Source organism: Mauremys mutica, chromosome 10 (assembly GCF_020497125.1).
Source record: "Mauremys mutica isolate MM-2020 ecotype Southern chromosome 10, ASM2049712v1, whole genome shotgun sequence".
NCBI lineage: Eukaryota > Metazoa > Chordata > Testudines > Geoemydidae > Mauremys > Mauremys mutica.
The window spans coordinates 64,779,054-65,009,749 of record NC_059081.1 but is presented as its reverse complement, the minus strand read 5'-3'; the positions used below and the strand labels follow the sequence as shown (position 1 = coordinate 65,009,749).

The window sequence follows — 230,696 nt, the reverse complement described above, 5'->3', positions numbered from 1 at the left end:
CTGTAAACACCTTTTTAAAGGTAAGTTCTTCTTCCAGTCGCAATAACAACATGAAGCCTGTAAATTTAGTTGTATCAGTTTCCTGCTCCCTTTCAAATCTGCCACTTGTAATTCTCTCATTACCGTTGACCTGCCACTGCTGCTAACATTTGTTGTAATGTAACCATATCGGTTTGTTTTAGGAAGATGGGCCTATGCAGTATTGCGAGGTGTTCTTCCTTTTATTTTCACGCTTCATAGCGTGGTAGAGACTGGTGCAGTCTAAGAGAGCAGCCTTTGCCTAGTGTTGCTTTTTTTAGATGATTTTGTTAAATGTTTTTTTTCAGTGAGCTTTACGCAGATCGGTAGGAAAAGTTATTTGTTCAAATACATTTTTAAAAATAGAGGATAAATGCACAGAAACAAAGTTGCAGGGCTGGAGGCACTAGCTTAGACTGTCCAAATTAGTTTGTCGACAAAATCCCCCACCCCCCCCATACCACTTCCTAGTTGAAATTCTAACACTGCGCCGCTTCTTTCAAAGATAAGGGCCAGAGTCAGACACCCTTATTCACAGGAAGTACCTTACTTCGTAGCATTAATGGCACTGGGATTACTCAAGTCGTAAGGTATTTTTATTCATATAGCAGAACAAATCAGGGATTGGTGCTGGGTAGTGTGCATAGATCTGGGTCCCAATTCAGGAAAACATCCTGATCCAAGCACTCGCGGAAGTTCCATTGAAGTTGGTGGGATTATGCACATGCTTCCAGTTAAACTGGTTCCAGTCCCACTTATTTTACAACTTTTAGTATATGACAAGAAGCAATAACAGATGGCTAGAGTGGGAGAATAGTCAGATGATCGTGATTAGTGAAATAAAAATGGTTGCAGCTGCCTAATCATGTCACTGGTGGTAGTCACAAGAGTGGTACAGCATGAGTAAGCCTACCCAAAAACAATGAAGCATCAGCTCCTCCGTGGAATTTAGGTGCTTAAGTCCTGTACTTGCTCTGACAAGAAAGCAATTTCATTCTGGTTGTTTCAGATGTGCATTGTTTGCAAATACTTCCTTTCCAGTGGTGTGAGAGCCACATTACCCTTTCAACCTTTGTGGGTCGGAAACACTGTATTTTCCATAGCACTCCGAAGACTCAACCATTTTGGGAAAACCACAGTAACAAACTGTGAATGGTATTTTATAAGTAAGTGTAGATATGTAAGCCGTTCTTTTGAAGTAAGGTACTATGAAATATGTAGCATAAACTGGTACTGCTGTTAAATGGGTCGATTATTAAACTGAGCAGCTGTGTAAAGGGTAACTAACTCTGAATGCACTAAAACAACCCGCCCTTTGAAGATGATACAACTTAGATGGCCTGTGTGTATGCTGGAAGCTGTCTTTTTATCGGTTGATTTTTTGAAGAGTTGGCTTGGAATATGTAGAGATGGGCCCCAAAATGATATCTGAGTGGCCCCAGAAATTAGAGCTGATGAAAATATTTTCTAATGTTAAAGAAAAAAAAATGTAGAAATTAAAAAAACAAAGCAATGTTCACAAATTCTTTTTTTTAACCATTTTTCAGCCAAAGTGTAGAGCAGCTTGAAATATTACAAATTTTGAATATAGAACTGGGGGGGAAAAATCAGAAAAATTGCTATTTTCCCCATTTCAACCCACTTTAATCCAAATATGGCTCTGAAATCCACTGCTTAGGCTCGCCTCTATACATTCCTCCCTCTGAAAGGGCTCAAGGCTATATGATAGGTAGACTTTCAAGAGTTTGGCTTCAGTGGGCATAGGATCAATGGGTCAGATCCCAAGAAAGGTCACACCAGAGGAATTAGATGAGTCTACAAGAATAATGTTCTATTCGCAGTGCAAGAAACTTGTTGAGTTCATTGTCCTTTCCCATCCCACTCCATCTTCTCATCAAAGCATCTCTTGTAGAGTCAATATGAGGTGCTTAACTGGAGGTACCTGAAAAAGGCAGAAATTTAGAGTGTTATATTTTTTAGCCAATTCTCTGTGTCCTTAAAGTGTAAAAATACAAACAAAAAGATCTCTGCCTTGTGAAGTACCTTCAAGGGAAAGAGAAGCAACACCATGTTGGAAGATGCCATCCTCATTCACATGACACGGTGCACTCAGAGTTAGCTACCTTTTTGAAACAAACAAACAAAAAAAACTACTGTATGTTAATTTGAAAATGTGAATAGTATTTTTATAGCTTGTTAAAGACATGGCTAGTTGCATTTGTAAATAAGGATAATGTTGTTTTTCTTTTCTTTTTGTGGACATCATTATTCAGAACATTATTGTCTTTAGGGTTGATTTGTATATAAGTAATTTGCTGGTGATTTATTTCCCTTTTTAGCTTTTGTTGGAGATCTCATTTTGACATTCTGTGTGACTCTGTGTTTAGCACTATTGTGGTACGTTCAGACTTTCTGCACTTGCTTACACAGTAACGTATGCCAATTGTGTGTGGCGTAATGTTACTTTAACCTTTTGTCTCATATTTCAGCTATGAAGGATTATGCACTGTTAAAATACATACTGACTTGGGTTAATATTAGCTCTATATTTTAGGATTATTTCCCTTTGCCTTGATTTTTCATGGGTTTTTTTTTTCCTTTGGAGGCTGGGGAGAAACCAGTGGCTCTTTTCTTTGTCTGATTAGGATCTTCTTTTCAGTGTACACACTCCCAAATCCCTCCTCCTGGTGATAGCGCTTTTACCTGTTTGTTAAGACAAATGTAGATTGGGACCTGCTTAGCTCATCCCCCACTGATCATCCCAGCTGAACAATTTGAAAACTGTTCTGCATTTTTGTTACATGAATCTGTCAGAAATATATTTTTAATTTAATATAAATGAAATTCAATAAAATATGAAAGAAATGTTCCTTTGTGCGCCTCAGATTTTTCATCGATGGCTGCACGATTGCAGCAACTGAGTATGCCTGTCTTGGCATAACATAGGAAGAAGGGTAAATATCCTGAAACGGTCCATTTATTTCCCCCCTTGGAAGATGGAAACAGAAATGCAAGATTGTGGCTTTCCCTGTGCAGTGGCGCCAGAAGCCTTTACACAACTGTCATTCCATTCCCCCAGTGCATTGGCTACTGGAGGAAGACATTTGCAACTAATCTAGATCACTAGAAGATTACTTTCTCTTAAAGAAACAAACTGCATCAGCTAGCCAGGAAAGGGTCCCGTCCCCCAATAAACAGAGGGATGAATTTGTTACTAGTCCAGCCCCCTGATATAGAGAAGGGTCTTGAATTGGGATCTCCCACATATCCTAGATAAATACCCTAACCCCACTATGATGTACTGTCATTCTCCCTGGCCTAATTACTTCATAGACAATGAATAGTCCTTGAGCCAGGGAAAGCAAACAGTGATGATATGGGCGATCGGTCAGAGCACTCTCCTATGCGCTGGGAGACCCAGCTTCAAGTCCCTGCCCCACTGAAAGTTATTTGTTAAAACGGGGGGAGATTGAGAAAGGCCTGTCCCAGAGTCCATCACCACATCACTAGTGCTGTCATCTGGGCTGGGGAGACCCAAGTTCAAATCTCTCCTCCACAGAGCAGGGAACTGAACATCCAGTGGGGCTACCGCAAACGCTACGGCATGGCTGGTAAGCCACATCTGAAATGATTTACAGGACCCTTCCCCACCCCCAGCACAAACATATGAGCTACATTTGCTTATTGCAATGGACCCAATCAGGCCTAAGAGAAAAATGACAGAGAATGATGAGCAGCAACACAATTGGTAATGAAGAGAAAAAAAATCAGCCTTGAATGGCTAGCTAAGATCATCCCCTTCAAAATGTCAGTAATTTCCAGGAAATCTTCCCAGCTAGCTTAAAATCGTTGTCATAATTATCTCAGCTCCTCATAGCATGCTACTGCGCTCATAGGGGTTTCACCACTACACTGTTGCCAACTCGTGCAGTCAATGATTGTGAGACTCTCTCACAGCTCTCAGTTTAAAAAGTGAGTTTCTAGCCATCCTAGTTGCAGAAAAAAAGCCTGAAAATACGACCCAAGTGCTCAAAGGTATATTGGGAAAAAAGTGTTGTTGTTTTTTTAAAAATCTCAGTTTTTCTGTGCGGGCCTGATTTAATAAGACTTTAAAATGTGGGGTTGCCAATACTGTCCATTGCTATAGCAGTCATCTCGTCGTACGGCACATTGTTAGGGAGGCAGCGTAGTCAGACCTCACAATTATGTAACAGTATTAAGCAGCCAGGTCTTGACCGTGCCCAGTGCATTACCTGAAACACCTGCTTCTATACCAGCTGCAGTATACGCTGGCACAATAACACACTGGGACACTTCCCGACACCTGTCGTCTGCGCCAATTATACAGTCTGTCTGGAGGCCAGGATATTCAATGAAGAGTTTTTAAATTGACTTTAACTGGCTTCTCTGGCTGAGCTGGGAGGTGCTCGCAGGATTTTATTCCACTGTGTGTTTTTAAATTTACATTTCAAGCCCCTTTCCCAGCTGTTTTTACAGCTCTGTTAGCTAACGGGGTAGGGACTCTCTTGAGTCAGAGCCAAAGGTGCTATATCTAGATTCGGTAACTGCTGTCTACTGATAGCTAATCAATACCCATGGTATGAGAGTTGCTACTGCGCTGGACACAGGCAGACCCTGAATGGGGGAGAGGTTTGCTTTGTGCCTTGGCTGGATAGTTTTCAGGATAGTGAGAACCATCAGCCTTATATGACCTAGTACTTCAGTAGAGAGTGAAAATTATTGCCAGCTGATGCCCATTTTGGTTGAGCTTTTCAAAGGAGCCAAATCAATAAAAGTTAAGTCACACCGGTTATGTAGAAAAACCAAGGCTGAGATTTTCTCTATCAAATGAGTTGATCTCAGCCTTGTACCTGGTGGACAGGTGCTCATGTCACAAATATCATCATAATTAACTAGAAGCTGCCAAAATCAAGGACTAAACTGATATAGAACCTGAACTACCTACTCCTCTGGAAAGGCGAGTTCTCTAGAAGAAGACAGAGGTCTATTCCCAGGGAGACTGGGGAAGCCTATGCTACACCAGTTTTGGGAAGAAAGGGTGACCTTCCAGCACTTTGGTGGGCACTGCCCACCAACCCTAGGATTTGAGTAGCACCACATTCATCTAAAATATTTAAGAAGTTTAAATCCTACACAAATGAGGGAAGAGGCTTGAAGTGTGATAAATACAATAAAGCATAATCCTACCCTCACACTGGTGTGAAACCAGTATAACTCCATTAACCTCAATGGATTTACTCCACATTTACACTCACCTAGATCAGAGCAGTGTTGGGTTAACAGTCTGTGCTGGACAGAGACAGTTTACCACTGGGGCTTGCGCTATACATTTCAGTATATGTTTCCTCTAGGCTGGATTCACATTCCAGGCTTCAAGGCCCACTCTCCTTTCCATGCACGTTAACTGCTGTTAATGCTAACAGGAGTTAATGTAAACATGGAAGGGAAAAAAAGACCCATCCATGTATGAAGGCTGACAAGTTGTCTGAACAGGCCCTCCCTGAAGGTTAATATTATCATTTTGTTAGCTTAAATGGTCACCATACCACATAGCCTTCTGAGACACCTATGATGGAGCATTCGTCCCTCATTCACGATCAGCTTTTCAGTTCAAATTACAGAGATGAAAAAGAAGAGTTGAACTGAAGTTACAAACGCCAGGATATTATCTGCAAGCAATGTCCCATATGCAACTGTCCCTTCAAAGTCCTTTTCACCCCAGAGACACCCCACTGAAAGGTAATCGGGGATCCGCACACACTGCATGCAAGAGGCATAGGGAAAAGTCTCTCCCAGCCAAAGGTTTCCAGCATAAAATTGTAAGCAGAGCAGGTGCACTTTATTAATTTCCTTTCTCCCTCCAAAAAAAAACATCTTTCCAAACTGCACAATTAACAATGGGGAACAAAGCCACTAGGTAACCAGCTGAAGATGCAAAACAGAAAGATTGTGAACCAGATAGCAAGTTGAAAGCTATAAACGGAATGATTCACCACATGATAGCAATTTGAGGGCTATAAACCAAATGGTTCACAGGAGACATACGAATACTGAAATACCTCCACTTGCAAATTACCTGCACGTATTTAAAAAGGAAACACCCATAGCTCCAATATGTTGTACCTGTTTCCTCGTCCCACTTTCTCTAAAAAAATGCGCCCACATTTCTCGTGGGAGAGGTTACATGCAGTGGCATGACGTGATACAAAAGACCTCTGAACAGAGATCAGAGACTTGGCGGCAGGGATATCTAGGAGTTAGTAAAGGGGAAGCTAAGCGAGCTGGCTTCTTAACCAAACTAAACAGCACAATTCCCCACAGTTATTGAGTCTCCTTAGGTGAATCATATGTCAACTTCCCTCTGCTTCAGTTTTTCTAGCTATCAAACCAAGGTGATCATAAGTATCGTAAATTACTTTGAGCTCCTCCAATGCAATGAGGAGCTATAAATGCAAAGCACTGTTGTTTTCTCTGTTTGCTAGTTAAACACAACACTACACCAAATGTCATGGACGCTGAAAGGTAGCCCATATGAGTGAAATGTTACTGAGAAGTAGAAACACTTCAGATTAAAAATCAATCCTCCATTTATAGCACCAAGAAATCAGCGGTATTGGGAAAATTTGCTCCAATGTACATCAGTGTGAAGCAGCAGTAAGTCCATTGATGTCTGTGTTGAACATACTTATCAGACAACTGGGGGAGGTTTTGTGTATGGTGCTGCAGTGTGTGGTCCCAATGCGCAATACATTATTGGCGGCTCCTCAGACACTGTGATGAGGAGTACAATAAAGTGTGAACATTTCGACACCGGGCTGCGTTTTTGGTACAGCTAATAGCCTGGGGTTTGTTTCTTCGCTGACTATTGTTAAATTGTAACCTAGACAATGAACTGTACCTGAATAATAAATAAATAACAATGATACCCAGCTCCCATCGAGCCCTTTTCAGCAATAGATCTCGGCACGTCAAGTATCTTTATCCCGATTTAAGTACATTTGATTATCACACCAAAGGTACTAATGACAGATCAGAATGCAGGCGGAGGTTTCTGCCCAGTGCCTGGTGAAGCCAATGGGAGTTTTTCGCTTGACTTTAATGGGTGTTGGCCTGGGCCCAGATTGAGGTCTCTTATAGGTGTGTGTTTGTTTTCCACCCTCAAGTTTATTCCTAATATTGCCTCAGACATTACGTCTGCTCGGTGCTTATTGGCGGGCTGAGTGTCTTTCATTCAAACAAGCCGTTTCCTTGAAGCGTTCAGGTTACCTTTTTCCCCGAGTGCTGGCTGGTTGGTCGTGCCAGGCTGTTACCGTGTTGTGAAGTATTCCATGGCCACGCTCCAGCTTACTCTGCTTCTGACAGTTCATTCTGGCTGTAATTTCCCATGGCCATCTGGCTGTGCTGTTTACCACAATTAACCATAGCATGAAAGGAAGTGTTAGGAGAACGGGAACCAGCAGTTTTTGTCTATCTTGGACTAAGAGTAGGGTCAATTTTTTTCTTTCCTCAGGGCCTAGCCCAACACTCTTGTGTGAAGCCTGAGTAAATGGGCTCTGCCTGTAGGCGCTCTGCATTTGTCCAGGTTGATGGACTCGCATGTCCCAGGATACAGGACATCAGCACACTCAGTACTATAACACTTAGACCAAGGGCGGGCAAACTTTTTGGCCCAAGGGCCACATCGGGGTTCCGAAACTGTATGGAGGGCTGGGTAGGGAAGGCTGTGCCACCCCAAACAGTCTGGCCCCCGCCACCTATCCGCCCCCTGACTGTCACCCTCAGAACCCCCAACCCTTCAAACCCCCTCCCCTGCTCCTTGTCCCCTGACTGCCCCCTCACGGGACTCCCGGCCCCTAACCACCCCCCTGGGATCCCACCCCCTTACCCAAGCCCCCTGCTCCCTGTCCCCTGACTGCCCTGACCTCTATCCACACCTCCACCCCCTGACAGCCCTCCCCCCCCAGGACTCCCACTACCTGCCCCCTGGGACCTCTGCCACTTATCCAACCCTGCACCCTACCATGCCGCTCAGAGCACCAGGCCTGGCAGTTGCGCTGCCCGGCAGGAGCTCGCAGCCCGCCACCCAGAGCACTGGCGGCACAGCGAGCTGAGGGTGCAGGAGAGGGGGGACAGCAGGGGAGGGGCCTGGGGCTAGCCTCCCCGGCCGGGAGCTCAAGGGCCAGGCAGGACAGCCCCGCGGGCCGGATGTGGCCCATGGGATGTAGTTTGCCCACCTCTGACTTAGACTGCGTTAGAGACAGATCCAAGGCTCATTCAAGGCAATGGGAAGACGCCCATTGACTACAATGGGCTTTGGGGCAGGCTCATAGCCTCAGAGCAAGGACAGCGTCCAGCATATGGCGGCACCACACAAAACGAACAATAATCAGAGCAGCACAAGCCCTGGCCCTCCCCCAGACCAGTCAATCCCCACAGGCACAGAATGACAGGCTGAGCCCCTGGCCCAAACCATTTACTGCGACGCTGCGCTCGGTTGCTGCTGCGGTGCTTTACTCCTGGGCCGGCATAGGGAGGGAGGAGGCTCTGCTGCATGGCTTCTGCACAGCCTCAGCCGCTGTGGGGGGAATGATGGTGTTTCTGTTGCACGAGGGGCTTCTCTGCTCAGAGAGAGAGAGGAAGGATTTGCCCAGCGGAAGGTTGATACAGGCACCTACCCTTGTTTGCCCAGAAGGGTCAATAGGAATGCAAAATACCCGAGTTTTCTTTTTAACCACATGACAACTTCCTGCCTAAGTAGCCATGTACTCTCTGGCACAGCAACCCCCCGGCAAGTCTGTCAAGGATGCTTCCATGGGGTGAGAGTGGCCAATAAGCCTGATCGACCGATTCATTCACGTCACGGGGAATCTCGCCATTAACGCGTGAGACCCCAGCCGCAGTAGAGCACAATCTGCAAATGGCCAAACCAGTTGTGCGCTGCTACGTTTATACACGTCACAGAGCCCGGAACAAAGCGCACGTGGGCTGGGACACACCATTCGCACCTGAGGGGCTCCGGCCTTGGAATGAAATTCCAGAGGAGAAAAGACAACTTTAGAATTTGCCCATCTTCAGCAAAGACACTACGTGGCCTTTCTGAGTCACAGCCTCAACTGCTTCCCCCCCTCCCCCCCCACTTCAATAATAAATAAATAAATAACATAAAAACAAAGTGATCCATCCCTAAAATTGCAGGAGGCTTCATATAGTCCAAGGTTACTGTCAGACATTCCATGATAAGGTCTCAGTGCTAAACAAGCGCCACAGAAGAAGCCAATTGCAGTACACAACAAGTGGTACTGGGCCTGCAACACCCATGAATTATGCCACATATTCTGGAGCACCCTATGCTGACATCTGTTTTATAGACCAGTCCTGTAATAGCCAAATACTACATAGACTGACTACAATGGCCATTGAATCAGGGCCTACAACAGGCAAGGAAGTTTTGTGCAGATCCTGATCAGGCACAAGCTTCTAAATACCAGTGCTCAGAGCCATGTGTCTTCTGTACAAATAGCCCTATCACTGGGTGTGAGCCGCAGCACCAAGCAGAACTCCTAATCTACCTCGGCCAGCAGCTGTGCCTTCTGTAATCCAGTGCTGGGGCGTGAAAAGATGGCAGAACGTAATGGATGGGGACTTAAACTACAAAACCCCACCTCCTTAACATTCATCCTAGAAGTAAGTCTAGCTATTGAGGTTATAAATGACCATTTATTAGCTCTGATCCAGTGAAATTTTAGCAGGCAGCGAGCTGGATGTAACATAGTATTTTGTAGGACTATTTGCAAGCATTATACTTGCACAAAAGGAATGTAATTGCATGGAGGTCCTTAAGTAAACCAGTTGACCTCCCTGCTGTTTTCCCAGCGATCCAGTGAAAGACAGAGAGTGCGTGTGCATAATAACCAGGCATTCTGAAGGCATCGCCGCTTTAATTCTCACACATGTCCAAATTCTCATTCTGTATGGAATAGAAATTTGTGCTCCCGTGGTAGTCATCTTTAGGGGCTAATTCAGAGATTGTATATGGTGAAGAATTGTATAATAAAAATATTGACACACTAGTTCGAGGGGGGGGTGTATGTGTGTGTGGAGGGGACAGGATAGCCAGCAGCATTGATTGGCTGATTGTGCAGGAATCTTTGCAGGTTTTAGCAATGAAGCTGCAGCGCTTCCAGTGCCAGGTCACTGCAGTTGACCATAGAGTGTTAGGAGAACGGGGATCAGAATAAATACCTGTGTTATAGTAGCACCTAGAGGTCCCCACTGAGATCAGTCCCATTGTGCCAGGTGCTGACCAGACACAGCGAAAGACAGTCCTAGCCTGAAAACCTTGCCGGCTTCTAAGTAAAGACTAAGGGATTGAGGGGCAGTAGAGGCCAAGAGCTAGATCCACAAAGAGACTTGGGCGCCTAACTACCTTTTTAGGCACCTAAGTTCAACATTTAGGTGCCACTGACATTCTCAAAACTACAGCTCGGCTGCCGTCTACAGCTCACCTGCAGGTGCCTAAATCTCCTAGGCAAAAGCCTCAGCCCTGACACTGCCTCACAGCGCACAGGCAGCTCTAAGCCCTAGCTCACGCCTAAACAGCAGCAGGATTCTCAAACTAGGCCTTCCGCCGCTATCGCCCCAGGGTAGTGCCTAAGAGTTAGGTATTGCAGTGCCTAATCCCACTTGTATATCTAGCCTGAAGAGACTTGCCCAAGGTCACACAGGAAGGCAGTGGCAAAGATGGGGCTAGAGCCCAGGACTCCTGAACCCCAGTCCAGTGTTCTAGCCATCGGCTCACACTGTCTTTTTATAGCTAGGCGTGGGGGTGGAGGAGTAGCATGGAGTGAAGACTCAGTAAGAGAGATAAAGGAAGGAAGACAGACTCGGGGTGGGGGGCAAAAAAAGAGGAGGGTAAAAGGAAAGTAAATAACTACCCCCCCAGCCCTTGTGAAAGCCATGTCCTTCGTGCCACAAACTAGTATTGATCAGTGCCCCATGATGCTTGAGGCACGTCTTCAAAACACACCACAGGCAAACAAAACTATTGTTTAAGAGAGCGTAGAAATCTCACACCTCACTCATCACCTGCAGATCATCTTTCTGGTCACCTGGATGTGCCATTGCCAGCTGTGTATCCATCTGTCTCTGCATGCAGGGACATTACTTAGTGCCTGCCTTCCTCTGCAGGAACTTGGGGCGCCTAACATTAAAATGGTGTCCTCTGTTGCTGAAATTAGTTGGTGGCGCTCAGCCACCCAATGCTGTGCAGTTTTAACTAAAAGTGAAAGGTTAAATTAATTTAGTTAAACCAGTGCCTCATTGGTGGAGTGTGTGGACACTCCTGTATCTGTTTAAACCTGGTTTATTTCAGTTTAACTTAAATTGATTAGGTTTATGCTAGAGCTCAAGATGACACTCCTAAACCAAATAAGAGTGTTCACACAGCCCTTTGCACCAGTTTAACTAAAGTGGTGCAATCAAGGCCTCAGTCTGGGTTCTGTGAAGGTGTAACTATTACAGAAACCATTATAACAAGTGGTGCCACCTGGCAGCCCTGTTAGCTTAATGTTTATTCCATACTTGGTTCCTAAGAACAATGTTATCTCCCTCTGCAAGGAGGTGGGCCCTCCAGGTCAGACTTGAAGGCATGTTGGCAGGGTGATGCTGGGAAGTGTTCCCTCCCTGTGCTTGCTGTATATCCTTGCAAAGACAGGGCCAGAGTTTCAGCTGGTCTAATGGCACAGTTCCACTGATTTCAAAGGCTCCCAGCAGATTTACACCGGCTGAGAATCTGTCTCCGTGTTCTCATTTGCAGTAGTGTCCTCTGACTTTTATTTCTTAGGCATGGAACTCATACAGCCCGACGTATTCTCATCTCTCAGAGAAACCAGCTAACATTGTCATCCCTAAGCATGTGCTGGAACTTACTTTCTATTATTTTCTCCACCTCTCTCTCTCTCTCTCTCTCTCCCATGTAATGAGGCCACCAGTGCCGAAATCCAGAAAACATTACAATTATATTTCATTTTAACATTAAAAAAGCCTGGGCATTAAATCTTCCGCATTCCAGTGAAAAGAAACCTAACAATTATTCAAATGTTATTTAATAAAATTACAGCAATTAAATGCAAATTTCTCCCTGTTCTCTCCCTCCCCCCCACTTCCTTTGAGTTCTTTCAGAAGTGACATCACCCCACTTGTGCTGCACGCTCCATCCAACTATGCCCAAGTGAGGCAGCTGATAATGTCTTTTCATGTGGAGCTGGAGCCGCAGTCGAGGCCCAGTTGTCACTTTAAAGGCTCTCTCATTGCAGTGTCGAGGCACTTGCCAAGAGACCAGTGGTTTTGCGGGCTTCTCAGGACCTCATGCCTCTCGCTTCGCTAGTCTTTCCAGAATAACACAACCATTACAGCAGACAATAGTTACAAGGAGGCGGGGATAGCTGAGAGGTTTGAGCGTTGGCTTGCTAAACCCAGGGTTATAAGTTCAATCCTTGAGGGGGCCACTTAGGGATCTGGGGCAAAAATCAGTACTTGGTCCTGCTAGTGAAGGCAGGGGGCTGGACTCAATGACCTTTCAAGGTCCCTTCCAGTTCTAAGAAATAGGTATTTCTAATGCACATTTCCTATTTATTCTCTCCAGTTGCTACCCGTCATATGAAATGGGAACAAGCTATTCTGAGTCAACAGCGCATATGTGACATGCCAACATAAGCAATTGAGTCCAGAAAGTAGGCGGGAGCCTTGTGTCTAGATCCTTTCCTGATACCATTGATCCTTAGAGTTTATCTAGCACCAAAGAGTTTGAAGTGGGTAAGTTACGATCCTCATTTCACTGTTGGCTATGGTGCTACAATGGAGAGGTTGAGTGACCATACACCAAGTGCAGCATGGATGCAGAAAGCAATACAGCTCAGTAGCTAAAATGACATCGCCCTGCTAGACCAGTTGGGTGACCCTCAAAGGTTTGCTTCAGATCCAAGCTTGCAGATGCTTCTCTGCACTGACCCATAAGGGTCAGCTAAACTAGACTCTCAGGTGATGCTTCCCATTAGGCCAGGAGTACTTCAAAAGTAACCTCTCTCATGGCATCTCAGCACTTCAAATGGTCCAAACCCGAAAGTGCAGGGGAAGGGGAGAAATTACTCAACTTAAACCAGGAAGTTTAGTAAAATGTTATAGTCAAGTTTTTTTATCTGATCTGAGCCTGATCACCCCCCTCCATCTGGAGACCTGCCATTGGCATCAAGATGGATGGGCTTGGGCTCATGGTTTAGGCCTGGTTTCTGGAAGGCATCCTTATTCAGGGCCACACATGCTCCACTTCCATCTCAGGTATAAATCCCATTGAAGTGAATGAGACTTAACCACACACAGTTAAGCATGTGCTTAAGTGTTTTCCTAAACTGGGGCCTTGGTTTCCCCTAGGGTAGCATCTCTGCTCTACAGATGAAATTTTCCACAGGGAGCCTTTCGCTTCAAAATCCTTGGTTAATGCGATGAGTTTTGGCAAGTGCCCTAAATCTAAATGCACTAACCTCCCCCGAATCAGCCTCGCTCACTAACTGTATTAGCAGGACTCATGAGAGCATTTTAAATTTAGTGAGAAACAGTAAAGGTCATTTGGCTCTTGGAGGCGCATTTTCAAACACTCCGATCTCCCTGGATTGCAACTATTTGTTTCGTGAATGACCTCAACATTTTATACTCAGTAGCCTGGAAAGGTCATTTCACAGATATATTCAGTTCTTTTAACTGTAAGCGTACATGGTTTCCAATGTTTGTTTGGAATCTATTCCTTAACTCCCACATCTAGTGTCAGGGCAGCGATACTGGTGCAAAGGAAGCTTGCAAAAATATCCATGCATTCAAAATACGTGCTGTATATAATTTCCCCATCTGCTGGGAAGTTCCTTATTAATGATAATAGTCTGATTAAATAATAATTAATAATTTGCATTTATATAGCAAACAATCTCTCAATGCTTTACACAGATGGGCAAATGTTGTTAGCTGCATTTTATAGATGGAGAAACTTAGACACAAGACGGTTGGGGGACAGATTTCCAAGTGTTCAGCAACCAGGGTTAGAGCCAGATTTTCAAGGCACTCAGCACCTCAGCAGCTCTCACTGTGAAGAATGGAAGCAGCTGGATGCTGAGCACTTTGGAAAATGCATCTGCATGGCAGAGTCAGGATTAGTACCTAGATCGATCTTCTGACTCCCAGTTTTTTAAAACCATTTAATCACCTTTTCTATGTGTCTCCTTTACTCCAGCAATAAACAGGAGCATTTCAGCTCTGGAGAGTACAACTGCGTAAGCTAGGATCACAATAACCGAGCCAGTCACCTGAACCTCTAGGGGATCCTGTTTTATAAAAGGAGGTAAAGAGCTTATCAACAAGCCGGGCAACATTGGAGCAAACAACAGGCATCATTTGAGACCAATGTATCATGCTCAGCAGGGTCCACTGGCAGGCATGGATCAGTGTTTATGTCGTGCTCCCCGTCAGTACTCAGCACGATGAATCCTGGTCACGTGCCACCTGAGGTCACATTGCACACACACTAAGAAGAAGCAGGGTCCACAAAACTTTGGAAGGTACCAAATGACAACTTTATGAAATACGAGCATGGGCCATAGACCGTAAAGAATGAATGTGGTTCTGATTCAAAGGCCATTGGAAAAGGTCATTTGGAAAACTCCCATTGAGTTCAGTATCAGGCGCTAAGTGAACAAAAATTGAATGGTAACAGCCAGGAGGATGATACTGCCAAACAGAAAGGAATAATGGGTCAGATTCTCAACATCTGTACATTGGGACAACACCCTTTACTTTAACTCTGTTTACACCAGCTCAGGATCAAACCTGATGTGTCTATATTTAACACATTTTCCACTGCTTGATTTACAAGCTGTCTTTGAAGCATTTGAGAATATTCACTAAGAAAGGATTTTAAAACTGTGCATTATATAAACATAATTAATACTTCACACTGGAGAGCAGTGTAGATCTGTTCTGACAAGAGGGCTGGGATTGGCATAAAAAAACTTCTTGATATGATTACTGTAAGTCCTTGGCAACGCATCAAAACACTCAGTTCAGGGCACCTGTGGAAGACATGCAAGGGACCAGATTATTACTAAATGCCTTGTTTTTTCCATTTGAATGTTATTTAGCTAGCAAAAGAGATTAATCAACCAACATTTTGCTAGTGAAATGACATTAATTTGTGGACCTGCAATGCTCATTTAGAAAGGTTGTACGAAGACTGTCGAATTCAGGTGTTCACTCCCCAGAGAAAAGTGCAACTTACTATTGACAAGCTAGTTTTCTACACTAATAGGTAAGTTGTTAGCTAAAGTTCTACTCCTTACAGTAAATGGATGGCCAAACATGAATGAAATTACTCAGGAGAGAAGGCCTTATTTTTGCAGAAAGAATAAGCTTTCGGTAAGGGAAAGATACTTCCGGGAGGATATGAGAACCAGTGTTCCAGAGATGTATCAGCATCAGACTTCATGCAAGCTATGCAGATATGGTATGTGCGAAACCCTGAGCCAGACAGCCTGCTTAATGGCTAGATATGGAATAGAATACTGAAGAACCAATTCATAACTGTAAAGGTTATCAGCTCAGACAAACAAAAGCTTTTGTAACACAAGCAGACCCCTGGATATTGCCACCATCCCCATCGCAGCGAGTAGGTATTGATTTTGCTCTGCCATTATATCTCACTAAACAAGAAGTTATCTGCACTGTAAACCCTCACGTAGGGCCCAATCTAAGGTCCATTGAAGTCAATGGTTGTTTTTTCCTTTGACATCAGTGAGTGTTAGATCAGCCCCAGAATTCAGTCAAACACTCTTAAGGTTTTGTGATTAGTTTGAGAGACATGTTATACCAAGGAATTAATATCTCAATAAATGGTCCCAATATACATCTCAGTATTCAAGAACTTTTCCCAGGTTAAAAATATATAGGGCCAGATCCTGTGCTTGTGAAAGCCAGCATTGCTCCACTGCAGTCAATGCAGCCATATCAATGCACACTAGCTGAATATCTCCACTCCCCTCCTACTGTATTTTATCAGCCTTTTTCACCATCCAAATTCTAATTAGGCAACTAAATACTTTGTAAGAAAGTCTCAAAGTTGCTCTGAGAAGCAACAAAATAGAGAAGGTACCTAGCACCGTTCGTGCTATTTTGTTGAACAATGCTACATAGTTCTGTCTAATTTATCTGTCAGCATTTCTAAAGAGCCTTTCACCTTTATAAGTAGGTTTTGTATGGAAAAACAAGAACATTTGTTCAGAAAAGAGAGTCAATTTTATATTCTTCTACTCAGCTTAGCTTCTACCTTTGAGGGTGCAGTTGATTTTCTTCTGCCATAGTGATCGGTAAAAGGTTTGGTGGAGCGTGACCTGGGGCTGGCTAGCATTGGATGTTTCCTGATGTCCTTTTGAGATCATTTCCGAGGTTTGGGAGTGCTGTGAGAAGACTTTGTCTCCGTAATCCTCAAGTGGACCCCTGGAGGGTTCCATCCTCTGCAGTGGGCTGGAAAATCCCAGCCATCTCAGCAGATCCCAGAAGAAATTGCCCTTCACATATTGGCCTGGCTCATTAAGGTCTTTGTAGATCTGCACTAGAATCCTAAAATGGATTAAACTACTGCCTGGGGAGCCAGTGCAGGTTGAAAGCACCGGTATAATATGTTCTGTTGGTCTAGTCCTGCTTAGGACTAAGACACTGTGAAAATTTACCAGCTGTTACTTCCTGTGAATGTCTTTAAACTATACACCGGCCAAACACCTAACGGAAAGATATTTATATGCCAGACTGGAAGCTCGGTCACATGATTAGGGTAACTATATCTGGGAAGAAACCAAGGCCTATAGTAGGAGCTGAAGACCGAGAACAAGTTTGTGATGATAGATGTGTGGGGGTGGGAAAAGACATTTTAATTCAAAGTGAGGTTAAAAAAAAACCTGGGAACAGTGATGTTATCAGGTCCAGGGAGGAGACCTTTCCTGGAAAAGGCTATTGGCTGGTTGCACACTCGAGTAGAAGACTACCGGGGTGCAAGAAGGTCTCTTACTGCATTTGATACTTGTATTGTCAAGTTCTGTGCAAAAGTGGGCAGCTACTGGAGCACTGCTACTCCCGCCATGTGCAGGTGGATGGAGCCTTCATTCCATCCTCCCTATGTGTCAGCCAGCACAGCTGAGCCAACGTGGGGCTCTGCCAGGGAGAGGGCTGGTGCAGCATACTCCGCCCACTGAGCAAGAGGTAGGCGGGGTCTGAACTATACCTCTTAGCGTCATGAGTTGGTTCCAGACCAGCTCCTGGGGTAACTCACCTATATGCATCCCCCTGCTCAGGCTGGACTGCATGGTCACAATCTAGCCCTGACCGATTTACCAGAGTCCGAAGGGTGAAACCAGAACGTAAGGGAGGATGGGGAATATCAAGAACCTGTCATCACTCCCATTGTCCCAGCTTCCAGCTTTCCAGCCGCTAGGTGTAACAGAAGAAAATATTCCCATTTCCTGGATCAAAGCACAGACAAAGTAAATCTAAGACCCACTGGTCTTAGAAACACCAAGCACTACGCTACTATCCAGTTCTTTTAACCACGTGAGTACTCACAGATTTCAGTGTTTTTGAAGCACGCCAGCCTATTTGTGAGATTATTAAACAGATTATGCATCAAATGGGTGAGGTAAATGACGGGGCAGAACCATTCCTTTACTACATTTAAGGATTTAAAGCAGAGGTTCTCAAACTGTGGGGGCAGGCCTCCTTGGGGGCTGCGGGAATGTATTCTGTGGGGGGAGGCATGAGAAGCTTTAGGGGGGAAAAAACGTACTGTGCGCATATTGCCCAATAACTAGCAAAGCCGATTCCTCCAGATGTATCAGGTTCTCAGATGGCGCTATGCATCTAGATGGTGCTGTGCATTTTGATGGATTTTTGTTACGCCTGCACAGCATTATACAGAGTCGTTGCCATCTGTACATTAACCCCTCGGCTATGACACAATGTGCACATTTAATTGTAACCATCGACCACAACTGCAGTTTTGCTTTTGCTCGTATTACAATGGATCATTGGCTCTGCTTGAATCGATGCCTTCCTGGTTTTAATATTTAGTGAGAGTTGCATGTTGATTTTTTTTATTGGTACTTGTGTGCCGGGCTGGGAGGCGTAAACTACTACAGCCACAAAGGGGGTGGTGAGATCAAATAAGTTTCAGACCCACAGATTTAAAGGTTCAGTTAGTCTGCCCTGACCCTGTACTATTTTAGGTCATGTTCAGTCTGTAGTGCCTTTGTTACAAGTGTTCAAGACAATGTATTACAGGCCTTTGGAAGTATTTTCGATGATACTCCAGAATGTGGGACGCTTGAGCTGGAGTGGGGAAGGGATGAAGTATGCTATCTGGCTACTTTCAAACTGATCTCTTAGCTCAGTCCATTAGTGGTAGGAAAGTTACTCTGTGCTGGTGGAAATGAAGTGACCAGACAGAATAAAGCTGCAACCATTGAACTGTCACCCCTGTGTTCTTTGGTAAAAGAACAACTGATTCCACACTAGCTCAAGAGGGGGTGCTAGGTGGCTATTGGGTTTTTTTTGGCAAGTTCCATGCCTGCTGAGTGCTGTTGATGTGTATAATGGCACAGGAACAAGGATGAACTCCTGGTGGACCAAATGTCCATAATAATTAGCCCTTGACTGTTGTACATCAAAGTCTGTGACACACACAGAGTTGATACATGCTCGCAAGGACACTGGAAGGGAACAGTTCTCGTGTTGCTCCATGTGCAGGAGCTGTGATTCACTCTGGCTCTTGTGCAGGACTGGGGCCAGGGACAATTCCTCTCATTCTGTTCACCCCAGCAAAGCAGCTGCAGAGACTTTAAAGCAGACCGGGCTGCACCGATCCAGCTGATGATAGAGCACAGCCAACTGGACCTCAGCACTGTTCTGGCCCAGCCTCAGCCCTTTGGTGAGTTGCTCCTGAGGTCAAATCACTCAGCAATGCAGAGGGGTAAAATTTACAAGCACAGGAGAGTTCCTGGTGCTAGTCTGTGAGTTCACACGTGCTTGCACACTCAAAGTGTAACCGCCTCACTACTACTCACAAGCATTTTAAGATCCTATAACCATAAAATCAAAGTGTTGAACACACTCTCACACTTACCATGCAACAGCATAAATAACATTTCACTGATACTACAGAGTCTGGTAGCAAGTATCTAAGCAGGTCTATCCGCTCAGCCCGGGGGAAGCTGCAACTGTGCTGAACTGTGTGTTTAATTTCTCACAGTGTGGTGGATAAATAAGGCTGTTGTGTCAGTGCTAAGGACAACCGGAAACCTTCTTGGCTGCAGAGTTGGAGAGTCTGCCTCGCAGGCGATGCTGTGGCTCACTTTGAACTGTCAGCATTGGTTACATGGATCTTACAAGGCAACAGAGTTTGACACTGGCCAATCCGAAGGCAACAGGCCTGACAGGCAAAACAAGGGGTCACCAGCGCACTGCGTGCACCAAGTGGAGAGGAAGTATATACAGACACCTTTAGGGAACACGTTTGAATTCTACATGCCATGCACGGCTAGTGGTAAGGCAACAAGAACCCATAGATAGTCCTGTCCTTGAGCCTTAGTCCTGATCTAGAACACAGAGGCCTGCTGACCTCAGATCGTGCCGCATCACACTCTCAATTTCCATTTGTCCTGGGATTTCCAATGCAACAGGGTGAATCTATTGATTAACACCGAGCTCCTATCAAAAGCCTCTCCTTTTCTCCTCCCCACACCTTTCCTGCAGGTCTGAAGGGCTTTTAAGGCTTCTTGTTACAATACTCCACTGCTTGGTAAATCTCAGTCAGATGTAGCCGTCCATATCAGTCAGGTATTTTTTATAGTGCCCTACTGTTCTTATAGGTTACTCCTCCCAGTTCTCCAGGGATCATCCTTGGCATTCATAATAATAGCCTGGCAACTGGCCTGTCACACATGGCCTAGAAGAGAGAGGAGACTACCTGCAGTAACTGAGTTCCATTCATTTTCAGCATCCAAGCACCGCAAAAGCTTTGACACAGAGAGGCTGTGACAGACTGGCCTCAGGCAAACAGAGCGCAAATATGGAGGGTATCAACATGGACTTCCTGAGAGCCATAAGCACACCCCAGGTAGCTGGCAAGGACCAAAGCTGGAAGCTGCTAGCTTTTTCAGACCGAGCCACATGAAGCAGGAACAACTGCTAAATGGAGCAGCTAAGCAGACGCCAGCCTCTCCGGGTTTTTGGCGTTTATTTTCATGGACATTGCTCTGATACCACAGTGATGGGAGACCATATGAAGGCCCAAATGGAGAGACAGACAGTCTTTCTCTGCAAGGTATGACAATGGAATTGGAATCAATCAGCTGCAGATGTTAGAGACTGACTCAATTATCAGAAATAAAGGATCATTCAACAGCTAAGGCCGAGACGTGAGGTTTAGTAGTAGATGATAATATTGATCATCTCCTCCTGATACCTCCAGGAGAAGGATCATGAGAGAGAGAGAGAGAAAGAGAGAGAAAGCACAATCCCACAAGCAGTGTAAACTAAGTATTTTAACCATGCAGAAACTCCATACAATAGGGCTATATAAGCCCAGGATAGTTGTGCTCCACCTCCACCTCTGACTCCACCTGCAGGAAGCAGAAGCACCATTTTCTGTCTCCCGGTTGTGTGGGCAGGAAGGGGTGGAGGACTGAGATGCTACCTTGGAAGTGACTGAGGGATGGAATGGAAGCAACAGGGTGGAGGCTCTGCCTGCACTCCTGATGGGTCCCAGTGACCATGGGACACTGGTACTGTGTCAACCAGTAGGGTGCAGTTCTCCTGTGAGGCATACCCCAGTGGTTGAAATGTACTTCACTTCAAAGGCAAGTGAGCAGCAGAGAGGAAAGACGGACCATATCTAGGGCCCAGCATGTCATGCATTAAGCACTCAGCCGTGGAGATAGTGTGCCATAAAGCCAATGAGAGCTCCTAAGTTTCCTCTTATCACCTGTATGAGCAGCTGTTCCCTATTTGTACAATAGAGTATGGTCCTGCCCGCACTATTACAGGAAACAGCAGAGCTGGTCTGAAGGGGAAAAAAAGCGCTGGGGGGGGGTCTTTTCCATTAAACATTGCCAACAAAATGGAGATTTTTCTTAGAAATTTTTCACTGAGTTTTCCAACAAAAAATTCAGAACGAAACATTTTCAGTGAGCTAGAAAACTACAGCTTTTCAATTAGAATGGAATGCAATTTCAATTAGTATTGGGTGGGGTTTTTTCTTCCAATGGTTTGGTAGAAAAATAAATCAGAAAATTCACTAACATACCTGTATTGTCCAAAAAGCCATTTTTCTTCCAAAATTTTTGGATTGGCCCTAACAAACAGGGAACAGGAAAGGTTTTAAGGGCAACCACTGCACAATAACTACAGTGAGATTTATTCAAAAACTAAGCCAACAGCATGCCAGACTTGAACATAGAGATACAGCGCCACAGTGCTTCCTAGTGTTACCCACTGAGCTATGCAAAGATAAATCTCAATGAGTCTAGCTCTGCATCCAGTAGGATTTAATCTGAGCTGTACTAATTATGCTGATAATGCTAATGGTTTTTTTTTAAATGTTCTTTGTATTGAGTTTTCAGTGCATTTCTAGAATAAGGATGAGTTGAGTATAGAGAAAAAGTCTATTAAACATGAAGAAACAGCAATATATGCTGGGTTTATATGCTAGAAATGTACGTACATATTTATACATATGCAGGGAAGGACAGATTAGAAGGTTAAAAAAACACCTTATGCTTCTCAAGGGAGTAGGAGGCAAGAGAAGAAACTCAAGCAGCGGGATAGGCAAGTTATTCACCTTGAAGGATAAACTTCAAAGTGAAACCAGAAGAGGAAAAGGAATAGCTATCCCCAGGATGATTTCCTACCACCAGAACCACACAACTAGCAGGTGCACATTTTTCTGATCCAGTCGGAGCGTATAAACATTCAGGGCCAAACTATCTGCTGAAACAACTCCTCTGAAGTCAATGGAGCTACACCGGCAGAGTTTTGGCCCTGAAGTTTATATTCTGGATCTGAAGACAGAGGAGTTGGGGATTCCACTTGGAAAATCCTGTTTGTTTTGCATATACCACCCCACCCAACCTTCCTATCACTATAATTCTTCAGGACGAGGATTGTCTTTTTGTGGGGTGTTTTGTGCAGCACCCAGACGTCTAAGCACTACCACAATGGAGATAACATTCCTGAGCCGAATGTTACATATCACATCTCCGCATTTACAAGACGTCTTTAGAGAAGAACTCACCCCGTGCCTGGGGAAGTTCACTCAAAACGCGCTGCTCTGGTTTTCAACGCACGCTTCTCTCTCATCCCATTTTTTAACCAGGTGGGCTCTCTGGCACAAGGGTTCCCAGTCAGGTTCAATGTACAGATGTTTCCCCTTCCCCCAGCCCTGACTATTCACCATCACGCACAGATGACCATCACTCAGTAACCTTATTCTGCTGACCTTGCCGTTTAGGAGTGCTGTTTGTTACAATGGGGAAAAAATGCTTACATTTCTGTGGGATACTATGGCTCGGAAGGCTAGCAATGGTTTATGAAGACTTTTGCCTTTAGGTCAGTAATTCAACTCCTGCCCAGATTACTGAAGGTGGGAGGGCCAGATCCTCAGGGGGGTGCAAATTGGTATAGCTCCAACGAATTAAACTCAGTGGAGCTCTGCTGATTTACCTCAGCTGAGGATCTGGCCCTGAAAGCCGTTGCAGTCTGATAGCCTTTCTGAAGTGAATTGTGTCTCATTCCATTTCCTAAAGGACAGTGATCTATGTCCCAAAAAACATCCTGCAACTGGCATGGCTTGTTCCCCTTTGCTGGCAGAGCTTGATGGCTGAATGTTCCTTTTCTCTCCACCGATACAGGTGCCAGGGGATCTGAGGGGTGTCTTTTAATCGTTTACCACAAATGTACAAGGAAAAGGGGAAGGACTCTGTCCATAAACAGTATTTACTATCTTCACTCGCATTGAAATCAAAGGAAGTTAGGAGCCTAAATACTCTGGAGGATCTGGGCCTCTGTCCCCTGTAAGAAATCATTAGCAGACTGTGCACACTGTGACAAGATCCAGCTTCCATTAAACTCAAGGAAAAGACTCGCTGTTTTCCAACGGGAGCTGGACTGGGAGATGGGGAGAACAGTCTCCAAGGCGAGAGGATTAAATTGAGATGCTGATTCATGCGAGTGAGGAGAGCTTGCTAAGGGAAGAGAACAGAGAAGAAACTCTGGTATCTGCTGTGAGTCCGAAGTGCTGTCCCTCTTTCTGCTCAGAAATATGGCAGAGAATCTGTAACTGCCTGGTGGCTTCTTTATTCATCTTTAGGGTTTGTTTCTCTTTGTAAGTACATGTCCAGCTTTACTTTACTCTACACCAACTCTGTCCCAAGCTCAAAAGAGGTCTATCCATCTGAAAAACCAGCAAAGGAAACATATGCTATTGTTTGGGGCTCACTGTTGAAAGGAGCACAAGGGGACTGTAATCTTTAAACATGAGGGTTGTGCAGGGCAGAATGAGGGACCCTCCCTCCCTCCCAATTATCAATTCCAAGGCAACCACAGAGAGTGTTTTAATTATGTGTAAATATTGTCTTCAGAGTTTATGCTGGATGCTGTTTGCAAGGCCCATTACACTTGTCAGAAGGGCGTGAAACAACAGAGTGATAAGAATGTTTCTGTATAGTCTAATTAATTTAGGAATTAAGGCCACACCCATCACAATGGGATCCTAGGCACAGATTTTTAAAGGTATGTAGGGTGTTGTGCAGCATAGTGGCACTATGCCACTATGGAATCTCTCAGTAATTTGTGAACATCATTCACAGCTTGTATGAAAATATGACATGCCAAGTAATATGTAACAGCTAACTGAGTCAGCCACATGAGGTTACTATGGGCATCAGAGAAGGGTGTCTTCTTTCACCCATGATCTTTTCACTGGTGATGGATTGGGTAATGAGAAAGACCACATGGCAACTAAGGGGCATACAGTGAACTTTCACACAGAAGTTAGAGGACCTTAACTTTGCAGATGACATCAATTTGCTATCCCATACCCATAGAGACATGTAAGCAAGCCAAAACAACCTACACACAATTAGTAGGGTTGAAAATGAACACCGTGAAAACTAAAACTATGAGAATCAGCGCACAAGAAACACCAGTAACACTTTCTGGGACTGACATGGAAGAGGTCTGATATTTCACATATCTTGGCAGCATTGTAAGAACAATAAATACAACAGATGGAACAGGCAAAGCTGGAATAACAAAAGCCAGACATGCCTTTGTAACTCTAAAGCAGATCTGGAGAAGCAGAAATCTTGCCATCCAAACTAAACTTCAGATATTTAATACCATTGTAAAGACAGTCTTACTATGTGGTGCTGAAATATGGAGACATTAAAACCTTACTATCAAAACTCCAAGTTTTCATATATCAGGGGGTAGCCGTGTTAGTCTGTATCCACAAAAACAACAAGGAGTCTGGTGGCACCTTAAAGACTAACAGATTTATTTGGGCATAAGCTTCCGTGGGTAAAAAACCTCACTTCTTCAGATGCATCAGAGTGCCACCGCTCTCCTTCAAGTTTTCATAAACAGCTCTCTAAGACAAATCCTCAATATCAGATGGCCAGAAAAAAAATCACAAAGAACTCTGAATGAGGATGAAATAGAAACCAATAGGACAGGAAATTACAGAACGAAAATGGAGGTGGCTAGGCATACATAGAGGAAAAAGCCAACCATAACAAGACAGGTATTGGACTGGAACTCTCAGGGCAAGGGGTAACGAGGTAGACCAAGGATAACATGGAGACGCACAACAGAGGCAGAACTGAAAGCTATCCAAATGATATGGGAAGAAGCTAGGATTGCAGCAGGTGACTGGCAAAAATGGGAGGCATTGGTGAGGGCCCTGTGCTCGCATGTAACACCAGATCCCAGGTCTCCTAATTTCCAGCTGAGTAATTCTACTTCCAGCGGAGTAGGCTATAGGGTATTGTGGGATGAATCTCTCTCAATCTCACACCACTTCTACTTCATAAAATAAATATTCCTTGGGCCAGAGAGAGAGTCTGAATAGGCGCCTAAGTCCTACTGACTTTCAATAAGACTTAGGCTTCTAAGGCCCAGATTCTAAAGGTAGTTAGGCTTAGAGCCTAGGGCCCTGCCACCTAGTGAAATCCTCAACCCTGAGTGAGTCGGCCAGGCTGCCCACACAATGCACAGGGCGAGTTAGGCACCCAAGAAAGGGATCCTCAGAACCCAATAAGCTGAGCAGGGAGCCAACTAAGCAAGTCAGGGGTGAAATAGAGGGAAAGGTACGGGGCTTAGCGCCCGGATACACAAAGGGACTCTGGCACCAACACACTGTGGCTGAGCTAGAGCATATAAGCATGAGACAAATTTCTGAAGCTGGGCCTTCAAAATCACTAATCACTTGAGAAAGCAAGCCCAGGGGGACCATCAAATACAGAGGCATATGGGTAGGGCCCTACCAAATCCATGGTCCATTTCATGGTCTTAAAAATGGTAAATTTCATGATTTCAGCTATTTAAATCTGAAATGTCACGGTGTTGTAATTGTCGGGGTCCTGACTACAAAAAGGAGTTGTGGGGTGGTCACAAGGTTATTGTAGGGGGGGGTTGTGGTACTTCTACCCTTACTTCTGTGCTGCTGCTGGCGGCGGCGCTGCCTTCAGAGCTGGGCAGCTAGAGAGCGGTGGCTGCTGGCTGAGAGCCCAGCTCTGCGGCAGAGCTGCTTCCAGCAGCAGCATAGAAATAAGGCTGGCACAGTATGGTATTGCCACCCTTACTTCTGTGCTGCTGCCTGCAGAGCTGGGCCCTCAGTCAGCAGCCCCCATGCTCCGGCTGCCTAGCTCTGAAGGCAGCAGTGCAGAAGTAAGGGTGGCATGGCACGGTATTACTACTCTTACGTTTGTACTGCTACTGGCTGGGTGCTGACTTCAGAGCCGGGGACCTGGTCAACAGCTGCCGCTCTCCGGCCGCCCAGCTCTGAAGTCAGCACAGAAGTGAGGGTGGCAATTCTGTGACTCCCCCCTAAAATAACCTTGTGACCCCCCTGCAACTCCCTTTTGGGTCAGGACCCCCAATTTGAGAAACCCTGGTTTCCCCCATGAAATCTGTGTCGTATAGGGTAAAAGCAGACAAAAGACCAGTTTTCACGGTCCGTGACACGTTTCTCATGGCCATGAATTTGGTAGGGCCGTACATATGGGAAAAGAAAAGAAAACAATTTTGTAAAGAAAGTTGCCTACTTCTGACTGGCACCCTGATTACAAACACCTCTGAACCGGATTGCTGTCCCCACGAGTCCTCCTCAATAGTTTCATATCAGATAAATGACAGGTGCATTACTCGAGCAATCAGTTAAAAACAGACACATTTATTTTCACAACAGTAACCCTGTGGGCTAGTTCCCTGAGTGTCTGTGTGCTTTGCAGCCCTGGTTCAGCGCTCTGACCCCAGCAACCTGCCTACGATAGCCCCACCCTGGTCTCCACCAGCCTTGGTTACTACTAGCTGAGGGATCCCAACACATCCCCAGTATCAAATTTCCCCCAAACTATCTGCACTAAAGCCCTCTCATGGAACATTCTGATGAGTAATAAGGATCTGTTGCTCCTTTAAAGAGACAAAACCACTGCAGTTTGTTGCTTTAACCGGAGTTAACAATCCCTTCAATTCAAACACAGCATTGGGCTGGTTTACATTAAACGTAAAACAAGTTTATTAACAAAAAGAGATGGGATTTTAAGTGCGCTCAAGTGTAGCAGATAAAGACAAAATGGTCACAAGTGAATACAAGTAAAATATGCTTTCCAGCGGCTTAGAGTTAACATGCTACAGCCTTGGTTCAAGGTAGATTTCTTCCCAATCTTTTCCTTTCCAGCCATGGGACTTTCTCTGTCAGGATCTTCCACAGAAGTACCAGGCTTCCCTTGTCTTCCTAGGTGAAAGATTTATGCCTAAGCAGGTTTGTAACCTGTATTCAGTTCCCAGAAACTTTAACCCCCTTGGTAAAAGGACCCATCCTTCTCAGCTTGTAAAAGCTCTGGGCCCTTGTGTCTATCTAGATGGATGCCAGGATAGTGTCTCTTCTCTCCTTACATCTTCCCAAAGTCACTGTTTTGTCCCCAGACTCAGGATGACCTCATGCTGGTCTTCCCTTCCTCTGGACTTTTCATCTCCCTGCTGAGCTGGATGTAAATGGGGTTTCCATTGTTTTTGGTCACACCTTGCTTAACTTCATTGGAGACAGGTAGACAACTCCCCACTCTCCTGTCTGGGAGAAATCAGAAAACCTCTTTATCGACTCTCCCTGACCTGCCTAATTTAAACCCTTTTTAGTCACAGACTTTATAAAGCATAATTTTAGTGAGTATTCATAATTTTCCATATAGCATTAATACCTACATTTCACAGTGATATGAGTCACCTGTGTGTCATTAGCTTTCATCAAAGTCCTTACAGTAATATTGTACACAATCAGTTGATTCAACTGCTTATCATTTGAGGCTAAGACCCCCTGTGTTTATAATTAAGGGACTCTCTTCGCCACTCATTAGATTGTTGGCTTTGTTTACCTTTTATGTACCTTCATTGTCCCTGCCTGATAACCAGGATGGTCAGACAAACAAATACACATTCCTCTGTCCACGGCAGACTGTGTTTATGCACTGCTCACCACACGGATTTTAAGGACATAATCCTAGCACATATTCATAACTTTGTACACTGCCAGTCCATACATCGTGAAAGACTATTAATGATCAGTGAGTACTATGACTGGGGTCCCAGTGGGGAGCCAGCTGCGGTCACTCAATTAGGGTGAACTGCAAAGAATGGGGCAGACAATCCTCAAAAAGCTGGTGGATATTCCAATACTTAGATTCACCAAGCCAGCATAAAACAGCTTCTTTATTACCGCACTGGTTGCTCAGAAGTCCAAACAACACAGTTCCCTTAAAGTGATCCAGCCTCAGGCCTCCATCCTGGTACCCACATCAAAAATGATGATTTCTGAAAATCTTATTTCATTGTATAAAAGAAAAGGTTCTACCAATCCCAAAGGATTGGACACATGACCTCCGAGGTTATTGAATATTCCAGATCTTACCCAAATACACGCTACAGCTAATTCTTATTAACTAAACTTTATTAAAAGACAAAAGAGAGAGAGTATGGTTAAAAGATCAATATAGATACAGACATGAGTTCAATTCATTTAGGTGCAGATTCATAGCACAGATGGTGAGCTTTGTGGTTGCAAAGAGTTCTTTCAGAAATAGTTCATAGTCCAATGTCCAAATATCATATTCAGGGCATACCAACATAACTGCGATCTCAGTCTTGCGACTCAAACTTCCCTTGATTAAGCCTAAGCAGATCTGAGATGATAGAATCAGGACCCAAGGATCTTTTATAGACTTTCATGTCTTTTGACAAGTTGGCGTTCCTCAGGAAACAAAAGGTAATCAGGATGACTTTGACGGAGGTCCATCACCTGTGCTTAGTTATACGAATTAACATAAGGCCATTTGTTTGTTCCTCTACCATTCACAGTACATTTCAAAGAGAGATGAATACCGAGATATCCCGTGTTTACAATTCATTTAAATGCCAGGATGTTCTTTTGATCTCTGAACTATCAGAATATAGCATAGACAGGGACTGTTGATTACATTGTGGACTCTACTCATACATATGTAAATAAACAAAACCACAAACATTATCTCCCCACATGTCTTTCAGGGGTTATTTATTTTTCAGGATGTTTAACCCTTTCTGGCCATGTGTCACAGAGTTATTTAGTTTTCCATGGCTACCTTCCATAACTCCTTTTAGATGCAGATTATTACAACAGTGAGTATGTCAGGTCTGACAAGAGCCAATGACACAGAGGAGTGAGCTGTCAATGGGCCTCTGTGTCCCATAGTCCAAACAGACAAGACAGAAAAAGGAATTATTCTTAGTCCCATTTTACAGGTGGGAGCTGAAAGATTAAGTGATTTGCCCAAGGTTTATAGCAGAGTAGAGAGGTCAAACCCAAAGCTCTGAATTCCAAGTCAGTGCCTTATCCATTAGAATATCCTTCCTCCCATTTAAACACCATAGGGACCTTGGTCATTTTCTCCCCTAGAAAGTCCAGTAACTAATATCCTGCCCTCACCTGAGCTTCCCTGTGGGCAGAGTTTAAATAGAATATGAAACTGAATTCAGGATCTGTGCATAGCCCAGGACTGCCACTAATTTGCTGGGTGGATACAGAGAAGTTACATGCACTACCTCCATTTTCCCCTCTATGTTGAAACAGGGATAATACCTACCTCAGTGGTATTATCCCAGAGTGGTGCTTTGCAGATTAATTAACAAATGCTCATGAAGCACTTTGCAAATGCAAAGCTTGGTACAAATGCCAAATAGTAGTCTGAGTAAACAGCTTCCCAGAGACCAGGGGCAAGTAGGCAGGATGAGGCAGACCATCATACCTGTAACCTGGAGGGCCCTGCTAAGACTCATTTATGTTTAAGTAAAACCCTTTCTGTTGATTTACACTGAAACTGCACCTCTCGCCTCCCTTAAGTGCAATCTGATGAAACACAAATTGAGTTTGAAAAGGTTTATCGCAGCACCTGCACCACGAGGGCTATGCAGGGCCCTAGAGGTTGTGAATCACCCAGGGAAACAGGAGTACAATTCACAGGGTGCTTTTTGCATGGCATTTAAAATATTCCTCCACAGTGCCCCACTTTCTCCCCCCGCCCAAGATGTATTGCATATGATGGGCAGGAGAGTACATTTCCCTGTGGCCTTATATATGAGGGAAGGGAGGATTTTTTCCCATGCTCTACCTTAGGGGGAAGGAGACATTGGCAATATTTCAGAAAGCCTTCACTCAAACAGAAGGTGCTATATGGCAATGAGAGGGATGGACCCATGTGCACTTTGCCTGGGGTTGACAAGAAAAACATTGTACCAGCCTTCAGTACTGGGTTCACTGTGTAGGAACAGCTTGTTCCCAGCACCATCTGATGGCCCCGCAGCCCTGCCAACATGTCACTTTATTAAACCAATGTCCTTTGCGTGGAGTCAACAAGCCCAGGGAGAATGTTATGGTCTTACAGGGCTCGATCGAAATCCCACTGATATCTACAGGAGCCTTCCACTGATTTTTGGATCGGGCCCATCAAGGACAGCTTTGCCCAGATGGGAATGGTAAGTGCTTACCCCTATTTTACAGGTAGGGAAACAGACACAGATAGGGTTATGTGCCTCGACCAAGGTCACACAGTAAGAGCACAGCAGATTCAGGAAGAGAACCTAAGTCACCTGACTCCGGGTCCTGTGCTCTAAGCACTAGACCATGTCGCTTACTGAGACATATGACCCAACTGAAGAGGACTGCAGAACCAGCTTAGTATCTGATGAATCACAAGGCAGTGGCCTTGATGATTTGAATAAGGTCTTTGGGGTTTTCAGTCTCTAATTGGTATAAGCCAATTGCATGGAAACACCTTCTGAAGTTCTGATGTATTTTCCTTCAGTAAGTGGAGAATCATAACTAGGCAATTAAACTGCAATTATAAAGAGTCAGGTAGACAATACAGATGCGTACAAGAGCAGAGCAATTAACTTGGTTCCTGTGTATTAAGGGGCAAATGAAATTCACAGTCCACTCTTCCCTCAAAGTCCTCCTGCTCTCAGGCACTTCAATTCTTTCTGTACGTGACTTCATTATTTTGGAGTGAATGTGAATTACTTTTATGTTTGTCGCTATTAAGTTTCACTTGACTCCTGGCAGCCTATTTATACAGCACATCTGACACCTTTCGAATTCTAATTGATACATAACTGGCCCACGGCCTGGCCTCATTCCTTACACCGGCAAACTCCCACTGAAACCTATGGCCAGATTCTCAGCTAGGGTAAGTCACTGATTTTGCCAAGCTACACCAGCTGCAGATTTGTCCCTGGGCTGAGCAGAACCTTGAGTAAGGACGCCAGGATGTGGCTGTCACGGCTACAGGACTAGCTGCACCTCGGTCCCTTTCCTGGTGTGTCTGGGTGCACACCTTCAGGCATCACGTCTTGGACCTTTGCCTTTCCTGGGGTGCGATTTCACAATTCTCCCACTCTTAGGGTACCTCTACATGGAGGTGTAATAAGATTCAGTCCCTGGGTTATGGTGTCCTGTGTATCGACTGTGTTTGTGCTGACTGAGCTCAGCACGTGCAGCTCTTCCCCTCAGGTGTCTGTGATCAGGCAGCCCTGTGAAAACCTGCGTATTGCTTAGTTTGCTTTAGAGAGAAAGGATGTCAAAATAAAGTCTATTTGCAAGGCTTCAGCCAGTTGACACCAAGGAGTCACACTATGTTACGTAGAGTCTCACCCTCTCTTGATGGTGACCCAGCTTCTTCTCCACTTCCCCCCGATAATTATTGCCCTCTCTTGATGAAGTGCTGCTTTTAAAAACCTGCCCGAGTTTCTTTGTTCTTTGGTGTTCACAGGCCTTTTCCTGGTCTGGTCAAAACCAGTTTTGTGGGTTCGCTGCGGAGAAGGCAAAAACATCAAAGCAAACAACTCTGGGCATTGTCCCTTAACAACTCACAAGCAGCTTATCTTGAGTCAATCTTCTCTCATCTGCCTATTTTCCCAGACAGACTCCTTTTGAGTTACCCATATAGTCATATAGAATACACCACCACAATAACCAAGCCGACATACAGTCCTCATCAGTTATCACAGGACAGCTCCAAATCAGTCACAACTGCCACAAGTGGAAAAATATAGGGAACGTGTCTGCTTCTCTACTATGAAAGTGGTTCCTTGTTCTACAGAGATTACAAGTGAGGGTGACTGGCCAGTGGGACAAACTACCAAGGGAAGTGATGGATTCTCCCTCTCTAGATGTCTTCACATCAAGACTGGATGCTCTCTGGAGGATGCTTGAGTCTATCACAAGTTACTGGGATCCATACAGTGGTAACTGGGTGAAATTCTGTGGCCCGTGATAGACAGGGGGTCAGACTAGATAATCTAAAGGTCCCTTCTGGTCTCAGAATCTATGAAAAATGCTTCTGAACTATCCTGACCCTTCATTAATTCATTCTTTATCATACTTATTCTTTCCCCTTACTGTTTCAGGAGTTTGTAGTATGCCCAAAAAGTCACTTTGTCTTAGGCGGATTGCTAATCACATGCTAAAATCCTTTGGTTATTGCTCATTCTGATTTTTCTAACATGATTGACTATAGCAGGCTTGTCACAAGCTCTGCAATATTTGTAGCTGCAATATTTGCCAGCTACATCCCTGATTTTCAGCACCATTAAAGGATTGGGGCTGCTCTCTTGAGTCGTACTGAGGAATTAATTTCCTTTTTATATACCACTTATATCATTTTTTTATTCTTCTCCCTCCTTTCCATCAGTGCTTTCAAGAGCAGGTTCTTCAGCGTCCCCGGGCTCAGATGCAGTTGCCCTTAGATACGACATGGGCTCCCAATGCCCACTTCACTGGGAGCAATGACTAGACTCAGCACACACGCAGAACGCGTCTTTGGTGTCTGAGGGAAATACAATTCCAACTGGAAAAAATAATCCGAGATCACTTCCCTCTATCGCTGAGCCTCTAAAACGACAGGACCAGACCCTCAGATGGTGAAACAGGGTCTCCCATTTACTTTGGCAGAACGACACCAAAACACAGCAGCGGAGCTCTAGCCCACAGACTCAATATGGCCGCCAGCCTTCTGCGATCCCCCTCCTGAATCCCTACTCCTCTAAATTGCCGCTAGAGCCAGACAACCCAATGCCTGCGGCTGTTCCCAAACTCCATTCTCCCAAACGTGGCCCATGGAAAAGGGCTACTTTGTGTTTATGTAAAGTCGTACCCCTGAGGCGTTAGCATATGGCTGCAAGGGGGCTAACATGCTTCTGGCACATGTAACCCTTCTGTGGGGGGTACTGTGGTGCTCCCAGAACTCAGGGCCCGGAGGTGGGGGGGATATGCTGTCCCTTTAAGCCTAAGTCAAAGGCTCCCAGGGCTTCCCTATGGGCCACAGCGCTGCTTGGAATCTCCACAGTGCTGCTTGCTGTACCCACACTCCCCTCTGATGTCCCTCACCACAGCTCTCCTAATACACCATGGCTTGTGAAGGGGTCTATGGGAGGTGGCTTTACGGCTGTCTTTAAAGCGTCCGCACTAGGGAAAATCCTCTCTGGGCTGGATCCGGAGCTCCTAGGATTGCTTTGTACCACTCTGTTCCTGTCAACAGAGCAGAGAGGAGAACATGCAGCAGATTCAATACAGCACAGCAGAGGATCTAGATGGCCAAGAAAGCACTGAGGACCAAGAAAACCCAGTGGGCCAGCAGCTCAGCTGGTGTGATTTACCTCAGTCCCACTGAAGTTAGCAAAGTTTGACTAATATTCACTAGCTGAGGAGCTGGGCCTGTTCTGTTTTTTGTTTTTTTTAAGTTACCCATTTCTTTTGTGATGGTTACAACACAAGTGATTGCAGTTGGAGAAGAGGCAATTCGGTGGACAGCAGGGGCCTGCTGCCGGGGCAGAGCCAGTGCTAGCTCATTAGGGGCCCGACGCAGGACTATTTCTCCTCCTCCCCCCTCCCAACAGGAAACCAGGCAAGTTCTTACAATAAAAAGTGAATAGGAGGCCCCCTTGAGCCGCTCACGGCCATAAGCAATTGCTTAGTCTGCTTATGCCTAGTGCCCACTCCGCTGCCAGGGCAGAAGGGTGGCAATATGGTGTGTGGGCTGAAGAGTGTATCTGTTTTCTTTAAAAATATATATTTTCTTAACAGCAGGAAAATGCATTTTAAACACACAGGCACTTTTAGAAATAACTGAACTTCGACCTGTGTCTGCTCTCCCATCCATGGGGTGTGTGTGTGTGTGTATGTGAGGGGGGGAAACTAGTAAATAATCACAGCTGTTGATACAGGCCCTGATTCAGCAAAGCACTGAAGCACATAAGTTCTTTGGGGGCAGGGACTGCCTCTTATTCTGTGTTTCTCCAGAACGTGATAAATAATAACAATAATAATAAATGCCTAACTTTGAGCTCACTGAAGCTACTGCTTCATGGGCTTAAAGTTATGCACATGATTAAATGCTTTGCTGAATTGGGGCCACAAACCTGGGATATGGAATCCGGAAACCAGAAATTGACCATTCCATTTGCCATAAATCACTGTCTCCGGCAAGGCCGTATTAGTTTCCGTGATACATCATCCCCCGACTCAAACAACTTCACGTTCATTAGGGCTGCTCTTTTTTAAAAGCCTTTATTATTACTATGCAAAGAAAATCTGTCTGAACTGGATCCTGTGCAGCACCAGCAAGTAAACATGAACGTTGCAACAAGGGAACAAAACATGGTTTCCTTTCAGCTATTCCCAGAGCAATCTGCTTTTGTCCTTGTTATATAAGGCAAATGTTGCAATGGCCCATGCGAGGGCACTGCAAGGAGTAGATCAGAGGAATTAGAACAAAGGAAACCTTTTACTCCTGCAGAATGGAAATGTTCCCGATTTCTCAGACCCCCATACCAATGCGTGCTCTTGGCAAAGCAGGGACTGGGAAGCAGGCAAGAAGGAGCTGTAGTATTGTTTGCCTGCCTGAAAGGCATACTGGTCTCCTTCACGACTTGCTACTTTGCACCCACGTCTCTCTGTGTTTTTTTGTTTTGCTTCCCTTCATCTTCCTGGCCTGGCTGGAGTTTGGAACTCTGGAGCTCCCCCGTCCTTCCTTTGTAGCTAGCCCCTGTTTGAAAGCATTGCACGCCGCAGCATGACAAGGGGAAGGTGACCTGAAAGGCAAACACGTACGCGGCTTCAGAACAAAAGGTTCTCTCTGGCACTAGACAACCGTACCAAACTATTCAAACACAATTTAGGATTAGCAGTGAACCGGCACATGTGCCAGTCGACACAGGCACTGAGCCAGTCACACTGGAGGCATCTGCTACGATAAACACAAGGCAGACACCTGCAGATACAGGGGTCTCATTGGAAAATTGGAGGTGTAGTATTTTTCCAAGTTGGTGTTTTGGTGCACTGCACTGATTGTATTGTGTCAGATTGGCACAGTAACCCTCCATCGAGGGGATGTCTCTTTTTGCCAGATACCGGAAGGGGAACATGTGCTGTTTTCCAAACAGCAGCTGAACTGTATTGTCAGGCAATATGGGAGAAGTAACTCATTGGCACGGCGAAGGCACCAGTTAAATTCCTTAGCAAATTAATTTTCAACACTGTTACTAGAAGAAACCAGCATGGCAGCCTTTTCATAGCAGAGCTATCCTTGCTTCTTGTCTTCTTCAGTTCCTTCTGGCTTTTGATCAGCTACGTTAAAGGCGAACTGCAGAGCAGCAAACGTGAGATGTTTGTGCCCTTTACTCCTCCTTTGTTATGAGTGAAGGGCGCTTCCAAATATATTGTTTTGTTTTATATGTTTTTTCCTGCTTGCTCTTTGTACCCCACAAATATCAAGTCCTGACTTCCCTCTTTTTTCTTAAGCAACCTTTGTAAGGCTTTGGACCATGACATGACAGCCTGAGTTTGACAAGACAGGCAAAAGCTATGGCTGGCCCTACTGTTGACCATAACCAATTTATCGTGTCTTTTTAAAGATGTGGTGATGGGGCTCAACAACTGTTTAACACATTTTAAAACTACCTGTTTTCCTAGTAAAGAAAGGCCTTAATGGTGTGTGAGAGACAATATGTGGTAACAGTCTGTCAAATTAAATTAAAAGTCATAGGCCTCTCATACAAATACATTAACTTTTTTGTACAGCTCCTAGCACAACGGGGTATCTAGTCACTCCTGAATTACAGATAATAGCAATAATAAGCGGTTAAATGTTTTATTTTCGAGATTGTGCGAATTGTGGATGAGCATCCCCCGGTCTGGTAAACAAGCATACGGTACACAATAGGCTGATCCAGTTCAACAAAGAGCATGGGGCCAGATTTGCATCTGGTGGAAACTGGTGCAGTTCCACAGGCTTCAGTGCAGCCACGCTGATTTGCAGCAGCTGAAGAAATGGACCTTTAGCTCTGTCTGGCTCTGCCTGTTGTCAGGAGACAGCAAACGAGCGCTGAATCAGTCTGTCTGAGATGACCATTTGTCGTATGGCTGTCACGTCACTGTGCCGAGCACAAAGTGGAGGCACCAAGAGGGCATGACGTGCTGCCATGTCACAACTCAATACCACTGCTTTGTACCACACACATCTGAGATTCACTATCACAGTGTGGCGATGTTATGACTGCCCTGAAGATCTCTTAGGGCTCTGTGGCATGCTGCAGGCCAAACTTGGAGAACATGCTGCAAACTGGATTGTCCTGGGAAAACTGGAATGGGCAGACACTCTAACACTACGGGGTTGCCTACACAGGAAAGCTATACTGGTATAAACAAAATGTGTACAGTTACATTGGTATAACTCCCAGGTGGACACCCTTATTGTGATACAAGAGGAGCTTTTGTTTATTTTTTTTTTTAAATTTAGCTTACATTGCTTTGGAAGGAGTTTAAGTTAAAACAGGGGGAAAAAAACTTATTCCAAAATAAGCATCCGTACGAAGAGTTATACCCTATAACTGGTAAAAACTTTCCCATGTAGACAAACCCTAACCCAGTGTCTCGTAGCACATCTTGAATAGTGAACATTTAGCAAGAACTCACTGTGCCATTTCCCCCTCTCTGTGTGTTACATATATAAAACTACGTCATATATTGCAGCAAAGAGAAGTTAATTGCCCTTAGCGTCTCATCAGTTCAACTCTCCTCTCTCCGATCTCCCAGGATATTCCTTTGAGAGTCGAGAGCAAGTCTGGCCATACCTATTGTATGACAAGTCACGATGAGTGAGATAAAGATGAGTTGGCAATGCAACCTAATGCATGAGATGCAGAACTTTCCCCTTAGTCGATATTTTCACGTGCAATTGCTCTTCGTGCAGATTTTCACCAGTATTCAAGAGGAGTGTGACAGAGATCTCTGAGCTGCCCAAGGATTTAGGCAAGGTATTAAGTTAATAGACCAGAAGTGACAGTGCAAATAAGCAGATATTATTGTACTGGATTAGTGCATGCAATCATGTCTCCCTCTTGTGGCTTGCCACAGGGACTAGAACAGCTTGCTACTTCTTACAACTCAAAGAATTACCTGCTTAGTTTATAGTGGCAGGAGCTTTTGCTTTTGAGGCTGAAGGTCCTGAATTTGATCCAGGTTGATAACTGTGGTGTCTCCATTAGAGCTGGACGGAGAATGGTAATTCTGCTCCATGGAAGATTTCGAGATTTCGAAATCTGGATTCCAAATGAAAACCAAAACATTTTGAAACAGCTGCCTGGAGCCTTGGTAGCTCCCCAGGTGGAGAGCTGGGCAGCTCGGGAAGCCAGAGCCCCAAGGCCGTGGGCTGCAGAGGAGCTAGGAATCTGGGAGCCATGGATCTGGGGCAGTCCATCTGGCAGGCTGCAGAGGAGCTAAGGATCCTGGAAGCACTGGGAGCCTAGGCTACAGAGGAACCCTAAGGCTGGGACACAGGGCTTCCAGGCTCCTGGCTCCCCATAGCCCTCCAGGCAGGCTGGCAAGCATTTGGGCATGGGCTGGCAGGAAACCAGGCAGCTTTTCAATGGAGCCCTGTGTGGTTTTCCGTGGAGTTGCATCAAAATCAGCACAGACCCATGAAACATTGAAATTTTAAAAAAACAGCAAATTCCAAGGAAAAGCGTTTCTCTAATTCTCTCCCCCCCATAGCTCTCATCTGTATGTATATAGCCGCAGTTCATGGCATGTTATTAATACGCGAATGACTGTGCCCGTATCAAGCACTGCAACAGCATTAGGCCCAAGGGCCACCAGCATCACCCACATAGATCCTGGTGCTCCCTCTGAACTCAGGCAGCTGCAGTTTCGGTACAAAGCAAGGCGGATATCCAGGGTCCACCAGCCCCCTCCACTGATACAGCTTCACAGCAGAGCAGTCTCCTGCCATTATCAGACTGGCCCTGCTGTGGGTCTCTGGACTGTCAATAGGTGCTGCTAGAGGTTGGTGACCCTTCAGTCCCAGGTATAATCCTTCTGCTACCTAGCCCCAGTCCATTAAGAACACAGGATTACTCTTAACGGTGAAGTGCTGGACTGTAAACTGGTAGCTTGAGCCCTCTCAGATCCCTCAGAAGAGAAAGTTCCTGTCTAAGCTTTTGGTTCTTGGGGAGTTGTGTCATAGAATCATAGAATATCAGGGTTGGGAGGGACCTCAGGAGGTCATCTAGTCCAACTCCCTGCTCAAAGCAGGACCAATCCCCAATTTGTCTAGGTCCCTCTAGTTTGACAGTCGTGTTGCCTGGTCAGTTGTTGAATTTCTCTTGATCCCTTGACTGAACGAGGAACTAACACTGCTTTTGAGTGAATATAGGAGAGATGAATACGGCAGCTGTGTGCGCAGCTGTCCTGCCATTGTGTGTACTGTACCGGGCGGGAAGAGAAATATGGTATGGACTTTCTTTCTCTCCAGTTTTATCTGCTCTTTGCAGTGTTGCCAGATTACGCAAAATGCACGAACAACGGCTAGTGACATGTTTGCATTGCATTTCATTTGTTTACGGAGGAGAATAAAACATGTTCCTTTTGACTGGAAGTATTTATATCTGCAGGGGAAAAGCACCACAGCGATACAGGCACACAGATACAACGACTCCTTCTTACTAGCCCAGGGCGTACTTAGCATGGCCTCACCCAGCATGAGAAGCCTCAAGGGCAGCATGAGAGCTGCAGGCTACCACCTATGGGCCTGCACCTGCGCCATGCAAGTCAACAGGGGTTTTGCCATTGCTTTCAATGGGCTTGGGCTTGGGCCTCGGAAAGGAAACAATTTGATACCTGGAATGGTCAGCTCCTTCACTGGTGTTTATTAGCATAGCTCCAACTGAAGTCAATGACTCTCTACTGAATCATACAAGTGGAGGATCTGGCCCACTGCACATAGGACACATACTGCTCATCTCCCGGTTCAGCCAGCTTTAATGCACCAGTCCAGATCGACTGTGCATCCTTGTATTCCATCTGTGTCACTGGCTTTCTATTTAGATGGTTACCCTGACTCCCTTGACAGCAAAGGAGGGGATAAACCCCACCCGTCAGGAAGAAACTACTCATTCCTCCCCACATGCAACTAGATTATCCAGGGCTTACTGCTGAGTTACTGCACTATGTCCTTGCATCTGGATTTCCTCTTATCCTTTTCCTCACAGCCCACTCAGTCTCCAGCTGCCGTAAGCCCAACAGTGCTTCTGTACCGATGCTCGCAGAAGAACAGCCTGGCACTCAAGGCAGTGTGACTAGGAAACATAATTCTCCCTCCATAACTTTATCGTTCTTGCCATCGTGAAAGACTATTTTCTTTGGTTCTATAAGCCATAACCAGGGGCAATAAAACAGAAATCCATGAGCATGAAGTGTGGTTCTTTAGATAGATTTTTGCTGTTTTGCGTCATGCAAACTTTCAGAGAAGTTTCCAGCTCTTCAAGTTATGCATTCATAATGTAAATCAATACACCTAGTCATCGCTATTTGTTTTTCAGAGGCTAAAATAAAGCAGGCACAACAGATGTATTAATTTTACCTCTTTCCACCTGAATGAGCCAAATTTTGAGTCTTTACGTGGGCTGGGTGACCTTGGTCTCAAAAGTTCTGTTGAAAATATAACCGTGTTCGGGTAATCAGTTTGCACAAAACCCTCATCTGACCCAGCTGCAACAACCGCAACTGAGCTGTATCCTCATAGCAGCTTCCCTACCCCTTCTCCGCATGCATCATCCACTATGTTTGTGTGTCTGCTCCTACCACACTACCTAACTGTGGGTATGTGATCAGAGATGTGACTGCAGCACATGTAGACACGCCGATCTAGCAGTAGCAGTGAAACTGCGGCAGCACAGGCTGTAGAAGAACCACCCGGGATCATGGGTACATACTCAAGCAGCTAGCCCAGGATGCCACAACATCACTGCTGTTGGCACTTGTGCTAGCTGGATCAAAGCTAGCTGGGGTGTGTCCTCACGTGCTGCAATCACACCTTTTGATGGCAGCACAGACATGCCTGTGAATTTGACAGTGCATTCTGGGTGGCTGTCCCATAGGGTACAGAGAAGCCCAAAGAACATGCACACAGAGACGCCACAGCAATATGAAAGTCAATGGACAGTGGGATGTCCTGCCACACAGAGAACTGAACAGATCAAACTGCTTACACAAGACACCATGAGGGAGTCCCACTGTCAGCGTTGAGCGCCATGTAAATCTGGCTCTGAGCTCTTCGGAACAATATATAATTTTGGTTCTAAATAAGGCATGTTATAATGAAACCTATGGTTAAGGACATAAAGGAAGATAAGATTTTTGTGCTGAAGGTCAGAAAAGGGACCAGGGCGGTGCAAAATATTCACAAGTTTTACAAACCTCAGTACTGTGAGGTTTTTCACATTTTGCTTTGGTGCTAGACCAATTTTCACAAAGGCCTGGGGAACTGTGTTGTTTCTCACTTGAAAACAGGACAGAGTGAAAGGAAACTCTGCTTTTGAAATCTGAGGGAAAAAACCTTTTATTTTGAAATTTGATCAATTTTCTAGTTATCTGAACAAAAAATACCCAGTTTTGAAATCTGAAATTCCCAAGGAATATCAATTTTCATACCAACCATACATCACTTGGAAATGTCACTTATTTTGATTCAAAGTCTTTTTAGCTCTCGCTGCAAAGAGAAATCTTTGATGGGTTGTTTCAGATAGGTCAGAAGTACACAGCTCCTGAGAAGCAAGCCACTAAGGAACAAGCAAAGAGGAAGAGCGGCCCGGTGACTGGTCTTTATTTTGGGATTTGGAGGATCCGGTACAGGCCTCCCGTGTGACCTTGGGCAAGTCACATGGTCTCTCTGGGCCTCAGTTCCCCATCTGTACAATGGGGATAATGTTACTTCATAGGAGACTTGTGAGGACAAAAACCATTAAAGATTGCAAGATGCCCAGATACTAGGGAGATGGGGCCGTCTAAGTACTTTAGACAGAAGTGTGTCTTGTAAATCATGGCTAGGGAGATAAGCTACCAGGAATAGCGGTTTCTAATTTTGTACTTTTCTAAGGACCAAATCCTGACCCACTGTTCACAGTGAGTAGTAGTTTATTTCACAAGCAGTCCCACTGAAATCAAAGAGGGTTGAGATAGTTGTTTAAGGTGCTGCACGTGACCAAGGAGGCCTGGGATCAATTCCTGGCTCAGTCAAAGACATCCTGTGTGACCTTGTGCAAATAACACACTTGGTCTTGTTGCCTTGGTTGCCCACCTACAACAGAGGAGAACACTTCCTTTCTCTACATGGGTGTTGTGAGACTAAACACGTGCATGGCTGTGAACTGCTCAAATGCTACAGTCTAGGGAGCTGGACACCTAGACAGGTATTCAGAAAGGGAAACTGGCTTTGAATGATAAGTAGCTATAAATAAAGGAGGGAAATCCTGACCTTACTGAAGTCAATGGGGGTTTTTGCCACTGACTTCAATGAAGCCAAGATTTCACCCACACAATGCAAATCTCCTGTACACCTCTCCACAGAAGCCGTGTTTTAGAACCAAGGAAACTGGAGGTTATAATGAGGGATATTTTACAACTAGGTAGGATTACAACGCAAGTCCGTGTGCTGGAAGCCTGAGCACAGCAAAGTGAGGCAGCGGCAGCAAGCAGCGTGCCTTCCATTCAAGGCGTAATGTATTTTTAATTATATCTTTTGAGTGCCCTTGATGGAGATTTTCCACTCCATCACCACCTCCTTTGTCAGTTTTAATGGATTACATTGATTAGGTGATTTGTAAATTTTGTTACCAGTCGGAACAGGATGGTGAAATATAATCTTCTAATTGATTACATTTTGAAATGTAATCAGAGTCCATGCATTGTTCTGGATCTCAAATATTCAAGGGGGCATAGCCCCGTCTTACATCAGACGGCCAGAACAGATTTAACAGAAGGCTCAGGAATAGTGTCGTGGCTAAAATAACAAACTCCAATTTCAGCAGGGCCCTTTATAAGAAGCACAACTTTGATGTGAGTTGTCTCGCATCAATGCAGTTGAGCAGCTTTGCTCTACAGTGGAGAAACAATGGATTGTCGTTCTTCCCGTGGCTATAAGCATTCCATACCTGTGATAAGAACATGCCCTGTATTAATTGGAATGGATGAATATTTTAAGAAGCACACTGTCAGATAGGTTTGACCCCAAATGTGATTACACCACCTTTGAAATAGTTATCTAGTCAGCCAAGTCCTTTGGATGGAGGACAGGTCCATCAGTTGCTATCAACCAAGATGGTCAGGGATGCTTTGAGAGTTCCTAGCCTCTGATTACCAGAAGCTGAGGTGGACGACAGAGGATGGGTCACTCAATGATTGCCTGTTTTGTTCATTCCCTCTGGGGCACCTGGCATTGGCCACTGTTGGAAGACAGGACACTGGGCTAGATGGACCATTAGTCTGACATAGAATGCAACCACAAAAACGGCCATGCTAAGGGCCACGGGCTACCATCAGTAGGAACCATGGAACGTCGCTGCTTGTCACAAGATACTAGAAAAGCAGGCTAAAAAGTTGCAGGCATTGTGTTGTGTAACGATGGTTCAGTTCTCATCTCTCTTGCAAACTTCCTGTGTGCCCAAAGGCAAGTCACTTTGCCTTCCGTGCCTCCATTTTCTAACTGTGTAATAGAGACTGGATCCCCATTCTGCTATGAGCAGTACATTGTAAGCAACAGTCCTGCCTGAAGAGCTTACAATTGAAATAGGCAAGATGGGCAACGAGTAGGAAGAGAAAGAAGCCCAGGGAGGGCGAGTGACTTGACCAAGGTCACCCAGCGGATCAGTAGCATAGCCAGCTCTCCTGAGCATCACTCAGTGCTACCCACTAGACCAAGCTGCTCTCAGAATACTTGCCTACCTTGCAAGTGTGTTGCAAGTGTGTTGCAAGGATAAACTCAGTAACACTGGCAAGGCACTCAGGTACTACGGTGAGAAGGGACATACAAGTTCCTGGACAGATAGACAAATAGCCAGCTCCAAAAGGCAGAAGTGCAACCTATCTGCACCACACCTGGACAAAAATGGAAAAGTGGGAGGAGTCATTCAAAAGGAGGGAGGAGTCATCCCCAGTGGCACTGATGCTTGATGATATCCGTAAACCAGAAAAAAAACTAACGTCAGAAAACCATCCCAGGTTACAGCTCCTGTATGCTCCAAGTTCTGCCTAAAGAACAGATCAGAGGATGGGGGGAAACATTTTATTTTCATGCTGCTAACAGGATATTCCAGCATAGCGGGAAGGAAAAAATGTAAAATTCTATTTTTAGAAAAGGACTTAACATCACTTCCTATTGTGCTTAGCGTCCCTATTGTCAAAGACCTTATCTGAATCTGAATAGCACCGAGATTTCTGAGTTTTTGTTTTTTAAAAAGCTAATTAAAACGTAGGGTTTTCACGTCATTTTAAGAAAAGCTGAGAATTTATATGAGCACCTTCTGTACTGATGGAAAATGCCACAGTTGTGCAAACACCAGTGAAAGGCACTGGCACTCATACGTCACATCCAAGGAAGAGCAGGACTTTGGGCCAACTGAAACAAAGACACTCATCATCCACACCTACAAAATACACTGCAGATTTTACATGGTACCCAAAATGAAATAGCTGTGTGCCTTCAGAGACAGGATACTATGTTTTAACAACCTAAGAACTGCCTTAAACCCCTATGATGAAATTGTATATGCCTTCAGGGGAAGCTACTTCCTAATCACAGGCCATTAACAGGTGGCTTACAGCCTAAAGCATGAGGGTTTATAGTCCTTTATACATTTTCATGCTACGTACTGTGACAGCAGATATACTCATTCAAAAAAAAGTATGAATGAGTACTACCATACATACCATACCACACCACTACAGGCTACCTTTACCTGTGGCGCACCTGTATCTTGTGGTAGTGAGTTCCACATGCTAATGGAGCATTAAGAAAGTACTTTGCTTTTTTATCAATGCAACTTTCATTTGGGGAGCATGCCGTCAGCTCTACAGAAATATCTTGTGGGGTTGGAAGTGTTCATTAAAGCTGCCAGTGCTTGACCTTAATGCTAAGTCTTAGACTATGTCTATGCTGCTGAAAGTGGTGTAGCGTATGTATAGCTTCCCACTGCAGTGCAAAGCGCACCACCTCCACACTGTGGCGTGTGGCTACATGTGTAGGTGAAAGGCTCTGGCAGAGGAGAGGTAGCGCAGAGCTGCCAAAGTCTTTCCTGATGCCTCCCCCATGCCGGAGCCTTACTCACTGACAGTCTTTTCCAGGGAAAGACTCCTGCAGCGGGCAGGCAGCAGGACACTATTCTGCTAAAAATTCAAGTGGTAGATGGGGCGGCGTGGCTTCGGTACATAGCATGACTAAGATCCTAGTGAGATAGCCCCCATGTACTCACACACACTGACATGACTATAGCCAGATATTCTAAAGAACTCCATACCCAATGTGCGTCCAATGCTCTGTGCTCTGTGGAAGATCTGACCATTACAATGCAATGAAAATTCAAACCCAGACAAAAGCATTCGTGGTACCTAAGATCAGCTCAGGTGCCCAAGCAAACTGTTGAAATGGGGAAGGGGCTGACAGCAAGGCATTTTCAGTGAGTGCACCGTGACTTTATAATTGTTATTTATATTACAGTCATGCTCAGAGTCTCCAACCAAGACCAAGGCCCTGTTGTGCTAGGTGCTGTACAGACATGAATTAAGTGATGGCTCTCTGCCCTGAGAAGCTTCCAGTCTAATACCCAAGTCAGACAAAGGATTGGAGGGGAAACAGAGGCACGGAGGGGTGAAGTGACTTGCCCAAGGTGACCCAGCAAGTCAGTGGCAGAGCTGGGAACAGAACCCATGTCTCAATGTTCCGTGCCCTAGCCCACACTGCCTCTCATTGCTTTGGAACCTCTCCCACTCATGCAGGTACAAGAGAGCTCTAGTTGGTGGCCCTTTGGGGCACCCTCGAGGACTCTCTTTTATCAGACTGTGAAGGAGGCTGGAGGCTAGAGAGGGGAGCATGTTACCAGTCCTGTTGAGCTGCGTGGGCAGGGAGGAGGTCATTACCGACTGTGATCTAGTTTGAAATCACCAGGATGTATGTTTTGTAGGGGACGGTTTGTACATTTGCCAAGAGGCTGGGACAGGATCATTTCATCGAATAAAATAAAATAGGAAGAGGTGAAAGGAAGAGGCACTGAATCCATACACAATTTGGGGTTCATCACGCCCTAATTCTGAGGGGTATTTAGATTTTTTTTCCCTCACCTTCTTCCGGATGTCGATAGCCTTTCAAACACATCAGTGCGGGAGGCTGTCCTTGGGGCTGTCATCCGCATGGGCGTTGGGGCAGCTGCGGGAAATAAAACAGTAAAACCTTTTTCTTATCTGCCTCTTTTAAAGACAAGGCTGGGAGTGTGGAGGGAGAAAGACATGGGCCTTTGAGGATGGTGCTGTTCAAATTCAGCTGGGGGCTTTGCTTCAGTAGCTGGAAAGTGCATGTTTTAATGACCTGTGGTGTACATGACATTACACCAAATGAGCATTCATGCAGTGGCTCAGTGCAATGCACCTTCTCTGCTCAAAGAGGCCTCCCCAAGGAGCTGGAAAAAAATCACTCGCCAGTCAGAAGGAAAGACAACTGGTCTTATTGAGTGAGGGTGAAGGTCTCTCTGCGGCAAGGTATAGGGAGGCAGACAGCATGACTGGCTCGCAGAGTTAAAGAAAAGCTCTGTTTTCAGTACTGTCAATCCATTCCCTTCCTTTGCTCATCACAGCTGCACACCACTCGGTTCACTAATGTGAAAGCAAGTTCATCTACACGTTCAAGAGACTAATTTATAGAGAAAGAGGAGAATCGAACGAGACATTTTTAAGTGCTGCCTGCAAAAGATGAAAGTGCAGAGGGGACAATGCAGAAAGGGAGTGGTGTTTGTATAAGGCAGAATTGCTCAGGACAACCAGCCCAATGTTGCAATATCTATTTAGTCTTCATTTTCTCTCAGCCTATAGTCCTCCCTCTCATTCTGCCATGGCCCCACGTGTACTGCAAATCCTGCCATGTTGGAGACCGGGATACCCCACAATTGTTCCCCATTCTAGTCCTTTTTTGCAAAGTAGATGGAACGTTGCCTGTGTCCCCAAATCAAACTTGAATTCGCTCACAGCCCAGCCAACTTGGGCACCTCCCATCACTCCCCCTAATACCATACACACCTTTGCAATATGGACTTGACATTTGCCCTCTATCTGGATGTAGACTAGAAGGTGCACCGTAACGTGAGCACAGAGGTGCTGGCGATTCTATTGTAATTCCTATATTCTCCACAATGGGGACCACATCCATTTATTTCGAGAGAGAACTAGTGGTGATTTCCCCAGGAGGCCAAGCAACAGCAGAGGGGCAGAGTTAAGATTGGTAGGGGGGAATAAACTATTTCCAGATTTTCTGCAGGCAGGTTCTGGTTTTTTATTTCAACAACTTTCTGATTTCCTGGCTTCCGACTGGGTGATTTTTAAACTGTATTCACTTTCTCACATATGGGAGGGACTTGCTGGGACATATTTGATTGTTTGGAAATACAGGGAGGATCCAGGAGATGTAGAAGAACACAATAGGTATTTCTAGTCTAATTGGTCTATTGACAGTGCTTTCTGATGGAGAGAAGTTAAAAGCCATGGAGAATGAATTCCCACAGAAACAGATGGCGATACCTTTACCCCACTTCACTGCACAAGTGGCACTAGCCATGGGGCCTGGCATTAGTCAGCATAAGACTATCGCAATCTGGCCCATGTTTTTCATTAGATTGAGCATTATAATGGTAGTACATTTACCCCACTGTGTTTACCTGATTCATTTCAACCCACTGACCTCTGGGGATCACTCCATATTAGTATAAGAGAAAGAATTTCAGTCTCCATGTTCATCTGTTCTTAGACTTCTTTTGATTAAAAAAAAATCACTGATGATGAAATAGGAACATATGGGTCTACTGGGAGATAAAGGGCAGCTGATTAAACTGGTGTTTCCCCCCTGACTCCTCCTTCCACCGGACATAAACCAGTGTACCAGACGCAAATACCGGTGACATTTATGTTATAAGGCAGGAAATGATTCTATTGTCCCCATGCACCTTTTTACCCAGGGAAAAAAAAAAGAAATGACTTTTCAACTTAATTAACGATGCAGAACCTGAGGAAAGGGAGAGATATGCAAAAATCCAGACAAAAAGATTGCAAGAAAATGAATTTGCTGATAATACAGTACTTGCAAAACAAGCTTCTGATATTCCCCTCTTGACACAGCGTCTGTTGTCTACCAGGGCAATCATATCCAACCGTAATTGTCTAACAATTGTTCCGCACTGAGAAAATAGTTCTGATTACAGACATTAACACGTTTAGGCATTAAGCTTCCTCACTGTAATTACCCTTGAGCTTAGTCTCACAAAAAAAATTAATATGCTGATCGCTTGGACTAATAGAAGCAGAAAAAGGGTGATGAATTGCTTCCAAATCAGATAAAATCAAGCATGACATCATTTAATTAATTTTGAGGTTGGGGGAGGAAAAAGGAGAGGGGTGATGCTGAAAAGAAATGTCTCTCTCTCCCACGGGGACTTCTTCACGGATAGAAACGCATCCACAGGGGAGGCAAAGGAGGTGTGGGGGAAGGAGGGAGTGTGCTGTAGGTGGATGGGCGTGTTACTTTTGTATGTGAGCATGCAGTGCCAGGCAGATGTGCTGTTACATACAGGTAATATGAATGTGATATCGGATATGCACTTCCCCGCCAGTATAACTAAATAGCTATGGTACTGTGAATGAGATTGCATGGCTTAGCTGTCGAGTGAATCATCATCTGATTGCTTGGTGGCCACATTCCATCCATCTCTTCTGAGACACTTACACAAGAAGAGAGACCACTATTCGGGGCACAATGGCTGCATCCTCCAGGTTTCCCCATAAAGATGGATTTTACACTGCGCGGATTCTCCATAGCAGACGCTACAGAAGAAGGTTTTGTAGCTGGGAGGATGGGGAAAGGAGCCAAGCACATGGTTGGTGAGTTATGTCCTGTGCACCTCATCTCTTTCCTAGATTGTGACCACATTGATAGGAAAAAATGTGCATGCTATCCCGATACAAGGCTGCAGCTCAGTCAGAGCACGGGCCGCATTATCACTGTAGCCCAGATTGGGAGCTATTATTCCCACTGATTTCATAGGCCTGCCTAACGAGGGCCTGTACTTGTTCTCTACGACAAGCAATAAAAAAACTAACAAAATAGGAGTAAAATGAAAGGATGTGGCTACGGCATGGACTGTTGGATTAAGTGGTGTCACTCTCTCATTCTCAACCTAAACCTACCACATAGGTCACTGCCCGTCTCACAAATAAACCGGCATGGTACAAGGAGCACGCTGTACCTGCTATGGATACAGAGGCCACTCGCTTCTTGTAGCCAGGCAGGTAATCATCCATCTTCCATTTCAGATTCCGCATTACTCGTGCGTCCTATGCAAAGAGGAACCAAGAGCAAAGTTACTTAGAAAGCAAAGTTACTTTAAAAAGGAGACGTGGGGTTGGTTTAACTTTCAAAGCAGTCTGAGGCCTGGTCTACACTAAGAAGGGGGTTCGAATTAGGGTACGCAAATTCAGCTACGTGAATAGCGTAGCTGAATTCGAAGTACCCTAATTCGAACAACTCACCCGTCCACACGCGGCGGGGTCGAACTCCGCGGCTCCCCCGTCGACTCCGCCAACTCCTTCTGCCGAGGTGGAGTACCGGAGTCGACCGCGGCGCTTCCGGAGTTCGAACTATCGCGTCTAGATCAGACGCGATAGTTCGAACTCCAAAAAGTCAAACTCTCCGTGTCGAACCGGCAGGTAAGTGTAGACGTACCCTGAGTCACCTAGTTTGGCTGCCATTGATTTCAGTGGGAGCAGGACCAATCAGAGCGGGGGTGCAGAGTAATGCAATCTTATCACTTTGAGTGTTAAACGCACAAGTGTTTCGAAGCCATGTTTTATGCACATACAATACGTGTTGTTTCACAATTTATAAAAATCTTTGCTGACAGGATAATGTGCTTAGCTTCTAACTGGGCAGTTATCATCCACACCATATTTCTTCTCCATTGTGTATTTACTGCACCTAAGAGTTCCAGAAACAAAAGGATCTGGGCTTCCCTTATTTAATTGTTTTGGGGTTCAGCTGTGTACTTGAGGGGGAGGGCTGCATAAAAGACGGTTACTCACCGTAGTAACTGTTGTTCTTCGAGATGTGTTGCTCCTATCCATTCCAGTTAGGTGTGCGCGCCGCGCGTGCACGGCTCTTCGGAAGACTTTTACCCTAGCAACACTCGGTGGGTCGGCTGGGCGCCCCCTGGAGTGGCGCCGCTATAGCGCAGGATATATACCCCTGTCGACCCATCCACTCCTCAGTTCCTTCTTGCCGGCTACTCCGACAGTGGGGAAGGAGGGCGGGTCTGGAATGGATAGGAGCAACACATCTCGAAGAACAACAGTTACTACGGTGAGTAACCGTCTTTTCTTCTTCGAGTGATTGCTCCTATGCATTCCAGTTAGGTGATTCCCAAGCCTTATGTAGGCGGTGGGGTCGGAGTTAGATGCTGCAGAATGCAAACTTCTGTGCCAAAGGCTGCATCATCTCTGGACACTTGGGCCAATGAGGCAAAGGTGTGGACTAGCTGCACGACACATCCCCTGAAAGGGTATGTGGGCCAAGAAGGCAGCAGGGAAGCCTGAGCCCTGGTGGAATGTGCAGTAAGGTGGCTCCATGGAACATGGGCTAAACACAGGAGGCGCAGATGCACCAGTCATCGAAGATGAAATCCTCCAGGAGGAGACAGGTATGTCCCTCGTCCGGTATGCCAGTACGATGAAGATTCGGGGGCGTTACGCAAGGGCTTTGTCCGCTCGATATAGATTGCGGCCGCCCTACGGACGTCTAGGGAGGGCAATTGTTGCTCTCCTTGCGATGAGTGTGGCTTCGGAAAGAAGACCGGAAGGAAGCTATCCTGGATGATATGAGAGGCTGACACCACCTTTAGGGAAGAAGGCCGGACACGGTCACAATTGCACTTGTCCTTGAGAGACACAGTATACCGTGGGTCCATCGCGAGCGCCTGAAGCTCGAAGACTCGTCTGGCCGATGGAAAGGCTACAAAGAAGACTGTCTTCCAGGACAGGTATGCCAGCGAGCACGTCGTCAGTGTCCCGAATGGGCAATCATAAAACTGGCGAGAACCAGGTTGAAGACCCAGGTTGTGGCGGGGGCCAACTGGGGGGGGGGTATAACGCTCCAAGTCCTTGAGGAATCTAGAAACCACAAGGCGTAAGAATACGGAGCGGCCACTCCCCGCTGGGTGGAAGGGAGAGATGGCTGCCAAGAGTGCCCTTAATGAGGGCCGCGCCATGTGCTGCTGTTTGAGACCAGAGGTAGTTCAAGACGGACAGGATCAGGACCTCGGCGGGAGAAACATTGTGCGTTTCGTAGCAGCAGGAGAAACGCTTCCACTCTGCCAGATACGTTAACCGAGTGGAGGATCTCCTATCACCCAGGAGAAACCTGCAGAGCCGAGGCAGAACAATGTAATTCGGATCGGTTTAGCCACACAGCAGCCCTGCTGTGAGGTGCAGGGATTACCAGTCTGGGTGGTGAAGCTTGCTGCGATCCCGCGAAATGGGGTCTGGGCCAAGAGGTAGGGAAATAGGGTTGGCTACCGACAGGGGTAGCGACCTGGTGTACCAGTGCTGCCTGGGATACGCTGGAGCGATCATGATCAGGTGCGCTCTGCCCCTGCGGAGTTTTAGCAGGGCCCTGCAAGCCAGCGGGAACGGTGGAAATTGGACAGCCGATGGCTCATCCACGGCATCAGAAACCTCTCCAAGACTGAGCCCGGGGAGAGGTCTTGGAATGAGGAGGACTTCTCTCTGTTTTCGCTCTCGCGGGAGCGAAGATGGCTATGCGGGGAAAGACCCACTTCCGAAAAACGGAATGGATACCGACCGGAGGGAACGACCACTTGTGAGACCGGAAGGATCTGCTGAGGCGATCCGCCAGCTGAAAAGCCTGGCATACAAGGCAGACTGCTCCCAGCTCTTGGACACTGATGCGCAAGGCCAGCTCTTGGGCCGACCAAAGGCCGTGAGTGCGAAGCTGACCCTGGTGAGCACGCAGCCGAGAGATGGGGTGTCCGTCATGAGGGACCCCGAGGGGTGAATGGAACAGCATCCCTGGATACACCAGGGAGGGCACTGACTCTCAGTCGAGGGAGCCTAGGATGCTCAGGGGGAACGAGACGACCAGGGTGGTATCTCTGCCCGGGTGGTACACCAAGGTGAGCCACGATTGGAGTGGACAGAGGCGAAGCCTGGCATGTGTGGAAACAAACGCGCAGACAGCCATGTGACTCAGGAAACCTAGGCCTGGGCGAGCCAAAGTTGTCGGGAAGGTCCGTAGACCTTGTACAATTGTTACCACCGCATGAAACCAAGGCTGAGGTAAGCAGGCTCTGGTGAGATTGGAGTCCAGGGTGGCTCCAATGAATTCTATTCCCTGTGTGGGAACCAGAGTGGAATTTACCATTGATGATCAGGCCTAGACACCGGAATAGGTCCGTGTCGATGCCCACAGGACTGGTACTTGGGCTCGGAGGTCCCTCGAACGAGCCAATGTGGAAGAGAAATGGGGACATGAAAATACGCGCCCGTCATATCGAGGGCGGCATACAGTCTCCGGGATCCAAGGGTGGGATGACGGTCCCCCTGGGAACCATGCGGAACCTATCCGCAGCGTGAACTTGTTGAGGACCCGTAGGTCTAGGATATGTCTGAGACCTCCCTTCGCCTAGGGGATTAGGTTTCGTCCCTAGGCACCTCTTGTATAGCTCCGAGGAGGAGGAGCGTCCGCACCTGTTGCAAGAGGAATCGCTCATGAGAGGGGTCCCTAAGAGGGACGAGGATGGTTAGAAGGACCTTAACCTTGAGGGCCTGATTGATGCCCACGACTGCATAAGTGACGCCTGCTGGCAAAGTCTTGTCTTTGTCTAGGCGCAGGGTAAGAGCGGTGAGGCTGGGGACGGAAAGGTCGGCGCTAAGCACCGGCGTGTGCATGCTAATAGAGAGCGGAAAGTGACCCTGCTGCCCTTCAGGCTTTGCAGCCTAGGGCCAGCTTTCTCAGAGAACAGGCCTTTGCCAGTGCAGGGCAAGTCCTGTATAGTGGACAGCAGCTGCGAGGGAAGGCTCGATAACCGGAGCCAGGAAATGCGCCTCGTGGCCACACCCGAGGCCAGGGTCGTGGCAGCGAAGTCAGCTGCATCCAACTAGGCCTGGAGGGAAGCTCCATCCAGCTTCTTCCTTCGATCCAGGAGGGCATCGAACTCTTGACGTGAGTTCTGAAGAACCGACTCTGTAAAGTTGCCCACCGCCACCCATAGTAGCGGCTAAGCAGGGCTTGCTAGTTTGCTACACAAAGTGGCAGGGCCCCCGCCGAGTACCTTGTACGGCCCCGTAAGACCAGTCGCCTAGCCCCCTAGGATTTAGGAGCTGGTGCCTGCTGGCCATGGCGGTCCATCCCATTGAGGGACTGGACGACAAGGGAGCGGGGGGGGGGGTTAGATGTACCTAGGTACTCGTACCCCCTGGATGATGCTATGCACTTGCATTCCGATCAGAGGAGGGCCCAAGGAGTATGTTCCTGCCCCCGCCTCAGCTGGGGAGGAGGAAGAAGAAAGGCCAGGGACAAGCGGGTCCTGTGTGGGCTCGCACTCCTGGACGACCTCCTGATCCGGTGGGATCTGGGAGCCCGGTGGCTGAACCGGGGCTTGCTCCGTACTGGTCGCAGGGGGACGGCTAATTGTCGCCTCTGGCACCCAGAGCTCCGACGGAACGGAGCGAGATGGGAGCACCGATATGCCTCTGGCGTGGCAGTACGCCCATGGTGACTAGAAGGACCTCTGATAGGTCTCCTGGAAGACTCTGGAGGGCACATCGGAAAAGAGAGTACTGTGCATATGAAGTGTCCGCACGTGGCAACACTGATGCGTGACTGGGTGGCCCTGAAGGAGCTGAAGAGCCTTTGGTAGAGTCTCCTTCTCTAACTGACGTCGCTCAACTCGGCACCGGGGATCGGCACCCGGAGACATACCGGTACCGAGAACGAGACCTGCCACTGGAGCTGTGCTGGGCGGTCGACCGAGAGCGCGAGGCTCGACGTTCAGGAGTGGGTACGGGAGTCTCAGTGCCTGGGGCGGTGCCGGGAGCGGGAGCGGTGCCGAATGTACCGGGCCAGCAAACGTGACGCTGGCCGATGCCGCGAGTACTAAAGGTACCGCAATGGAGAACGGTGCCGAGACCACGAGCGGCGTCGGGACCTCGATCGGTGACGGGACCGAGAACGTCTGCGGGACCGCGATCGGGGACGGTGCCGCTCTGCAGTGCCGACGCAGGGTGGCGTGAGCAAGATAGGCTCGCCAAAGACCATATAACCCGCACCGGCGATGTCGGGGGTTAAGCAGCGCAGGCCCTGCCCTGGCCATCAACTCCCTTGCTGTGGAAATGTTCCCAGCGTGGAGGGAATAGTGAGCTCGACCACAGCTCGTGCCGGGGAGCATTCAGGTGTTGGACTCGACGGCTCTTGCGAGGCCGTAGTCTACGGTGCTGATACTGTCGGTGCCGTAGCAGTCACCGGTGCCGGGCAGCCCAACGTAGTAGAGCGCTCGGGCTGCGGTGCGGGCCACTCGGACGCCGCTGAAAAGCGAGCTCGACCATGGTTCGTACCGGGGAGCTTTCCAGCACCGGACTCAACAGCTCTTGCCTGGCCGGAGGTAACGGTGTGGATACTGTCGGTGCCGCGGCAGACATCGGTGCCGGGCGATCCGACTGAGCATAGCGCTCGGCTGCGGAGCAGGCGGCTCGGACGCAGCGTCTTAGCGAGCTCGACCACGGTCCGTACCGGAGAGCTCTCCAGCACCGGACTCGACGGCTCTTGCCTGGCCGGAAGTAACGGCGCGGATATAGTCGGTGCCGCGGCAGACATCGGTGCCGGCGAACCGACTGAGCATAGTGCTCGGCTGCGGAGCAGGCGGCTCGGACGCAGCGTCTTAGCGAGCTCGACCACGGTCCGTACCGGGGAGCTTTCCAGCACCGGACTCGACGGCTCTTGCCTGGCCGGAGTTAATGGTGCGGATATTGTCGGTTCCTGCGGCCGACCTCGGTGCCGGGTGATCCGACTGTGCATAGCGCTCGGCTGCGGAGCAGATGGCTCCGACGCAGCGTCAAAGCGAGCTCGACCACGGTCCGTGCCGGGGAGCTTTCCAGCACCGGACTCGACGGCTCTTGCCTGGCCGGAGTTAATGGTGTGGATATTGTCGGTGCCCCGGCAGACATCGGTGCCGGGCGATCCGACTGAGCATAGCGCTCGGCTGCGGAGCAGGCGGCTCGGACGCAGCGTCATAGCAAGCTCGACCACGGTCCGTACCGGGGAGTTTCCGGCACCGGACTCGACGGCTCTTGCCTGGCCGGAGGTAATGGTGCGGATATTGTTGGTGCCGCGGCAGACATCGGTGCCGGGCGATCCGACTGAGCATAGCGCTCGGCTGCGGAGCAGGCGGCTCGGACGCAGCAAGTATATTGTGCCTCTTCATCCTCCAGGAGAGGGAACCACGCCGAGTGGACGTCGGAGTCAGCGAGGGCCAGTGCCGGGAGGCCTTGGCGGCACCGGGGAACCGGTGCCGAGGGAGCGCTCCTTGAAGACTAACCAGCGCTTGGCGCCAAGAGCGGAGGAGCAAGAGCTGCCTCCCTCAGGAGCTGTTTGAGACGAAAGTCCCGCTCCCCTTTGTTCTAGGATCAAAGGCCCCGCAAATGCGGCACTTATCTGTCAGTTGAGAATCCTCGAGGCACTAAGGAGAGGATCTCTTGCCGGCAATGGCTTGTGGCCGGCCGAGCATTGTAAAACCCTGTGGACCGGGCATCGGACCCGGCACCGGGTGAGGGGAAGGGGATAAACCCCGAACCCCTGAAAATAAATCCTATACTACAAACAAATAAAGTTAACTACAACTATAAACTATACACTAAACGAGAGAAACTACGAGTAGCTAGGGAGGTGGAGGTCAGCTAAGCTGCGCTCCACTGTTCTAACGGCCGTCACGGGCGGAAAGAAGGAACTGAGGAGCGGATGGGTCGGCTGGGGTATATATCCTGCGCTATAGCGGCGCCACTCCAGGGGGCGCCCAGCCGACCCACCGAGTGTTGCTAGGGTAAAAGTCTTCCGAAGAGCCGTGCACGCGCGGCGCGCACACCTAACTGGAATGCATAGGAGCAATCACTCGAAGAAGAACTTAGTATCATCTAAGATACTAGAATAGCTAAAGAAAAATGCATCATTTACTTCTCATTGCACTGTCTCTTAGGGTACGTCTACACTTACCTGCCGGTTCGACGCGGAGAGTTCGACTTTTTGGAGTTTGAACTATCGCGTCTGATCTAGACGCGATAGTTCGAACTCCGGAAGCGCCGCGGTCAACTCCGGTACTCCACCTCGGCAGAAGGAGTTGGCGGAGTCGACGGGGGAGCCGCGGAGTTCGACCCCGCCGCGTGTGGACGGGTGAGTTGTTCGAATTAGGGTACTTCGAATTCAGCTACGCTATTCACGTAGCTGAATTTGCGTACCCTAATTCGAACCCCCTTCTTAGTGTAGACCAGGCCTTAGGCACCTTACCATCTTACTCAACATGATTTTCCCCCTATTTCTGCATATTTTTCTCTCTGCTTGCTCAGAGCTACCTTTAATTGTGTCTTTGTGTGTCTATATTTACATGTTTAGGAAGTGACCTCTTCTATCATAGTGCTATGGGAACAAAAAACAACAACAAAAGGAAAATGAAATAAGAGAGCCTAAAAACATAGGCGCTGGGCCAGGACCAGATGACTCAGAGGAAGGTTCAAGAAACCATGCAACAGGCAGCTACGGGAGAAGCTGTTGCCAAAGAAAGCTTCCTAGTCCTAACCCCCACAATCATCATCATACCCATTCTTCAGTTGGGAGACCTGTGACAGCAAGATAAAGTGACTTGGTCAAGGCCACATAATGAGTAAGAGCAGAGCCAAGTTTAGCACTCAGGACTGGCAGATCCCAATTCTGCGCTCAGCCCTCTAGGCCACACTGCCTACTTTAACAGTAATTTTTTGAAGACAATGCCTTATAGAAGAAGTAATAGCATTTGGTCTATGAACCTTGATTGTGCACCATTCCTACGTCAAGCAAATGTGGTTTGGCCGATGTTATTTCTGCATCTAACTATAACCCAACTATTAACCTCATAACCACTCGGCAAAGTTATCCTCTTCCCCAGGTTGGTGCAATAGGCCTCAGGATCACACCTCTTAGTAGTTTGAGTGTTCTAGACACGGCTTTACCAGAGGTGAAAGTAGCAACACATGGGGGGAGGAATCTTGGATTTGTTTCCATTTGCCCATTGGAGGGCAATGACCGTGGAATACAAGAGTAAAGTGGGTGGGCATTACCAAAGGTTCAGTTCTGACAGTAGCCAAGATACTGTATACATCCTTTAGCAAAACTAGCTTCACCTAGCCAAGAGCCATCAGAATGATGCTGCAGTACAAGGAGGAGACAGTACGGGGCTGAGATAGGTGGCTGCTATTTCCTTGTAGCTAGGCAGCAAAGAAGTGAAAACGAACAATCAAGCTTGGCCCTAGAGGTAGAGAGAAAGAGGATAAAGCTGCTAAATGTGGCTCTGGATTCAAGTTCAGATCCATACCACCCCACAATACAGAGGCACACAGAGGTTTATCTTCAGGAGAAGAAGATGCAATGCTTTGGTAACATCAGAAGATGTTATTTTTATCTGCAGTGGCCATGGATCGAGAACCAAAGTAGACACTGTAGGCCAGATCCTCAGTTGGCGTAAACATTGGACACTTCACTGAAGCTGAGGCTCCATCCCTGCCTCTTTAAAGATCTTATGTTTGGATTTCTGTCTGCAGGATGTTAATATTCATATATTTGTATGCAGCCAGCCTTTGGAGCACGCAAACGTCCTCTAACTGTAATTTCAGCCTGGTCAAGGTAACAGACCTTTTTCATTAAGTGCTTCCAAATTTCCAATCTATCCATGAATGTGAAAAATCTGTGCTAATTAAGGCCTGCCGTATACGCCAAAGTGCAGAGAGAAGTTAAGGAGGTTCCAAAGAATTTGTTAAAGATACAGTGTCGACATTAATGTGACTGGGATTATTTTCCCCCACACTCAGTAACATTTCATCCTGGTCTTTATTAATCAGACAAGTGGTTATTTTAAAAAATACCTATGCCTCCTTTGGTCTTAAGTGATAAGGGGTTTAGTTGTTGGGAAACTAGCCAGTTCTCGGGAGGTCAGTGGTGCATGGGGGCACAATGCCACAAAGGAGGAAAGGGTTTCTGGTCACAGAAGTGCACATTATATATACACACACAAATGAAGTGCCAAAAAAAACTACTACTACATTTTTCTAAACACAGGCATATTAGTTTTAATTCCAGATCACTTACAAGTAGATGGTAAGAATATTTATTTCAGAGGAGGGGGAAGATGACCATATTTTTAAATTCAAATTAAAGGATACCATTATGGCAACATTTTAAGGGATGCAAAATACTCCTAGAAAAGACTTAAGTACCCTGTTTGTAAAATGTGTTCTATTGTTGCAGGATTTTTTTTTTCAGTGACTTGGTATCTGAATGAGTTTATCATGAAACACTGAGCGAGTGTTATCACTCATTTTGAGTGAAACAACAGCTTCGACAGTGGTAACGTTCATTCAGCTTCTTCTCTTCACTTCAAGCCCTGTTCATCACACTGAGCACTCATTCCACTGAGCCGTTTGCTTCTGCTAAACACAGAACAAGTTCTAGTCGCGGTAGCGATACGGTTTTAGCAAACAGTTTTTAGAGTCATATAAACATTGTGATTGATGAAATGGAAAAATGGAGTATGTCTGTTAGTCTATAAGGTGCCACAGGACTCTTTGTCGCTTTTTACAGATCCAGACTAACACAGCTACCCCTCTGATGCTGGATTATTTCAGGCATTCCTGGAACACTACAGAAAAAACAAGCCAAACAAAAAGAAAATGCCATTGACTTAAATGGACAAGGTTCCACCAAGTTCAGCAGCTGAGGAGTAAAGCTCTCTGTGGCTCACTCTGATTTGTGTCCTAGATACGTGTCTATTCTGATTACCAGACATCTGGTAGCCCTGATGTACTGTGTAATAATATTCCAACTATGTATGTGAAACACTTATAAATACTAATTAAAATCTAATCGTTTATTAAGACCACATATATCTATCATCTGAGAAGCGATTTGAGCTCATTTTCCTTCACATCCTTTATTAATAAAACACAGTGAAAGGCACTGACATTTTTTTTTAAAAAAAGGTTCCTTTGCATTGTGTAGATGGACCCCATCAGTGTGAAGTGGAATATAATATAGTTTATTATCACTAACACAGGAATGAACCATAACTCTAAAGAGACAAAGCCTCGAGTGAGCTATGAAGGTCATTTTTGTGCATCCAGATGTAATATGCCACTGACTGCGTTAGCATCCCATTTTGGAGACAACGTGGACTGCCTTCACTTTAATAAATAGCAAAAATGAAGGTTTTCAGATGGAACATTACACTGTTAGTCCTACTAGACCTGGACAAAATGAAGGCAAAAATCAGTTCAGTTTATAGACACTTGTATTTAATGCTTCTCTTTTTCAGCCATCTTTAAAGGACACAAGACTCAAACATTCCACACCAACATTATTTTTTATATGCTTCAAAAACAACACACCCTGACCATCACTTTTGCCATTGGAACCTACTTTTCGCTTTTAGATACTTTGATGCATCCACCAAATGGAAGAGGGGCTAGATATTGACTTCGGATGCCACTAACCGCATTATTTAGTCTCAGTCTGAACATTACCCAGGTGACCATTAGAGCTCTCTTGTAATCGGTGGCTTTTGATTCGGGAAATCTAACCTCCCTTGAAACCAACATGCTGTGGATTTTGATCCCTGCTAAGGGCTCTTGGGCCTGATTTTTGAGGCCTTTTTAAAAGGCCTCAACCCAGCCTTTGATATTTGTGGGTTGTGTGTGCCTGTGTGTGTATATATATATATGTGTGTGTGTGTAATTAACTGTGTTTATACACACAAACACAAACAGGTTTTTAGAGGTACCAGGCTGTATAACTGTAGTAAGAAAAATTAAGGTGTTGGTGATAATTCAGGGCCTTGGGGTAAATTCCTGCTGTTAGTTAAAACTCTGCATCCACAAATGACTTTGGGAGCCTTCACTTCATCACTGGGGGTTTTGAAGAGCAGGTTGGACAAACACCTGTCAAGGATTTAAGTTTACTTGGTCCTGCCTCAGCACAGGGGATTGTTGCTATATGGGTCTGTTTGTTAGCCTGGGATAAAATGTTGGGTTTGACTTTTTGATACTTTTATACTAAAATGTGTAAACAAGGGAGAAAGACACTGTGACGTTGCTTCTGCCTAGTCAGCTGGATTTGCTTGGGAACAGATAAGAGCAGTTGAAGCTTTACTTCAGAGCACGCTTTAAGATTGCCTTGAGATAGGGGTTGAGGCAAAGTCAAACAACCAGTTGGGAGGGGCAAAAGGACTTGTGCGGGAAGGTATAAAACATTAAAGACCAAAGAAACACCCGTCCCTGATCAGAGCACAACCTCGCTCCTTACCCCTCCCATGGGGTACAAAGGGATGGAATGAAGACCCCAGATCCAAAAATGGAAGATGACCCTAAGTTGCAAGGGATGGGACTGTATTCCAGGCATATTTGGGCCTGCTAAGAAGGAGGAGGTGGGGATAGGGAAAACGGGGAATGAGGACACAGGCAAGGCTCTGCGACGACAGAGCTGGGAAGAGGGAAATGGGGTAAATGCTCCATGGCGTCCGAGCTGGGAAGGGGGACACGGGGTAAATTCTCTGCCGTGTCACAGCTGGGAATGGAACACTGGGGAACAGACTCTGCCGGCGCGTAGAGCTATGGATATACTTGTTTGGAACTAACCCCAATAAACATCCCATTGTTTGCGCTTCAGACTTCTGGTCTTCCGCTTTCTGGCTGCATGACAAGAACTGGAGGAGGGGGTGAAGGGAAAGTCCGCTAACGATGACTACTCAAGGTCCCATCCAGCCCCACATTTCTAAGACTCTACCCAATCCCAGTTCCTTACACCTCCTATTGTCCTTTTTGGTACCCACCACCTCCTGACTTACGTTTCTGTCCCTGCCCTTCCCTACTCACACACTTGTACAGCAGTAGCAAGAATAGATGATGATTCCACATTGGCTACGATGCAAAGGAGTGATCAAGCGGATTGGGTGCTAGGTAGCAGAATAGGTTAGCATAGCAGTACTTCCCCCTGAGGAGCAGATTTCAAGTCTTCCCGAGATCACAAATTACGTCCCTAATTAGGGTCTCCAGGTGCTACTGCCATACAGATAATGAATGACACTTAACAGAAAGAAACTAAGCACGCCGCACACAAACATCACACAAAGACAGTCACTGCCCCCAAAAAACTAAATTTCCCAAGCTCCCATTTGTCCACAGCCCAAAGGCACATTTCTGCATCCCTGGCAGCCTCTGTTCAGCATCCATGATGGAATAAGGATGCTTTTTTTCATATCCCAAGTTGGATGCAGGTTTAGAATTGTCTGGGATAAGCTTTAACCCTCCTATTATGCTTAACCCTACCAAGTGCTCTTGGTTCTTCCCTTTCAAAAGGTTCCCTGACAACCACTTTTAACTGCCCACACTGCTCAGCTACATACAACTCATAAATTTACTAGAAATTCCAGCATCAAAATCTTCAGTCTATATTTAATCACATTGCCTCTCAAGGTAAGATTATGCCACTTGGGATTCGGGGCTCCCAACATGCTGAGGTTCATCCGCAGCCTTCATGTTCCTCAGAGCCCCTGTTACAATGGTTATTTTTGGAGCAAAAGACCTATGATACATCTCGTTTTGGGTATGGCTCTTCTCCCATCTGCCATAGTTCTATTTGTACACTAAGTTGTGCATCACTCACACTAGCTCAGTTCTGCAAGCAGCAACTGGGATACACTACTACTATTTTCTTATTGGAGCATGAGCTTTCATGAGTGAATACTCACTTCATCGGATGCATGTGACATTTGCATCCGACGAAGTGGGTATTCACCCATGAAAACTCATGCTCCAATATGTCTGTTAGTCTATAAGGTGCCACTGGACTCTTTGCTGCTTTTACAGATCCAGACTAACACGGCTACCCCTCTGATACTATTTTCTTGTGAGCTGTTATTTGAGTAATAAGAGGATGAAGCAGACCAAAAAATACCCACTACTACTTTTTCCCCACATCCAAACAAGCCACCCGGTGTGGCTTTAGAAAGGCTTTCAGTGTTCTAAACAGATTTTGCTTTAAAATAATAATGAAATACAGCTGGTTTTAACTCTCTTGGTCTCATTAAGCAGGGGTAAAACTGTGAAAACACAAATGTGAGAGTGTTAGACTTGGAAGATGAAATCATACGGGAAATGACAAATGCTAAAAATGAAAATAACTTCCAAGAAGGAAAGCTGAACAACTGTGAGTTCATGCGTAGCAGGATTTGCCTGCATCCCTGAGGCTGCTTTGGGAGTCTGTAGAAAACCAAAATATAGCACGGTGCATAACTACCCGCAACATCAGATCTCACTGTCAATATGCCGACTCTTGAAGGCTACTTCAATAGGCCTTGAAGACTTTGGGCCAGGCCCTCAGCTAGCGTAAGTCAATGTAGTTCCACTGATTTTCACCAGCAGAGGATCTGTCCCTTTGTATTTGCTTTGAATACAGGGGTTGTCTTAGCACTGTACTAGCATGAGCACCATTAATTATAGGGCCTTTAATAATTCTGCCAAAATGCCGGGCAATTTCCCTCCCTTGCCCCAAGTGCCAAACATCACTTTTTTCCCACAGATCACTGGGTATCCTGCAGGGCTGTGAAGATTGGTATTTAGTGATGCAAAGAAAATGTTTGAGTTTATTAATCCCAATCCAGCATTTTGATTCCTCTCTCCAACACACATGTACCATGAACTCTGACTGCACAGTTCCTCTCAGAGGGTACAAAATAACCCTTTATTCACCACTCTCCTGGAGACAGAGAAGGAAAATTCCCTGCCTTTTCTTCACCAGTATGATCCCCTCAAGAAAGGTTCATCAACAATAGAAAAACTACAGCAATTGGGAACAGGTTTTCAAAATACAGTGCTATGAACTCTCTAGTCTAGCCTTGGTAGTAACTAAATTTTCTAGTGCAGGTAAGAGTCTAGAACTGAGGCTGATCCAAATCAATATTTTTTAAACCTTCCCACATGATGTGACCCAGCCAGGTAAAGCGTCAGGGCTAAAATGTGGTTTGAAGCCACAGCTCTTGGCAGGGGGGTGAGCAAAGGCACAACATCCAATGGGAGCTTCTGAGAGAGATACCCTGGAAGCAGGCAACTGGGGAGAGCAGCCACTGATACACCCTTTGACAGGTTATGCTGTGTGCTCCGGATGTACCAGGCCAGATCTGCCAGGGAAGAGCCTATTTGGTGACAACAATGCTAATTTTCCCAGGGCTTAGTGACAAAATTTAGCCCCGTTGATGTCGGTGGCAATACTCCCATTGACTTCATTGGACTCAGGACTAGGCCCAGGAAACTCAAAGGGTGAGATTCACATAGGGACTTAAGCGTGATGATGCTCAGTGGCCACCACACCTAATGTTAAGGCACCATGGGGGAGGGGGGAATCACTGGGATTCACCAAGCCCGAGTTCAGCACCTTGGCTCCTTTACAATGGGCTTAACAATATCCAGAACACAAGGCAGCATCTCACCTAATCCAGCCAAAGGGCAATGCTGCACCAACGGGTGTGTGCTAAGCTCTGCCCCTCACAGGGAGTTTGGGGCCTAAAGCCAGGCTGCAGGGAATAGCCTGTCTCTGCTTGGGATTCTCAGCTGCAAACCCTCTCTTGGTGCTAGGCGCCCAGGCTGTTTAGCAAGGAGGACCACCTCCCTCATAACAACCCAGTGGGAGACCCCAGTCCAAGACCCACCTCTGCCCGATGGGGAGAAGGGATTTGAACAGGGATCTGCCATCTCAGGGAGGTGCCCTAACCACTGGGCTATTCTAATGTAGGGCGTCTTCATCTCGTCTGTTGAAGCTATTCCACTGTGGATATTTAATGAGAATCTTCCGCTGTTTTGTGTAAGCTCACACATGGGGCCTGATCCTGTAGGTGAGCTCTGAGCACGCTTCCCTGATCGATAGAGGAACATTGATCTTTCCCCACTTTGTGAATCGCTCTGGGGCTTCGGGATCTGGGTGCCCAGAGTAAGGCTGCCGTGAACATGCTCCGTGACAGAAACATAGGTACCTGGGGAAACTTTTCCTGCCAAGTCTGTGAGCCGAGCAAATTTAGATGCCTAAAGGGTTCGGAAGAATCTGAGCAGGGGGTTCATGAATCCCAGTGGAGCCTGATTCTGAGATTTTGGCACCTAACGTGGCAGTTAGACACCTCAGTCTTTTTGTGACTCAAGCCCAAGTAGTAGAACCATACTAGGCCTACGTGCAGCATGGCTGGGTAAGAGTCCTTAGCCATTCCTTCCTTCTCTCCCCCACATGTAGTGCCAGACTGAATCTAGTCCATAAACTGAATACTTTTGAGCGGGGGGGGGGAAAGCAGGAAATGCCACTGTTACTGGGAAGCTACTTTGCTTTTCCAAATAAAAAATGTGACATTGCACGGGGAAGAAAAAAAAATGCAAGCCACTATTTGGTGTATCCAAAGCAGCTCTCCATTCAGACTATCCACTGCTTTCCTAGAAGCTGTCCAATTTTATGCCAATTAAGGCTTTGGAACCAAGTTTTGGATCAATTTTACAATGCAGAGGGAATATTTTTCTGTGCTTGCTTTTGGCTAATTATAGCCCTTAAGCTGTTGCCACTGCTAGAAACTTGATTCAGGAAGCCATTTACAATGTGTAACAACCACCTTATTGAACTACTGACTTATGGCCAGTGTTACATATTATTATGCACCAGTAAATGGTTTTCTTTGTATTACCTCTCTAGTTACATATACACATAGACACAGAGTTCCCTCTCTTTTCTATGGCACTCCCATAGCAACCAACACAAAGAGCACTTACCAAAGTGAGCATCTGGTACTGGAGATCTTTCTTCTCTCTCTCTACAGCCTGTATCTCTTCCGTAGACAGAATCGGAGCAGATATCCTCTGGGTGTAGCAGCGGCACTTCAACTACCAATCAGAAAGGGGAAAAAGGAGTGGTTTATTATTTCTACTTTACCTGAGGCCAGCCCTATAGTATGAGACTGTCCATGAGTGACTGGCTCGGACCTTTTAATTTTTCTAAATAATTGCCAAGCAGGCTCATAAATTACCCAACCTGAGCTTCCAGTGAAGTTTTGCTAATGGTCCTCAAAAAGGGAGCAGAATCGGGACTATTTTCCTACTCATTTAGGCATTCCCTTTTTCACACCTTTGCAGCAGATTTCACAAATTCATAGAATCATAGAATCATAGAATCTCAGGGTTGGAAGGGACCTCAGATATCCAACCTAAACCTCCCCCTCTGCAACTTGAGACCATTACTCCTTGTTCTGTCATCTTCTACCCCTCATTCTTCTCTTCTGCAGACTAAACAATCCCAGTTCCCTCAGCCTCTCCTCAGAAGTCATGTGCTCCAGCCCCCTAATCATTTTTGTTGCCCTCCGCTGGACTCTCTCCAATTTATCCACATCCTTCTTGTAGTGTGGGGCCCAAAACTGGACACAGTACTCCAAATGAGGCCTCACCAGTGCTGAGTAGAGGGGGATGATCACATCCCTTGATCTGCTGGAAATGCCCCTACTTATACAACCCAAAATGCCATTAGCCTTCTTGGCAACAAGGGCACACTGTTGACTCATATTCAGCTTTTCGTCCACCGTAACCCCTAGGTCCTTTTCTGCAGAACTGTTTTTTAGCACTCGGATGCAGCGCATTGTCTGTGAAGACAGAGGCAAAAAAAGCATTGAGTACACTAGCTTTCTCCACATCCTCTGTCACTAGGTTCCCTCCCTCATTCAGCAAGGGGCCCACACTTTCCTTGACTTTCTTCCTGTTGCTAACATACCTAAAGAAACCCTTCTTGTTACTCCTAACATCTCCGGCTAGCTGCAACTCCAAGTGTGATTTGGCCTTCCTGATTTCACACCTGCATGCCTGAACAATACTTTTATACTCCTCCCTGGTTATTTGTCCAATCTTCCACTTCTTGTAAGCTGTTCTTTTGTGTTTAAGACGAGCAAGGATTTCACTGTTAAGCCAAGCTGGTCGCCTGCCATATTTACTTCTCTTCCTACACATCAGGATGGTTTGTTCCTGCAACCTCAATAAGGTTTCTTTGAAATATAGCCAGCTTTCCTCGACTCCTTTCCCCGTCATGTTATTCTGAGTCAAAGTCTGCTTTTCTGAAGTCCAGGGTCTCTGTTCTACTGCTTTCCCTTTTCCTTGTGTCAGGATCCTGAACTCGACCATCTCATGGTCACTGCCCCCCAGGTTCCCATCCACTATTGCTTCCTCTACTATTTCTTCCCTGTTTGTGAGCAGCAGGTCAAGACTCAGCTGCTGCAAGTAGCATTGCTATAGTGTTCCGGATAGTCGCATTTCTATAGGTAATGTGGTACTATTTGGTACACAGGATAATGCAAAGGAAGGCAAAAAAAGGGTTTACATTTGCATTATTCTGTTTATAGATTGTACTCCCTGGAGAATTCTGCATCACTGCACACACGCAGAATTCATATCCCCCACAGATTTTTTTTCCTCTGCAGAAAATATAACTGAAGCACCTCTCCAGCAGAATGTGCCTTTCACCCACAAGGGTCTGCTTTGGTGCCAGAATATAGGACAGCCACTCCTGGATAGGGAGTGGAAGAGGCTGCATTGCTCACAGCACCCTGCCTGTGGGGCCAGGTGACGAGGCATGGGATATGGGGTGGGGGGGAGCAGAGAGCAGGGCACATGGGGCTGCTGGGGAGTGTCACCTTATGTGTTATTTTGACAAATAAGATTGCTCTAACTTATATCCCCTTGCAGCCAATGGCTGCATTAGCCAAGGATCTGGCAGAGCACCATCCATATGGTCCTGCACCAGGTGTTCTCTATAAAATGAGGTGTAGAATTGGCTATGGGCAATCTGAGGATTTCCCGGTGGCAGAGGTAATCCTCAGCTGCTGCTTTAAGTTAGTTTTTTACCTGCTGTGTGCATACAGCAGGTGACACAGGGACCAAGGATTTTTTATGACCCTCATCTCTAAATCCCAACCCAGAACAACCCTCTCCAGCTCTCCTTATGGAGGGCCTATAGGCAGAGCTGCATTCTGCTGAACCACACCAAGCTGTGGGAGTTTGCCTTCATGTAAGGCAGTCTTATGTGTGGAGCTGGAATGAAGCATTAGAAAGGAGAGAGTCCTAGTAATGAAGTATCCTTCTATTCTACATACGCCGTTTCACAGTTGGGATCTGAAAAGCCAGGCCAGGACTGGACGTGAAAACACAGATCATGCTGTCATGCCAAAAACTTTCTTGCAGGTGTCTAAACAAAGCAGCTTCCCTGAATTCAACACCTTACAACTTTTAAACAAATAGTGTATTTGGAACAGGGGGAAGACAACTCTGCAGAATATTTAGAGGACATTGTTGAGGGACTTCCCAATTTGCTTAGGATTCATTTTACTCTTTTTTTTTTAAATCCTCTGTAAAATTCCAAATTTATCACAGTGTGTCCAAATAGAGGATTTCCTTCACTGTGAATGTTAAACTTCCAAATACAAAGAGCACAACATGCTGCTAGGCAAGATGAAGGAAGAAAACAAAGCATCTGAAGTCAAGTCTCCATGAGAGCACAACTCCTGTGCACATGGCTAGCTGGCTGTAGGAATTTTTTGTTTTGCAGTATTATTGCCCTCACTCTTCACACCCCCTTGTGACGCTGTCAGGAAAGACACTCTGTAAAGCTACTGAGATGCACAGGGGTTATAGAGTTCCCTTGCATGACTTCTCAACAGCTCACTCCTCCCAGCACATCAGAACCACAATAAAACCTTTAGCACCTTCCAGTGCCCACCGAAGAGGTTAAGATTTGGTCCCTTCTCACTTTTCCTCCCTCCCAACCTTGACATGTTTGGGATGTTAAATTCTTCTGCTGCTTTTTTCTCGCCCAAGGTGTTAAAAATAGTCTGCTTCAACGATGCAGACTAGACTTTCTTGAATAAATAATCTCTCTTTTTGGCATCAGATATCTGTGAATGGGGATCTAAAGTTGTAAATCCAACTTTATTTATTTATGCACAACATTTAACTGAACATCAACACTCTGAACTGCCTGAGTCCCTCAGTCTAATGGATATGTATGGACAGTAAAGCATTCATAGGAACAAGATACTGACAGGTTGTATAAAATCATCAGATTTACTCTGCTGATAAATTATTCACTGTAATTATGAGTCAAACACGTTATTTAAATGTATTTCTGGAGGTCAAATTAGCACAAATAATTTTCCACTGCATTATGATGTTTGCTAATACATTATGAAAGCCTTATTGTAATAGTGGTCTCAGTTAAGTCAATTTGTCATATTAGCAAACACCATAAAACTTGTACCACCCAAAGCCAATAAGACATTCTGCTGTGCAACATTTCAAATGATTTATACGTTGCGACTACATTTTCAAGTATATTTGCAAAGCGGATATCTGCTAATACAGTGGAAATTTACTGAGCCAAGAAACACACCTACAGACTCGCTATGTAACCATTGCTGGGCAATTTGCAGAATCCCATTGTTATTACAACAAATTGGAGAGATTTAAACTGTTCTTCTCCACCCCAAACCATGTGTGTTGCACCACGCAGCTGGTTTATTACAGAATAGTAAATATTATTTATGCAGCAATATAGGCACGCCTGGTGCTTTATAAACAAAGTGATTGATCCTCAGCAAGTTGCTTACAAACTATCATTCAGCTGCTGCAAACAATTATCCATAGATACTAAGCTCAGAAAAGAACATTAGATCAGTGTTTCCCAACCTGTGAGTCCCAGCCCACCAGTGGGTTGCAGGAAGGGTCTACATAGGTGGGCTGCCTGTCATTGCCCTCATGTAACTCTGTTCCCTACATGTGCCCCAGAAGCGCTCACCCCCCAATGAGCCCCCCCCCCAGGGCAGACAAAAGAGGCAGTTGGCTCTGGAGACCTCCACTAAGTGGCACTGCAACCTGATACATGGGAACTCAGCACCATTCAGGTTTGGCCCAGCTGAAGGGGAGGATCAGCTGGGCCATAACTGAGTGGCACTGTGACCATGCGCACGAGGTCTCAATGCCCAGAGCAAGGAGCCGGGCCTGGCCATGACAGACAGGTGCCGTTGCTATGGGGGCAGGGCAGGATAGGCTTGCTTTCCAACCACAGTCACTCCATGGGAGCCTCCCAGCCAGCCGGGACTGCAGGATGGGGCAGGGCTGAGGGAGAGAGAGCGAAAGCAATGGGGCTGGGGGTAGCCAAGCAGGAGGCTTGAGAGAAGGGAAGTTTTCCGCTCTTTGATGCGGGGGTGGCCGTCCTTGCTCAGAGGGGTCTCTCTGTTGTTGTCAGTTAGCTTCCCCGCCAAGACATAAAAGGATCTTTGAGATGCTAATTCTCTCCCAGGACAGAGACTGCCTAGGGAGTGGTTTGGTGTTTTCTTTCATGTTGTTGAAGCCTATGTCTTACTTCCCTTGGGAGTGATGACCAACAACAGGGGTGTAACAACAACCCTAGTAGAGTTCTCTATCCATAAGAAGCGGTGGGGCTGGGAGAGCAAGGGGGTTGGGAGGGTGGGAAGCCAAGGACAGGGGGGCTGAAGAAGGATACTGGCAGTGCACAAAGGACAAAGCTTTGGGGATTTTTTTTCTTCCAGGCTTATTTTTTTTTAAAACAAATTACAACAGTAAATAACGGACACAATAGTGGGTCCCCCCCCAGAAAGACATGATGCCATAGGTCTTAGCAAAAGGCTTGGGAACAACTGCATTAGGTAATCTAGTCTGACCTCCTGCAGGTCACAGACTAGAGGATGCCATTTACTACTGTCTTGAGCGCAACAATGAGTAGTTTTAACCTTATCAGTGTAACAGTTCCAGTGGATGTCTATAGGTGTGACAAGAGACAAAGAGACGGGGAAGGGGGAAATGGCAGCAGAGATAGCTGGAATTTTTTTTTTTTTTTGTCCTGTGAAAAAGAAAGTTCATCCCAAACCGGGGGAAAAAACAACAACAAAACACCACCACCAAAATAAAAAATTCTGAAAAATGCCATTGTCAATCAAAACATTTCATTTCAACTCGTTTTATACATTTTACAAATATGAATTATAAAATGAAATGTCATTTTGAAAAAACGAAAGAATTTAAACTTTTCATTCCAAAACCATCCAAACGGGACACCTTGGCAGTACTGTTTTTCTTCCACATCCGTTTTTTTCCCTTAGCATTTTTATCAAAATCGATTTTTTGGTCACAAGTTTTGGTTTAGTCTCAATGTCATTTTCCAAAAGACGTTTTTTATTTTTGACAGAAATGTTCTGACCAGCTCTGATTGGCAGCAACCTGCAGGACGGCAGCAAGATGCTGAGGGTACCCAGCATTACCCCCGTCACTTCCATCTCCCTTCCACCAGGGCCATCCTTGGTGTAACTGCTACCCCCAGTACACCCCAGAATCCTGTGCTCTGCCTACAGCGTTGCTTTGGAGGAGATGCAACGGGAGCCTACAAATCCAATGTCTGAGCACACCCGAGACTCAAAAATAAGAAACAGATGCTCTTTTGGAGGGGGAAGGGAGCAGAAAGTCCATAGCTGAAAGAGTTTGGCCCTGGCCTATCAGCAAAGGACCACAGTGGCCCCACTCCTATTCTAGGGCCCCCTTATGTGTGTCGCCCTAGAATAGCTTTAGCTGATGCCTCCTAGGTGGTCACCTAGTTAGCCTGCGTTTAAAGGCACAGATTAGCCCGCTTCTACCGGCCACACCCCTATGTTGGCGGTGGGGGTAGAAGTCCCTCTGCCACTGCAAGATTCTCCCTGAACAGTGCAATCACTCCAAGGCCAGTTACACGGGCTCTGTGCCCCGATGCCTTTGGCGGCGTGGTGCAAAGCAGCCACACAGCACTCTAGATTGAGCTTGGTATAGGTGGCTGTTATTTTTACAAGTGCTTCTACAGCCTCTTTTCTACAGTCCATGGAAGTGGCTTATTATTGGCTACTGAAAACGCAAGATATACCCGAGAGAGAGAGAGAGAGAGGGGAGAGGAGAGAATGAAGACCATTGTAAAGCTGGTGATGGGTTTAGGGCAGCTGGTCTCCCTGCTGCCTGGTGGGTGGGGGACAGGGAATGGTATTTTTATTCTAATTCACGCCTCATTTTTTCCTGGAGCTGGCTTATTTAATGACCAATAGAACATCTGTATTTACTGGGCTAGGTTCAGCCTGCCACTGGAAGGGTTGTAAACTGCACCCTAGGGGCATTTGCCTGTGAGGGAGGGCAGGTGGTGCTTGCATCATCTCCTGGCCCGGAGGGTTCTTCTAAGGGATGACATGTTTAGTTTATGGCTGGTGCTCTATACGGTTTTAGATCATGGCTTCTGGCATGCTAGTAATGAGCCCACATGAGAGAGATATTGAATGGGGGTTGTGGCCGTGTCCTTCCTTTTACTGTTCCAACTACTTCCCGAGCAGCATGGGCTGGCTCTAGACCCCCCCTGCCTAGTAGGGTTGTGAATACCCTACCACCACCTTCCGTATTTATGGGTAGACTTGCTGGTGCTGACCTAACGTGGGGCTATACAGAGACCATCTTGTGCAACCACAGGGGAAATGAATTCTCTTGCATTAGGGCATAAAATGATCACTACAGGGATCAGAAGGAATTATCCACTAGTAGGGCACAATTAGGCAAGCGTGGGGAGATTTTCCCCCTTCTTCTTGAATCTCAGTCTCCACTACTGCTAGAATTAGAATAGAGGCTTCAGCATCCGGCCATAGCATGGAAAATCCTGTATTCCTGCGTTTCAGCTCCCGGCAGCAGCTTTTGGTCCCTCTCACCCCTGATCTGTGCTTAAAAATTAGATAAGCCTAGCTACACTGCTCAGAGGGGTGAATAATTTCACATCCTGAGTGCTGCAGTCAAATCGGACTTCACCTCTCAGTAGCGATGCAGCTAGGTCGACAGACAGAATTCTTCTATTGACCTAGCTACCGCTTCTCAGGGAACTACATTGATGGACAAAACTCTCCCATTGATGTGGGAAACATCGACACTGCGGCACTACATCTGTAGCTGTGCCACTGTAGCACGGGCATGCCCTACGGCCCCCTCTACGTTAGGATTTAAAGGTGTTAGATCGTGTTACCTCCTCAGAGTCTAGTCAAGGCAAAGCAATACTTTAGTATGTATTAAATATGCCTCAGGATCCTCCGAGGCCTAACTCATTTTAGCACAGGCTAACATGCAATTGCTTTATTTTGACTGGAATTTTAGGAGGTGTTAAACTGATTGAACTAGGTAATGGGATCTCCTTCCCCCTTCCCCCTTTAAATTCTAGCCTGGAGAAGGCCTAACTGGCTCTTACTGCTTTTTCATACAATTCAATAGTTGGGTTATGGGTAGGGACAAGAAGATCCAGTGAAGTTACCCAAGGTCACAGAGGCAGGCAATGGCACAGTCTTGGCTAGAACCAGGACATTCCCGATTCACTTTCATTGCTTTGATCGCCCGAAACAGCTTCTTTATTTTAATTTGGCTGCTTAATTGTGGTGAAATTGTGAAAGGAACCAGACTGACAGCACAGGAAAATAAAGGCTTTTATGCATCCTCTCCTCCTCCATCACTTCATCCCTACCTAGGTGGACCTCTTCTAGGGGCAAGTAGTGCAATTTCCATGAGAAAGGCAGACAAAAGTAAATCTACTGCACCCTTTGTAATGGGGGGATAACCTGCCCCAGCCCCTCAACTCTAGTGCCGACACCAGCCACAGATGGACCAAGAGATCCCATGCGGCTCCAGAACACCGCTCTCCACTGAGTCACGGTGCTGTTCTATCATCTCCGGGCTAGTCTGAGCCCTTCGTTTCCAACAGCGCTTAAATATCATTAAAAGAAAAAAAATCCTTTTGTTAAGACTGCGGAAATTTTCAGTAAAATGAAAACAAATTGCTCTAAGTAAACCATTTGTCACAGTCTGATTACTTTGCTGCCACTCTGGGAACACCAATTTGTCATGCTAGATCAGGGCAACAGCAGGCTGACTATATGAAATGGCAGGCTGCCTTCTGGCTCTTTGCTTGCAACCAGTGAAGAGAACTTGGATCCCCCACCTTCCACACCAGCTCTAGGGGTTTTAAAATGGGAGGAAGGATGGTTCTGCTATTAAGACACAGGACTGGGATTCCAGAGACCTAGGTTCAGTTCCTAGCTCCACTACAGACTTCCTGTGTGACCTTGGGCAAGTCACTTACTCCCGCTGAAGAGCACAGAGAAGTACCTCCTTTGTCTGGCTTGTCCATTTAGATTGACAGCTGTTTGGAAGAGGGACTGTCTCTTACAACAGTGCCCTGATCATGGCTGGGGCTCTAGGGCCTGTTGTAAAATATACATAAACTGGCTTCATCATTGAAGAAATGGATATGCCCTTTTTGAAAGGATGTGCCTAGGCAGTGATGAAAGCTATAGGCAAGCCTACAGATGGTATTGCAGGGGCAGATGTGTCATTCAATTTTGCAATGGAATTTAGAATATTTTCCATATTATACTATCCTCTTTCTAATGCATCCTTTTTTATGATGATTATTATGATTATTATTTTTACCACTGCTACACATTGAACAGATGTCTTTAGTGATGTCCACATAAAAAACAAACACCAGAAACTGGAAAGGATAACAGACACGTACAGTGTGACCATAACTCCTGAGGTATCTAGTGCAGTGTTGCAATACATACCCAAGCATTCTAAGATCACACGTAAGACCCATAAATATTATGAGATTTGCTTAGAATCACGAGAGTTCATTAAAAATAGATTGGGGACTCTTTATCTGCCTTCTGGTGTTTGAACCTTTAGGGTGAATTCAGGTCATATTCCCAAGCTTTTCTCAGCAAGCCTGAAGAGTTCAGTTTTCACATATTCAGATGACTGTAGAAGCTGAAGCTTTAAGAAAAAGCACCAAATATTGTAAGACTCAGGATAAAAGTCACAAGAGTTGGCAACGCTGCTACTGGTCACCACAGAGACAATGAGCTGCTAGGACAGGTACGTCAGCAATACATAAAGAGAGCAGGGATAATAGAAGGGAGGAGAAAGAAACTGACACTAGGAGATATGGGACAGGAAAATGGCCCTGAGAAACCCCCATGGCTAGCTAATGAAGAACAAGAAGGGGGTTTCCTCTCCCCCACTGCCCCCACCCCCTTCTCTCTCTCTCTCTAATTATAGGAGGCTTTTGTGGGATGTTTGTACTGCAGTTCTTGGAGCTGTCCAAGCCCTATATAAGAAGATGTTTTAATCCCAGAAAGAACATAGTGGGGAACCTGTTAAATTTCATTACATGCTGTGGCAGGGAGACACCCCAGTGTGCCCCCTCATGGCATGACAAGGCTCTGCCCGCACATCCCACTAATCTCCTCCTCCTCCTCCCAGGATTCAGAAAGAAATCAGTCATCCAGAGTCTTTTCGCGATAGTCTCCTTCTCCTGAAGTCTAGCTGATTTAATTCACTTCCCCCCAAAAAACCCTACCTCTAGGTTCAGGAGTTCCCAGTCCTGCTAGTCAGGCCCAACGTCCTGGCATCCATAGCCAGCAGATTCTCCCTCAGGAGCAGGGGACGTCCCAGCCCTCCTTTGGGGCAGAGGGGATTTCCCACTCAACTTTTCCCATCTTGGCACAGGACACCCAGCCCTCTCTGTTGGGTCATGGTTAATTCAGGGATGCTCTGGCCTCCAAGCAGCACTTCAGCTGGCCCCTTTTTTACCTTTGTCCTTTTCTCCCTGGGTCTGGACTGCTCAGCAGACAACAGCATTCCTTGACTGGTGTCTCTGGCAGTGTAGGAGCAGCCTGACCCTAAGAGCACCGCTTTCCAGTTGAGCTCTGTAGCCTTTTCAGGCCCAGGTGCTCATTAGTCAATTGACTGCCCAGGAGGCTGGCTGGCAGCTAATTGCTTACAGGCAGGCTTGTTTCCCCCCTAAAGCAGCCCATCACACAGCACTGGGGCCTGACTCCCCTTACAGGGCCAGCCACCCCAGGACCGACACAAATACGTAAAAGAGTCTTTTTGTGACCAAGGAGTTAATCATCCAAACAGCTAATTTACTCCTCCTGTTGCAGTTACTTCTGCTCTTTTTGTGCCTCTCGGCATTGCAGTTTCCTTTGCTGCCTTTAGCACGGGGTCCCAGAGCTCAGGCTCTAGCCTGAGCCCAAATGTCTACACCACAATTTCACAGCCCCGTAGCCCGAGCCCAAGTCAGCTGCCATGGGCCAACTACGGGTGTTTGATTATAACATAGACATAGCTGGTAAATCCAAGTAGTGTGAAGCTGTACTGCCCCAGAGGGGAGAGCCCCGCGAGGCAATGGCCCCGGTCGCATAAATTGTATTTCCCATTAAAGTTTTCAAAGGAAACAAAGTCTTTTTGTCCGAGGCAAAATGAGCATTTTAAGATATTTTTTGCCAAAAACAAAAAATAGAAAAAATATTCAGCCAGCTCTCTTCTAGGCAGATATCTGTGGGGAACACAACACATTCATTGACATACTCCTTAAGAGTGCCTGGATTCCACTTTATGGTCATTTAGCCCTACTGGCTGGTGCTGAGCTGGGGGTGGCCATAACTGCAATGTGTCCAGGCTTTTGTATCGGACACAGAGGTAGCTACAACACAGACACAAGCCAGAAGGATCAAATAAACCCCTTTATTTGATATCACGCTGCCTGCGTCACAACTGGATGCAGCTAGTACAATTCCAGGCACTTGATGCTGCCAACCTGATTGCCTTCTATGATGAGACAGCTGGCTCTGTGGATATGGGGAAAGCGGTGGACGTGATATATCTTGACTTTAGCAATACTTTTGATACGGTCTCCCACAGTATTCTTGCCAGCAAGTTTTAAAAGTATGGATTGGATAAATGGACTATAAGGTGGACAGAAAGCTGGCTAGATCGTTGGGCTCAATGGGTAGTGATCAACAGCTCAATGTCTAGTTGGCAGACAGTATCAAGCGGAGTGCCCCAGGGGTCAGTACTGGGGCCAGTTTTCTTCAACATCTTCATTAATGATCTGGATGATGGGATGGATTGCACCCTCAGCAAGTTCACAGATGATGACACTAAGCTGGGGGGAGAGGTAGATATACTGGAAGGTAGGGATAGGGTCCAGAGTGACCTAGACAAATTGGAGGATTGGGCTAAAAGAAATCTGATGAGGTTCAACAAGGACAAGTGCAGAGTTCTGCACCTAGGAAGGAAGAATCCCATGCACCGCTACAGGCTGGGGACTGACTGGCTAAGCGGCAGTTCTGCAGAAAAGAACCAGAGGATTACAGTGGATGAAAAGCTGGATATGAGTCAACAGTGTGCCCTTGTTGCCAAGAAGGCTAACGGCATATTGGGCTGTATTAGTAGGAGCATTGCAGCAGATTGAGGGAAGTTATTATTCCCCTCTTTTCAAGACTGGTGAGGCCACATCTGGAGTACTGTATCCAGTTTGGGGCCTCCCACTACAGAAAGGATGTGGACAAATTGGAGAGAGTCCAGCGAAGGGCAATGAAAATGATCAGGGGGCTGGGATACATGACTTATGAGGAGAGGCTGAGGGAACTGGGCTTATTTAGTCTGCAGAAGAGAAGAGTGAGGGGGAGACTTGATAGCAGCCTTCAACTACCTGAAGAGGATGGAGCTTGGCTGTTCTCAGTGGTGGCAGATGACAGAACAAGGAGGAATGGTCTCAAGTTGCAGTGGTGGAGATCTAGCTTGGATATTAGGAAACACTATTTCACTAGAAGGGTGGTGAAGCACTGGAAAGGATTACATAGAGCGGTGGGGGAATCTCCATCCTTAGAGGTTTTTAAGGCCCTGCTTAACAAAGCCCTGCCTGGGATGATTTAGTTGGGGATTGGTCTGCCTTGAGCAGGGGGTTGGAATAGATGACCTCCAGAGGTGTCTTCCAACCCTAATCTTCTATGATTCTATGGTTTTAGATCTCTTCAAAATACAGACCACTATTATGGTCCTCCTACTCTTGTTCATTCTTGGGGTCACTGGTCCTGCTAACAATGCTAGACCTGAACAGTCACCGTGCTAAGGTGAGCTCGTGGACAGAAATTGTGGCTGCCCTGTGGAGGGAAAGGAGGTGGATCTTTGTTTTAAGCAACCTTAAGAGGCTGGTGGTGCACAATCTGGTCAGACTCACTCTTTAAAGCATTGTGGGGGTGGGGAGGGGGATTACTACAAAACCTTTGTCCAAACATCACAATGGAAATTGAACCCTGTATTCTCCCACCAAAACCATGCGAGTTAGCAATGGGAGGACCAATGCAAAAAGCATAGTATAAAGGCTCAGAGATGTGCCACATTAGAAAGAGGCAGAATTTCCACAAATAGTATAAATGCTTCCCCGTTTACAGCACCTGGAGACCAATGAGCAGCAGAGGGCTTGTAACCATAGCAATCAGCTCCACTGAGAGAGACCCTTATTATGCTAAGCACTGAAGTAGTGGACGATTAAGGGGTGCTAAATGGGAATATTGCTCTACAGGGAAACTGGCATACTGGCTGCACTGGTTACACTGGAAATTGGCATTACTAGTTACCCCAACTGCTGTTTTTCTGTGCATAGAAAACGCAACCACGTACCTTCAATCTGAATAACTTCTGTTTTAGATGAAGGAGAAGCCAATAAAAGTAAAGTCTCCTTGGGAAAAATCAGAACTGCCTCAACAGGCTTCTAGATGTTTAAATGTGCAATAGCCAAACAGCAACACTGCGACACTCACCTACCTGTATACTCCATATGGATAAAGGGAAGCGGGCATCAGTTACAGTGGGAACCAAATGAGGTGGTTTGGTGCCTTACAGTGGGGGGAAATGGTACCCTGGTTATACTGGGAGACATGTTTTTGGTTTACTAGAGAACTGATATGCTTATCATGGGGAACTGGTTGCATTAAAAGCCTAGGAAGCTGTTTCCCTGAGAAACTGGTACATTGGTTATACTGATAATAACAAGAAACAGATTCTTGTTATGCTTGATTTCCTAGTATAAGCAGAATATTGGTTTAAGTAGCAAGTCTAGATTCCCCATTGAACTAGTCAGATCATTATACTGGTTACAACAGTAGTCAAGATATAAAGAGGGTGCCCCAACACTCAGTCGTGTAAGCTTGTACACTAAACAGCATTCGGTACAAGGCAAACAGGTTATCCTTGCTGCATATTGTTAGTGTGAAATATCACCCATTAGCCACCATTTCACTTTACCATCCATCTTGTCCACAAATATAGTGCTCCCCAAGGAGCAATAGCAGCACACTCACAGAAGTATGGGCAGCATTTTCACAGAGCTGGCTTTCAGGAAGGCAACAGCAGTGATCTATACTAGCCTTGGGGTGGCTTTAAATCACTTACTCTCCCCTTTTAAAGCTGCTCCGGAAGGGAGCAAGAGTAAGGGATTTGACCCTGACCGTGCCTCTAATTTCAGGAAGCCACTCCCAGTATTTCTCCAAGGCTTGTGAAACGTGAGCAAGGCACGTGCCTGCCATGAGCCTGTGGGCCCTTGTTCATGATGGCAAAATGGCACAGTATGTATTTTATCATTTACACTCACTGGGCCACGGCCTTCTTTGTGTGAGGAGAAATATTTGTGCAGGGAGCAGGAAACGTGAGAGTTTCTATTTACCCAGTTTCTTTCTCACAGGTCTGTCATGGGATGGGGGTGATGGGTTGTCATCCTTTGTGGACTGGGCAGGAAGTTTGGCAGCTAAACAAGCAGATGTCTCATGACACACACAGCTGCCCACGGCCATGTGCCACGCTGATTCTTGCCCTTCCATCTACCTTGACAGCAGCTCAGGACAGGAGGCCCTGTGGGAGTTAATGCTGCTTGAAGCAGCACTGACTCTCTGATGGATATCCCATTGTGGATCCAGTACGTCTGCAAGGAAGCACAACGGCTGGTTCTCCAGCCACAACCCAAACCCATATAAAGTCCAATCAGCAAAATAAGACACACGGGGAAAATGTTCCAGAGTCTGTATTCCCTGAGCTGGTTCTACAGGGCTGGATTGCCCCTGCTGAGAGGAGAATATGCCCTCTTCTCACAGGATGGGATACAACTTGCTCTCTTTCTGTCGACTACATGCTATACACGAGTCGGAAAACCAGAGCTGACTATGCAAGGGAGATGCAGTAGCATCTGTGTTTCAAGTGCTTTATAGTCTGAGTTTTCATGAATCAAGGGTAAAGCTAATTATACATACAACAAGGCTATATTGTAGCAGGGATATAACTAATAGCCTTGTCGCGGATGAGCTTTGTACCGTAATGTTTTGGATTCAGTGCTGGTAATATGGACATGGTATATTGATCTAAGGGCTTTCAGAGGCTGTGAACATCAGCATTATCTTTAGGAGAGATGTGAAATTTAAGCTTTTAACTGTTAATAGAAAAATCCTACAGTGGCTCTCTGAGCGTAAATTCAACTTGCAACAAAGGGGGGAAAACAAGCCAACACTATTTATTTTGTTACTTTCCAGAGATACTGCCAAAACATGGAGATACAGTCCAGGAAGCCAGAGAGAAGAGGATTTACCCACCTGCTGTCCTGTCTCATTTAAAAGCACAAACCGGTCCACCATGATTCATTAGGGGAGACGTACAAACAAGAAAGGAAACAGGATGAGAAACTTCTGCTACACTTGAAAATTGTGCTGAATAAGGGCTTTGGCTTTTGTTTTGTTGCTAACCCAGCAGTACACCGATCAGTGCTGTGCAGAGCGAAATATTGACCGAGTATGAGCTAAACACGGACTTTGATTGCTTCGGATTCCTCTCCTCCTCTCTATGACCAGCACAGCATGGACAAGCCACTCATGGTTTGGGTTTTTTGTAAATGTAGTGATTATAGTTCATAATTCACTGTCTTAAATGAATTGAAATGTAATCTCCATCTTGAGTATTTCTTGAGTGACTCTCAGCTTGATGGCTGAACATTGCTACGTCAGGACTAAACTGTCCTTTAACTGGACATGGACATAAAGGGAAAGATGATGTACTTGCTGGCACCTCCTCCATGACCTTCCAGCCCCTTGGGTCCAGCCAGCCCCTGCCTTCCTATGACGCCCTCATTCAGCATGTCATGGGAGGGGCAGAGAAGGGATGGCATGGCTGGGGTCAGCCTGTACCCTAGTGATTCTGTGCTCCTGCAACGACCCATAGGGGCCACTGAGGCAGCAGTGCAATTTAGGTGGCTCTAGCTTGTGCTAGGGGACTCACAAGCCTCCAGTTGTCCCCTAGTAGAGGAGGCACAAGCTGCACTAAAGGGAGCAGAAAAAACTTTCCCACCCTCGTAACATTTCCCAACCCAGGTTGCCATACAGGCGCACTTTGTAAAGTGTAGACAAGCCAACATGGCCGAGAACTTTACAATTGGAGAAAGAAGGTGTGGGGGAGGGTAATTTATTTTATCAAAATCTTCTGGTGGTGAGAGAGAGATGGGTTTGAGCTACACAAAAGCTTTTCTTCAAGTCTGGGAAAGATACTAAGAGTGTGACAGCTAAACACAAGATTGAAAAGATAGTTTCGTCCCTTAGACTATGTGCTAACTACTTATGCTAAACTCAGGGGCGGCTCTACGTTTTTGGCCGCCCCAAGCAGTCATGCCCGGGAGGCGCCCCGGAGCCGCGGGAGCAGCGGACCTCCCGCGGGCATGACTGCGGAGGGTCCGCTGGTCGCGCGGCTCGGCTGGACCTCGGACGGTTCGCAGGTCCGGCGGCTCCGCTGGAGCTGCCGCAGGCATGCCTGCGGGAGGTCCAGCCGAGCCGCGGGACCAGCGAACCGTCCGCAGTCATGCCTGCGGTAGGTCGACTGGAGCCGTGGGACGAGCGCCCCCTCCGCAGTCATGCCTGCGGTAGGTCCGGTCGTCCCGGGGCTCCGGTGGACCTCCCGCAGGCATGACTGCGGCAGGTCCGCCGGCCCAATCTGCTGCCCCCCCGGGAAAGGGCCGCCCCACGCGCGTGCTTGCCGCGCTGGGGTCTGGAGCCGGGCCTGGCTAAACTAACTGTTCAAGCTTTACTCCTGGGGGAATTCTGCACCAAAACATCTTACACACAATATTTTAAAATTTTGCATAGTTTCATTTCTCAAAATAACACAATATAATCACACCAGTTTCAATTATTTTGGTAATTTATTTCAAAATACCTATCAGCAACTATGTCTGTAACAATAGAGGCACAGAACAATTCCTCCAGGAGCAGAGTTAAGGAAACCCGTACGACAACCTAGTAAAACCCTGTTTCTCTACCCCCTCCCCTCAGAGCCCAGTAGGAGGGCCAGACACCCACACTTCCTCCACTCCAGAGACCAGCTGCAGGGCACCCCCAGCCCAGACACTTGCACACACACCCTATCCTCCAGAGATCAGCCGCGGGGCACCCCCTAGCCCAGACTCTTGCACCCCCAGACCCCAGCTGTGCCCCCCCCCCACAGGCACTCACAGCCTCTGTCCTGCAGTGCTCAGCCGTGGGGCGCCCCCAGCCCAGACACTCACGCCCCTTTTCCCCCAGACCCCAGCTTGCCTGCCCAGCCCAGAAACTCACCCCCCCCTCTCCCCCAGAGTCCAGGGATCCAGAGTGAGAAACAGCCTGATGCTGGGTCCTGGGCTTGTGTGGAGTTTCCTGCCTGCCACCCCTCCTTCCCTCAGGGCATGCTGAGAACTGCAGCTGCCGGGAACCCTCCAGCTCCTCCTCCCCCTCCCCCTGGCAGTGTCTTCTACTTCTGAGTTGCGCTCGGCCAGGCCCAGTGGCCCCCAGTGGCGGACAGCAGCTCTGCAGCCCATTTGTGTGGAGGAAAAGGAAATTCTGTGCAAAAAAAAAATTAACTTCTGCGCAAATTCTGCATGCGCAGTGGTGCAGAATTCCCCCAGGGGTAAATCTTGTATTTAGCTGTGACACTCTCAGTACCTTTCCTAGACCTGAAGAAGAGCTCTGTGTAGTTTCAAAGTTTGTCTCTGTCACCAACAGAAGTTGATCCAATAAAATATATTACCTCACCCACCTTGTGTCTCTAAGATCCTGGAACCGACATGGCTACAATAACACTGCCTACAACTTTAAAATTGGGCAGAAACAGATGGTGAATCCCAGCAATGATTGAACCTTGTGATATTCTAAACAAAAAGAACTCTCTGTCTGCTCCTAGCTGTTTCCATTGCGATAACTCAGTGGTTTTAGCAGTGGCCTACTAAACCCAGAGTTGCAAGTTCAATCCTTGAGGAGGCCATTTAGGGAACTGGGGTAAAATTCTGTCTGGGGATTGGGTCCTGCTTTGAGCAGGGGGTTGGACTAGACCTCCTGAGGTCCCTTCCAACCCTAATAATCTATAAGACAACAGACACTCTAGGCTTCAGTGTGACACACAGACAGTGAAATCACTGGGATTCTGGGCAGCAGAAGCGTGTTTAGACTAGTGGTACCAGATAACAACCTGCAAACTTTTCCAGCATTTCTCTGACTACTGTGGATTATTTTTATTAGCCCTAAGAACCCCAGGGAACTTCCGAAAATAAGATGCCACAGGATGTTTTGATCTTTACCTCTAAACCCAACATAAATAGACCAAGCCAGGAGTGATGTAATACCGTCAACAGGCCAGATATTACACAAAGTCAACAAATACAATGCAGGCTCCACCATCTTACTAGTCTTGATCTTGACACGTTGTGGAGTCAGAGATCATTCTGCTCTCCCCATTCAGTCCCTTTTTACTCTTTTTTATCCACTTTGCTAGAGGGAGAATGTATTTTATTTATTTATCTACCATCACCGAGGGAGCTGAAAACATGTAGTGTTATCCTTCAAAAAGTCATTTTGACCAGTGGCATTTCAGCCACTTTCTCAAAACCTAGAGATGGAGCCAGCTGGGTCTCTGAGGTGAAATCTGAAAGGCAGCATCTAATTCACTGATGAGTGTGCTGGGTTAGCACACAGCATTCAGAGAATGAAAAGCATGAAGTAAGCTTCAGAAGGGGTAAGGAAGCCTGCCACTAACAGGATATGGCGCTTGTTTACTGAGATGTGCTACGGATATAGCAACCTTTTACTCTTTAGATTATATTTCCATCAAACACATTATCACGCAAGCACAAATTATTGTCTGTTTATTCCTCTGTAATTTACAAACTTCCCAGGAAGTAGATGACTGTTGGCAAAAGGATAAATTCTCATATTTTCTCTTGGGTAGCTGAGTTTGGAAAGAAGAGGTTATGCAGGAGCAATGGAATGCTGTTCCCCAGTCCGGTAGCAGTGGTAGAGACAGCATGAAGCCAACCCCCAGAGGCAGTGTGGCCTAGGGGCTAGAGCACCATACTGGGACTCAGGAGACCTGGGTTTTATTCCCTGCCCTGCTTGGTGACCTTAGACAATTCAATGCCCCTTTATGCCTCAATTGCCTCACCTGTAAAATGGGGATAATGACCCTGGCCTCTTTTGTAAAGCATACGGTGATCTGCTCATAAAGCGCACTAGATAAGAGATAGAGACTATTAGCATGGAATGCTGAAGAACCCAGCATTCCATCTGCAATCTTCCCTTGTTGCACTGGAGTAGTCAGGCAGGCCACAAAGAGTTGAACCTCGGAGTTTTCAGGAACTGCCATCTTGCCAGGCCATTTCCCCAGATCCTTCCTGTGACGGTGCCACCCAAAGGCTTTATGGAAATATGCTTTTATATATATATATATATATATATATATATATATATATATCTGTACTAGGGCTGTCAAGTGATTAAAAAAATTAATCACAATTAATCACACTGTTAAACAATAAGAATACCATTTATTTAAATATTTTGGATGTTTTCTACATTTTCAAATATATTGATTTCAATTACAACACAGAATACAAAGTGTACAATGCTCACTTTATATTATTTTTATTACAAATATTTGCACTGTAAAAAAACAAAAGAAATAGTATTTATCAATTCACCTAATACATGTATTGTAGTGCAACCTCTTTATCATGAAAGTTGAACTTCAAAATGTAGAATTATGTACAAAAAATATCTGCATTCAAAAATAAAACAATGTAAAACTTTAGAGCCTACAAGTCCACTCAGTCCTACTTCTTGTTCAGCCAATTGCTCAGACAAACAGGTTTCTTTACATTTATGGGAGATACTGCTGCCTGCTTCTTATTTACAATGTCACCTGAAAGTGAGAACAGGCATTTGGCATGGTACTTTTGTAGCCGGCATTGCAAGATATTTGCGTGCCAGATGTGCTAAACATTCGTATGCCCATTCTTGCTTCAACCACCATTCCAGAGGACGTGTGTCCATGCTGATGATGGGTTCTGCTCAATAACAATCCAAAGCAGTGCAGACCAACGCATGTGCATTTTCATCATCTGAGTCAGATGACATTAACAGAAGCTTGATTTTCTTTTTTGGTGATTTGGGTTCCATAGTTTCTGCATCAGAGTGTTGCTTCTTTAAGACTTCTGAAAGCATGCTCCACATCTCATCGCTCTCAGATTTTCGAAGGCACTTCATATTCTTAAGTCTTGTGTCAAGTGCTGTAGCTATCTTTAGAAATTTCACATTGGTATCTTCTTTGCATTTTGTCAAATTTGCAATGAAAGTGTTCTTAAAACGAACATATGCTGGGTCATCATCTGAGACTACTATAACATGAAATATATGGCAGAATGCAGGTAAAACAGAGCAGGAGACTTACAATTCTCTCCCAAGGAGTTCAGTCACAAATTTAATTCATGAATTATTTTTTAACGAGCATGATCAGCATGGAAGCCTGTCCTCTGGAACAATGGCCAAAGCATGAAGAGGCATATGAATCTTCAGTGCACTGTAAATATCTCGCAATGCCAGCCACTACAATTCCATGTGAACACCTGTTCTCACTTTCAGGTGACATTGAAATTAAGAAGTGGGCAGCATTATCTCCCGTAAATGTAAACAAACTTGTTTCTCTTAGTGATTGACTGAACTAGAAGTAGGACTTGAGTGGACTTGTTGACTCTAAAGTTTTACATTGTTTTGTTTTTGAGCGCAGTTATGTAACAAAAAACCTACATTTGTAAGTTGCACTTTCATGATAAAGAGATTGCACTACATTACTTGTAGGAGGTGAATTGAAAAATACTATTTCTTTTGTCTATTATTTTTACAGTGCAAATATTTGTAATAAACAATAATACACAGTGAGTACTGTACACTTTGTATTCTGTGTTGTAATTGAAATCGATCTATTTGAAAATGTAGAAAAACATCCCTAGTATATTATTTGAAACAAACTCGCACCACTCCCTAAACACTGCTGCTGGGTTTGTACTCCAGCGTAACATCCATTCGGTAGAAATGAAAGTCTCCAATTAAAACCAGAGTTTGTTTATGTCACTTTGGGGAGTAGAAGGGAGAGAGAGAAGGGAAAGCTGAATAATTCAGTGAGTGATCTATATTGTGCTACTACCTGTGTTGCGTTCTCATGCGGGCCGGATAAAGCACAACAACCAATATGATTGCAAGCTGAATCGTTTATTGAGTACAATGCATCATATTATATAGGCTTCTCCATATTAGCAAACGTCAGACACACCAACATCACATTGCTGCTGATTGGTTCTTTGTCTGATACACACACTTTTCACATGCATGGCCTTTTGCTTACTGGTTTCCCATTTCCCATGCAATCCATTTGATTTATGGTCTTGTTTATCACCTTGAAACCGATCCCAGCTAGGCCACCTGGCGTTTGCCTCCTCCGGGCTAGCTCCCAACTTTCTCATAACAACTTTATCTAACCCCTCTATTCTTGATGTGCTGCTGCTGTAACTTTCCACCAAGGCAGCATAGGGATGATGCAACCCCACATACCTGTACGTAATCATTGTTATCCTAATAAGATTTTCCCACACAGCCTTTCTATTGGAGCATCTCGAAGCACTCTGCAGACATTAGTGATAGCTGCAACATTCCTGGCCTTCTTTACAGAGGAGGAAATTGAGGCAGAGACACAAAGCAAGCATCATATTTTCTAAAAAGCAGCCTTCCTTCCGCACATGCCTATGAATTATACCCCTGGAAATCAGGCTGAGGCACAAGCCCTCAGATTTGTATCCCATCATTCATGGTGTGGGTGCCAAAATGGAAGTGGACCCTGACCTTGGCGCAAATGTTCCACTGAGTGACTGGGCTACGTCACTCCTGAAATCTGGTTGATCCGGGAACAGACATTATGGGCCTTCAGACTCAGAGTCCTGGACCTCAGCCCATGACCACCCACCGGCCCTTCAAATGGCAGTATTTAGAAAGTACTCTCCATTACTCACAGGTGGCACCGGCGTCACCAGGGTCCACTTCTCTGAACCCACAGCTCTAATCCCAGGTTCACTCACTGGGGAAAAAAGGGGAAATGAGAATTAAGATAAATATATCTGGTTTAAACTGGACATTGAGTGTCATTTACCCGCAGGTACACGCTCGGGAGCAAATTCAAGCCTAGTGTAAGCAGCTCAGACTCCCCTGGCTGACGAGCACTTCAGATGAGCACACAGTTATCCACCTGTCCAGAAAAATGCCACCATGATAGAGTTGTTCCAAACTCTGTTGTGTTCCACTGAACTTTCCTGCGGCGCTGGAGATGGAGTGAGAAACCCTGTGTTTCCCAGAATTCAGGCTATATATGGTGTGTGAAGAGTTAATCAAGATTAGGCATTCCATCTCTGTACATTTTCCCTGGTGTTTTACTGGTGACCCTCATTTTCTTCTCTCAGAGCATCTCTCTTAGGAGAAGGGGAGAGACACTCAAGATGTGCTAGAACATTGCTAGTTACAGCTGTTTTCAAAAATGACAGCCAAGCACCCACAATGATGCTTGATCGTGGTTGTAACATGAATCTAGATGGCATGATTCTTCTCTGACTGTGAACAGGGACAAAAACAGCAATTAAGCAATGGAATAAGCTGCCAAGTGTGGATGTGAACCCACAGGAGATAATTCACCATCACAGGTAATGCTCAGAACTAGACTTGACATCATCTAGCAGAGATGATTTAAAGATAACTAAATTAATGATACAGGAGAATGAACTAACTGAATCAATGCAGGATTTAGTCCTTCAAACTCTGATAACTCTCAAATCATTTAATGATTCTATGAGAACAGATCCATTCCATAGTATTTGAATCTGCACCCAAGGTAAGTAGAATTTAACAGAACAAGAACTTACTAGATCTTGGAGGTGTTGGTTTTGTCTTGCTCAAAGATTTTTCCTGAAAAGGAAACAAAAAGTCCCATTTCTCACAGACCACTCTGAGACCTACCAGAGAAAAGGTCAAGCACTCTGCGCTTTGTATTCTTTTTTTCAAACATTTCGCTTCCAAAAATGAAATTAACTTTCTTATTAAAGTCATTGAAATTCCCTCCCCAACCACAGAGCTGAGCAACGTTAATATTAATTTTAATTCTGAGTACTGTATAAAAAGGGGGGATTTTTTGATTAGTAAAGGAAGAAAAAGCCTACTTAGCATATCTAACTGAAGAATGTAAGATTTATAATGGCATACTATAGCAATCACTTAAAAGCTACAAGATGGTACTATTCTCTCAGGGCTTTTATCAAAGTAGTTATCCTAAGTTAAATGTGAAATCCAATCAGAAATCACTTACAGAGTTCAGCATTCACACACTGTTGTACTGTAAATAATACTGCCTATGGTAGTAAATGTTCTCTGTTTATGATTCCATAATTTAGGTGGTGTCAGGAGTTATCACTCTCAATTATTATGCACTGCATTTTTAGGAGTTAGGAGGAGTTAAGTATTGCAGGCAGCCAGACTGATTTGTGATGCTACCAGAATAAAGACAAGATTCATCAAAGAGAGAACACAATTGTGACGCTATTGACATGAACTGTGACCATATAGCTCATTGTTGCAACCAGGTCCTGTGGTTGCCTCAGGTCTTGTACAGAGGAGGCCAAGTGGGGTGTCTATGGAAAGGTTGTAGTTTGCTGGTTAGGATTATGATGCCTGTATGTGTGTATCATTTTTGTATTTGAAGTTATGAATATTGGCTTTGTACTTGTATCTCAATGTGTTTGATTCTAAGTAGCCTCAGTGAAGCATTTGGTCAGCTTCTTGAGAAAGGACCATTCTCAGTAAGTGCCCAGTCAAGAAACACTTAACTGACAATGGACTTTGGGAGACGCCAATCCACATCTGAGCTTTCCTGGGAATGTTCAAACTAACATGTAAACAATGGCATTGGCCTGCAAAAAGCTGAATCATTCATGGACATGTGACTTGCCCAGGTGGCTACAAACTCCATCTTTTTGCTGTGACTTTGCACAGAAGAACAAAGGGGTTCCCACTCACAAGAGAGAGACTATAAAAGGCCCTAGAAGCCTCTCCATTTTGTTTTCAGCTGGCTCAAGAAATGGCCTCTCCACCCCCAAGAGATGCCTGAAAGAAACTGGAATAACACACAGTAACTACGGGGGTGTGAGTGATTGCTGGATCCAGACTAGGAAGGAGCCCAGTCTGTGAAAGAAGCTTATTGGAACATCTCTGGGGGTGAGATTTCATCTGCAATCAATTTCTTAAGTGTATTCGCCTTAGACTTGTGTGTTTTACTTTGCTTGGCAACTTACTTTGTTCTGTCTGTTATTACTTGGAATCACTTAATTCCTACTTTTTATATTTAATAAAATCACTTTTGTTTATTATTGAACCCAGGGTAAGTAATTAATACCTGGGGGAGCAAACAGCTGTGCATACCTTTCTATCAGTGTTATAGAGGACAGACAATTTATGAGTTTACCCTGTATAAGCTTTATACAGAGTAAAACGGATTTATTTGGGGTTTGGATCCCATTGGGAGCTGGGTGTCTGGGTGCTAGAGACAGGAGCACTTGCTAAGCTGTTTTCAGTAAGTCTGCAGCTTTGGGGGCATGGGTCAGACCCTGAGTCTGTGTTGTAGCAGGTTAGTGTATCTGGCTCAACAAGACAGGGTTCTGAAGGCCCAAAGCGGCAGAGAAAACAGGCTCAGAGGTAGTCTCAGCACATCAGGTGACAGTCCCAAGGGGGTCTCTGTGATCGAACCCGTCACAATGATATTGTTAGCTTTTCAAACGTGAATGGATATATCATGAATGGGACTTAGGTCCTGGACTTGCATCTCTCATTCAGGGACAGTTTTAGCTCCCCATACTTATGCTAAGTAATAACTTAGCTGCAAGTAGCGCCATTGGTTCCAAGGGAATTAAAGGCCCGTTCCTGTCCCCACTGAAATCAGCCGGAGTTTTGTGATGACTCTCAGCAGGAGCAGAACCAGGGTCTAATTGCAGAGTAAGTGATTATATTACTCAGCATGAGTGAGGGAGGCACAATCTGTCCCTTAACATGAGTTTTGTCTGAGTGAGGTGCGTGGGACCAGGTCTTTTTGTAATTCAAATTCAAAGGTCATTCTAGTGAGAGTCCTATGCCATACAGGGTCCACTCTAGAGAGGCCATTCTCTATCCATAGAATATTTGCTTCCAACACACATTGGGGGAAATTAGTCTAGTATGGGAAATACACGACCCTTCCACCCCTGACGCACATTTGGAGTGGACCAACATATATGTGACTCATAGTCCATTGGGGTATTTATTAACTGGAAGATTTCTATAAATACAAGGGGGCCCACAAAGAACCAAATGAATTCAGGCAGCCAAAATATTCCCCCTCCCTTGCTCCTCCCCCCAACCCATTGGCCTATGCAAGCAGTGAATTATTACCCCCAGCAGACTGGCAGGGATCGAGAGAAGCCTCCTGCCATCTCCCTTCTTGTAGGAAAGAGTAGGAAGGCCCACAGAGCCCCTTACTCCTGTATGCCTGGAGTCAAGGTCTGGATAGCCCATGCAGGGGCTGTCACAACATACCTTCTGAATGTGTCCTAAACTTTCTCCATACCCGTGCTCTGTCTCTGTGCCCATTACAGACCCATACTTCCCTAGGGATGAATCTTGAAGGTCAACAGCTCAACCCACAAAGATATCTTTTCTACCATGCAAAAAATTCCAAAGGATCAGTTTGGCCATTTTCAAATGACAGAAGAAGTCAGAGCTGGGGGGAGGGGAGTAAAAAACAAAACAAAAACAGCCATGTGTTTCCCATTCTTTTGAGTCAGAAAGTGCTTTAGTTTGAAAACCGTAAACAATTAACTTATTTTAAAAGGTCTAATCCCTTTTGGAATTTTGGAGAGGAAAAAGGGAAGATAAAGTGGATGTCCAGCTTTTACTCTACAACAATGGGATTCATCCTGCCCTCTAGGAAGTCAATGGCAAAATTCTTGTTGATCTCAGTGGGAATAGACTTCGGTACTAATTTTGAAAGAAGCATCATGTGCATGGGTGTTCCCAAAAAACATGCTAATTGCCTTAGAGAACTATGTAACGTTAGTTTAGTGGGCCAGATTCACAGATTGTGAGCTGGTTTGCAGTGCTTCATCAATGCAAAGTTGTTGTAAACCCACCTTAACTAGATGGATCATATTGGAGTTGTTCCAATCGTTCTATGTAAGCATTTATCTAAGATACCAGGGCACAAAAATGAAAGAAAGCCTCTTGGGCAGATAACATGCATGTATATTGTTACATTATTTGTTACTATTATGTTAAACATATTAACAACAGCTCATATATCAAAAGACTTCCATTAAAGACTTTTCCCTTCAGTATGAATTAACACGATCACTATGTTTGTAGCACTGTTCATTATGTTAATATATCACTATTGTACTGTGAGTGTCCATTCTCATGAACTGATTTTATATATTGTTTGTCCATGACAACGAATAGTAACAAGTAAATTAAATACAAAAACCTCTTTAAATGATTATCTTTGGACCAGACCCTTATTCAGGTTGAATAGAACATCATTCCACTAATACTCCTAGAGAAATCAAGGGGGCTATTGCTATTGGAAAAGTAAGGTACTACTCAATGTTAGTAAGGAACCCACAACTCAGACCTTCAGGGTTTAACAGCAAGTGTGAAAAATCGGGATGGAGGTGAGGGGGTAACAGGTGCCTATATAAGAAAAAGCCCCAAATATTGGGACAGTCCCTATAAAATCGGGACATCTGGTCACCCTAACCATGTGCCAGTGGGCACAGCAGAAAGACTAGATGCACAGTCCAATGTGTCCTCTGAAAGGCTAGTTTTGGAAGCCAAAGGGAGGTCATCACTGACCAGGGGGACCACACTGTGGGATGCCCTTTGCAGACCTTCTGCCCAGAAGCAAAATGCCACCCACCCCCACCCCACTGCCTGGTTGCTGTGGAGTGTGCCACCAATGACCACTGATGGGCAGTGTCCACAAGATGCAGAGTTTCCCAGAGTCTGTGCAGTCTTCCCATGGTCTTACCTCCCAGCAGAGTAGAACCATGGGGGCTCAGCTGCTTTTCGGGCATTGTGTGAGCATGAGGAGAGGGTCATGACTGACCCCTAACTGCCTATATGGGGGGAACAATTCAGAGAGCAGAGGGCTCTCTATTCTAGCAGCCAAAGACAAAACAAGATCCAATGGCTGAGAGCTGAAGCTAGACAAATTCGGGCTAGAATGGAGACAGAACATTTTAATAGTGAAGGTAAGTAATGATTGGAATAATTTACCAAGGGATTTGATGGATTCTCTATCACATGAAGTCTTTAAAATCAGCACTGGATGTTTGTCTAAAATATATGCAACCAAGGTTATGGACTTAGCACAGGAATAATTACTGGGTGAAATTCTATGGCCTGTGTTTTACAGGAGGTTAGACTAGATGATCATAACAGTCCCTTTCTGGCCTTAAAATCTACAATTCTGTGAAACTCTGGAGTTCTCCTGTAATTGGTCCTTCCAAAGGAATTTTAAATGGCTGAGTACATCTATGTGAGGTCTCAGACTTTTGCAGAAACTGAACCATCGCCAACACTTATCTGCTGTTGGAACATGAATTTTACAACCCATGAGCCAGATGCTGAGTGATGCAGCATAGATAACATCATTGAAGTTAGTGGAGTTTCTTCAGTTTACTCCAGCTGAGGATCTGACCCCATGTCTATTGGAACCTATATTTCTCAACCTTCCCATATTACAACCCAAATGTACCCCTCATTAGCCTGAATAACAGCAGCTATGAACAAATGTGATCTCTCCCCCTGCTTACATCTTCAGAGCTGTGTCCTGGATTTTCCACAGCATTTCCTTGATAATCATAATATATCTAGAATGTGTCATGTGTACACCCATCCTGCGGGCACTTAAAGGGAATAATCACGCTGAGAGCTAATCTGTAAATAAATAGACTTAGTGAGGTTATGGCAACAGGATAAGCAGGATTTATACTTCACGAGGAAAAAATGAATACAGATGGGTACTCAAGCTGTGGGTTTCACGGTTAAGCTAAGAGTGCCGTGTTAAGTAGGAGCAAGGGAGTTCTTCATACATTTGTTATTACCCAAAGATCTCTAGAAAACTGTAACAGTGAATACTGAAAACCATGCTACAAAAATATTTATCCTGTGAGACAACATGGCGGGGAGGAATGGAAGACAATAGGAAAACTGTGTTGATTCTTAAGTAATATGTTTGGGGTTTATTCTCCCTTACTACTGTACTTTATTTATTTATCAGCTATATAACATATATTTGTGCCTAGCACTAGCATCAAGGGCCACTGTTCGTAGAGCAGACTCTACAGCAATACACTACATAACAATAACAGCAAAGGTGCCCACCCATTGCTACGGGTGCCTTTACAATATTCTAAATCAAAATATCAACTCACCAGTCTGTGCACGGCCCAGAGAATTACCCATGACTAATCATAAACATCACCACCGCCCTCCTCTGGCTTCATAGCCCACCTCCTGCCTGCCTGCCTGCCCACACGTTTTGCTGCATGCCAGAGAGTTTAATAGATCAGAGCCCGAGGGGAGAAAGTGAGTTCTAATATCCAGGGGCTTTTCACAGCCCCGGCAGCAGCTCCCTGCCCCATATCCATCCCAAAGGAATTTCAGCTTGAGAGACTCCAGTGACCTCAGATGTAGCAATAGGATATGGACGCTTCCTTACCCAAATCATTACGGGACTCCGTCATCCGTGGGACAACTGCATTCAAAACCAAGGGAGATTATGCACCTTAAATTAGCGGTTCTCAGCATGGCCCCTGCAGCCTCAGCATGGCCCAGGAGTGCCATCTGTCGAGTTAAGGTGAGAGAGCAGAACACATGGGCCCAGTCTGCTTGGCAGAAGACAGCTGTCAGGAGCCAAGGGCAGTGAGCAAAAAGGCAGGAAGGAAGTGCTCACCCCATCCCCCCCTTTCCTGGCTGGATACATTTCTGCTACTGAAAATTGGGCCGGGCCAAATCTTGCAGTCTTTAGCCAGGCTACATGCCTACTTGGTGCTGCAAAGTCCCAGTGACTTCAGGGGTGGGATGGAGTTGCCTTTAGCAAGACAACAGGCTTTTCCCCCAATTTATACAAAGTACAAGGGCTAAGTTCAGGACAGGCTGGTCAGTCTGCAATTCCTCTCACAACGAGAGGCGCTTTCTTGTTGCCCTGTCCCAGGAGCAGCCCAGGAGGGAGGCTGTGACTCGGCGAATCACAGGCTTCCTCCTGGTCTCACCAGTGCTTCAGGGAGACCGTAAACACCCCAGGCCTATCCCTGTCTATCAGTACCTGCAGAGGGAGAATGCACCCCATACTAAAGGGCTTTTTAATCCATATACATTTAAATCAGGCACATTTAAATTTGAAATGTTTAACAGCGAGGGTGATTAACCACTGGAACAAACTACCAAGGGAAGAAGTGAATTCTCCATCTCTTCAACTCTTCAGATCCAGGTTTGGGCTTTAGTCAAACCTGTAGTTTTGGGCTCAATACAGGAGTAACGGGATGAAATTATCTGGCCTGCATTAGACAGGAGGTCAGACAAGATGATCTAATGGACCCTTCTGGACTCAACATTTACAAATCTATGAATGTAAGCATATACTGTACTCTCCAGTGCACTGAGATAACTACACAACCATGCACATTAGGATGAAGGTAAGGCTCCTCCATGGCCTAACTGGTTGTTAAATTTTATTATTAGGATTTAGTTTTCTTTGTAACTAGGGGTTTGATCAACTAGGGGCTGAAGTCAATGAGAGTCTTCTCAATCTGGATCAAGCCTAAGATATGGTGATGAACATATCTCCCATACAACCCAGTCGATTTCCATTAAGAAACCAAAGGGAATAGTTAGCTTTGCAAACTGAGTGTCTTTCTGCACTCTAGATACATGGGGGAGCAGAGAGAATAAGCAGTTCTGAAGTGTTAAGTGATCATTTATGTTTGTTTTCTGGTGGCTTTCTTGAATGCAATTGTTACCCTGGGTTTGGAACTTTGTCTGAAACAGTTTTAGAACTTTGCTGCGTTAGCAAAATATTCCATTCACATGGCTCTTTATTTCTGTCATCTCAGGAAGCCCACAGGATTACAGGTGAAAAGTCAGTTAGGAATATCCCCCCGCTGCTGAGATAAATATTTTGTAAATATCTCCCTCCCACACACATCTTGCAAATCTTACATTTACAGCATAAAATGCTGCATGACAGCAGCAAAGAAGTTTCACTTTTTATTAATAAAATCAAACCGAAACTAACTGGTAATTATCTTTGTTTGATTTCTTAATAACACATGAAAGCTTAATGGGATGCACTAATGCTGAAATCACTGCTTAAAGCCATGACTAACCGCAATATCAGTGCTCAAGGGATGATCTCATCAAGCTCCAATCAGAGTGGAAAAAAAAGGGACACCCATGTTTCCCCCTCCCTATCCCTTGCAAAATTTAGGACTTAATCTACCACAATAATAATACCGTAAGTTTTTGGGTCTCAGTCTTGCCTTGCGAAGTCTCCTCTGTGCTGCTGGCTGCCTTAAACAGGCAGCTGAGGATACCCCGACCTGCACCAAGCATGAGATCATAGAATCATAGAATCTCAGGGTTGGAAGGGACCTCAGGAGGTCATCTAGTCCAACCCCCTGCTCAAAGCAGGACCAAACCCAATTAAATCATCCCAGCCAGGGCTTTGTCAAGCCTGACCTTAAAAACCTCTAAAGAAGGAGATTCCACTACCTCCCTAGGTAACCCATTCCAGTTCTTCACCACCCTACTAGTGAAAACATTTTTCCTAATGTCCAACCTAAACCTCCCCCTCTGCAATTTGAGACCATTACTCCTTGTTCTGTCATCTTCTACCACTGAGAACAGTCTAGATCCATCCTCTTTGGAACCCCCTTTCAGGTAGTTGAAAGCAGCTATCAAATCCCCCCTCATTCTTCACTTCTGCAAACTAAACAATCCCAGTTCCCTCAGCCTCTCCTCATAAGTCATGTGCTCCAGCCCCCTAATCATTTTTGTTGCCCTCCGCTGGACTCTCTCCAGTTTATCCACATCCTTCTTGTAGTGTGGGGCCCAAAACTGGACACAGTACTCCAAATGAGGCCTCACCAGTGCTGAGTAGAGGGGAATGATCACATCCCTCGATCTGCTGGAAATGCCCCTACTTATACAACCCAAAAATGCCATTAGCCTTCTTGGCAACAAGGGCACACTGTTGACTCATATTCAGCTTTACCCACTGATTCTTTTTCTTGGTGTAAGGCCATGCTGGAATAGGGGAGGGATTGTTGATTCATGTTGGGTGGGAGAAGGCAGGGCACTGCAGCTGAGTCATGACCAACAGAATGGCTTGCAGAGAGTCAACATAAGATAAAGCAGCCTTTAGGCTGCTGTGATTTATTACTAGTGAAGCCAAAGGGGCCTCCAGTTGGCTTCGCATTAAAGGGAGGGGGGCAGAAAAGGGGTATAACCCCACCTCTGCTGTTTCACATACAATGTGTTGGATAATAACATGAAAGGATTCCAGGTTTCTAAAGCTAACCTGGCTCTTTATTAAGAGATGCTGAAACTGCAGCTAGGATTCAAGTCATGTGCACACAGACAGACAATCTGCTGCCCCCTCCACACTCTTCACTCCTGCTCTTCTCCCCATACCCTTGAGGTAGGCCTGGCTCAGCTCATGCATCCCAGAGGATGAAGCCCTTGTTGTGTAATAGCAACCAAGTGACCTCTTTGCTGCTGTTGCAAATGCTACGCTTTGAGGATTATGGGTTTTCCCAGCTGTTCTTCAGCACATTTTTAATAGAGGTACTTTGCACTGATGTTCAAAGAGCTCTACAAATACTGGGCCAGATCTTCACCTGGTATAAAGTGGCATAGCTCCATTGACGTCAGTGCTGCTACACTGGTTTACACCAGCTAGGATCTGACCCAATCATAACTGCATTTTTAAACATTGTCAGAGGTGCCTAGAGCCATGGAGAGGAGCTTTACTTTTCCTGTATCCATCTTCACAACTCCGCTGTGAGGTAGTTGAGCTTAAAGCATTATTAGAGGTAGTGTGGCTGTGACAGGGTGGACTAGGCCCAGAGGCCTCCTGCTGGAGGACTCAGGGTTCTACCATACCCCATCCCAAAAAGGGCAGAAGTTGAGTCCTCCAAGAGGCCTACTGTGGCTGCGGGGAAAGCAGCCAATTGGAGAGAGGCTGCAGAGCACAGCCAATCACAGCCCAGGAGGGCCATATAAAAGGAGCTGCAGAGCTAGAGACAGTCATTGCTGCCTGGAGCTGGAGGAGTGAGAACTGTGTTCCTGATTGGCTTAGGGAGCAGCAGGTCCATGAGCAGATCAGTTGCTAGCAGGGACTGGGGGAGCAAGAGGGAGCTCGTGGCTAGCTGCTGGGATTGAGCCCATAACAGTTGCTGGCAGGGACCAGGATAGCAAAAGGGAGTTCCTGCTGGCTGCTGGGACTGAACATAGAAGAACAGATGGGGCCAGAAAGAACCAGAAAAGCTGAAGAGTCTCCAGGGAGGAAGCCCTGGGGACACAGCCCCATACAAAGGTCAAGGGACTATCTGAAGTCTAGCCAAGAAGGGGCTGTGTGATTGATTAAGGACCAAGCCCAAGAAGGGTTGCAGGAAGACAGTGTCTCCAGGGAGGAAGCCTTGGGAGTACGGCCCCATACCAGGACTGGGACTATTTAAAGACTGACTCTGTGGAGGGCTATAGAGATACCAATGGAGGGGTACTGGGATAGGTCTCTGAAGGACTGTACACACAGGAAGGGCCCATTTGTTTCACATACGGACTATGTATGTGACTCAGCCAGAGGGCTAACTCATTGAAAACCCTCCTGAAAAACCACTGACAGAGGTGACCCCAGACTAAGATTGCAGGCACACACACCTGGCAAGGGGGCACTTTCAAGAGGTGGGTGCCATGCCGTTACAATGGCCCTCTGAACTGAGCACTGGGTTGTGATGCGAGACCTGGATTCTCTTCTGGGCTCTGCCTCTGACCAGCTGAATAACCTTGGGCAAGTCCCTTCACCTCTCTATGCCTCAGTTCCCTTATCTGTAAAATGGAGATAACACCAACCTCCTTTGTAAAGCGCTTTGTGATCTACTGATGAAAAGTGCTGTATAAGAGTGATGCATTAGTATTAAAAAGGAAGCCAGCTGTGTATACTGCAGCCTGAACAATTATTACACTATATGATTATTTATTGGGATGCAACATGCACTTGTTCTTTTCCTAGGCAGCTATGTTGATAAGATGGAATTTGGTGAAAAACACAAACATTACTTAACACAGACAACAATAATTGAAGTCATAGGAAAATTCAATATACATAATTATTAAAATACGATAAGTACAGTTATGTGGTTTCCTGCATCGTTCCATATTTACAATCTTGCTCTGTGCATACTTACAACTCTGTGGAGACCACTGGAAACAAAGATAGTGGGGAAAGTAAGTGGAGCTCATCAGAAGATTATAAGAAGTTCAATTCCTACCCCTATCTGTATGTAGCCTTTCAGGAGGTGTCCATAATTAAACATTAATATTATGATTTACATCACTTCTTTCTCAGTAATTCCTATATACAAATGTGCTCTAACTACACCTCTACCTCAATATAACGCTGTCCTTGGGAGCTAAAAATCTTGCTGCGTTATAGGTGAAACCATGTGACATTGAACTTGCTTAGATCCGCCAGAGTGCACAGCCCCGCCCCCCTGGAGCACTGTTTTACCGCGTTATATCCAAATTTGTGTTATATCGGGTAGCATATTGAGGTAGCGGTGTACTTAGGTACTGCATAGCAACCTGATTGCCAAAGCCCCCCAAAACTCCCTTCCTGCAGAATTCTGCAGTGTACTGTACCCTTTGTGATAACTTATTTTTCCCCTCAGAATGAGAATGCAGAACTGATGACTTAGGGTCCTCTCTTTAGGCCTTACACTATTTCAGCTAGATCCCAGCCTTTGACATAAATACTCCCACAAGGCCTTATCCTACAACAGCCTTTAAATGTAGCGAGCTTAATAACCCATTTATTTCTATCTCCCTATTTGCCTCCCATGTATGTTCCAAGTTAATAAGCAATATACCCCATCAACATTATACTCTTACAATGCCATTTCACCTCTAACAAGTATAAAAACACCCGCAAGACAGGCCCATTGGTCATGATAAGATCATGTAGGTATTGTTGATCTTTGACTTACCATCTTCCAGACTCACTGTACAGCCTAGAAAATGCAGGCCCTTTAACAGAGATATCTGCAGGTATGTTGAGGCATAGGTAGGGAGAGTAGACTACACTGCTCAAAAATCCTTTTTACACCACAACAAAGTACTACATCTCCTGTGTTTATTTCAGTGCACTCCAAGCACAGGGCCATTCCTGGGCACAGAAGAGAACCACCCTTTCAGGTTTTGATCAATAAGAGGAGGCGACGCTGGCTGTAATAACGTCAAAAAATGTAAGAAACCCTTTGATGTAGAAAAATGTAGTATTGCTGTTTGTCTGCATATTTGGTAAATCACTCATCATGGGAGAGCATGTGCTTCAATTAGGGCTGGTTGGTAAAAGGGATAGGGTGGTTTTTTTGTTTTGGTATTTTGAGACTTTTATATTCGTTTTTATTTTAATTATTTGTGAAAGTGACTAGAGCCATTTGGGAAAAGGCACATTAAAGAAATCCAATTAAGGAAACCAAATAAATTCACACACACACACACACACACTTTACCAGTTCATACCACTCCTTAGTAGAGAAACTTGCACTGGGAGAATTTTAGTGCTGCCTGGAAATCAGAAGGACACAGATGAAATAAAAGCTTGTGGATACAGCCAAAATACTGGTTATTAAATTCAGTTATGACAAAAACATCTTACAACACAAGTGGTCTGGCTTGTGTGCACAGGCCCAAACTGTGCTATAAACAGTCTCAAGGAGGACACGAGATGGCTGCCTGCAGTATGCAAGACTGCCCACCCAGACAAACACAGTTCACCTGGATCTTTGGGAGTAAACCACCCCAATTCCCAGAGCATGTTCAAATGTTTCAAACAAAAAGGGATATTTTTGTTGGAAAATGGCCCCTCTTCCCCTTCCCCCACCCCAATTAAAAATATTGTGGAAAACTGCTGACTGATTCAAGAATCATTTTTACAATATTATTAAGCATCAAAATCATCATCATAAATATTATCAACGTTATTTCCCAAAAAACTGTTGATAGCCATTTCAATAACACGTGATAAAAATATCTATCAATGCTTTGAAGGGAAAAAAACCCAGAAGTGGTCAGTTTCAAACCAGACAAACCATAACCACCATCAAAATTTCACAAGGTTTTTCCCCCTCTTTCCTTGACCAGCTGTACCCATTCCTCCTTGAAACCTCCTGACAAGCCTTGAACAGATTACAAGCTCACAGAAGCACAAGTTACTTCATTGTGATGGTATTATGCAATTAGACTGTCTGAACAGTCACAATGTCACTGATAATTTTCAGCACAGTACATTTTTGGCCAAAGGTCTTTGTCTGCATTTTGGTATTATCTCAGCACTAGAGAATTTCCACTGCAGGCCAGCTGAGACATATAGAGGACTCAGGAATGTTGCAGCCATAACTGAGAACATATTAGTATTTGGTTGTCTAGAAGAGGAATTACATGCACACCTTTGCACTGTATTCCAGATATCAAATTAAAAGGTAAGGCTGGATCCAGTAAGAAGCATCATCGGCATTGCAGAGATGAGCTATTTAGGTTGTTCCTTTACTATGCATGGAATTACATGCACGTTCCATATCCTTCAGATCCAGCTATAGTCATTGAGATGAAGGACATGGAACGTGCATGTAATTGTCAGGAGCTGGGGACATTTCAATGTAATTAACTAGCTATCCAAAGAACTGGTCTAACTCCCATTGATTTCAGTGGAAGTTACATTTGGCCCCTAATTTGTGTCAAACTTGTTTGCTTCTTTATGCAATCCTCCTTTGGAGGTCACCTTTAAATAAGATACATAACAATGAACTGGAAAACTATATTATTTTATTGGTACTATGGCATTTTTAATGTGATCACATGATGTCTACCTGGCTTTTCCTTTAGCTCCACATTATGGATTAACCTGATGCGATAGATATCATGACTCTGAAGTATATACAGTATGACATGTTTTTAAAAGTGTCTAAATATATAGTTACCCCACCGGCTGTTTATTATAGCATGTCAACTTTAATCTCTCCATGAGACAGATTGCTTTTTAAAAACATTGTAATATTTTAAAACAGAAACAAGTGAAAAGACAAACTAATTTACTTTCAAGGCAGCTCCATTTATGTCTTTCAGCACCATGGTCAGGGACTTCAGAACCCATTTCACCATCAAGGCTGACTGCACTGAATGAGTCAACATTCACCAAAGGTTTCAGTTGTCTCTGAAAAAAAGGACATTTTATGCTCCTTTCTCCAAAAGTCCTTTGGTGAGGAGGATTGTGCCACTCTTTCACCCTTCCAAAATAGCAGTGGGAAACACGGTCCGATTACAATCCTGATTGTACCAATATAAATCATCAGGAACTATGCTGAAACCAATACAGTTATGCTGGTCTAAAAATCCTGAGAGCAGAATCAGGCCTTTCATCCTCAAAGCAGAGACACAGGTGGAAGACAGAATGTGATTGTTATGGTTTATAACACCTTAAAAGCCAGGTGTTTCCTGGTAAGGATTTGTTCTTTTAAGTCCCTATACGAGATCCAAACCAGGTGGAGATTTTTTTTTAAAGTATTTTTAAAGTCTCTGAAAGAAATTAACATGATCAATAATAATAGTAACTAACAGCCGCAGTAATTGTTTGTTCTTTATATAAATACCATAGATATGCATAGCACCTGTTGGAGTTTTATAAAAGGGGCCAATGTAGGGAAATCCTCAGGCAATAGATCTAGTTCTATGCAAGTCCCTCATGGCCCCTTGCATCCAAGCATCGAGTGAAGAAGGTGGCCAAAGAGCAGTGTGCTCCAGTGAATCTAGTTGGTTATGAAGCCATTAAAATGTGGTGGAAATCACAGCAGCCCGTAAGGTGCTCTGTCGTTTGCTGGTGAACTTGTTTTCCCCTGGCAAGCGCCAGGACTGAGGAGAAGTTTGAAGGTGGCTTAGAAACCACCTTTGCCTCCTCCACACCGGTTCTGCTTCAGCACAGATGGGGATTTGGCCCTGCTCTTCCAGTGAATAATTTCACCAGTACTAACAACAAGAGGAAAATGTATCACCCAGTATAAGTCTGTGGATCATTACTGAGCCCTTCTTCTCAGGTAATAACAAATTTCTGCAGGCTGCAAAGTATTCAGAGAACTCATTGGCGTGGTTGGAGATAACTGTCTTATTCCCAAAGATAAGAGCTAGAAGAGACTGAAGTGACTAAGACGGGGTTATCCTGTCCCCAGGAATTGGAGTGCATGAAGAACACTTTGCTTTTAATTAAGTATTCAGGGCCTCAGCACCTTGAGGCCTCAACCAAGGCCTCTTTGTGGGGGGCAATGCACAAACTCATAGTAAAAGACAGTCCCTGCTCTGAAGAGACTTGCCCGATGTCACACAATGAGTCAGATGACAGAGCCATGAACAGAATGCAGGTCTCCTGCCTCCCAGTCCAGTACCATCTTCATTAGGACACACTGCTTCTCAGAGGATGAGGTAGACTGCCAGTCTGTTGTTAAAAGGCTTCACAATCAGAAAAACACAGGAGGCCTGTCAGGACTTACAAAGAACAAAGATTACGTTACTTTCATTCTCCACCAATATTTCAACTATTCACATTCTCAGAAGTATGGATCCATCTCAAAACAATAGAATGGGGATTACTTAAAGAAAATCTGTTCAGCTCGTACAAAGGAGCAACAGTCTGATTAAATTGTACTGATCCATTTATCAAAACTGTCCCGTTGGAATGTAATAGGGATGAAACAAACAGGATCTAAGAGAGAGTTCTCCAGAAATTACTATATAAATCTACAGACTTTAACAAAGAATTATCTACACTCTATATGGTTTGTTTTAATCATCCTATTGAATTTAATAGAGAACTTCTGTAGAATTCTATAGAACGGTTAAAAAACAAAGAAAGGAGATAAGTTTCTACTCAAGACAACAGATTTATAGAATCATAAAAGATTAGGATTGGAAGAGACCTCAGGAGGTCGTCTAGTCCAACCCCCTGCTTAAAGCAGAACCAACCCCAACTAAATCATCTCAGCAGGGCCTTAAAAACCTCTAAGGATGGAGATTCCACCACCTCCCTAGGTAACCCATTCCAGTGCTTCACCACCCTCCTACTAAAATAGTTTTTCCTGATATCCAACCTAGATCTCCCCCACTGCAACTTGAGACCATTCCTGCTTGTTCTGTCATCTGCCACCACTGAGAAGAACCTAGCTCCATCCTCTTTGGAAATACCCTTTAGGTAGCTGAAGGCTGCTATCAAATCCCCCTCACTCTTCTCTTCTGTAGACTAAACAATCCCAGTTCCCTCAGCCTCTTCTCATAAGTCATGTACCAGCCTCCTAATCATTTTAATTGCCCTCCACTGGACTTTCTCCAATTTGTCCACATCCTTTCTGTAGTGGGAGCCCCAAAACTGGACACAATACTCCAGATGTGGCCTCACCAGTCTTGAATAGAGGAGAATAATCACTTCCCTCGATCTGCTGCCAATGCTCCTACTAATGCAGCCCAATATGCCATTAGCCTTCTTGGCAACAACACCACACTGTTGACTCTTATCCAGCTTCTTGTCCACTGTAATCCTCAGGTCCTTTTCCTAGATTCCAAGGCCAGAAGAGAGCACAGTGGTCATCTATTCTGACCTCCTGCATAACACAGGCCATAGGACTCCCCTGAATTAATTCCTATTTGAACTAACCATACGATTAGAAAAAACATCTAATCTTGATTTTAAAATTGCCAGTGATGGAGCCTCTACCACAACCCTTGGTACATTATTTACCCCTACTGTTAAAAATGTATATCTTTTTTCCAGTCTCCGTTTGCCTATCTTCAACTTCCATCCAGTGGATCATATTATACCTTTGTCTGATATAGAAATTACGTTATCACCCTTTAGCTTTCATTTTTAGGATTAAGTCTCTACAGTTTTCCCATTACATTGAACAGGGACCTTCTTCTTTCTTTTGAGAGGGAGCCCTCAACCTTTACTATGAATCCTTCTCAATCCAACTCATTGACCATGTGGCTTCTTCCACAGGAACCTTCCACAATTAGGCCCTTCTGAGCTGGCCTAACCCGCTAGTGGCAGAGAAGGGAGATCCAAAGCTTTAATGTTTAATGATGGGCTGCATTTTTCCCTTTCCAACTATCCTCTTGATCCAAGAATTCATTCCTGCCTAATATAACACATTCCCGGTCCGCCAGGAGAAGCATTTGTAATCCTTTATGCACCATGGTCATGCCATGGCAAGTCTCATGCAATAGGAAACAGAAGCCAGGCTGCTTTGTAAAGTGATTTTCCATCCTAAATGTCTAGCAGGATCTATGGTGTTAAGAAGCATGATGCCTCTGCTCGGGGCTGTTAGCCCTGGGAATGGAGAGCCGAGAACAGGACACAAACTCTAAGCACATTGCTACAGTATGTGGGATATCACTGGGCTGCCTGCGATTACTTTCTGAAAGAGCCTATACATTCAACATATTTTGCCACTAAACTCCAGACCCAAATTACTTAGATTGCGTTGGTGGAGCTATTCTTATTGTGCAATTTGATCCTTGATAGCATTTGCAGTATAGCTTTTTTGTCAGGATACTGCTGGCACAGCTGATTTGGTACTTAGATCCTTCCTTAAGAGCTTCCTATACCTCCAAGAGGTGACCCAGGTTGTGCCCATAGCTTTATGACTAAGACTGTACATTTCTAGGCAGGCTATGAGCCACTGTCGGAGCTAGGGCTGCCAATTTCACACCCATCACGTCCATTTCCACTTCCCTTTTTTTTCTGTCTGAAGCAGCGGCGGCTCCAGGCACCAGCGCTCCAAGCATGTGCCTGGGGCGGCAAGTTGCAGGGGGCGCCCTGCCTGTCCCTGTGAGGGCGGCAGTCAGGCAGCCTTCGGCGGCTTGCCTGCGGGCGATCCCTGGTCCTGCGAATTCGGCGGCGCACCTGCGGGAGGTCTGCTGGTCCCGCGGATTCGGTGGCAATTCGGCAGCGGGTACGCTGAAGCTGCGGGACCAGTGGACCTCCCGCAGGTTCGCCGCTGAATCCGCAGAACCAGGGATCTCCCGCAGGCAAGCCACCGAAGGCTGCCCGACTGCCATGCTTGAGGCAATAAAAAAGCTAGAGCCGCCCCTGGTCTGAAGGATTTATTTCTCCCATCCGTTGGCAAAGCAGCCCCTTTCAATGCATCCTGACATGCTGTAATTTATGCAAAACTCTGTGCTGAGCTTATCAGCTTGGCTATGGAGAGCCTTTTCCACACTGGGAAATGGGGCAGAAAATGTCTTCGAAAAATACAAAATCCTTACTGGTGCTGAACACTAACAACTCCTCTTGAGGTCAACAGCAATTGTGGGTGCTCTGGACACTGCAGAATTGGTCCCAAGAATAATATCACTGCTCTTAACTATAACTTCAGTGGAATCGCCTGCCCATTCTCTCTCAAGTCTTTGCAGTTTCACTGGGCTGCCAGATCTGTCTCTGCTTCATCCGTTCTGTTATTTCATTATTTCATTTCACTCAAATATCTCCCTGGTGCACCTCCACTGTAATCACTGAAGTCACAGCAGGGGAGAATTTGGCCCATTTGGCTGGATTTGTTGATTGAGGCATTTGGTAACCTAGTGCTAACATGGAAAGATTTTGACACCTTAAACTTTTTAACAATATGTAGCGGCAACCCAGAAAGCCAGCAAGTACACCACACTACCATCGGCCCCTACACAAATAGGATAGGGTTTACTTAGCTAGTGCACTCATGTTAACAACCCAAGAGCCTACAGCACCATGTATAATGACCTACTCGAGACTCTTGGTAACAATCCAGGCAAGCTCTGCTTGGTACTGCCTCTGTACTTCCACAGTCCCTGGGCCTGTCCCCGGCATAAGTCGGAGTAGCCTCAGAGCTACTAGAATGGCCCCCACTGGAATTGCTGGGGTACGGTGTGCTCTAGCTACACCCTCTCTTAACTCTGTCATGCTGACAGCTCCTAAGGGGTGGCACAGAGGGTATGATGGTTTTACACCACCCAGAAATTCTTCTTTGGCAGGGAACTCCCCAGCTGAGCTCTTGGGCCAGTTTTAAGACTGCTTGGCACGTACACAATAGGCACAAGGCAGCTGCCTTTGATCTGGTCCAACGTCTCTATTGGGTGAGCGTGACTTCTTGTTTTTTGAGGTAAGCGATCACTGCTGGGCATATTCTTCCCATTCGGCATGTAGCTCGGCTGTCAGTTTCTCCAGCACAACATCCTCTATTTGCCTCACCCACTAGGTTACTTCCAGTCCTGTATTCCAAAATGGCTGACCTTGCGAGTACAATCAATCTACCCTCATTTCGTATCCCTCTGTGGAACAAACTCCTCCATGGTCACTAGGGTTTTTTTTATCAGGAGTAAATCAAGTGCTGTGCTGTAGCTATTGTTGTATTACATGATGCATCTGGCTTACCTAGGGCAGTTAAAAGCTGTGTTAATTCACAAATAGACTTTCTGGCCACCCCTTCACAACAGCCAGGTACTTGTTGACTTTAATAGCAACACCGCTGGAGTATGAAGCCCTTCCTTTCCATAGTGTCTGGTAGATAGAGAACCACAGAATGCTCTGCTCTGGAGACACTGGAGAATAGCTTGCTGTGGCAGCCTGTCAGTGGGTGTAATCTTTCAGTCCCTTCCCCTTTACAAACTCATAGACTACAAGGCCAGAAGGGACCATCATGATAGTCTAGTCTGGCCTCCTGCACATGGCAGGCCACAACCTAATCCACTCCTGTAATAAACCCCTAATCTCTGGCTGAGTTACTGAAATCTTCAAATCATGGTTTAAAGACTTCAAGTTACAGAGAATCCACCATTTACACTAGTTTAAACCTGCAAGTGACCCATGCCCCATGCTGCAGAGGAAGGCCAGAAATAAATAAACAAAAAAACCAGGGTCTCTGCCAATCTGACCAGGGGAAAATTCCTTCCTGACCCCAAATATGGAGAATCAGTTAGAGACCCACCAGCCAGACACCTGGAAAATAATTCTCAATAGTAACTCAGTGCCCTCCCAGCTACTGTGCCATCACCAGAAAGCAGAGATATTTGCTGCTAGCACTCACAGATCAGTTACATGCCATTGTAAGCAGTCTCATCATACCATCCTCTCCATAAACTTCTGAAACTCAGTCTTGAAGCCAGTTAGGTTTTTTGCCCCCACTCCTCCCTCACAGAAGGCTGTTCCAGAATTTCACTCCTCTGTTGGTTATAACCTTTGTCTAATTTCAAGCCTAAACTTGTTGATGGACAGTTTATATCCATTTATTCTTGTGTACACATTGGTGCTGACCTTAAATAACTCTTCTCCCTCCCTGTGTATTTATCCCTCTGATGTATTTATTGAGAGCAATCATATCTCCCCTCAGCTTTCTTTTGGTTAGACTAAACAAGCCAAGCTCTTGGAGACGCCCTCTTATAAGACAGGTTCTCAATTCATCTGATCATTCTAGTAGCCCTTCTCTGCACCTGTTCCAGTTTGAGTTAATCTTTCTTAAACATGTCAGACTAGAATTGCACACAGTATTCCACATGAGGTCTCATCACCTTGTAAAATCGTATTGATACTTCCCTACCTCTACTGGAAATACCTCACATGATGCATCCTGGGACTACATTGGCTTTTTTCGTGGCTGTATCTCATTGGTGCCTCATAGTCATCCTGTGATCAACCAATACACCCAGGTCTTTCCCTTGTCTGCCACTTCCAACTGATAAATCCTCAGCTTATAGCAAAAATCCTTGTTGCTAGTCCCTAAATGACCTAGTACTTTGCACTATTAAATTTCATCCTACTTCTATTACTCCAGTTTTCAAAGTCATCAAGATCTTGTTTCCCCCCCCCTTTCTTAAAAATAGGAACTATATTAGCAATTCTCCAGTCATAGGGTATGAACCCCAAGTTTACAGATTCATTAAAAAGCCTTGCTATTGGGTTAGCAAATTCATTTGCCAGTTCCTTTAATATTCTTGGATGGAGATTATCTGGGCCCTCCATTTTAGTCCCATTAAACTGTTTGAGCCTGACTTCCACCTTGGATGTGGTAATTTCTACTTCCATATCCTCGTGCCCATTAGCCACCCTGCCACTACCCCTAAGCTCTTCATTAGCCTTATAAAAACTGAGGCCACGTATTTTGTTTAGATGTTGGTCCATGCCTAGATTATCTTTAATCTCCACCCCATCCTCACTGTTTAGCAGTCCCACTTCTTTCCTTGTTTTCTTGTTATTTATATGCCTAAAGAACCCGTTTCTATTGGTTTTAATTCCCTTTGCAAGGTCCAGCTCTGTTTGGCTTTTGGCAGTTCTCACTTTATCCCTACACCTTCTGACCTCCAAGAGGTAGTTTTCCTGGCTGATCCATCCCACCTTCCATTCCTTGTAGACTTTCTGCTTTCTCTCAAGCTGTTTGAGATCCTTGCTCATCCAGCTTGATCTGAAAGCCTTTCCCTACGATTTTTTCCCCTTGCTTGGGATACAGGCTTCAGATAGTTTCTGCAACTTTGACTTCAAGTAATTCCAAGCCTCCTCCACATTCGAATCCTCGAGTTCTTCAATCTAGTCCACTTCCCTAACTAATTCTCTTAATTTTTTTAAGTCTGCCCTTTTGAAATCAAGGACCCTGGCTGCAGATTTCTTTTGTTTATCCTTCCATTTAGTTTAAACTGAATTAGCTCGTGATCACTCAAATAGATTCCTACCCAGATCTGATTGATTGTAAAGGGTATTCCTGGCAAATTTAAATATAACAGTGCTCAGCGTTGGTCTAACCCTATTCCTGTTTAAGTTAATAGAAGTTTTTCCATTGACATCAGGGGCAAAGCATTAGATCATCACTAAACACTGTTGAAAATTTCATCAGGTCTCCATCCCTCCCTGGATTTAAGTGGGTATTTCACCTTTTTACCACACCAGTTCTGAAGCTAGCCCATTGTGTTGAAGCCAGCTGGAGAAAAGTACATGTACAGGATATGCTAACAGACTATCAGCTAACAAGCTAATACCCTAACACAGCTACCAAATATATTATGTCAGAATCAAGTTTAATTTTATAGCAATGCAGAGATTATATTCTGCTTCTCTCAATAGCCAAAATCATTCTTTCATAGTGTGGTAATAGTTACAAATATTTCCAACATATAATACAGTTAATAATTATATAGTAATTATACTGCATCCATAATAGTACTACAATAATATTTACACTCCACTTTTTGAGTGATCTCAAAGCAGTTGACAAAAGCAAATATCACTCTCCCCATTTTACTGATCAGAAACTGAGGCACAGAGAGATCAAGTAACTTGCCAGGCAACACACAGGAAATCTACAATGGAATAATGGAATGTAGGGCTGGAAGGGACCTCAAAAGGTAAACCTAGGCCATTCCTGACAGGTGTTTGTCTAACCTGTTCTTAAAACCTTCAAAGATGGGGATTCCACAACCTTCTTTGAGTTCCAGCAACTGATCCAGAGACCTGATCCATAACTCTGTTCTGAAGTGAAATGGGATGGGGGGAGTAAGAGAATATGAAAAAAATCTAATGTGTCTTTTATTTAAAAAACATCAGATTAATCTAATGTGGGCCCACAGACACTAAAATGTCTTAATAATAATTGTATGGTCATTGCATGGCATCACTAGAGGGCAGAGTTAAGGTTGTTTGGGTGCCTTCACTTGCAAGAAAACCAGATTAGCCTTAAAAAAGGCTGAAAAATGTGCTGTTCCTTTCTTATCAGACATGAATATACTGACACACAAATCCTATTGCGTCATCTCTTTTCTTCTTCTGTGATTCCTTACTAACAGGAGTAAGAATAAAGAGTCAGTAAACATGGATGTCTTTGCTCAGGTCCAGAGCAGACCCTCACTCAGGAAAGCATCCTCATTCAGGAAAAGAGTTAAGCCTGTGCTTAACTTTTAGAGCATGATATGTGATTTTAAAATGTGCTTTCCTGAATCAGGGTTTAAAGCCATAGAGAACTCATAACTACAGCCCTCTGAGATCTACAGATGCATAAGAGAAAGGTATTATCATTATTCTACAATGCACCTGTTCCTGCAGCCCGTCTCCCAGGAGTAGTGCTCATTAAATCAATGGGACTACTCACATGAATAAGGCCTGTAGGATCCACTATCAATGTTCTAAATGTTCTAATCCACCCAAACAGCTGGAATGATAAAAAAATATATATTGTATTATACTCTCTGGCTTAGTTCTCTTACCCACAGCAACGTTCCCAGCTAGACCCATTAATAAGGAACACTTGGTGAACTCTGGGAAGATGGACATACTATTTGCCATTCAACAGATCTTGAAAGCTATCCCAACACCAGAACTAACACCTGCATTTGTACTCTGGAAATTTACAGTTGTCAAAAGATATTAAAAGGGTTTTCAAGCCCTCGAAATACTATTTCTTTTAGAGGAGGTCTTCCCTTCATTTACATACTAGATGTGAGATTAAGGGAAATTAGTTCCTCATATTAGTTGCAAAGCCTTTGTGAATATGAAAATAAGGGATTTTGTGTTGCATATAAGTAATTCATGGCATTCAAATTTCCTGGCAGCTCCTAAAAATGGATTTAATAATCAGGATTTCGTATTTGCTTGTTTTTCTTCATCTCTGGAAAGGAGGCTGAAAGACCCCTAGAGATCTCACTCTCTTTTCTCTTCTTTCCGATTAATTAAAACTTTTTTTTTAACATTTCCTTTTACAATATTGTTTATTTTTCATTAGGACTATAACTCAGCCCTGTCTCCAGCCACCATTTCCTCTTTGCTGCTGCTACCAGAAAAGTTTAGTTTTCTCCCTGAAATGAGGATCATGTTATGTCTGAATAGTATCCATGAAAAGATTCTCATACTAACAGGAAGAGAGAGGGTAATTATCATTAGACAAACTCTTTCTTTTACAAGATTTGGCATATTCAAGATTGCCAGCTCCTTGTCAGGTATGGATGTCACATCCTGTCACATCAGTCTCTTTGGATGTTCTTGAATAAGACAATGCCCAAAAAATTGCATGTGATCCTAATACGAAGTAACATATGAATTTAGCTTAGCTTGCTCACAATACTGGATTTGCCATTTTAACTCTGCAATTTTACCTTCCAGACAAAGGGTTAAAAAAACCACAAACAACTTCAATAACTTTTCCTGAGAATTTGATCCAAAGCATAGTGAACTAATAGGGAGTCTCGAGTGGGCTTTGGAAAAGACCCTAAGTAAGTATTTGATGACTAACTGTGTACATGCAAGACAGAAAATGTATGAAGTCCAGGACAGACACCAGGCTGCAGATGTTAGGCAATATTAGGCCCAGATTCCAAAACACCCAAACTGAGACACAATGGTGAACCTACTTTTGAATGCTTAAAGAGAACATTCTCTGTCATCATAGAATCATAGAAATGTAGGGCTGGAAGGGACCTCCAGAAGTCATCAAGTCCAGCCCCTTGCACTGTGGCAGGATCAAGTAAACCTAGACCATCCCTGACAGGTGTTTGTCCAAACTGTTCTTAAAAACCTCCAATCATGTGGATTCCACAACCTCCCTCAGAAGCCTATTCCAGAGCTTAACTACCCTGATAGTTAGAGGAAGTTTTTCCTAATATCTAATCTAAATCTCCCCTGTAGCAGATTAAGCCCATTACTACTTCTCCTACCATCAGTGGACATGGAGAACAATTGATCACCATCTTTATAACAGCCTGTGACAGTGTGTACCCTTATGTTCAACTCCTTTTAGAGGATTATGGTAAAACTTGTATAAAGTATGCCTTGGGAGGTGTCACTTGAAAAACTCATAATTTGCTGATCATTATTGTCCTGGTAAAATACATGTGGCAACATTATATGTAAAGTTATCAGATTCCCCTGTGTGATATTACTGGGACATATTCCAACATGTTCTGGAGGGCAGTCACAAACCAGTCTCCCAGAGACAAAAGGCTAGCTAACACCTCAGCCAGGTCTCAATGAGATCAATTGGACCATCACCTGAGTCAGTGGGCACTCTTTGGCAGAAGTTAGGATGTGGGCAAAGAATCTACATTTTGACAAAGAAACAGCTTGAAGTTCCTGGCCACACAGTCTTCTGAACCTCAGCTGGAGATGATTCTTGCACAAGAGAAATGACTATAAGAGGAGAGAGCAAACACCCCAAATCACCTTTGCCTTTCTCTGTACCATTGGCATCATCAACACCTGAAGAGATGCAGCACTGGACCAGGGAGAGATCCTGACTGAAAGATTCAGCCAGTTAGACTGTTGAAACTTGTGATGAGAAAGATCTTTGTTTGAATTCATGTAGCTTGTTAAGTTAGGGGTTAGTTGTGTTTTATCTTTATTTCTTTGTCACCAATTCTGACTTTTATGTCTCATTACTTGTCATCACTTAAAATCTAGCTTTCTGTAGTTAATTCATTTGTTTTATTGTTTTATCTAAACCCGTGTGTTTGGATTGAAGTGTTTGGGAAACTTCATTTGGGATGACAGGATTTGTGCACATCATTTTCTAGTAATGAAACGACGGATTTTATACGAGCTTGTATTGTCCAGGAGGGTGCTGGGCAATACAAGATGCACATTTCTGAGGAAAGTCTGGGATTGGGAGTTTGCTGATGTTGCTCTGCAGTACAATGCAGGAGTGGCTGGCTATAGAACTCCTGCACTATAACTGGGAGTAACTTACATGCTGGAGGCTGTGTGTGAGCAGCCCACGAGTAGTTGTTCTCAGTGTAAAAGGCACACCAGGTTGGAGGACTGAGGGGACACAGCTGTCCATCGGTTCAGATTGTACCCTGGGTAATGTCACACAGTCCTTAACATATTTGAAGACTTATCAGGCTATCACTCAGTCTTTTCTCAAGACTAAACATGCCCAGGTTTTTTTTTTAACCTTGCGTCTTAGGTCAAGTTTTCTAAACCTTTTATCATTCTTGTTCCTTTCATCTGGACTCTCTCCAATATATCCACAATCTCCCTAAAATGTGGCACACGGTAGTCAAGATGAGGCCTCACCAGTGCCAAGTAAAGTGAGACAATTACCTCTTGTGCCTTACATCTGACACTCCTACTAATACATCCCAGGATGATATTAGCCTTTTTTCATAGCTGCATCATATTGTTGGCTTATATTCAGTTTGTGATCCACTATAACCCCCAGATCCTTTTCAGCAGTACTACCACCTAGCCAGTTTTCCCCATTTTGAAGTTGTGCATTTGATTTTTCCTTCCTAAGTGAAGTACTTTGTATTTATCTTCATTGAATTTCACCTTGTTGATTTCAGACCAATTCTCCAATTTGTCAAGGTTGTTTTGAATTCTAATAATGTCCTCCAAAGTCCTTGCAACCCCTCCCAGCTTGGTGATGTTCATTGGGTGAAATCTTGGCTCTCACTGGTATACTTAGTCAGGATCCCAGATATACTCAGAATCCTGTATTGCTCCTGCCCCAAGATTTTGATAACACAAATAGCTTAAAAAATTTTGGTCCAACTTTCCATTAAATTGCCATTTGGAAGGTGATCCCATGGAAAGTTTCTTCCCATAAGAGAATTGTTTGAGTAAGTTATGACCTGAAAATGGCAGATTAGAACAAATATTTTCAATCTTAACTATAGCAGGGCTATGCGCCTTGGTCAGACTACTCACTGTGTATCTGAATCTCCCATTGACTGCAATGGAACCTGGCTGTCACACATTGAGAACTGAAATGTCCAGTTTTTGAGAGCCTATTCAGTTAGGATCCAATCTTAAATCCACAACATGTATATATTCATGTTATAGACACATAATATAGATGGAATCTATAGTAGATATTTCCCTTATATGCTTTTTAGTCAGAAAGGATAGAGGGATCTGTATTACTTTTTCAATGGAGGATTATTTTTCCAATTTGGGACTGGATAACTCAGGAGAGCGGTGATGGGTTATTAAGCTTCTCCCCTTCAAGGGCTATATTGTGCCATCTGTTGTTCAGAACGGTCTGCTCCAGAGGCTGCTTCCTCTGCTGAGAACATGGGATGGGGACCACTGAAGTTCCATTTGCTTTCTCAGGCAGAAGGGAGGAAAACCTAGCTGCTCTGGGCATACAGTAAGAAGTGGGTGATAAGTGCCCCAAAGGGCATACGGAGGGAGCTATCTCTGCGCTCCCCCTACGCTCAAGGAGTGTGATTCTCCCTGGTCCTTGCACTAGAAACACAAGTGTGTGGGGAAGACTCTGTGCTCTCACCTCCATGCAAGGGTCTGGAGCAACCTGAGAACATTCCATCCTGGACTGTTAGCATGTAAACCTAGCTCCAGGACCTACTCTTACATGAAGCAAATTGGTAATTCTTAATCCAGTTCCAGACTGACAGATGCCTATATCACACAAGCCACCACAATTGTCACGCTTGCCGTTTCAGCAGGGAGTCCAAAGACTTAATGGGCCTGCACAGTGAAGTATTCTCTTACATCTGGGAGTGGCCCCTGCAGGTTAGAAATAGGGTACATTGGCAAGGAGGACATGAGAGGTTTGCCCTGCCACTGCTCATGATATGGCTGCTCTGTGGCTAAAAAGAGGACTTCAGTCTTTATCTCTGTGTGCGATGAACTGTCTCCTGCACAGGTAATTTCTGCGCAGGTGACTGCAAAACTGGCTAGTTTGCACTCACGGAATTTCCTTCATGTAGTCCTGTCAGGGGCAGAGAGGTGACAGGCTTCTAGCCTCTAACTCTAGTCATCTCTAGCTCTGGGTGACATTTTTCACCAAAAACTTTTCCCGCCAAAATTTTTCTTCCATCGAAAAAAGAAAAAGAAAATGAAAATGATGAGATTTGTTCATCATTCTCCAACTAAAGTATTTTGATTTTTCAGGCGGATTTAGGCGACATTCATCAAAAAAAAGATGAGGAAGTGCTGTTCATCTTATGCCCAATGGTGATGGCACTTCCCCCAGAGGCAGTAGACCTAAGTTCAGATCCTTCTAATGACTTCAGAGTAGGGTCCAAGTCTCCCCCTTCCCAGCTGTGTACTCTAACCACCAGACTACTGGCCAAAGGGCCAGGCTCATGCTCTCCTATTGAAGCTGTTCCACTTTGTATCGATTACCTGAATAGTCACTGAGCCAGAGAGAGACTGATAATGGTTCTATAGGCAAGATAGACGCAAGTGTTGGTAGAAGAAAATATGAATACCTTCAATACAAAGATGGGGAATTAAGGTCCACAGGCACAGATTTTTAAAGGTATTTAGGTATTGCTGCAATGGAACTTAAGTTTCATTTTCAAAAGAGAACCAAAATCCTATTGACAGTCAAGGGGATTTAGGCACCCACATGCTTAAATATCTTTCAGAAATGTGAGTTAGGCTCCTAAATCATTTAGGTGTTGCAACACTGAGGACAGCAATGCCTAAAACATCTGGGTCTGAGAGATTAAGGGACTTGACCAAGGTGCAAGGCAGTCAGGAAGTTGGGGAAAGAATCAGGAAGCAAACCCCGATCTCAGTCCAGTGCCTTAGCCACCAGATCAATCCTCCTCTTATGGTTTGGCCCTATAAACAAAATCCATACAAGTTTCTTTGGAGAAATACATGTAACTGCATGAGGACAGCCTATAATGGGGTAATGATGCACTGCTAACTTTTTCAGTGCCGCATCTAACACACTTGCCTGTCACATCTTGTTAACATAACCATTACAATAAAAAGCATCAAAATATATTTTAATGGCATTCAGCCCAAGTTCAACTGTATTTCATAACCAAGGCTGAGCACCCAAATCTTGATGAACTCTTTGTTCTACTGTCAAAGGATCAGGATCTATGTGCACCAAAAGAGAACAGAGTGCAGTTTCTGCACCATTAGTAGGACATGATGCTTGTTTACTGTTCATCAAATCCCAAGGGGGCATGTAACTAAGAAACTGCCAAATGAGAATCTAAGTGTTACATCCACACATTATACGGGAAAAAAGAGAAGCTACTAAAAAGGTATTTAGTGAAAGAGGCAGCTGCAGCTTATGAACCAAGAGCCAAATCCTGATCATCTGAGTAAATGGGCTTTGTGGGGCAGGAATCGGTGGGGGAGGAATCCTCCCGTGACCTTGTGCCAAGGTGTGCAGCACTGGGGCAACCATCTTGCATCTGCAGCTGCTTGTCATCCCCATATGCCAGTGTAAATAACCAGAGCTCCAGTGAAGTTTATGATTTTATACCAGGCCCATCACCATGGTATCTGAGCACCTGAAAAACAGGATCCCATTGAAGCCACACATCCTCTATACACTTTGCTATATGCACTTTAATAGCTCTTTAGGTATATAGGATGGACTTTTCTTCTACTTTGCCTTCTCCTCCAGCATGATGTGTTACCATCAGGTGGAGAAAAGATTCCAAGCCTGGATTATTGGTCCAATCCAATGTGGAAAATCCCATACTTTACAGGCCAATCTTAAAATAAACTGATAGTGGAAAATATTTTCCCAGACCTCAATGTTAGCTTTATTTTTAATAACGTGGGATGTGAGGGGTGGGATGTGGAAAGAGGAGGGGGAAAAGATAGGAGAGCTGTCAGTACAAAATCTTATAACTATAAATAAGACTCAGCTGAAACTCGGGTTCCACACCTCCCAGGACTCTTGGGAAGTTTGGATCTAGCTCTTAACTTTACAGCTGCATCTGGCCTGTAAAACTGGACAACCAAAACCCTAGATCTTGACACTTTCAAATCCAGGCAAGTTGGATTTGTCTTTGGTGCCCCATCTCTGCTTAGGAAGAAGTCACTTTCTGCTTTGCTCTAGGGAAATACGATACAAAATAGCTACTAATATTTTATTGAAGACCGAGGGAAAAGAAAAACTAATCTATTGACGAAGTGGCCAACTCATGCATGAGCAAAAAAAGAGTTTCCTCTTTAGCCCTGTTCATGTATTTTCACCTACATTCTATGCTGGTCTTCAGGATAGGCATGGTACACCTCAAGGAAATCTCTATACCTTTGCGTATTCCACATAGGATCTGTGGTCTAAGTTATGCATAAAAAGACAGAAGAAACACATCACACTTTACTGAAATAGGGCCCAATGAGTATTGAAAAGTTATTTTTAATATCCTCATGGCACGATGCCCATGCTACAAGGCATTCTGGATAACTATTCTGTGTTTGCTTTCACCTCTGCCATCATAACATCTGTCGACACAGCTTTGCACAAGATTTATAAAGCGGCACGTAAGAACAGCCACACTGAGTCAGACCAAAGGTCCATCCAGCCCAGTATCCCGTCTTCCGACAGTGGCCAATGCCAGGTGCCCCAGAGAGAATGAACAGAACAGGCAATCATCAAGTGACCCATCCCCTGTCGCCCATTCCCAGCTGCTAGCAAACAGAGGCTAGGGAACCATAGGCACAAGTTACTTTAGCTTCTATAAAGAAGAGATAATGAAGCACCTAACCGCTTTCTGGTTCAAAGAGCATATTAGAGTTACTAGGCGTTAATAAAAAATACAAGGCCACAGTGATAAGGATACTTTGTTTCCTTATCTTTATAACAGAATCTGGTTGGTCTGACTCCTTGCTGACTAACTGTTTGACTTGCCTTACTTACAGTTGTTCAATGCTAGTTCTGCTTCCCTCTAGCCAAGATGGAATTCCAGCTCTGAAAACTGAGTTCCCATAGTTTAACACTGCGTAAACTAACGAGTTACACACTCTTTAGGTTTAAAATTTTTAATCAGCAGATATTATATACATATATAAAGCATGATTTTAAATCCAACCTAGGTTAATAATACTGGTGCATCTGGGTCATGCCTCTTAAGAGTTCTTGACTGACTTCTATTTCCACTGGCTGCAGGCATACTAGGATCAGACCCTAAAATTTCTGTCTGCATCATTCTGCAAATTTTTTTTTACTCCACGTTTGCAAGTCAATTGCAAGTTTAAAAGTATTAGGGGGTAGCCGTGTTAATCTGTATCCACAAAAACAACGAGGAGTCCAGTGGCACCTTAAAGACAGATTTATTTGGGCATAATCTTTCGTGGGTAAAAAAAACACCTCTTCAGATGCATGGAGTGAAAAATTACAGATACAGGAATAAACCTTTTAAAAATGTTTAAAAGTGTGGTTCTTACATGTAAATTTCTTCACAGGTTTGCATCAGTCTGCTTGTCCGAACTCCTTAAACTATACATTTCAGCCATATCTGTTAACTGCTGGGAGCCTTAGATTTCATGTAACATATTATGCCAATGAAATGAAATGTTTCTCGAAACGTAGCTTATTTCTGAGTTGTATGTTGCTGGATTTTTTTTTGACGGGGCTGGTTATTGAATAGATTAGCCCAGCTTCAGACAAAACTGGAGTCAGACTCACTTAAAATTAAGGAAATGTAAAAAAATCTTTAATTAGACTGATCTGAATTTTGAGTCTCTAATGATGACTGAAACCAGGAGATAAAATTTGACTTATTGTTTGCTAATAACAAGCATTCCAAATTTAGCCCTATTTTCTGCCTGATTTCTTCACATGTAATTGTTTTTCAGAAGTATTCACTGAATAGTTTATGCAAATAATTTTCAGACAGGGTGTTTTTAAAAAAAAACCAACGCACAAATTGTTCACTTTGACTAGTGAACTGTTTAGTATTTGTGTTGTACAGGAGGTTCACCTAAAAAACAGGGTATGGTTTCTGCTCCATTAATGATTAACTGAAAGGTTTTTTAAAAAAACCCACAGATGAATACTGAATAAAGAATAGCAAATAATGAAATCTCAGTATGAGACAAATAATCCATGATCCATGCTAAATGTTGTGAAACCCTCCTGATCCATAAACATTTTCACAAATACACAGTGGCTATTATTTATATCAAAGTAGCATCTGAAGCCCCAATCAAAATCAAGACCTCAGTGTGCTAGGGTCTGAACAATCTAAATATGGAAGACAGCCAAAAGGTGGGAGGGGAAAACAGAGCAGAGAGGTGAAGTGACTTGCCCAAGGTCAGCCAGCAAACCAGTGGCACAGCTGGGAATACACAGATCTCCTGAGTCATAGCCCAGGGCTCATAAATGGTGGACTGCATTAGGAATCAGATTTGCAATTAAATGTGCAAATCATGACTTTCATTCTTTGACCAGCTTTGCTCGAGAGGAGAGTTTCATGTGATATAGACTTTAATTGCAAAAAATGCATAGTGCACTTAAATACAATGGGAAGGATACCCATTGCCAGGTAAGAACAGTTTATTTATGAAATGCTCTGTGTACCAATTCAGGTGTTCTTGTGGCAGGGCAACACCTTTAAATGCCAGAAAAATAAAATAATTAAAACATTTGAAATATACAGCATGAAACCCAGCCAAGATACTGCCCTATCAAGGTGACATGATTAACACACATAGGCTGGGATTTTCAAAATCATTCAGCATTGACCAACTCTGATCCCACTGAAATCCCTGATTGAATTCTGCACCGACTTCAATGGGAGCAGAATTAGGCCAACACAAAGCGCTTCTGGAAATGCCACCTGTAGGCCAAGATTTTCTAACGTGACTAGACATTTTGGTTGCCCACATTAAAGGGCCCTGATTTTCAGAGAGCAAGGGATCAGCACTTCACTTAGTCACATCCGATCTCTATGGTTTTTCATGCTGAGCATGACTCAGTTTTGAAAATCCTGGCTGTAAAGCACATATGCAATAACAGAGCATGAAAGGTATTAAATAGAAATGCTGTGGTACTGATGTTCAGTTTTGCTGCTGGACCTCATGATGGGGACCATCCCCGTCAGGCCCGGGATCCAGGGAGCATAAAGGTTGTATTACAGGTTATATCCTCGAGTCCTGTGCAACGTGAGGCTCAGCCACACTCAGGGCCGGGAGCCGATATGTGTAAAGTGATCCTGAGATAAAAGGCACAAGGCGTTTGCAAATTATTATTATAAAACACCATTTTAATTAGTCAGTTTTGAGACCTACACAAGGAAGAACTCTATAGAGGTGACTCTCAAAACATATTGCCTTGTGACTCAGAGATAGAGCAGGGAACATTACCATTACAAGCTCCAAAGAGATACAATGAAAACTATTACAGCTCCAGGAAAAGCACATAAAGAGGAGCATAACAATTACCTGACTCAGAGCAGGAGAGAAAGAGAGATACATAATATAGAATACTGCCGTTACTGGCCAAAAGAGAGAGCTGTAATAAAGAGTATTGCAGTTACCTAATTCTGATAGAGATATAATGACAATCATTAGTTATTTGGCTGTAAGGAGGACATGTAATGTGTAGTATTATTGTTACCTAGTCCTGAAAAAGTGAGAGAGAGGGGGAAATGATGAGAAACTGGTACTGTTACCTGACTCTGGAAGGCAGAAATTATGACAAGATTTGCTGTTGCCGATGGCTCTGCTTTACACAACTTACTCAGGGAGTGAGAAAGAAAGAACCGAGTGTATGGCAAGTTATGTAGCTCATGGATATAAAAATCAAGTCCTCGGCTGATGTTAATCAACATAACTCTATTGCCTTCAGTGCAGTTATGCCAGTTCACCCCAGCTAAGGATCTGGCCCTTGCAGATGTAGTTCATTTATCAGGAAGCAGAAGGTGAGGGAGAGAAAAGACTAATCTTTACCTCTGCCTGGCTCAGAGCGTATTTCTAGGGTTACCTGGCATAAGAGAAGAAAAGAAAGGACTGTGTTTGGCTCTGGGTCTTATGTTCAGGGATGCAGAGCTCCACAGATTCTATTGGTACACCCCAAAGCGATGGAGCTCCACCTTCTCCTCCTTCATATGAAGAGAGCGAAAGTCAGGAAGCTGGGGAGAAGAATCCTTTTACAGTGCTCCTCATGGACATGGCAAGTGAATGAGACCCAGCCAGGCGTTTCCTGGGGCAGGGTGGAAATACACCCCTTCAGAGCCTCTGAAGTCACAGGAGGAGAAGATGCTTTACTAGCATTTTGCGCACATCTGCAGTGAGCAAGGTGCATCCTTCCTGGAGTCTTCTATGGCCCTCAGTGGTATTAGCACCCTCCCACCAGGGGTGGTTGAAGATCTCTTGTTGGGCTCCCTACCCCCAGCTTGGCAGGGAGAGGCGGGGCAGATTTGGAGAAGCCCAAAGCCTCAATTAAGGTAGGTTCTATACTTAGTGTTTCCAGTGGGTTCTACTCCAGCTGCTTGGTGCGAGTCAGCTGGCAGAAAAGAAGCTGCCTGGCACAGCTACAGAGTGAGAGATACGGCCCAATGAAAATGGATCCAATTGAATGTGCAGTGTTCCAGTGAGTTTTCTAGCATGGGGGCATTGCAATAACAAGCACTAACAAACAGGCACTGGGAGTGAGGGCCATGGAGGGCCTGAGCTTCATCCCACTTCAGTCCTGTTTCATTCTGGTGAAACTCCACTGACTGCAACGGAGTAATTCCTCATTCGCCCTGACATAGGCGAGACTAGAATCGGGTCATGAAACGTGGGGGCTGGATGGAATGGAAGATGTAAGCAGAGAGAGCGGTTAAACGATGGTATATGTGGGGTTTTATCACACCGAACCACAGAGATTCAGTTAATCCCAAGACAGCAGGAACGAAGGAAAATGCTCTTTTGAGAAACTAAGGGACATAGCAAGGACTGAGTTGTCCAACTAGGATGGCTCTGCACACAAATAACTTTGGCACACATACTGCGTAAGTGACCTGCCCCTTAGATTTCCACAACACTGTTTCTCAGCTATCATCATGTAAAACCTTTGGATTTCATTTCTCAGTTTTATATCACTCCTAGGGCCTGATCCAAACCCCACTGAAATCAGTATTGCCATTGACGTCAAAGAGTTTTGGATCAGGCCCCTAATTGGACTCCTTGCTCAGGCAAAACTCCCACCGACCCCAAATTAATAACTTTATCCCTTGCCTAGCTATGATTTGTGATCAGATAGAATGATCTGTAATGCTGCTGAAAGCATTGACTCTTGCAGTGTTTAATTTGTTATGCATCAAGACGAAAGATAATCCAGAAGCCCTACTGTTTTTCACAAATTGCACGGCACTAGCAAGAACTTGCTATTATAAGAAGCTGCAGGTGGGGGGAACAAAATAATCTGTCAAGGAAGATGGCAATAACTGAGCAATGCTTTGCTATTTAACCTACTTACAATGTGATTAGCACCATCATCGTTGGGAATATGCTAAGCGCAGATCCACGAAGGTCTTGAGGGTCCTAACTTTCATTGGAATCAGTGGCAGTCAGAAGCATAAAGGGCATTGTAGATCTAGACCCAAGTCTCTAGTGCTTCCTCTACAGAACACGTAGACCATGAGAGCAACTGTTCAAACCCACCCTCTGCTGGTTTTATTTTACAGGTAACTCAATCAATGAAACAAACCTTAGCCTGAAATTCCCCCCTGAGTCTGAGCTCTATATTTACAGCAGATCCAACAATACCACCACCTAACATTTATACAGCACCTTTCATCACTAGAGCTCAAAGCACTTTACAAAGGTCAGTATCGCCAACCCCATTATACAGATGGACAAACAAACGAACACAGAGGGGAAGTAACTTCCCCAAAGTCAGCCAGCAGGTGAAGTGGCAGAGCCAGGAGTAGAAACCAAGTCTCAGAGTCCCAATCCAGTACGCCATCCACCATGCCACACTGCTTCCCTATATGATAAGATGTTCTTGTCCTTTATATATCTGGGGTGGAGCTAACTGAGACCATCTACTAGCATGGCTCAGGAGTAATTATCCTTTGAGTCTAGGGCAAGTCAATTGAAAAGTCATGTGTTTCCATATACAGTCTTGGGAGTTTACTGCCCCGCTACAGTCTCCAATGGATAATTCTTCAGCATGACAGCAGGGCTGCTCACATGCAGACAATACAATGCATCTGTGTCTGTGTCCAACACTAGAGACCCATTCTTACTCTGATCAGTCTTACCCACTGAGTAGATGGAAACTCTTTGAAGTGAGAAACATTTGACTTTCTATCTGAGTGAAGATAGCTGGGTCCAAGGGATTAAACTGGTTCAGAACTGACCTAAATTTTCATTTAAAGATTAGGGGATAGCTCAGTGATTTGAGCATTGGCCTGCTAAACACAGGCTGGTGAGTTCAATCCTCAAGGGGGCCATTTAGGGATCTGGGGCAAAATCTGTACTTGGTCCTGTAAAAGCAGCAAAGAGTCCTGTGGCACCTTATAGACTAACAGAGGTATTGGAGCATGAGCTTTTGTGGGTGAATACCCACTTGCATCCAACAAAGTGGGTAGTCACCCACAAAAGCTCATGTTCCAATACATCTATAAAGTGCCACAGGACTCTTTGCTGCTTTTACAGATCCACACTAACATGGCTCCCCCTCTGATACTTGGTCCTGCTAGTGAAGGCAGGGGGCTGAACTCAATGACCCTCCAGGGTCCCTTCCAGCTCTATGAGATAGGTATCTCTCTCTATATATATATATATTCTTTTTATCTTACACACCATGAGTCAGTAGTCCTCATTCTCACTTACACCACTACGTAATGCAGTGTAAGGGGGCCTTAACTGGGCACACATTCCATGTGAGGCTACTTTACATTTCCAGAGTGGGGTAAAGTGGCCTTCGAGTAACTGAGAATCAGTCCCAATGGCACTATTTGTGGAGTCCGTCTGCACAGGGCAGCAGGATCTGGCCTACAATAATTTCTTAATAAAATAATTAATTTGTCAGATAAAATCTCTGTCTTCGCTATAACATGTACATGTGACATGGATAATGCTACTACAGAGACTACAGAGAAAGGATCTTCTCTTGGTTCTCCATGGGGATTTCAAGGTGTTCCTTATTAGCAGTCCTGCATAACACACAATATTATGCAGACAAAACACAGAAATATTTTGTCTTCTTTCTTTCACCTCTGCTCCTAACTCTGACTTTGCTCCTCTCAGTCTGCTTTCTCCACTCTCCTTTTCCTCTTTTCTGTTCTTCATGTATCATGACACAAGCTGAGTTTTGTTTTGTTTTTTATTTTGTCTCCTTTTAAAAAGCCAGTGCTGCAGGAACCGCTGAACCCCACAACCTAGTCCATGAGTATCTCAGAGCCTGAATTTTTATCAGTATGATTTTGGTACACACTAGCCATGTACAGTGCTAGCCCAGAATGGTAGGAAGGGCTATTGTACCATATGGCTACCAACCAATACCTATGCTGGATTTTCATTGTCACTACTTGCTGTTCTCTTCACCCTCCCGTACTGCAGCCAGGGTCCAAATACAGGCTAAAATACCATTGCGAGGCCGGGTAGAATCCACACAATGGGAAGCCATCTTCTCTATGTGCACTTGAAATGCTCCATGTATCATGATCCCGGAAGGAGATATCTTGGGCTCCAATCCAGCAAAGCATCTAACCATGTGCATAACTGAGTACCTGTCGTCCCACAGAAGCCAATATCATGCATTTCAGGTTATGCAACTGTATATGTGTTATGTATATGTGCTGGATCAGAGCCTTAGTCTCCAGAGTATCTTATTGAGGTTAAAAGGCCAATGGGGTCACTTCATTTAAGGAAACAACACACATACCTCTTAAAGGCTCCTATCTCCTTCCAGTGCTTGTGTCATCGGCCTGCCTAGCCCTTTGCTACCACTCATCACAGAGCTTGTTCATTCTCAGCCTCTCTCTGAAGCAGTCTCACAGGAACATGGAGGAAGCAGCAGAGATGCTTCATTTGAGAAGTAATGATGGGCATCCATTCACTTATGTTCATGGCTTGTTGAGTTCAATGATGTGTGACGCCCTGAAATGTCTCACATTTTGTTCCCTAATCTCTTCTGCACTTCTTTTGGCACAAGGAGGTGATGAAAAGATGCCAGTGCAACCACTAGTGACCAGCTAAGGGAAATCACACCAGTTCAACTTTAATTCCTATGGATGTCTCCAGTCAGAGCTGTACTGAGGTATATTAATCATGGAGTCAGTTCTCTGCTCGCTCAGAGAGCTGGGAGAGAAAACAATACAGGTCATGCTTCAGCGATCTCACACGGTCTCAGGAAAGATAATAATAATTTGGGCACTTTTCAGGGTTTATGAAATGCAGCTACAAGTTCATATTTGCTATAGAGACAGCTGAATTAATTCTTTAGAAGGCTCCTGTTACATCTTCAATAGCTTCCATCCATTTCCTGTTCAGCAACTGGTCGTAACAAAACTTAGACTGAGTTTGTGCCTCTTGCAAACTCAAGTGTCACCGATGGTATGCCAGAATGTCTCATCTGGCTGTAAAGAATGATATGAATGTTGTGGTTCTCCAGTCCAGATCTCATCAGCTGCTCTTCTCTGGGTTCCATGGAACAGGCCTATCACTGATGTCAATGGGGGCATTGCATTGCACCTCTGAGAGTGCAGGGGTGCTCTCAAGAACTCTCTTTGTTGGAAAAGGGCTTTACGGAGTACAGAATATTGGATGAGGAGAATTTTGGATCGGCAACTCAGCAGCAGACAAGCATTAATAAACTTCTCTTCACCCACAAGAAGGGCATAGAGAGAAGCAGTCCAGTGATGAAAGCAGGGATGGTGGTGAGAAGGGCAGATCCAACATCATTTTATCGCAGATGAGACTTCCAATAAATGACACGTTTCAAATTCTGAATAAAAACTCAGGTAAAGAGACCATGGCCATTCAACTGAAAATCGGTGACTCCCTGGAAGGAAAATTCAGAAATGGCACTAACTTCCCCTTTGAAATGCTTTGAAAGGAGGACAACAAAAAAAGAACACTTCTGAAAAAAAGCCACACAAGTCCCTGCATCCCACAGTTCTTCCAGTGTTGGTTTAATTATAATTTAATTGCTTTTTCCTTATAATTTTTTTTCAAGTTAGCAGTAATGGAAATTCAGAAAGATTATTGATGTTAGCCCCAGAGAGCTAAGGACACACAACTCCAAACAACATCACCCCGGACCTGTAAACTCTTCTGGAAATTCAGTGACGTTTTCAGGTTTCAGCTGTTATCCTCATCATATATGGCTTTAAAAACTAATTCCTTACAGTACCATTTTCTTAAAAATACAATTCTTTCCATATGACAGGTATTTGTGGAGGGCAAATACTGGAGGCTACTCCTACAGGCCAAGAACTCACCTATTCACCTACATACACATATTTACACATTCACCTACCATATACATATGGCCATCAGGGAACTGGTTATGGTTCCCTGGTTTTCAGCCCTGACCCCAGAGCAGTTTAGAGCAGCCTGGGAGTTCCTCCAGACTGCAACAGCTGGCTATGGTCCCCATCTGTCCATGGTTCCTACCTGCCTCTCCTCACCCACAAGCCGCTCCCTGCAGTGAGTGCTATGGGGTGAGAGGAGTTGGAGCCAGTGCTGTGTCCCCAAGAGGAGACATAGGAGACCTCTGCGCCACTGAACTGCACAAAAGGAGTACAGTGGCCCAGATTCTCTGGCCCACATTTTTAGGGCTATGCGAGAGCTGTGTATTAGGTACTGCAAATTGAAGATGCATTCATCAGATACAAATCCTACAAACATTTAACTTTCATTTAGGAGCTCGGGAGTGCATTTAAAGTTGGCTGCAATCTGCTTGAAGTGGTGCAGCCATCTCCAATCATGAACAGAGCCTAACATTTCTCCTTTATACCCCCCTTCCTAACTTCATATGCCATTAACAGTCCCTTCAAGCTGAGTTGGAAGGGAAACCCTTGGGATAATCTGTAGGTTTTCAGTGCAAGTGGGCCTAGAGCTCCACGATACATTAGATGAAAATGTTAGAGGATAAAACATTTTCAAAGTAAAATAGCAGCAGCACTCCATAAAGATACATTTGATGGGGCATTTTCTCTTGCTCTTTTTATGTCAAAGAATCTTCTTTGCTCCTCTAAAAAAAGGGCTTTGATAAAGTGGTTTGGTCTTAAAAGAGTCATGTAGAGCCCCATATATGAATAACAAGAATACCCAGAATTACATTGCTAACAAAAATATTGGGAGGGATGGTAAACCTCTTGTTTCAGGGCTCAATCCAGTCTCTAAATATCAGGGATTATGATAAAATCTTATGCGGGGGGAAGATTATCCCACATCTGTCTACTGTGGGGTTATTATACCTTCCTCTGGAGCAGCAGATCCTGGCCACTGTCAGACTCAGGCTAAGGGATTAGATGGACGTTGGGTCTTGTCCTGTCTGGCAGTTCCTATATTCCCATATTCCATGAGTAGTTATGTGGTAGACAAACGTTTCAGGCAATTCTAGAGCGCCATATCCTAAACTAGTGTAAATCAGCATAGCCCCCTTGAAGCCATTGCTGATTCACATCCAGCCAAGAATTGGGTCCTGTGAGTTTTGGGCCCAGTTCTGCAAACTAACTTGTGTTGAGTAACACTTCAGTGATTTCAAAGAAATTTCATGAGTTTTCATGTGTAAATGCTGCTCCTCACAACTAAGAATCAGACCCTTACAGAAGAGCTGTCATTTAAAATTATACTGGTAGTGCCACCTCAGCTCCTGGAAACAAATATGCTTTAAAAACTTACAGGAGGTCCTGAGGGTGAGTCTGGCACAAGTGAAGGATTTGGGCTTCTGCTTTTCCCAAGTTACATAGGGCTTATCTGGAACTGCTGAATATGACAACGGTATAAATGCCCACCATTCAAGGTGATTTGAAAGAAACCACTGGTTACCTACCTGCTCCTCCCTGTAGAAAGATGCAGGTTCTACAGTCTTCTGGCTCTTCCTGGGAAACAACCACCTCTCTCGCAGCTGCAGGTTTCGCTTCAGGTAGATGGCCACCTGCTTGTCAGGATCTGCCAACAGAGACCTCAGGTTTTCCTGTTTCAACCCAAGTTAAAAAACCAAAACACACAGGGTACAAAATGTCATTATATAGCAACCTTATTATCATTAATGATAACCTACGATGGAGAACCAATGAATAGCACCAAAAAAAATGAGTTTGTTTTTTCACATTCTTGATATACTTAAAGACACTTTCAGATCTTGGTACGATGGTGGGTTTCTTATATACATTAAGAAGAGAACGAAGGGCCCCACTCAGCAGAAAATTTTCCGAGAGTGTCTGGATATTCTCCATAAATTTTCCTGAGCTGCTATCATGGAGGCTGCTCTCTATTTCAAGAGAGAAACTGAGATATATGTGGCTAAGCTACAATGAAGTCTTTTCTTTTCTGTGCACCTTTATGTAGTCCCATAATATGCCAGTTTCATTTGCGTGTGCCAAGACAGCAGATATTACATGGGCATCCTTTATATTAATGCTCCTTTTATTAGTGGTTTAGGAAAGGGTAACACATTATTAGTATCAGAGGGGTAGCCGTGTTAGTCTGGATCTGTAAAAGCAGCAAAGAGTCCTGTGGCACCTTATAGACTAACAGACGTATGGGAGCATGCATGACATGCATCCGATGAAGTGGGTATTCACCCACGAAAGCTCATGCTACAGGACTCTTTGCTGCTTTTACATTATTAGTAGATTTTAATAAGTGTTTAAACAATTGTTATGGATTGTTAGAGTCCAACAGGTTGCTTAAAACCATGGCTTATAACCATCTGTAACACCACCTGCTTACAGCCATCTATGACACATACCACTCATGTATGTAACATGTTCATTACACCAGCCCTTTATCAATGGAATACTAATATATGGCATGACCTGCTTTATTCTCAGAACTGTTGCATCTCAATAACAAAACAGGAACAAGGGGAAACAAATGAGTGAGTGAGGAAGAATAACTCTCGGTGCTAACTTCCATAAACTCCACATCTCCCCAACATGTCTACACTTACCTCCAGAGCGATCGATCCAGCTGGGGTTGATTTATCGCATCCAGTGAAGATGTGATAAATCGACCGCCGAGTGCTCTCCCGTCGACTCCGGTACTCCGCCGGAGTGAGAAGCGTAGACCGAGTCAACGGGGGAGCATCAGCAGTTGACCTATCTCAGTAAAGACACTGCAGTAAGTAGCTTTAAGTACGTCGACTTCAGCTACGCTATTTTCATAGATGAAGTTGCATAACTTAGACCGTCTTAGCTCGCCCTCTTCCTTTCCCTCCCCAAGTGTAGACCAGGCCTCACCTCTCAGCGGCAGAGCAGCTTTTCACCCATGCATGGGCCAGCCTCTACCCTCAGTGTGTCGCCCTCACCAAGGCAATCTTTAAAGCACAGACTGGACAAATCTCGCACATGTCATTTCTGGCTTACTGGAAGTGGCCAAAAAGCTTGATTTTTGGTCTGGCATATCATGACAGTTGAATGAGAAGGGTGCATTGGTTTCTAAGAAGCTGACCGCGCGTCAGACCTTTAGTCACACTGAATTGTACTTTACTACTGCAGTAGTCCCATAAGATGCCAGTTTCATTTGAGGTCAGTCACAAGAGACCTATTGTTAAATAAATGTATTTCTATAGAAAAGGAGGAAATTTGTCCCATAATCACCAGTGGCTTTCATTTTAACCTCTTTTTGTTCTGGACTGAAGCTGCCTAGTAGAGAGATGGGCATTCTGGATGCTAAAAACTTCAAACCAGCACCAGCATTTTCAGTTTGAAATGTCTGCATAATCTCAAATTTTGTATGGGTCCCTTTCCATTCAACAAGCTGGCTGTGGGGTTTAAGCAGCATTTTAGTCATTCCCATTGCCAGTCGGTCAGTCAGAATGCAGCCGGGTGAGAGAGCGCCAGCCTGGAAAGATACAATAGGGGAGAAAAAGGTGGTGGGGTCAACTGCATACATGGGCAAACGTTGGCAGTGCCCATCAATTTGACGTCACTCTCCTCTCTGAATGCCCTCCATTGGCTCACTATCTGCATCAAATTTAAATAATCGGTCACCACCATTGCAAATCTACACCCCCCTCCTTATCCTCGCTTCTTGAGATCACATCGCACCCGACCCCCTCTGTTTCCCCAGCATTCCCTATTTGTCAGTCTCCTCTGTGCCTTCTTCCAGGCAACCTGCTAACATGGTTTGACCCCTCTGACCTCTGAAAGCCCTGACCTTTCAGTGAGTCTTAAAAGTCCACCCTTGCCATGCTGGCTATAATGAACCATATTGATTTCTATAGAAAAATCCCCCTAGTTTCCCTTCCCTGACTTCTTTGTCCTAACAATCTAAGGTAATTAATATGGTCCCCTTTACCACAGCATCTGAGCGCCTCACAATCTTTAACATGTTTGTCCTCACAATGCCCCCTACAAGGTAGGTGGGTGCTATTATCTCTGTTTTACAAATGGGGAGCTGTATAAACCAAGTGAGTAGCCCAAGGTCTCACAGGAAGTTTGTGGCAGAGAAGGGACGAGAGCCTACGTCGCCTGAGTCACAAGCTAGTGCCCTGACTGCTGGACCATCTTCCCTCTCCTTTGTCAGTGAGCTCCTCAGGGCAGTGATTTGTTGACATCTGGAAAGTGCCTTGTACATTGTGGGTGCTGCCACAAACAAACCTCCTCAGGCCGGGGATAATAGATGTGCTACAAGCACACTCAGAGGGTAGAGGAGACCGAATGAGGAGCCTGAAATCAGAAGGGCCTAGGAGAGACAGGCCTAAGCAAAGGCCTGAAATGGGGAGGGGTTGGAGGGGAGAAGAAGGTCCTTAGGAGCTTTGGAGAGAGCCACTCCATTCCTGGGAAGCTTAGAGTGAGCATGATCTGCCTACATTAGAGCAAAGAGGAGAGGCTGGCAAGCACATCCTCACCAGCTAGTCAAAGGGATGGGAACCTGATTCTTTTAAAACCACAAGGCACAATCCAGTCCATTAGAAAAAACACATTTTTTTGCCAGCTTTCAAAATCTGTCTAAGGGATTTGCATGCCCAGTTCTCATTAAAACCAATGGAAATTGGGTATCCAAACCCTAGCTGGCTCTGAGAATCTCAGCCCTGAAAGAGTTCCATCAGCAGTATTCTTCCAGTCTTAAAGCAAATTAGTGTCAGGATCCCAAAAAGGGCTGTCGGGGCCAAGGGTCAAAGTGGGGGCAAACCCAAGGCTGGGAGTAGTAGAGGAGTTCATAGTCAGGTTCCAGGCCAGGGTCGATACCCAGGATCAGAGTCCATGTCAGGAGGTGAAGTCCAGAACAAGACGTGGTCAAAGCCAGGAATTAAGGAGCAGGAATAGTCTTGTAGCTACAGGAGATCCACACCGTTACCTGGACATTTCCAGGAATGCCTCTTGGGTTTCTATAGGGCATGGAGACAATCAGGCGCCATGACACTACTGTCTATCAAACCCTTGAGGCAGAACTTCCCATGGTCTGTGTCCACAGCATGTCATGTGAAGTGGAGCGCAAGCCAGTTATGGCTGTTGCTGGATGGCAGCCTGGAGATGCCAGCTGTCTGGTAGCTCTATGGGCCTCAGTTCAAGAACCCCTAGGACCTTACAATTAAAACCTTTGCAGGAGCTCCTTTCTCTACCAATTTGGAAACTGGAAAATGATGGAACAAGCTGCAATAGTGAAATATAGCCCCTGGGAACAAAGTTAATCTGGATGAGATAAGTGTATCTAAATTCCTAGCATTGTTAGCAAGTTTACAAGAGTTAATGGGGGAGGGAGGAGGTCTGTCTGCACTCGGCACAGGATGGCTAGAAGTACTGATTAAATTATCCCAAGCAATGGGCAAAAGGCCCTTTCTCATACCATAAGATAAGGCAATATGACGGGTTGCTCTGGGCAATGTACCACTGTGACCACCAGAGCATCAGAATGAGATGCCAATACTGTAAAGGTAAAACAACCAAGCAGGTGAAAAATAAGGAAACATGTTTATACACACGGAGAGAGGCTAGGTTTAAAAATATGAACGCTACTTTCTTCAAAGAGATATTACACCTCTTTTCTTAGCTCAAAAGCATGTTCTGAGGCAGAAAGTAGAAAGAATATAAAATTAATCCTCCTACTAAGGAAAATGGTCTGTCTTCAACTGCTATGCTTCACTTTGTTGAAGGGAAAAGGGGAAAGACTTCTGCTTTTAAAGCTTTTTTTTTTGCATCCCATCTGGAACTTCAAATATATTTTGGCAAAGTAATTCTTTGAACACTATAAGGACAAGGTGTTAATAAAAATACTCTACAATTATGAGTTTTTCATTTGTGTTTTGTGGGGGGAAAAAAATCTGTGGATTCCTTTGGCATTCCTAGTTCTCAGCTGACATTTTTTCTTTCACTAGCTTCCAAGGTCTTCTGAAAAAGGAAACATATTTGAGTTTATGACCACAAACTAAAAGGTTTTAATATATTATATTCACGGAGGGGATTACCTAGTTCCTGGTACTTATTACTGCAGTGTTCTGTGTCCCATTGAGCTACTGAAGAGGATGTTGCATCCTTTAAAAAAGCACCCGATCCTTATCTGGTGTAAATCAGTGAAGCTATATTGGAGCTCTGCCAGTTTATACCCACAGAGGGTCTGGCCCAAAGACTTTTAGTGCAGAGCAAATTAAGTGTTTACACTTGCACGTGACTACTCAATATTTTTTTGACCTCCACAGTCTGCATTCAGCTCGCCTGTTCGTTTTGACATGTAAATGCTTACTTTTATTGAAAAGTATACAGTTGCGTTTCAAATTTCCTACTCTGGTAGGTTATAACATTCCACTCTTTTGTATAGTGAAGCAGAAGTGGAACTTCTCAGCCTTAAAAGACTTAAGTTTGTACAAAGTTTAAAGGAATGATCCAACAAAGAGTTAACACTGGGGATAGGCCCATGCCAGGACCTGGGAGACTATGGGTGAAATCCTGGCCCCACTGAGGTCAATGGGAGTTTTGCTACTGACTTCAATGGAGCCAGGTTTTTACCCCATGTCTCTGAACTTTGTGAGATGTTTGAATACAGATCTGGGGATGAGCACCTATGCCAGGTCCATATTTGGAGGGAACTCTCAAGGTGGAGAGCTCATCTCAGCCAGTTTGGCAGCACTTCCTCTCACCACCCTCCTCCATAATCTCGACCCTGAATTGGAATGTCAGGTTCTTTGCGTTCAGGGATGAGAGCTACTTTTGAGTTGTCAAGCTGCTCAAGGCTGGGAGTGTGCGTTTCCAAACTCTTTGAGCGACACAGAGTTCAGGGTCATCAGAAAAAAACTAGGCCTTACGCTTGGGCTATGCACAGATTTTGTACCCGTACAGCTATTTTAGTTAGGGGGGGTATTTTTTTTACCAAGACAGCTATTATGCCTTCAGAACCCACCCTGAAAACTCCTCTTTGCCATAAGGCCTACAAGAAACAAAACTCTTGATAACAGGTAGGCTGCTGTTGTGCAGAGATCACTGTCTATCACGCTGACCTACGTTGCTCCATGGTTTCCACATGCTTCCCCATCCCTCTGTCCTTATCTAGCGGTTGGCTGTTGTCTTACACTTAGATTGTAAGCTCTTTGGGGGAGGGACCATTCTTTTGTTCTGTGTTTGTATAGCACCCAGCACAATGGAGGCCTGGTCCTTGACTGGGGCCACTTGGCTTTATAAAAATACTGATACAAGTGCAGATGTAATTATACTAGTAAAAATGTGCCTTATACTGGTATAGACTCATAGGACTGGAAGAGACCTTGAGAGGTCATCCAGTCCAGTGCCCTGCACTCATGGTAGAAGAAAGTCTCCCTGTATGGAGATAAACTATATCAATATAAGCACATTTATATCAGTATAATTGCATCCACACTGGAAGAGGGGATGGAGAGTGGATTGCACCTCCAACTCACTACCAGTATAGTTAACACAGTGCAACTTTTTGCTTTGGACAAGGCCTTTGAGCCAAAGTGGCACATTCCCCATTGACTTCAACAGGAGTTGTGCTTGCTTACACCCAGCTCAATATGGCCCTTAATGTGTGTTGCAAGAGGATTTCAGCATATAAGTCTTTGGGAACTACAGGAATCGTCAAACAGGATGGAATTGAACTAGATTGACTGGGGGAGTTCTGTAAGCTTGGCCAAGCTGCAGTTGATAACACTCAGTACCAACCTGGAATTCACAGTACTGTGGTTTTTTTGTTTTTTAACATTCAGTATCTCTGTATAAAATTATATTTCAAAGGATCTGGATGCTACTTTATTTATTAACTTTCAGTTGGTGTCCACTTGTTCTCTGCTGAGAGGAAAACACCTTTATTTATAATTTGTATTGCAGTAGTACCTGTAGGCCCCAGAGCCCTGTTAACTTAGACACTGTACAGATTAAAAGGTGCCTCTTTACCCCAAAAACGCTTACAATCCAAACAGACCATTGAGTTAAGTACTTCCTGGCCATTCAGAATGGTTAATCAATAAGATTTACCTTATGTAATTAATCACCAAGGCGCAAATCCTCAGCTGATGTCAATTGTCGTGACTCCATTGAAGTCAATTTACACCAGCTGCGAATCTTCCCCCTTGAGTTTATAAATGATTGCTCAATTTAAATAACTGCACCGTAGAGTGAGCACATGGAAGCTCTCTCACTGTGGCTGAACATGGTCCCATAGTTCAGAGCCACTTCTGCCCTGTGGGGTTGTCATGTGACACCGTCATGGGAAGCGGAGGCAAGACAGGCCAAGGAACCCGCTTCTGTACATCACAGGAAAGAGGGAGAGTGGGGCCATTTTCAGGTCCCTATTCCCCGGCTTCCCCTGGGAGGAAGTCTCATCTGTACCATCTCATTCTGGAGCTCCGCTGAGGACAGGAAGAAGCGCTAGTTGTCGCTGATTCTAATGAGGCAAGAGAATAACTGGGGAAGCCAGACTGCATGCTGAGAGGAGGAGGAACAGGCTATGAAAACCCCACATCTGAATTGGCTGCCACCTGCCAGACGATTAAGATGCACCAATTCGTTGATCATGGGGGGGGGCACCCATGGCATGTAAAGACTGTCACAAAGTATTTTTATTAGGTTTAACTTGACTACTAAGATTTTAGTAACTTCAGCTCTTCTCATTCCTGCAGCAAATCCCTCTCAGACAGAACCTGGAAGATGTCCCAATTCTGTACCTTCCATATTGCTTGAAACTGAACTTGGGCACAGACAAGATTTCATTGATATATCCCCTGAAATTACTTATTGATTCTTGAGGTTGTCATGGATAATATCCAATTATTATACATCTGCTGTGTCAAGAACCTTGGTGTGAATGCTGATTTAACAACCCTGGAGGAATACATCAGTGGCTTGGCCAATGCTGCTTCCCCCAGCCCCTCTCTGCAGGTTACCAGTCTGAGACCTCCTGCTTTTGTTAGGGCTGGAATTGATCACTGTAATTTTCTGTTGGCTGAACTCCCAGATCATGTTCTACATCAGTTTTGACTCACACATAATGCTGTTGACAGGGGTTTTTATGAGTCCAAAGATTTGTTCTCATTTTACACCTTTTTCAGTGTCTTTATTCACTGGCTTTCTGTGCCTTTGTGGATGAACGGCTGGGTTTTAGCAGTCACTTTCAAAGCTCTCCACAATTATTCCCCTCATTATCTGGCTGATTTCTGACACCCAGATGAAAACACATAAAACCAGATTTTCTAGTGAGTTAACAGCCCATTTGCACCACAAAGAGGCTATAATCTGCCCACCAATGCTCAGATGAGAAATCCCTTGGTGTAAGGGAACTCTCTGTTGGGCAGAACAGTGCCACTCTCAGGTCTAGGCCAAAGCCCCATCTGGTGCAAGGGGGCACATGAGGAGCATAAGGGAGCGCAAATCTGCAATGTCAAATCTCCACCGACAGAGGCTCCCAAATCAACAGCCCAAATTAGAGCTACCCAGAAGTAGTTCTAAGTGATGTAGGGGCTGTAGCCAGCCCTCATAATCTAGGAACCCTAATTGACTCCCTGCCATCTTCCTCACTCTGGCGCATGAGAGACTTTGATCTATATTATACTGATAATAGCCCTGGGAGAGAACGGCTGCCCATATATCATTTGTGAACAATGGGAGAAAGACATTTAGATCCTGCTTCAACAGTGCATCTAAGCACGGGCTTAATGTTAAGCACATGTTTAAGTTTCATTGGATGTACTGAAGAATTTTGCTGAAGAGGGATGGGCTTGAGCCCGTGTTTAACGTTAACTGATTGACCTAAAACCAAAGTTTAAACTGAAACCATGCCTCCCGGCTCTGGTATTTTTCACAAACCTCTTGTCAATATTATTCAGTTTTACTGCACTATCTCCTAGGGGCCTGGATCAGGGCCCCATTGAACAGACTAAACATGGGAGAACCCACAGAAAATGAAGATAAGCTAATAGACAAAGAGGAGGAGGAAACAGTGAAACGGTCATATTGAAAGCAGCAGTACCTTTTCACTGCTTTGTTATTATTGGACAGTGCTCTAGGGTACACTGTATGAAAGGTTTTGTATAAACACGCTGAGTGACTGGCTGATTGATAAGAAGAGAGTCCTCAGTTCTTACTAGCAGATTCAACATTGATTGCTAGTGTCATATCAGGCAATCTTCATCCTCCATAGAAATTCGAAAAGAAAATCCTCTCTTTCGTGACGTCTGGTATTATCAGCTCACAGATCAGGTGAGAGAGAAGAATAGAGAATATGGAGTGTGGCCGGATAAAGAGATGATGAAAATACATATAGAAAAACAGAAATACTGAGAGCTGACATTTTAAGCTAGTCAGATGAATAGTGGGGCTCCCATCTATTACAATTAAAACTCAGTCATGCTAATAAACCGGCTTAAAAAATGGGTGAGCAGCTTCCTTTTTAAAATATATATATATATATATAGCTGCTATAACAATGATTCCTTCTAGTTACCAGCCTGAGGCCTATGACAATCTGTATCCCTATGTTCACCCCTTCTACAATACTATGTTAAATTTTGTACAAAGCATTCCATGTAAGGTATCATTTGAAAACTCATAATTTGCTGATCATTATTGTCCTGGTAAAATACATGTGGCAACAACATTGTATGTAGAGAGATAAGATTCCATTGAATAATGTTACCAAGACATGGTCCAACATGTTCTAGAGGCCAGTCATAAACAAGTTCCCCAGAGGCAAAAGGCTTGCTAACACCTCAGCCAGGTGTCCATGAGATCAAATGGACCACCCTTTGATTAAGTGGGCAGGAGAGATAATATGGGGAAAATCTAAATTTTGACAAAGAAGTAGTTTAAGGTTCCTGGGCACAGAGACTTTGTCTCCTAACCTCACCTATAGATGATTTTCATGCAAGAGAAAGGGCTATAAGAGAGAGCGCAGATGCCCCAATTCATTTCTCCCTTGCTCTCTACCCACGGCATCATCAACACTTGAAGAGCAAACGAAGCAGCACTGGACTGGGTGGAGATCCTGACTGAAATTGGTTCAGCCAATATGGCTGCTGGAACGTGTGGTGAGAGAGACCTTTGCTTTTTATTCACTTAGCTTGTTAAATGAGGTTGTAGTTGTATTTTACCTTTTGTTTCCTTGCAACCAATTCTGACTTAAACGTCTCATTATGTGTAGTCACTTAAAATCTATCTTTCTGTAGTTAGTAAATTTGTTTTGTTGTTTTATCTGAATCAGTGTGGTTGGACTGACGTGTTTGGAAAGTTCCATTTGGGATGATAAGATTAGTGCATATCATTTTCTAGTAATGAAATGATGGACTTTATATGAGTTTGTATTGTCCAAGAGGGTGCTGGGCAGTCCAAGACACACATTTGTGGGGAAAAGTCTGGGGCTGTGAGTTTGCTGGTGTTGCTTTGCAGTGTAATTCATGAGTGACTGGCTATAGCACTCAGACAGTATAGCTGGGAGGGATTTACATGCTGGAGGCTGTGTGGGAGCAGCCCGGGAGTGGTTGCTCTCACAGTGAAGCAGTGTAAAAGGCACCCCAGGCTGGGGAATTGAGGGGACAGATCAAGATTGTACCCTGGGTAATGTCACCGGGCCCGATCCTGTTACAATTGCAGTCAGCGACAAAACTTCCACTGAATTTCTACTGGAACAGGATCAAGCCCTGGAGTCTCAATCATTTGCCCCACCTGGGTAACCCTTAGCCTTCACGTAGAGATTGATCTAATCCATTTTACTAGCATTGGCTTGAGCTGCTTAGATCTCTTGCTATGTCTAGTGAGAACTGATGAGCCTTAGGGCATGTCTACACTTACCTCCAAAGCAATCGATCCAGTGGGGGTCAATTTATCGTGTCTAGTGAAGACGCGATAAATCAATTGCTGAGTGCTCTCCCGTCGATTCCGGTACTCCACCGGAGTGAGAAGCGTAGGAGGAGTCAACGGGAGAGCGTCAGCAGTCGACATACCGCAGTGAAGACACCACGGTAAGGAGATCTAAGTAGGTTATTCACGTAGCTGAAGTTGCATAACTTAGGTTGACACCCCCTCCCAGTGTAGACCAGGCCTTAGAGAAATAAGCAATCCCAGTGTATACAGATTACCTCCGTATGCAGGAGAAGTAGAAGGTTGATCTTCAGTTGACTCAAACAAGCTGGTGTGTACATTGTCCCCTTGAGGATAGCAAACCTGACAATGTGTGTGTGTCCAGTGGGGAAGGGATGAACACAGCAGGGGGCATTTCAAGGAGCCGGGGGTTGGTGTGTGCCTATCGCTGGCCAGAGAGAGCAAGATCTGTGGTTTCAGGGAGCTGAGCTAGAGCAGACACAGACAAGCCCACCACATGCCAAGGGCAGGTAGTGGTGAGGTGCCCAGGTTCACAACCCGGGAGCATCACACTGCCGTTCCAGGTGCATGATGTCTGTTCTGTCTCTGTGCTCCTGGGGTGGGGTGGGGGCAGTACTCCCTGAGGGACAGACTTGGCTTGCTCTTTGGTGCATCATACAAAGGGTTGCTGTTGTGGGCGTGCAGAATTCTGCATCCTGGGGATCCTGCAGGATGGGGTGGCTCTATGCCACCCTATATGATAGGCTGTGCCTAAATGGCACATCGTAATCCTAATGATGTCAGAATGAACAGCTGCCGGGGACTCTGAACGTCTATGCTTTTGCTCTAAATCTCACCCTTCATGTTGCATTACATTTAATTTTTCTTTTGTGCTCTCCTTTTGGGCAAAACAGAATGATGGTAGAAAGTATTTTCATGCTGAGGGCCTCTGAGTTTCTCCCCAGCTGCTTACACAATAAAGTAATGACCCCAAGCCCACGGAAGTCAATGGGAGTCTTTCTATTGACTTCAAAGAGATTTGGATCAGGTGCTAACATCAAAGGAAATAAAAGCTATTGACTGGCTTTAGTACATAAAAATGTAACAGCCCAATTCTTCTCTCTTACGCTGATGTACATCAGGAGTAACTCCATTGAAGTCAGTTGAATAACACCGGTGTAAAACCAGCATAAGGAAGAGGAGAAACTTACAGTTTTTCCTGATGCCTGCTTCAGCCCAAATTTCCCAGTTCACTAATAGTGATGGTTCTCACTTCTTCAGCTGACTCCTTCACCTGATTTGATTCAATTTATGCAAGCGGTGTAAGATGTCTCCATGCGGTGTGACTCATTATTACAGCTAACAGAAGTGCAATCACCCCCCTTTGCAAATGCAGGGAAATCTATTTTGTGTTCTTTTGGTTTGCTGGCAGCAATGGCTTCAATGGCAGGAGCAATATATGTTTACTTTTTGCTCTGCTGTCATCGATGAGCTGGTACATTCCAAGGTGGCTTTGCAGAGCTAATGGGTTGTCAGATCATTTTATTAAACAGACAAGAAATGTTAGAAATAGCAGCAATATACATTAACAAAATGATCATCTCTGGCCATGTAACCTTAGTGAAGATGTGAAAAAACACAATAGCTGCATGCCTACATAAACACTCAAACATGAGATACATTTCAAGACTCTGGTTAGTTTATATAATGTGTCTGCAAGCCACTGTGAAAAGGATTTCTTATTATTACTATCATTATCATCATTAAAAAAACACAAACATTACTTATAATTTACTTCTCGGTGGGTCGTTGCATCTAGCTGGATTCTTTTCTCTTCTTTTTTTCTTTTCATTACTAGGACAGATATATGAATTTTGTGCTTTGCTGTAGTTTATAGTTTTATAGAGTAATGGTATTTGGTAAGTGTATTTTTGAAGGCTGCATTTAGAAATGAAATGCTTATGGCTATTATATTTATGCTGTCTCTTTGGAAATGTCAGGTTTTTTAATAACATTTCTGCATGTGTCAGATTTAAACCACTCTGACAACTAGATGATGGTGATATCATATAGTTAGTGGGAAGTTGTATTAAGTCGCATAGCCATAAAACGGAGAATGGAGATGAACTGATTTCTGACCTGTCATCTTACCTTATTATTCTGCAGAATAACATATAAGAGACTTACATTATATTTGCCAACAATTACTGAACAATGTTTAAATTACAAATGAGCTTAAGCCAGAAAATTGGTTCCAGCCCCTCTGAAATCCAGGGTAAGGGCATGTCTACACATACAGCACTGCATCGGGTGAAGACGCTCTATGCTGAAGAGACAGAGCTCTCCCGTTGGCATAATAAAACCACCTCAGCAAGCAGCGGTAGCTATGTTAGCGGAAGAAGTTCTCCCGCCAACATAGTGCTGTCTACACTGGCGCTTAAGTCTGTGTAACTCATGTCACTCAGGGGGTGGTTTATTCACACCTCTGAGCATAAGTTATGCCGACATAAGCTGTAGTGTAGACATAGCCTAACTCAGATCTATCTGTGCAGCAGGCCAAAAACATAGGCCTCAATTTTCAACAGAGACTAACGATTTTGGGAGCCTCCATTCTTGGTTGCCGAACCCAAGACACTTTAGAATGGGGCTTTTTTTTTCTCAGGACAGATGCTCAGCACTTTTGTACAAATCAGTCTCTCCAAAAGTTGTCTCTACACCAGCACAGCATGTCTTCCCAAGAGTCAAAACTGCATAGTAAGAAAAAGAATGTGGAAGAGTTTGTGTAGCAGTAGCACTTACTAACACCTTCCACAGCAACATTGTTTCTCCTCTGACATATATAAAACATTTTCAACAATCACTGAACTTTCTTATTTATTCTTTCTCCAGAAAACAGCTTACAGAGTGATGGGTTACATTGGCCTAATAGGAGTGGAAATGTAGACTCTAGTTGTAGAAAAGAAGGTCTTGAGGCTAAAGTAGTAACCCTGGGGCTCAAGAGATCACGGTTCATATCCCAGTTCAGGACCTTGTCTGACCTTGCAGAAGCCACTTAATCTCCCTGTGCCTCTGTTCCCCCTCCAAAAATACTTTCTCTCCCCCATCTTTTGTCTATGCAAGCCTGGAACCAGCAGATTCTTAGGTACATAACTAACTTTAAGTATGTTCTTACACCTATTGACTCCAAAGGAAACACTCACGTGATTGAAGTTATGCCCATGCTTTAGTCACATTGTTAAATCAAGGTCTTTGACTGTAAACTCTTTGGGGGCAGGACTGTCTCTTACTGTGTATACAGTGCCTAGCACAATAGGGCCCAGATTCCGGTTATGGACTCTAGTTGATATTGCAATGCACATACTATTGGTGCCTGTTATAGTCAGTATGGACCTGTCTTATGTTCGCAGGAGCCCCATGCCCTTAAGTGGCACAATGCCTCTCGAGCCGCCACTAATACAGCGCAAAATTTTAATTCTGATTTAATTCTTCTTACCTCAAAGATTTAATTCTGCTTACCTCAAAATCTTCCCTGAAAGTCGCCACCGTATTTCTGATCTTCTTCACTTTATCTGAGATCTTGCTCTTTGATTCACAGCTGGAGACCAGGAAAGATGGTTGGTGATATGGGTAAGGATTGCTTTTTTTTTTTAAACCTGAGATCTATAGTAAAATTTAAGGTCAGGAAATCAATGCACTTTTTCCTCTATCTACATTACAACTCTGCCCTTACTGATGTATTTCTTTTGAGACATTTTCCCTTATAGCCCCTCAGTATGTTGCATTCCATTTCTATTTTTCCTCCTCTTCTTTTTTCTTTAAAGGGAGATTATTTGCTTTTGCAACAATTATAAGGTCCCAAGAAAGAAGTTATCAATCTACAAGTCAGCTGAAACTGCTAAGATAGTTTCCCTTAACCAAAGCTGCCAGTTAAGTCAGCTTTGACTTGGAGATATTAGCCTCTCCCAGAGTGAGAGATGAAAGGCAGCCCCCCACCCCTCTTACTTTTTATCTTAAATGATGGAGTTAGCACTCAGAAGGGCGCTAGAAACTGAAGCTGTCTCATTAGCTACATTCTGCAAAACAGGCACCATAGCAGGGTTAGCATCCATATACTTCTCCTCAAGAGTATTCTCCATGGACCAGCTCTGTAACTGAGACTTTTCAAGGGATATTGTCAACTTGAATTTCTGAATTTGACTAGTTTACTAAAAAAAAGTACATTTTCTGGTGGAGAAGCCTTAAAACAGAATGACCTGATCTAAAAACAAAACAAAGCAAACTTTGAATATTTAAATATTTCTTTAAAATGTTGATAAAGCGGTTGGTTTGTTTTTCCTTTTCCGGGTGACATTTATACGGGTCTTTTTCAGCAGAGGAGAATAGGTGGGCCCAATACCTACACACACTTTTCGATGTTGCTAATAGCCAAAAAAAAATAAAAAATCTTGGAGTGATATCCCTAATTTCAAAATCAGTAGGTAAATATAAAAAGGTCACTAACATGGTTTCCGAGCCAGCAAAGCATTAAAGCAGGCGCTTAATTTTAAGTGTGTGAATAGTCACATTTAAATCAATGAGCTCACTGATGCTCAGAGTATTTTGTTGGATATGAGTTTAAATTTCAGTTGTTTCATAGGTTTTCCTAATATGCATAGAAAGCAATAAGAAAACATAAATACACACACATGCACAGAGGTATAAGGTTAGTCAGAGACAAGAGTTAGTGATCTGAGCACAGAAGCCAGAAATTCCTAAGTTCCAATGTCACTCCTGACTCTTATTCCACTCTGTGCCCTTGGAAAAGTCATGATCTCTGTGTCTTCGGGCTTGCCTACACAAACATTTAGTTCACGATAAGCTGGGATGTAAATCTATCCGCACTAGCCTGCCACATGCTACGGGTCTGTGTGGCCCTGCTGACACACACTAACAGTTCTTTAGTGCTGTTTGATCTATTTTAGTTTCATGTGGGGTAGATCAAAAGGCACTAAGGAACTGTTAGTGCGCGTCAGCCAGGTCCATAGGGACACTTGGGCTATGTCTATACTTGGAGCTGGGAATGTGATTCCCAGCATGTGTTAGACATACTTGCGCTAGCTCTCATCGAAATTGCACGCTAAGAATAGCATAGCTGTGACACAGGCTAGTGCCCCAAGTGCAAACCGGATCCCAGGGGTACATTCTCAGGGCTGCTAGCCCATATCGCTGCTGCACCACTATTTTTAGCATACTAAATTGATGAGAGCTAGCAGAAGTATGTCTACTCAAGCTGGGAATCACACCCCAGCTCCAAGTGCAGACATAGCTGTTATGTGTGGCAGACTGGCAAGGCATAGATTTAAACCCAGCTTGCCACAAACTAAATGTAAGTGTAGAGAAGCCCACAGTTTCCAATCTGTAAAATGGGGACAATAAAATGTATGCACCTGTCTGTCACATAACAGTGCTCTGAGAAGTAATCAGTTTTGTCTGAAAAGTGCCTACAAGATACAAAAAATGGTACAGGTTTTCAGTATTCTATTATGATTGTGAATTCTTTGGAGAAGCAAGTATTTCAGAGTTATAAAATACATGTATAACAAATGTAACTTAGTCTGCATGAGGAAATAAAGGACTTGGAGGGGGGAAATATTCCATTTGTATTACATTGTCATGGACATATATAATAATGAGCAGGAGGGACACTGACTGATGTGCAGACACCAACACAAAAACCTTCTCCCTGTATGAATTGAAAATTTGGGGTGAAATCCTGGTGCCACTGCAGGCAATAGCTCAGCTCCCACTGACCTCAGTGGAATCAGGATTTCACCCCTGACGGTTAGTGGCCCAGGGACCTCTTGATACCAACTGGCAGAGGACACAGGGCATGCACAGGGTTTTACAGGTATCCCCTGGGTGGGATATCTGCATAATAGTTCATATGGCATGTGAGGTCTCTACTGAGAGCCAGTAGCCCACTGGTGGTCATAATCATTGTGAAATGTGTGCACAGATAACATTTACGGAGTTATGTATCTATATGGAAAATTATGTTCCTAAGATCTTGGAGTTTAGGCAGGTCATGAGGAGGTGATGCTGTGTTAATTAAACTTATACTGGATTTGACTGTAAACATATCTCAGTGCTGTGAGTTAACCAGAGCAGTGATCTGAGGTGGGGACTGGTAAGCTGGGGTGTGCTGCTTCTTTGCAAGCAGTGAATTTATGAACATTGTGAGTGGAGCAGGGGCTGGACCCCTACATGGTGATGCTTGGAGGACTTGAAGTTTGGAGTGGGCCGATCTGTAGAGTGACAGTGGGGCCTGCAAGGCATAAAGGGGAGAGCTTGTGTTGCACATGCCCAGTGGGGTTGGAAAGGTGATCCACAGCAGGTACAGATGAGGCTCCCTCATGCTAAAGGCAGGTGGTAGTGAGATGCCTCACGGCCCTGGGAAGATTTGTCCACATTCATCTTTCAGAGCTGCTCCCTTCTATTCTTAAATTCATTACTTGTAGCTGTTGTAAGATACAAGGATTTACACATAGCACTGGAATAAATTGCCTATGGAGGTTGTGGAATCTCCATCACTAGAGGTTTTTAAGAACAGGCTAGACAAAACCCTGTCAGGGATGTTCCAGTTATTACGTAGTCCTGCCCTGAGTGCAGGGGACAGGACTAAATAACTTATTGAGGTCCCTTCCAGTCCTACACTTCTATGATTATAAAATATAAAAAGACATTTTCTGTAGTGTTGACAAGGGCACAGGCTGTGACTTACCTATGTTCTTATGTACATGCTTAGCTTTAAGCAAAATAAAAATTTTAAATGGGTCCTTTAAGAAATATAGTACCTTTTTTACTGTCCCAAATGACCACAGACTCTTAAAACTCCCCACATAGTTAAAATTCACTGAAATCTGTATATTGGCTACATCTGATTTTGAGGGGAGGGTTAATCACCATTTTCCCACATTATTTATTACATTTTATATAAAAAATGCTTACTTTGAAGCTCAAACAGCATTGTTTAATGTTGACACATTCAGTAACGTGTTGGTTAATTCAGATTGTGAGGGAAGGATTTCTTACTCAAAGAAAATGTAAAAAAATCAGGCTATATAATTGCTTAAATAATCTGGAGTACTTGTGGGAACACAAGAAAAGAGGTCAAATATAACTGCTTCTAGGGATAGAAGATCTGTATGGAGCATATGCTAATATATCATTTTTAGAGGATTCTTTTTAAAATATGTAAATAGCTGATTTTAAAATTATATCCCTCAATCTGAAAGGTAATCATAATCTGAGTATAATTGAAGAGAGACATATTTCCCTGTTGAAGAAATAAAAATTGCCTTCTTGCAAAAGAACCACTATTTCTAAAGAGCGTAACAAATTGACAAATTAAATGAAGTATGTGTGGATCTGCTATATGCCATCTCTTATCACTCAAAGTACACAGAGAACCTCCGTTTGAAATCTCTTCTAAAACCTGGGATACAGAGAACTGTTTTCATGTAGTAGAAAGGGGACAGAAGGCATGGAGTTATTGTGGTTAATGTCTCCCTGCAGTGCTATTGTGAAGAAAGGTTGAAAGAATTGGTCATGTTTAGTCTAGATAAAAGCAGACTGAAGGTGGGACATGATAACAGTCTTTGACTACGTAAAAGATTATTGAACAGGTTAGACAAACACCCATCAAGGGTGGTCTAGGTCTTTTTCCTGCCTCAGCATAGGGGATGGACTCTATGATCTCTTGATGTCTCTTCAAACTCTGCATTTCTATGATTCTAACCTCTGAGAGAGAAGAAAACCCAGATCTTCTGAATCCCAGTCCAGTGCCTTAACCATTAGGCCACCTCCCCATCTCTTGACTGCTGTCTTCCAGGTGTTAAGAGCAGAGCCAGCTCTGAGTCATGAACTGAACAGGCTCCAGTCAAAACAGGCCGGAATCACCATTTTGAAGTAGGAGACATGCCTCCCTTGGCAAGGTGTTGTTGTTGTGCACACCTGGAGTTGTGTGCTGAGGTACCAATGGCCTTCAATACATACCAACTGCACTAGCACTTTGAGGTCTAGCTGAACCATCTGTATGTTGAGAGGTTTTGATCTGCAGTCTACTTTAAACATTCTGAGCAATTATCATATCGTCCATTCTCATTGACGAGGACAGGCAGGTGTTGAAACTTCTTAACAATGACCCTACTGTATGTGATGAAAGTATTGGACTCTGTATAACCGCCCTAGTTGCACACTGTGTTTTGACCATGCTGCAACTTTGAAAATATCATCAGATGTATTTCACATTAAAAAAAAAAAAAGGATCTGGCCAAGTACTGCTTGAGCTTCTCCACAACATTTCCTACCGTAATTTCTTAAAAACTGACTGCCCTCTTTAATGAACAACAAAACTCAAGCAGGTGAATTAAACTATTGATTGATTATTTTTTTATAAAGAATAGCCTTTAATAGTAGTTTGACGTAAGGAAAAGGAGAAAAAACAGTATGAACTGTAAGTTCCTGCACTTCATGCTGACAGCAATGAAAGGAAATAACGTGATTTTTACGCATGTGATGTCAAATGTTGGCTTTTCTTATCTCAGAAAAAAAAATGTGTCTTGGCTGGCTACACCGCAATCTGAAGTGAAGTGTTTATATCACTTTTGCTCACTTTACTAGTCAATACCAGTTTTTGCTATTTTGGCTTTTACGGGGTCGTCTAAGTTTACGAAAATCAAACACTTTTCTTTCCTTTGTTTCACACGTCATCCCTAAAAACAATCAAAGAATGCTGAATTCCTTTTGCTAGTGAGGCATTTGTGCCGTAAGTGTTCAGATATGCAGACAGAGGCAGCAGGTGTAAATATATTAATGCCTGTTAGTTGCTCAAAAAAGAAAGTAGTGAGAGAGAAAATGTCAGGATCCAGAAGAATGCCAGTGAAAGGTAACCTCCTGTTTCTGACCCACACAGCTGTGAAGAACGCATGGTTGCCAGGTCAGCTTCTCTGCTGGGTGTAGTAGTGTGTGGTGGGGAGGACTTGACAAGGAACTGGCTACAACTCCTTGGTTTTCTGACCAACTCCAGCAACTGGAGATCTGCTCTAATTCGTGCCAACAGACTATGGTCTCCAAGGGATTCTTTTACTGAGCATTTAGATTCTCACCCAGAGGCCCACTTTTGTTTGCTACAGCTGAGTGGAGACATACTGATTTCCACCATACTCTGGCCGCGTCTGAGCCACGCCCTCATTGCCCCTCCAAATGGTATTTCTCTGTCTGCATAAAGCCAAGCTCTGCATGCCATGTCAATTGAGCAAGTGAGCATAATACTAAGGTCTGTGTTCACTGCTGCACTAGACTGCAATGGGGAGTTGTACAGCAACCATTTGAACATGTCATTGGAGCCTAACTCCGAAAGAAATGTGTCAACCCCTGCTCTGAACAGCAATTTGTATAATGCTATGAATGGTGGGTTTGGGACAAACAAGACATTTTCACAGACAGCTCTGGTCATTACAATATTTCAAGGGCTTGACTAAGGGTTGGATCAGGTCTTTCAGGACAGGAAATGTGTGCTTACCCGCTTTGCTGGATCCTCCATTTGAGAGCATTATGCTTGCTAACGCCACATTTTCAGAGACTAAATTTGATAAAACTGCCCAGAAAGAAGCAAGAACAACCCAGTGATCACAGAATCCTAGAACTGTAAGACTGTAAGGGACCTTGAGAGGTCCTAGTCCAGTCCTCTGCACTCATGGCAGGACTCAGTATCATCTAGACCTTCCCTGACAGGTGTTTTTCCCTGACAGGTGTTTGTCTAACCTGCTCTTAAAAATCCACAATGATGGAGATTTCACAACCTCCTTGGGCAATTTATTCCAGTGCTTAATCACTCTGACAGTTAGGAAGTTTTTCCTAATGTCCAACATAAACTGTCCTTGCTGCAATTTAAGCCCATTGCTTCTTGTCCTATCCTCAGACATTAAGAACAACAATTTTTCTCCCTCCTCCTTGTAACGACCTTTTATGTACTTGAAAACTGTTATCATGTCCCCTCTCAATCTTCTCTTCTCCAGACTAAACAAACTCAATTTTTTTCAGTCTTCCCTCATAGGTCAAGTTTTCTGGACCTTTAATCATTTTTGTTGCTTTTCTCTGGACTTTCTCCAATTTGTCCACATCTGTTCTGAAATGTGGCACCCCGAACTGGACACAATACTCCAGTTGAGGCCTAATCAGCACAGAATAAAGCAAAAGAATTACTTTTCATGTCCTATTTACAAAATACATCCCAGAATGATGTTTGCTTTTTTTGCAACAGTATTACACTGTTGACTCATATTTAGCTTGTGTTCCACTATGACCCCCAGATCCTTTCTGCAGTATTCCTTTCTAGGCAGTCATTTCCCATTTTATATATGTGCAAGTGATTGTTCCATCCCAAGTGGAGTTCTTTGCAGTTGTCCTTATTGAATTTCATCCTATTTACTTCAGACCATTTCTCCAGATCATTTTGAATTTTAATCTGATCCTCCAAAGCACTTGCAATCTCTCCCAGCTATGTATTGTCTGCAAACTTTATAAGTGTACTTTCTATATGTCATTATCTAAATCATTGACGATGATATTGAACAGAACCGGGCCCAGAACTGATATCTCCAGGACCTCACTTGATATGCCCTTCCAGCTTGACTATGAACCACTGATAACTACTCTCTGGGAATGGTTTTCCAACCAGTTATACACCCACCTTACAGTAGCTCCATCCAGGTTGTATTTCCCTAGTTTGTTTATGAGAAGAAGATCATATGAGACAATAACAAAAACCTTACTAAAGTCAAGATTTACCACATCGCCATTTATCTTTTGCAATATGCAACTGAAGTTGCACTGCTTTGCACCGGTGTCAATGATTGCCCTGCAAGGACTACACAAGGTGCCTGGCAACAGAGAACTAGTCCCAACTGGAACAGGGGTTCTCAAACCGTGTCAATGTATGGATCATATCTTCATAGGGAGATGGTTTCACGTGCCATTGCATTAGCAATCTTATAGTATCTTTGTAGCAACCACAGCAATTCCTGACATGAAAAGACTGTTACATGCTGGAGAGGTTGAGTATTTACCATCTGAACAACAGACCCTCTGAGCAGGAAAAGAAAGTAATACACACTGTTTCTGAAATCAATGATTAAAACATGGGAATATGATGGAACCACCTCCCATAGCATCATAGAACATCAGGGTTGGAAGAAACCTCAGGAAGTCATCTACCCCCTGCTCAAAGCAAGACCAATCCCCAGACAGATTTTTGCCCCAGACCCCTAAATGGCCCCCTTGAGGAGTGAACTCATAACCCTTTGGTTTAGCAAGCAAGCCAATGCTCAAACCACTGAGCTATCCCTCCCCCAGAGGGTGCCAAGGGTACGTCTACACTGCAGTTACAGGGTGAGACTGCAGCATGTGTAGCCATACCAGAGCTAGCTTTAATCTTATAGCTTGGGTACCAGAGCAGTGAAGCTTTGGCAGACCAGGCATCAGCACAGGATGTACAAGTCCACCTGGAACCCTAGGTAATTACTTGCAGGACTAGCCCACGCTGAAGCACGTGCTGCCACGGCCTCACTGCTGCTGCACCCAAGAAGGCTAGGTTAAAGGTAGCTAAGGTACGTCTGCGCAAGCTGCAACCCTACCCTGTGGTTGCAGTGCAGACATATCCTTACTGCTGTGCTGAAGCGAGGAGGTAAGTACTCATACCAGGGTTCAGTCATGAGCAGCTGCTTGGTGACAGCCAGGAGTAACTGTGTCGGAACACATTCTGGCTAAATGCTGTTTGTTACCATCCAAGGCTTCTCAGGTTGTGCGTGAGCAATGACCCTGAGCCTCTGTCAGTGGGAAAAGGAGATCATGACAGATGATTTGGAAGTGATAGAATGACCTCGAGGAGCAGGGTGATATTAAATGTGCTGGGACTTGCAGTCAATAGTCCAGGAAAATCAGTGGAGGGGCTTATTATCCAGGGAGTGAGGAGACAGCAAAAGAACCATCTGCTCTCTCACTCACATGTGCTGCAGGGGAGTTGGGTGGAGACATAGGCCATTCCACCCTGACAGAGTCCGGCAGCAGTGCCTGAGATGAAAGAGATGCAGCTATTAGGCTGAAGTCAGACATTCATATAATGCTGGGAATGGTCTGATCATTTTCTGCGGTTGACTCAAAAAAAAAAGGCAGCTTAAATTAAAAGTTCCCCATTTCTGAAGGGCATGGAAACAGCTGAAAAGGGATATTTGCATATTCAACAACAACAAAAAATCAAGAATGGGGTTACTCCAGTTACTGCAGTCTCAAGGCTACACTTACTTAAGTACACAGAATTTACCAAGATTATTTCATTGATACAGTTCTTGATCAGTAATTCAATTACCATGCACAAATTCACATTTGCCTTTAGCATGCTTCCCAAAAATGCACATTCATGCCATTTTCATATAGCCCAGGGTTAGGCAACCTGTGGCACGTGAGCTGATTTTCAGTGGCACTCACACCGCCCGGGTCCTGGCCACCGGTCTGGGGGGGAGCTCTGCATTTTAATTTAATTTTAAAGGAAGCTTCTTAAACATTTTAAAAAACCTTATTTACTTTACGTACAACAATAGTTTAGTTATATATTATAGACTTAGAGAAAGAGACCTTCTAAAAACCTTAAAATGTATTACTGGCACGCGAAACCTTAAATTAGAGTGAATAAATGAAGACTCGGCACAGCACTTCTGAAAGGTTGCCGACCCCTGATATAGCCAATATAATTAAATGTATGTGTACCTGTAGCAGAACAAGGACTTTAGGTAATAGGATACAATTTTACAGCGACTTGGTTTTTTTAAAGAAGGATAGAAAAGGAATTCACGGTGGGAGAGAAAGAAAATGATGGAGACAGAAAGAGGGCTAGACAGAGGAGGAGTGAGAACAGCGATGTTCATTAGGGCAGATCCAAAGCCCAATGCAGTCAATAGAAGTTTTTCCATTTGCTTGGAAGTGCCCTAACCAAGCTTATTTAGGCTTTGCATTGGTATGCGGTGCCGATGAGCCTCCTAAAACTCAGCTGGGAACCCTGATGATCCTATTCAAGGCCAGTGAAGTGGCAAAATTCTATCTGCTCTTCTGCCCCTATTTCCTCTCTCTGTTCTCCAGAGGCCTTTGTTCTGCAATACCTAATATTCCCCCTTGTGCACTGCCCCAGGCTCCATGTGAGGGTGCTAATCACGTCACTTAATGCACTAACTGAAGGCACTCAAAACACTATGGTGATTTGCACGGTTGAAGAATCCATATAGAACAGAATATGCTCCCCAGCCAACCCTCATGCACATGCTCCCTAGGCTCCTAAGGACTACAGAGGACAGGAGACAAGGGGATACCAGGGACCTGGAGACTGTGCAGGGAGCCAAGACCCTTCCCACCATCAGAGAAACAAATTCAGTGCACTTTGTTATAACCGTTTCACACTTTCTCTTCTCAAGCTAAGTTCCGTCAAAAAAGTGTTTGAAGAATCTCCTCACTGAGGCAGGCAACCACTATTACAAAGCATCTTCATTTCCCGATCCCTCATCCAATGAACTTTTTTATGGGAATAGTCTCCTTTTCCCATAGCCTAACACCCTGTCAACTGGATTACATTCTGAGCTCTACTTGCAGAAATCCAGCTGTCTCCTGCCATCCCATTTTAAACCCATCAGCACTGATGAGCCATTAGTATTAGAACCCTAATAACTTTTAACATTAGAGCTTGATTCTCTGACGTATGTTTCTGGGTAATAGATCTTGACTATATCCACCCAGTAAACTAACTTTTCTCTCTCGCTTTCTTTCAGTTATTGTTTTACTATAAGGCAAAGGGTAAGCTGAGGGTTACCAATAAAGAAAATGTGCAAGCAACACTAATAAAAGGTTCGGCTTTGAAGGCCACACTTGATGATAATTTATATGGGCTCATAATTTTTACAACCTTCATGTAAACATATTTTCAGATTTACATGCATAAAAAGTACTCAATCATGCACACATTTGTAGTAGCTTCGCATGTACAGCCATTATTAAGTAGATGATACGTTTAATATTGCCTTGGACTACAGGAAATGTCTAGAGAGCTGTAATCATTTCTAAATAATTATGTGCATCAATGTAGACATGAAACTAAACACTTAGGGCCATTGCCTGCTCTGCCTTCATGAGTATTCCCACTGAACACACTAATGGAAACAGGACTGGGCCTTTAGTAAGATCTAGGACACTCTGTAGCACAGAGAAGTCATGCTCATTTGCATGTTAATAATCAAAATGCTTGCCAGCCCTTTGCTAATGGAAGTACTCGTTAGCGTACTGGATTCTCAAGTTTCCCTATGGCTTGTCTACACAGGAAAGTTTTGCCAGTTATAGTGGTATAATTAAATCAATAGACCGGCATACTGAAATAAGAGTGTATAGATGGGGTTTATAAGAGTGCCTTTTTTTGGTTTAGATTAAACCTCTTCCCAAACAATTTCAACTAAACCAAAAGAAAGCGACTGAAATAAGAGTGTGCACGTGGGTAGCTATACTGGTACAACTACACCTCTACCCCGATATAACGCGACCCGATATAACACAAATTTGGATATAACACGGCAAAGCAGTGCTCCGGGGGGGTGGGGCTGCGCACTCTGGCGGATCAAAGCAAGTTCGATATAATGCGGTTTCACCTATAATGCAGTAAGATTTTTTGGCTCCCGAGGACAGCGTTATATCGGGGTAGAGGTGTATATCGGTTTACAGTCACACCTTAGTTGATACCACTATAGATTTTCCATGTAGACAAGCCCTTAGTGTGGCCTAAAGGCACCAATTCAAGGTCCTTGGGTGCAAACATGAATGGATCAGGCCGAACGTCCATCAAGTCCAGCAGCCAACAGCAGCCAGCACCAAAGGCTTCAGAACAAAGTCAGAAACCCTGCAGAAGGCAGTAATGTAATAAGCTGCCCCCAGGGAAAGTTTCATTCTGACCGCCATTAATTAAAGGCTAGCTTTTTCCCTGAAGCATGAGAGTTCTTATCCCCCCAATTTTTTTTTTTTAATTTTACAACTATAAATCTGGATATCCATTACAAATACCTAATCCCTTTGTGAAGCCTGCTAAGTACTTGGTAGCAATGATTAAGTGTTCCCCTTGTCTTGAGTGAATGCTTTGGGCCTTCAGGTGCTAGTCTAGATACTACAGAGTTGCGGGACAGAAGGATAGATGAGAACAAGACAATCCCATTACCAGAAAACCCAAAACTCTTCTTAAATCAAGCAGCTGAAATAATCCCTTTATATAACTGCTTATCTCTAAAATCTCTTTACACATAAATGTAAGGGGTCTTTTCCTGTCAATTACCCCATATCTACTGCAGAATCCTCTCAGTATATAGTAAGGACCCTTGTGTAGCAAATGTGCCCTACTCAGGTAATATTTGCCCTGCCCAAACAGGTTGTTTGAGAACGACTGCAAAATTTACCTTATCTTGTATTGTCACTTCTGCTAAAATTCAGCTTTCAGGAGATTTCTCTCTCTAAGATTTTAAGTACAGTGCCTCTCCTTCATTGTTATTCAAACTACTTGACTTATGGCACTCATCAGTTCATTAGCTAAGTTCACTAGGATGCCCCTGATATCACCTTCGCTGTTTTATTTGACAAGGACACCATTCAAACTATGTGTATCTTGCCTCAAAAGAAGCCCAGAGATATTGCAAGAAATACAACGCGTACGATGGTGCAATGATAAGACCCGCACCTTCCTTCGAGTTCACCGGGTAAGCGCTGAAGTCAGAGAGTCAGAGGCACAAGCCTGCAAAGAAGTGCAGGCAGAATGATGATCCAGTCTGGGAGAAATGGGTAATTCCCTGACTAAATGTGTGATGTGTTGTGCAATACCATCTCAAAGTGCCTCAACAAATAAGGGAGCTGTCACATACACGAGAGGCAGCATGGGACAAATCATTAGACTGAGAGTCAGGAAACTTGAATTCTATTCCTGGCTCTGTCACTATCGCTCTTTGCAGCCTTGGCCAAGTTGCTTCACCACATTTTCCTTCCCACCTTTTGTCTATGTATTTGGTGTATGGGACCAGCGCCTCATCGTATGTTTGTACAGTACCTAGCTGTACAGTTGGTAGTACAAAGAAATAGGAAAACTCTGCTGGGACCTTGCAATGCTTCTGCATGCTGACTCATACTGAGATTTTCAAAAACGTCTAACAATTTAGGGTTGTCAAGCGTTTGGGCGCCCAACCAATCAGCTTAAAGGGAGCTGATTTTCAGCAAGTGCTGGGCCCCCACTTTCTGAAAATGTTGCTCTTTGGGTATCCAAGTTGGGTATCCAAAACTAAGGCAGCATTCAAAAACACACACAGGGAAAATAACTCTTGTCATTATTGGTAGGCCACAACCTCAGCAAAGCAGGTGTCTGATTTCTCCTTCAGCAACTAAAATCTATAATTTAGGAGGTGCCTGATTGCAAACAGATAAACTAAAGAGGATAAACAGATGCAACCACTGATATTTTCCTTGCCAAAATCAACTGCAGTAATAAAAAACTGCATTTTATTTTCCGAACTGGTGGTAATCCTGATTGAGCAGCATAGCGACAAGTTACTGTCGTTATGTAGATAGCAGGAGATTACACGGCTACTGATGTGCACTAATCTACTGATTTATATTATCCTTGATTCCCTTGGATTTACGACAGTTATTTCAGGGAAACCAACTCCTGCCACTGTTAAAGACCATGGAAAGAGTCTCTCTTACTATGTCTGTGTACAGCGCCTAGCACAATGGGGCCTGCGTCTCATTTGGAGCCTCTAGTCCCTATTGCGATACAAATACTAAATACTGATTTGATTAGTCTCAATAATATAAGCAAAGAAATAAAACTTACAGAACAAGCAATTCCAGAAACTCATAAGGCCGGACCTCTCCCTTCTTCACCGGGTCCCTGTTTCTTTGCATCATGCCAATTTCTAGACGTACTTTGCCATGCCACACATCTGTTACAAAATGGACAGAGGTACGTTAAGTGCCTACCCTATAAAAGCATCAGCAACCTAGGATCAACCTTCTTTCAAGCAAGCCCAGTAAAGCTTTGCTTTTCAGAGCAAGGATGCAATACTAACCAGGAAGAGAATCATTCAGCTTTGTTGCTTTAGTGACCCATCTATGTACAGTCAAGAATAATAATTTCTATTAGTAGTAAGGTACCATTAAACATATGCTTCACACGTTGTAATGAGTCCCAAAGTGCCTTATGATGCATTAAGTTCTGGTTGGGTCATACCTTGGCTGATAGAGAAAACAGACATTCACAAGTTAACAGTGTATACATTGCACGGGACATTATCGTGGTTCTCATATAACAATACTGATTATTTGCCTACTATAAAAAATACCAATTGACTAATTTAAGCAATAACCTCAAAAACTGCATGTTTCCTTCAACGTCATCTGGATAATTTACAGAGATCTAAATTAATTATGTTTTAAAATCTCCCATCGCTATAGTCCATTATAATGCATAGTCTCATCTGCAAGGTTGGCCTACCAATAGCAGCTGTACAAATTCAGTGAGCACATCACCACATTAACAGTCCCACACATGCCAAAATTTGCATAAAATAAGCAGTTATCAGCAATTATGGTTTGCCGAGGAAAGATTCTTCAAGGGCCCCCTTACAACTAGTGACAGATGTAATGTTCTCAAGTTTAGGCTCTAATTTATTCCTAGACTGGGCAGAAGCAGAAGGAAAACACATTGTGCATTTTACAAATCAGTTCATTTAGGCACATTAAAGGGGGTGGGGGAGGAGGGAAAGCGCAACGAACGAATACACTCCATGGATCAACTCAGAATTTAACATTCAACAAGTGCGGCAAATAATCAGGCCGACTCACTCACAAGCTGTGCAACTTTTATCATCAAATCCAAACCAGAAGGCACTAAACACTCATACATTACTCAGCTATCCTATTCATTAAGGGTTTAATGACAAACTAGCCTACATGCCTTCCCATGCAGAGCGATGAGGTGCAATCCTTGCCCCCCCCCACCACCACACACACACACTGCCATGCAGCCTACGTGCATTATGGGTAGAGCTTCTGATTTTAGGGTTTAACAGATAAACTCCAGCGAAACACCTCGGATTAAAAACAAACATGAAATAACACCAGAAAGACACTGGAAATGGTTACTTGCACCTAAGGGCTTGTCTACATACAGCAGTAAAGTGGCCTACAGTGATGTGATGTCTAAAGCACATTAATGTGTTGCTCATTAATTGACCATATATACAAGGAGGAAGCCCCCCAAACCCCAGAGTTTTGGACATCTACATAAAACTCAAATATTGCTAAAAATAAGTTCCAAAACAAATGAAAATAATAAATCCAGAAAAACAGAAGCCTGGATTATACGAAACCATGCAGGGCAAACCCAGGTAGGAAGAGAGCTTTAACTGCACCTACCACAGCCCCAGGTAGCGCAGCTAAACTGGTGTGGAGAGGGAAGTAAACTGCATGCAGAAAAGGGCAGATTACCTGCTCCATACAGCAAGGAGGAAGTAGTGACTGAACTGTGAAACTGCTGATCCTCGGCAAAGCACTGCATGGGGCCCCTTACTCGGAGTGGATTGCAAAGTGCCAGTCCAGCCTTGAGGGCTGTATCTTGATGCCCATGGCTGGCAAGAACAAGAGTCATGAGGAGAGAAGATTAATGCTCTGACAGGACAGGGAGCAACAATGGAACCTCTCCTGAAGCCTCAGAGCTGCGTTAGTCCATGTGGCTGTCGGACCAGCTCTGCCCCGAGGGGTGTGGTTGGGTTCGAAACAGTCACCAGAGTCACTGCACCCCAGAGGCTGCAGGGGCACTCGGTGGAGTTGGACTCTATGCTACTCCAGGGCTCGGTGAGGCCTCCTCACACCCTGATTCTTCATTGCCTGTGTAGTGTGACCACACCATTTCTGTATTAAAGGTGCTCAGCCAGTCCCAGTTCCCTCCTCTCAGCTCCTCCATCTCTGCCCTCCCTCCCAGTGACTCCCAGTTCCAGTCTCCTTCCAAAGGCTCTTCATCTAATTTCACTCTCCCCTGCACATCCACCCTGGCGCCTTGCCCCAGTTTGCTTCCCGCACAGCTCCTTGTCAGATCTCGGTGTTCCCCACCAGCCCCTTAGCGAGATGGGGGGGGGGGTCAAACATCCTAAAATGTGGCCAACAACTGCTGTCCAGATTGCAGTGCTCTTAAGACATGGAGATATGACCCGTTAAGGCCAATAATTCGAATGAGCTGGAGACGGGGGGGCCTCATGTTGATGTTACCTCCACCAGTGTAAAGAAAGAGTGATTCCACTCAGCCAAAGCCAGTGTGGAATTGAGATCACAATCTAGCCCCATCTCTGCCATTCCCCTGCAAGGTTCAGTGAGAGTGCCTAGACTCTAGGAAGTGGCCAACATGTCCGGCAGTGGATCCTCCACCATGCGCTGCCCTCACCTGTGGGTACCACCCCCGAAGCTCCCATTGGACACGGTTCCCTGTTCCCAGCCAATGGGAGCTTCAGGGGTGGAGGGTGCCTGCAGGCGAGGGCAGTCCACAGAGCCCTCTGCCCCCCTCTCCTCCAGGGGCTGCAGGGACGTGGTGCTGGCCATTTGCGGGAGCAGCGCGGGGCCAGGACAGGCAGGAACCCCGTCTTAGCCCCACTGCACCATGGGGCTGGCAATCCCGCAGGCCGGATTGAATGCCCTGACGGATCCGGCCATGGGCTGTAGTTTGCCCTCCCGAGGCCTAGAGTACACCCCTTTGGCGAACTTAGATAACAAACAATTTTTAATTCCATAAAGAGCAATAAGAAGCAGCAAGCATGTCTTTGTCTTTTGTAAAAGCACTTACAGTTGTATAAGTGAATACGATGCACCCCGAGAATCCTGACTCTGACAAATTTTTTATCCTTGTCCACTTCAGCAACCTTTAATGCCTGGTCCTTTGCCCCAGAATGAAACACATGGGGATGTGATGTCTTCTCTTGCCTGCTTTCTTTACACAAATGTAGTTCCTCAATAATTGCAAACTCTGGTACAGTCTGTCATCAAAATCCTGGATTCAAACATCCTCAAGTTTTGGGAAACCTCACAACCCCAACCAAAGTTTCTAGCTTAGATCCATCTCCATGGAGAGCCCTTTCAGAAATCACTATGTGGTTGGCAAAGATTTTATTGTTTTCAGCAAGTTTTGATGGTGCTCCTTTTCTATCTGATGCCAAAGGCTAGATACACGTCTGTTCCTTGTCAATGGCAAACTGAAATCACTGCTAACAGAAAGTCATAAAGATCCCATCATGCAGGTAGAAACATCTGAGTTACTGGAAGGGTCAATCATGCCCTGGCTTCTCTTGGAAGCACTGTAGGGGATGGGGGTTGTACACCTGCAGCAGTTGAGTGGAGATGCTCTTCCCACTTGCTGCTGAAAAGTACAGCATCTGCTCTATGCACTTCCAGATGCTGGAAGGTGTTCAAGGGTGTATGTGCTCGCCACACCACCAGGGCTGGTGCAACCATTTAGGCGACCTAGGCAGTCACCTAGGGCACTAGGATTTGGTAGGTGGCATTTTCTTCGGCAGCGACCGCAGCGGCCGGATCTTCGGCCACCCTGCCGGCATTTAGGCGGAGGGAGCTGGGGCAGGGGAGCGCAGGGAGGGCCGCCTGCAGCAAGTAAGGGGGGTGGTGGCATGCAGGGGAACTCCCCGCCCCAGCTCACCCTTGCCCCGCCTGCTCCCTGAGCACGTGGTGGCTGCTTCACTTCTCCCGCCTCCCAGGCTTGCGGCACCAATTAGCTTAGGCACTGCAAGCCTGGGAGGTGGGAGAAGTGAAGCAGTGACGGCATGCTCGGGGTGGAGGCGGAGGAGAGCTGCCGCAGGGGGGGCGCCTCAGGGTGGAGGGGGGAGCTGCTGCGGGGGGGCGCCTTAGGGTAGGGGCTCGGGGAGGTGGAAGTTTCGCCTAGGGTGTGAAACATCCTTGCACCGGCCCTGCACACCACCAGTCTCGTTCCGTGCACCACCTGAGCCTGTGGGGCACTGCTGGGGCAGGGGAGCGCAGGGAGGACCGCCTGCAGCAAGTAAGGGGGCGGGGGTGGCATGCAGGGGAACTCCCCGCCCCAGCTCACCCCTGCCCCGCCTGCTCCCCGAGCACGTGGTGGCTGCTTCACTTCTCCCGCCTCTCAGGCTTGCGGCGCCAATCAGCTGGTTAACCTTGCAGCGAGGGCTGTTAGCAGCAGACTTTGCCCTATAGGGGGTGTGATTTGCAGGAAGTGGAAAGGAAGAGACTCCTTCTGCCCTTTTCCAAGCTGTGAAGTTTACCCATTTAAAGGGCACCAGAATATAGCCCAAAAATGTGTTAATTTCACATGGCTAATCTGAAATGCCCAATCTGTCAGGAGGAGATAGTTGGCTGTAGACTTTACATATTAACATACTATTAACATACTAATCCTACCAAGTAGGCTCTTATGGTCAGAGCTTTAAGGTTCCATTTGACCCATCCACAGTGTTAACAGAGCAGTCAATAAATAAAAAACAGAAGATAGAAAATGTGGACACCTTTCCTGATATCTTTAAAATTTAAACACTGTTTCTGGTACATTCCCTGGAGAGTGTAAAACCATTCAGCTCTAAAGATCTAAGCTGATAAGTGAGATGTATTTGGTGGTTTTGGAAGACTTTCTACATCTATAATTCAAAACCGCTACATATTTCACATTGTTTCTCTTTTCAACACTGCCCTGAGTGAAGTTTTACAAGTGTGAAATACTCCTGTACTGAGACTGTTCTTCCCTCACTCAGGAGATATTAAACAGGAACTTTAATGCTGAAGAAATCGTTCACTTACACCTGGCCTCAGCGTAAATCCATACACACACAAAAAACTACGTCAAGCACTCAAAGGTTAGCAAATATCTGTGCAAGCGTAATTTGGCCCCCAGGTACACATGCATTCTGATACAATCTTTAATTCTACGATCACATACTATCCCCTGGCTTCATTCAATAATGGATAGCGGCAGAAAGTTGGGGAGGTGACATGTGAGTAGGTTTCCCGGGTAATTGCTGACAGCAAAGGGATGGTGAAACTGGGGACTCTTGCGTTCCACTGCAGATCTGAAGGGGAGTGTGCTCTGGTGGGCCCACCCTCTTCTGCCCCATGCCCTCCAACCTGTCCCGGTCCTTTCTCTTCCTGACCCCTGGTTCCTTCTCCCGGTCCCAGTCAGGCTTTTCATCCCAGTCTCTTTGTCAGCTGCTCCTCCTCCCCCCGTCCAGGTTTGCTGTCAGAATCCCAATTCCCCCACTCCCAGTCTCTCCCTACACCCAATTCCAGTCTTCTTGCTCAGCCAGTCCCAGTTCCCCCATCCTGGCTCCTCCGTCTCTGCCCTCCAACCTACTGACTCCCAGTTCCAGTCTCCTTCCAAAGGCTCTTCATCCAATTTCACTCTCCCCTGCACATCCACCCTGGCGTCTTGCCCCAGTTTGCATCCCGCATAGCCCTTCGTCGGATCTTGGTGTCCCCACCAGCCCCTTGGCGCCCAGTCTCACTCCCCTATTTCGCTCACCAGCTCCCAGTCCCCACTCACTCCAAGTCCCAACCTCCCTCCCTCCCACCTCAGGGGATCCCAGCCCCCGTCTCCTTACCCAGAGTCCCAATCAGTTTCTCTCTGCCCTCTAATCTCACCAGACTTCTTGTCCCAATCTACTCCTTTCCTTCCCCCATCTCACTCTTGTCACCGCCGCATTTGACCCAAATGGCTTCCCGCTCCACACTGCCTGGGTGCCAGCAGCAGATCATCGGGAGACAGGCTCTCCAGTCTCAGTTCCTGTGTCCAGCCCCACAACCCAGCCCAAAGCAGCTGGGAGCAAAAATTACAGGAAAAGTCTGGCTTCATCCCTGTGGCCATGGACTGGAGGGAGCATTATCAGTCACTCTGAGAGGATGGCGCATGTGGCATCTGGTTAGCACCAGAGACTGTGGAGGCATGCTGCTTTTTCCAGAGATTTTAGCTGCTAAAATGGAAGAAGTCTCTACTGAGCATGTCAGAACTGAGTTTTTTCAAAGGCTTATCATTTGGCCAAAGTTGGGCAGATTTTCACAATGATGACAGGGTGGCCCAAGCCCTGACACGAAGGCCATTACCTGCCAACTTTCAAGTCTCTGCTCCAAAGCATGTGGGTGCTAGAGCCGGAGGCAGACAGCTGGCTTGGAAAAATTCAGCCCAAATGGTTAAAATTTAGCAGTGTTATAAACGATAAAATCAGGACCTTATAATAGGAAATGTGGGAGAACCTTAATAATCCCCAGCGCTACCAGCCCCACCTCTATATTTCACATCTACTTTTCTGTAACATTTTTGCTAAATACCAAAGGTATTTTTGCTTAAACAAGGTTTTGCTCCCGCCCAGTCCATCACGACCTCTCTGATCTTGCAATAACAACAGATGACAATCTTCCAAAAGTTAAGAGACTGTAATATTGGGAACGTAAGAAAAGAGGTCAAATTCAGGCCTGGAAAAAGAAAGTCACTCCCATTGACTTAAATGGGACTTTGGTCAGGATAAAATTGGTCCTTTATCCAAACTGCCAGATCAAGCCAAAGAAGTAGCTGTGCTATGAGGAAGAAAGCCCTTATTAAAAGATAGCTCCCTTTATCTCTGATGGAAGAGGTAACAGAATGCAGGCTAAAGTTTTCCCTATTTATCCCATCATGACTTCACAATAGCAACACATGCCTTAGCAATAGCCATAGTAACCATCAGGCTTGTTTGTTGCTATTCCGACCTTCAGCTTGTTCAGAAGGCAATGTTTGCTCACTGGTTTGAATACCCAGGATCTTATTATGTCGCCCTTGAAGTGGTAACTTAACCTATCTCAGTGTTCTAAGTGTGAGCATCAGTTACAGTGGAAAGGCTTTTCCTAAAGATGTCCAGATTCTGGATTCACCTGATCTCCTCTGGAAGACTGTTCCATAGCCAGTTCCCCCTGACAAAGAATGCTTTTTCCCCAGCTCTCACATGCTTCGTCCTGAGTGTTCTGAGATCTGCCTTGTCCCAGAAAAGCACAGCTGTGCTCTGGGTCTGTAGATCAAAATCTGATCTTTGATGTAGCTGGAACCTGAGTCATGAATTTGACCTCCAGTTGGCACTGAAAGTGAGTCATGGTACAGGCCATGGTTATATTCAGCACCTCCTTCTTGAGCTTTGTCCTGGCCAGTGTCTGTGTACGGAGACCTGTTCTATTTATTTAGATGGAATAAATGGGCCCAAACACTCAGAGGTGTTAACGTGACCTCGCAACTGTCTGACATTAAACGGTTTTAAGCAACATTTGGGGTTTGGTATACAGAGACCAGGGCTGGCTCCAGGCACCAGCCAACCAAGCATGTGCTTGGGGCGGCCAATTTTGGGGTGGCAGGGGATGCTCTAGGGTTTTTTTTTTTTGGTTCAGCAGGGCGGCGCTCGAGGTTTTTTGTTGTTGTTTTTGTTTCGGCGGTGCTGGGGGGGCTATTTCTGCGGGGCGGCGCTCGGGGGGGTGTTCCGGTGGGGCAGGGCTCTTTTTTTTTGCTTGGGGCAGCAAAAAAGTTAGAGCCAGCCCTGACAGAGACCTCAGCCTGCATGGCAAACACATAATTAATCATCTTTGTAACCTTTTATTGAAGATATAGAAAAGGAGGGGAAATAGTTAAATTATTTGAAATGTAAGGTGTTACGTAAGGCTTTCAGTTTAACAACATCCTTAGTTTTCTTTCCATTTAACTGGGAAAGGGAAGGAAAACCCCCTGCTTCCCAGTCTCTTCGAATGCATTAAAGATGGCAATAACTGTCCTTTTGGGGGAAAAGAGAAGTGATTAGTTGAAATGGGCTGCAGCTGTTACTGTTGCTAAACTTCAGTCCTGTTTCCTAGAAGACAAAACAAGGAGGAAGAGAAAAGAACAGCACAGATAGAAAACGAAGCTTGTGTCTCAGGTGTTGACTTTCACCTGCAACCTCACTGATGGAAAATACACAGGCATAGCATAGGATCTTATCAGTCACTCCAAGACCTGGCAAACTTGTACCAGACTGGGCTGTTTAGAGCATTGCATTTAGTCGTCTCTTTCTGTGTTGCAAAATAGGCACTGTTGGCCGCTAGCTAAGCCAGACTCCTGTTAAACAGAAGGCAAAAGAGAGGGATAGGAAAGAAAAGAAATAAGGTGGGGAAGGAGAACAACATGTAGGAGGCGGGGGAAGGGTTGACAGAGTCTCACATCCCAGATGGCATTCAGGATTTAGCCAGCGGAAGTGATGTCATCTCTAAATCTCACTCTCTCTGGCCCGTTCTGGTCAGGACATCTCTCAGGATTAGGATGAAGGAGGTCTGGGGTCCCAGGAGCCAGTATAATGATAAAGCTTACCCCTTCCCCTTCTTTTGTCTTTCAGTCAGCCAGCACTGTGGTTGCCTTTGCTAATTTTTACCCCTCAAAGTTGCTTTTTGAGGCTCTCCAAAGGGAGTGATGGATGGACTATTCCATCATTGTTTTTTCCACTAACTAGGTTTAATTTCTGATGCACCAGTTTTGGTTCATTGATTTTCAGTCACTCACTTCTCGTTTACCAGACTTGATCTTAATGCAGTCCTTGAAGTATAGGCCAGAGAAAAAGATCTAATGCTAACCTAGTCGTATTGTCTCCCTTTTGTACCTTTTCCCACCTACATTTATTGTTTATAGATTATCGTGACATTTTGTAAAAAGTGAGTGAGAGTTTATAGTTGGGCTCACAATCGGGGTAAATCTGTAGGCCCAATTATCACAACAGACCCCCTGTCCTTTTGGGATTCCACTGTCATGTATTGGAATGGCTGGTTCTTGTGCCCTTCTTGTAGTGGGCCCTATCAGGTGGAACTCATTCCTCGGGCATCTGTCTCAAATCCACCTTTCCGCCTCACTTTTAAATATCACCAGCAAACATTTTCCCTCAAAGCTGTTTTTGGTACGATCACTGCTGATTCCATATTTATTACATGTCTCCCTCCATGTTTATTCTGTACTGGACCCTCTCTACTGGTTCTTTGTGTCTGACACATTAAACAGGTGGTTTAATTGTGCTACAGCACGGTACCCCGTGTACACTGTTGGAGAGAGAGGAGGGCATGTTATAAGTATAATTATTAGTATATGATTTTCTTAGTAGGAAGATTTATACATATATAAGATACATAGACACACACAATTTGCTGTACTGTGAAATTCCTTCCTCAAGGTCCCAATTCAGCAATGCATTTAAGCATATTCTTAAAGTTACACATGTGCTAAAGTACCATTTGTTTGCACTAAGAAGCTCAAATTACATTTGTGTGCCTTCATTTAAATCTACATTCTATGTCTCTCAGTGGTTAGATTAGCATAATTTAAGGGTATTCGTCCTTCAGGGTGAGGGAAAAGAGAAACATGTGACAATGAATAATAGCAGAGGGAGAGCTCAGTTAAGAGAAACAGTGCAAGCAATGGAGGAAAGAGTTTTTCAGCCAAGATTTGAAAAGAGATGAATTTCTGAGGATAAAATTGCTACAGGGAAGATGTTTCATAGGGTGGGGTTTAAAAGGCGGAGGTTCTTATGAAAACAAGGCTGTGGGGAAGAACAAGGAGGAGGCCAGTGTTTGGTGAGGTTAGTAGGGAGATACACAACTTAATGAACAATATTTCCAATCCTGTCTCAATTTACAGCCATCCTGTACCTGTCTCCCCGCTGATCAACATGATCAACTACACAATGCAAAAATTACTTTCTCATTAGTTATATCATTCAGATTTAACAGAGATATTCTGTTACCAAAGAGGCAACTCATTTCAAACAAATGAAGTATTAAAAAAACCCACAAAAACCACACACCCTGTTTAGACTGTTTATTGAATAAAAAAAATTGGCCAAGCATTTAAAAGAGATTTTGGGGTCTCTCACTTTTTGGGATATTGATGCTAACCGCTCACCCTCTCAAAACCAGAGAATATAAAGGTGTACCCTGGAAAAAGAAGAGATCAACAAAAATCACTAGGCACTTTTGAAAATCTCGAGGAGGGTACTAGGTTATGAAGAAAACCAATATTGGTGAAAGGTGACAAATGAACCCATTGATTTCAATGGGACTTAGGTGCCTTTGAGGATCTGGGCCTATGTATATTAAATATGTCAGCATGGGATAGACCAAGAGACCCTACCACAGCTTTATCTTTCTGGGAAGATGGAACAACTTTAGAAATAGTAGGAAAACAACTACTCAAGCAGTATGCTTAGTCACCTTTTACCATCTTGCAAACTGAACGTAACACAGATTGGTGCATCACTGTGAACTTTCTGGCTTCAAAATCTTTCAACCTTTAGGGTAAAAAGAGAAACAAAAAACAAAGCCAACTAGTGGCCAAAGCAAAGAACGTTTACACTCTAGCATGCCGATTTCTACTAAAGAGCAGCTTTGGAAGATCCTTAACATTTCTACTGAATTTCTGCCAGAGGTGGCCCTGTGACAATGCAGAGTCAAAACAAGAACAGCTGCTACAGCTCTCTCTGAGCCATCAATGCCAACTGCTCTGTGTGGAACTTTCCCGGAAAAGGGGCAGGAGAAAGTTTCTCCATCGGGTTAGGATAGCTGACAAGGTTAGGAAAGGGTAAACATGACCACTGTGGTGTGTTGCATGGTAACTACAGATAGGACATTCTCCTAGTACTATGAACCTACTGTTCACTTCAGATCCTGGCCCTAAATTGTCCTGGTTTCTGCATGTTACACAGTAAGAATTCAAAAATGGTTGAAGTCTACATAAGGTGGCTTTCCACTCCCTTTAAATGCAGCACATTCATAGAATCATAGAATCTCAGGGTTGGAAGGGACCTCAGGAGGTCATCTAGTCCAACCCCCTGCTCAAAGCAGGACCAAACCCAACTAAATCATCCCAGCCAGGGCTTTGTCAAGCCTGACCTTAAAAACCTCTAAGGAAGGAAGCTAGTTCCTACAAGCAGCAACAGTTGCGAATTATTTCTCTAGTCAGCTACCTACATATGGAGATTTCTCTAGTTATTGCTGGGTTGCAACACACATCTTGTCTTGGGGTCCTGCTATCAGCCATATTTTCAGACACCTTTTATATTGTCCCCTCAGTCGTCCTGCTAATGTATTTACGTACTGATGTGCACACCATAGCCACACCCCCAGCTTGCTGTTTAAAGGCCACTCTGCAGCGTCTCCTGGGGGCCAGGGAGGACTATTACTGCACTTCCAACACTCATGTTGGAGTATAATTTCCAGGTTTGCCCACCACTTTCCATGCCGGGGCACACATGTGTTCTGATTTTAGCACAGTGATAAGATCTGGCCGGGGGATATTTTGTGAGGTAAATGATGCATTTCACTAAAATGAGATCAAGCAGCAGAGAAAGAAAATGGGAGGAAAGAAAAGGAAGAAAGGGAATGAACTGGCTCTGGCTTCGAGGTGTCCTGTAAATTATTCTGAAAGTGAAAGTTAAGCACTTCCTATGTAATGCTGGGAGAGGACTGAAAGGCTACATTGGCCAATAACAATTTGACCTACGCGGGCAACATTTTATGGGGGGGAGGGGAGGATAAAATAATTCATCCAAAGTTCTAATTTCAAGGAAAATTTTAATTGAATTTTATCGGGGTAGGGGATGTTCAAACAAACAGTAGAACTGGTTGAAATGTTTTGAGTTTCAAAATATGTCATGGAATTATCGCAAAAAAAAAATTCCTACTGATTTTTCAACCAACTCTAATTAGGAGTAATGGGATGGAACTAAGCAAGGGAACATTTAGGATGAGTATCAGGAAAAACTTCCTGAGAGTAAGATCTATTAGGACTGTCGGAAATTTAAAACTGGATTGGAGAAACCACTAATTAATGAATGCAGGGAACAATTCTGCATTGCCAAGCCTCAGTGGTCTTTTCCTTCTCTACCTTCTCTGATCCTAGAATCCCCCACAAGGTAAAGGGAGATAAACAGAGCAGAGAAAGAAAGCAGCTACCATCATTTAACATCCAGAGCAGTACAAGTGCAACAGGTGGATGGAACAATTATGTTCTCATACGGCACTTGACACAGATGGTTACCAGGCTGTCAACTCCATTGTGTTTGCATTTGGGTACATCATGTGTCATTGAGACTCGCTGAAGTTATCTAACGGCCCTCTAGGCTTCATCTGATGGTTTCCTCTGCAGGGCCTCTATTCTCTCCCACTGGAAATCATCCAAATCTTTGGAGATTTAAATATGTTTGCTTGTTTTTTACTAAGGACATAAGAAGACCATAGACAGACAGAAAGATAGATATGAAAAGCAGGTTGGGGTTTTTGTTTGGATTGTTGGGCTTTTTTGAGTGTTAGAATTTCAATATTTCAAATTTTCAAATTTGAAATACAAAAAATTGGGAACTTTCATGATACAATTTTCATGAAACTATTTCCATTTATTTTACCATCTGGTTGAAACACACTTTGAATTTGAAATGTCAAACAATTGAAATGTAAGAGAAAAAAGGGGGAAATTTTAAAAATACATCTCTTCAGAGTGCTCTGATAATAATTCCCAGATGAATGGCAAGACATTTAAAAATGTTTGTATGTGAAACATTGTGAAGCCAGGGTTTATCTTTTTGGGCTAATTTCAGCTACATGATTGGCCACAACAGGTACTCAGCAGTCTCAGAAGTCACTCATTCCATCAAGGCAACACATCTGCACCACTGCCTCGCTCTTACAGAGCACTTTTAATCCAGAGATCTGAAAGCACTTTACTATGCAGGTCCTATCTTTTACATATGGGGAAACTGAGGTACAGAGACAGGAAGTGACCTGCACAACATTGACAGAGCCAAGACTATAACTCATCTCTCTCGGATCCCAGTCTAGTGCACTATCCGCTGTGGCCCACTAAGTTTCTGCACCATTCACATGCATGGAAAACTGCAGTGTCATATAAAAGTTTACCAGCACCAGTTACCTAAATCTGTTGGGTATGAGCCTCAAGCGGGTGCCAAAAGAAGCAGCTTCTCAACACTCTCTCTGGAGGGAGGGATAGCTCAGTGGTTTGAGTATTGACTTGCTAAACCCAGGGTTGTGAATTCAATCCTTGAGGGGACCACTTAGGGATGTGGGGCAAAAATCTGTCTGGGGATTGGTCCTGCTTTGAGCAGGGGGTTGGACTCAATAACCTCCTGAGGTCCCTTCCAATCCTGATAGTCTATGATTCCTTTTATGCAGACTGTGTCAGGGCCGGACACACTTGTGATGCTTGTGCTTTTCTGGTTCAAGTGTGGCTGACTCCTCATGAGAGCAGCTGTTCTCACCAGGTTTCATTTGAATATCTTGCAAGATTTTCAGCAGCATCACAGCTGACTATGGACATGAGACCTGGCCCTAATTGGTCAGTGACATCAAATCTCCATCTCAGTCAAGCCAGAACCAGATCTGAAGACTGCCTCCTAGACCCAATCTTGCCAAATCTGAAAGGTTCACTCGTGCCCACTATAAATTCACAAATACACAAAGGCTGAGATATTCAAAGTTATTTGAAATGACTGGGAATTGGATGTGCAAAACCAAAACAAGTAGGACTCTATTCCTGGCTCTGTCATCTCTCTGTGCCTCAGTTTCTCCACTGTAAAATAGCAAACATATTTACCTCCTTTGTGAGATCTACTGACGAAAAACGCTTTATAAGTACTAGATATTATCATCTTGTTCCTTAAAAAATTCTGTATATATCCTATACAGCTATACCAAATGCAGTATAATTCTGAATGGTACCTATGCTGAACCAGGACAAACAATCCATATAGTAAAAGCAAAAAAGGAAGAGATTTCATATTTATTGTTAGAAAAGAGCTAAGGGCTGTAAAAAGAAAATTTTTCATAAATATTTTTTTTAAAGGATAGAAGTGCTAGCTAAAGAAACTCCATTGCAAGAGCTTCCTTTTTAGAATGGATCACTGATCACTCAAATAATCGTTGATGTACTCAAAGATTAGCATTTGTATTCAAGTTCTGAAATGTTCTCAAATTCTAAATTTAATCCTGACTTTCTTTTTTGCTGAGGTCTGAGAAGAAATTCAGCCTTCAGTCAACGGTATGGTACTCTAGTAACCTGAACAGACGTTGCCACAGTATATTTACTTTACAGAGCAAAACCATTTTTACATCACTCTATATCCATTTTGACAAATGGGTGCTCAAGCACCATTCTGTACCCCATTGTACGCTCCTATAATAAATTGTTTACAGGCTTCACCTGGGAGGGTACTTTGGAGCAGGCACAAAGCTACACAAAGCAACTGGTTCTTAGTGAAACACTCCAAGATGTGACCTCCCATCAAATAATTTACAGGAGCAGAGGGATCTGGGATGTCGTGGCCAGTTTCATTGTTCTTAGATCCAGGAGTCCGAATGTCATCTTGAAAGCAATTGTTTACGTTAGTGTGGTCTATTAGGCAAACTGAGCTGTTCCTGCTGTGATTCAAAGTCATCATCCCCCCGCCAGTGGTTCTTTGAATAGGAGAGTACGTGAGAAAGCCAGAGGAATGGTTCTTTTGGCTGTATGGCAAAGTTAGTGGAGCTTCTCAAAGGTATCCATGAGATAGATTTGCAAGTGACACAATGAGCTTGTCAAGACAATTTCTTTTAAAACAGAAGATGCCCATGTGTCCTCCTTTAGATTAGACAATTCAAGCTCCTGAACACCTCTATGCCTTTTTAGCCTAGTGGCATTACTTACTTAATAACTATAACATGACGACATCATGTCTTGTGACTCTAAGGCAGAACATTCCAGGAAGATGTGTGTGTATCGAGAGAGAAAGGGGGTCTATCATTTGTGTTACATATAGTTAGGCTTGGAAAGATTAGACTTTTTACTGGTAAATGCTGGTAAAGATTTATTTCACCATACACACAAACCAATGAAAAATATTTTCATCGACAACAGAAATTTACAGATAGGCAAAATAAGGAAATGCTGCTTGAGAAATTAGAGTTTCATCTAAGGATATTTACTTTGTATGTTTTGACATGTGATGTTGAGAATTTAACAGCTAAAATGCTAACTTTTTAAATCTCAACCTCTACTGTCATTAAATAATTATTGTCTGACTCACTATAATTTCCCACAACTATGCAAATTTAAAATTGATAAAAACAAACAATATTATCCATCACGATTATAAAAAAATCTAATGCTCCCAAGGCTATTTATAGTGAAATGTCCTAATCAATCAAGTTGAGAAGATAGCTATAATTTTACAGAAAAAGACCTATCTGGGACTCAGATTATTGATATAAGCAGAAGATGCTGGACTGTGGGTGGCCCCACTTACTATGATATATGCTTTTAATTTCTTTAACATCTCTAAATTGTAAATTAATGGGACATAGTGCCTTTGATTATTACAGTACCTGGAAATAATGTTGAATGATTGAACCCTAAGTGTTTTTTTTTTCTTTAAGGAAAAAATGGGTGGTTTTTTATCTCAGAAAGTGATCCACATGTTGGGGAAACTGATCAATTGCTGACTAGCTCCATTCACGCGGGCTCATTTCATTTTCATCCTGGATTTAATCCATCATGCTGCTTTTCCTTGTCAACACAGCCTAGGAGCAGCCACTTGATAATGAAGGGCCACAAATGCTCCTTTCTGTGTTTGGAAACAAATGAAGTTCATTAGGTAAAAGATAGCAGAGCTTTTCCTGGGCAAAGATAGAGCCCTGATTTGCTGAGGTGGCACTGGGCCATAGTTAGGGACCATCTAAGAAGTGCTGCAGCTCACTTGTATACAAGGACACCTTCAGTGATATCTTCCTTTTCTAATTGAACAGGACAGCTAATTGATCATGAGGGTTTGTTAGAAATGCTGTTACAATGAAAATACGTATCTGTGTCACCCAGGAATACTCAGTGTTTAATAGTGCTGCCTAAAAGGACAGTTCATTAATCCCAGGATACAATTTCCCTTGTACTGACATTTCTGAATGGAGCTTTTTTATTTTTCACACCCAATCCAAAGAACAGGCTTAGATCAATGCAAAATCCAGGGATTAACCTTGGAACCTTTCCAATTTAACTAACATTTTGTGATCTTCATTTCCTATGCCGGGGTGCCCAACCTACAGCCCACGGGCCATACACGGCCCATCAGAGCATTTCACAAGGCCCATGGCCTGCTTCAACACAATATACTAACGGCCAATTCATAAGCATTTTGTCTTCATGTTTACATCATTTTAGTTTACACAAGTGTGTAAAGAGACAATACTGTACATAGAGACAATATATCAAAATACATACGAAACAAGCTGAACTTCAAATAGAAATCAATACAGATGAGTTTAAATCTTATTAAACTGCAGAATCTGTTTGGGGCACACAAGGTTGTGCTTAAGTTTATGTGACCCTCCTGTTATAAGGTTGGGCACCGCTGTCCTAGGCCATTGACAGAAAAGGGAGAACATGTCACTTCCACAAGTAAGTTATTTTATTTCCATTTGTGAAACAGCACCTTAACCCAAAGCTCCAGAACTTAAATTTTCTCTCAGCTACACTAGTGTCAATCAGGACAAGGCCCCTGGGTAAATTGGCATAAATGGGATTGGAATCAGGCCCTCCACTTTGATATAACCTTTCCTTAACGATTCTTTCCCCCATGGTGCTGATGAGGGGAGATCATCCGCCCAGCAGGACACTGATTGCTGCTCTTCCTCCTCATTCACTGATTTCCAGGACATTTCATATTTCATCTAGGCGAGGGAGTCTCCTTTGCAGGTGTCAACACCTGCTTCAGAAGAGGTTTCTTTAAGAATCATTATTCATGAAGCTGATTTCCTTCCCCTCTCTGGTAGATGTACTTTCCTGTTGCTCCATCAGCTTCAGCACGACAGAGCTATAATCATCTTCCAAATTAAGGCAAGCTCAAGTCTGAACAGCAGGGCAAAAGCCAACAAAGTTAACCTTTGATGGACTCAAATGCTGGTCAATGCTTTAGAAAGGCCAGTTATTCCAGTTAAGACAACAAGCCACAGTGCATTCTTGAAAATGCTAGAAATATTTTCACATCTTATGAGTCACACACAAAGTTTTGTAAGTTCCTCAGAGTCTCTGTCATCTGAATGCTTTTCTATTAGGCTTGCCCCCTTTCTGCAATTTTACTTTGCATCTGCTTTCTGCCTGAAATACTTAAGCCCTCGTTTACCTACAGCATTTACTTGTAAAGGCATGATTTCCTTCCAGCCTTTAAGAGCAAAATCTGCTTTTCAGCTGGGCACAACAGCTCACAAAAAGAGTCTAGAAGTGAGTTAGAAAAGTTAAGTCATTGTAACAAAAGATTATCTGATCATATGTATTTCCTGGCATCTTAATCCTTGGGCGACACATACCCCACATACTATCTTAGAAGTGCAAATGGGATGTACATTATCACCTATATTAAGGTAGCACCTAGAGGCCCCAGTCAGGGATCAGGGCCCCATAGTGCTAGGTGCTGTACACACACACACAGAACAGTCCCCAACCCCAAAGAGCTTACACCTAAGTGTAAGATGAAAGACAACAGGTGGATACAACAGACAGGGCGAGCACAAGATAACCATGAGATAATTATGATTAGTGTAATGAGGAGGCATTGCACACCAGCTGCCTCGACGTGAATAAGTGCTACTCGGTGTAAGGACTGAAGAATCAGGCTGGGCCTGATCCTGCTGCCATTGAAGTTAATGGGAGCTATTCCCCGACTTCTATGGAAGCAGGATCAGCCCTTTCAGGAGTGCCAGAAACGTTTGGTGTTATCTAGAATCAGCAGTTAGGCAGGGCATGGCATGTAGAGGGTTCAGTTAGAAGAGAGCTATGCCAGCATTATGCCAATGAAAGATTCCTCCTTAGCCAGAGGTGCTGGAACAACGTGTATAGTGGGGGTGCTGAGAGCCATTGAATGAAGTGGTAAATCCTGGATATGATGGAAACCACTTCAAGCCAGGGGGTGTTGCTGCACCCCCAGCAGCCCTAGTTCCAGCCTCTATGTCCTCAGCTGTCTCTTTAGAGCAGCTTCAAGTTCTCTTGCTACCCTGGAGTAATGTGAAGAGGACCCAGGGAGAGCCAAGGATCTGGCCCATGGACACTAAGGCACCTGTCTTACTGGTGGAAGGTCACACCAAAAAAGAGGACCAATACAACTTGGGAAAGCTCTCTAACATAGTCTAAAATAGGCTCCTGTACAAGGCATACACAGAATGCAGGATCTGGGGGGTGGCAGAAAAGTTTTCCTGCTACTCATTTGGGGCATGGGAGTCCCCACACAAGTCACTCATTCATTCCCCACTCATGAGTAACGAGGCCATCCCAAACTCATGCCACTGCACAACATGATGATGCTCCATTGTACGTTAGACCGGTCAAGTTATAGTGGCAGCCCCATTAGTTTGGCACCATTAGAACAATACTTTACAAAATGCTAGTGAATGCATTGAACAGAAAAACTCTGCACTGGATGATCTAATGGGTCTTTATGGCCCGGATCCAGCACAATGCTTAAGCAGGCACTTAACTTTATACGGTCAAGCATGTGCTTAAACGTCTTGCTGGATCAGGCCTATGATTCTGTGATATACACCTCTACCCCGATATAACGTGGTCCTCGGGAGCCAAAAAAATCTCACCGCCTTATAGGTGAGACTGCGTTATATCGGATTTGGTCCACTGCGGAGTACTGGCAAGAGCCGGTATGCCGTGCCAGACTGGACCAGCTTCCCTGGCGGTGATTTAAAGGGCCCGGTGCTCCAGCCGCTATGAGGACCCCCGGGCCCTTTAAATCACCGCTGGAGCTCTGGCAGCAGGGCTCGGGCAGGGATTTAAAGGGCCTGGGGCTCCCCGCAGTGGCTGGAACCTCTGGCGCTTTAAATCACTGCCCAAGCCCGGCTGCCAAAGCCCCGGCAGGGATTTAAAGGGCCTGGTGCTCCAGCTGCTGCAGGGAGCCCTGGTCCCTTTAAATCCTCGCCGGAGGTCTGGCAGTGGGGCTTGGGCAGGGATTTAAAGGGCCTGGGGCACCACACGAATTCAGATAAAATGCGGTAAAGCAGCAGGACTCGGGTGGTGCTTTAGAGTGCCCGGGACTCCCCGCTGCTTTACCGCATTATATCCAAATTCGTGTGATATCGGGTCGCGTTCTATCAGGGTAGAGGCGTACATAGTACAAATACTGCCATTTCTTCTCCTGACATCAAAATCCCACAGAATATACCCAGAAACTGTTACAACAGTTTGCTCTCAATGTAGCTCTACATGAGTCTTTGTAGGTTAACTTCACCAAACAGCCTTGAAGAAGCTGTAATTCATATCACTTTATTACGAGGACTTGACAAGAAATAAAAAGAGTACCTCATATATACTGAGACGCTCTCATTATATCACCATAACATACTGGAGTGACGTTTCTGATGTCGCCTGGATGCTGAGATATAGTTTATATGCACAAAGTATAGGGGCCGTCATTGATGAGAATAGTCCCTTGGAGTCAAGGAGACCAATTGCAGGCATGAGGAGTACTCATGTGGTGAAAGACAGCAAGATGGGGGCCTTATATTGGTTCATAGACAGTAGTTCTATTGTTTTCCCTGGTATAATACTATGAATTCAATAGCAAGTATTCCCTTCTCTTTGCTCTATGGCACAGATACGCAAGTTCTCTTTTCAGAGGGTCCTGGCCATGCCAGTTATTCAAATTCTTCCTGTTTCTGGCACTGATGCGGTGCAGGCTGGAGCAGCACTTTTACCCACGTCTGTGACTTATTTCCATGTTGAAGCCTTTACTCATGGGTAAAAGCAAAATGCATTGTGAGCAGTTGGGAAGCACGAGCGGGCGTGTTGCGGGGCGAGAAGGGGGATCCAAAAGTCATCGTTGGCTACGTTTACATTTATATAGTCAATTTAAAAAAAAATGCAGCATCATGATTTTAAATCCTGGATTTAACAGTTTATTGGCCACATTTTCAAAAGAGCTGGATGCTGAACACTTTTGAAAATCTGGATTTTGGTGAGGTCCCTAAATGGAAGGCAGGCTCTTTTAATTAAATGGCCCTAAGAAGTGTGTTTGGCTTTAAACATGATCCTACAGTTCACATGTGCAGCTTCAAACTAATGCCTTGCAAATGTTCATTGATAGAACACTGGGAAATCGCCACCTTTTTATTTCCAGTATTCTGTGAGACGCTTTTGTCTAGTCTGTGTATTATATATTAGTATGTCATGGCCCCCGTTTGCCAATTAATTCTCACAGTGTGTCTCAAAACTGCCTCTCCATCAAGAGATATCTCATAGCTTCACTGCCACTGAACTAGAACAAACTAACACTGGGGCTAATACATTACAGTTCTGCTGACTAAGGACACTGGAACCATATTAACAAGCATGTCTTGACTCCTGGATGCGTAACAGATACATAAAGTTCCCAGCGGCTTGGAAAACAGTAACATATGTTGCAGTCACTAATGACTTGGTTGCTTATTTAGTAACAAGGGAGACTGACACAACGGATTTGCTTTAACCTCAACAGCAAAGAGTAATTATAGAAGAATTTTTTTTATAGGACATGGGATAATTTACTCATCCAAATACAGGAGCAAAAAGAGCCCATCCAAAAGACACCCAAGTTTCCACAACACCACATTGCATCCCAGAACGCTATTTCTAATAGAAACGCTGTCCCTCACCATATGATTATTACTATGGATGCTAAGAATCTGATGCTCGCATCACTGGAGTCAATGGGCCTAGTTCTCCACTGCCCGGCACCTTGTCCAGTCATGTACATCAATGCAAAAAGGGTTTAAAACTACCACCAAGTCAGAATGGAGGCATTTTTAAACCAACTTTGCACCAGTGTCAAGTAGGGTTGCCAACTTCCTATTTGCAGAAAAGCAAACACCCTTGGGGCGGGGGCAGGAACCCTGTGGCCACTCCTGTGCCTAAGTGCCAGAGGGACATGCTGGCCACTTCCGGGAGCTGCACGGAGTCAGGGCAGGCAGGGAGGATCCCTTAGTCCCACTGCGCCACTGACTGGACTTTTAACGTCCTGGAGCCACCAGGGTCCCTTTTTGCCCGGGACTTCTGGTAAAAAAACAGATACCTGGCAATCCTAGCTGCAGAGCCGTGATGAATAAGGCCTAACTGGAGTTTTGCCATTGTCTTCAATCAACCCTTAATTTATTGTACAGTAATGTGCTTACCTTTAACTGGAAGTTCTAATGTAAACTGAATACTTTCCAGAAGTATTGCCACATCGTACTATTCTGAGTAACCTTAAAAAGCGTTCTCCAACAGCATTCCAGACATAAAAGAGTACTTTCTAAGGGTACATCTACACTACAAGACTATTTCGAATCTACTTAACTCGAATTTGTGGAATCGACCTTATGAAGTCGAATTTGTGTATCCACACTAAGTACACTAATTCGACTGTCTGAGTCCACAGTAACGGGGCCAGCGTCGACTTTGGAAGCGGTGCACTGTGGGAAGCTATCCCACAGTTCCCGCAGTCCCCGCTGCCCATTGGAATGCTGTGTAGAGCCCCCAATGCCTGCTGGGGGAAAAAATGTGTCGAGGGTGGTTTTGGGTAACTGTCATCATTGAACCGTCAATCACGCCCTCTCTCCCTGAAAGCGCCGGCGGGAAATCTGTTCGCGCCCTTCTCTGGTCGGTTACAGCGCGGACGCCACAGCACTGCGAGCATGGAGCCCGCTGCGATCATCGCTGCACTTATGGCCGTTGTCAACTCCTCGCACCTTATCGTCCACCTCTTCCACAGTCAGCTGCTGAGAAATCGGGCGAGGAGGCTCCGTCAGCGCGGTGAGGACAGGAAGTCACAGAGTGGCGCAGACCTCTCACAAAGCAGGGTACGCCGCGCAGTGGAGATCATGGTGGCAATGGGTCAAGTTCATGGTGTGGAACGGCGATTCTGGGACCGGGAAACAAGCACGGACTGGTGGGACCGCATAGTGCTGCAGGTCTCGGATGAATCACAGTGGCTGCGAAACTTCAGGATGTGTAAGGGCACTTTCCTTGAACTCTGTGACTTACTGTCCCCTGCCCTGAAGCGCCAGGACACCCGGATGCGAGCAGCCTGACTGTGCAGAAGCAAGTGGCCATAGCCCTCTGGAAACTTGCAACGCCAGACAGCTACCGGTCAGTAGTGAACCACTTTGGCGTGGGTAAATCTACCGTAGGGCTTGCTGTGATTCAAGTAGCCCACGCAATCGTTCAGCAACTGCTCTCAAAGGTAGTGACTCTAGGAAACGTCCAGGTCGTCATAGATGGCTTCGGCGCGATGGGATTCCCAAACTGCGGTGGGGCTATAGATGGGACTCACATCCCTATCCTGGGACCAGCCCACCAGGCCAGCCAGTACATTAACCGAAAGGGCTACTTTTCTATGGTGCTGCAAGCACTGGTGGACCATAGGGGACGTTTTACCAACATCTACGTCGGGTGGCCGGGCAAGGTTCATGACGCGCGTGTGTTCAGGAACTCTGGTCTGTTTAAACGCCTCCAGGCAGGTAGTTTCTTCCCGGACCACAAAATAACGGTTGGGGATGTGCAGATGCCTACAGTGATCCTCGGGGACCCAGCCTACCCGCTAATGCCCTGGCTCATGAAGCCCTATACAGGCGCCTTGGACAGAGAGAAGGAACTCTTCAACTACCGGCTGAGCAAGTGCAGAATGGTGGTGGAGTGTGCTTTCGGACGTCTCAAGGGGAGATGGCGGAGCTTACTGACTCGCTCGGACCTCAGCGAAAAAAATATCCACGTTGTTATTGCTGCTTGCTGTGTGCTCCACAATCTCTGTGAGAGCAAGGGGGAGACCTTTATGGCGGGATGGGAGGTTGAGGCAAATCGCCTGGCTGCTGATTACGCTCAGCCAGACAGCCGTGCCGATAGAAGATCCCAGCGGGAAGCGCTGTGCATCCGGGAGGCTTTGAAAGCTAGGTTCCTCGGAGAGCAGGGTAACCTATGACTCTCCACTTGATTTACAGAGAAGCTGAACCTGAGCCTGTTTCAGTGACTGTTGACTTCGATCTGCGGTTACATACCCCGTTCTCCAGGTTTCCCCCCTTCCAACACACGTTTTAAAATAAATTTAATGGAACACTGATTATTAACAAAGTTTTCTTTAATTATGAATTCCTGTTCAAGGGTTGAAACATGGACGCAGACTGTGGTGGGTACGGTGTGCAATGATGTACAGACCACTTCTACACTAGAGGAATGACAGGCTCCTGCTCCTACAGCGGTCTCTGGGGGGAGGACGGTTGCAGGTGGGTGTGCAGGAAGGGGTGGGTTTGCAGGAAGGGGTGAGGGGTGCCGTCTTTGGGACGGAGTTTGGATGCAGGCTCTGGGCTCGGGGTTGGGGTGTAGGAAGGGGTGAGGGTTGTGTGGGAAGGGTGAGTATGTGTCCGTGGATGAGGGCTCTTGCTGGGGCTCAGGGCATCGGAGAGGCTCGTGGCTAGGGTGGAAGGGCATGGTAAGGGCAGCCTGCCTTGCCATTTGTGGATGGCAGGCGCTAGGACCCTGGGGCAGCATACACCTCACAGACTGACCCGGGGCAGCATACACCTCCCAGACTGACCCTGGTGCCTAGTGACTGCAGTCTGTGTGTGTCCTGCTGTTGATCCTGCCCCCAAGTCTGTACCCTGGTAATGGAGGCTGTCCTATGCAATTAAAAAACCCCTCCCCCCCTTCACACAAAGTCTTCTGACAAGGAAAACGTGACGGAAACAGTGAATAACAACAAACTACTCTTAATACTCAACTACACAGTGGGGGGATGAAACTTGGATTTGGGACTGGGTGATCCAGGAAGGGAAGCACTTCTCAAAATTTATGGCATGAGAGCTGTTTGGTACATGAGCGCTCTGCTGGGTGGAGTGACAGTTTTCACGGCCCCTAGCGCCCCTCCTTCTTGTGATTTTGGGTGAGGGGGGGACAGGACTTTGTGGCGGGGGAGGGCGGTTGCAGATACAGTTCAGGGGGGCTCTCTGCTCCCGCCTGCGGTCCTGCAGAACATCTACAAGGCGCCGGAGCGTGTCCGTTTGCTCCCTCATTAGCCCAAGCAGCGTTTGAGTCGCCTGCTGGTCTTCCTGCCGCCACCTGTCCTCCCGTTCGCTGTGTGAGCGCTGGTGCTGACATAGGGTCTCCCTCCACTGTCTCTGCTCGGCCGCCTCGGCTCTGGAGCAGGCCATCAGTTCCGAGAACATGTTGTCCCTAGTCTTTTTCTTTCGCCGCCTAATCTGCGCCAGCCTCTGTGAGGGGGATGCCGGGGCAGTTCGTGAAAGAGCCGCAGCTGTGTGGTGGGAAAAAGGAAGTGATTTCCTTGAAAAGATACATGTTTGCGAACACTGAACACAGTCTAGTCAGTTTCTGTGAACAAGACCATACAGGGCACCTAGTCTCACGAGCTCTCAGGACAAGTTCGAGATTTCGGAATATGCTTTCATTGGCTGCGGTCTTGCACAGGAGATCGGACAAGCGGGGCGGTACAGCTGAATCCGTGTAGCAGCCAGGCCTGGTAAGCACTACACTATAGGCTGCTTAACAGTTAATGGATAGCTGTGCCCTCCCGCTGAAGGCAATCTGGAAAGCATAAAGTCTGACCCTGTTCCAGCCCCTCGCGGCTGTGCCCGGAAAAGATCACTGTATGCTTTTCCTCTGCGGCCTCCAACACGTGGCTGTTAAACGAAGGTCATTGCTATGCAAAGTAAAAGTCAAGCATTCACAATAGTAACAGTACACTAATTGCCCTAATTAGATGCAGCAGTCGCCGAACGAGATTACCCTGAGGTGGGTCACTCGGAGAGAGAGAGAGAGGATGCTGTGAGAATCCCTGCACAGACCAGGACCGTATGCTGCCATGCTGGTCGAGGCAATGATTCCGCTGTACGTTAGGATGGCCTGGCGCGGAAGAGTGTGCTTCCACAGAGCACCAAATAAGGCACCTCTCCCCAGGAACCTCCTGCAGAGGCTTTTCGAGTACCTCTCCGAGAGCTTCGTGGAAGTGTCCCAAGAGGATTTCTGTTTCATCCCTATATGTGTGGACCTTCTTTTTATATAGTTTTATATGGAAAAGTTTTTATATAGTTTTTATATAGTTTTTATTCCTGTTTTTTAAAAAATAAAGGTTTCCATGTTTATAGCACTTACCGACTGATCCTTCCCCTGATTCTGAGTCCGGGTTAACGGCCGGGGAGGGTTGGTAGGGGATCTCTGTGAGGGTAATGAAGAGATCCTGGCTGTCGGGGAAAGCGGTATTGTAAGCGCTGTCGCCTGCGTCGTCCTCCACAAACCCTTCCTCGTCTTCCCCATCGGCGAACATCGCCAAGGAACTGCCCGTCGACACTATGCCATCCTCAGAGTCCACGGTCACTGGTGGGGCAGTGGTGGCAGACCCACCTAGAATGGCATGCAGTGCCTCGTAGAAGCGGCATGTCTGGGGCTGGGCTCCGGAGCGTCCGTTTGCCGCTCTGACTTTTTGGTAGCCTTGTCTCAGGTCCTTGATTTTCACGCGGCACTGCGTTGTATCCCGGCTGTATCCTCTGAGTGCCATGGCTTTGGAGACCTTCTCGCAGGTCTTTGCATTCCGTTTGTTGGAGCGCAGCTCCGAAAGCACAGACTCATCGCCCCACACAGTGATCAGATCCAGGACTTCCCGGTCTGTCCATGCTGGGGACCTCTTTCTATTCTGGGATTGCATGGACTCCTCTGCTGGAGAGCTCTGCATCGTTGCAGGTGCTGCTGAGCTCGCCCCGATGTCCAACCAGGACATCAGATTCAAAGTGCCCAGACAGGAAAAGGAATTCAAATTTTCCCGGGTCGTTTCCTGTGTGGCTGGTCAGAGAATCCAAGCTTGGACTGCTGTCCAGAGCGTCAACAGAGTGGTGCACTGTGGGATAGCTCCCGGAGCTACTAAGTTCGATTTGCATCCACACATAGCCTAATTCGAGATAGCCATGTCGAATTTAGCGCTACTCCCCTCGTCGGGGTGGAGTACCGAATTCGAACTAAAGAGCCCTCTAGGTCGAATTAAATGGCTTCCTGGTGTGGACGGTTGAGCGGTTAATTCGAATTAACGCTGCTAAATTCGATTTAAAGTCCTAGTGTAGACCAGGCCTAAGAAACCAGAGACCGTTCGGTCCTCGTAAATGACAAACCTCGTTAGACGAAACAACTTCCTTGTTTTTAAGCTAGCATCTCAATATCTACTGTATTTTTCTTGACCTCTGGATTGTGGTGGTGCCTGGAATATTTAGTATACATGCAACTCTTTCCTTTTCTGACAATACAGTATTTTTAAATGATATGTCAACATAAAACACTTCTTTTTTTTCCATTATCTCCCCAGCTCTGCTGAAAAGTCAATGAGAGTTTGGCTTGAGTATCTTCTTCAAAGCTGAGTCCATAGTGTATGTATTATCTCCTATATGGGTGAAATGCACCCCTGGGGAGTGGGCCAGTTCAAGGGCCAGGCCCCGTTTAAGATCCCCAAAACAAAGCCCACTGCTCAATGGGAGTCTTCAGTGAGCACTGGTTGAGTTCCATAGCTCTCAAAATAAGATTGTAAATGGAACTTTGGCCTTGCCCAGGAGTGTATTTCACCTGCATGACCTTTATCGGCATGGGCCTGAAAAGCCTTGTGGTTAAGATGAACTGGAGTGATTTCCTGGCTTGGACACCAGTTTCCCATAAGACATTGGGCAAGTCAGTTCATCTCATTATGCCTCATTCCCTGTTCGTAATGTAGCAATATTGATGCTTCTTTTCTCCCACCTTTGTCCCATCTCTTTAGACTGTAAACCCTCTGACCTATTACGTGTTTGTATGGTGCCTAGGGCAACGGGCCCAAATCTTGGATGGTGACTTGAGTCACTACTGGAATATAAGTAACAATCATGGTTTCCCCCTTCATCTCCTGCTGTGTGCTCTGGATTTCTAATGTATTGCTCAGTTCCTCATTGAGACCTCAATACTGAGCATGATCTCAGGAATATTTCTTGCCGTTGCATGGATAAGATGCCATTCCCATCTAGAAAGCTTCATTTGTCACACGAATGTTGTGCCAGTGAAAGAGCGTTGGGTGCATAGAAGAATTTTTTATCAATGTTCAACAGAGGATGATTTGGCTTTGCGTTCTATCCACAAACAATTAACCCCTACATTCATTTTGTGGACAAAAGGATTTTGAATTCAATTTGTTGACAAAATGATTTGGGACCACGAAGGAAACACTGTTTGACAATCCCTGCACATACTTCATTCTGTGGAGAGAATGCATTCTGCTAGCTGTCCAATCAATTATGCAGACAAAATGAATTTCATCATAATTCTGTCAACAAAATGCTAACTTGCTTAAATTACTCTCCCAACAAAATAAATTAACTTAAAATCCTTTTGTCCACAAAATAGATTTAAGCATTTAGTGAAGTCTTGTAAATAGTGTAGTCTGTTAGTTTAGCATGTGTAATGCAAATATATGGATTAAATGAGTCAGCAGTTCTTGGTCTATAAGGCAGAGAAGGTCTGGACTGTCTCATGTTTTCCCTTCACTGTAAGGTCAGCATGAAGTCAAGGTGAGTTATCTGAGATGCAGCATGTAAACAAGTGCACCAGGACCATATAGTGGTATCTTTTCCCCATTTTTATTTAATAATTGGAGCAGAATTGGACATAACTTATAAATGCAGCGTGACTTGGCAAATCCGTCTGTCACTCAGTCTACCAGGCCCTGCCATTCTTGGAATGGAGTTTTACAAGGAGTTTCCAAGACAAACCTTAGAATAAAATAGCTATTTAATGATGGACTACAGTTTAAATGCCTCTGCAAGCTTTACTTTAAGGGGATAAAAAACTTTATTGTTCTGCTTCTGGATATTTTTCCAATAAAGTTTCCATGATCGTCTTATGACATGATTTCCCTTTTCTCTGCTTCTAGTGTTCTGAAAGGTCACAGGGTGAGCGGCGGTTGCCACTGCGTATCTACTGAGAACTGAACTCTAAACCAAAGTTTGAACTAGCCTTGGCACATCTGAGTCATCTTCTTATAAACAGACACGTGAGAACCACTACACACAGGAGACCAATGAAAATGCAAAACAACTCCACTGAACTCAGAGGCCAAATTCTGCCTCAGTATTGGCACTGGAAGTCTAGAGTAAGACTATAGGGTTTATTCCAGATTTATATCACTGTGACTGAGGACTTCTTTACACTAAGACATTTTAGGAAAAAAAATGCCCTCCAGTGGACTAGAGGTAATACTAATGGGAGCTCTAGCATGGACCATCTTTCCTCTGTCTAGCAGTTAAGGCATAAGCCTTGGTTCTGGAAGACCCAAGTTCAATTCACCCCTCCTCTACAGATTTCCCCTATGAGCTTTGGCAAGTCCCTTAGCCTCTCTGGGCCTCAGTTTCCACATCTGTAAAATGGGACTAATAGCACTTCCCTACCTCACAGGGGTGTTGTGAGGGTAAGTACAGTGAAGACTGTGCAGTGCTCAGATACTGCAGTAAAGGGGATCATAGCCATAGCTTGGGGCTTCCAGCATTTTTGTCTAAGCACACAGTGATTGTCCTTAAACATTTTGGTGATTTATTTAGGTAACTAATGAGTTTTAGTATTTACAGTACTTTTTCTTGTACTTCCCTATACTTATGACAGGAAATACCTTGGATACTAAACTTCTTGAGTTAAAGGTATTAAGCTAAGGCAGCTAAGCAAGTTTTTAAGGGTACCTACTTTATGTTGTACTCTGAACTGCCCACCCCATTATTATGCCCTAATATAGGAACATGCAACGGATAGCTGGGCGCCTCTCTTCAGTGCTGTCAATCACAGAATCTGGCATGGCTGTGGAAAAATTAATTCTTGCATAGGGCATTTGCAATTTTGTTAGTAGTATAAAGGGTTTCTCATCTCCTTTATTTTGTATTGTGGTTACAATGCAGTTAACTGAAAGGTAAAGGTAACTGTACAGTAGCAGGAGGGAAATGCTGTATTAATATTTAATATAACATTTCTTTTTTATGAGCGCGAAAAGAATGAAAACCATTCAAATGCAAATGCAGCCAGCCAGGGTGGATATAGGTCTTTGTTTTACCAGTAGTGTCTTCGTTTTGCTGGAGACGGACTTACTCTAAAGCAAGCTAACAGCGCCCATGTGTGTGCAGTTCCAGGCATTCAAGGAAGTCTGTCTCTGGTCCAGGCTTCTCTCAGTACACGAGAAAGTTCTGCCATACCATCTTGTTACAACACTCATTAAAAAACACAGTGGGGATGTTTAGCCCTTCGCAGCTACATATTCCGTGCCCTCAGGGATGACACATCCCACAGCCTCTGCCCTGCCAGTAGAACAGCCAAATATTTGGCATTGTTCCCTAGGGCCTGTCTGGGTGACATTTTTTCAGGATGTGCTTTGAATGCTTCTAGTGCAACAAAATGGGTTAGCTGGAGATTTTCAACTGAGCTTACAGGGGCAGACAGGGACCTAATTCCCACTGAATTGCAGGGGGATTTGGGCACCTAACTCCCATTAGGTTCTTTTCACATTTTGATTTTCCCAGCCTAAAATACCACACTCTGTTGACCAAATTCCAAGCACTGTGTAACAGTGACTAAACATCACACGGGACTCCTGCTTTTGCAAATAGTTGTGGCGGAGAGATATAAAAGTGCATCTAAACAATGAATGTTTCACTAGCAAAATAACAGCAGATGCTTTTATGGATCTAAAGCTGGAAAGTCTGATTCTCTTCATTCTTATTCTGGTTTTACACCTTTGACTTCAGTGGAGTTATTCCTGATACGCACCAGCTCCCACAGAGAGCAGAATCAGGCACACAGCTACTACTGCATCTATGTATCCAATATATGGACAAAATGCAGCCGCTATAACATGAGAAGACCTACCAGATAACCCAGAGTATCCCCCCCCGCCCTCAACATAGACATTATATTGTCCTCTGCAAACAGACACAAAGCAGAGGACAAACAGTCTTGTGGTTAAGGCCAGGGCGCATGAGTCATGAGTTCAATATCTGGCTCTGCCACAGATACCCTCTGTTACTTTGGGCAAGTCAATTCATCTCCATGCCTCAAGTTTCCCCTAGTGGAAATAATTATTATTTCCTTTCTCCCACCCTTTGTCTGTGTTGCTTATTCAGACTGTAAAATCTCCGGTGCTTTGCTGCTTGCATGTCCAAGGAGGCCTGGATCCCTGACTGCAGCTTCCAAGACTGACTGCCATACAAAAAATAATGAACAGGTCTAGGACTCAAGCATGGAAGCCTGAGCTACATCCTTCATTACACAGGGTTGGCGCGTCAGAGCCCTTACTCAGCCATATAGGAGACCAAGTCTCCTCCTTGCCTGAGTCAGAGATGCATAGATTGCAACTCCAGCTGTGGGGAATGATGGGAGACGGGCTATTCTGACAGTTCCCTTCAAGTAGACACAGAGGAGATGAGCACTGGCTCCACCCCGTCACTCACCAGGCACAGAAGCGAGCTGCTCACTGAAAGGGGTAACGTAATGAAACATGTCCAGCCCAGAGGAAGATGGAGAGCAGGGGAGAAATGGTGAGCCATCCTCTAGTCTGCCCTGGGTCTGTGCCGCTACGCACTGCCCCTTACTCTGGGCAGACTGAGAGACACAACCTAGTACCAATAGTCCAGTGAGGCAGACTTACAGAATCAGGTCCCTAACTAGGGCAAGAAACAACACAATGCTAGCAAAAGATACCAGGATATACAGGGAATTGAAGGCTTCCAGGAATGTATTCTTCTGATTCAAACAACTCAAATTACCCCAGCACCCCATACCCTGGCAATTTCCTTGCATGAAAGAGAATTTAAGAGGACATCAATAAGTGGAAATTTATATGGAAATAAACACGCAAACATATATAAGAAGGAGGGGGAGGGAAAATTGTGATTCATTATTATAGCTGAAATATCATTACACATTCATAAATTCCAAGGTAACATTATTTTCTCCATTGCTTGGCTCACAAATCATCATTTGATTGCAAAGGGGGAATTCTTGGATGGAAGATCAGCCTTTCTGCAAAACACCCCTGGCAGATGAATGACAGTAAAATGTATAGAGAATTATTCTGCCTGCCCATCCTGTATATCAGAGGATTGTGCCAAGAGCTAAACTTTTCTTGACAATTCTAGTGGCAGACACTCTCCCTGATGGAGGGAGCTTTCCAGCCTTGCTTTTCATTATCCCTCTCTGGCAGCTGGCTGAATGTCTATTAGCAGTGCAAAAAGGTTAGAAAAGAGCCAGGCAAGTTGCTACTGATCTCACGCTAGCAGGTCTGTTTCCATGATCTATGAAAAATATATCGCTGTGTCATGCAGTTAGCGAGTTGCCCAAACAATCAAATAGACCCTTCAAGGATCACTGGTCGTCAGGAATAGAAAGAGACCATCCAGTCCAACAATGCCTGGCCTTTATTTGGCTTATCTTCATTTCACCTTCCAGCTTTTTTTTTACCATGGCCCTTAATTCCCTCCCCGATACCTTCCCTGGAAACAAATCTATTTGGCGCTTCATTTCAATTGCCTTCTTTGACTCATTTTTCATTCTCCCCATTAGACTCGCAATGAAGAGCCAGACGACAATAAAGGTAAAAATTGTATCATCAAGTCAAACTGCTCCAAGGGCACAAGGCAAAGGAAGGGCGAGGGACGCAAAGGACACTGCAGAAGGTTGCTGTGTACAGAATTCATCCTCACTGTGACCGAGAGCAGATGGCTGTGCGCCAAGGCTGAGGCCACTAGCGTATGTGGCAGCGAAAGATGAAAAAGAACCATACATGCATCTGCAGCAGCATCTGGAGTCCTACCTTTGGCATTGGCACTTCATCCCTCCCTGCACTTTTGTGAGCTCACAGCTAGTCAAAAATTTTCCAGTGAAACTTTTTTGTCAGGATGGGGGAGAGCGAGCGAAGCCACCCCAAGCTAGGCAGCGGGTTAGGGCACACACCTGGGATGTGGAGACCCAGGTTCTACTCCTTACTCTGCCTGATTCAGAGCATAACTGTCCCACATTTCCCAGGCTACACAGCCCACATCCTAAGCCCCAACCAAAGGCTTATTCCAAGGTGGGTCTCAGTTTTGTCCCAACGTGGAAAGAAAAACAAACTCCAAAATCACATTGTGAACTGTAATCCTTGATTTCTAGCCAGACCTACTCCTAATTAATACCTGTAAGTGCATAGTTTTCTGTAATTGTCCTCATCATTAGCTCAGAATGGGCGAAAACCAACCCTGCACAGAGGACTCATTTAATTCCTGGACCCCAATGAGGAGGACTCAGGAAGAAATGGTAAGGTGTGTTCCCCTCACTTCTTCACAGAGCTCACAGTCTTATTCCCCCTTCTCTTCGTCTACTTCCCCTTCTAGCCCGCACCCCTAATCTCTGTGGTGCATCCTGGGAATTGTGGTTTCTGGACCCTAGGGTACAGCAACCACCTAGGAACAAACCTAAAATGCAAACTGGTGTCGCTATCTGCACCTATCTGGATACAACAACTAGGTACAAGGCCTGGGCACCACTTAAGCCCTCAAAATAGGTCTTAAGTGATGGATGGGCCCTTTATTCACCACCTGCACAGGGGTGAATTTCACTCAATACAAACAAGCATGGCAAATGTGCAGATTTTATTTGTAAGTGAGTTGTTTTATGTGAGGGGCCATAGCATGCTAATGCTTTCACCTTTTCACTGCCCAGACTTAAGAGTTCAATGGCTTCTACTTTGCCCCTGAGTCATTGGTTTCCTCAGAAAACCAGCACACAATCTGCCACAAAAGGCAACCTCAGGAAAGGCCCAGCACGTTGGCTAGCAGGAACAATGCAGATCAGGGCAGAGGTGCAGTGGAGAAGCTGTATGGGGAAGCTTGGACAGTGGGCTTATTTCTTCCTTGCCTTGTGTCTTGGGCAGCCATTTAAAGTTATGTCAAGGGAGGAGTAAAATGCTGCCATTCTGAATATGTGGCATTCTGTACCCACAGTGCATGGATTTAAGTGACCACACAAGGTATAAAGAATTTAAGAATCAGACCTAGGGATCTTCTAACCTATACGCCTGGTTCACCTAATTCCATCAGTCCATAGGATTCAAAGAGCACCAAATTCACCCTAACTAGGGCACTGAGATGGGAACCCTGAGCGCCAAGTGAGTTTTCCGAGCACATGGAAAGTTGCAAAAAAATGGTTCATTCTTTATATAGCTGGAAGACATTTGGCTACAGTCGAATATCATGTAGTAAAGCGATGGCATAGTGAGCTTTTAGCCCTGAGCCTTGCTGGCACACTCCAGTCCTGACTTGGAACAACCTCCCTCTTCCCGTCCTGAGCCTCTTCAGAGCAGAGAATGTGGAGTCATAGTCGTTCTGTGCTATGGGCAAACATTCTGTAGCGACTAAGCAGCAAATACTCCATTCATTTCACTTGTCACCACTTGCCGCCTGGAAATCCAGTTTCTAAGGTGACAGGTTAAAGGGGCCAGCTGGTGTAAATGAGTGAAACTCCACTCAGATTCCAATAAAGCTATGCTGATTTACACCCGCTGAAAATCTGGCCCTAATGCAACTGCATGATGTAGCCCTAAGATACGAGATTTCTTTTTTCAATGCCATCTTCTCTTCTGTGGAATATACAAGCCTTTGTGTGTACCTCAATTACCATATCAATTGGCACAATTAGGATGCCACTGTATTTTGTTCCTGGCATAGAAAAGTATCAGTTTTAAGTTTTCATATGGCCATGGCTTGTCAGTCTTTATCAATCTCAACTCAGAAGCCCTAGGGCCTCAGCTAAACACTGTAATATAGTAGATCTGATTAGCAATTTTGGAGAGGTAATCTAACACGAGATTAATGTTAAGTGGCCTAGATAAACACAACACACTGAGGCATCTGGAAACATTTTCTGCTGCTCTTGACAGAAAGGAAAACTGGAATTAAAGTAAAGAGACAATATTTATTTGGATGCTTTCAGGCACTTATGTACTTTGGATACAAACTACTCAGTGATTAATGTCTCAGTGAGCTCCAGTCCTCATCAAAGCTGAAATGACTCGAAATAGCCTATCATGCAACTTACTAATAGATGGCTGGATAAAGTTAAATTGTAAAATGATCGGTGCTCGAGTCTCTTGACTGAAGACATGGACTCCCTCATATGAGAAATGTGATCAGGAAATAATCTGCTGCTAAGGAGGGAACCTGAATCCTCTGCAGGGAACAGGCTGCGTGTGGCAGTGGCACAGAAATCTATCATTAACATTTCAAGAAAAGTTGGAAATCAGCCAAGGATAATTAAAATTGCTTTCTCTTTACCTGTTAATATTTTGGGTGAAGTTGCAATACTGGAAGATGGCGGAAAGACAGACTATATAACCTACATTGAATTGGATTAGTGACTAGTACTGGACCGTCTCGTATCCAGAGCCCAAAAATGCAATACTTCCTCAGTTAAAAATAGGAAAACACAGTCCAATATGGCACTTCCCTTAAAAATCTACTGGGAAGTCTTGGAGCAAATAGAGAAGCCAAGGCCACAATTTTCAAAAATGACTAATGATTTTAGGTACCCAACTTAGATACCTTATTAAAGAGACCTGATTTTCAGAATGCAGGCGCTCAGCACTTTCTCTAAAATCTCTCACCTAATATTTGTTTTAGGAAATACTCGGCTAAATTCTTCCTTTTTTCAAAAGGAGTATTTTTCCTTCATGAGGAATCTCAAACCTTTTACGGGACGAAAACATAAAAATTCATTGCACAGATCTGAATTTGTTATGGTCAACAATAGTTTTAATGATTTTAGATTTAGTGCATGATGCTAACTGATAAAGAATTTTAGAATAGTAAACAAAAGAGTGTAACCAGCCTTCTAAGGAGCTTGAATGATTTATAACTTCCCATGCTCCTGAGACTGATTTAAAACTCTAATGACTTTCTGCTGTAGGCACAGTTAATAAAGCTTGAATTTCTAATCTTAGTTTTTCCCCAAATGGAAGTTTTAACTAATCAAAGCATCCAACTGAAATGCCAATGAAAGCAGACAGCATTCCAGATGCCCCCGCAGCAATAGGCATGCTAAAGATATGGAAAGAGGTCTAGAATATGCAAGAAAAGTGTATAGCCTATTGCTTGCACTTCGGCTCTAAGTGGAAGATCCATAATATTCATCTGTTGAATAAATAACTCTCTTATTGATTTACTGGAAGAAGAGGAAATCATCATTCTGCTTCGACACTCTCTCTCTTAACAGGGAACAACCATTAATAACAATTAGGTCATAACAAAAATGAAAACTCGCCTAACATTCTTTATAGGCATCAGCTGAACATAATTATTTTTTCCTCACAGCTGTGAAGCCCCAACCAAGCCCCCTGTGCCGGGCACTGTACAGACACACAGTAAGCACCAGTCCCTGCAAAAAAGAGCTTGCAGTCTAAAGAAACAAGGACAAAAGAATGGGAGAAAGGAAGTATTATCATCCCATTTTGCAGATGAGGAGCTGAAGCACAAAGAGATTCGGTGACCTTTCCAAGGTCACCTTACTGTAGCAAAGCCAGGATATGAATTGAGTTTTCCTGCCTCCAGTGCAGGAGCCTGACAACAAGACCATCCTTCCTTGACTTCCAAGTAGATCCTAATTTCCTTTGCTTCCTCAATACAAGCTCTGTCCCAAAGTTCAGCTCTATGGACATCCTGGAAGACATGTGAATCATCTCTTGACTCTCAAATTACTTCATTAAAAAGTCTCACCACAATTTATTACCGACTTGGTTTGCAAGAGAAAGATGTGCCTCTTTAACAGCATCAGCCATATAAAGAAGCTATCCTGTTAGCCCAGCTTAGTTTCAAAATGTTCTTCCGATAACCAATTCATGAAGGGCACAAAGACTAAAGAGACGATCCTGCACCTGTTGAAGTCAATGGTGAAATTGACTTCAACGAGGGGGGAAGGATAGCTCAGTGGTTTGAGCATTGGCCTGCTAAACCCAGGGTTGTGAGTTCAATCCTTGAGGAGGCCACTTAAGGATCTGGGGCAAAAAATTGGTCCTGCTAGTGAAGGCAGGGGCTGGACTAGATTGACCTTTCAAGGTCCCTTCCAGTTCTAGGAGATTGGTATATCTCCAATTATTACCTTTTTATTACCTTTAAATTCCTTGTGACATCAATGACAACAGAATTGGGCCCCTTCTCTAAATGAACAAAATCAGATCCACTTTGATTTGAAGCCATCGACCTGTTCTCAGAGATACTCTGGCCAGCTTTGAACATGTCTGTACATCTCAGGCCATTTGAAAGAGGTAGTGTCCAAAAAAGATCCTTAATTTTTGCCATCTACTTTCCAGACAAGGCGATGTAATCCGCTGAGGATTTTTATCCTGGAATCCAAGGAAATATGGCCCTGATGCAAAGCCCATTGAAAACAATGGAAAGACTCCCATTCACTTTGGAACAGGCCCCAAGTCATTTCACAGTATTAGGGCTGGCACTGCTCAGGCATTCATAGACAATTACCGTACTCCCACGTGGGGCTTCTTTTCAAAGCTGTACATTTCTAGTTCTTAAAGTGACCTCTCACTCTCAGATGATGATTTTTGTTGTACTCCTTTGGATTTTGTTTCAGCCATAATCTTTCTACAGATAGAGAGAATTCTAGTTGTGGTTTAAGAGGTATTATCTCTTTGACCTAAATCATATGAACAGAGGTGGCCAGGGGGGAGGGAGGGGAAAGGAGTGGGGAAAGGAAATATGTTCTTTTAAATTCATTTTTTAATCCAAAATTTGAAAAATTTTGAATAGCTTAAATTAATCATTTTATTTAACGTTTTCCATGAGAATTTCTCAACGTGCTTCGTTAAAATAAAATAAACTTCACAATATCCCTGGGAGGTACTGTATGTGAGTATTATTATACCCATTTTACAGTGGGTAAACCCAAGCACAAAAAAGGTGAAATGACTTTCTCCAAATCCCATCATGAGGCACTGGCAGACACAGGAATATAATCAAGGAGTCCAAATCAATGGAGTTACTTATGATTACACCAGTGTATCTGAAAGCAGCATTTAGCCAGGAATATCTCCTTCCTTCTAAGGTTCTTTTGCCTGAGTATAACTACAAATTATCCATCAAAGTGCGACATCTTGTTAAAAAGATTCTCTTCTCACAATGTTTTTGCTTTGGTACATCGCCAATGCTTAAGTGTATAAAATTGCTGTTTAAAAAAAAAAAAAAACATCCCATTTTATCCCCTCTGCAATGGTTCCCTCTCTCTCACGTGCTGATTACCCATTCCTATACAAATGATGATTTATTATTTGAGCGACATCACGCTGCAATAGCAAACCAATGAAACTGGCTAAAATTGTAACCACTTTGCCTGGCAATTATACATGCGACAGTTTCATTTATCTACTAGTTCAGCAACTTAATTTACACCACCACTTAACAGTTAATTATGGAAGTGTACTTTTCTGCAATAATAGTAAAGATTTATATTTTTTGAGTCTTCTGAAAGAGAAAGTCCTTTTTAATAAACACTTCCGCAATTATACCATCTAAACAGCCAGTGGCAGGAAATAGCTGCAAGGCAAGAAAACGTCACAATGCTTGTGTGAAGAAATCAAAGCTGGAAAGATGTAAATGATATGCATTCCATGGATTGATCTAACTCCCACTGAATCAGCAACAAACTTAAAGGTGTAATGAAAAAATATACACAGTCTATATAATATCAGTATTGCCAAACCCAAGTTTTCAAAACTTTTGAGGCAGGCCCCCCCCACAAAAAATCAGGAGATTGTCTTAAAAGTGATGAGATTTTTTTTAAAAATAGGGGTTATTTTTATTTACCTCTTTGCCTTCTGAGACTATAGGTAGCACTTGCATAATGTGTTCAAGCTTTTCTCTGCAACCAACATGGCTAGAAACTTTCATTAAAAAAAAGCAAGTTGGGCTTCCTTCACATGACTCCAGGAGCTGGGGATTTCAGAGAAACATCAAATATCATGGGACCATCAATAAACTCACAAGAGTTGGCAAAAATTAAATAGTTAAACATCAAGAATTGGCAACTATTAAAAATAGTTTTTCCGGGCAATAACAGATCAGCTTTTAGTAGGTTCTTTGTTAAAGCAGAACCTTTTAGCTCTGCAATGAAGGAGCCACTTGGCCCACATTTCCTGACACTGCATTTAGGGGCTGATCCAAGCCCACTGCAGTCAATGGGAGGTGTTTTGTTTTGTTTTTTTATATAAACTTCAGTGAACTTTGGCTCATTCCTCTATTTCCTTGAAGGTTCTTGGTAGTAATTATCTCTATTGTCAAACATTTTGTCCTTCCAATAGCGGCTCTCTTCTTTCCTTTCCAGACAAAGCACTGGCTTTTTTCGTGCAAAGCCATTCATGCCATTTCCAATCACATTTAGCCTAGATCCAGTACATGTGCAGAGAGGGAGACAGTGGGGTGATGATTTTTAAGGGTTACAAAATCTACTGAACATGAGCAGCACACTTCGGAGAGTGGATGAAGACAGAACATTTACAATATTTTGCAAATTCTGGGCCTAGTATTCTCACAACCCTTTTATTTTATGTGAAAGCAAATGCCAGAAGGGCCAGTAGTACAAGTCAGTGAGATCTACTGTCTTGTCACACCATGTAGGATTGGCCCCTTTTGCCTTTGCTGTCCCATAGAAAACAGGCATTGCAAAAACATAGGTATTGTGCGGGTACCAAGAAAATCAAGTATGTTTGGAAATTTGTATGGAGTATTTAAAAAATGTCTCAAATGGAATCTGGGACTGCCAATCAGATCAGTGGACAACAAATTCTTATGTCCTAGGAAAAGTTTAAATTGATCTTTCAGTGATTTTGAAATGAGTTTGTTTATTTTAAAAGAAAAACTACTCTATCTAAATAGCTGTGCTTTTGTAGGTAGGCAAGTGTTTGATTGGCTTAGAGTACAGGCATTTAATATGTTCCAGCCAATCAACATAGCTGCTGCATAATGAGAAACTCCCCCTGTACAGAGGACCAGAGTCAAGTGTATGTATAGCTTATGTAAATGAGCCCTATTTTGAGTGCTTAAGTGGAATTTAAATGAGGCATAGCCCCTGTGCTGCCCCCTCCATAGAAGTGAATTCCGGACTAAAGGTTAAAGCCATTTCATTTACATAAAGCTCAAGTAACAGCTGCACGCTGGGAAAGAATGGCAGGGGGAACAAGGAGAGGCAGGGGAGCTGGGCGCTGAGGCGGTCAATGATGGCATGTGTTAGGCCAACGCTCAGTCCCTTTCCACAGCCTACAGGTTGCAGAAGCACTCTTGCCCAGCCTTCACGCACAGCATAAGTCATGGGTAGAGCATTCCATGCCCCATTGGTTAATTTCACCTCAGAGAGTAGGACAGGGAGCTCCTATCATGCTACTGATCCAGCATCTATCAGGAAAAATAAAACCATCGCATCTTCACCAAGCACACCGTATAACGCAAGAGTAATTGCACTAGAATGTTGTCCCAATATCAGCGAAGCCTGGTTTGGAAAGAAATTCTTGTTTCACATGGGCATTTATTTTCATTAAAAACTACAATGACCTCAGTGGATTTATTCGGGTTTCACTAGGAGGTAAAACAATGCAGAATTTGGCCCAATTTGCTTGAGATAGGCAGGATGCAATCATACAAACAGAAATTGGTCAGACACACACACACACATACACACACACCCTTCTTGCAAAAATAAAAAAGGCACAGAATTTTTTCAGTTCAAGTTGTTAATTATTTCCACCTCATCCAGAACACATTGCATCCAGTGGCACAGAGACTCATAATACACATTGAGGTTTTGATTCCATACCAACTTAAAGGGGAACAGCTACTGAATACCACAGGACACTTTTTGGAGCATCCTGGGTTTACCTTAGGATAACCCACAAGGGCTGCTACAATCAGAGGAACTGCACTAAAGCAGACACAAACAACGTGATGCAGTTCTCTGCCTTATGAGTGGAACATTTAGTCATAAACATCCATAAAATAATTTGAATTCCCTGGGTCTTATTCTTTTCTCACTGGTGTAAACTCAACTGATTTCAGTTGAGATACTCCTATGTGACATTAAGTCTTGAATTATACTAATATTTAGATGTTTTATGTTGCTCTTAGTCATCTTTGGAGCTGGTAATTTAAAAGGCAAAATTACCGCTTATTAACTGGATATATACTTTATCAGATACAAATCTTTTGCAACAGTTCAAACTGTTTTGCATTTCGTTCTTAAAACTGCACTAAGTGGAAAATATCAGTTTTAATCATTTTTGTTTTGGGGGGCCAGCCAGATCTCTCCTTCTAATCTTTCCTAGTATAACTGTATAATCAGATCAAGCATTGAACCGAAACTCCAAGATCTCTGTTTTCTCTTACTCTCTGAAAGTACAGGGAAGCTTTTCCCCAAGTGGGATTTGAACCACTAATTATTATGGAATAATTAGGAACAACAGATGCAAACTTTTGAACCGTTTGAGCCTAGCAGAAATTCCCAGGAGCTCACAGTTGCTTGAAATGCTGAGATTTTGCTTTTGAAGAGGGAAAATAACTTTTTTCATGCAGAAGCATAGGATGATATCAGTGTTATATTGACCCATAACTGACTAACTAATTACGTTATATTGACCCATAACTGAATAACTAACTCCAGAATCTGTGAAGTCACCATAATTAGTGTGGCTTTCCTAATGCTTATTTTTTCCTGATACTAGATATATTCCATAAATAAATACTTTTATGTAGACTTCCCAGGAGAAAATGATAGATTCCTAGCAAGGGTGATCCCCCTTATAAATGATATGATGGTCTTCTAAAATATGTGGCAAATAATTAAGAGATACATTTTTCTTAACTATCCTTTAACAAAATTTGTTAAAGGATAGTTAAGAAAAATTTGTTAAAGGATAGGATAATTATTTTTTGTTTCTCTTTATTAAATCAACTTACTTATACTAAGGAGAACTAGCCTATAGAAGGTTTCCTTATAGCTAAAAGTGATTGTGCTAAATTAAGTGGGTCTTCATGGAATATTTATTTAAAGAAGACTAGCTAGGCACATCTGTATGTCAGCAACTGTAAGAAAATTGATCTGCTATCCAGAAAAGGACATCTGACTAACATTAAATTCTCTAAGGAACAGTCTTATCAGCACCTATGTTAATTTCATCAGCTATTTGCCAACATCTGCAATGTGTGTGACATTGACCAAACCTGGTCATAAAAACAGGGAGTGGGGGAACTGCAAAAAATTGTTCAATATTTTCCTGATTTTCATCAAAATGTTATAATTCAATTTTTTAAACCAGCTGGTCAAAAAACAGGAAAAGCAAGTTCATGAAAAAATTTTCCATTTTTTTTCACGTTTGTCAGAATTTTGAAATTTAAAAAATTTCACTCAAACTCTATTTCTACTAATGAGCCATTCATATTCCAAAGTCAGCCAATAAGTGACCTTCAAGATCTCATCTGATTTACTTAAAATCAAATGTTAAGAAATACAGGAATGAAGCTTCTTATATGTTCAATTATTTACTCAGACATTGATTTTATGGAGGGAAAAGGGAAATTTTACAGCTTATATTCCACTACTACATTGAGCATATATTATGCCCTGCTCTTAAGACATCTCTAACATTAATTCTACTCTATATAAAGAACAAAAGCTGTGTTGACAGTACAGCTAGTATCAAGTTTAATACAATGTAAGAAGCATGTTGAGTGGGAAACAGAGCACCTTGCACCAATCCACCCATGTAACCTGCAAGATCCATGCAAACCAAAACACAGAGGGTTCGATCTTGCAGGCTGCTTATACATTATGTTGGAGAGGGAGGAAATGAGCATGGAGGTGGAAGGGGGGCAGAATACAGGCAAGGTAGCAGCATAAACAATGAACCCCCATACTTAATATATGATTTAGGGCCACGTTTATTGCTGTGGAAAAATCATTCTCCTTCTGTAGAAGCAGAGTAAGGTCTGATGCACTGACTAGACAGCCAGGGTGTTGGGAGTATGTACTTTTCTCACAAAATGATAACTCCTTACTGTACTGAGCAATCTCAGTGGACACTATCCAGAACTCCCTCCTTCACTGCCAACCCATTGTAACAGCTCTCTCTCTCTCGAGTGACATCCACTGTCAATGGGGTTACCAGAGTTCACAGGCAGCCAGTATTCTGCCATTCTCACATAACAAAACACCTTTTCTAGATTTGGATACAGATTGACTGTCACCATTCAAATCCTTTATCTTCAAACTACAGATAAACAAACCAATTCAGCCTAAGACCAAAATTCACCTTTCGTGAACAACTTGAACCAAACCCTGACATCTACTATAGGCATGAAAAAGTGCTGATTGTATGCCTCATTATTGTTTGGGCAAGACACTTATACCCATATTGAGTGGGAATCTCCATTATTTAGATGGATCAGTCATTTTGAGTAAGGCCCAAGGTGACCAATAACAGCAAAACATGCAACAACAACAAAAAAAACAACAAAATTAACCAAAGACTTGTGAGCCTATTCCTTGCTTAACTTTTAATACTATTCACAACTCTTTATGGACAACTAACACAGCAAAGAAAAGGGGAGGATAGCTCTGCGACAGCTCCAGCAGGCTGATAGAAAGGAACAGAGAGACCATAAAAAGCTACTAATACACTTAGGTTGAAGTCACAAGATTGTCACCGATGGAAGTGGAGGCAGAATTTCTCCCATGGTCTATAGAACATTTGGATTAATACCTGTCAACTCCTGCTTCAAAACAGATGGCTAGCCATGACACTCCTGTGCTGGGGTTCTGTGAAGGTAATGTCACAAAGAAGAATCACTTTTAATCCTACCACACTCTTTTTGGGCCTGATCCTGTAAACCCTTTCTCACTGAACTATTTAGAAAAACTGGACATGCACAAGTCCATGGGGCCAGATACAAGGGAGCTGAGGGAGTTGGCTGATGTGATTGCAGAGCCATTGGCCATTATCTTTGAAAACTCATGGCGATCGGGGGGAGGTCACGGATGATTGGAAAAAGGCAAATATAGTGCCCATCTTTAAAAAAAGAGAATCCTTTTAAAAGGAGAATCTGGGGAAATACAGACCTATCAGCCTCACCTCTTCCCGGAAAAATCATGGAGCAGGTCCTCGAGGAATCCATTTTGAAGCAATTGGAAAAGAGAAAGATGATCAGGAACAGTAAACATGGATTCATCAAGGGAAATTCATGCCTGACCAACCTGATTGCCTTCTATGATGAGACAATTGACTTTGTGGATATGGGGAAAGCGGTGGATGTGATATATCTTGACTTTAGCAAAGCTTTTGATATGGTCTCCCGCAGTATTCTTACCAGCAAGTTAAAGAAGTTTGGATTGGATTAATGGACTATAAGGTGGATAGAAAGCTGGCTAGATTGTCGGGCTCAACGGATAGTGATCAGCGGCTTGATGACTAGTTGGCAGCTGGTATCAAGCAAAGTGCCCCAGTTCAACATCTTTATTAATGATCTGGATGATGGGATGGATTGCACCGTCAGCAAGTTCGCGGATGACACTAAGCTGGGGGGAGAAGTAGATAAGCTGGAGGGTAGGGATAGAGTCCAGAGTGACCTAGACAAAATGGAGGATTGGGCCAAAAGAAATCCGATGAAATTCAACAAGGAGAAGTGCAGAGTCCTGTACTTAGAATGGAAGAATCCCATGCACTGCTACAGACTGGAGACCGACAGGCTAAGTGGCAGTTCTGCAGAAAAGGACCTGGGGATTACAGAGGAAAAGAAGCTGGATATGAGTCAACAGTGTGCCCTTGTTGCCAAGAAGGCTAACTGCATATTGGGCTGCATCAGTAGAAGCATTGCCAGCAGATCGAGGAAAGTGATTATTCCCCTCTATTCAGCACCGGTGAGGCCACATCTGGAGTACTGCGTCCAGTTTTGGGTCCCCCACTACAGAAAGGAAGTGGACAAATTGGAGAGAGTCCTGTGGAGGGCAACAAAAAAAGATTAGGGGGCTGGAGCACATGACTTATGAGGAGAGGCTGAGGGAACTGGACTTATTTAGTCTGCAGAAGAGAAGAGTGAAGGGGGATTTGATAGCAGCCTTCAACTACCTGAAGGGGGATTCCAAAGAGCATGGAGCTTGGCTGTTCTCAGTGGTGGTAGATGACAGAACAAGGAGCAATGATCTCAAGTTGCTGTGTGGGTGGTCTAGTTTGGATATTAGGAAAAACTATTTCACTAGGAGGATTGTGAAGCACTGGAATGGGTTACCTAGGGAGATGGTAGAATCTCCATGCTTAGAGGTTTTTAAGGCCCGGTTTGACAAAGCCCTGGCTGGGATGATTTAGTTGGGGTTGGTCCTGCTTTGAGCAGGGGGTTGGACTAGATGACCTCCTGAGGTCTCTTCCAACCCTAATGTTCTATAATTCTATGATTGGAGCAGGATGGGCCATTTTGTTTCTAAAGTGTAGCCTTCCATACCAGGAGGCACTTGGTTATACATCAACCAATTGCTAGAGAAAAAGTCATGACAAACTCTATGTATCTTCCAGACATTGTATCATCTACCTTAGATAATAAATAAAATGATAGCTTTCAGAATAGTCTATCTAGCAAATGAATGTCAATGGGTATATCTGCCCTTTTTATCAAGAACGGTAACCTCTCTCCCAGGTGTAACTTCCCAAATTGCCTGTATGAAATAAAGCTGATGACGACGACTACTCGGGATGTATAATGTTTTGCCTTTGCCCCTCCCTAGAGGGGAGTTAACATTTGTTGAAAGCAGCCACTTAGCAATATATACAAAAACTGTCTAGCTCTCTAACCTATGCCCACGTAACAAGCCTTGCATAAAAGGATTGACTTCAACAAAAGAAATCTATGTACCCATAATAAGCCTTATACTTTTCTTTAAGAGAAACCACTCATTTGCCAAATTCACAGCTGGTTACAGTACACAGAGAGTACCTTTGCAAGGATCTCAAAGCCCTTTATGCACAGTATTATGTACCTCCTATTAAAAAACAAGATTACTGTAATGGTCCAAAACCAGAGGCCAATTCTGCACACAATCAGGGTACGATTATGCTTCACCCCCGCATACCTTGAATATCTCTTTACTCTGAAAGTAGCCCCACTGAAATCAATGAAACTAATCACAGAGTGACACGCTATTCAGCATGAATAAGGGGCGCGCAATCAGGCCCTAAAGTTAATGTGGTCTTTTGCAGCTGACTGAAACTAGACTGGGTCCCAACGTCTTAACGTCATTGTAGTACTTCCAACCATTAATGGAGAACACTACCATTTTTTTATAAGGGACTCTGTTGGGTGGTTTTATTACAGCCAAATGGGGAGACTGAGGTACAAAAGTTAATTGATTTGTTCTGGGTCACACAGCAAAACAACAGGAAGAGTCCTGATTTGCAATCCCCATCTTTAACAACCAGGCAATACACTCTCAAGGCAAAACCTTTGTGAACATTTTCCTATTGCTGTATATACATTTTCAGTTTACTGTTCAATATGCTTTGGTATACAAGTAAAACTACAACATGGACATTAATATCTTTAGTCTCCATTGACAACTTTTCAATTCCGAAGTACATAGTAATGTTGAATCAGATTTAAACCTCTCTGGCTTTACAAATAAATATTAAGTGCTGCTTCTGTAATAGTTACAGGGCAATTATGAAGCTAGTAGCAACTCCAATAAGTAACTGTCTTCTACATAATTATGGTAATCTAACAGATAATCTGGTAATCTCAAATCAATGTAGAAGCCACATCTGTTCGGGGTAGCTCTTTTACCTCTTAGATTAATAGAATAAAAAAGTTGTGTAAAAGGCACATTTTATTGGAAAGGCTGTTAGTTACATACACTTGAACTACTGCAACCAGTTACATGTTAATTTGTATACCAGTTAAACCATATTATTGGCAAATCAGTACCAATACTTTTAGGCAAAGATATAGGGTGAGAATTTTTAAACCCAGTTTGCTCCCTATTTGTTACTGCAGTTTGCTGGCCCACAGTATTGCAGGGGCAGTCGACATACTTTAGTTGCCTGACTACCTCATGTGCAGGCCCTAATCAAATGCTCAGACATCTAAATGACCTCAAACTTGTAGTCAGAAAAAAAGAAAAGGAGGTTGAAGCCAGCCAGAAAAATCAAGCCCATAGGATGCAATTCACCCCTGTATGAAGGAGTCATTACAAGGTCTAAGCACCAAATATGGCCTCAAAATAGGGCTTATGTGGGACTCAGTTGGTACATTGGCCTAGTACTGGCCTTCTGTATGGGGTGAAATTAACCCTGAATCACTGACCCAACAGGACATACTTTTGTAGGGTTAAATTCATGCCCGTAGAATGCCCATGCACCACATAGATCTCTCTCAGGTGCCGGCTTGAAGGTTTTAGTGGTGCACAGACTGCATGCTGGCATTCTGCACAGGGGTCAATGTCATCCTCCTTACAGACTATTTGGATGGAAAAAGGAAAGATTTCAAACTGTCCTTGAATAAACAAAGAACTGACAGAACCCAGCTGAATTACAGAGATACCAGTGACTGAAACAGATAATACAGTGATTATGTGATGTCTGTGTCATCTCTGAATAACCACAAAGAACTAAGAGTCAGTCCCTCACCCGGTGTAAATAGGCTATGCCAATTTACTTCTAGCTGAGGATATAGCCCTAACACTGAAATTGATCCTCCCTTTAACAAAACAGGGACTGTTTGAGCCAGAGGCGGCTCTAGCAAGTTCGCCGCCCAAGCACGGCGGCACGCCGCGAGGGGCGCTCTGCCGGTCGCCAGTCCCGCGGCTCTGGTGGACCTCCTGCAGACGTGCCTGCGGAGGGTCCGCTGGTCCTGCGGCTCCGGTGGAGCATCTGCAGGCATGCCTGCGGGAGGTCCACCGGAGCCGCCTGCCGCCCTCCCGGCGACAGGCAGAGCGCCCCCCGCGGCGTGCCGCCCCAAGCACACGCTTGGCGCGCTGGGGTCCGGAGCCGGCCCTGGTTTGAGCATCATGGAGTACTAGAAAATACAGAATAAAATGAGTTAGTCTACAAAGAGAATGAAAACAGCCATTGTGAAGATGCATGTTGATCTATTGCTAAATGTGAGGGGAATTAGTAAGAGATTTGTCCTATACTAGCTGAGTAGTGGTAAAGTATTATAAAACGACTTCAGTTGCCAGCAGCATAGTATGAACCTAAAGGGATTACAGAATTATGTGCTACACTCAGCCCCAGGAGACCTAGCAAAAACAGAAGAAAGGACTGGAGTGCAGAGGCATTGTGATATAGATTCACGAGGGAAACTATTTTATGAATCAAGAAATATTATGTATGTACATATACGGGCCTCATCGCTGCAGTAGCTGAGTGGCTGGTTAATGTATGGTATCCTCACAGCAGCCCAGTGAAGTTGTGAAATACTATCCCCATTTGACAGATGGGGAACTGAGGCCCAGAGCAGAATATGAGACTTGCCCAACATCACACAGAAAGTAGGTGACTGAGCCAGGAATCAAACCTATGTCTCCTGAATGCTGTAGCCCCTAGACTACTCTTCTGTCCATCAAGATAGGCGGCTAGCACCAGGGAAGCCCAGCCAAGTAATGCACAAAGACTCTGGTAGTGACTCCTGACAAGACAAAATGCATCTTAGGTCACCACTTACAAAGTATGCAATTTACTGTGGTTTTTCCCGAGCCGAGCCACATGTGTGATTTGAATGATCCAAGTCCAATGATCTCACTGTCTATGGCCTGGTCTACAATAGGACTTTAATTCGAATTTAGCAGCGTTAATTCGAATTAACCGTGCACCCGTCCACACCAGGAAGCCATTTAATTCGACATAGAGGGCTCTTTAGTTCAAATTCTGTACTCCTCCCCGACGAGGGGAGTAGCGCTAAATTCGACATGGCTATGTCGAATTAGGCTAGGTGTGGATGCAAATCGAACTTAGTAGCTCCGGGAGCTATCCCACACTGCACCACTCTGTTGACGCTCTGGACAGCAGTCCGAGCTTGGATGTTCTGACCAGCCACACAGGAAAAGCCCCGGGAAAATTTGAATTCCTTTTCCTGTCTCGACAGTTTGAATCTCATTTCGTGGTTGGACATCGGGGCGAGCTCAGCAGCACCTGCAGCGATGCAGAGCTCTCCAGCAGAGGAGTTCATGTAATCTCTGAATAGAAAGAGGGACCCAGCATAGACTGACCGGGAAGTCTTGGATCTGATCGGTGTGTGGGGCGAGGAGTCTGTGCTTTCGGAGCTGCGCTCCAACAAACGGAATGCAAAGACCTACGGGAAGGTCTCCAAAGCCATGAGAGACAGAGGATACAGGCGGGATGCAACGCAGCGCTGCGTGAAAATCAAGGACCCCAGACAAGGCTACCAAAAAATCAAAGCGGCAAACGGACGCTACGGAGCCTGCCACCACTGCCCCACCAGTGACCGTGGACTCTGATGATGGGACAGTGTCGACGGCCAGTTCCTCGGCGATGTTCGCGGCCGGGGAAGATGAGGAAGGGTTTGTGGAGGACGAGGCAGGTGACAGCGCTTACAACGCTGGTTTCCCCGACAGCCAGGATCTCTTCATCACCGTCACGGAGATCCCCCACCAACCCTCCCCGGCCACTAACCCGGACCCTGAATCAGGGGAAGGAGCAGTCGGTAAGTGCTTTAAACATGTACACTTTTATTATTAATAGAACAGGAATCTGAACTATGTGTAAAGGAGGTCTCTATATATATGGGGATAGAACAGAAATCCTCCTGGGAGATCTCCACGAAGCTCTCCTGGAGGGAATCGAAAAGCCTCCGCAGGAGGTTCCTGGGGAGAGCTGCCTTATTGGGTGCTCCGTGGTAGCACACCTTTCCGCGCCAGGCTTTCATGAGGTACTCAGGGAGCATTGCCTCCCCGAGCATGGCTGCATAGGCCCCTGGTTTGTGCTGGCTTTCACGCAGCATGCGCTCTCTATCTCCTTCAGTGACCGTCCTCAGGGTGATCTCACTTGGAGACTCCTGCATCTAATTAGGGGAATTACTGTAATGTTACGCCTGGTCCAAAGTATTTTTAAAAAATCTCCAGACAGACGGCATAGCAGAGACTCAGCACGCTGCTGCGTGACGAGCGTAACGGAAAGCCAAAGAATCAAATGGACGCTCATGGAGGGAGGGGGGACTGAGGACGCAAGGTATCCCACAGTTCCTGCTGTCTCCGAAAAGCATTTGCATTCTTGGCTGAGCTCCAAATGCTTCTAGGGTCAAACACAGTGTCCGCGGTGGGTCAGGGCATAGCTCGGCAATTTACGCACCCCACCCACCCACCCCCAGAAGTGAAAGGGAAAACAATCCTCTCTTGACTCTTTTACATGTCACCCTATCTTTACTGAATGCTGCAGATAGATGCGATGCTGCAGCACTCAACGCCAATATCCTTTCTCCCCCCCCCCGCTGATGGTACAAAACGAGTGGTACCCGTCCTCATCATCAGCCTATTGGCACATGGGGCAGTGCAAAAGGGCTGGTAACCATGCCGACTAGCATCGGTAAGGTCGATCAAGGGCGCCTGGTCCTAATTTTTCCTAGTAGATGGTGCAGTATGGCTGGTAACCGTCCTCATCATAGCAACAGGGGGCTGAGCTCCATCAGCCCCCACCCTTCATGTGTAAAGAAAAGATTCAATTGCCCCTGGACTAGCAGAGGGATGCTGGGCTCCTCTCCTCCACACTCCTTAATGTCCTGTCTGGACTATCATAGCAGCTGGAGGATGCCTTCCACTCATTTCTCACTAACAAGTCACTGTGTCTTATTCCTGCATTCTTTATTACTTCATCACACAAGTGGGGGGACAATGCTATGGTAGCCCAGGAAGGCTGGGGTAAGAACAGAATGAACAGGTGGGGTTGTTGCAGGAGCACCCCCTGTGAATAGCATACAGCTCATAATTTCTGCTGGATCTGACACAGAGCAGCTGTGCTCTCTGGTTCTATGATACAGTGGTTCTCTAGTACACTTGCCCATATTCTAGGCAGGACTGATTCTATTTTTAGATACCAAAAAGGAGGGATTGACTCAGGGAGTCATTCCCAATTTTGGCTTTTGCGCCCCTGGCTGATCTCAGCCAGGGGCACTTATGACAGCAGCAAATGGTGCAGTGCAAAAGGACTGGTAACCATGCCCATCTTATTACCAATTTAAGGTATGGCAGATGGTACAGTATGGCTGGTAACCATCTCTGCTGTCATGCAAAAGCAAATGAATGCTGCTGTGTAGCGCTGCTGAATTGCCTCTGTCCACGGCATCTAGTACACATACGGTGACAGTGACAAAAGGCAAAACAGGCTCCAGGGTTGCCACGGTATGGCGTATGCCAGGGTAATCCAGGGAAAACGGGCTCGAAATGATTGTCTGGCGTTGCTTTCCTGGAGGAAGGAATGACTGACTACTTTACCCAGAACCACCCGCGACAATGAAATTTGCACCATCAGGCACTGGGATCTCAACCCAGAAGTGCAAGGGTCGGGGGACACTGCGATGGGGTAGAACAGGGGCAGAGTTTATGCTTTCAGGATTGCCTGCTGCAGGAGTGCGGACGAGATAGGTGCTGTGCATGGTCTTGTTGACAGACACAGACTAGACTGTGTTCATTGTTCGCAAAAATGTATCTTTGCAAGGAATTCACTCCCTTTTTCCCATCACACAGCTTCGACTGTCTCCAGACCTGCCACAGCATCCCCCTCACAGAGGCTGGCAAAGTTTAGGCGGCGAAAGGAAAAGACACAGGACGAGATGATCGCTGAAGTTATGGGGTGCTCCCGAGCCGAGGCGAACCAGCAGAGCCAGTGGAGGGAGACCCTCTCTCTGTACCAGCGCTCACACAGCGAAGGGGAGGAGAGGTGGCGTGAGGAAGACAAGCAGGCGACTCAAACACTGCTTGGACTAATGAGGGAGCAAACGGACACGCTCCGGCGCCTTGTGGATGTTCTGCAGGACCGCAGCCAGGAGGACAGAGCCCCCCCGCAGTGTATCTGCAACCGCCCTCCCCCGCCACAAAGTCCCATACCTCCCGTCACCCAAAGTAACCAGAAGAAGGGGCGCCAGGGGCCGTGAAAACTGTCACTGCACCCCAGCAGAGTGCTCAAGTACCCAAAAGCTCTCATACCCTAATTTTTGAGAATTCCTTCCCTTCCTGACTCACCCAAGCCCCAATCCCAGTTTCATCCCCTGACTGTCTGGTTAATTATTAAAAATACTTTGCTGTTAATTACTGTTTCCGTCATGCTTTTTTACACAACGCTGTGTTTGAAGGGGTGGGTGGGTGGGTGGGGAAGGGTGTAGGGTATTGCATAGGACAGTCACCTTTAGCAGGGTACAGAGACGGGGGCAGGATCAGCAGCAGGTCACACACACAGTGCAGTCAGTAGGCACCCTGGTCGGTATGGGAGGTGGTTTGCAGGTTCTGTGTGGGTGGGGGGGTAGGTGACTTTGTAGCGGGGGAGGGGGTTACAGATCTCATGCAACGGTCCCTGTCCTGGACCACAGAGCCACGCAGCAGAGGAATCTGTATCCGTCCTCCCCCACCACAAGGCCACATAGCCCCTGCACACAGAGTCCCAAAAAGGAGGGATGGCAGGCTCCGTTGAAACAACCAGTCCGGCACCGCAGACCGCTCTGGGAGCAGGAGCCTGTCATTCCTCGAGTTTAGAGGCGGTCTTTACATCACCGCACACCCTAAACAGCACAGTCTGCATCCCAGTTTCAACCCTTTAACGCAAAGTCATCAATAAAGAAACCTTTGTAAAGTCACAGTGGAACATGTATTTTATTTTTAAACGTGTGTTGGAAGTGGGGGAAGCGGGGTGGGCGGGGTATGTAACTGCAGATGCTAGTCAATAGTAACTTGGTAAAGAAACAGGGGCAGGTTCAGCTTCTCTGTAAAGAAACTGAACAGTCACAGGTCACGCTGCTCACTGCTCGCTGGTACTTGAAGAGTTCCTTGTCGCTGTGCAAGGCGCCTGCACAGAGCTTCACAAGCCAGGGCATTAGCGGGTAGGCTGGGTCCCCGAGGATCACTATAGGCATCTGCACATCCCCAAGAGTTATTTTGTGGTCCGGGAAGAAACTACCTTCCTGCAGGCGTCTAAATAGACCAGAGTTCCTGAAAACACGCGCGTCATGAACCTTGTCCGGCCACCCGACCTTGATGTTGGTAAAATGTCCCCCATGGTCCATCAGTGCTCGCAGCACCATTGAAAAGTAGCCCGATTTCTCAGCAGCTGACTGTGGAAGAGGTGGACGATAAGGTGCGAGGAGTTGACAACGGCCATAACTGCAGCGGGCTCCATGCTCGCAGTGCTGTGGCGCCCACGCTGTCACTGAGCAGAAAAGTGCACGAACAGATTGCCCGCAGGCGCTTTCAGGGAGGGAGGGAGGGAGGGAGGGCGTGATTGACGGTTCAATGATGACAGTTACCCAAAACCACCCTCGACACATTTTTCCCCCAGCATGCATTGGGGGGAAATCCCAGAATTCCAATGGGCAGCGGGGAGTGCAGGAACTGTGGGATAGCTTCCCACAGTGCACCGCTTTCAAAGTCGATGCTTGCCCCGTTACTGTGGACTCACACAGTCGAATTAGTGTATTTAGTGTGGATACACAAATTCGACTTCATAAGGTCGATTCCACAAATTCTACTTAACTTGATTCGAAATAGTCTTGTAGTGTAGACATACCCTAAGAGACTAACTTAAGTTAGCAAGAGCCAACACCATAACTCCTATTTTAAAATGTACAGTTCCCTGCCTGGATTTTCATATACAAATTACTCTATAAACAGAAGGCAGATGCTGGCCATGACAAATATCCAAATAGTTATGTTTTGTCACCCGCTCTAGAGCAATATTTAGATGTGCACACATCTTCAAAACACTTTTAGTAGCCTCCCTCTATCTTAATCCTGAATTCACATGCCCCACTCAACTCATTCACGAATCATCAGGAAAGGAAGACGTGTTTTTGCTAACAGTGGTCCGGGCTTTACTTCCCTTGGAAATCAACAGCAAAATTGCATTTGGCACAGGATCATCCCACACAGAAGGATGCTGAGAAGAAGGTACCGAGACACTAATACCACTCCTAAACATGATCCAATTATTCATGATCCAATAAACAGAGGTGTTTCTGGCTGGCAAGAACGTTGTCCCCGGTATTCATCATGAGGCACTGAATGTCTGCCGGCGAAAGATAATGTTCTTGGGAACATTTGGAAAGCGGCTGCTCTGCTTACCCTTGCTCTCAGCTGTTAATCGCACCAGTGCGATCCTCTGCTCATCCTGGCAGCAGGAGCAACTGAAAAATCCTAAGAAATGCCACTATACACATCACTTGATTGCACTTAAACACCAACCTGTCCTGGCACCCTTTTGTTGGGGTCCTGTCCTAGCCACGTCCACCTTTCCTCCTCCCTAGCTGTACTCATATCAGTGCAAGGCACAGAGTTTTGTTCACTTCACATTACTAAGATCTAAGCACATTCCTCTGCTGTGGAAGCGTCTCGGTACAGAGGCAGAGTATATACCCAGTGAGCAACACTTCAACTCCCAGAAATTCTCTCAGCAGCCTGTAAACTCTATTCCTCAGATGCTGCCTGGTCTTTCAAGTCATTCACGGGGGGGAACTCTTACTGAATTGCCAAGGTACATGTGTGATAAGTGGCTCTGCGTGTCACAATTGAATTGCATGGGCAGGGCTGAATGGGGACAACAAAGTACATCTCCCCACTAATTCTAGTGCTACACTTGCATGGGCGTTAAAAATGTTACATTCGGCCCACGCTCCCTTAAGCACTGGGACCTCAGATTTTTCTTATTGCTTCTGTTTCCCTTTCAGAAGAACTCATTTCTGAAACATTTCTGCTAACTTCATTGTCTATTTGCACCTTTTTGTTCCATTTGCAGCTCACATGCCATCCATCTCTCACTGCATCCCTCCCCTCTCCCACACTTTTCAATACGCACACTTTTCAATACATAATAATTAATCAGGCTCCTTGTGTCTCTTTTTACCATTTCTCCCTGTGAATACAAACAAGCTGCAGAAATGAGCAATGCTTTAGAGGACAGAATTTACAAACGGTGTTCTATAACACTTAGTCTGTTTCATTCAGCACGTCAAATTTTTTTCCTGAAATTCTTAGCATAATTTCCCAGCATTATCCATTATGAATGTTTTCTGATCATGTAGTCATACACTGCATATGTCTGAAGAGCCACATTAATTTGGTATTGCTACTGTTTCTTCAGTGGTGTGAACTTACAGGAAAATTCAGGCAATTTACATAATTTATTAAAGCATCAGAAAAAATTAAAAACTGAAAAATATTTCAAAATTTTGAAGATGTTTTCATTTTGTGGGATTTGAAACACCAGTGACCATTCTAATGTCTAAAATTTTTCATACAAAAATATTAGATTTAGAGGGGAAAAGGCCATTTGTTGGTTAAAAAAAAAATCATTAGAAATATGTTGACCAGCTCTGATCATTATGTATGTTATTTAGGTCAGTAAGTTACGTTGTGTTGTCTTTTCACTTTATCAAGTAGGATTGAAATTCCTAACTCCTAGAATTTATATTAAATAGATTTTATATTGTAGTAACGTATGTTCATATTGCATACATTGAGAAAAATAGATTATAATTATATTTATAATGCAATGAAAGTGCTTGGAGCAGGTTATAGCTTAATAAAAACAAATTAAAATAGAAATAGACCTAACCCAGAAGTATGATAGACCCGAATACTTCACAGGAAGTTCAGATTGCATTGTGATCTAGGTTTATCTTGAAAACAGAATCATTCTCTTAAAACAAACCAGAAAAATAAATGAGGATAAAGAAAGGCCCAGAACATTCAAACACATCACTACCCTCCTTGTACTAATCCACAGCAAAAGGATGAAAGAGAAACAGGAAGACTAAATTGAACCATACTCAATAAAATCTCTTACCACGTGAGAATTATACTAGACACAGAGAGAGACTGTGCCGGACAAAACCACAGCTCTGTTTGCACTATCTTCAGCAATCTCACATGCTCCATGACCAAGTTAAAAGATTTCAACCCCCTGTTCCATTCCAAACTGCCTCCTTGAGGTCACTGGATTCCACGCACACACTGTGATGTCATCACATTCTGTGTTCTCTCTCTTTGCTCTGGATTGGCATAGGGTCAGGCCTGAGCTCAGCAAAGTAGAAACATGCAAGCAAACCCACTCCTACTCAGCAAGGCACACAAGCAAGCGCTTACCTTTAAGCGCATTTGAAGTCTAATTTAAGTCAATGGGACTTAAAAAGATGCTTAAATAGGTGCAAATTCCAAGAGCTTTCCTGAATCAGGACCATGATTAACTCACATTTTTGTATGGATTTAGCTATCATTGCTAAGATTTAATATCCATCCAGGGCCTGGCCAAGCACCAACAGAAGTCAAAGTAAAGATGCCCATAGAATTCAGTGTGCATTGGATCATGACCTGTATGCTCATCATGCATGAACATTAACTTTAGAAGTGTAAACAACATCTATTTGGTCCAGTGTCAGCCAGAGGGAAACCATTGAAAGGTCTGAGCTAAAGAGGTAGGCAGAGGTGGCTGAATGTCTTTTTGTCTGGTTCCAGTGAAGCCAGAAAATATCCTAGATCAACTACAACTGGCCAGCACTTTGGGACTGCTCTGTATAACGGGAACAATCCTGGCAAACTGAAGCATCTGGACAACACCTTCCATTTCTGATTCGCTTTCCAGATCTGTAACCAGCTATAAAGAACTTCCCATTGGCCATCTGCACACATTCTGCCACAGTTTAATACAGAGAAGTCCTCAGAACATCTCATCTTGGTGACAAGGAAATTAAATGACTCTGCATATTGTATTTTTCATATATGTGGCCCTTTGTTCCTTACAACAGGGCCATCTATAAATAATTCATATCCTGGGGTTTTAATAGCATTATTAATAATATCTATGCATCTCGACCAAATGCTGAATAAAACAAAACAAAGCCTTGGAATTATTCCATAATTCTGATTGATGATGAAGATCTAGGCCTTCAAATAAATTACTGTTTTATTCTGTGGATTCTTTAATATTAATAGCCATTAACCCAAGGGTAAATAACCAGAGGATCTTCTCCTTATGTGACATGTCTATTACTGAAAGTTTGCAACCATGGTAGCCCATTCTGTATGATCTTCTGCTAATTTCTTTGTGGATGAGCAGTCCTTTTGATCCACCCAGGATACCACATCGTCCATCCAAGACTTCTTTGTCTGCCTCATGTTCTTCTGATATCAACTATCCCTTGCAGTGCCTGTAAACATGCATTGCCCGCTGAACTTCTTAAAACGTGTCCTGCAATTCAAATCTTTCTTTTCATAACATCTCTGACTAGCATTTGCTGAGCTCCAATCATCTCCAATACTTCTTCATCGGTCACATGCTCTACCCATAATATTTTCAGAATTCTTCTATAAACACCATACTTTGAAGGTTTGTAGTTTCTTTATGATCAGTCGTTTGAATGTCCACATTCCACAGCCATAATTTAACACAGACCAAATATAAATTTTTAAGAGTCAGAATTTAGTCTTCAGATTTATGTTCCTTCTTATAAAATGTTTATTCTTCTGGAATGTCTCTTCGCTCTTGCTATTCTGGTGTTGGCTTCAGTATCTGATATTCCAGCTTCTGCAGGAAGCTTCCTAAGTAGCAATAATTTCTCACGTGCTGTACAGCCGTGTCATTCACTGGAATCTCACGTTTTCCCAGGATCTTTGCATAACAACATAATTTTTTTCTTGTCCACATTCAACTCTAGGCCATATTCTTTCTGATATTCAAACATAATCTCCACTAACTTCATGATACCTTATTCTGAATCAGCCAACAGTACTGTTTCATCTGCATTGCGAATGTTATTCACCCATTTTTCTTTCATATTAATACCTTCTTCTGTTTCTTCAATACATTTAATCAAACACTTTGTTGTGTATTTGGTTGTCATGGTTTTGTTGCTATGGCAACTGAGTTAGATTATTATGGGTTAGCTCAACCGGTTTCAACCGGCTGAGGAGCTCTCTGTATATATGTAAATAAAATGGAGGTTTTGGTTAGCTGCCTGCTCTCTGGCCTCAAGTGATTGCTTCCTACACCGGCTGCCCCAAGGATATAACACTGGCGACGAGGATGGGATTCCGGTGCTGCTCCAGTAACAGAAGGAAGTAGAAGTTAAGGTAAAGAACAAACAAACAAAAAAGCTGCTTGTTTGCACTGACTGTGAAAGTGAAACTAAAAATCATGGCTACTCTGACCAGGCCCCTGGAGCCTTTTGATGAGAATACAGAGCAGTGGCATGTGTATACTGAGCGTTTTGAGCTTTTTGGTATTGCAAATGACATTACAGAAGCGAAGAAGGTGCCAATATTCTTAACTGTTGTAGGGGCTAAAACCTACTCTCTGCTATGCAGCTTACTACACCCTGTTAAGCCTGAGACTAAATCTTACAGTGACATTGTGGAAATCCTGGGGTCTCATTTCTCCCCAAAACCACTGGTAATTGCTGAAAGATATAGGTTCCACAAAAGAGACCAAAATATCTGAAAGCCCGAACTGTGCCATATGCCATCAGGCCAAAAGTTGAAGCAGACCTGGAGCGCCTGGTCACCAATGGAGTCCTAATACCAGTTACCCATAGCTCATGGGCCACTCCTATCGTTCCAATCGTGAAGAAAGATGGCTCTCTCCGGATTTGCGGTGATTTTAAAGTCACTGTCAACCCAGTGTTGTGTGCAGAGCAATACCCGCTTCCCCGCATCGATGACCTCTTCACAGGCCTGGCTGGGGGACAAAAGTTCAGTAAGATTGATCTGAGTCAAGCATATTTACAGATGCATGTCGATGAAAAGTCCCAAGAGCTGTTGACTATTGTGACTCATAAGGGGCTTTATCGATACTGTCGTCTACCCTTCGGAATAACATCTGCTCCCGCCCTGTTCCAGAGGGCTATGGACCAGATCTTGTGTGGCTTGTCAGGAGTTCAGTGCTATCTGGATGATATCCTGGTCACTGGAAGAAATGAAGAGGATCACTTAAAGAATTTAGAGGCTACCCTACAAAGACTGGAAGAGTATGGCCTACGAGTTCGCAAAGACAAGTGTGAATTCTTCAAGCCCTCTGTTGAATATTTGGGACACATCATTGATTCTGCAGGTCTTCATAAGGCCCCTGCAAAAGTTAAAGCTATTGTGGAGGCTCCCCCACCTCGAAATGTAAGCCAGCTGCGCTCGTTTCTAGGACTCCTGAACTATTATGGAAAGTTCATCTCACAGTTAGCCACACTGCTAAAACCACTTCATGAGCTCCTTGGGCAGAACAAGGCCTGGAAGTGGACTGAAGCCTGTGATGTTGCGTTTAACAAAGCCAAGGATGCATTGCTAAATTCTGAAGTTCTAACGCACTTTGATCCATCCTTACCACTGCTACTCAGATAAAGAAGGCAACTCGCGTTGACCCAGTATTGTCCCACGTTATGGACCTGGTGATGCATGGAACATCTCGACAAACCTCTCCGGTCTCATCCGACCTTGATCCCTACATTTCCAAGCGGACGGAGTTATCGGTCCAATCTGGTTGTTTGTTGTGGGGGAGACGTGTCATTATTCCACCACCACTGAGATCACAGATGTTAGAACAGCTACATTCCGGTCACTGTGGAATAGTGCGCATGAAGGAAATTGCACGAAGCTATTTTTGGTGGCCTGGACTGGACAGCGCTATTGAAGAGAAGGCAAAAGCTTGTATGTCATGTCAGGGTGTGAGGAATGCACCCCAGTGGGCACCCCTACACCCATGGGACTGGCCTGAAAACCCATGGCAACGTATTCACGTTGACTTTGCTGGCCCCCTTGAAGGAAGCATGTTCTTGGTGGCAATAGATGCCCATTCTAAATGGCCAGAAGTCTCTATAATGCAGTCCACTTCTGCAGAGAGTACTATCCAAAAACTACGAGGACTCTTTAGTCATTTTGGTCTGCCAGAACAACTTGTGAGCGACAACGGACCGCAGTTCGTTTCTCAGGAGTTTCAAAATTTTATGAAAGCAAATGGGATACACCACATCACGTCAGCACCATATCATCCGTCCACCAACGGATTAGCTGAAAGATTTGTGCAGACAATGAAAAACGCTTTGAAATCAGCAAGGGGACAACACTCCATTCAAAAGCGTCTGGATACCTTTTTACTTTCCTACAGAAACACACCTCATGCTATGACCCACGCATCTCCGGCCTTTCTAATGATGGGACGACAGCTGCGCACTTGCTTTGATCTGCTGAAACCTTCTGAACCCCGACAAATTGTGCAACATCAGCAGCAATATCAAGTCATCAGACGGGCACCCAGAGCAAAAGACCGAACCTTTAGCCCGGGACAGCCAGTTTTGGCTCGGAATTATACTTCCAGAGCTAAATGGGTTCCGGCCACAGTCATCACTCAAACAGGACCTGTTTCCTACACAGTCCGGACTGCAGAGAATCTTACCTGGCGGCGACATGTAGATCAGCTGTTGCCAGGTCATGCCAGTCCTCAGGACCCATCTGCAGTTGAGGGGTCTGACTTCACCTCTTCTGGTGAGGGATCGAATCACGAGTCACCTGTTTCTGACTGTTCTCCTCCATTACTGCCGGCGGCTGAGATACCCCTTTGCCCAGCACGAGCTGATACCACCTCCTCACCTGTTCGTGCTGCGGACCCTGAGCCCCTAGTGCTTTCGGGTGCAATAATACCAGTAGTTCGCCGTAATCCACCTAGAGACAGAAGGCCTCCTCATCGGCTGGATCTTTAGCTAGGGCGAACCCACGGTTATGGGGCAAAATAATCCCCAGGGTTTAGCCGGGAATGGAGGCAGTCTACCCTCCTTCTCTAGTCTAGTGTGTGTTTTATTTAGGGGATGTTCTTATTAGGGGGAGAGGAATATGTTGTATATTTGGTTGTCATGGTTTTGTTGCTATGGCAACTGAGTTAGATTATTATGGGTTAGCTCAACTGGTTTCAACCGGCTGAGGAGCTCTCTGTATATATGTAAATAAAATGGAGGTTTTGGTTAGCTGCCTGCTCTCTGGCCTCAAGTGATTGCTTCCTACACCGGCTGCCCCAAGGATATAACACACTTGTTATAAAGTTGAAAGCTAGAGACATTATACAACCTTGCCTCACGCCTCTCTTGATCTCTCAGATTACCAGAGTATAGTGTAGTGGAAAGTTTAACAACAAATGTGTTTCATTATTTCCATTGAAAATCATTGATAAATATAATAGAGCATATAACTACAGTGTGAATTTGCAGACCTGGATTTGTTCTCTTGTAGAAAGTGATAGTTAAAGTTGAAAGATAAATATCTCATTTGATCTGTAAACAAGAGCATTGTTACTTTTAGTCCCACAGGATCAATACTAATCATGCACTACAGCTAACCAAGAACTGTTGGTAACAATCAGGAGGCGCTAGATTCAATTCCCCTTTACTGACAGCACTGGGAAGTCAATAGACACTGAAGACACTCTTTAAAAACCTAATTTTTAGACAAGCATATAATAGCAGCCCATTTAGGAGTCAGGGCTTTCAGCATACATGGAGATATAAGCATGGAGCTAGTAAACCTTCACAAGATATTTATCAGTGTCGAATTTTACTTAGCACTGACTCCTGAGAGCTGCTGCCCCGCATAGCTTGTAAAATATGCTATAGCACATGTTTTTGCTTTGTTGACTGCGTGTCTGTCTGAGCGTTCATGCTCAGATAGGCTAAAAATCTGGTAGATATGGAAACAAGCTGGGGCACGTACAAACGGGGAGCTGCCATGTGATTTTTTTTGTGGTCTTCTTCACCAATGATCCTAGGCTAGAAGGAAAACCCACTCTAGGACTGCACCTCCACTACTCTCAAAAAGAGTGGGGGAAAACCCCAACACCATTGCTTAGTGTGCTTCAGGACCACCATGTGAATGCTTTAAACTGCCTTGGGCCAGGTCCACACTTGGTGTGTATTGGTATATCTCCGTGGAAGCCAATTTACACCAGCTGAGGATCTGTCTCTTATGTCGACATACACCGTCAGTCGGAGGCACGTTCCGAGCATTGCTTGCAGCAAACAGTTACATAGTGAGAAGACCCCATCACTGGATGAACTGATTTATCTATTATCACATAATATAAATTATCTCCCAGAAGTGGACACTGGAAATTAGGCACACATTGTAAATGTCTGCAGTAAATGAGGGGCATTATATAGAAAGAACTGAAAGATAGCACAGGCTGATATGCCTTATATTTCACATTGAGTGCTATGTAATAGGGTCCTTGGAGCACATGCATCAGCCATTTCTTGGAGCAAATTTGGCTGCAGTTACAAGAAGTTCTGTACTAGTGTATGATGTTATTCACTTGCTGCAAGTAACAACTACAGTGCTCGCATGATTGCAAAATAGCTGAACTACTGTGCTAACTACCTCTATTATTTTGCTTGTAATGTCTACACTGGTGATATTTGGCAAATGATCTATGAATGAGAAGCTAGGAATTGATGAGGTGAAGCCATGGGGCACACGAATTTTACAAGCTGCATGTATTCTCCACCTTTAAGATTTCTGCTTTCACAGACTTCTTAAAGCCCTTCTGGAAAGAGATGATGAAAGGAAGCTGGAGGATGACATTATAAATGATGATGAATGGCCACTATGAATGCCAGTGAATGGCCAGAAAAAGAGAGTAAGAATGATTCTAGAGCCTGGAGGTTGGGGCTCTCACTTTGAATTTGGAAGAACAAAGTTCAAGTCACTGCTCCAGCAACTGTTTAATTAGTTATATAAAGTGGACTGGCTTCAACAGGGAGACCGAGGGAGCCCCACAACAGATTATTGCCGAGCCCAGCTGTTAGGGCAAGCTTCTTTAATGGGGGAGACCCTTCTCCACCTCAGGCAGATAGGGGAATGGAATCTCAGTCTCCCACATCCCAGGCGAGTGAGCTCCCCACTGGGCTGAAAGTTATAAAATGATGACCACCCCCACCTCTACTTCTTCCCATTTTATGGACTCTAGACCGGGGTGGGCAACCTGCAGCCCATCAGGATAAGCTGATTGCGGGCCGCAAGACAATTTGTTTACATTGACAATCCGAGGGCACGGCCCCCCGCAGCTCCCAGTGGCCGCAGTTCGCCATTCCCGGCCAATGGGAGCTGTGGGGGCCGTGCCTGAGGACGGTCAATGTCAGCAAAATGTCTCGAGGCCTGTAATCAGCTTATCCTGATGGGCCGCATGTGGCACCACTGCTCTAGACCATTAAAAATGCTCAAAACTGTTGGTTTTTTTCAGTTTACCAAAACATTTCACAATATTTTGATTCATGGCAGGTCAAACTGAATTTTCTTCCAATTTTGGGGAACTACTAGTGAACTGAAAAATGAGTTCTAAATGGGGCACCAGCACCACCACCTCCACTTCCATCTCCTCCTCCACCTCCTTGTGTAGGGCCCAATCTGTTAGGTGTCTTCTGAGAATGGCTAGTGGCTTAGGCACCCCAGCGAGCTAGGTGGGGGAATGCCTCTTTTGAGTATCCTACCATGGCTTAGGTACCTGGATGTCAGGACTGAGGCAGCTGTGTGCATATCCAGCGACAGGATTTTTATGCACCTAAAGGACTTTATCAGTGAAAACATACGCAACTAGGGACTTTAGGTGTCTACAGGGCTAGGCAGCAGGTGAGCCAGTGAAATCTAAATTTTGGACTTAGGCACTTGATGTGGCAGTTAGACACCTAAATCCCCATATGAACCTAGCCCTTTGTACCTGAAAGTAATATACATTTTCAGTACATCTGATGAAACTGAAATCATAAGATCAATATGCAAGAAGGCTACGCCAGTTAGCCTTATCATGCCGATCTGACATAGAGCTTAATTTACTAGAGATCAAATATTTGGGGGCACCAAAGGTAAGAAATCAGAGTCCTTATGTTGCAGCAATCAGTGCTGGAACTCAATCACGTTGCTGCAATATTTCCAACTCTATGCATGGAAATCTCATGAGTCATGACCTAAAATAATCATGTGATTTGTTTAACATCATGACACTTTTAAAATAACTTTGGGTCTCTATTTATTTGACTTCTGCCTTTGCAGCGTTTAGTGTTTTCAATTTCAATTTTTTTTCCACAATCATGAGAGCTAGAATCTTATTTAAAAAAAATATCCTCCTGAACTCATATGATCCCTTGTCTCCAGGAGCTGGGGATATAAAGAAAAATATTGGGATAAAACCAGGAAAGCTGGCAACACTCATATGCCAGAGCAGTAAACAAATCAAAATATAGTTTCAAAAAGCATGAAGACATCAGAAACAGAGAACAGCATACACCATGTACAGATTAAAATAAAAACCAAAACAGCAGAATAAGGCTCAACAGCAATATCCGTAAGTGAGAGCGTAAGTGAGAGAAAACCTGAAAAGCAAATGTGGTGACTGTATAGCACTAAATGCACAAGCCATTAGGCATATGTACACAGCAGTAGGAGCACATCAAACTAGGAGTGACAATGACACCTACAAATATGTACTAGCAGATACTGCACTTCATGATGGAATGACCAGTTTGCATGCTAGACACGAAAAAGACTACTCAAATTTTTTGAATAATTGACTTGGAGCTGTTATTACAAAATTACGTTCTCTATAATTGCAGTAGTATCATAATACTGAAAAGCAGCGTGCCCAGAATTTCTGACATGCATATGTTATGAGTCATACTGGGGATGAAGCAAAGCAAAATCCCTGTTGTCCTATAATGGAGAAATATGAGCAGTCTTGATGTCTGGGCAGCATTACTTCCCAGCCAGACAACAAAGTGAACCACTTATGAGGCATGAAATACCTGACCGACCTTGGAGCAAGGTAGCCAAGGATTTATGTACAGTGAGCACTCAAGAATACCTTGTGATGGCTGAATTCTGTTCTAACTATTGGGAAATACAGCAGATCCCTTTCAGGCAGTAGCAGACGCTTCTGTTAAATGCCACAAGAATGGTTTGCCCAGCATGGAATAATTCCAGAGAGAGTAATTATAGAAAATAGACCTCTGCTTGCCTGTCAGTGATTTGCACAGTTTGCTGTGTCAGCGGAGTTTAAACATGCCACATTCCCTCTGCATGAAAGCCAGTCTAATAGCAAAGCAGAAGCAGATGTCAAAATCACGACGACGATGCTGGGATAAGAGACCCGTGGAATGCACTGCGGGACTAGACAGATAAACCAAGCGAAGACATAGTCCAGCAGAAAGTTTCATATCATGCGGTGTGTAACCTAAGGGGTTGGTTTTCCATATGTTTGACATCGCAGTAGCGGAAAAAGTGTAGGGAAAAACAGTGGAAATAGCAAGTAGAATATTACCACAATTCAAGAAGGATGCTGATAACTTGGAGAGGGTTCAGAGAAGAACCATGAGAATGATTAATAGATTCAAACATGCCTTATAGAGATAAGATAAATAGATTGAGCTCCTTGAGTCTAACAAAGAGAAGGGGTGATTTGATTACAATCTACAAGTACCTACATGGGGAAAATGATCCAAGGGCTGGAAGCTGAAGCTAGAAAAATTCAGTCTGGAAATAAGAGATAAGTTTTTAACAGTGAACACAATTACCCATTCAAACTATTTACCAAGGGTCGTGGTGGATTCTCCATCACGGACAATTTTTAAATCAAGATTGGACAGTTTCCTAAAAGATCTGCTCTAAGAGTTATTTAAGGGAAGTTCTATGACCTGTGCTGTAGTGGAGTCAGAATGGATGATCACAATGGTCCCTTCTGGCCTTGGAATCTATGAATACTACCAAGATGTACTGACAAAACAAGAGATGTACTTCAACTGTATATGAACCAGCACTACTATGAGCTTATGATCTTCTTATGTACTTCTGCTGTATACGACCTGGGCACTACCTTTTGTGTACTAGGATAATTCTATTGCCACAACTATCATTTCCTGTAAACTCCCAGGAAACAGATGTTGCAAACAAATCCCACCCTCACATCTCCAGATCCAGAGAGTCTAGGCAACGATTCCAAACAAGACAAGTTGACCCAGGGAATGTCAGTAAAACAACCAGCACAGAAGTCAGTGAAATCCCTTCGAGGCTGTGCCCCCAGAAAGGCCAGAAAACAAAACCACATGAAGTGAAAGAGTAAGAAAGTTATCCAGCAATTTCCAAGACATTTTTACTGCTATTTAAAAAACAAACTTTTGAACTACTCAGTTCTGCAACAAGAAGATATATGAGAGATCTATACAAAAATCCATATATGCATCTCTAATGGGCATGTATATAGCCCATTAAAAATAGAGCCATCTATTGACATAATGGAATATCTAGTTTTGTTATGTTTGTAAATTCAATAAGGGTGTCATTGCTACATTGCAAGGAGCTTCCGGACCATTGCATTTAGAAGCATAAGCTTGGGAGGAGAGTGTATTTATTTAACATTTGAGAGCCAGTGATACAAGGTGATGTGACCGTTACTGATGGTGATTTCCAGGTGAAGGCTAAGAGTGGAAGTCTCTCAATACTCTGAGGTGAGCAAAATGACGACTGGAACATGAAACCCAGAAATGCTGCTTTTTTCTGCTGCAGTGCTTAGGTTTGGATTATTTACCCTGTACCACATGCCTTAATTAACAGACCATTTGTAAATCCTTTGCCATGCTTAATGTGTGACCTTAAAATAATGTATTTCATCTACTCTTATACGCTCTTATTTAATAGAATAGGGACAGAAAATATTTGGTGCTCTAGACCACTCTGCCACCAGAGTAGGATTGTACCTGACACTATATTCCCGAGTTCACTGTCCAATTTTAAATTACCTGTCCTTGTTGATCTTCTGGGAATGTCTAAAGACAATGATATTTTGGAACAGCAAATCAGAACATGGAACAATTTCAACACACAAATTCTTTCTGTTGAGAATGATGCTGAGATTTCAGAGCGATAAAGTGATAGGAAGAACTGAAATTTGGAACAAGCTGTTCCCTCTAATAGGCTTCCACATTAATAGCATATTGACGTATTATACACAGTACCATGCAGAGCTGCCAGACAACCAGATTGCTAAATAGCTGACAAGATAAAGAAACCAGAACCTCAGTCATTCAGAGTCCTGCCCAGTCATAAAATAGAGTGCAAATTTTAAAAATTCCTTTTGGGTGATGTAGTTAATGACTGGATGATGCAAACAGCGCAGCTAAAGTCAAAGCCAAAAATGGAACAGGACAGTGGCAATGTGGTGTACCAGCATCACGAGGCAACATTACCTTAATATATCGTGTTTGTAAAGCACTCTGAAGTTGTAAAAACAGATACTGAAACTGCTATTATTTTATTGACTCGACATCTGTTGTGTTTAGTAATGACAGATATAGCCATTGTCATAAAACATGATAGTAGGATCCATGGTGCCCGCTTTAAAACATAATCACCAGCTCCATGTCAATAACTGTTTTCTACAAACGCCGGAGTGAATGTAGCAATGGGAGTTCACTGGGCTTCAGTAAAGTTCTGTTTTTGTTGTCCAATGTTGGGAAGAGAAATTACAACACAGAGCACTTGCTGGTGCCTTCCCATTGCTGCATTTACTCAAGTCCCTCTGTAAGCAAGTTCTGATAAATCAGTACTTAGCATGAGCAGCAGGACACAACTTAGCTCATGTGCCTCTTGCTCAGCTCTGCTGATAATTGATAGGCTCTCTCTTGAGTAAGGGGGTTTTGATGGGCTGGGAGGATGCATTCTTAAATAGGTGGAGTGAACCAGATTTAATTATAGGACCAGCAGTCAGTGGGAGTTGCAGGTGCTCCGCATCTGTGAGAATCAGCCCAATAATTTAGGCACAGAACTTTAGACTCAAGTACCTGATTTTCAGAGACGCTGAGCCCCACCTGCTGCTTCTATCGAAGTCAATTAAAGTTATGGGTACTCAGCAAATCTCTGAAACCTCTGAAAATCAGTTCCCAAGAGTACAAGCGTTGGCTTTAACTGGTCTGTGCCTCAACCCAATCCCAAGGGCATAGACATCCATAGCACAACTCACAGCCTTGTTGCATTTTTCTTCATAACTGTAGCATAGTGACTGCAAACAGAATTTACCTATAGTCCTCCCCGCCCCCAAGAACAAAAACCTCCAATGTGAGACTGGGGAAGTATAAGGAGTTCAAATGGCTTTTGAAATGTGCCAGATACACTTTTGGGACAATAAGTGTTAAGTGGATTTCCTGGGGAATCCTTGGGCAGTAGCTAATGCAAATTCCACAACCTCACTTATGCAGAAACCCAGCCTTTTGAAGGTGCACCCTGAAGACAGGACCATTAAGTGTCTACACTGCAGCTGGACACCTGTAGCTGGTCCATGCCAGCTAAGTCGGGCTAGCGGGCTAAGGCTAAGCAGCTGTTTAATTGTGGTGTAGACATTCAGGCTCAGGCTGGAGCATTACTGCTAGGACCCTCCCCTCTCACAGCATCCTAGAGCCCAGGCTCCAGCCCAAACTCCAACACCACTATTAAACAGCCCACTAGCCTGAGCCTCGTGAGCCCAAGGCAGCTGGCACAGGCCAGCCATGGGTTTTTAATTGTAATGTAGACATACCCTAACTGGTGATTACCTGTTCCAGGAGACTGGAGATCAAAGACCCAAGCTGTTTAAAGAAACAGCTGAATTGCCCCACGGGGGTCTGGTTCCTGTTCTAAAAACTGACATGGATTGTAACCAAGGGGGCAAACCCAGGTGTCAAGTATGAAAGACTAATGCCCACCAGAGTACCTAGACTGGAGCTGGAGATGACCTCTGGTAAGCTTTTAGCATGTGTGTAGGTTCTTGTATTGTTTTGTATATGTTTTCTCTGTAGTGCTTTTACAGTAAGAATAAAGGTACTTGCTTAGAAGGAGCTGTGCGGTAATGCATACCTGCTGGCTATATACTATTCATTGCCTTCGGAGAGACAGCAAAGTGCAGGTGCTGGCTTTTAGGCACACTGGCTTGCTGGGGATATTGCTGTGTGTGTCAGGGGTCTGTGCAGCATTAAAACCCTGATCAGAAGAGAGAGAAAGATCCAGGTCTCCACCCAAGAGAGGTGACAGCTGGGTACCCTCAAGGGAGGGAATACAGGTGAAACTGTGACACCCCTCCTCCAAACCCTAAGCCACCAAGATTCATACATAAAAACCCAAGCAACAGCATAGTTCCTTGCGCTCCTATCTCCCTTTTGTCTATTTACTGTAGTGCTAGTGGCCATATCAATCCCTAGCTAGATAAGTTATAAACACTGGGGAAGGGGCTGTATCTCTTATTTGTTCTGTATGCATGTAAAACCCTGGGGAGGTATTAACGCAAGCGTGCACTAGTGCTTGGCGTTGGGAGAGTTGAGGCAGGATGCTAGGCATATGGCATTGTCTGTGTCCATGATCTTCCTTATCATAGCCAGTCTCAGCAGAGACCCCAATGGACTCAGATCTGGATTCTGAGCCTAACTTCTAGTTAGTACAAATGCTTCCCATCAGGTAAATAGTCAAATGCTGATGCCATGTTGTGGTTGCTTTGCTGAGTGATATCAGAATCAGCCATAGCCTTGTTTACCAGTTTTAATTTTTACCTACCTTTCTAGCAGCAGAGAGTGAATGCTGTCTAAGGTGACTTGTGTGTAATATCCCAAGAAAAGCATGCAACACATGAATGACTCAGGCCTTATGATGTGAGGAAAAATCCAGGCCATCCATAATTAATGGCTGTTCATTACAAATGTCACAGTGTTGGTACCTAAGACCTCATGAAGCAGAGGTCCATGACAAGTTTGCAAGTATGATAGATAGGCAGTTCTTGGCAGGAATTGATTTTCCTAGAGTTGACTAAGAAGCACAATATGAAGTTAAAGGTACAGGAAAGTTTTCTGTCGGGTCATTTTTATCCTTATTAGTAGCTCTAAAAAACTCAACAATCTTGCACAGAAAAAATAAACAGAGATAGTGTTACATATTAATCACAGGTATTTACAGGGAGCTAAGGCCATCTACATGCTGATCACGTCAGCAGTTGCCATCACATTATCATTGGAAACATCAGGATTATTATTACTTTATTTAATTATGTTGTTATTGCAACCACAGAAGTGAAATCTAAGTGCTTCATTGGTCAAACAGAGGAAATTGTTTTTACAAAAAGATCACATGCACTTTTATCTATGGAGAATGTTGGTGATTTAAAAAAAAAAGGGAGGGAACTCAACTAGAATCCGTTAGGTTGGAATGTAATCAATGTCCGAACAGCACTTTGAAGACATAAAGCACTATAGAAGTGTGAGGTGTGAACATTATTGTCTCACCCAGGCTCAGACAGTTCTGCTGAAAGGGAAGACAGCTTGTAAGTGAAAAAACATGTCAGGAAGGTCCTGATTTAGAGCTGTAATCTGTCTGCCCCAGCATGGGTGTGCTGAGAGAGAGAAGAGTTCAGGGAGCATTTCCCCTCCAACTACTTATGCGCAGCTGAAAAGGATCTAGGAAGAAAACTGACCTTACACCTCATGAGTACTAGGGTGTCTAACATCCCCAGCCCTGTTCTGTAGCCTCTGTTCTGAAAGTGGTCGGCAAGAGAGATACATCTGTGTACATATTACGTATATATGTAGGACAGTTAGAGCACCATCCCCTGGCACATTAGAACATGTAGCATTATCTATAAGTTAGTAGGTTCAATCAGGTTGCTATTGTGTACAGCAAATGTTTCCCAGCATGCAGCTTCTAACAGCCCCAAGGAGTTTTGGTCATCTGTGTAGGAGATACAGCCAGGGCACTGCCTCCATCCCGGTTCTTGTACCAGTAGGAGGCCTTTTCTGATGCAGCAGTAAAGGTCACTCTTGAATGAATTCCCCACATGCTGCAATTAGTTATTCAGTCTCTGTTGTCCTGTTTAGAGAACCTCTGCTCAGCTGCTACAGCTCCTCTCTCCCCTCAGAGAAGAACAGCCAAAACTTGGCCCTGATCCTGCATAATTTTTTACCCTAGTTTCACCTCCCAACTCTAGATGGAAGGCCTGATTCTGCTCACCATTATACTAGTGTAAATCTGGGGTAATGCTACTGAAATCCACAGAATTACAACAGCAGAAAACTGATGGAAACAAGAGCAGAATGATCCTGGAATCCGCAGAAGTTTTAGCAAAGGAAGAAAGAAAGAAAGAAAAAGAAACTTAAGAAATTGAGTTTCCCTTTGAAGCAGTTGCGTAAAAGTCACAGAAAATTCTTGAGAGAGAGAGAGAGAGAAAGAGAGAGAGACAGTCAGTCATAATGAACAAAGAGAAATCTTCAACTGACTTACTATAATACTCCCTACATCAAAATATCACCCATACACTTCAAGATAGTTCTTTGCCTTGAATCTGTATAGCTTACTACAAGATTAAAGAAAAACAGTATATTCTTCAGACTTCCAGTGCACGTATTTATTGGGTAATCATACCAAGATATCAATCACGACTTTTCTTCATAGGTACAAAGTGCCACAATGACATTAAAATATTCATACTCTTTAACCAGTGGATTCTCCTGTCCTTGAACTCTTGACTTTGTTCAGTGAGTCGGCCCCTTTTTTTAATTGATACATAAACAGCAAGTGAAGTGGAAACGTAGCATAAGCCACAACACGAATCGTGGAGAGAAAGCCAAACATATGTAAACAGGGAAGAATGATAGTCACACACAACATGAAAGGATGACCTTGGTAGCAACATGGCAGATCATTCTCTCTGATACAGGGAAGATTTGGGAGATACTTGTCAAAGAATTTTTGCTGCTACACAGGACTGACGGTTGCAGGACAGTCCTGCTGAGTTGTTAAAGCACATCATCACTGGAAGATCTAAGCTAGATTTCAGTGAGCTAATCAAATCTTCATGGATCCCCAGTAGCAGTAACCATTTGCAAGGACTGAATATTATATATACTTAATTTCCATAACCAGGTCATTTGGATGAGGCCACATTATTAATATTACATGGACAGTTGAACTGTGTGAGGCAAACAAAACTGGCCTGAGCCGTCACTCATTCCCTAAAATGAATCAGATACAAACAGTCCATGAACACGTCCTTAAAGCTAGATGAAGCAGTCCTGAGGCTCCCAGCCAGATTTGCTTCCCGGGCGCGCCTGGTTTCAGAGCGTGGAAGGAAAAGTCCCTCTATGGGGTTTCAAGACAGTCTTCAGAATGCAGCCAAGCAATCTGCTCCTCCTCTCCCACGTACGTCGTTTCCACCTAGTAGTGCTGAAGTTCTAGCTGGCTCCTACTTCTCTGGAATATGTCACTCTTCGGGGAATAGCTGAGCAGTTCTCAATCACCTCCACTCCTGTGGCAGAAGCAGCTGGATAGAGGGAGTGTTGGGTATTATTAGTGACTGTGTTTTGGGTATCTGCAGGTGAGGGGCAGGCAGGGTGAGTTGGATGTATATGGACAGTGAGAGAGACACAGAGTCTGGATGACTGCTACAGGAGTGTAGGAAAGGGAACTATGATGTTCATCTATTAAAATAAGCATAGAAAGAAGATCTGAACAGGAGATCCAGTTCTGAATGTCTCTTTATAATTAAGAGGGGATTAACCTAAGTGAATGAATCAGAAATGACCCACATAGTTGTCCAAAACTTTACATGAACCAGAAATCAAGCTTTTACTAATTATTTTTTCAAGACCTGTATACTTTCTGTGTTTGGATGGAAACAGAAGTATTGTGCAAGAGATTATCCTTGCAGTACTCCTGGCCCAGCCCAAAACAGAGATTACTCCAAGTGCCTTGAAGTTTGCATGAGTGCTGAAAAAGCATCTGAACTTTTGAGGTCTTTTCTGAACTAAACTGCAGAACTATCAGGTAATTTTGCTCCTAGGCACTTCAGCATTATCAGGATTCCTGCACTCACTCTAATGCACCTGCCAATGCCAGGGGTACAATCTAGCATTCACTATTGCAAAGTGTAGCTATTACCTTGAAGCCTACTCTGTATGATGTGACAGATTTGTTTATCTGGCCAACTCTGTTAGTCTCTCACTGTTTTTGTTCTGTTTATTGATTTTCTGAATGTCATTTATTATTTTTGACATTTCCTATCCAAAATGGACTAAACACCTGTTTTATTACAGACCATATATTTTACCTAAGTATCATAATAACCCAGAAGAACTGAAAATACCTTTGTCATCAGTGTCTATTTTCCCCCCCATGCATAGCATTCCAAAATCAAAATCAGACCACATCAACATCTGCATCGCTCTTCCATAAATGCATCCAAGTGTTCACTAAAGAATAATAAACTGCGTAGTTCAAGCAATTAGCATGCCAAGAAAAAAAAAGCCAGGAAACTGATGTGAAAACTGAGACAGGATGAGCCACAGGAAACACTGGGCCAGACTGTGATCCCATTACTTCAATATAAAACTTTTGATTTACCTTGGTGAAAGTGAGGTCAAATGTGTTCACGTTCCAAAGATGACAAACACTAAACCCTCTCCTCCCAGAAGTCTCATTGGTTAGATTTATCATTAATCCCTCTTATCTGAATTAGCAGATGGGACTCTGAGAACATGACCATAAGCAACAGAGTGGTTGACGTTAACCACCTTAGATATTTTTGGCATCCCATATATAGCATATGGAGGGCACCGGTCCAGATCAATGAACCACCAAAGGTAAAATCCAGCCTCTGTTGAAGTCAGAGGGGAGATTGTGGTGCATCATGGGAGATGAAGTCCAGATAAGGAGCACAGCTCATAGGAGAGTATGAGAGCATGAACTGCCCAAACTTCAATTCCTATGAGGCACCGCTGTACGTTAAGCAAATGCAGTTTAAATGTCACACTGACTCAAAATGAGAAATAGCATGGCTGTTCAACAAACTAAAAATGTTTTATTTATGGTCAAACTGACCCCCCTCCCAAAAAAAAATATTTTGTTTTGATTTTCCTGACAGAAAAAAAATAAAATAAATAATAATTTTAAAAAACCTTTCCACAAAATCAAAATTTTCTGCAATGAAATTTTGATTTAATTATGCTTTCCATCAAAAACCCATTTTGATGGAAAATTCCCAATCAGCTCTAGCACATGAAATTTTAAATCAGTGGGACATAAGTTAGCATGTGCTTAATTGGGGCCTTAATAACTATGGTCTTATAAGATGTACAGGAAGTTAATTTGAAGCTGTATTAAGGTTAGGTGAGGTTATGAGCCCTTAAAGAATGTATAGGAATGATATTCGTCCATAGCAGGTGCAACCTATGCATGTTTTAAAGTCTTCTCCCAAGTGAGACAATTTGCAAATGTAGATCTCAATCCTGCAGTGGTGCACCCAAATAAATGTACTCACCTGAGTAGTTCTATTGAAGCCAATGGGACTACTCATCTTTGTCAAGTTATTCACACACAACTATTCACAGGATCAGGCTCTTTAGGACAAATTCATTTCTCAAGTACATAGTTCTCAATCCAAAATAACTAGCGACTTCAGTGGAGTTGCTTCATATTGACCCCAGTATAACTGAGACCAGATTTTAGCCCTTATCAGAGAAGAAACAGTGGAAGGCACAGAGTAAAAAATGTTCCCCTCACTGCTTGTCTATCACGCCAAATGAAGGCAAGAAGTGGTGTACTCAGACGGTCAAAGTTAGAATTTGGCTGCACAGAGAAAGGAGGAGGAGAAAAATCTGGATTCGATAGCGCTCTGTACTATAGCCTGATTATGAGGAAGGCTACATATTAAAGGTTTCCAAAGCATGGTTAACACTAGTAACACCGACATAACAGGAAAGAGTCAATCAAGAGTCAAACTGCTATTCACTGGGTTTATTCAAGTGTAAAAATCGTATCACCAGCAGATATTACACCTAACTCCAGGGAATGTAATGTAACACCTCGTTTTTCAGAATCCCATAAATCTTTGAAGCTTCTGCTGACCACGGCTGTAATGATGATGAAATATCATTCCTCCTTTGTTCTCTTACATCCCCAAGCACCACAAGAAGAAAAAAAGAAAGGAAGTCTGCATGTCATGCACTCTCCAAAAAAAGCTGTTCCAAAAGGAAATATTCTGCCTGAGCCCATCAGAGATCTTGAAGGTCCTTTGTCATATCTGACCCCAGTGTTTTAGAATGTAATCAATCAGGATGTGCCAGATCCCCAGCCTAGCTCTAATGATTATTATGGCCAATGAGCTAGGATGATTTACACCAGTTGATTATATTACCCAGTGTCCTAAGAGAAAGAGCATTATGTGTTCCTCCACAGAAATGAAGTGAATGAAGTATTGTTTAAAAAAAAAAGAGAGAGAAATTCAGTTGATACCATTTAATGCCATCAAAGGATTTCCATGGCATGGTCTCTTTCCGACAGGGTACCACAATGCATTTAAAAAAAATAAAAACAGAAAACTTTCCTGAATCAAACAAAGATTTAGCTTCCAGCCAACATCTGTCTGTCAGCATCACTGCATCAAACCTGAGTCACAAAACAACTTTTTGGTTACAGAAAAAAATATATTTCATTTTACCTTGGTGTTGGCCTCCTGCTTCTGTGTCCAGGTGAGGAGAAGGAGAAGAGGATAAAAGCTTCTGGTACGTGTCTTCTGAACTAATTAAACCACCAGCCTCCAGCCACTTTCCATCTGGCAATAAGACATCAGCTCTGGGCTGCCAAACTGGAGACAGAAGAAAGGGAGGATTTTAAATTTTCAAAAGTTGTCGCCTGATTTTCAAAAGTGGCATCTAATACTTCCTCTCTCCTCCTTTAATAGTATTAGGCACTTGGGCCCATGTATATTTGCACACCTGACCTGGGCACACAAACCCAGATGCACAAGTGAATGTCAGGGTTGTGCATGTGCCTATTCTTGGGTACATAGGAAATATCCTCTTGCTTGTGCATATTAGAGGGTTTGCTTATGTAATTCATGCATGTGCCCTTTTGAAAAGAGGGCCTTGCTGTTCAGCCTATCCTGTCCTGCCCCTTTGCATTTGCTGTGCCATATTGCCGGCATTTGCGGCAAAGTTGTAGATGAACGGATTTAGTTTAAAAAAACCCTACTCTCTAAAAGCAGCCACTAGTGGCACTCGATACTGGCTCCCACCACATCATAGGGATATATCCTTTTGTAATCCTGACCAATGGCACATGATTGGGAGCAGGATAAAAAGATCAGTCCCTTTTTAGAACTTTTGTGCAGCACAGGGCTTGTCTACTCTGGCCTGCTAAATCGGCACCGCTGTGATCGATGCAGTGGCGTCGATCCATCGGGTCTGGTGAAGACATTATAAGTCAATGACAGAGCGCTCTCATGTCATCTTCAGTGCTCCACCACCCTGAGAGGCGGAAGCTAAGTCAGCAGAAGAGAATCTCCCCCCAATATAGCGCGGTGTAGACACTGCATTAGGTCAATGTAAGCTACATCGCTCGAGGGGGGGTAATTTTTTCATACCCGTGAGCAATGTAACTTACATTGATATAAGCGGCAGTGTAGACAAGGCCACACCCTTGTTATGTGGCATCAGAAGAAACATGACTGGCTCAAGTGGAGCCATCTGAATCCATGAGTCTGGAAAGGAACCTGGCAGAAGAATTAATGGAGGTGGTTGCAGTACTTCTAAACAGTTCTGGAAGCAAGTGAATGGGAAATCTGAAGCCTTGTCTACACTAATGCTGTAAATCGATCTAAGTTACACTAGTTACGTTACGTAAGTCACATAACTTAAGTCAACGTAAC

General features: G+C 44.4%; 1 protein-coding gene across 4 annotated transcripts; it reads right to left on the bottom strand.

Annotated features, from left to right (window-relative positions):
- Positions 1–1,770: 1,770 nt before the first annotated feature.
- On the bottom strand, positions 1,771–210,036 carry LOC123378274. 4 transcript variants are annotated; one of them, XR_006582537.1, is made up of 11 exons: positions 209,820–210,034; positions 154,502–154,610; positions 141,082–141,160; positions 127,152–127,295; positions 87,012–87,054; positions 86,112–86,176; positions 64,610–64,720; positions 48,757–48,844; positions 45,593–45,677; positions 2,062–2,141; positions 1,771–1,960 (listed from the first exon to the last, which is right to left on the bottom strand). XR_006582537.1 is itself a non-coding variant. In XM_045031861.1 (10 exons), the coding sequence occupies exons 2-10, from the start codon at positions 154,573–154,575 to the stop codon at positions 27,436–27,438; spliced, it is 726 nt and encodes a 241-aa protein (XP_044887796.1). In that variant the 5' UTR covers positions 154,576–154,610; positions 209,820–210,036; the 3' UTR covers positions 27,255–27,435. The 4 variants fall into 4 exon arrangements, 3 of the variants coding, with proteins under 3 accessions (XP_044887796.1, XP_044887794.1, XP_044887793.1); XM_045031861.1 differs by lacking the exons at positions 1,771–1,960; positions 2,062–2,141 and adding an exon at positions 27,255–27,472 and having other exon boundaries at positions 209,820–210,036; XM_045031858.1 differs by lacking the exons at positions 1,771–1,960; positions 2,062–2,141 and adding an exon at positions 34,551–35,016 and having other exon boundaries at positions 209,820–209,956.
- Between the last annotated feature and the right edge of the window lie 20,660 nt (positions 210,037–230,696).

What these genes read in the sequence shown, in the direction of transcription:
- LOC123378274 (XM_045031858.1), bottom strand. Translation starts at nt 154,575, where the DNA reads ATGATGCAAAGAAACAGGGACCCGGTGAAGAAGGGAGAGGTCCGGCCT. An exon ending in CTTTCAGGGAAGATTTTGAG is followed by an intron (nt 127,296 to 141,081) that starts GTAAGCAGAATT and finishes GGGTTGAAACAG; the next exon opens with GAAAACCTGAGGTCTCTGTT. An exon ending in AGTACCAGATGCTCACTTTG is followed by an intron (nt 48,845 to 64,609) that starts GTAAGTGCTCTT and finishes CTCTTTGCATAG; the next exon opens with GACGCACGAGTAATGCGGAA.